General features: G+C 40.4%; 10 protein-coding genes across 21 annotated transcripts; 4 read left to right on the top strand and 6 right to left on the bottom strand.

Moving 5' to 3' along the window:
* Positions 1–43,579: 43,579 nt before the first annotated feature.
* On the bottom strand, positions 43,580–66,918 carry SLC25A24 (solute carrier family 25 member 24). The gene is made up of 10 exons (XM_036388144.2): positions 66,636–66,918; positions 55,321–55,447; positions 54,772–54,859; positions 54,220–54,331; positions 51,503–51,661; positions 51,014–51,166; positions 49,808–49,915; positions 47,986–48,153; positions 46,774–46,924; positions 43,580–46,117 (listed from the first exon to the last, which is right to left on the bottom strand). The coding sequence occupies exons 1-10, from the start codon at positions 66,819–66,821 to the stop codon at positions 45,939–45,941; spliced, it is 1,431 nt and encodes a 476-aa protein (XP_036244037.1). The 5' UTR covers positions 66,822–66,918; the 3' UTR covers positions 43,580–45,938.
* A 7,306-nt stretch (positions 66,919–74,224) lies between these two features.
* EEIG2 (EEIG family member 2) lies at positions 74,225–98,844 on the top strand. Its single transcript, XM_036388127.2, has 11 exons — positions 74,225–74,550; positions 86,568–86,688; positions 87,302–87,331; positions 87,813–87,929; positions 89,080–89,126; positions 92,682–92,788; positions 93,320–93,415; positions 93,957–94,158; positions 94,240–94,367; positions 94,748–94,817; positions 96,357–98,844. The coding sequence occupies exons 1-11, from the start codon at positions 74,402–74,404 to the stop codon at positions 96,397–96,399; spliced, it is 1,110 nt and encodes a 369-aa protein (XP_036244020.1). The 5' UTR covers positions 74,225–74,401; the 3' UTR covers positions 96,400–98,844.
* Positions 98,845–99,416: 572 nt separating this feature from the next.
* On the bottom strand, positions 99,417–106,767 carry HENMT1 (HEN methyltransferase 1). Its single transcript, XM_036388128.1, has 6 exons — positions 106,654–106,767; positions 105,059–105,171; positions 103,970–104,104; positions 103,381–103,563; positions 101,636–101,813; positions 99,417–100,309 (listed from the first exon to the last, which is right to left on the bottom strand). The coding sequence occupies exons 1-6, from the start codon at positions 106,765–106,767 to the stop codon at positions 99,914–99,916; spliced, it is 1,119 nt and encodes a 372-aa protein (XP_036244021.1). The 3' UTR covers positions 99,417–99,913.
* Positions 106,768–109,267: 2,500 nt separating this feature from the next.
* PRPF38B (pre-mRNA processing factor 38B) lies at positions 109,268–118,642 on the top strand. Its single transcript, XM_036387568.2, has 6 exons — positions 109,268–109,600; positions 112,889–112,957; positions 113,252–113,403; positions 113,486–113,546; positions 116,102–116,325; positions 116,578–118,642. Exons 1-6 carry the CDS (start codon positions 109,322–109,324, stop codon positions 117,431–117,433), a joined length of 1,641 nt encoding a protein of 546 aa, XP_036243461.1. The 5' UTR covers positions 109,268–109,321; the 3' UTR covers positions 117,434–118,642.
* Positions 118,643–122,536: 3,894 nt separating this feature from the next.
* Positions 122,537–133,137, bottom strand: FNDC7 (fibronectin type III domain containing 7). The gene is made up of 12 exons (XM_054515721.1): positions 132,982–133,137; positions 132,525–132,543; positions 130,565–130,819; positions 129,649–129,909; positions 128,890–129,147; positions 127,373–127,627; positions 126,430–126,687; positions 125,728–125,982; positions 124,585–124,839; positions 124,123–124,383; positions 123,513–123,542; positions 122,537–122,997 (listed from the first exon to the last, which is right to left on the bottom strand). The coding sequence occupies exons 1-12, from the start codon at positions 133,042–133,044 to the stop codon at positions 122,960–122,962; spliced, it is 2,208 nt and encodes a 735-aa protein (XP_054371696.1). The 5' UTR covers positions 133,045–133,137; the 3' UTR covers positions 122,537–122,959.
* Positions 133,138–134,070: 933 nt separating this feature from the next.
* STXBP3 (syntaxin binding protein 3) lies at positions 134,071–156,295 on the top strand. 2 transcript variants are annotated; one of them, XM_036387747.1, is made up of 19 exons: positions 134,071–134,141; positions 136,931–136,980; positions 137,705–137,786; positions 139,214–139,290; positions 139,927–140,005; positions 141,387–141,487; positions 143,322–143,476; positions 144,337–144,427; positions 145,362–145,486; positions 146,922–147,026; positions 147,526–147,583; positions 147,797–147,862; positions 148,284–148,364; positions 148,997–149,135; positions 149,710–149,816; positions 150,254–150,352; positions 151,183–151,268; positions 152,865–153,013; positions 155,016–156,295. In XM_036387747.1, exons 1-19 carry the CDS (start codon positions 134,099–134,101, stop codon positions 155,105–155,107), a joined length of 1,785 nt encoding a protein of 594 aa, XP_036243640.1. In that variant the 5' UTR covers positions 134,071–134,098; the 3' UTR covers positions 155,108–156,295. The 2 variants fall into 2 exon arrangements, with proteins under 2 accessions (XP_036243640.1, XP_054371749.1); XM_054515774.1 differs by lacking the exon at positions 155,016–156,295 and adding an exon at positions 152,339–152,450 and having other exon boundaries at positions 152,865–152,934.
* An 801-nt stretch (positions 156,296–157,096) lies between these two features.
* On the bottom strand, positions 157,097–168,469 carry AKNAD1 (AKNA domain containing 1). Its single transcript, XM_036387736.1, has 14 exons — positions 168,405–168,469; positions 166,774–167,939; positions 165,607–165,736; positions 165,353–165,504; positions 165,187–165,246; positions 164,584–164,717; positions 164,120–164,246; positions 163,275–163,438; positions 161,897–161,982; positions 160,525–160,647; positions 160,327–160,437; positions 159,421–159,502; positions 158,468–158,615; positions 157,097–157,848 (listed from the first exon to the last, which is right to left on the bottom strand). The coding sequence occupies exons 2-14, from the start codon at positions 167,860–167,862 to the stop codon at positions 157,729–157,731; spliced, it is 2,526 nt and encodes an 841-aa protein (XP_036243629.1). The 5' UTR covers positions 167,863–167,939; positions 168,405–168,469; the 3' UTR covers positions 157,097–157,728.
* A 231-nt stretch (positions 168,470–168,700) lies between these two features.
* On the top strand, positions 168,701–195,441 carry GPSM2 (G protein signaling modulator 2). Of its 4 annotated transcripts, none has more exons than XM_054515772.1 (15): positions 168,701–168,783; positions 178,650–178,712; positions 184,830–185,051; positions 186,081–186,216; positions 186,681–186,823; positions 187,323–187,446; positions 187,710–187,825; positions 188,775–188,930; positions 189,722–189,830; positions 190,227–190,356; positions 190,672–190,739; positions 191,679–191,855; positions 192,621–192,783; positions 192,924–193,345; positions 194,758–195,441. In XM_054515772.1, exons 3-15 carry the CDS (start codon positions 184,831–184,833, stop codon positions 194,920–194,922), a joined length of 2,130 nt encoding a protein of 709 aa, XP_054371747.1. In that variant the 5' UTR covers positions 168,701–168,783; positions 178,650–178,712; position 184,830; the 3' UTR covers positions 194,923–195,441. The 4 variants fall into 4 exon arrangements, with proteins under 4 accessions (XP_054371747.1, XP_054371745.1, XP_054371748.1 ...); XM_054515770.1 differs by having other exon boundaries at positions 178,650–178,965; XM_054515771.1 differs by lacking the exon at positions 168,701–168,783 and adding an exon at positions 171,248–171,415 and having other exon boundaries at positions 178,650–178,965.
* On the bottom strand, positions 189,529–208,963 carry CLCC1 (chloride channel CLIC like 1). Of its 8 annotated transcripts, none has more exons than XM_036387738.2 (12): positions 208,858–208,962; positions 207,042–207,182; positions 205,268–205,360; positions 204,357–204,464; positions 201,815–202,036; positions 200,548–200,688; positions 199,330–199,423; positions 198,161–198,258; positions 197,934–198,080; positions 197,063–197,347; positions 196,239–196,484; positions 189,529–192,765 (listed from the first exon to the last, which is right to left on the bottom strand). In XM_036387738.2, the coding sequence occupies exons 2-12, from the start codon at positions 207,171–207,173 to the stop codon at positions 192,757–192,759; spliced, it is 1,575 nt and encodes a 524-aa protein (XP_036243631.1). In that variant the 5' UTR covers positions 207,174–207,182; positions 208,858–208,962; the 3' UTR covers positions 189,529–192,756. The 8 variants fall into 8 exon arrangements, with proteins under 8 accessions (XP_036243631.1, XP_036243632.1, XP_036243634.1 ...); XM_036387739.2 differs by having other exon boundaries at positions 208,888–208,962; XM_036387741.2 differs by having other exon boundaries at positions 207,042–207,145; positions 208,858–208,951.
* Positions 208,964–209,589: 626 nt separating this feature from the next.
* On the bottom strand, positions 209,590–235,887 carry WDR47 (WD repeat domain 47). The gene is made up of 15 exons (XM_036387729.2): positions 235,686–235,887; positions 229,662–229,828; positions 228,013–228,096; positions 227,384–227,468; positions 224,955–225,757; positions 222,544–222,667; positions 220,079–220,257; positions 219,734–219,991; positions 218,973–219,048; positions 217,576–217,733; positions 214,834–215,003; positions 213,790–213,960; positions 213,382–213,513; positions 211,643–211,861; positions 209,590–210,985 (listed from the first exon to the last, which is right to left on the bottom strand). Exons 2-15 carry the CDS (start codon positions 229,817–229,819, stop codon positions 210,843–210,845), a joined length of 2,760 nt encoding a protein of 919 aa, XP_036243622.1. The 5' UTR covers positions 229,820–229,828; positions 235,686–235,887; the 3' UTR covers positions 209,590–210,842.
* Between the last annotated feature and the right edge of the window lie 5,320 nt (positions 235,888–241,207).

Raw genomic sequence — 241,207 nt, 5'->3', positions numbered from 1 at the left:
CATGTTCTGTCTTATTGTCAGTCCTTTGTCCTTTCACTCAGCAAACAGCAGAGCGCTCAAAGAGGTTCAAGCAGAATGCTCTCAGCGACTTCTAGAAACGATAGAGAACACATCATGGCATAATATTGTTTTCCCATCTGTTCTCCCCTAAAGTACTTTGCAATGACTTCAATTTTATTAGCACTTTAAATAATGTTTACAAATATGTAATAACTTCCAACAAGCATTCAGACAAAATTTAAGAAAATACAAGTGATTTTAAGTTACCAAGTGTTACAAACTCCATAACCAGACAACACAAACACCAGAGTTCACAATATCCTCTAAAACTCAAAAGCTGTTATTTCTTTTTGGATTTTTGAAGCAGTGCTGGAAACTTAATTTCTCAAAAAAAAATCACTTAAAAGGATACAAAAACTGGGGGGTTTTCTCTATTCAAACATGTTGGGGATTTTTACATGTTGGGGATTTTTTTGTTTGGGTTTTTTTTTTTAACCAGAGAACTCTAAAAGTACTATTAACATTTATGTGAGGGGCAAAAAAAAACCCACAACACATAGTCCAGGGTGAGAAAGCCTTCCAAGAGCAAAACACTAACATGGTTATTCAAGATAGTCCACAACTATTGCTGGTTACCACACCTCAGTTAAAACCTTGACATTTATTGCTGTCTGAGCTCAGAATAATCCCACAAATCTTTTTAATAATTTCTGAAAGAATTAATACACACGTTATGGGAATTCATTTCAGAAATTGAGTCCCAGCAAGTGATTTGCATGTTTCAGTAAGAAAAAAGTGAATTAGCATATTGACCTTTCTTGAAGCAGGCAGTATGTCTGCCATTCCAGGCATTTTCCTGAGCAGCCACTGGCTGCAGAACATGCCACAGGACAGCTCACCATTTTGCATTGCATGCACTGAAAAAGACAAAGAGAATCATGGCCCAAAATGTAGACTCCAGCTCCATAATCTGTAACACCTGTGCCACTGCCCAGCAGGGATGGGATAAGACAGGTGTGACTTGTTACCTCGTTAGAAGGGACAAGTGCTGCTCAAGGTCATCTGGAACCGCGTTTGTTTCCACTCTTAAAGCAGCACAAAGTTGCAAACACCTGGCTGAGTTTTCAGCCCTCTGCATGCGTTATCTGGGCTGGAAAACCAAAGAGGCTCCCAGGTCTGATCGGTGCTGAGGGAGCTGACAAAGCCTCCCTGACATGTCAAAGACATTTTAACAGAATGCAAACTCCAGTTAGCAGCAAGCAGTTCTGCATGACTCAAAAGAGATCCTCATTCCAAAGGACTGGTGACAGTGCAGCTGAGCACTGAGCACTTTTTCTCTTTAAAATAAAGATTTAAAGCTCAGCTGCACTGTCACCAGTCCTTTGGAATGAGGATCTCTCTTTTGAGTCATGCAGAACTGCTTGCTGCTAACTCTTACATGGGAGAGTGTGGCATTAGGTTGAGTTGCCTCAGTAGTGCCTCCTTCCCAGCAGGCCCCTCCTGCTCCATGGCCACCTGGGCAGTCACAGCCACACAGCTCCCATTTCTCAGGAAATGTGAATTTGCTGTTTAACAACCTCAGCCCAAACACTGGACCACCAGTAACAGGTATGTCTGCCTCTTCAGACCAACATTTGGTTGTTTTGTGCCCAAACAGCTGGAGGAGAGGGCAGGTTGCAACACAAACATTCTATCCAAGTATCAGACTGCTTGCAACCAGGCAGAATTAGAGAGAATTTCATTCCTAATTTAAATCAAAAGGGAGTGAAACTAACAGTTTGCACTGTGATCATTTGGATATCAACATCCATCAAAATGAACATAGAGCAGTTTGATCACGACTACAATAAACACTTTCTCCTAGAAATATATTTTTATCCGTGACTGATCTCAGATAAATGAGTAGAATTGTGTGCCCACAAGCTATCCACGCTCAGGGTGACAACAACCATAACACTGAAGCAAATGCAGAAATCAGAAAAGCAAAATAGATAGAAGAAACAGAAAACCATCTTCACTACATTATCCATATTCCCACTTCAGCTGCCTCCAGCCAGGATTGGTGGTACAGCACCCTGAAAGGAACACAAACAGTTGGGATGCCTTTGCAGAGATACAGAAAAACAAGCACTCTTCTGATTCATAAAATGCAAGAACCACTTCAGGCTGGTTGCTCAAATTGATCTAATCTTTTTACATGGGTAATAGGAGCAATCCAACACTCTTTAATCCAAAATTTACATCCAAACAAATATGCTTTAAAGGTGATGATTGAAGTTCTAAATATCTGAAAAACATACACTGTAGTTTTAAATTGTTCCTAAGTCATAGGATGCTATAGCAGACTATTAGAACCAAATTTAGAAAAAAATTAGGAAAAAAAGGGAAAAAATCTATACCTCAAATATGAAGTACTTGAAATGAACCATTTGCTGAAGATACACTGGAAGTTTGTCCTCTTTCCAGCCTGTTCTTCTCCCCATACTGCACAGATGTATGAAAGAGGATGGATCCACAGATGGATTGAAAGAGGTGCTGATTGACAGCCACCTCAGTCCCTCTTCTGCACTTTCACTAGGATTGATCTGGCAGACATCTCAGCTCAGGTTTTCACAATTTTCGATGTAAATCACATACTTTTTTTTTAACACATCAATGAGCCATTTGCTGATGCAGTTTTTTTCTCTGGGTTTTCTATAAAGAAAACCTTTCAGACATACATTCCCCTTTCAAAATACTGTAAAGTAGTGACATAAAAACAAAAAAAATCTTAACAGCAAGTCTGGAGGAGAATTGTTCCCCAAAAGGGACACAAACCAAGGTTTTGCCTGTTTTTTTTTCTTTTTTCAGGAGACAACTGTCTCCTTACTGGGGACATAATAATAATTTTTTTCTTTCCTTGTATCCTGTACTGCATCCTATGAAGGTGGCACTTTTCCAATTCTTTTCTTGTTGTTTTACTTAAAGCAAACAAAACCAACCTACCTCAATTTGTTTAATAAGGGCACTTTTGCAAGCTTCCTGAAATAATTACTTCCTGGTGTCACCACAGTTGCTGCATTTAAACTACTTGTGTTTCCCAGCTTGGGGAAAATTAATAAATTAAATACAACAAATAAGAAAACATGTACACACATTCCCTCTCCTTCAGTTACTCTTGCAGATAAAATAGTGGCCATGAGCTCTAGGCACAAACCCAGTTTGTGCAAGGTACCAAACAAGGATAACAAAATGGTAGATCTCTTCCCAAAGAGAAGCTCCTCAGTTCCTTTTCCTTCCTCCTCCCTTTACCAATGAATTCATCACTTCGGATGCTTAAAGTTTTCTTGCCTTGTGATGGTTGCTCTTGAGTGCATTTTTAAATGCTACAGAAAGAGGTGCAAGCACAAGCAGAGAACTGCCCTCACTTGTGGGTCCCACAAGCCCACTAAAGTCTTGGCTGAGCCAGCCATGCTCAGGACTCAAGTCCCAGTCAATTACATCAGAAAAAGATCTGAGTTTAACCTCATTGCAAATGAAAACCTGTATTCTTGTGTCTTGGCCATCTGTATCTTTCTCCCATTTGGATACACATTGAACCACCACTGCTCCTGGCCAGAAGCCTCCCTTGAGCCTCTTTCCTTTTGCCTGGATGGCAATAGCAGGCAGATGGCCATAGTCCAGGATTTCATAAGGAGCCTGCTTATCTTGCAGTGCAAGTAAATAAGGATAAGAGAGCTGACCAGAATTCTTCAGTAATTTCTGGCTGCTGCTGCTGCACTTGAGTATCAGCATGGATCAAGATCTCCCAGGTGCATCTGGCTGCATCCTATAGCTACAGGCTCCAGTTTCAGAACTACTTTGGGAACTTGGCTGCACAAAGTGAAAAAGCAGCACTACTTGATTCTTATTACTAATTTGTTTGTGTTATTGTCTTATACTGCAATACCACCTGAATTTCAGCAAAGCATTATGTTTTACTTGAAATAAGTGTTTCAAGTTAGCATGGAAGAAGTAATAAACAACTGCCCTGAAATCTAAATGAAGCATTGAAAACAAAAGAAAAATTATAAAAAGGAAATAATCAAGGAGGATGCGTGCAGCTTAGTACTGAATTTAGTTTTCATAAAAACCTGGAAGATGCAGAGATATTACTTGATATATCAATGTGTAGGTAGTTATAAACTGAAAGGAATTCTAAATGCTAACACATCAAACAAACACTAAAATACTGTTCTCAGTAAAAAATCACCTGAATACATAAAGTGCATCTGAGCACTTGAGGAATCAGTGAGGCTGCAAGAGAAGATCCACCCAGACCAGTCAATGTGAAAATAAGACATTAAAGCAGTTAAAGAGCCTGCCTATCTCTAGCAACTACCTACCAAATAATCATGCTAAGAGTTGAAGGCATTGGCTCACCTCTCCTGACAGAAATCTCCTTTTTATTTGAAGTTAACAGAAATTTGTCCCATTTTACTGTGCAGAATCCTGTGTTGAATTCCTGAAATAGGATATTTGACTTCCAGAAGGCCAAGTTTCAGCTTTGTAAAAATCTTTCACATAAAAGGAGAAAGCTGTTGATGTGCCACCTGTTTGTGCTGAAAAACAGGGAAGCCAGACTCAGGCAGCCACTCACCTCCTGCCAGAGGGAAGCCAGAGCATTTATGGTAAGGAAAACATTTATGGGCAGGCAAAAGAAAGGAAATTGTCCTGTACCACTTTATGTATTTTAATCAAAATACCAAAAAGACTTCCTAAGAATCCAAGCAACTTGATAGAGTAAATAAAATAGTAGCCTTCCTCCTGTTTTTTACCGCTTTCCCCCACAGGTTGTTTTCAACAGTCAGATGAAGATTTCAAGGCAAACCCAAATCAGATTACAAGATAGGAAAAAACTCCCTTCTTTTCTCAAGACAGAAGGAAAATAGATGCTGACAAAAATAATTTTGTGGTCTCAGGTGACAAGAAAGTGGTGTTTTTATCAGAAGTCAAGGTGTTCAAGTGCACATAACCAAGATATGAAAAGCCAGAAACTGGTACAAGTAAATCCTAAAGCAAGGAAAAGATGGGGGGGGTTGTGCTTTTTCACAGTCTATTCAGTACCCAAAAACAAGAATCCTGAAAGGTTTTCTCCCATGAAAAAAGAGATCAATTGCTGAAAGTGTGACACTTTCAGGAAACACTGTGCACTGGATGAGGTCTGACTGTATAGAAAACCAAGAAAAAACTTCACATGAAAATAAAAATTCTCTAGTTACCTAAAGTTTGGAAAAACAGGAAAGTCTCATTCACTAAATAACTTACTCAAACTGTGAAAGAATATCTGGAGTCATGTTTCAACTCTATTAATATTAGAATATTTATTTTTAAATTACTGCTATTAGGCAATTGAATTTTTCGTATCCTGAAGGCACAATTTACTAGCAGCCTCTAGTCTCATGCTGTGTTAACTGCTAGAATAAATAGGGCAGTCACACAGAACCTCTGAGACACTGTTCCAGTTTTCAATTTACAACGTTAAATGTGTATTTACATAATAATCTAAGTTCAGTAAATAAAAGTTTCCTTTTATGCTTAGAGTCAAATATATTAATAATTTTTAACAACAGAACAGTCAAACTTATTTTTAGAGAAGTCAGCAGGCAAAATATTTCTAAACACTCAGTAGGCAGTGAAGCTTCATCTCTAAAGTTGTCTCAACTCAAGAATAAAGAACATAAATATTTCAGAACATTCTGCTACCTACTTTTTTTTTTCACCTTTTTGAAGTGAGTGTACCTGGTAATTGTTAGTTTAATGAGGCTGGGCCAACACTAGACTGCAAGTCAGCAGAGAATTAAGAGATAAGGGGCTCTTGGTTCAGGACATTGGGATTGAATTTGCAGCAACATGGACAGCCATGCTAAACGAAAGTGTTATGGACCACAGAACCTTCACTTTCAGAAAAATAAATTACCACAAGCTCAGGACAGGATTCTTCAGATGCCCTCTGAATGTTGTATACCTCCATTTCTGCAGGCTCAGTTTCAGACACTGTGTGAAACCCCACTCCCCCAGGTGCCAAGAACACCTATTCCAGAAAAAACCAAACACAACTCATCGTCTTGAATTTTAGTGTCTAGAATCCCCACCTCAGTTGAAGTCAGTGGTATCTATAGCTGCCAGTAACGTGGGTTATAAAGCTGTGTACCCAAATTACAGAATATGCTAATATGGCCAGTAGGGTCCTAAATCAATCACAGACAAAAATTATTCTCTACCATAAGACATCATCTCCCATCAGAATTTCCCCAGTCCTGGTTGAGAAATATTGCTCTTGAGATGAAACTATCAGAGTGAAATTATTATTTAGAAATAAAAAGATTGAAATTCAGATCTACTATACATACACAGCTTGCCTTAAAGAGCTTGTGAAGTTAATATAGACTCCAGTTCAGTAACACAAAGATCTAACCACCCCCAGGTATAGCAGAGGTCTCTGCTAAAAGACTGATCAGATAGGCAAAACTGAGAGACAATTCAGTGTTCAAACATCACTTAACCTGTCTCTCATTTTTATTCTTCCATGTTTCCTGCAGTCAAACCTTCTTAAACCACTGCAACTTGCATACAGGGTTCAACCAAAGGAAACAAAGCTAAAATTAAACCACCTGTGTACCACACTGCAGCACTTCCCCCACCCCGTGTAAAAGGCCACTTATTAAAACACCCTGAAAATGTTGATACCCCAGGCACAATTTTAATGGTAATAAATGCTTACATGACATCAAAAGGCTTCAGATCCAAATTAGAGAAACTGATGCAAAGTATGTTTTTTTAGAGGAATAAAAACATGCCAGCAGCAGAAAGACACAACTATGACCAGCACAAATTGAACCCCAGCAAATCCTCTCAGCATGAACTGGAGCACAATCTGATGCTGCAATCACAAAAAAGATACTTTCCCTCGCTTCAAGGGAGAGGTGTTCCTACCAATTCAGTTCGCAAATTGCTGCGTTATACCACCTCCCTCACTGGGTTTACAAATACAACGTACAAACGCATGCAGGCGGAATTACAGAATTTGATTTGTTAGCTCTTACTTTTCTTGTTCCCAGGAGGTACCAAAGGGCAGATGAAGCGTGGGCAAGGACCAGGCAAAGGTCTAGCAGCAGAGAAGCTATCCTGGCACGCAGTCTCCAGAGCAGGAACAACGCTGAGCGGGTAGGAGGCCTGAGCCCCGGGCTGGCCATTAAGAAGCCCCGGAGGTATGCAGAACACCTGAGGAAGTGATGCAAGGCAAATCATCAGCCATTCCCAAAAGCCAGTCTTTAGTCTCCGGGGAAACTAATGGCTCCCAGGTGCCTCAGCCAGAGTTAACTGCTCTGGCACCCAGTTATGCTAAACCAAACCTCCTCGAACAGAATTCATGTGGGCTTACCGAAGTTCCCGTTGGGTGTCTAAGTGGATACAAGATAGGTTAAACTTGTCTGAAAGCTGCTCTTGAAGTGTTTTGTCATTGGCAGGTTTTCTACAAATTTATCTGCCCTGATAGTTTGTCAACATCATCCTCATATGGAAATAAAGGGGTTTGGTTTTTTCCCTCAAACACTTTATGTATTATAAATGCAAAAATCCAAGGATTTGTAGTGATCCAGAACGATGGAGAATGATAGGTACTACAGTGATAATCGATGCCTTTAATTCCACCAGCTGTGACATTCATTCCCTGCCGCTGGAGACAGCAGGACTATGGACAGCAGTCACTCGGGAGCTCTCGTTTGCAGGTGGTGCATATGCAAAGAGTCTGCCATGAATCTGAAAAGGCATCTGAAAAGAAGCACGTTTCAGCCCCCCGGCTGGTGAAATGCGCTGTGTTTGAGCACAGCTGATAAGGTGCAATTCAGCTGCTGTTTGGCTGGCTAAGTAAGCACTGCCTTGCATGGCAATGTCTGATTATGAGGTCCCAACCCGTAGCTCAAAATTCCAGCCCAGTCTGCAATGACGAGAGAGAACTTCCAAATCCACTACCTTAACAGGGAAGAATGCAAAATGAATTTTTAAAGGATACAAAAGTATATGCACAATTATATGCTTACAGGGTCCTTTTGCTCTACAATTAAAAATTAAATTAATATTTCCAATAGTATGACCCATCTACCACCATTTTCTCCAAAACGACAGTGTGGCAAACATTTGAGTTGTATAGACCTTAGCAAGTTCCCCTTCTAGATAAGAACAACACTGGAAATGTTTGGCATGGCCCTTCACCCCTTCTTAGGGAGGTGTCCTGTGGCACTCTCGGGTGGGAGCTGCAGCACTGCCCGCAGCCACCTGTGCCCTGCAGGGCCCCCAGCCAGCCAGCACAGCTCCCAGGGACAGTGCAGCAGGAGCCAGCCTCCACTTGTGCGGGATTATATTCTGAAGACAGCCTCGGCATTGTCTTGGCTTCCCACTGTGGGATGGCATTAGGAGTGACAAAGGATTAGCCACCTACAGAGCCATAGTGGCCCTCTGGATGTCACATTTCTCAACAGCATGCTAAAATGCAGGACTGAAGAAGATTACAGTCCTCTGCAGCAACACTCACCACACAAGAACCACAAATTTCTGTTCAATTTACCTTTAACTACTTTTTAAATATTTCTTGGCATATAAGAGGTGTTTGTTTATATTTGTTTTGGAATTCAGGTATTCCTGAAAGCAAACATCTGAATTTCCTTTCCATTTTCAGGATGCTTTGCTCATGGAATTCAGCATAAATCTCAGTTTCCCTTCAAAGACTCCAGACAGCATATGTAGGTTTTTGGAGGGGTTTGGTTTGTGTTTTTTTTCCTAGGAATGAAGGTGGGACACCTGGGGAGAAAATACAGAAAATCTTATCTAAGTGACACCTTCAAAGCCAGCAGTTAGGGTCTGGATGCTCATTTCATGTTCAGGGCCCACTCTGTATGTGTCCATGGCACTTGTAGATACTGAGAGAAATTTATCCCTGATGAAAAATGCTAACTTCAGTAGTTATACTAGGCATGATTTTGAGTCACTGTGTCCTTTCAAAATGAGCCTGTTGGGATTATAGGACTGCAGTTAAACTCAGATAATAACAGTTAGCAAGATCAAGGCCACTGCTGGATCACAATTACAACTGAGAAAAACAAATGTACTAATGAGCTGCCAGCCAAACCATATGAAAAAGAAGAGCAATTTTAAGTATCAGCTATTTGTAACAGCATGCTCATACTTGGACCTCAGATACCTTAAACAATCTGGAAGTTCAGCATAATGATTGCTCTAAAGAGGAGAAAAAGCCCATGTGGATAATAGTTGTTAGGAGACAGTTATGCTTGAAGCAGATGGTAAAAAGTGTCAGTTTGAGGCAAAATATAGATTTCCCTTCTGTTGAATAATTAAAAACTCCTTCCCCACTACAGCCATTGTAACTGTGGGACTGAATGGCCTCCATTTAATAAGGCCTTGTACATGAGCTCAAGTCACCTCTTACAATCAGATTTTTTTCCAGGGCTGATATCCATTGTGCCCTCTCCCTCTCCTGAACCTCTTCCACAGGATAAATTCTGTTGTGTCTAATCAAGCAGAGCTTGCAGTGACAGCAATCAAGACAGTTTGATTTAGCAGTACAGCCTCCTTTTATCAGAGAAATCCTGACTCCACTGAAGGCAGCTGAAGCCTTGACATTGGCTTGAGCCAAGCAGACATGCCATGTACTGATTCCCTCCTCTTCAATGAATTGTATCCTTCTGCTGGTTTACACCAGGACAAATGGAAAAAACCCTATTTTCAAGTATTTGAATACATTCACTAGAAAAGTTCAAATACACCTGAGCTAAAAAAAATTGATAATGCAAGCAGCTCTAATTTCAGGGATAGTTCCTAATATTTAGAGCTTCTTACAATATCAACTGCCATGAACTATTGCCATTATGTTCTTGCATGTGTTCCATAATAGAAGGAGCATCTGAGAGCCTAGGAAGACAGGAGGAAAAAAGTAAAGGAGAAAGTGAGATAAAAAGGGATAAAAATGAGGAGAAAAGGAAGTGGTCAGAGAAAGGCCCTAGAGAGATTATGCCCTAACTTACCACAAGATGAAATCTGAGGGCATCTGATGTGGACAAAGTGGTGGGGCACATCATGAAAGGACCTTGGAAGCCAGCAGGTTAATGCCTGACTGTAGTGCCAGCCCAAGCAGAGCATGAGCAGAGGAGAAAGCAGCCACTTCACCCTTTCTCTTAATTAATGCATTTAGCTGCAGTACTTGTCACAAAGTACTGGGTGTGTGCAAACCCAGAGCTAGTAGGAACTCAAAGCAGTTGTCAAATTCTGTGTGTATTTGGAGATTTAAGACCCAAAAATTACCTCTGTCTCCACAGGCAGGGAAGGCAAATCCTTAGAACCACATGATGCAGACAGCAGGGAGCTGCCAGCTCAGCAGAGCCTCTGTAATACTTTGAATCTTGACCTCTGGCTCTCCCCCAGTGCCAGGGCTTGCATCCCTGTCAGCTACAGTCCCCAGGATCTCAGGGAATCTAGCTGTTTTCTGGGAAAGGATGAAATTGCTGATGGGTGAGGATGGAGTGGTGTGGACTGTTTGTATTTCCTTACCATGCTGAGATCACAGCTAAGGGGTGTTTCAGTGCAAAGTTATAATTTTTTAAAAACAAGGCATTACTGCTTTTCCTCACCAGTAAGGGATGGCTGTGGTAGCTGGAGGGAAGGCACCATTTACAGTGCAAAAACAGAAAAGAAGGCAAGAGCCACAATTGTTCACTTCTGGCTGGACTGCCTGAACTCGGTGGTGTAGCCCAGGATACTGCACTGAACTCAGGCTCTTGCTACATTAAAGGTTTATAACTAGGGAAAGAGGAGTTCATTCATTCATGTTCACACAGGGAGGGCAGATGGAAACCAGACCTTTGCTCCTCTCTCTGCTGCCTCTCAGCTCTGGGGCAAGACTCCAGAGTCCTGAGGCATTGCTGCCACAGGAGAACAGCCAGCTCACCAGAGCCCACGAGCAGAACACCCAGCACAGGTTTATGGCAATAAACACTGGTGGGTGAGATGAAGCTTCCATGTTCCCTCTTACATTCACCTTGGCTTCTCCAGTTAATGACAAAACATGATTTCACATCAGAGGGCATTTCGTTCATTCAGTCCATGCATGCAAATACCCTTCACCACAGCAGAAATGGAGTACGGAAATACAAGCATTAAACACACTAAATTTTTAGTATGGCTGTCAGAGTAGTGTAAACAGCTCTTCCTATTAGCTCCTGTGATCCAGATCCTTCCTAATATTAAATCTTAAATCTCCTCTTGGAGATTGCATGCTAGCAGATTTCTTTGTATAATACTCACAGCTTGCCTTCAAACGTGTGCTGCATAAATAGCTCAGGGAAAGGAAACAAACTCTAAGTCACACTTGTAAATTATTTGATCATGCTATTCAGTTATTTGCCAAATCCCCTCATCTTTCTACAGAAAAGGAGAGGTTTCCTGATGCCCTACGATCACAGCAAATCCTTTCAAGAGCAATCCTATAGCTGACAATCTGCAGCCCCTTGTATGACACAGGCAGGCAAACAAAAGACATCTGATACAGATGACTCTGAAGAATGCTGTTGTAAAACAGCTGTATCAGTCTTGCAGAAACCCTGAGCTATTTCTTATAGGCAGTTTGCCTTCCACTTTCCAACAAGGATTAGCAGTTAATGTAATGCTGCTGCAGCTTTACAGAAGAGTTTCTTTTTAAAGACAATGTTTCTAAGCATCCGGTTTTCCTAGGCAGGTTGTCTGCTGCACTTTGCCTGAAGGCTCTTGCACCATTCCTGGGATGGGCTTGGCCAGCCAGGTCCTACGTCCCAGGAATAAACAAACTTGCTGGATACAAGATCAAGCCAAGTTTTGCTCCAGACCAAGCTGAAGAGGCTGGAATTACACTGAGAGCTGACCTGGTCCCTCAGCACTGCACTTTGTGTATGATTCTGCAATGATCCTGGCTTTTATCATACGAGCTCACAGAAAGGCTTCTTTGGCTTTACGGGACTGTCGCAGCTTTGCTTATGAAACAAAATCCATGTTGAAAATAACGAGTATTTGAATCTTTGCAGTGACCACAGCTCATGTCTAGGAAAACTATCAGGATGAAATCCTTGGAAACGTGAGCACTGTCTTGAAGGCAATCACTGATCAGTGATCTTGCTCTAGCAGTATTGACCTTGAGTTCTAAACACAATGGATGATAACAACCGGGTACTTATTTAAAAATGAAAGAGCAAGGATCAGTCCAGGGCTTCTCAAAAATCAAAAGGCACAGGAACCAATGAAAATGGCAATGGAGAAAGAAGTCTTTGAAGTGCCACACAAGCATATGCCATTCAAGTAAAATGCCATTCTGACAGTCAAAAACTAAAACGATTATTCTAACAAAAAGGAAATAAATGAAAATTGAAAATATTTAAATGCAAGGCCAGGCAATGGGCTCAGAGACAAGGATTTGTCCATCATCTGTTGGGGCACAGACAGCTTTAACTGGTGTGTTACAGCACCTTTCCTCAGCTGAATTTGCAGGGGACCCAGGGTTGCTTTTGTCCTTTTGCAGTCCACCCAGCTGCATCTTTGACATATGAAGAGTGAGACCTAATTCCAACCTTTGCTTATCGTTTGCATTTGGTACGTTTCTGGCATTTTTTGCCCCTGCCAAGTATAATGCTAGGTGAGAAATGGGGATCACTTCCCCTTTTCTTGGTGCTGAATCCAGCTCTAAAGGCACATTGATTCAATGTAGGAACAACAATGTAGTAGGAACAACAATAACAAACCCAAGTAATAACTTCCAAGCAAATGTTGCAAACAACAACAAGCTTCACATGAAGTTTTCAGTTAAAGTGCTAGGGATTGCTGAATGAGACTATAGCTAAAAGCTGTTCTTTCTCCATGTTGAACATGTAGTTTTAAAGAACTCTTTGAAAAGACAAGTGGCATCTTTTTGTCCACTCTAACTTGCCAAAGTTAGTTAATGTTTCAAAGCAAGAGTTACAAATCTTCAGGTTATTTGATTCCTACCCTTTCTGAACCTTAAAAGCAGATCCCTCTGGTACTGCTGGACTGCTGCAGCAGCACAGGTGTATGCAGCCTCCACAGAAGCAGAGACAGCCACCCAACATGCACATCAGCAGAGAATCAGCTGCTTTGATAAAGGAGTGCTTCTAACACCAGGAACTTAGGGAGACAATTACTTCTTCTGTCATTGCAAGAATTTCTGGATACCTGATGAAGTTAAAGGAAGAGCTTCTTGGAAGATACCAGCTCTTACTTTATGTTAGTTACCATCAGAAACTAATGAGTAGTTACACAACACTACCTGCCTGTGGTCTGGCTGTACTCTTTAGAAAACAAACTGAGAAGCCCCCACAAACCCCTCACATTTTTTGTTACACTAAGTCTTACAAACAGAAATCTAGGGTTAATGAGTCTTTTGAATTTGAGAGCAGGCAAACAAAAGCAACCAAGCAAGAAGTAGGATGGTAGAGCTAATAAAAAAGACAAGCTAAAAGCACATACACTAATGATTTCTGACAGTAAAGAAACCCTTTCTTTTAATTCATGAAATAACATGAATTTAAACTATTTAGGGGAGTGACCATCTTCTAACAGACAGATTGCATATTTAGGACTTAAAACAGATTGAAAGTGAAAATTTTGCAAAATCATTGGGGAATTTAAATCCTTGTTTAATTGGCGCTGCATAGGCTGCCAGGAATAATTAATAAGGCTAAATTTAACTGCTCTGGCAGTGTTTTCCTTTCAGACATAAATCGTTTTGGCCAAAGCCCAGGAGATCTAAACAGGTCCATCTTTCCAGTGGTGCCAGGGAAGACTAGAGCTGGAGGACATGCGATTCTGAAGCTGGAGTAGATGTGATTCTGAAGACCTGCAACCATTTTGTGTTAAGTGGCACTGAAAAGCAACTCCTCTGCCATAAGGTGCTGTTTGAGGCTGAAAACTCTTTTCAGTGTGGCTGCAAACCGGTGAAACCAGCTGCAACTGAACAGGCAGGTTTCCCGTTCTCTCCTGCGCTTTGGTGTGGGAGCTCTCGCTGAACTCACATGTTCAGCCCAGGAAGGAAAGCAAACCCAGACACCACACAAGCGAGCAATGGAGGGTAAGTGCTGCTTGGGCTGTGGGGAACTTGGTTTTGTGAGATGTAAAGTGGTGAGTGACCTTTGCAGCCCAGACTGAAGGTTGGTCTTCCTCGATTTCCTGTCTCTTACAGCCGTGCAGGGGAAAGAGCAGAAGAAACAAGAATAAACTTGTTATCCTCCTAATTTAATTTTAGCATCCTCCTCCCACTGTTTTTCCTGTGAGAAGTTCAGGCATCTGGAATAATACTGTTGCATTAAGAAATGAGAAACAAATTGCTGAAGGGCACTGGGATTCAGGCAGTCTAACTCAGTGCCTTCTGCTGGCAAAAACAACTGCCCCTAAGAAAATCCACCCAAGATGCTGCCTTCAATTCTCGAGGTGCAAGGCCTAAATTTGAAGGCAAATCAGGCTCCCAGCAGAACATGATCATGGCAATCCAAATGACTCAGTAGCAGCTTCAGCACAGCAGCAGCTCAGACAAAACTCAGCTCCAGCAGCAACGGCAGCAACATGGAGGTGAAAACCAAGCTGCCAGTCACAGCAGCAGGAACTAACCTGCTCACTGTGTGAGCTCACTGACTCCTTTTGTGTTCTACAGCAGGAAACCATGAGTCCAAAGCTCATCCCTGTTAGATGGCAACCAGCCCTGTCCCATGCCCAGCCTCAGCTTCTTCTTTCTCTACCATGTAATTAAAGAGAAATAAAAGAATGACCCATAAAAGCCAATTGAGTGGCAGTTTACGAATAACTGTGTTCTCATTAATTACCACATTGTTTAGCTGAGGGAAAGAGCACCAGAAGGTTCTATTGTTGTTGTTTTAACACCAGAAATACTGCAAAGCTCATATTGGATGATACATGCAACTGTTCTTCAAGGTACAGTGAAGAAAAGAGGTACTCATAGCACAAAGTAAGAAAATTTGTATTTTGATCCACAGTGGGAGAAGAAAATGCTGCAGACATAAAAGCAGCTGTCCAAGCATCAAGGGAGCATAGCAAGAACTTTAAATATTTTACCACTCCATATAAGAAATGTTTTAAATTCCAGAACATACTATCCCTACTCAAAGACAAAATTTGTTTTTGTGGTCAAGATGAAACTGGAAATTCAAAACACATGTTAATTCCTAGTCTGCATGACATGGGAGTAATTTGATTCTCTGTGTCCCAGTTCCTCACCTATAGCTAAAAATATTATCTTTTCTTTTTAAAGGCCCTGCCTTTTAGATTATCAGCTCACAGAGCAGGTATTACATCTTATTTTGTATTGGGTACAGCATTAAGAATAAAGCTGGTATAATCTCAGAAGGGCAAGCCTATACTAAAAACTTAAATTTATATGGTAAGGTTTTAATGTTAACCTAATTCCATGTCTTGTCATGTCTTACTTGGGATGAAATTAAAGGAAAGACAATAATAGCATCACACCTATGTTTCATGCACTATAATAACCCTTGGAAGAAAAACATACCACAAAAAGTGAAAAAGAGATGAAATATGACTGTAAACCTTGCACTAACACAGCAATGCCTTCAGCTCACCTGTATACACCGTAAAGGTGGAGCTGAGCTTTTTTCTTTCAGTTGCTCCATCAGTGGCTGCCACTGCCATTGTGTCCTCTCACCCAGCACCTGCTGCCACCTTCCTCGCCTGCTTCTCACCCCTCACGTCTGCATCACCACTGGAACCCAACCTGAGGGAGCTGGAGGGTGGTGTGGGGGCATGCAGCAGGGGCTGTGCAGGGCAGGGAAGGAAAGCAGCCCTGCACAGCCCCAGCAGAAGCATTGCTTCCTGCCTGCCTCCCCTCAGGAACATGAGGGTTACTCTGTTCCACTCCTTGCATCCTTCCAGTGCAGACAGACCTGAGTTTGAGCTGCTGCTCTAAACCCTGTAGCCTACATACCCACTGTCCTCCTCCATGCCTGGGAATCAGCACTCAGCCTGTAAACCTGGGGATTCTACATGTTGCACATTACTTTGCAGGCTTCCAGCCAAGATCCTGCCAAACCATGTCTCCAAGCACTACTGCCTGGCCTGAAGCAGCTGCTCTCAGCTCCATGGGCAGCTCCCTGCACTTCCCCGAGTCCCAAGTGTCCCCTTGCCCCACAGAGCACCCATCCCTCACCACCTGAGCCAGCACCACTGCCTACAGACTGCTCCTGCCATGCACAAACCAGCTGGCTCAGCTGCCTCTGGATGCAGTTCCCTCCCAGTCCATTTCCCTTCATCCATGCTCAACCACACCCCATGCCCTTGTCAGACACGCTTTTATTCTTCAGGCAAATGTAGGCAAAACATCTGCCTGCCACAGCCTCTTCCCATCTCTCCATGCAGTTCTTGGTTGGTCTCTCTAGAGGAACACCTGGCTCCACTCCAGTGGGTGTTGCTGGCTAAGCTTGGTTTTACTGGCAACCTAAGCCATGCCATTTACCAGAGTCTTTGCTTCCCTACAAAGCAGTCAGTACTCATGGGCTGAGCCTGAGCAGGCTGCTTGGAGCACATGTGATGGCTCTCATTGCCACACAGGTTAATAGAAAGACTGCTGGTGTTTCAGCATCATTTGCAATAGCTGAGTCCCAAACTAGCCCGGCATCTTGAGCTGTTAAATTCCCCATCAGTGACTTCCAGGGACAGTCCTCCAAATGATTTGTCTGTTCAGAGCCCCAGGCTGGATCTCAAACCCATATTTCATATTCAAAATAGGCTAATCAGTGAATTTACAAAAAGAACTGTGGTGGCCTGGATGGCTGGCAGTACACACCGAATAATAATTTGAACAAACACTGCCTGCCTGTGATGATAAAGGACAATTGCACAGCAAACACATCCCAAATAGACTGCAGTGCAATCTGTCTCCATATAGCCCCATGAGTCATGCTGGGTTGGAAAATACTTTATAAATGCTAGTACTGGCAGGCAATAATTTTAATTAGATACGGCCTAATTAAAAAAGAATAGAGGCTTTTATAGTTCATGCTTCCCCAGTGTGTACTAGGGATCCCCACTGGTTGGCAAACAGGAAAAATGGTTGTATTATTTAATAAGCACAATGTTATCAGCAGAGTTTTAATGCAGGATTTAATGCATTTGCACTGGCTCACCACAGTGAATGCTGACTGGCCAGGGTACAGCCTGGATGGAGGAACATCACAGGCATTTCACATCTCCAAATGAGATCTCAAAATGTGTCAAAACAATGAAGTACACACAAGGAACTGGCTCAACCTCCTGGGTGTTTATTAAGCTGTATGTGAGTGTTAGGCAGATTCACTGAGAATAAAAATTTGCCTAAAGCTGCAAAGAAGTGCCTCAGGCTGATCAGCTTCTCTGCAAGCATAGAGTACTGAGGAGAGAGAAGTGATCCCAGCGCCCTCACAGCAGCTCTGTGCCTGCCCACAGCCCACCCTTCCAAAAGAGGACCATGCACTCCTGGGTGCTCAGAGCTGGTGAACACTGCCACACCAGCCCTGGGGCCTCAGCCCTCCAGTGCAGAGATGGGAACAGCCACAGAAAGCAGAAATCCAGAGCTCCCATGACCCGACCCACCGGCACCATGGAGTCCTCTCTCATTTTCACATGTTGTTGTGTAATGCTTCCACTCTTCTGGGAGAGGAAGCAAAAATACCACAAGAAAAAGCACTTCCTGCAGTATTTCTGAGCTAGTCAAATCCAGGAAACAGTGGAAACTACAGTGATGCACAGGCTATTTGGGTTTCTTGTGTTCTTTTGCATTTCTGTTATTTCCTGTGTTTTTCACAGGAATATCTGAAGCCATGAGGAAGATAAGCTTGCATATATGTACGTGATAGCATTAGAGTAGTAACTTCTCCCTGCACTTCTTTAAAATAATAGAAACCTTTAGTGAAGGAGGACTGTGCATCATGGTCACTCCACTGCCACATCCAGACTGCTCAGTCTGCAGTACCTTGGATCCCAGGGATGCTCCAGACTAATTGAAGAACATTATTCCTGCTCAGAGGATCCCAGTGAGCCCATCTCACAGACCAGCACAACAAGCAGAAGATCCACAGTATCTCCCTGAGAGCCTGCTGCTTTGCTACAATACAAGGGCCTCCAGAAGTTCATGCCACCCTCAACATTACCTTCTCCTGCATGTGGGGGTGCTGGGGGCTCCCCAGGGCCAGGACAAGAGGCCAGGGTCAGGTGTGGGAGGGCTGCCATGGGGCAGGGGTTGCCTGGGGCTGCCCGACTCTGGCGTCGGTAGTTCTGCTGAGAGCAAGTGCTGCCCAGCATCCTGTATTGATTTGCCTCACCCAAGGTCACCTTAGAAGATGATTTATATTAAGAAAATCAATTTTTCAAAAAGTCATTGCTGAAAGGAATGCTTGATTTCTAAATTCAGAGCACAGCTGGGCATATGTCTGGATTACCCAATTCTTATTAAAGGCAGAAGGAAATCTGCCCACACCATAGTTTTGTACTGGAAACACATACAATGAAATTTCTATTACTCACTATTGTAACTCAAAAAGACTTACAAGCATAAGCACTGCTTCCTTAATTTTCTATATAATTCCTATAATTCTGGCTTTTCCCAACCCCACCTAAAGTTGCAAGCAGCATCTGCTTTGTCCTGGGAAGGAAAAAGGGGTTTTGAAATGCAGTCCTTTCCAAGTATTTTGCTCCAGTTTCATCATTTCCTTCCTCAGTGAAACATGCATATTCACCTCTTTTTTATTAACAGACAATCAGATGATACTTAGTCATGCATTATTCAAGGCTCTGCACAGATGTCATGCAATGTGCACAGAACTCAGTAGTGTAATGTCAGGAATATCTCCCTGCTTCCAAGTTCATTCAAGCTTTTCTCTATGGATAGCTAGATGCTGTACACACATAAATGTTCTGCATCACTACCCACGGAGGTCTCAAAAACCTTTGGGCAAGTTCTCTTCAGCTCTGAGGGTTGCTCTTCGCAATCTCTGAGAGGACTCCCTTGAGTGCCAGTCCCCAAGGTGAATCCTCACACCATCCAGGGCAGTGAACTGGCTGCTACCCTGCAGGTACCCAAGCAGTGAACTGCTTGCTACCCTACCAAACCCAAACACAAATGTCACAGGAAGAGGTAAAGCTGGAAGAGAGCGTAGTGGGGCAGAGGCCCTGGCTTGCTGTGGCCTGCCTGCATCTGCATTAGACAATCAGTGCAAGTTTCCAAGGAGGGTGTGGGATGATGGTTAAGGCATCTTGACATGACATTTTCTTCTACTCATACCGTTAACCAGTGGCTGAAGGATCTGGGTAGAAGAGTGATAGTTAGGCTATGAGCAGAAGAGCAGAGGCAGGAGCTGATGTCCCTGTAAGCCCCATGTTCAGCATTCTCCTAAAGCTCCTGAAGGAACTGATTTGTACACAGAGATTTTTCTTAAACTCTGTTTTGGAAATCTGTCCTCTCATCCAGAGCCTGCCAGCCAGAGCTGTAGCTATACCAGCTTGCTGCATGCTCACCTTCCTTCAGACTGAGACCGGGGCGTTGCCAGCACAGGGGTCACCAGCTGGTCAGGCTGCTCTGCCTCACGGGTGGCTGCAGGACACTGTGCTTGGGATTTACACTCTCTGCCTGTATTTTCACTACAGGAGAAGCTGAGCAGCATATTTGTGCAAATGCAGACTGGTTCTGACCACCGAGGGTCTGTGCAGCCTGGCTGTGCATCCACACTTGAGCTGGATAATGCTAAGCTCACACTGTTAGGTGACTATTCCAAGCATTTCCCCCCAAGACTAGGTCTGCCATCAGTATGTCTCCTTAGAGGGCTGTGAATCACCAGCCTCTTCCCTACTTTACTCTCTCGCCTCACTCCACCTCTTCAGGCAATCACATAACTCCTCACTCTTGCTGCTCCAGGTTGCCAAACTGCCCCTCTGTTTGTAGGCAGGAGACAGCATGGTCATCTCCTGTTACAAAGGGAATTGCAGTTGCAAGAATAACTTGCCAGTCAATCTGCACAGCTCCTCTAACCCACCACAGGTACCTTCAAAGTCTGAACTATCATCCTAAAAAAATACTGTATTCTTAAAATAGTTTAAAATATATTTACACCTCAAAAAGTCTCTTAAATAATACATTAGTCTGTGATAGCTGCTAATTTTTTGAAGTCTTCACTAATGTACATATTTATGCACATAAAAATGTAATTATATGCTTTATATAGTCGTTTATCCTCTTTTCAGTCCAGCATGATGAGCTGCCAGGGTGCTGTCAGCACCGCGAAGCGCTGACGGCACGCGATGCCTGCTAGCTGCATCCAAGCACTTACAGAATGCACGTGTCAAGTGCTGCACATTTCCTGGTGTCAGCACCATTTGCTCAACACATGACAAACAAAAGGATGGGCTTAGGCTTTCCTGCTGATCTTTTTTTTCCAGAGAATGGAGGTGTCTGTTCCTGAATCTATTAAGTGAAATTCAGGTGAGGTGTTAAGATTACCGATATAAACCAAAGTTGTTACTGCAAACCTACAACACAAAACATTCATAATTACATAAGTATAATAAATGGTTCTCTGAGTCATCTGTAATTGGGAAGCATCACTGAAATGCTTCTACCAACACAGCTGGGCCTGGAGCAAGCATTTATTAAAGCTCCTTAATCTGGGCTACTTAGCCATCCTTACTGAGGCTGGGTGTTCCTGCACTTTGTGCTAAAGCCAGCAAGATGAGCTATATACATACACCAGCTGAAGGAGAGAGGGAAGATTGTGAATCCCCACCCTTGCAAGAATAATTAGACAAACATATCCCCACTCTCATTTGGTGTCATAGTAAGTTTGGCAACTATTTGCCAAGGTTATTCAGTGTATTAGGAGCTTCCTCATCACAAAAGCCTCCTTTGGCCTTCAGCTTTTGTATTGAATTTTGTATTAACCAGTCCTGACTGGTTCAAGATGTGTTACAGGAGTTTTCTGGAGCCATTAGCATCTAAGTATTTTCACAATATGTTTTCAGCCATCTGTGAGCAGACTAATACAGCAGTACCAACAGGTTCTTCTGTCTCCATGACTGGATTACATAAATTCAATTATATGGTCCAGACAATTTTTTTTGAAGCATTTGCTTTACATCCCCATTCTGTGCATTTTATGTCCTTATCTGTAGGGCAATGGTCTGTACTAACTTTGTGGTTTGCTTTTCCCTTCACACATTTAAATAATTAATTTTTTAAATCTATGCAGGCATCAGGACCAATCTGCCTCTAACTGAAAATGAGAATGTTGAAGCTCACAAATTATGCAATTTTGAAATTATGCAATTACGTGATGGGTGGTGGGGAGAAATAAGATACATCACTGTATTAAAATAAAAATGCAGGGTAGCATGTCCTATCCTCTTTTACATTTGATGAAGTTAACCCTTTTTTTTTTGTCCTATATCAACATTCTACCTAAGTCTACTGTATTTTATGTCTGACTGGATGTTTTTATTCACCCTGCTGTTAAGAGAAGTGGATCCTGATACCAAATTTGAAATTGAATTTATGAGTGCTGCCACTCAAAAGCAAGGACCAAGCAGGGGTGGGGGATATAAGGCTATGGAAACATCAAAACAACTCAGATAAAACTGTGTGCAACTGTAGGAAAGCAAAACCGCGGCTTTATACAAATACTGAAAAATGTGAAGATGTGGCCCAATAACCCAGCAGGTACAGCTATGTCAAAATTATCATAATTCTACTAAACATTAGGGAGAAAAAGAAAGCAATAATGTTAATAAATATTTAAGGTCCTCAGAAGACACACTGCTGAAACAGGTCCATGGCTTTCACAGCAGGGCCTGAGAACACCCCAAGAAGGAAATCAGTCAGTTCCTCCAATCTGCTTGCCTGAAGCACATGGACAAGGAAAGATACTGATATAGAGGAAAAATAGGTCAGTTTTATCTCAGGCATTTTATGCAGCCTACTTTCTATGATAAATAATGATTTCTAGTGAGGCAATCTCAATTTCTGTATGGTATATTATATATTCCACTCGTTCATCTACTTTCTAAGATGAAAGACCTGAGTGACTGCACTGGGTTTGATAGAATATTAATTAATGCATAACACTCCAGTGTATAATTTAGCAATGGTCTAATCACATGATAGTCATAAATGGTAAATGATTATTCCTAAGCATACATGCTCTTCCTAGAGAAGCCCAAGAAGCATGGCATCAAAAATTTAAATGTATGAACCCACAGAACAAATTAAGAGAGAAAAAAATTCAAAATACGTTCTTTTTAGTGGAGAAACATCAGAATTGTACTGGTGTCTACCATTTAGTCCATAAAGCTGGGAGAGCTGTGGACAGCAAATGCTTTATCCACAGCAAACACAGTTTCCCTTCCTTCTTAGCAGCTGGCTGAGAGGAACTAAACTTAGCAGGCCTGAGGTGTAGGAAACCAGATAGCACAGTGTATGGCTGGATAGGAAATACAGGGCTCAATGTGTTTGAGGTTAAGATTAAGCCCTGACTTCCTCTGGGTCTATTTTAAACGGTGGCAAATGATGGCATGCTCTCTTACAATAAAATGACAGATGATCAAAGGTCGAAAATGATCTGTATGTCAAGCATTTGTAGAAAGACCTTTCTTTGGGAGACTGTGCAGGAAGCATTTTAACATGGTGTCTCATACTTCCCCTCATCTGTGTTTGTTAAAAACATACCAGAAACTGGGGAAAGCTGGATGAATGGCTGCAGAGAACTGGCCAAGTAGCATGTGCCTGCACAAGGAAAACAGTTGGGTTTGGACAGAGGAAAGGAAAGCCCACCATGGTCCCAGCCATTGCTCGTGTGATGAAAACACTAAGACAGCATTAGCTGTACTCACACTTTCAGTGCGACACCTGGGAAGCAAAGACACAACATGTTGGGGCCATCCTCCCAGCCCCCATTCTGGAGGTAGCCAGAGATCAAAGCAGAAAAAGTGTAAAAAACAATTTGGAAACCCCACTTTTTCCAGCTGACATTTAAAATACAGTTTTGCAATGCCTATAGCAAACAGGATGCACGACTCAGTGTGTCATGCTGAACACAAATGGCACCCTTGCTAAATTTGCTAGCATCATATATAACCCATGAATGGTGCTGAGGCAGCCAAAGGAGGCTGTGAAATTATGTGAAATTGAAAAACAAGAATGAAATTGAAAAACAAGAACACACAAGTCTTCATCCAAGAAAGTGAGGGGTACCTGAACACCACAGCCATCCTGTCACAAGGCTCACTTCCTTCCCACCCTCTTTCTCATACCTAGAAATCTGCAGAACAAAAGCCTGTATTTGAAAATTCCTTTTAATCCAATTTTTCAACTTGCCTCAGGCAGTGTTGCAACAGTGTCCACAGCTCCAACTCTGACCTGGAGCCTGTTGGCAGCTCTGTAGCTGCCCCTGCCAAATACTTGTCCTACTTCACTAAGGCAAAGGAAGATGTTGTGGCTTATTTTTTGCGAAGAAAGACAACTGGGATCACTTTGCTTGTCTGAAAATCCACAAGACCCAATTTATTCTATACAGCAAGAGTTGAAAATTAAACTGTTCAGCCCACACTTTCTGAGGATCCTGCTGGCAGCACCTACCCGCATGAAAAATTGGTCATTCTTAAGTGCAGCTGTGTGGACTCTTAAAAAGCAACACAAAGCTGCTTCCATTGAGATTTGACACTGGCTTAACAGAGCAGGGAGAATTTTTAAGTATAGAATATTAAATATGTATTTGAATCAGAAAAGCCTTCCCTGATGTTAAGTGGGTAGGAAATCAGGAGAACATTTTATAAAAAGCCATTGTGTTTTCTCTACACCCTGTCCCTCTGCTCTGGCAGCACAGCCCATTGAACTGGCTAACAGGATGCCAGCAGGAGTCCTGGGAACTGAAGGGCAGTTTTAGAATGCACACTATGGTCCAAACAGTGAGAGGTGAATATCCTCTGAAATGGCTCTGTGCTGTACAGAGGAACACAGGCACCATTTCCCCTGACCTCTGTAGGATTTGTCAGCTCCCCAAGTGGTTCTGTGAGCAATATTGGACTGTATCCAGCTCTGAGTGTGAGTGAAACCCCAGAGAGAAGTCAGGGGTGCACCCTGCTCCAGGCATGCTGTATATCCCACTCCAGCAGCAGGGGGCCACACACTTCTCCTGCAGAGGCTGCTCTTGGTGGGTATCTCCAAGCTCCTACAAACAAGCAGGGCAAGGAGATGCCAGCCACCATATAGAAGCAAACTGGCACAGGCAAGAGGTATTTTACTGCTCTGAATAAAAGAAATCCATCAGCAACACAACCATTAGGAAGAAAAAAATAGGAATAATCCCACCTAGATGCACATGATAATAAACCTAGCATCTGACAAACCATAGGTTTTGGATTAGTGACTGACCTACCAAAAAAACTTTGCATCAAAAAAAGATCCAAAACATTTTCATTCAATGTGAAGTATTCTTACCATCAGAACAACAGGAAAAAATAGCCAAGTTGCCATTTTGTATTTAAGCAACTATGCTGTTCAATAAGTTTTAGGTTTGGGTTTTCATAAAACCAGCTTTTCTGTTGCTTTTTTATAATAAAATAGTGAGGGCCCAGAACTGGACACAGGATTCAAGGTGCAACCTCACCAGTGCCAACAACAAGGGGAAAGTGTTTAGAAAACACTAAACCATTTTCCAAGTATCCTAATTGCACCTTTTGTCTCTGTCTGAAAGTTCAAGTTACTTAGGCTTTCAGTTTCTGTAACCTATTCTCTGGCAGATCACCCAGCTCTAATGGACAATTAACAAACATGAAACAGGGATAACTCAGCAACTACTCCCCCAAAAGAGGGGATAGCTCAACAAAATATTGAGCTCAGTTCTGGCCCATTTTGACAGACATCAAATGACAAGCACGAGCAATTTGGATTAAGGCAGGCTGTGGTGATCAGGAGAAGCTGACCCAGGAGGACACAAGAATCTGCTCCCTGGCACATCCCTGTCCCACAGCTTGCTGTCTTCCTACATCATGGCAACTGTTAACACTTCAGCATGCACACTAGAGACCAGCAGGAACAGTGAGGCTGTAGGGAAGAGAGGCCACAAATATCTCAGCCATCAGGTTTAGAAGATCAGCAGCATTAAGGCATTAATTCCCTCAGCTGTGGAAGATATGTTTAAGAGTAGACAGAAAAGCTCAAATGCTGTCACAGTGAAAGGTGGGGATGTTGGCAGGGCCACTTTTCCTCACTGGGTGTAGCCATGTTAGCTACTGCCAGCAAAGGGCATCCAGCCCCAGCTCTACCCCAGCAGGGTCCCTGGGGCTGACAGCACTGAGCTTTCCCCACCTCCAAGCTGTAGTGTCGGGAATGCAGAGTAGGATCCTCAGGGTAGGAAGGACCAGACTGAGCCATGTGAGGTCACTGCAGCGGCTGGAGTGGATCCCAGGGCACAAACTCATGCTCCACCGTTGGTGCCAAAGCTATTGCCAAGGCATTTCCCCTTACTGTGACCCCCTTCTGGTAGAAGAATGGAAATGATTTTTCCTGCAGGGGAGGCTGACAAGGTGGAAGCTGAGCTTTGACCCACATATCTATTAAAAATTACATCCTCTACGTTGACTTATATAAACATTTTTCTAGTATTTAGACCACATTTTTGTTTGAAGGCCTTGTCAATGCAAAAACATACTTGGAGCCTTCTGGAGTCACTTAGGATATGATCTCCTCACAGAACTCAGAAGGTTTGAGGAAAGCAGGGGGCCTTGGTTAAAAATAATTTATGCTGTTTAAAATAATTTACATAAATTTAAAATAGTGCCTATATTTATGCATATCAGACAGAATTCCCATAGTTTCACAAATGCTTCCTGAAGACTGTGATTGACAACATGGTCTCCACAGACCATTTTCAGGTGCTCCAGCTTTGATTCAGCACTGAGTGAAACAGCAATATAATTAATTAATATTGTTCTGTAAAAGCAACGGCCAGATATTACATATGAGAAGGCTCATATTTTTCTTCTGAACATTCTAAATACAGGCCTGGCATGGATTTTCTGGGGGAAGCACAAGGGAGTTGTAGCCTCCTTTCTAATATTGCCCACACTTTGTGCAATGGGACATGGGATGATCTGCACCCCAGGGCAGCAGCCATCGTCAGTATGACAGGCTATGACCAGAGACATAAACTTTAGATCTGAAAAAGCACTGAAGTATTCGGGAAGGCTACACAGGATAATGGTGAAGGGTTTAATTCACACTGAGCCAGTATGGCTGGAAGGATAAGCACAAGCATTAAAGCACAGGAGTTCTCTTGCCAGCTCTGCCACTAAGTCCATGCAAATCACTTAATCTTCCTATTTGGTTACCCCTTTGCTAAAAGGGGAATGTTAATATTTATTTACCTTCCAACTCACAGGCATGTTGTGAGGATTAATTAGTTAATAACTGTTAAGTGCTTTGAAGATACAAGTGACTCTGCAAAATACTAAGTATTATTAACTAACATTAAGCTAATGATGCAGAGAGGAGTGGCAATTTTTTCATTAGCTGTATCAAAGCAGAGCCCAGGATCCAGCACTGAGATGCATGCTAGCTAGTGAAAAATTAACAAGGTTATGAGAAAGATTAAAAAATAGTGAATTTATTTCCACTGGAACATAAAAAAACCCCAAAAAAAAACCAATACAAAACCAAAGAAAAACCCCAACCAAACAGCTGTGCAATTCCTGACCTAGCAAAGCCCTGCCTCTATTAGTAACTCAAGACCACATTCTGAAAGCTGTTGCTTTGCACCTTGATTAGTCATTTCCAATATGCAAAGTATTATGGTTTTGAGATGGTGGCAATTTCCACTCCTATATCTTGCTCTGCACCTGTGAAAATAGTGGCACACAGCTTAAGGCAGGCAAGAATCAAGTGCAACATGCAGGCCTTATATACAAAAATTTCACCACAAATTTTCTTGGCATTAATTGCTATGAAACTTCTGTGAGAAATCTGGACAGTTCTGGTACAGCTGAGGTTTTGCATTCAGACAGATCTGACCTGAAGGAAGGGACAACCTGAGGTTTGTGAGGGCTGGCTGCTCTGGAGCAGTGTGGCACCTCTGCCTTATGCTACTGCTATAACTCAAGCAAAGAAAGATGGTAAAGACACAGCCTGGAAAGTTGAGACAGCAACTAAAATAACTTCGGAAGATGCTTCCTCAGAGCAGCTGTCCACATAGCTCCACTGAGGAAGCCAGGTGCAGCTCCTAAGAGCCATCAGTAGCTTCCACTTGTGGACCTAAATCACTTGCTGCTTATACAGAAAGACCAGGAATTCCTCAATTTCAATTACAATCAAGCATTTGGTTGATATTTGCAAAAAATTTACAATTCAAGTATATAACAGTATTTATTTCTATCTTATTATCTTGTATGATTCTCTCAATACTGTACTTCCACGTGCACAAGGCAGCATTTTCTCACTTTTTTTCCACTTCTCTGCCTAAGCTAGCAATCTTAGTTTTGGTTCTTTTTTTTTTTTAATTACTTAAGTGGTAGCAGAGGTGGGTAAACACACAATGATTTTAGGAGGGAAAAAAGATAACACTCCATTGACCGTTTTTTAGTAAATCTTCATACAACAGTTCTCATCCTGGAAAAATTTTTAACTTCTATTATCGCACAACATGATTGTACAAAAGAAAGATTTCATAATCTTTCAGACAGAACAACACAGAAGTTAAAAAAGCTGAGAAGAGAGAAGGATTCCATTCATCTCCAAAAATCTGCAAAACTTTTTTTGAGTGTTACAGAAACACCTTAAGCCCTGGTGCTGGGAATGTCTGTTGGCAGACACAAGATTCATTGTGAGGCAAAGATGACCTAAGATACCCACAGACTCCTTTAGGCTGAAGACAGCAGCTCCTAGGCAGATGGATGATTAAGGAAGCAACACAGCCAGGCTCTGCTGCACTTGTTTGACCCAGTTGAGAGGAAAGAGGCAATTCCTCTACTCTCACTTCCAAATTACAAACCTCAGAGGCACAATGTAATTCTCAGAGGTACAGGTTTCACACCAGCTTGAGAAGTCTCATTTCTTTCTGCATTACAATGTGCTAAATCCTTTGAGGATCCCTAGCTTGGCTCAGTTTCCCAGGTACTCTCCTCCTGGGGAGGGTGAGAGAAATGCCTTTATAAAGCCATCCCCTCAACAACACTTTTGTCTGAAGACAAGCAGCTGCTGCAACTAAAACAGGCTGGGAGAAGAGTTTTGGATGAGCCAAGTGAAAGCTGCTGAAGCCTGACATTCAGTTACAAGGCCTTGTACAGCGGGGTGACAAAATGTAATTAACCATTAGGTACATGAAGTTATTGTAAAACAGCAAATATCTTCAAGAACTGCATCTCAACACAGGAAACAGAGAGGTTGAATTTCACATCTCAGCATAAGGTTCAAAGTAGTGGTGACTGCCAAGGATGCTTGGCATGTTAGTCGTCTTCTGATGATCAAGTTCTGTTTTCAGGTATTTACAACATAACTAAAGATTATTGAAGTTAAGTTTTATGTAACTCAACCCCGAATTTGATCTATTTATCTTTGCAATATGTGGAGATTTTTTCCTTCTAAAATACAGTAAACAAAGACTATTTTGCATGTTAAAAATATATCCATTGTGACATACCTGTTCCTGCATCTTATTTACTAAGCTCTAACATTAGCTCAAGATTTCTGCTTGACTGCAAACACTAATGCCTATTATGAATATACCTACAATCCACTTATAATACTGGAAAGGTTAAAAACATTTAAGCATGAACAAAGGCCAAATATCCACTCTAAATATCTTGCCCTCTGGGCATATTGTTGCTTAATCAATTTTCACATGGGTTTTGCTATTGCTGCTGAAATTGCTGGCTATTGTTTGACTCATAGTGTTGGACTCAAAATACTATAGATCTGAAATGCTAATGTGTTTTCCACTGTGTGTGATTCCTACCAATCAAATACATTATCCACAGTTACTTTTATCTCAAGCCAAGTCTAGCAAGGGCAAAACAGAGTCTTTTATTGGTTTTAGAGCTTCTTCTGTCAAATTCCCTGCTTTTTCAACCTCCAAAGCAATCACAGGCTGACAGCACCATCCTGGGTTTTATTTTGCAGCATTATGAGCCCCTCTTCCTTATACACATGGAGAATCAGAGGGGCTGGGATCCTTCTTGAGGCAAGGAGGCACATTACTCACAGGCTGTCTGACAACAGGGGAAATTGCCTTTTCTTTTTGAACCACACAGTGAAGGGGCAGGCTCAGCCAGTGCAGAAGCTTCTGCAGAGCCTCCGGGAAGAAGGAGGAAAACACTTCATGCTCCTTGCCAAGACATTTTAGATGCTAAGTGGAGCAGCAGCAAACCTGAACCCAGTGACTAAAGTCCTCACAAGCCAGCCATGCAAACAAAGAAAACAACACTTCAGGAACAGATTTTTTCAAACAACCCATAGCAAAACAAGCAAATGCACATTGCTACAAAGAGCATCGCCTCTTATCATATGTGAACCAGAGATGCTGCTGTTTAAAGGATGAAAAAATTGGCTCTCATGAGCACAACATCCAGTGCTTCAAAACCTGCTAAATTACCAACACATCTACATTTTGCAACAAAGGCATGCACTCAGCTTCATCACACACAGCTCAAGCGAGCAGATCCAGCAGGCTTTAAATTATTTTGAGCAGATCTGGCACAACTCTTTTGCAGTTCAAAAGAAGCTGCCACAGCATCCATAGAAGATCTGCAGTCGCTCACTCCAGTGTCCTGGGCATGGAGATGCTGTGAGCACAGTACAAAGTCAGCGCAAGCATCTCATAACTCTCACTGACATTGTGACAGCTCCAAAGGCCAAGAGCCAAACACTGTAATTCTTACTTGTGTTGCTCATAGGCTAAAGAAACACAGTGTCACTCTGAGGGCAAAGGCATTTTTCCATTTTCTTGCATAGCTGATTTTACATATAAAAGTTAACATTAAACATCTGACTAAAACTGGCCAGAGAACATTATGTTTTCTCTGGAGAAAAAGAGTTGTAGCATCTACCATGGCTAAAATCCAAAGTAACATCAAAGAACTCTTGTATCCAGGGCACTGGAAAAAGATCCATCAGCATTCAAGACACTAGACTGCCAAAGCTCCTGCCCACCAATTCCCATACAGAAATTTTGTTGCAAGACCCACACAAGTGCTCATCTCTAACTCTGAAGAATTAAGAGGGCAGCAAGGAATGAGAGTGCTGCTATACCTCTAAATGCTAATAATTTTAATGCTGTTTTGTTGTTTCATCACATAGCAGCTATGCACTTTGGAAAATGAGATATGTGGATATGTAACACTACCGTGATAGCTGCTTACAGCAGGATCATGAGATAAATACAAACACTGTTATAACAGATGTATCAATTTTGTCTGTACAGAAGTCATTAATAAGTAAGATTCAACAATGATAATGAACCTTGAAAACAAATTAACTGGTTGATTTTCTTCCTACTGAGTCCACATACTTCTCATTTGTTCTGGCTGGCAGCATAGCAATCTGTTGCTTAAGAGTGGGCTGTTTGCTTTGTCAGAGCTGTTGTCCAGATGTCTAAATAGATGTATCATTACATAACTTACAAGTTTAAAATCAAAGTGTTTGTTAACATCAGAGTGTAAATTCATAGAATATGGGTGGAGGGGTGGTGGTGTTTTTTGGGTAGTTTTGTTTGGCAGGGTTTTTTTGAGATTTTGGGGGTTTTTGCTGACTTGAAATGAAATGTTACATAAAGGAGACAGACATTCAAACATTGAAAATCCACATCAACATGCTGAGTTTATTACAGAACAGCTCGCTGGAAATTATTGGGTACTAATCTTTTAATACTGCAGCTGATCCTTGGTCAACCTGTTACAAGAGCAAATTGCCATTCCCAGCTGTGCTATGCTATAAGAGGATAAACATCAGAGTGGCCCTTAGGAACAACCTATTTCAAGAATATCTCCTCAGTCTTTTACAGCTAATCAGAGCAACATTAACAGAAGGAAAGCTGCCAGAAGGGAGCATATGTAAATATCAATCCAACTGGGTGCAGTAAAGCACTGGCTATTTTTTTTTTCTTCAAATGTTGTAAGATATTGAAAATTCACTATTAAAAGACTGCAGAATTAAGATTCATGAATCTAACACACAAAAAATCTGGGCCTGAGTACTTAGGAGAGTCTCTTCTCTCTCATTGCAATAAAGCCACAGTGGAGCTCAGGGGGGAGTTATGTACCTTAGTGCTCAGCCTATGTCAAGGAGAATGTGGTGGACTCCCACATCTGAAGCTGCAGTGCCAACCAGAGCATGACATACATTTGGGAATCCAAATGTCTCTGGATCTTACCAGCTGCTACATAAGATAAATTTCCACTGAAACAAGTTGTGATCAATACTTTTCTTCCAATTCTCTTTCAGTTTCTACAACTTTCATTTGTACTTTTTCTACCTTATGCTTCCTTCACAATTTCAAGATGACTGCTCTAGTCATGACTGAACAAGAATCCCCTCTGCACCCACAGCAACTCTTGTCTAAAAAAAGGCTGTCAGCATTTGTAAGCTTTTTAAGGCAGAAATATTTACTTACTGTTTCCACGACCCCTAAAGGTATGGGACTGCCAATCTAACTAAGGTCTTTGGCCACTACTGCAACAGCAACATTACATAACTACTTTACACTTATAATCCTTTTGCTTTCTGTAGCCTATGGAAAAGTGTATTCATATTAATTGCCAGATGTCAGATGACTAAGCACTACTTATTTTTATATCCCCAACCCATTGCAAGATGACAGTATAAAGTAACTGCAGAATCACACTGTTTATATCGTGTACTACAAGAAATAACCTCCTTCATTTCCCAAAACATTTATGAGGATAAACAAAGGTTTCTGAAGAAAACTATTTTACTATTGTCTTTCCAGTAAGTACAGAAATATGGACTAGACAATTTTCAATACTGATAAAACCTAGCACATGGGCAGGGGCAAGCTCTGTGAAAGCCATCCTGATGCTTCTGCCCTACTAACCCACTCTTCTGGGTCAAAATATCAAAGGAAGGAAAAGATATTTCTCCATAAATAACCACCCCTCAAGGCAGCACCCATCCCATGGTGTGGGCAGGAAGGGCTGGGCTCCCTGCCTGCTCCCTGCCCATCACAAACAGCTCAGCTGCATCCACAGACTGTGACCAGGCCAGCGAGCAGCTGACTGTCTGACTACACTCTTGAGTGTTGCTACCTCTCTGGTCTTGCTTTACACAGTGTTAGTACTCACACTGTCAGTTCCTGCTGGAATTACAGCCTGCAAAGAGAGTGGAGGGACACAAAATGTCTTGACATTTGACTACTGAAAACTGGAGAGTGGTGGTAATCATTGAAAATATGAGAGTGTATGAGAACTGCTAATAAAATAGGCAGCTGAATATAATTTATACATATTTTCCATTACTTATGCCAGAGCTAGATCTAAAAGCTGGCACTAAAGAACAATTCTACCAGTTTTACAAGCTTCTTCCTTGGCACATGGGCCTGCTGCAGCACAGACCAAAGGGCTTTACAAGCATTATATGGCTTTTTTTATGGCTCACTAACAACTTCAACAAAAATGGTAGATTCATCTTTGGTCTTCTACCTGCATGGGGAATATTTGGCCAACCCTCATAAAATGAGACAAGTATGAAAGCAGCCAACATTACAGAACACTTTGAGCCATGCAGACAGTCCTTCCCACCCAAACCGTGTGTCCTTCTGCTGATGCTGCCAGAATCGCCGGAAAGGCCTCTCCAAACCCACAGAAATCACTTCCCTTTCATGCCAGTGCTTCTCTGTGTGCAGGAGGAAGGACAGTCTTGTGGCTCACAGAGACTGGGCTGTCAGCATGTGTGCCTTCTATTCCTGGTGGTCACCAACTTCTCTTGTGACTTTGGAACAGTTAACAAACTTCTCCACGCACCAAAATGTCTGTCTGTTATACAACATAACATATTTCCTTTTAATGGAAATACCTTTGGAAAAATTTATAGCTTGGCACAGATGGGAAGCAGTGTAAGAGTTAAAAATATTGTTATTTCATGGTGCCATTATTTAGTAGCATTTCAGCTCTCACTGATTAAAATTTTCATCAGATACATAGTGTCTTTATCTCTGAATATTATCTACAGTGTCAAGGCACAGAGAGGTAACTATTTAAATATACCTACCTTTCTGCACCTGAGGGAGGAATGTGGCAAGATAAACCAAAGCAAGCACATCTTGAACTCACTCCACCTTCATAGTTACGGTAACTTTCAAGAAGAAAGACAGCAATACTGTTTATATGTATTTCTTGTAAATCCCTCCCCAGGCAACTGCTATCAGATCAATATTCCACATCAAAAAATTACTGAAAGTTTTCAATGTCTGCCTCATTTAATTGTAATTAGATGTATTTCATCATTTTGATTTTCACCATGCTGCTGTCCAGCAGCACAGTGCAGTGTAACAAGTGTCCACCTGAGTGACACAACTCACGTGGCTCAAAGGAAGGAGCAGCTACATTTGTACACATCCTTTTACTCCTAATTCCCAGTGCTAACACGGATTTGGACATGAAACCAAACAATGTGCAAGACCTTTGTGACGCTGCTCTCCTGCAAAGCTGGCTGGAAAAATGACACACAAGGAGGGAGCACACTGGCCACATTCTAAAATATTTTCTGCAGGTTAGAAACAATTGCTTTCAAAAAAGTTTGAACTCCACAAATAGACAGAGGCATCAGGGAGGCTTCCACTGACAGACTTCAAACATTATATATTTGATTTAAGCTGAAGGCAGCTGTTTTGTGAACACAGAGTAAATAAATTTCTTCAAGCTTGACATTAAAGAAAAAATGTTACCTTATGTAAATAATTAGACAACCTTGAACTGGAACTTGCAATTAATTTCAGAGCCCATTTTCTCAGCCTACTTCAACAAAACAAATTTCAGGTGGATCATCTGAACACAGAGACTGAAATAAACTCAGTCTGAAACACAGGTAAAAAAAAATTGGAGAGATAATTTCTTTTCTTTACATTTTTCTCTTCAGCTCTGGGCTAGCTTAAGGGCTGCTATAATAATGCAAGAAGTGATGTCATCCCAGGGAATTTTTTTCATCAAAAGCACTGTATCGATCACCATTATCTATGACTTGCCATTCAGTTTCAAAAATAGTTCATATTAAATTAAGCTACTGAGCCTGGATTACAGGTGTCTTTTCATGTGTTAATTTCTCAGATAGAAGCAAAGTGAAATTGTCAACTAATACATTCTGCTGCCTTGTATTATTCACAACTTTCTACTGAAATGATACCAGATCTATTGCAGAAATACTAATTCTAGTTTAGTTCATGGAGCTCCTGTGCAGAAGTTTTGGTCCTGCAAGGCCACAGTGCACAGAATTATCTGGAAATGCCACGTGCACTGTGAGTATGCTGGGTGGGCAGGAGGAGGCCAATAGGTTTTGTGCTCCACATTACCATCACTAAATATTGATGCAATGAGGGTACATCCCCAAGTATGAATAAGATACTCAGATCTGCTTTTCTGCAATTGTAACACAGTTACAACATTATTGAGCTGGTTGGAATTTCCTAAGCAAGAGTCAAGGGTGCACACAGTTTTGTGTTCTCCTTTCATACTCTTGATAGGAACTGCAAGTCAAACTGTCCTGTTGTCTGATTGAAAATATGGATTATGTAAAAATGAAGTTCTTTCTCACCCAAACTGGTACTAACAGCTATGCTTTCAAGCTAGACACCCCCTCCAGTGAAAACTGGTGTGTTCAGAACCCATTTGATACTTCTCCTGTAGCATCTATGTCTAAAGGGACAGCTCTGTGCAGAAAAAAAAAACTTATGGACACTGTTAATGGGATCAAGCTGTTAATTTTCATTGTCTTTGTCATTTTTCCTTGTCATTGTCATTGGAGCTCCCAGAAGCTCCAAAAGCCAACATGGAGACTACAAGAGAAACTTAGCTTTCAGAGCTGATTTCAATGCAGCACTATGAGCTACCACCAGTAATGAAGGAGCAGAGTTGTTTTCATGACACAGTTTGAGATGTTACAGGGACCTTCCTTTTGTGGAGGTCACCTTGAAAATCAGAACCAGAGCAATTAATCTTTTTCCTCTACATGCACAAAATTCCTTGTCAATGACAAGGAATCCTCATTCCAAAGGCTCACATATACTACACAGAGCATGAACATAGAAAGCTGCTGCATGTGTCTTTACCCCACCCAAACTGTGGGCTCATTAACACTGTCCTGAGGGAAGCAATTCTATTTTTATCATTTTTCCAGCTATTTTTATAATTTGAAAAACTTCCCAGGAAATGTAAAAATCTCCTGCTGTTTACTGATTAAATTAACTATTAAATATCTGATCAAAGGAGGCTGTTCAAGATCCTTCTCTTTACCTCCCCACTACAGCTAATAAAACCCAACAAATTAAAACCCACAAACTCAATAATTGTGAACAGAAATGGACAATAAATTCTTCTACTTTACAACCAGCTAAGGAAAACTGAAAAAAACCCCAACATTCTCCCTCTTACAAAGATAGAGTGTAGTCACAGGAATATAGAAGGAAGGAAAAGTTTGTCTGCCAGACATTCCTAAGGAGTGTGTCCAAATAATTAGATGTAGGGAGCACATTTGAATACAGTCTGAGAACACTGATTTTTTTGCTTGAAGTTCTCAATATCTAAAAATTGCATTAATTAACACCTGAGGGAATATTCATGCATTTTTCATACATGAAAACAATCTGCATGCAAATGCCATCCAGACTCTCCCCAAGTGACTCACTCTGACCAGAGCCAGTCAGTAAAGAAAGGACATTTCAGCCCTTGGACTGACCCCCAGAGAGAGCACACTGCAGGCACGAGGGAAAAGAGCTTTTACTTGGTTTAGGTTACATTGATTCATGAGGCCAGCGCCTACTGAGGGACAAACCAGCTGCTGAACACATTCTGCTTTAGTGTAACATCTTTCCCCAAGGTCCCTAGTAAGATTTTAAACAAAAGGTGAATAAAAATTGCCTGTTTCACTAGAAAGGGAAAACATCTGACATGTTCTTAGGAAATGAGCTGTGAGAAATCATCAGGAGATAAGCTGTTTAAATAAAGACATTGAAAAGTCTCTCTGTACACAGATACAAGAGAAAGGCTGCTTTATCCTCTCAGTTTTGAAATCTGTTGGCAGATGTTAGTTTTCTGTCTCTTAAAATGAGCACTTCTGAAAGGAGATTGCCTATAGAACCAAATAGAAATTAAGCATAAGATGCTAGTCAAAATGCCCCAAATTTTTACATCTCTTCTTAATCTCATGCTTCTAGTTTTTCTAATAGGACTTTAAGACCTTATACTTTATATTTAGCTACTGATACACAACTGTAAACTGAGGTTCAATAACACAATCCATAATTTTAATCACAAACACTGTATATTTCCTCATCCTGACAGTTTAAGACAACTTAATGAAACATTTATTACTGATTTCAACCCTTAAAGGTGAACAACATTTGTGTCTTAATTCTATAATCATCTAGTGACGCATCAAAAGATGCAATCCCTAAAAATGGAAAAAAACCTCCAAAATGCTCTCTGGCAGATCAATAGCTTTAAAGGTGTAACTGACAAAAGCAAAATCCCCTTACAAACTGTTTTTGTTATTCTGTACTGAACCGATCACTGTCTATGTACATTAAGCACTGATCCCTTCTGATAAGATCCCAAATACACACAGACCACTTTAATCCCATATATGCCACTTCACAAATGCCTCAAAAAATGGGAGAATGGGCAGCCTGCAATGGGGGACAAAGTGCTTCAAGAATACAAGTTAATGACCTTTATTCCCACGCTGGCTACTGAAGCCTAAGAAGGTTGAACCTCAAGCTGTGGTAAACAATGTCAGCTGTGAGGAAGCAGCTCATGCTCCAGACCTGTTCCAACCCTGATGCCCTGCTGAGGCTCTGGACAGCGCTCCTGTGCAGAGTCCGGTGCATGCAGGAATGCTCTTTCCATGACATCCTCTCCCTACGGAGACACTTGAATGATTTTCATTTAGTCACTAAGAATTTCAAAATTGAAGCTTACTTAGGGAGGTCATGAGAGGTAGCTTCCCCTTCTAGAAATCACCTTATAGAGAGAACCACAGAAAGGCTTTTGTTGAATCTGGGTCATTTTTAAAGTAAGGCCCATTCTCAACACATGCGTTCCTGTGTTTATACTTCAACTATGAATAAGGTATACTTGGAAGTTAAACAAAGAGCCTGTAATTACAAGTTTCAAGTAGTTCCACTAAATAACAACTTCTGGGGACAGAGACAGATGCTTTGAGTATTGGCTATGTACCAAACAGCTGTTAGGGTGAACTCCAGCCCTTGTACCTCTACATGGAGTAAAACACCTAAAAGTCAACTTCTGGCACCTGGGAAACTTTCAGAACGTTGGGGATCTTAGATGTTGACTTGTTTCTTATAGCTCAATGGGAAATTAAAGGAGATTAACATAAAGAATGACTCAAGAGGATTAATGCAACTAGCAAGAATAAAATATCCAATTATTTGTTCAAAGTTTCTCATGAGAAATTAGTGTGGTCAGACAGAGCATCAGATTTCATCCAAGAATGCTTATTTAAGCCTTTGCATTTGCCCACATACTTCATTTAGGCTCAAGACTCTTTAGCTGAGGCATCCCAGGTTCTCAAAACTCCAGCAGCAAATGTTAATGGAATCGAGATTCTAGGGATGAAACAGGCTGTCCTGCTGACTGCTAAAAGGGGATCAAAAACCTTTGTCTTTGTGAGGAAGTGACCTACAGCAGCAAAGGGCTGTCTGTGATACATGTCCCCATAGATTTGAACTATCCCATTTTTAATTAGTGTCTCAAGCAATAGGAATCCCTTGGGGAGATTTCTGCCCTGTCAGGAAAAAAATTGTTGACCTTCAGCCTCGGGTTTCATTGCTCACTTCGATCCCACCTCGGCGGTGGGAGGCTCTCCGCACGCCCAGAGCCAGCGGACAAGCAGGCAGCTCGGACATGTGGCAGCTCCATTTCTCCCAGGAGGGTCGGGCATGTGGCGGCTCCATCTCTCCCAGCAGGGTCGGGCATGTGGCGGCTCCATCTCTCCCAGCAGGGTCGGACATGTGGCGGCTCCATCTCTCCCAGCAGGGTCGGACATGTGGCGACTCCATTTCTTCCTGCGGATCGCTCCCGAGCCGCCATCGTCCGCCTCCCGCCCGGCCCCTGCCGTGAGGGCCCCGGGCCGGGCGGCGCCGGCGGCTGCGCCCCCTGGCGGCCCGCACGGGCCCTCCAGCCGCGCCGGGCGGGGCAAAAGCCGAGCGAAATACAAGGGAAAAACCGAGGGAAAAACAAGGGAAAAACCGAGGGAAATATAAGGGAAAACCAAGGGGAAAACAAGGGAAAACCGAGCGAAATACAAGGGAAAAACCGAGGGAAAAACAAGGGAAAAACCGAGGGAAATATAAGGGAAAACCAAGGGGAAAACAAGGGAATACCGAGCGAAATACAAGGGAAAAATCGAGGGAAATATAAGGGAAAACCAAGCGAAATACAAGGGAAAAACCCAGGGAAAGGAGCCGAGAAGCAGCTGCTGCCGGCACTGCCCTCCCCGCCCCAGCACTGACTGGCTCCTGCATAGAAAGACCTGCGCAAAACCCTTACACTTTATTGTTGTTGCTATTATTATTATTATTATTATTATTATTATTATTATTATTATTATTATTATTATTATTGTTATTGTTATTGTTATTGTTATTGTTATTGTTATTATTAATTCAGAGAGCACAAGACCTCCTCCATCCACGTGTATTCTCCAAGGGCCGAGGGCACTTCCAGCGAGAGAAGGCAGTTAAAACACTGGGCCCTGGAGTTTGGCACTTTTCTTCTTTAAAAACAGATTTTATCACTGCAGCTCAGTGGCTTGTCAGTGTTCTCTGAGAGATACGCTCCTTACTTGGCAGTGTTAGAGATTGCTGTATTAGAGTGCAAGACACTACTGTCAATTAAAAATAAACTAGGAGAAAAGGCTAAAAACAATAATCAAGAAGGAAGCCAAATTTCTTTTTAGAGATGAAAGACTATCTGTAAGATTAATATTAATTTATCCCAGCAGGCAGCTTTGGCAATCAACTTTTTTTAGAATATGATTGATTTCCTGCTTCCATTAGGTTTCTTCTCACACAAGGGTATTATCTTCATCATCAAACCAAGAGAAAAATCTCTGTCAATAAAGTGCATGATACTTTAACAAGCACTGCTGTAGGCCAAGGGCTTAATTTTTAATTAGAATATTATATGTATCATAGTATAACCTGAGGCTACACACTGAACCATCACAGTATGATGGCAATCTCAGGGAGCTTAACACCTACAAGACAAGAAAATACGGAGACCAGAGATGCTGGGGAAAGATGTATATAAGATCAGTAGCAGAACTGAGATAAAAATCTCCATCTGCAAGACACTCTTATCTACAGGATCACACTGTTTCCCATCAAAATGCCATACTGTGGAAATGAGTGCCATTAGGTAACAGCCCAGCAAATGCCTCACAGCAAGGTAGGGACATTGAGTATGAGTCTGCAGGAACAAGTGAGAATACTGAATAAAATTCTTCCTTTATCCATTTTTTCTCTAGGATAGAGAAAGCAACTGCAGAAGCAAACTGAAATCAGATACTCCTTAAGGGACCAGTGAGTAATATTTTACGTCTAAGCCAAATTAACTTCAAGAGGATGGCACTGTCGAGACTGATTCAGAAATGCTCCTACCCCAGCAGCAATTCCCTGTGGAGAAATGCAACACCACACTTGCAGCTTTTTTTCTGCTGTGCAGCATCTGCCAAACTCTGGCTGATTGGCAAAAGAAAAATTAAACATTTATGTGGCAGATGGATCAGATGTGTGCACTGTCGCTCATTCATTAGTACAGACACTTAATGAGGATAGGTTACATATTGCTGCCACCCCAGAGGCAGAAGGCTTTGTATGAGCAAGTCATGGAGTTTTGTGGTGTCCAGGAGTTTTCCACGCACACAGCACAACCTTTTCCTAAGCCAGAGAGAGTAATTTCAAAACTTCTGTTATGAACAAGATCACTGTGGTGATGCATGAGACAGAATTTTATATCCTTCCTCATCACCACCAAAATTTGGTATTACATCTCAATCCTTACCTACCGAAACCTTTGCAAAATGTGTCCAGCTAGTGAGAAAAAAGAAGAAACAGTCTTGGGAAAAAAAAACTCTAAAAGCTCTTTCCTGTATACTGCAAGCAATCTTTGAGCTGACAGTAAAAACCTTCACATTTGAGATAGGTACAGAATGTGAATTGCTAGCTTTAGAATTTATTGTGCAAAGGTGACATTTTTTATATGCATCTATTTTCAGAAGGATGGCTTCAGAGCTACTGCCAGGATTGAGACAGTAATCTGTACTGCCAAGATTACCCAGAAATCCTATTTGTAAACCAAGTCCTATTAAAACACCCCAGCCTCTGAAGTTCTCCTTTAGACAGTTATTGCCCAGCCCCAACTGTTTGAAAGGTTGTTTACACTGGAAGGAATGACTGTGACAGATACAGACACACACTGAAGCAATTCAATGAAGCTAATTGGCCTGCAGTTATCAGAGAAGGCCGTAAAAGGAGCTAAGAGTGTGGGCTTCAAAATCCATGGAGCTGTTTTATGGTAACCTAGTAGGGTTAGATGGAGGAAACATACACAAATCACCCGTAAAAGTGGTACCAATGCAATGCTGGAAGAGGTAGAGGCTGCTGCGTCTACACAGCAAGCCAGATAAAGTTAAGGAATTTGTTTAATTAGGGAAAGCAAAATGGCCCATTACCAAACTGCAACTCAGGTGGTACGGAGGCATGGGGAGGGCTGCAGGGACATGCCATCACAGAGACCCACGCTGGGGCCAGCAGCAAATCAAGAGTTCCTTTCCAAGCTACAGATTCCATGGTTATGTGATAAAAACATGGCATAGCTGGGCTTATCCTGCACTGCTGTAAAAGTGCTTTTCCTCTGCTGTGAGGATAACTGCAGGGAATGAACTCCAGCGTTGAGCCTGACAGCCATGCCCTCAGAAAAGGGTGTTCCAACAGGACAGTAGATGGCACTGCTGGAATGCAGTCCGAGCTGCATTCCAGGATTCCTGCAAACAGCCCGGAGAGGGGCTCGTGAGGCTGGAGGAGGAGGGAGCCGTTCATACACAAGTCTGTTACACTTTAAACCCCAAGGCATTTGCTTTAGGGAAAGCACAAGTCCTTCTGTATCAGAGCCTCAGCAAGAGCTAAACTGCAGAGCCAGTATGCTAACAAAAGGCTTAGTTTCAAGTGGCAGGAGAACCCATCCAAAAGGTCATCTACTGTACTCCCACCTTGCAAGCCAAGGCTTTTACCCCCACCTACTTCTAGGGGATGAGCACTAGATACTCCAGTTCACATGAGCCATGGGGCAACAAACCATTCTGGGTTTTGGCATGAGTACCACTGACACATTATTTAGGAGACTTCTCAATCTCCTACTTTGAGCTTGCAGGGAAAAGCTCTGCAGTGACAGCAGTTTCAGGGCTCCAAGAATGTTCAAGTAAAAGGCCATTCTGGAAGCTGTTCCAGCTGCTGCACAAAGGAGATGCATAAACTTGGTGCAAAGAAGATAAGGTTTTATACATGTATGTACATAAATAGATGTAAATGCATATGTGTATACACACTATAGGTGTTTTCTAAAACTTATATAGTACATAACAGAATTCTTTGTTAGCCCTTTAGCAAAGCAGATGCAATGTGTAAGAGCTGAGGTGCACAGTACTCAAGCATTTATTTAGTTGCCAAAACACAGACAATTTTTACCCTGGACAAATATTGACAAAAAAGGCAATACTTCATCACATTTTCAGATACCAAGAGGGTTTAGAAGCTAGTCCTAAGTTACACACCAAGACTGTCAATATTCCCAAATCACTCTGTGTTAAATATCCAGTTCTTATCAATTATGTTCTCCACAAGGTACAGTTTAGGATCAGTATCTTGTTTTGAGTCCTAAAAGCCGTTCCCATAACAACTCTGACATCAGAAGGGGAAGCATTTAAAAACCACACTTCCTTGCACAGCAAATAGCCTGCAGGTTGAGACATTCTTGATATTTTAGTAATTTATACACAGCAGTACCACTTACTGCAACACACATCTTGCTGTACACCTTATCCAACTGCTTTAAAATCAGAAAGTCACAAAGAGAAAGCTGCCAATACATCCTGCCTGTACTAGCAAGTGCAGCCAGCTCAGAACTGAGAAGCAAGGCAGGAAAGGACAGAAGCCACCTCAGCCTGGGCCTATGAAGTCCAATTTGGGCACCAGGCAGGCTCACACCAGTCTCACCTGGGAGTGCTGGGCACCAGGCCCTCTTCAGCAGGAGGGAAATAAAGGTGCCAAGGAGCTTTCAGCACACAGAGTTCACCCTTCCACGAGCAGGTGTGCCAGGAGGCTTGGGACACTGTAAGGAATGCCCCTGCTGCAGCAGGCATACCCTGCCAGGAAGCCCACCACAATCAAAAGGGAAAGACACACACTGGCAGTGCTATTTTAGATTTCATGCCATTTCTGCAGTGTTTTCTAGTGTTAATGATACTGGATAGCTGTCACACTCCACATACATCTTGAAGGGAATTCCCTTTCCCTTCTGGGCTCTTCTTGCTGAGCACTTGCAATAAAAAGCATTCTTGCCTCAAGTCAAATTGAAGATCAAATTATTCACTTAGTCAGGAATCACAGACTGTGCATCCACCTCTTCCGTTACTTAAAAGAAAACTTCTAAATTTTATGTTACAAGAACTGTATTTGCAGCAGAGACAAGAAAAGGTTCCCCTAATTTGTTTACAATTATCTTTAACATTTGAAGGATTGGTGTGAAAACCTCAAAAGGAGTTGTCAAAGCTGGCAACTAACAAGCGTTTAGCAGCATAGCCATACTACACATGCAGAGTAAATTAAGTCAATTACCTTGAAAAGATTTTATATTGATCCTTTGACTAACAAGTAAGATTAACAACAAAGCAAGATCAGCAGTAATACAAGCAAGTTTGTCCCTGATTATAAAGAGTTCTGTCACTCAAGGTACACAGAAGCAAATTATTGGTTAATACTGTTCAATGAACAGCAAAAATATTCAACATGTGGTCTTCCATTAAGCAATGAGACAGTGGTAAACTGGATGGAAATTGACTTATCTCTAACTGTTTTCAAGGATCAATGTAATAGCAAAGCATAGTCTAGTCTGAAATCTACTTTTAGATCAATTGCCTCCATTTTTTACATTGAGTATTATGCATGTAATGCAATAAAGAAGTGTCATCTATCAGACCTTGAAAAAAACACATCAGCACACTCCAGCCAGATAAGGAAACAAAGATTTATTAGAAACTGGTAGTTTTATGGAGCTAGAAAGGTAAACATACATTTAAGAGACAAAGAATACACAATTGACCACACAATTGAGTCATCATCAAGGCACGTAATGAAAAATCAAATCTGAAACAGCTCATATTTTCAACATTTGAAAAGGTCACCATGATTTTAATACTCATAATGGCACTTGCATACTATAAACAAAATGGAACAAGTCTGGAAGATAGAAATGCTAAAGTCATCTTTACATCACACACACAATACATTTGCTCATTGGTCACAGTCAGACAAAATTACCAGCAACTGATCTCACAAATCCCACAAAGGTACAAAGATATTGGCAAAACCAAGGAAAACTCTGATCAGAAAGGCATTATACATATAAATGACTTGGATAGAATTACTTTTTTTTTTCTAAAGTGCAAAGTCCAACATTTCCCTAAAGGGAAGGCCAAAATACAGCTAGAGCTGCCATTTTCTGAAATGTGATAAAAAATTCTATAATACAGATTTTTTATTGAATTGCTATGCATCAGTTTATGGAGAATAAACACCAGCCATGGAAGCACTGAACACAAATTTACATGTGATTGCTGTTTGAAAAATATGGCCCAAAGCATATGTAGACAAGGGAGATTCAGGCAGTTATTTTTGCTTGCTTATTTTTCTGCTTAAAAAAAACAACAAAACAAACAAAAAAAACCATGCACCCCTCATGCCCACCCAAAAAAAGAAAGAATTAAAAAGACCTTTAATGACCTTAACAGAATAAAGTTCTTCCTTCAGTAATCCAATTTCAGAAAGTGGTCTAAGAGCAGTTGCTTTTAGAAGGTCAAGGTAGGTATAATCTCGAATTTACTAAGATTAAGACACTACACATTACAGAAAGCAGAAAAAGCCTAACAAAAGAGTCTGGTAATAATTGTTAATCTATTTCAGTGCTCAGTCCTGAAGGCAACTGTGTGCCCCTCCACACACACCAAAAAAAAAAAAAAAAAAATAAAGGAAGTCACTTTGGAAGGACTTGTGTACATGGAAATGCCTAAAGTCCTGCATTGAGGAAGGGCTGCTTTGTTTTTTGAGGAGGAGCTGTTTCTCAAGCACTAGCAGGTCTGTATGCATGCTTTGCTTTGCATGCTACATTAATACATTAACACCAATCTGATGGGCACCTGAGGTCAGCACTGCCACTTGGTCACCTGGACAAAACACTTCAGTATTTTATTACCCCAATTTCACACCCACAGCCAACATGCACAGAAGACTGATCTCGCATGACAAAACTGTAAAAATCCTTTATGTAGTAATGCTAAAAGTACAGAGTGGATGTAGTACACTCTGGCTAAAAGTACAGAGTGGATGTAGCCCTCTGAACAAGGGAAAGAATGGAGAGTCCAAAATGACAAGCATTCCTGTTCCCCGAGCTATGAACAGCTCTGCCATTGGCTGTACTAGAATTACAACCAGCTTCATACTGGATCCTCCATCCTGTTTTTAAATAGCAACTTGCACTTGTATGGAATGGATCTAACATCCAAGCTTTTTCTGTTCCTTTATATTAAGATCCTATAAACATGCAGCTGTAACCCAAATTATGCCATAGTTAATGGTGCTGAGGTTTACAAGTGCCATGAAAAGCAGGTCCAGTGAAGCAAGTTATCAAAATTGCTGATTGTATTACAAAATTACCGTGTAAATCCATTTGAGGTATTCCAATACTGCAGAACAGCAGTTTCTCAAGCTCTTTAAATGATGAAAAATAAAAAAGGTTCGCCTGAAGACAAAGGTGATGGGCTACATTTTAATGTGTTATTCCATCATTGTGTGTATCCAAGATGCTATTTCTTATGAACTTAACATTCAGTCTTCAAAAATAACAAAAGTGCTCACTTCTAGCCATGCAAAATGTCGCCTGTGAATTGCTTGAGTGTAGGCAGCATGACAAAACACAAAGTCACTTTCATGTATTCAGTATCAAGGCAGTATAAACTTCTCCTACCTTTGGTTTCATCCAAGACAAATACACGTTTAGAAAGGACAAATTTAGAAAACCCCAAAGAGTAAAATATGCATGATTTCCTAAATATAAGAACATACTGCTGATTTAAAGACAGTTTCTTGATTGTTTTTTTTTCAACTCAGTGACATTTTAAAGTGCAATATATGTATCTGTTTAAAAATGGTGAACTACAATTTAAGAACATTTCTTCCCACTTGAGGACAAATGTGGAAGTCGCAGCATCTCTCTATAAAGATCTGTCTCTAATTGTGAGAGCAGATTACTTGAGAAAACATTATTGTTTTGGTGTTTCCAACAGCATTAGAAGCATCTCACCTTTTTCCTTCATTTCATGCTATTCCCAAATTCTGTTTCATTTTTTCATATACAACATAGCTGATGCTGACAGCTGGAAGCACTTTCATAAAATTAGGGGCTATGCCCCTATAAAGTCCTCGGAGTCCCTCTGTAGCAACAATTCTTTGAAAGAGACCAACCATGCTTAGCTGTGGAGCTCCTTCCACTGAGGCTAGAACAAAAAGATAATGTGTTATAAAACAGTTCCAGTAATATTAAAAATCTTGAGCAAGTCTCAAACACCTGGATCATGAGCCCACTATCTCAGGTCCACTTGAAAAGAGATATTTTAATCCCAGACATTTGGGAGATATCCATGTGTCTAAATTCCAGTGGAAAGCATTATCCACCTATCTTCTTTTGGAAATCTAGGCGGCCATCCTTAAGTCTGCAGAAACCTACCAAACAAAAATCTCAACTATGAAACTATCCTAATGGAATTCCCTACAGAGCAAACATTGCTGTCTACCCTCTCAGGACAATTCAAGCCCTATCATTTAATCTCTAAAATTTAGAAAACATCATGAAGTTTAGAAGAGTCTTCCAGACTATAACAGGGGCTGTGTCTGCTAGTCTTGTATGGAATGTGGCTCTCAGAATATACAAAGCACCAGGGCTTGAAATGTTACTTTTTAAATTGAGTATAAAGGACAACAGTGTTGGGGGTAAGACGCAGAAGGGACCAACATTAAGAAGAATTTTCCAGATACATCCTTAGTTTTTCCATGTTGTTTTTTTTTTTTATTCCTATGTCTGTGCTAGAGCTATCCCACATGATACAAATTTTCATGTGACCCCACAGAAGCATTTTCAGGAAGGAGAACTGACCTTGAGCCTGCATGCGTGTTCTGATGAGAGCCAGAGGGTAACTGGCCAACTGCCCACACGTGCTGGACACGGTGCCACAGCCCAGCAGCACAAACACACCTGGGTTTGCAGAGCTTGATGCATAGTGCTCTAGCCATGTACTCTTCAAGAGCTGCCAAGGTAGAACATTAAACAGTAAGACAAGAGATGTGCATTCAAAAATGTAAACAAATGCTTCTTTATTCATAACAAATCCTAAGGGCTCAATCCTGAAAAGCACCAAATTCACGGGATCAATTTCACTACATGCTTGAAGTGCACACCTTAGCACACAGGGAAGGACTCAACCAGACTACAACAGTTCGTACCTAGAAGAGAAATCCTTAAAAGATCCAGCAGCAGGAAGGGGCCCATGCACCTGTAATACTTTGGGGAGAGGAGGTGGGAAACAACCCAGCACCCCACAGAGTGCAACAAAAGCTCACACATCTGTGCACATCACCCCATTCAGAAACAAGGATGGAAACTGTAGAAAAGGAATTCCATACAGTTTTGAAAATGTTTGTTCAAACACTTCTGATGATGACTAATGCAGTGTCAAAAAAAGATTTGTCTAGACTAGAAAAAAAATTAGTCTGTATGTCTGAGTTATTTAAGACACTTTGAAGCAACACATATTATCTAAGGTAGAAAAAAGACTTTCAGCATTGCTGGTGGGTGAAATAGGTGCCAGTTCCTCTGGAACTAGAAGGACAGCACTGTTTCAAGCTCCTCAGAAAAGCTGTGTCAGCCAGAAAGAATTCTGGTAACATGCAGAGATACAGAAGGAATTCAGGTTAATATAATCCACTCATAAACCTAACAACTGGCAAAAAAATCTGTAAACTATCATAATATGAATATCCTTTTAAAGGCATGTATTTCCCATAAAATGAGTATGTTCCAGTCTAACAAGGTTAAGTATGAAAGCTTGTGGTACTGCCAAGGTCTTATAATTCTCTCATAGCACATTTCCTGCTTGGTACTCTTGCATGGAAGGGCCCATCTGCCCAGGCACTCCTCAAGAGGAGCAAACAGAAACATTGAGGTCTAGTAACATCAGTGGAAAGTCTCATTTATCTTTTTAAAATTGAACCAGCTGTAATTGTACAATAATGCACACATTCTAAATATATTTAGGCTTTTTGTAAATTAATTAATGACAGCTACATGCATTCAGTGATCTAAACTCACCTCATAAACAGCAAGGTCAATGCCAGCATAAGGAATTATACCCAGAATATTAGGAATATAGCCTTTGTAGAAGGCCTTTGGACCTTCTCTTTTTAAAATCTTCTTAGCACAGTCAAACATCCCAGAATATTGCCCTGTTTTACCCACAGCCAATCTGGTCTTTAAAACCTAAAAGGAAAAAAATAGCAGTCTTAATTACATACCTATTAATTAATCTGTTTTAGATACACAGTATATCTCTGCTTATTGAATTCTCTAGAACTCCTCTGCACTTTGATGCTGCAAATCCCTTTTGATTACTGGTAAAGCATTGTTAGCAGCAGGCTTCTTCAAGTTCTGTCCTCAGTGCAGAGCACCATACATTAATATACACTAGCTTACAAATTCTTAGCCTTTTAAAATTGCATTTTAGCTTTATTTTCTTGATTAAAACAGGCAGTTATTTGATCAGCTTGAAGGCAACAGTGTAGGCAATATTCAATAGAAGTATTAGCTAAGGCTCAAGTGAGAGTACTAACATACTAGCAGATGATACTTCTGATCTGGGAACACTAAAGCCTATTAAGAAAATAATATTTCAAAAAGTATGGCACTTAGAGAGGTAGTTGAGGAATACAAGGAATAATTGTGTCTCACCACTGAAACCCAGCACCTGATTAATAATGCAAGCAGCAAGTCTGTACTGCATCTTAGGACAAAGAAATTAGTAACAGCATCCAGAAGAAACCACAGAGGAAGTTTCCTGATCAACAATTTGGTCTACTTTAAAGCCTCATAAGATTGTATCTCCCTCAGGAATTTCCCGGCACTTGGCTTTTCCCTCTTATTTAGAAACATCCTAAAAACACTTCTAGGACAGTACCATATCTTTGTGAGGAAGACCAGAAGATATTGTAGAACAGTCCCCTTGTCTCCCCTGATCAGTGTAATCCAGACAATCTACATCATGTTTCAGTTCTTCCCTAACTTAACCCATCTCTGTACTCAGCTCAGCTGGAATTTGCCCTCTGGAACAGCAAGGATGCTCTTTAAAGAGATCATTATTACTTCAGCAATGACAACAGTTCCATTCCTACTGAAATCCCCACCCCTGAAAAGGCTATTTAGGTTACATTTGCCATTTCTACCGAACTTGATGTTGGTATTGGTTTAGTCCCAGCCCCAACATCTATTCCAACAAGGATCTGCACAAGTGATAAACCTTGTGGAGAACCAGCAGTAAAGAAAATACATGCTGTTTCTGTGAAATGGTGTGTTACAGTTACACTGGAGCAGTTAATATCTTTACACTAGTTAAATTGCAGTGTGCAGTACCACCTACAGGTATGTCCTACAGGGGAAAGAGGAGCCAATCCACCCAGCCTGAGCTGTAGCTGTTACATCCTTCTCCCACACTGTTCTCCTTATCAGACACAGCTTCCCATCATAACACAACAGAACTTCAGATCTCTCCAGACAGCACTACTCCTTGCTTACATATAGCTGGAAAAGGATTTATGCCAAATTTACAAAATGCTTGAATACATACTGAATTTTAAATGCTCTTGGATGATCTTTTTTCCTTCACTAGGTTTTATTTAAATATTGTTTAAAAAAATACTATACAGCAAAATATTACAAGAATCAGTTAGAACTTAGTATAATCTAAAATGCCTAGCACTGAAAGTCTGAAAGGAAGTCCAAAGTAAAAAATTAGGGTACCAGTCTAGAGTGGAATTTTTACAATATTTCCAAGAGCAAAATGGGGTTTACTTAGGAAACAAACCAAACATTTTGCAGGCTCCAATGGAAGCAGATTCTCGTACCTCCATGGGACACTTACCTCCATGGGATAAATAGAAGTTTGTGCTGTTGCTCCAGCTAAAGAACCAGATACAAATCTTTCAACAGTGCCTAACTTGCCATCATCCCTCGTGAGTATCTTCTTATACTGCATAGTTGAAACACAAATACACATGTTTTTTTAGGAGTGGTAAGAGTTATTATAAAAGGCAAGAATATAGTACAAAATGTCTTTTCAAGCTGTTCTTAGTTTTTCATGCATTTACAGTCGTATTTGCTAACCCAAAAAGATTCTCCAGAGCACAATAAAAAACATTCAAGCCTGCAAGAATTCTTAGATTAAATACCTCAGTCACCCACAGTACCATCAGGTATTCTGCAAACAGCCAAATCAAGGGTACCTACACTAAGAACTCCAGAAAACAGAGAGGAACCAAATTCCCTAGCAGATCTAGATCCTACCAATCAAAGAATGAAAGATTTCACAGAAGTACATATTCAATTTCACAGAAGCACTTTGAGCACTGTACATACTGTGTCATTCCATGAGTAAAGAATAATGTGCCCAAACTTACTATGTGGCACCAAATCTGCTGTTCAGTCTTGCAACATCCCCAGATTTATTAGATATTTTGTTGTTTTTATCTCCTCTTTGTACAGAGATGTGCAGTGTGCCCATTTCATCTTACTTGAGGCACCAGCATGCCTCACAGAGCAAAAATAAATCTCATTTAAATATACCAGAATGGGAGTTCATTTTCCAAAGGAGGATTAGGCCTTAACATGATGCTTAAAGCTGATTCAGAGGTAAATATAACTCTGAAATCCAGGATGAGGACATCATACATAGCACTGTGATATTTGACTTTAAATGAACCCCCTGAAAGTTCAGCTAGCATAATGTGCCAAGTTTTTGCCTGCTGTCACTTTGCAGTAATAATCAAGATATTAATGCAGTACTCCACACAAGGCCATGCAGAATCAGGGACAGTTTAAAACATGTAACAGCTCTAATTCATTCGCACTGCTTATAATACAACAGTAAAATCTGCCTAACAGTAAGTATTCTATAGACTATTTTAAATCTGAAAGTCACTTAAATTTCTATGACAAAATCCCTAACAAGGGGACAAGTTGGGGACAAGATGACAACAGTCCTATATAATACAACAGTGCCAATAATGAACAGTGAGAGTGATTTAGGACTTTATTTGGCATTATTTGCATTACTGATTAATCATCCTACCTGTTCATAAGCCCAGAACTTAATAGCAGTTTCAGGAGCTATTTTCACAACATTTACACCATTTCCCCTCCAAAGGGATCGGACACCACCTTCTTTCAACATTTGCTTAAAACCGCTGGCTATATTCATTTTGTTTGACTTTGAACCATGAACCTAAAAAAAAACAAAAGCAAAGTCACAGTACAGAACATGGCTCTGATTAGATTATAAAACTCATATTAAATTGATTAAATATATCAACTAACAAAACCATATGCACTATTGAAAAAATCTAATTTTAGTAGCACAAGTACTGTAACATTGTGCTTACATTTTCCCCACATCTATAAAATACCATTTTTATGAACACAAAAAAAAGGAAATTGTCAAAACACAGCCAGACCTCTGCAATTTAAACACTGACCTTGGCTCCCCCATTTTTTGCCAACAGATCTCTAGAAACTGAAGTGACACACTGGACACCAAGAAATTGTTGAACATTGCACCTACCTGCATCATGACTTTGAGGCGATCTAAGGGTGCTGTGCCTGTTCGAGAGACAGCACCAGCCACTCCTCCTGCCAACAGCTGCTTCCACCACTGCCCACTCTTCTTCTCTTCCTCTGTGAACTCATCTGGAACAGTCAAACTATCTCCTATATCCAATACCTTTATGAATCCAAAGTAAAGATGTGCAAATAACTATCTCGTTCCATCACTTCAGTTTTATCCACAGTTCTAACTCCAAATGAATATACTACCTAAGAATGTGCAAATAAAGGGCTAGTTACAAATAAATATCTCTAATTTACATTCTATAATTAACTTGCTATGCATTGCTATTTGATGAAAAGCAACTTTAAGTGACTTCTACATAGATATTGAGCAATAACACAACAGACCCACCATTTCAAAGACTGCACCATCATCATTAAAAATTACCACAAATTTCCTCCTTGAGTATGGCCCAAGCAAAGACATTCTGTCATGATCAGCAGTCCTTTAAAGTCAGCACTAAAGCTCAAATGCTTATATGTTGCAGCTAACCTTTCACCAGACAGTCTTGTGGGATTACTTTGGTAATCTCTTAAGGTTGCTAACAGGAGATTTCTCTCACGGTCATTTATTCACACATGTGGGATGTCTCCTTCTCCCAGACTCCCCAGCATTTTAAAGTTGGGTTTTAACAGCTGATATATCAGAATATTCTATTTCCAGTGACTGCTGTGTATTATCCTACCAAATGAATAGTTTGACAGATGCCTTACAGATTCTCTTATCATCAGTTATACTCAAAGACACATTTAATTACTTTTTTAGTTGTAAGAGTTTGACATTTCACTAAGGGGGGCACATTTTATTGCCATTGGATTTGATCAAAGAACAACATTAATACAGGTTTTAATGATAAAAAAACTAAGACATAACACTGTGAAATCTCACATGTCACTTTTGCTCCTAAGTGTAACCTATAATCATTATACATGAGAAAAAGTACACTGTAGATAATGCAAATCTGCTATGAATTTATAAAAATAACAAAATTGTATTAACAACTGATAAGTACTGACCAGAAAGTGTGTTAACTGATAAGCCTGTGAACTACCATTGATTTTAACTGTAGACATTATATCCCTAATTTATGCTGCATTCTCTCTCTGTCAGTAGATAGAATACTGTCCTGGTCATTTGGGACAAAAACTGCAGAATGCAGAGTGTAAATATAGCCACTGAACAAAAAGGATAAGCACCACCTATTCTGGATATTGAACACAGAAGAGATTAATTGGAAAATCCTTTCATCTTCCTTGCATTTGAGGTTTCAAAGTTAGTCATCAGCTGCTCAACTACGGAAACGTCAAAAGATCAATCAAAACTCTCAAAACATAAATTCAGTGTCCTAAGATATATTATGCATATCTACCAGGGTTTAAACCTTGTGTGTACTGAGACCTAAACACAACTAAGGGAAAAAAAAAGATAAATTTGAGGGTGTTTATAAGGAAAGGCCACAGCTACCATTATAATTCTATGCCGATGCAGCTATATCTGCTTGGAAGGGTCTGACAGCAATTATAGAATAAAAACAGAATTGTAAGAGCTGTCTGTAAATGCCAGCCAGGCTGGGAGGTTTCACATCTGCTCTTATCTCAAAGACCAGCTGTGTTGCTGGATTTTGCCTGCTGTGATAACTGGGTCATCAGCTGACTGCGACACCAGGATCACAGGAGACTCCCTCAGTTGTTTCTTGGGGGCAACTAGTGACATCCCATAATAAAAACCAAAAATACAGATCTTATGTGTAATAATAGTAAGGAGCATTCTATGAAAGCAGAGGTTTTTTCCACTAAGCAAGCTGGGGCCAGGACTATTTGATGTCATGGCAGTGCTTCAAGTGCTCTCTTCAGCAAACAGGGAGCTAACTGCCTTTTGGCAAGCATTCCTCAGCTGAGGTTGTACTGTGTCAAACACTCAAAGCTCTCAGATCTCATAAAATGTTTTTTATTATGGAAATGCTGACTAACCCCTGGAGATATAAATGGTCTCACTATATTCAAAGGCATCCAACCTTGCTTTATTTCCTCCAATAATCTACAGGAAGGATATTTCGCAAACAGGATTACTGTTGGTTTACTTACTTTATTATTGTTCTTAAAAATCAGTCACTGAGGTGTTAACAGCTCCATGCAGTAAAAACTTAAATTTCTCTGCACAGTGGATAACCTATTGCTGCATATTCTGTATGCTTAAATTAAATTCTTTGGCACAAAAGAGCACAATGTGCACAGAAAATCACCAGTCAAGACACCACTGATTTTATGATAATGATACTATATAATGCAAATACTAATTTCAACATAAGAAACAGTTAAAATGTCTATGTAAGTGGTTTCAACAAATCAAATTGTATTGTAATGTGTAAAGAATAATATTTAATATTGTGGTTATTATTTGTCTGTGAAATATCGCCAAAAGAGGAAAATTATTCTGTCCTAAGAATTACTGACAATTATTTGCAAAGTTGATATGATGATGTTCTTTCAGAAGGAATTTATCTGACACAATCCTGCTTGTGAATGGGAGAGCACGAAGTGAAAAGGAAAACCAAACAATACAGATATGCTTGAAACATAACAAGTGTGAAGCTGTTATACTCAATATCACAAATTAACACATCAGAGATGAACTTAAGAGCTGCACTAGGTTAAAAGGGAAGTTGAACTTACAGTGGAATGTTTCCAATATCGAATTATTTCTTCAATGTCTGTAGCTGGATTAAACATAAAATGATCTCGCCACTCATTCCAGTCTACTGTCATTGTCCCATCAGCATCAATACTGAAAAGAAATTGAACAAAACTATATAAGGAAATAGTAATGGTGGGGTTTTGTTCTGGTTTTTTTGCTCTTTCTTCCCCCTCCACCCCCTTTTTTAACTTGGGCTATCACATCAATAACAACTGTAAATTCCAAACTGACTGTAAATTCCATATAGTGACTTCAAGGCTGAATCTGCCGTGGCCTTTCAAAACTATGCTTCTCTTATCCAAGTGCATCGGTCCCATTCCATTTAAAAACATAATACAGTGCTTCTTTCTATCAACAACCTTTCCAGAGAAATAAATTAACATTCTCCTCCCAGAACCAGATGCTCCAATAGTAACTAGCAACACCTTTCAAAGTCATAATCCCATTTATCCCCCTCTCTGAAATAGAAAAATATAGAAATTAACAATACAAGGAAGATTAGGCTGCCTCAAAAAATAATAATTCCTGACCTTTGCAGGATCTTCTCTGCCTGTTTTTCTGAAATGTTTATACCCAATATCTTGAGGGACTGGACAACTTCTGAGGCTTCAATTTTTCCTTGAAACATTAAAATAAAGATGATACATATTTAAAATGTGGATCTTAGCACCTTGGAGCCCATTGCAACAGCTAAGTAATTGCAAAGATGATGTAAAAATCAGCTTAGCACAGATGATGTGCTTTGACTGTCTACTACAAGGACGAAACAAATAGGATGCAAATATACAGTTAGGTAAAAACTGGTTTATCTTTAATAGCTAGAAATAGTCAGAAATTTCCTCACAGTTTCTCCATCTGGGGAATAAGGAGCCCCAGTTCAGTGTACTTGGAGAAAATAGAAAGAATAAAGATTAATTTTTTTTTTCTTTAATCTATAGCAAACTTTAATTATGATCACGTTAAGGAAAAGAAGGATTCATATTCACAACTTTTTTCCAGTCAGACAAATATAAGTTACACTACTTTTAATGCAGTTTCTTCAGACAATGTTTGAACAAATAAAATAAATCAAGGTATACCATCATTGTTTTTGTCCAGGCTCTTGAATGCCAGTTTCATCTTTTTCTCATGTTCTTTAAGGTACTGCATAAATTCTTCAAAATCCAGCTGTCCATCCTGGTTAGTATCCCCAGCTTTAAAAATTTTCTGTTGAGAGAAAAATTAATATTTTATTTGTCCAAATTACAGCAGGTCACAAAGCATCATTTCATTTTCAGAATTTAACACAGTCAATATTTGCATAGGGAGAGAAAACACTTGGCAGCAAATATAAATTTAAGGAAGCATTACTTATTATTTTACATAACTTTTCTGTGCAGAAATTTTAAGGTTTCTTACAAGCACTGGCAAGTTATACCCACAGGTATCAAATAATTTGTGGAGGAAGAGGTGGGAGGCATGAGAAAAACCTGAGAGAGAACAAGTTTAAGCCTGTGAGTTTCCTGTACATGAAATCTGTCAGTAAAATAAGTAGAAGATTGACTATCATCTTAATAAAGTGGTCTATTAATTATGAATTATAAAGATAAAAAATACAAACAGTAATTAACCCTTTAAATGCTGACCAAAAACGTACAACGATCTTGCCCCACTGGCACGTGCAGCCCTCAGCGTTTGAGAGAACACGGCTTTCTGCTTCCAACTGAAGCCCTGACTACAATTTTAAACAAACACAAACACACTTATCTTCCTTTCTTGCATGTGCTTCCTAGGAACTGTCCTGCAGATAGAAACACTTCATGTTAAATTAACTATGCATTGAATGCGTGGTATGCAATTGCCAGGACTGCAGGAAACAAGTCTCAAACACAGCCCTGGCAGACACTTCCCCACCAACAAAGGGCCAGGAAACTTCACCATCTCCATGTTTGAAAACTTACTTGTTAGAGAAGGGCAATTATAGCAGCCCTGCAAGCAGCAGCCTGTGATTGCTGAGGCTTGTGCTCATGGCAAACCCAGGGAAGCTCTGCAGGGTTTAGGAGTTGGGCTTTACTCCCCAGCAAGGGCAGCTCTGGGCATGGAGAGCCAAGGCCACCGCAGGGCCATGGCCGCTGCCATCACTCCTCATGCTGCCACAGCACTGCTCTCTCCTCAGGCAGGATGTGCAGGGAAACCAGCCCAGAGCCCTGCTCCAGAACACAAGAGTTAAGGGAAAATTATGTCTTATGTCTTATCCCCTCCTTTGGACACTGGTCCCTGTGGGTTCCCTCAACGTGCAAAATCCTAGGGGGAGCACTCAGTAGCAGACAGGAGACCAAGGTGACAGCGCCATCTCCTCACTAACTGCAGCTTCACTGCGCTGCAGCTTACGTGCAGCACAGACGTAAAAGCAGCAAAACTGAACAGCCTTGCTCAGCTTCAGTCCTGTGCACATCACAGAAGGCCAAGAATGGAGCAGCAGAGCACTGGGCTTTTATGCACAGTGAAGGGAATTCCAAAAATCCAGCACAGTCAGCTGCGTGTGCTCCTGCTTCTTGAAAAACTCACCAGTGCCCTTCTTTTCTGCAGCTGAAATTCTTCCAGGTTTCAAGCACCAAAAATTCCTCCTCTTATCTTCTATTCAACAGACTGCCTTGTGCAACTGTAGTTTCTGAATAAAGTAACCCTCCACAAGATTTGAATAGCTGTTCTAATCTGCAAAATCTGGTTCTAATTCTGTTTATTCCTCTTTAATTAGTAGAGGTACTCAAAAGACCAAAGTCCAACAAGTTCTAGGCTACAGAAACTAAGCACTAAGGAAGCAGAAAACTGGTGTATTTGTTGCAGGAGTCTGAAAAAGACTGAAAGCATCTATAAACATTTATGTTGCCTCCTTCATCTTCCCTATCATTCCACAAAAAGTAATGTACTTCAAAGTTTCATCTCAAAAAATCAAGAATTATAAAATGATCAAGGATTTCTCAACAAAATGGAGCAAACTGATGTGGTATGCCAGTGAAATGAGCAACTTATTTACCTTCCATAATACAGCAAGTTGTGCACAATAAAAATCAAGTCAAGATACCACGTATTCAGATAACTGTGATTTGGTATCACCTTTGAAAAACAGTGTTCTTATTACAGTCATATGTCCAGCTTGATTGTAATTTCTATTAATAACCTGTCAACACAGATAGACATAGTCATCAATTCAGTTCCATGCCTCTGTCAATAGGGTTAGAACTGTTCAGAATTTCCCATCACAAAAAAAAGTTAGTTTACATTTACAGATATTTATGGATACAGTCCTGACCACAACCTTCTAACAAGAAATTAAGAAAGGCTAGTAGATTAATCATTCAAAAAAAAAAAAAAATCCAAACAAAAAACCAACCAAACCCCACCATTAAAAATTACTCTAGTCTGAAGAGTCCCTTCTCAAAGACACTCAGTCTCAAGGAATCTTTTACTCCACTCATGGCACCTGCAGGCTCCAAGTGTCCTGCTGGGTTCCCACACCTTCCTGAGAAGAGGTGACTTATGTGACACGTGTAATCACTTTGTGAGAGTTCTACTCCACACCAACTGTTCCTGTTCCCTGCTGCTTCCTGAACTACACAAACCAAAATGCAGAACAAGGAAAGTGGTTTTCGGTCTCACATATCTGTGAGGATAAAACTTGAACTAAATTATAATTATAATAAAACCTCCACTGCTGAGGATAATGTGAGCTAAAGAAAACAGGAACTCCTATTAGTTTAGAGAGCTGGTATTTTCTGTATATGAAGGGGGACACCTTTCAGTTCATCTGTCAAAGAAGTGGATTCCATATTGCAAACAATGACAAAATAGTAAGCACAAACATACTCTCCATTTCCTACTTTTGTTTTGACAGTTATTTTCCAGACTTCAAGTCAGTCTCAGCCACTCTCAGTGAAGCAGAACAGAAATGACAGGGAACAAAAACATATGGCACATGTGTTTTTCTCTCAGTACAAATCTAAAAGCTCATGCAAACAAAAGCCTCTTGCTGTCTGTAAGGTGAACTAATTATGTGGGTGTTAAAGTTTCAGATTAAAATCAGTAATTTGCAAGTTTGTGGAACTAACAGGAACACCGAAAGAAGCTCGCCTTCTACTTGGCAGGCAGAAACTTCCTCCTGGGGATTCCATGCTCCACTGGCATAGCCAGCAGGAAGACACCTCTGGATTCTGTGGGGAGCCTGGCACACTAAGACCTTGGTACAAACTGCCCCTTCACAGCATCAAATAGTAATTCAAGTTGGAAGAAACCTCTGGAGTCCATTGAACTCAACCCCAGCTGAAAGCATGTCTAATTAGATCTAATTAGATCAGGTTGTGTGGGACCACAGCCAGCTGAGTCTTGGACATCTTCAAGGAAGGAGATTCCACAGCCTCCACAAGCAAACTACTGCATCAGTCAATCACTCCCCACTTCAGTCCAACACTGATTCCAACTCTGCTCTTCTGCATTTAATATACCACCAGATTTTGTATCATTATAGCCACTCGTCACTCTCCCAGTGCCTGGGTCACCAGCTTCTCAGATGGAGGAGAACTAGATGCATTTTAAAATAGGCATGCTTACAATAGAGCAGGAACCAAGGTGCCAACACTCACCTCCAAGTCCTGGGAAACAATGTTTGGCATGCCTCCTACATAAAACCTGCCATTTCTTGTTACTGCCTTACTGTGGGATCACCTCACCTTTACAAAGGCTCAGATCCAAATGTTTATTTTTAAAGGTACACCATTTTTTTTCTCATTGTCTAGAAACTATAATCCCAAGCAGTAAGGATAATTCACTGGGTAAAATGATATGGTAACCACATAAAGAATTGTTAATTACTGACAGATATAGGAAGACAGTTTAGATGATGACATGAACTATAGCAATGTATACTTGCAGCCCAGAAAGACATCCTGGGCTGCAGAAAAAGAAGCATGACCAGCAGGTCAAGGGAACTTCCATCCCTCTACTCTGCCCTCATGAGACCCCACCTGGAGTACTGTATCCAACTCAGGGGTCCTCAGCACACAAAAGACACAGACCTGGTGCAGCAGGGCCTGAGGAGGCCCCATAGATGATCAGAGAGCAGGAGCACCTCTCCTGTGAGATGCCTATGAGGAAAGGCTGGAGTTTTTCAGACTGAGGATGAGAAGGCTCCAGGGAGACCTTACTGCAGCCTGTTGGTACTTGAAGGGGCTTATAAAAGACACAAACATTTTAGCAGGGCCTGTAGCAATAGGACAGGGAGTAATGGGTTTAAATGCAATGAGTGTTGATTTAGATTACATATAAGGAAGAAGTTTTTTATTATGAGGGTGGTAAAAAACTGGCACAGGCTGCCCAGAGCCTGGCAGATGCTCCACCCCTGGGAACATTTGAGGCGAGGCTGGGTGGGGTTCTGAGCAACCTGATACAGCAACCTTGCTATATTGCAGGGGAATTGGGCTACAACACGTTTAAAAGTCACAACCAATCCGAACCATGCTGTGATTCTGTGAGCTTTCTTTTTAATGCTACAGGCCTTCACAAAAACGGACAAAAGTGCTCCTGTGCTGACCTATTTGGTCATGACACTGTCACCTTTGTCATTCCTCCTTTTTTCTTTTCTTCATAATTCTACTATTTTTGTTCTTTTTCTGTTGCATATTTTGTTAGTACAGCTACTTTCCAAGTCCTGCACAACAAGGCCACGCCAACACAAGAGGCCACAAGCAGACTGAAACACTGAAGGTATTTTTTTTAAAATTCTCCATTATATAAATCATGTTGCAGTGTTGAATTCCTACTCCATCAGAAGACCTCTGTATTTGGTGTGGAAATGTAAGTCAGTCAGCAGGTCTGTTGAAAAAAAAAGAATTACAGACAGGCTTTATATACACATCAAAAACTCCCTACCTTTCTCTGTAAGTGTCCTGATGAATTATTAGATTGCTCTATGCCAAAGTTTTGAACTTTAACACATTCATGGTTACAAAGTAAAGACAATTAATGCAATACACTAATAATCTAGATGTTTTTATGTAGACTTCTCTTTTAAATTCACAGTCTGATTTTTACATTTTTTAGTATTTGTGTATTGTGCATGAGCCTTCACATTCTGTTTACAAAACTGAACTGTGCATAGAAGGTGGGGCTGCTGAGTACAAAGGATTACCAATCTATTCATTAGCTTGTTATTTCAGCTAATTAATATAATGTAAAGAATATTTAATAGGAAGTGATTCATCAGGAAGTTACTTGCTTCCTATCATGCTATCTACAAGACACAAGCATAAAACAGCACTTCAAGATACATTACTGGTGCAAGTAGCAATTATGTGTTCTGCAATCAGAAGCAGAGTTCCAAAGGACACAGATACAAATGCTGCATACAAAGAACTCCAGCACCACAGTAAGAACATCCTCATGTCTTTAGACATTCACACTTCATTTCACATTTGCTTTTAAAGCAAATTTCACTTATGCTTTTAAAATCAGAGTTACTATATATAAAACCATTCATGATACTGTTTTTTCCCCTTCTTCAATTCTTTTCCTCTTAAGTATTTTTTTTAGCCATTCACATAGTTCTGCAGTCTACAGTTTTAAGTTATTTATCTGTAATATTATTGGATGCCAAATTCAGTCCCAGCTGAAATATACACAGCACTTCTCTCTTTACTGGACACATAGGGACAACAGTCTTTTTCCTATTTATATCTGCTAAGAGTACACAAATTTATGCAGACTATGATAACCCAAAATCCCTAGCAAAGATTATTAAAGTCAGCCTTGTCAAACCACATCAGCTGGGAGATAAATCCAGCATAAAGGGACAGGGCCTGAGGATGTGTTCACACAACATTACAGCCCAGTGAGCCCCATAACACACAAACTAGACTGACACTTCATCTCCAGAAAACCAGCACAACACTGGGTAAAACTGGAATTTGCACTGCCTCTAAAGGCTCCCAATTTGTCCAAATTCAGCATTCATTTTTACTCTCTTGCCTCCCAAAGGATACTACCAACATATAAACAGTATCCAAGCTGCTACAGACAAACATTAGGAGCCCCCCACTCCAGCAAGCAGACTTGCATCCTTGACAGCAGCAGATGTTGCTATCAGCTGCAGAGCTTCCCCTTCCTGTTCCCTGTCCTAAGCACTGCTCTTCCCTGCAGCAGGACAGCACTGGCAGACATCTTCTCCCTGGTCCATTTCAGCTAACAGAATCTCTAGAAAACGAGACAAAAAAGGACAAGATGCAAGTGTGAGTACACGCTCCCAAAATGCCTCACAGAGGCTGCTCTTCAGGACCTGGATAAACTCTCTCAACTCATAGCTATGAATTAAATTTCAAGAATCTGAAACAGCATACATGGAAGATGCAAACTATTCCTCGAACTTTCTTTCAGCATTCTTTGCAAGTTACACTAGTATTTTTGACTTTGAGCATACTTGGTAGACTAAGTCTTCCCATTAAATAGGACAACTCTGCTACTGAGGCATCCCAGGCATAGTAATTTCAAAAGATTTAACAGTTTCTCTTGTTTGTTCACCTGGGACACACTGCTGTCTCAAGACAGGGATTTAGCAAAGCATTTCAACACAGTGGTTAAGAGAGGGCTCAGAGGTGAGGCTTCCCATATTTGGGAATTCTTGGCATTCTTGCACTTCGCAGCAACAGGAGGAAGAATTAATCATTCACTGTACCCTGTCGCTGTTGAAGAAAAAACCTATCAAGTTAGTATTAAAAAATAATTCATTTTATCTCCTTGGATGTCTAAAGTGTTATGAAAACAAATTTAAGATTCATCTTGCTCTTTCATATGGAGATTTGGAGACTACAGCAAGTATCAGTTAAAAGCTTCTGAAGCTGTATACATGGAAATGAAATAATGATTGACATGTTTGTTTACAATGGAAGCAAAGTAAATTGAATACATTCAATTTCCAATTTACTAACTGAACACATTACTGAAGATATTTGTGGTATTTCACAATTAAGTCCCCATAACCATCATAATCATCACATCTATTATGACCAGAAAAGGGAAGTTTAAAGGAACTAAATGGTTCCAGTTTTCAACAATCACATGACATGACATCTGTTTTGATAAAAAGTTGAAGATGCCAGACTACTCTAAATCTATAATACCAGGTTTTGGGCAAACTCTTAAGGTGAGAGAGAGCTTCAATTCATATAAAGAATGACACAGAGACAGGGAGGCACCGAAGCTTTTAGGACTGTGGGTCAGCATATCAGGTATGAAAAATTCTAAGCGTAGATACAGTGTGATACAAAATACCCATGTATCTTCCTTCAAGCTAGCAAAAGTAATCATTGTTTCCTCTGCTTCTAGCCAAGCAACAACATGTTTAAGGAGGCTTCAGTTACTTTGGTCTCCTACCCCTCTAATTTTACCACATAGGGGTAGTTACCAATATTAAAGTAAGTGCAAAAATCTTCATAAAGCAGTGGAGAAATATTTAAGGACACATTTAGCTCAGTCACTAAACAGGTGTGTGCTTTCTGGACTAAGAACTGCTAGGGAAAGCTCAGGCTCTGAAGGACTATCTAGGTGCAGGTTTTAGAGGCCAGAGAAAAGCGCAGAAGGAAACAATACACACCTGGGCCATTCTCAGCCATCCCCATGCTGAGACACAGCAGTGGAACATGGCACAGGGGCCTGCCTCACCTGGCAGAATGCTGACTTTCCTGTGGTTTAAATACAGAAACATACTTCAAGTGTTCTGAGTATTTTTAGACGTGATTGGACTCAAATTTTCAGAACCAGTCAATGACTCTAAATTGACCATTTAGATGGCCCCTGTTACAGGTGTGCATTACAACAGTCTGATTGTTGTGAATTTAGTCTCATTAGGCCCTCTCTCCACCACACAGGAGTCCCTTCACGCCGTTTCTCTATCCAAAAAAGCTTTAATGTGGCCAAAGGCTTATGTTCAAAATGTTGAGAGTTAGTCCAAATAAGATCATTAGGCTGGTTCCAGAATGTAGTTATTCATTTCAGTAACATCTTCCTACTCCTAGTCCAGAACTCAGTGTATAAATAGCACCTGAATTTCAATACATGGCTGTTCCTATCCCAAACTGAAGCTTGAAATATGGGGTTCACCTCCTACGGATTTACTGTAAGGACTGATTGCAGCAGAAGGAAAGGATGAACAAAAATAGTACTTCATCCAACCACTCACACCATTTATGGTGCTCCCGCCTACAAGACTCATGGCATTCTGAAGACACAGCATGAGATCATTTGTGATCTGATCCCAGCATCTACTTTGTGTCCCTGCTTATCAAAGTCACTGTACAGTAGCTGTGCATATTGCTTGTAGAGCAACATTTGATAGTTACCACCCTGAATTCCTCCTTCATAGACAATGACACATTATGTCAGGAATCTTTTGCAAAGTAACCCATTCCTGGCAGGTGATATCCTACAATATAAAACAGGAGTCACCCTGGCAGCCTCCAAGCAGCATACATTGCAGATTTCCCAGTCATTTACTTTTGTCTTTCAGATACTGCCAGAAGGCAGGTCAAGTAGAACAGTCAGGACATTCTGTCAGGTTGAGCTATGGGGGAAAAATGATTCTTCCTTAGAGGGAAGCAAGCCACCTCCAAAGCTCACCACACAGGTTCACAGCTGATGGAAGGTGCATACCTGCAGTCTATTACTCACATGGATAGTAGCTTTGTCACTTTTAAAAACATGCATATTCCTTCTAGAGAGGAACTGCACTTAAAGGAGCAAAACAGTACTAGTAGCACAAACACTATACTGTGAAGGTGGTACAACTTTGGATCAAACAACTGACTTTGCAGTGAAATACAGTCTCTTTTCCACAGGTTAGCCAGAAAGCAGCTGTGCAGCTCAGAAGGACAATGGTCAACACTCCCAAGTATATGGATTTCATCCTAAGTGTTGGAAGCCAGCCTTGCAAGAGATTTTTGAAAACCTAACATAGACCAGCATCAATATAATGAGGCTTGAGTCTCTGATGCACCCATGAGGCATCAAAACTAACTCTGCTCTAGGATATCCCAAGCTCTGTCCATGCCATGGTGCCACTATGCTGGCAGGGCTGAGCAGTTCATTAGAAAACACTTTGCCCATCATATAATATTTTTATGTCTCAATTCCTTACTCATTAGTTATTAGTAATTATAAGGCTACTTCTGCCTCTCCAAATGTGATAATTCAACATCTCACTTCATTAATAAAATACCCTTTTTACCAAGCAGTAAGAAAAATGAATTGAACATCACTTTAGAGCTTGAAGTGGGAGAAGGCAGCATTGAGCTGCAAGAAAGTAGAGGAAGCAGATTAGCCACAAAAAGGCAGGAAAGACGCAGAAGACAAGACTTACTGAGGCTCTCATATTACAAGAAGTCCAGTTATTAACAGGTACACAGCACTACTCTAGTGTCTGGTTCCAACTGTGCCCACCTTGGTTTAAAACACTGAGCACACAGAAGTTTCCCTGCACTCCAACAATTCTTCCACCCCTCCCAAATGAGAGGATGACTCATGGCTTATATTGTTTACTCGGTGTGTCTTTAGCAACTAAGGCAGCAGTTCCTGCTCTCTGTTACATCCAGGTATGTCTAGATTATGCCTATCTGTTTCATGGGTATCCCTTTCAGTTTATCCTGAAGCAACTGAGAATAATCTGACACCTACTCAGATGTGCACTATAAATGAAGATCACTGATTTTGAGAAAGAACTTGGAACTTCAATTCTAATTGCTCAAATATTCAGCAGCACACCAAGGCTTTCAGCGAATTATGTGGGAAGATCACCTTTGTTAAACACCAGAAAATTAGCTGGCCACCTGTTTCCCTGTTGTTCAATATAAGTAAAACCCCCAAATTGTTACAGTCAAACTGGTACAACAGGTTTACAACAATGTGTGTATAAATGTGTGACTGGAATTCACAGCTAGCATGCTCTGAACACTGACAACTCTCATGGATAACCAAAAAGGCCAACCTGTCCCTCCTTTAATGACAAAAACCTAAGAACACAAAAGGTGCCTATTGTAAAGATGATTCTGACCAGCAGGAACACTGAAGTGAAAGTGTGCTTTCATTTATACTCTTGAATAAACACCATTCAACTCAAGAGGCCTGTTGGATACGTTTCTCTTAAGTACAGGAGACAGAGAATTAAATAGAAGGAGGCAAAACAGAAACGAAATAACCAGACCACAGGGGAAACTGTCACACAATCAGCATAAGGTCACTGAATTATTGACCCAATACACCTTTTAACAATGGAGTTGAAATTTAAGTTCCTTTTCCTCCACCTCCTTCACAAAGTATGCAACAGTACAGGCACAGCAGTGGAATGCCATGGAATCATTCTTTAAACTGAAACAAGCAGAATTGTTACTATAGTAGCTTCCCCCACAGTTCTCACAGGTACCTGCTCAGCCTAAATAAACCTATGTATGTCTTGTCAGCACAGACTTGCCATACCACACAAACATTTGCACCCACGGAATTGTGTATTAAATGATTTTATATGCTGATCCCTGGGGATTCCTGAAAATAATTAGGAAAGAGAAGTTTCCATTCCAGGTAACAGGTCAAGCCTGCTATTGTAAGTCAGCATCACAATGGAATGCTTGATGATTTAAGTTTTACTGACTTCTGAGGTCACAACATTGATACAAGGGCCAAGGAATGTAATAGTCCAACCAATCACTGCAGGAGCCACACCACGAACTCTTCCACACTGTCGGTTTCATGGTTTGATGGCCACTGTTACAAGTGTGCATTTTCCAATAAAGGGCCTCGATATCTGACAACAGTCCATGTCAAGAAGAATAACTTCCATGTCTACGTGTTTAGCTTAAATAACTAGTTCTGAAATTGCAACCTACGGATATGCAGGTTTCCACTACCTGCTGCCCAAAGCAAACCCTAATTTACTCCGATCTAGGTTATGCATGGGTGGAGTAGCGGACAAAAGCTGTAAATTACCATCCTTTATCGTGCCGGAAGAGGAATGTGCTACCGAATATCACTGAACAAGAAGTCAAAGGATGTCAAAAGTCCACACATGATGAGTAAACCCACTTGGCAGAGGAACGGCCGACAGCTGTACGCGCTCGGGACCCTTCGCCTACAGCCCGGGGCGTGCCTGTACAACACGGCCCCTGGCGCTGGAACTGCGGCCCGGGGAAGGAAAACGCCAGGCCCGAGGCCGCTTCCATCAAGGAGCGGCCCCGGCCGCCGGACGCGGCTCCCGGGCGCGCTGCAGCCCCGGCCGGGCCGCGCCCCGTCCCCCGGGCAGAGCCAGAGCTGAGGGCGCGGCGGCCGGGCCCGCCTCGCCTCCCTTCCCAGGGCTCGGCAGCGGCTGCGGGCCCGCGCTTACCTCCTCCGCCTCCTTCCCCAGAGGGATGCCCATGGCCCGGAGGCCCGTCTGGAGCTCGGCAATGTCCACCCTCCCGTCTTCGTTGAGGTCCAGCTTTCGGAAGAGGTTGGCGTAGCGGGATTCGCCATCCCTGTTCCCGTCGCAGGCGGCCGCTGGCAGAAGGAAGCCTCGCAGGAGCTGGAACATGTCGGGGCCGTGCAGCGCGTACAGACGGACAGCGTCCCTCGACTCCCGCCGGCTGGGCGCGAACGAGACACCGCCCGCGATGCTGCCAGCGCTCGCAGCTGCCAGGGGAGGGGAGAGCAGGGAAGGGCCGGGCCCAAGCCCGCCCGGCGGCGAGGGGCGGAGAGAGGGCGGGAGCGGCGGGACTCGCTCCGCCCGTGCCGCCCGCCCTCCCTTAGCCCCGCCGCTGGGCGGGAAATGTGCGCTGAGGGAACGGGGGCGGCCCGCAGCCCCTCGGGCTCCTCACAGCGCTCCCGCCTGCGCTTACGCGCTTGTAGCAGCTCAACCAGAAAAATCCCACAAACGCCGCAAAACACCTAGTTTAGATACTTAGGCTCATTTTAGTCCCTTTGTAGTCTAGCGGTGGAGAGCTCAGTTGAAGGTGTATGAAGAACATCCCAGCCTAAGTGCAGTCTGAAAGAGCTTGGCTACTTGGCCTAACAGAATAAACACTAGAAGAGGAAACGTCTGGGGTTTTTTTTCTTCATAATGGCTTCATAAATAAATTAGTGGAGTTAATGGAAAAGTGCGCAGGTGGTCTAAGAGTAAGTGGATAGAAAATGTCACCAACAGTCTCTCTTTCCACAAGAGAGTTGCAGTGAAAAGGAATTTCAGCTGCCACTGAATTGAGCCTTGCTTTCCTGGTGCAGCCAACACACAGCCATTGAAAATGCATTTCAGCATTACAGCAGAAACTCTGTAACCTTGCTCACAGAGTAATTAATAAAGCTAATGTGCTACAGTGTCTGACCATGAACTAGTGTTTGAAAAAGGGCTACTGCTACTAGGACTTGCATACATAAAGACTTCTGGATTGTGTTATAGGTTCACTGTGTCGCAGAGTAAGTGGTGTGGGAAGGGACCTCCTGCTCAAAGTGGGCTCATCCATGAACTCCAACCAGGTTACTCAGGTCTGTATTTCAGCCTTAAAGACCTCCAACGATGGAAACTGGACAATCTCTCCAGGCAGCCTGGCCTAGAGCCTAACTGTCCTCACAGGGAGGAAGATCTTCCCTTCTAAACACTGAGCTGTTCTCATTTCCCTTTCTGTCTGCTGTCTTTTATCATCCCACCATACCCCACTACAAGAAGCTTGATCCTACTTCCTTTGTAGACTCTGTAAGTACCAGCAAGGTAGAGGCCTCCTTTTAAGTTGCCTCAAAGCCTTATTTTCTCCTGTTAATACAGCCCAGGATGCTGCTGGCCCATGCTCAGATTGCTCTCTGCCAAGACCCCCATGTCCTCTCAGTACAGCTGCTCCCTGGGGTTGCAAGTGACCATTCCTTTCTATACGCAATACTTCATGTTTCTCCTCATTATATTTCATAAAGTCCCTGTCACCCCATTCCTCCAGCTTCTCTGCATGGCAAGCACACCAGAGGGTTCTCCACAGTTTGTGGGAAATACTGGAAAACACTGAAACAGGCAGAGCCTGAACATACTTCACCCCTATCTGGAATAAGGAAAGTGAATACTGCTGAAGGTCACTGCATCCCAGCAATGTAATACTGCTAAGTAGTACAGCCTGTGATTCCATTTTTCTCCTTATACCATCATTCTTACATCTGCATCTAATGAAGTAACGTATGCAAGTAGTATCTGATCTCATTACTGAATACAATACCTAGATAGATTACATACATGGGAATGAAAAACAGTGCTACCCTAAGCTCTCACTGCCTATCAGTAGGTTCCTAATAATATCCAGCATTGTCACTGTCTGAGGCCTAAATGTTCCACCTAGTTTCTTATGTATCATACTAAGTGCTGTATGTGCAATGTTAATACCGTACATGATTTAGAACCACTCAAAAAGCAACATCAATGCTCTGTCATTAAAACAGGTGAAAAGTTAGTGCCAATAGTCCAAAATCCAAGGTAATTGAGGAAGAGATGCTGTTAACGCCTTATTGCAAAACTTCCATACCTGCTCAGTGATTTCTCATGGGCATCTCCTCGCAGCACTGACTCCTTCTTCACAGCATGACCAACAAACTCCAACTCTCTTCACAGCACAACCACCTAAGCCACTCTTTTGTAGCACTCGCCTTCTTATTGAACATAGCTGTGGCCTATTAAGGGCAGGCCTGCTCCTAATCTTTGGTGATTAGTACAGCTGCAACTCCTCAGGTATGAGACTACCTTCTGCATTATCTTTATTTTCTTACGTTCTATCTCTCCACAAGATGCATTTGTTCTTTCTGAATGAGAAAAAAATGCTACTCATGGCAGACTTGGCTTTCATAAATGCATCCTGCATAGGTATAATTTATATGGTGTGCCACACTGTTCAGAGTTGTGTAGGAAGAAAGAGGAGGCCACAGAGAAAAAGATAATAGCTTGCTGATTTGATGATGAACATGTGCAAATAGACCCTGCTTTGACTTTATGCTGAGCAGAAGCTGGAAGTACCAGCTGTGTATCATTGATCCAACAGTTTATCCACGATGAGACACAGCAGTGAAATTCATTCTTCAGATTTGCACTGGTCTCCCTGAAACAGGAGTAAGTAGCACAGAGCTGTGCAGAAGGCATAAATGCTTTGCCTTCAGTAAGACTGGCTGACAATAGTGGGGAGGTGAGAGCCTCAGGTATTGCACACATGTTGACAGGTAAACCATTAGGCACACTCCTGAGAAAGCCATTGCTCTTTGGAAGATACAGACACTCCTTAGGTGTAGTCAACTTCCTACAGGGACACCTGAGACAGTGACCACAAACACAAATGCAGAGATCTGCCTCATTTATACCAACAGGAAAATGAGTCTTCCCTAGTATTTGGAAACTAGCTCTACCACAACTATAATTTCTTCTACAAATGACCTTGTTTGGCATGTTTTGGAGCTGTTTCATTTACAAAGTCCCTGTTTGTTAAAAATGAGTCTTGAATAGTCCATGACTTTGCACACTGATTTTTTCCTTGCTTGAAGGAACTGCAAAGGACAAGATTTGAGTCAAGACATACTTTTGTCCAAGACATCTTATTTTAAATGTTAGAGTGGGGGGCTTCTGGTTTTGTTGGCTTGTTTTTGGTTTTGGTTTTTTTTTTTTTAATTCTATTACATTTATATTTATTTTGGTATTATAAGGCTTTTTGATATCAAAACTGATTAGTATCAGAAGAGCAAAAACATAGCCAAAAAAAGCATTTAACTTACCAGAAAAAACTTTTAATTACTGTTATATCAATACATATGCAATAAATATTTAAATGACATCAATACAATCCATTTAGATGAAGTGCTATAAATATCACAAAACCTCAGAGACTGGAAGCAGACTTGATATATATTATTAATATACTAAAAGATTACTCAGCTTAATTGCATTATTAGGTGTCTACTTTAGATACTGTAGCTCTTTGTCCATGAGGAAGGAAGCTCTTCATAATAATCCTAAGATTTTGAAAATCATCTACTGCATGAGCCAGAAATCATTTCTGGCGTAACTCCAAGGACTGCAGGGAAGTTGAGTAATATTTAAATTATGAGATCAAATCCAGTTCTGCTACACATTTAAAATGGTCTGTTAAATACATCTCAAAGTTTTATATCACCTGATGGGGAGCAGTCTTCACACACAGGAGGATATAATTAAAAAACATAAATACAATAAATAGTTAAGAGGCAACAAAGTTCAGTGGTTTTATTTAAGGTAAAATAAATACTTGCTTCATTATATAGATGCAATTAGCTCAGTTTTAAACTAACATTATAAAATAATTTTTAAAAAATATGGAAACTTATTATCATATAATAAACTATAGCAAATTTAGAATTTTTTCACATATTTTTCTTTACCACTTCTTGTCTAGAACACACCATTGGACTGGTTTAGCATGAAAAAGGTACTATGTCTTAATTCAGACAGACTGGTGCTGGAATTCAGGTAAATATCATTTACAAGCAAGAAATCATGATTTAAAATTATCAGTGGAGGTTCAGCTGGGTTCTTACTTCTCCTATGACACATTCCCATTTTGGAGGGCACTGAACAACCCAGGCCAGGGGCTGTTCCCTGAGCTTTGTTTACAGCACAGCTTTAAACAGCCAAGCCACAGAAGGCAGGGATCCCCCAGAGGATAACCCAAGGGACAGCCCTGTGGGTCTGTGCTAGACAGTGCAAGCACATCTGGGGAACTGAGACTTCAGCAGCATGAGAAATGGCATTATTGCAGAGTTCACCTACACACATTGCATTGAGCTCCCACCAACCTCACTTTTTAGTTTAATTTCACTTCAGGCATCCAAACGAGTCTCTCCATGACCAAGACAAAGTGCTGCTGCTGGAAGCACCAATCTGGGTACAGGTTGGAGCCCAGAGCTTACATCAGATCCATCTAAAGCCAAACCTAGAAGCATTTCAAAGTTCTTCTGATGCCACTATTCTCAGGAAAAAGAGCAACAGGAGAGAAATCAAATGCCCAGCAGGAAACCAGTGTCACAGAAAACATACAGGCTAAGTGGATGAATACAGATCACATTAGCACAACCTCTAACAATGATGATGCTCTGCAGGATTTAAACCTCCCAGAGACCTGTGCTTCAGCTGTCCACTGAATCACCTGTCCATAAAGAACATTGCCTATTAACGCCTACAATTTTATAACTGAAGTTTTACATTCTTCAGGAGAGCAAACAGCTCCTGAATTATTTGTTTTATTCTACTGTAACTAGAGCATTTTGTAAAACATACTTTTCTTGAATACTTGAGGTTTTGTACCTGTAACATCCAACTTCTTTAAAGATTTAGGAATTTCTCCTAAAAACCTCCAATGCTTTAATCTTACATAAGTTTTTATCAATGACAACACAGGATTGTTATATTACCTACAGTGTTCATCTGTTTTTAAAAACTCTTCTGCTATTCTGAGAATCTTTTGATTAAAGACTCTAAAAATATTTAAAAATCTATACTTCTGACACTTTTGACTTTGACTCTTTTGGTCAAGAAGGTTATACTGAATATAGAGAGTCTTTTCTAGTCACCTGTTCGGAACATAAATATAGCCCTAGAATAGATTGGGCTTTTTCAGATAAGGGCTGCCTTTGACTCAAACCTCCCAAAATCATCTGGCATCCCCTCTTGTATTTTTTTCAGCAGTCAGCCCTGTATTTTTTTCAGGCAGGGCACAGCAAGGGCCAGCTCTCTCCCCAGGAGCAGCAGGATGAGTACAAGAGCCCAGGGAGCAGAGCAGGGCCCCCCGGCAGAGCCCACCTGGCTGGATCTGAGCAGGGAGAGGAGGCAGCACCACACAGGGGCAGCCCCAAACACCTCAGGCTCCAGCAGCAGCAACCACAGCCAGGCACACCTACAACAAAAAGAAAGCTCTGAAATCAAGCTAAGAAATCAGCCAGGGAGTCAGAGCCTTTAGCAAGGCATGGGCAACACAACAAAGATCTAGCAGACAAAGAAAGGTAAACCAAGGTTCAAACAAGGACTGCTGGCTCATGGCTGAGCTTAAATGGGTTCCTGAGCAGGGGGAGGGTGAGGGCCCAGGTGAGGCTGGTCAGGGCTGCTGTTGGGTAAATTTACACCTGCCTAAGGAGCTTGGTTATATAGGGAAGCTGATTGTATGGGGTAATGCTCTAAGTACATATAGGCTCTTATAAGGGTTACTACTCTACTTCTATAATTGAGTAAAGTAATCTAGTTTTTCCTGAAAATATTGATTAACAATTGGATCAATTGTATTTATTGAACTTTAGCAGACAAGTTATCTGGGGTGTAACCCTATTTTTTTTTCAACATCTTAATGCAATGGACCTTTTAGCTAAATAGGGTAATGTCTTTTATCAACCATTTTTAGAAAAAACTTTAGAGCTGGGTCTTTTCCTGAAAAGAAAGGAGGCTTTCAATATAACTTGATACCAACTAAGTACTAATTTAGTCTCTTTAGGTACTGAAAGCTTTTCACCTTCTATTTTTTTGAACAGAGAGCTGATGCATACAGTACGCAGAGAATTGCTTTGTATGATATATTGTAGGCACTTGTGGTCTGTTAAACAGCAAAGACTTTGAGGATTACTTTAGGGTATACCAAAGAAATGTTCTCAAAAGGGAAGCTATAGGTCAAGGCCAAATGCCTAGATCTCCTCTCTAAGATATCTCTTTATTAATCTTACTCCACTAAAAAGACTTTTTTCAGAGACAGTTATTTCTTGATATTTAGGAGTTTTGTAGGGAATTCTTTGTTAGGAATGCAAAACTGACAATGGTGTCAGAACTACCCTTGTAGTTTATTTTTTACTAGAAAACTGTATATAAATTCATTTTCTGTACGTTTTAGGACAGGGGAAAAAAAGGAGCATTTATTTACCAGACACTCCATTTTTTATATTTGTTTGTGTTTTTTGTTTTTACTCACTACTACTATTTTTCCCCTCCCCCTAGGATTATGCTACAGGACAGCTGGGGACATTCTGACATACTTAGCTGCATGTTATTTGTGCTACCTGGATTCATCAGGTATGTATTCTATGAAAAATATATTTCTATGAATTTATACTGAATGAGGGGCAGCACTACTTCCACGAGCTGTAAGACGGTTATGGGGTAGATCACACTGCATACGTAGTCCTACAAGTTCTTTTTCTTACCATGTGATTAAGTGCTTGGCTGTGTGAAGACATGCTGTGTGTTCCTTACGCAACGCTGTAAAGAGGAAACTGATCTGCTGATGGAGACTGCTGGGAGCTTGCTTTATGCTCAGATCTCCTGGAATGGTTTTATAAGACAAAGCTGTTCTCTAGAGAGCATATGCTGGTGTTGAACTATACACTAAACAAGAGAGTCGCGTGTGTGTTGCCGTAATCATCTACGCCAAGGACTGTTCTTAAATGTAAACACAGATGTGTACACTCTCCCTACAAGACCGTGAGCATCTGTTGCTTGTAGCAGAAGCGGAGCTGGCTGTAAATTACAGGTTGAACCGCTGTACGCGACCCCTACAGGGTTTAAATTATAGCAGAAGGAAACTCAATTCAGAGTTGAAATGTCGACGCGTGAACGATGCTTGGTTACGTTACCACTGTGTAAATGACGAGCGGTGAGCAGCACAGGAGGTTTCCGCTCCTGGGACGCGGGGGTCCCCGGGAGGCGGGGGAGCTGCCGGGCCGGCCTGCACAAGCCCCGCTCGGCCGGGCCGCGGCCACGTCACTGCTCCGGGCACCGTGCGGGCCGTGGGGAGCGGCACGCCGAGCTCCCGCTATTGAACCGCCTTGCTCAATCACCTCCCGGCCCGGGCCAACTTCCTCGGGGAACCGCACGCCGACGTTCGAGCCCCTGGCGGCAGCGTTCGCCAATGGCTCCGGCGGCCGCTGGCGGCAGCGGGCGGAGCGCGGGCGGGCGGGTTTGAAAGGGAGGCGCCGGCTGCCATGTAAGCGCTGGCCGGGAGCGCCGCGGCCGGCAGGGGCTGAGCTGGCAGCGGCCGCCGCTCCGGCCCGTCCCGCCGTGCCGCCCTCGCCCCGGGCATGGGAGCGGAGCGGAGCAGGGTGGTCGGAGCGGAGCTGCCGTGGGGGCAGCCCCCGGGAAGCCCCTAGCCCATGGCCTTCATCATGATGAAGAAGAAGAAGTTCAAGTTTCGCGTGGAGCTGGAACTGGACGAGCTTTCCTCCGTGCCGTTCGTCAACGGCATCCTGTTCTGCAAGGTGCGGCTGCTGGACGGGGGCAGCTTCAGCGGGGAGTCCTCCCGGTAGGTGTCTCCGGGACTCGCCAGCCGGGGCTGCCGGGCTGCTCGCCCCACGCCGGCAGCGCCGGGCGGGCCGCGGCCGCCCCCGTCCGACGGGCTACGTTCGAGTCCGCATCCCCCCGAGAGCAGGGGAAGCACGGCCGCCTCCTTGGCTCCCACGGCGAGCCGGGGCTCGGCCGGTTCGCACCGGCGGGCGGGGGCCCGGGGAAAGGAGGGGCGGCTGCCCTGGGGCTCCTGGCGGCTGCGGCCGTGCTGCCCGCCGCTCCCCTCGCCGAAGGGGAAGCTGCTGTGGCACCGGGCAGCCTGGCCGTCTTCTCGTCCCGCCTGCTTTGCCAGCATCAACGGCGGGAGAACACATGCGGTAGCAGGAACTCCTCGTCTGCGTGGCTGCTCGCTGTCTGGAGTCGTAACGCTGTAAAATAAACATTGAGGCTCCTAAACACGGAGTAACAGAGGAGAGGAATCACTGAGTGATGAGGGTTGTCTCTTGTGCCATAACGCTGGAGCTGCTGAGCGGATGGGTAACAGGAGGGGAGAAATTCTTGTCCCCAAGCCTGTAGTCTGAGCTGTCCCCTGTGGGTTGTGCGACCTTATTGTTTAATTACTGAGCACTGGCTTGCTGTGTTTTGTTCTGTGGGTATTTACATGGAGATCCAAGTTCCATGGAAAAGTCCTCAGTTTTTCCTGTAAGTGCTCAGATCATGTATACTGACTGTTTATGCTCATTTCTACAGTGCAAGTGCAAGGCAGACGTCCTTTTTTCCTCTTTATTTTCCTTCAATTGTGCCTCAGCAATGGAGCAGTCATGGGTTGTGACAGTGGCTCCCTGATCCACAGGTAGCAATGGGTAAATAGAGGGCCAGTATATTATTTTTTTCCAAGTACCTGGCAGAGGCAGAACCTTGTCAATAGGAAGGGTGTGTGCTGTGGCTTCAGGTCTGTGGAGGAGGAGATTGCCCTCCCATTACACTTGTTCTTGTTGTATCAGTTATTATTTTATTTTAATATTATTACAGAAAGGATTTACTGGAAAATGTATCATAGAATTATGGGAGAAAACAGCAACAAATCCATGAATATTCAGTTATTGTCTTATTAAAATACTGTTGTTACAGAGCTTTCTAAATTATCTGCTTTTGATTCTATAAATTAAATTAATAAGGGAGAAGGAATAGAAATGGAACTTTGGCCTACAAACTCGTTATTTAACCATTCCATTATACTAGCATGTATAATTGAAGACAAATTTTTCTTCTGTATGGTTGGAAGTTTTTCAACTCATCAGTGCTCTGATCTCATTTCGTGTCTTTCTTCAACATTTTTCTTGTGAGCGACTTCATAAGTAATAGATGATGATGATAACAATCCTGATTCAGGCACTAATGTGCCATTACTGCCCTACTCCAGCCCTTATTGCCTTGAAGTCATTTCCACAGGCTGACATACATCTTCTGGACAGGATGTCTATTTCCAACGACTTGTTTTTAGCTGAGCAGATGGTTTTGACACGTTGTGGTGATCTTAGTCTTTTTTGCCTTGCCTATTTATGATGCTAAAATTAAATGCTTGAAAGCCTCCATTCATATCTTTCTGAATGGCTCATTAGAGTAAAATGTGTGTGGTAGGATGCAGTGTGTGAAGAGAAACTGATGTAAAAAATGGTGTTGAAGCTGAAGCTTAGAAATTCTTCCATTTTCTTTTTCTGGGGCTTTTAAGCTTTTTTAAGCTATGGCTTAAAAACTAACAGAAATGGGCATGTCAAGGTCCCTGTGAGTGTAACTCATTCCTGCTGGACTAAGAAGTGTTTGAGTGTGCTGATAGAGAGGTAAAGAATTCTTCTGCAATGATCCTTCAGTGCCAGTTTAGGGAGTGCCTTTGCTCTTGGCTTAAGAATTAACAGATGAATTTTCAGAGTGGTGATTCAGCAAAGGGCTGAATAAATAAGGAGGAAATTAGGTTTACACCAGAGCGGTAGTATTTCAAAACTTATCAGTTGCAAACTTTCTCATGGCCATAATCTTCCAGTTGCATGCATTTGTTAGTTTCACTGTGAGCTGACAGTTATATCCCTAGAGTTGTGATCTTTTTAGCTTTATAAAAGATACTCAAAGAATTCTGTTGTTTCAGAAAGTTATAGACAAACTCATTCAAAAAATTTTATAATACAGGGGAAACTGACTGTTTTCTTAATAGCTTTATTTTTGTTACTCACTGAGGTCTAGTAAACTATAATTATTTAGGGAGAAGTTATGAAGTTCTCAAGTTGGGGCCCATACAGACCAATACCCTGTTGCCTCTTACCTTAGAAAGTAAAAAGAAGTCCAACCAATAGTCTATAAACCACCCTAACATTATTAGCATTTTATTTCCAAAGCCTGCTCACAGAGAAGAATGTCATAAAAACCCAGGGCAGCAGTTGCCTTGGAATAGGGGCCCATGTGTATGCAGCAAGCTGTCATACAAACAGTTTCAAGTGATTGTCTTGTCAGCCCTCTATGGATCATGCTGTATGAATGATTAAAGTCCTGATCCTGCAAGCAATGATGAAGTGGTACCTTCATCATCCCTCTGATCACTGAAGTGAGATGGAAAGAAGACTGATAAAAGTTCAAGCTACTGAAAAATAGGGTTTTTTCACTTCTCAGATCTTTGCTGAGAAAGAGCTACCTAAGAAATACATTATGAGACATGGGCCATGCTACTGAAGACTTGTCACAGTCCAGTTACTTTTCTGGCTCCCACAGATGTGTGCCTGAAGTGTACAGAAATTCTGTGACCAGGTGAAACCAGCATACATAGTACAGTACACAGTGATCTGGCTAGTGTGTAAATAGAAACCACATCACTTTGCAATTTTGTTTGCATATACTTTTTTAGAACTCCAATTACAGAACTTATGTTTGAAACATCCCTATGCACATCTGTGAATTCTTACTGTGGGAAAAGAAAATTCTGGGTTATAACACTAAATGTTTAATTACTGGATAAGAATATCGACTTTTAAAGTAATCTGGTAGTGCCAAATAAAATTTTTATCCAAGGACATTGACCAGCCAAGTGGCAGCGATGTTTAAACTGGTAAAAATGTTTGAGAGTTACTGCAAGAGCAGGACCTTGGAATTCTGGCAAGAATGAATGTGTTATAAGTTTTGACTCTAAACCAGGGAAAACCTTGAAGGCTATTGTGGAAAGGGAGAGGCTCAGTTTGGCTGTTTCAGCAAACTCACAATCAGCCATACAGTGTAATTCCTGCTCTCTGCTTTTTGAAATTGTTCTCTAGCATGATTTCTGGATCTTTACCACTGTGTTTTAGAATAAAGGATTTTCAGCCAGTGGGCTGTGGATGTATGCTAAGTAATGCTAACAAACCTCAATTTCATTTAGGAAACTTTCCTAGCTTAGGCCTGGTTTCCTGTGTGGCAAGGCATCTTTCTACCTTTCCCGGGGCCAATGACATTAGATCTCTCTTTGAAATTGGATACATTAATAGAGTACACATGTGCAGATTCCAGGATACTGTGTATCTATATACTGCCATCTAGTATCTATATACTACTGGTCATAAAAGTGTGCACATAATGGCCAATGCACCATGAAAGGACACAAGATTATTTCAGGGCAGAAATTGCACCTATTAATATTTTGAACAGAAAAAAATATTATTTTAAGGTACAGACTTGACTAAATTCTAAGCATATTTATTTGTGGCCATTCTAAAGTAGATATAAATATAGAGCAAGTATAGGCTTTCTGCAATTGCACTCATTTTAAAAGGCTGAATCAAAAATTAATAAGTCCCTTGAGCAGATAACTGAGGCTCATAGGCTGAGCTGTTGCTCAATCAGCAGTAAATGAACAGATGGAATATGAGGAAATCCAAGAAATTCTGGGAATCAGGATCTGATTTCTTGAGGGTGTACTTTCAGTGCTCTACTCTTATCAGCTGAGGCTACAGGAGCTGTATGCCTGCTAGTTCCATTTTTAGCTTGGTTTCTAGCTGCACCCCACTCAAGAAAAGGACCTGGTTGGTGTGTTCTTCTGACTGGAGCCTTCAGCTTGCCATATTCCCCTTCCTTTCAGATCTGATTTCTGACAATTTAGACTGCTGATGTTTCTATCTTCTTTCTTTTACACAACAACATTCTAAAATAAGAAGCTGATTATGATTGCTATATGTGACAGACAGAGATTCAAGGTGGCCAAGAGCTATAAGCTTTTCATCAAATAATTTTATTTTCCAATGGATTTCAGAAATGTGGTGGTTTTTTATGTACTCTCTTGAGTCCTGAGGAGAAGTCTTGGGAGATCATGCATGAATATATTCCTATTCCTAACAGGTACAGGCTAGAGCCTGTAATTGTTTGCTGTAGAAATTGACTTTTTATCTGCCAGATAAGTACTTCTTACTTCTACTGATGCATGGCCACTTCCTTCTCAACTGTCTAAAACCACATCTGGTGTTTTTGTGACATCAGCAAGTAGGTTTTCTGCCTCACTGGATTCTTCAAGTTGTCTTTTTACCATTCTTTTCCTGATTGCTGCTATTGCATTTGAAAGAGAGAAGCCCTCCTGATAGTAACACAGCTTAACTAACTCTGTTTTTAAATTACAGTACTTGTTAGAAAAACATACCTGTCACATGGAATCAGTGTCCCTATCACTCTAATCTTCCTGCATGATGTATGAATCCTGCTGACAGTCTTCAGAATTGGATAATGCTACTTCTCATAGCTTTTTCAGCTGTAACTGGATTTGCAGCTGGAGAAATTGAAACAAAGTAAGTTTTCAGGTACTGTGAGGAATATTGGCAGTGGGATAAAAGTCCTACCTTGCAGTTTTGTAGTTGCTTTTTTCAGATTCTCAAATGTCCACCTAATGTTTCCTCAGCTGTGAAGAGATAGTTAGTAAAGCAGCTTTCAGACACTGTCCTCTGTAGGGAGGAAAAGGTGAGATGGAGAACTTCTCTACACAAAGTACAACTTTTCAACATGTAGTTTCTTTGTACTTCTCTTTCATTAATAGTTACAGTAAAATGTGTTTAGTGAACTGATTTAAAAAAAATATTGAAAAAAACCAAAGAATCAGAGGAGTAAAGAAGATAATATTAGTTTTGAAGGGGTTTATCTTTGGGATAGAGGAAAATAAAATATTTGTACAGTCTGGTCTTTGCATGGGGTGTAACTGGTTATTGTGGATATAAAAAGGGCTCAGTCCTGGGAGACTTCCCTAACTGTAAGAACTGATAAGAGATGTATCTACAGCTAACTTGTTACAGAATATGTTTGAGAAGAGATATATGATAGACATCTGTTGAAGAGGGAGAGACAGTGGGAAAAGCTTTCATGCTTAAGGTGCCTGCCTTACACAGAACTGGCACTTGGATTTAAGAGAGCTGGTGTTGCTTTGTTGGCTTTTTTCCCCTGACAGCAGCACAGTACATGAAGTACAGTATTTTTCTGCCACAAATTTGCCATTTGCAAGTACCATAGCACCTGATTGCCTTCATATTTTAAGGACTATTTCTGTTCACAGAATAATTTAGGGTGAAGGATAATACCAGAGATCACACAGTCCAGCTGCCTGCTGAAAGCAAGACTAATTTCAGTTGGATCAGGAAGCTCAGAGCTTTGTCCTGTCAGCTCTAGAAAATCTGCAATAATGGAGATGCCAGTCCTTGCAGACAACCTGCCCTGCTGTTCACTTGTACTGTGAACATTTTCCCCTTTTTTTACCGGAACTTACCTTGGTTTTGCCTCTTTTCCTTTCTCTGTTCCTCACTAAGTAATGTCTGGCTCCACCTTCTAACTTAGTAGAGATGGCTGTAGATGGCAATTAGATCTTCCTTCACCTCATCATCAGATTGTAAAAATCCCATGTTTCCAAATTCTCCTGCATCAGAGAAGAATTCATCCCTGACTCCAGACCCTCATCTCACACCCTTGGACTTGCTTCAGTTCATCAGCCTTCTGCGAAGAAGGCCCTAAAACCAAGCACACTGCTGCAGATACAGTGTCAAATGTTCAATTTCCTCTGACTTGCTGACTACAGTCTTCTAATGCAGTTTACCCTTCACAGTGCTAATTCCCCTCTAGGTCTCTGCATTTGCCTGTAACCAGCAGTTTTTCATCCACAATCAATTTATACATATTTTATAAGAAGTTGTTGACATGAAATGCTGCTAGTTAAAAATGTAACCTGTTTTATTATGACTAAAAACATGTGGAATAGAAAATGATTACTCTGTTCAAATTTTGCACGTACTAAGAGCAAATTAACTGGGGAGCTGTGCACTGTAAACAAGTGGAGCTCTTCCTGCAGAGCCAGCTGTTTGCTTAGTCCTGAAATTTGTGAACCATTGAAGCTCTGTGTGTAAATGACTTGTTTTGTTCAGTTTTGTAGCAATGCTGAGGAAAAAATGATTTTGTTGGAGAAAATGCATCATCTTATATGCCTCAGGCATGGGGGAAACAGAATATTAAAGGAAAAGTAAAGTAAATTTGTTCCTGAATGGAGATATATATTTAAGCTTTGCATAAGCTTATTGCTACAGCATATATTTCTTCAAGTGATGCTCTTCAAGTGATGTACTTTTCTATATGAAGCCTAAATTTAGCATTTTGGTTATTGGATAACAATTTAAAATGTAGCTTAGTACTGCTCCAGGACCCTGTTGCAGGGGTACCTGTATATTTCCCTCAACTATGACACTGCATAAATTTTACATAAAAGTAGATTTTGGGTAGGAGGAGTGCAAGAAGTTATTCAACTCTTGCCAAAGCCCTCTGTGTTTAATGTATAGTATAAATGAGAACTCTATATCCAACAATACCTTCCTAATACTAAAGATAGCCTAGGAAAGGTTGAATCTTCCAGTACCTGAAGCCACTGATGGTGTGGCTACACTGTTAGATTGTAGGTTAATGCCTTAATTCCTGTCTGCAAGGTGACACTGGCCTTTGTTAGGTGTTCCAGCTTTCTGCAGAAGATGTTAGATATATTAAAAAGTTTATATATAAAATATCTATATGAATGGGTATTGCTCCCATTTTAGAAGACTATTTTCTACACTAAAAGTAACTCCAGGTTATTAAATACTGTATTTTTATCAGAAGGACAGAGCTACCTGTATTAACTTGATTCAGAGGGGGATCGATCAAAGGAAGCTTTAGGTGACAGAAGTCCATTTGCACACCCACAAATGAGTGCAGTCAGCAAAGGCAGGGGAGAGTGGAGAGCCTAAAATAATACTGAGCTCCAGCTATTCCCAGTCCTGTCACAGGAACCATCAGCCCATCAAAGCCCATCCACACAGGCAGGTGAGGAACTGAAATTATCGGCTTGGACAAGGAGACACCCTCTCTGGGCCCCTCCCAGGGCTGTCCCAGGAGACCCTTAGCCCCATTGTCCAGGCAGGAAACCCATCATGTTGAAAAAACTAAAGCATGTTGTGGGCTGAGGGGGTTGCTGCCTATGAGACACATCATGGGATACAAGGGAAGAGGCTTATCATGGGACAATTTAGGGAGGAACTAAAGGTGGAGGAAGGGATGAGTTTGAGGAGGAACAAGTGTGGGGAGAAACAGGGAGTTAAGGGGATAAAGGGCCAGTTGGATGTAAATAGTTTGCTGGTTGGTACGTTTGTCTAATCTGTTTCTAATTAGTAATGTCTGCTGTATCTTCCTCTTGAAGAACATTGTGACCCTTTCCTGGGGAAGGGCTCTCTGTTCAGTGTGCATTGTGAGGCAGGGAATGTCTGAGTGCCAGCAACTGGAGTCAAGAGTGTCACAGGGCTGCCAGCAGCAGGAGAGGCCAGAGTGAGCACGCTCATGCCATGGCAGTGGGACTGTGGCCCTGTGTGCCCGTTGTGCCAGCAGCTGCCCAGGGAGTGTGGCCAGAGCACTTGGGTGCCAGCAGCTGGAGAGCCCAGATGGGTCACAGCAACCACTGGGGTGGGACAGCAATCAAAGATCCCTGTGCCTGCGGTGCCTGCACCTGGAGCAGAGGCACTGGGGGCTGGAGCTGGGCTGTGAGCAGGTGGGATAGCCTGGAGCCATGCACAGGTCTCTGTCTATGGATGTGTCCAGCAGAGCTCTGGAGCAGGCTGGCTGTGAGTGCCCCGGGCCGGTTGTGAGTGCTGGGAGTGGGAGCGGCGCTCCCCGGGAACACCTCCTCAGCCTCGCTGCTGCTCGCCTCTGGCCAGTGCAGCTGCAGCAGCCTCACTTCCCTCAGGCCATCTTATCAACATGAGAGATCTTCTTCTAAAATTAACAAACAAAACTTAGGTGACTCTCTCATCAAATTACAGGCATTAAAAGATAATATTATTGTCATTTACCTCATGTAGTGAAAAGCTGGTTTTTCACAGTATTTACAGCAAGAAGATAACTCATGTTCTGTTCACATGCTGTAAGATGCATTAGCAAACACCACTTTCTTTGACATAAAGAAGTGTACTGACCCAGCTGAATCCAAAAGTAGTTCTGGAAGTATTTTCATGTGAACATAGACTGAATGGCATCTTAAAACAATGATCCCAATTTATTGTTTCTGTGGTGACCAATAAATCTAAAATAATTGCACTACAAACACACGCAGTTTAACATAATCATCCCCACATGGTTAAAGATCCTAATAGGCTGTTAAATAAATCAAATTTTCTGATTAATTAAAACACAGTCCTTTGGTAAATGTCCACAAGGAGTTTTGGCTTCTTTATTTCAGAGCCTCTCATGCTAAAGCTTTTCCATTTAGCAAGAAGGGATTTTCCCCAGGACACTGAAGGTCCCTAAAAGTGACTTACTTTTGCCTGTGACATTTTTGTAGCTATTTGCTGGAACTAGCCATTATTCATAGTTTTTATCCATGTGGAAATGAACAATCTGATGAACATAAACGCCTTAAAAAATAGTCCATCACTTGTAACGCTTTGGGATGAGCAGGTGACTGGAGTAGGATTTGTTGTCTATTATTTGAGTTTTATACTTTTCTTCTCTGTTATGTATCAGAAAAAAATCCAATACTTTTATTCAATATTTTAAGAGGCAATATTGTTCAGTATACAAAACATCTACAAATAAGGACCTGACTACAGCTTAAATCTTGCATTTGAAATTGAGTCAATGTGAAATTGTTCCTCTAAAGAAAAAACAGTGATGGTAACACACTATAGTTTGGAGTCGTTTTATCCTACAGTATCTGTTGATTGAATTTATTCTTGGTTACGTATTACTGACAGCATTTATTCAATTACACCAAAGCACTACAGCCTACTATGTATTCCAGTGCATCTTGGTAGCTAAGATACATTTTGATTAAGAAAACAACTGGTTTTGCTTTGCATGTGGTGAAGTGACGAGGAGGTTTGTAGGAAACTGACTCAGAACGGAAAGCTCTCCCCAGCGTGCTGCAGCACAGCAATAGCTGCCAGAAGTTATCTGGGTTCATTTCCATAGCAGCCAATCAATACAGCTGTTTATTTTCTAAAGGCCTGGCACTTAACTAAGACTCTTATAAACTTAGATGTTACTGTTGAAGTTAAATGTTCTGATTATTAGACCTTTTTTCAGCACAATGGGAATAGCTAGATGGTACTCCTCTTTACAAAAAAAAATTCCTGAATTAAAATACATCAATTTTTTCTTTTATATAGTGGAATTAGAGAACTGTTTAGTGGGAATAGGGGCAGTAGGTTGGGTTTTGGTGGGGGTTTCTTTGTTTAGTTTTTTGTTTAGTCTGGTTTTTTTAAATTGTGTACAAATTTTTCAAATATCTTTTGATTTATATGCCAGTGAAAGAATCTAATGATACTTTTTTTCTGACATCCTTATGAGAAGGAAACAGGATTCCTCGTTTTGATTTTTTAGAAAAATTAGACCATCAGTATCCATAACTGAATCCTTTTTACTGCCACTTCTGCTTCTTGTTTGCAAATCCTGACCTGTGATACGAATGGACTGAGTCTAATAAAAGCAGAGTGGTTTTGTGCTATCTTCCTTACTTGAACCATTATACCCATATAGTAGTATTGGCATATTGAAATAAATTCAAAATCCTTAAAGGTTTTAAGGACACTTACATTTCTCAAGAAGATGTTACTTACATTTCTCTTGCATTTACAAGCAAAAATGTGTTTAATGTTCACTGCTTTATCTTTTGCTACAATGTGATTGATGTCCAGAACCCCATAAATGTGGAATGTGCAGCTGCTTTGACTTTGCTGTAGAGACAGAAGGCTGTTCTGAGAAGCAGAAACAACTTGAACCATTATACTGAGTAGTACAAAGATTTTGGCACATCACTTTGACTTCATGAGTTTACAAAAACACTTTTTCAGTGGAAAAAAGTATCACTACTAATTGGAAATGTTACAGAAGCAAAAACACTCCAAGAACTTAGTGAAATGATGAGTAGCAGCAAAAGTGATGCTATTATTGGTAGAGCCAGTGGTGTCCTGGGTGACAATGAAAGGGTGGGAAGGATGATGGTGATGACTGCTGTCCTACTTCTGCAACAAACAGATGTAATGAGAAAGGATTTTCTGACCTTTATGGATGACAAGTGAACTCTTTCAATTTAGTGGCAGTGTTTCATATGTGTCACAAATGGTAGCAGTTGTTATCCCTTTTAAGGGTGAATTTTACATAATGTCTTCTTGTCTGAGCCTGTTTCAATAGAGATGTGACTATTTGTAATTTGCCTTTTTTGAATTCTGGTTCTTATGTATATTTAAATAACTCACATGACAGCAGGATGGGATTCATTTTTTCCCACAATACAGGAAAGTTTGCAATGTAAAACATCCCAGATAAAGAGTAGATCATAGTGTTTACAGAGCATGTTCCTTCCAGGTCACATGTTTGAATGTGACTCAGTGTTGTATCATCAGAATCTGTTAGTCTGTTGTGGTCATTCCACTGACTCATTTTAGGCTGGCTGATTTATTCCCAGCTTAGGAAGTCACAGTGCCTGTGAGCCCTGGAGCTGGCAGTCTCACCAGCACAGCAAAGAGAGCTTTTGTGAGCACCCTGCAATTCTTCATTTTTCTATACACATGATGAACTCTGGCTCCAGCTTCTGCAGAACCATGGGATTCTATCTGCTAAAGACATCAAACTGCTTCTTCAATAATAACCTGCTGTCAGAAGTTAGTATAAAACATAGGAATTTATGTATTAGGAAAATGGAAGAGGAAAAAGGAGACATATGTTTATATGTGAAGACCGTAGTTCAGTGGTTAGACTGACAGAAGAAATTATCAGGGATTTTTTTAAGATACAGGGGTTTTCTAGTTGTCCTCCCTGTACCTTTTCATTTTGGAGTCTGTTCTTGGTCAGAATTACCCAAACAGAATGTGTTCTGTCTGAGCCTTATAAAATTACATTCCTAAATGAAAGCATCCTTCATCCTGCCTTTTTCTCACTGCATCACACTGTCAGATTGTTATCCTCCTGTGAGAAACAGATCCCTTCAGATGTGTCAGCTTATTTTGCTCTCAAATGGCAAGCTCACAGTATGTAGCTGCAATTCTCATTTGCCCCAAGTGCATTACTTTGTCTCTGGTTATTGCACATCATCTCCTTTCTACTCTTCAGGCCTCAAATTCATGTAGTTTTGCTTGTATGACACTCCTTTTCTCTGAACTGAAAAACTACTTATCAAAGATGCTGTCTTCAGCACAATGCAAAGCTCAGCAGCTTGGGACACTGCCTACGAGCTGATGTTCAGGAAGACTTCATTCTCCTGAGGCAAACTGCAGAAATTACACTCTCATTCATTTGAAAAAACACATGGCTGTTGAACTCTTCTGGAGGTCTAATACTGAGTTCAAGGTTTGAAGCAGTTATTAGTCATGCTACACTGTTAAGTGCAGAATGGGGGATTACTGTTATTATTCACACCAGAATTTGCATGAAGTGGCCACTCTACAAGGAGTGGAACCAGTGTTTGTTCTTGAGCTGATTGCAGTGTGTGGTTCTGAGTGTATGTGCAACTAACAGTGAGCATCTGCTCTCTGCTTGCAGGGAGGTAGTACAGGCAAACTGTGTCCGCTGGAAGAAAAAGTTCTTCTTTATGTGTAAGATCAGTGCCAGTGCCACCACAGGGATTCTGGATACCTGCACTTGCAGGGTGTCTGTACGGAAGGTAAGCAGCTCTCTTCCCCCCGCTCTCCTCTTTCCTTGCTCATTCTTCCTTGGTTTTGTTTTCATTTTTGAATGTCTGATAAACTTCATAAAGCAAATTTTAGCTGCAATCACAGCAGGTATTCCTTTAGTCAAAATTTTGTAGTAATCTTATTACTTCCTTTACTTTGACTAACTTATGGGGGTTTTATGTTTTTATTGAAGAAAACCCTTTTTCCAGCAGGGCAGCAAAGGAATTTCCCTTCAGTGTTTATAAAGTTAACTCTTGATAGATATTTCCAGCTAGCAGCAGTAAGCTTAGAAGCCTTGAACTGTGCTAAGTACCAGAATTTTGCATGCAGTATGTCCTATCTTTGGGGCCAGACCTTGTAAGAGCCCAGTGCCAGCTGGCATTGGGCATTGCTCCTCTCTCCAAGACAACAGTGTCTTGCTGGCCTGCTCCAAAGGCATTATGAATATTAAGGTCTAAATGACAACAGCATAGTCTAGCAAATGTGTGGGGAGATATTTCAAAATTAATACCTGCATTTCTAAAAAAAAAAACAAAGAAAAATCCTGAGTCAGTATATTTAATGGCTTAATGGTATGTCTTTTTTCCTTTTTTTTTCTTCTAGGAATTAAAAGGAGGAAAGGCATATGCAAAGGTAAATTGAGATGTAGCTAATTTTGCCTACAGATAAGCTTTTCTTTCTTGCCATTTTATGCCCTTTTACAGTAATTCCAGAATAGGACTTAATACCCATGACTTCATAATGTACATTATAGTGACACAGTGCTGTTGAAACTTCCAATCAGTGTGTTTAATAAGTCTGTAACAATGTTATACCATCAAAACTTTTTTTCTTTCAGGTTGGTATGCGGAAAGGGTTAGTAAAAGTAAACATTTACATTAAATGATAAAGAAAACTCTCCTTTTTCTCTCTTGGCACTTTAAATTTTTAACTGAAAATATAACTATGCTGAATTTTTTCTGGGTTTGTTTTCTGCTTTTTGCCTCAGTCCATTTCCTTAAACGGGCATTCTAATATTTGAATGAAACTGCTATTGAGTGGTACTTAATGTGTAATTAGCAAGTACCTTCATTTAGCCAAATGCTTACTACTAATTGTTGTTTTCTCTTAACAGCTGGGATTTGCAGATCTAAATCTAGCAGAATTTGCTGGATCGGGAAATACCACTCGTCGCTGTTTACTGGAAGGTTATGATACCAAAAATACAAGACAAGACAACTCCATTCTCAAAGTAATTTCTTTCCTTTATCATACTTAAAGTAACAAAGTGCAGAGAACAAGTGCTATTATTAAGCACTTAATGAAATTTAAAACTTATTTGCTGAACCTCCTTCTGGAAGGAAAGCTATTTGAAGTAAAACCAAAAGTGCTGTTTAGAGACAATCATTAAAATCCATGCAGTCAAAAATACAATTTGCCCTATCTTGAAATAGAGCTGGATAGCTGTAAAAGAAAAGCTTTTAAAAGGTGTTCCTAGTCCAAGGGGAGCTGAAAAATGAACAAGTTAATGTATGGTATCTTCAAGATTGGGCAACCTTCTGTGCATCTTTCTGAGGTTGAATCTATTAATTGGCTTATATATGTACAAACCACCTTCAATACCTGGGATGACTCCTGGGATTTTCCTGTTTTCTATTTGACAGTAATCACTCTAACAGTTGGGGAGAATTCTTGCAAGACACCCACTCTGATATCCTCTTCCTTTAGTCCAGGGAGTTAAAAAAACTGAGTAAGCTCCATAAACCTAAAAATAATTACATTGAGATTGTTTCAAGTAATTTTAATTTTTTTTTCCTACTGGGACACCGGGATAAATTTTCCACATAATTCAGTATATGGTCTGTGCATGGACTTTCTGATCTGACAGTCCCAGACTGTCCAGAACACTTGTAATGGATGGCTTTGGCCTGCCTAGCAAGCCTTCAATGCACTGTGTCTATGGCTTATTTACCCTGTGTGCTTTTGCTGTCTCTGATGTTAGCACAAGCCGTTCTGAGAGCCAGCAGTTTGCTGAACACCCTCAGCAAAGAACACACTTCAGCACCCACTGCTCTAAATAATGCTCTGTTTGATCATTCAGGTTTTAGCTTTCTTGGCTCTGTTTTTCCCTTGAAGCCATCTTAATCATTAATAATTCTGAGATTCTCCTTGATATATGTTTCTTTTTCAGAATCTTGTATGTGTAACTATGTTACTTTAAGTGGTATTTTGTGTTGTTTGTATGCCTAAGAAAAATTATGTTGTTTTATGCACGTGTGATTATGGCATTTTATTTTCATTAAATATAACATTTGTGGCAAATATAACTCATTTACATGACCACATATGTATCACAAACAATTTTTTTTTCTTATGATGGATTTTGTTTCCTTAATGTGTAGGTTTTGATCAATATGCAGCTGATGTCTGGAGACCCATGCTTTAAAACGTAAGTTTGTAAAAAAATCTCTGTTGGATGTTTTGATCATGCATTCCATGTTGAGAATTACACTTCTAATTTGTGTTTTTACATCTCTCCAATCTGGCAACAGTATTTAAAAAATTGAATGGTAGCTGAATAATGACTAACATGGTAAAATTGCTAGTAGAAGTGTCATAGTTCCTGCTGTTAGGTACTTAGTATCAAGTACAGGATACTCACCGGTACATCTGTAATGTTATAAAAAAAAACACTTCAGGGAAACTGTTCCTGCAGCAATGTTATAGAAATAAATATACTTGGTACAGGGTGATCTGACTAATACTTGTGTCTGGAAAATGTGCTGCTATACCTTTTATTCACAAGTCTCAGATGACTTTGAAATATTCATTTGCAGAAAAACCCCCAACAAACTGAAGTGTGATGTGACTTAGTACAAGAGAAAGCACTTACAGATATTTATTTAGCAGAGACATTCTGCAGCTTGGTAAAAGATGCAATAGGTAACATCTGAGGGGCAGGTAGCTAGGAAAATTCACTGCTATACATTGAGGATCTTTTGGCCTCATTGTCCTTACTCTGTAGTTAAGAAGTATAATATTTGTGCTGTGATTTTGTACCAGTCTGGCTTAGGTGATTTTCCACTGCACTCTTCAATGTCCCCTTACAACACTATATGTCCTTTTTCTTCTCTTCTCTTCTACTAACCTTTAATGAGAAGAATAGAACACTGAACAACTGCAGAATCTCATCTTGTGCTTACTGAATAAATAGCAAGAGGGTATTATCTGAATTTGTCTGATTGGCAAAACTTTTCTGTATCCCGAGTTACTAAGCACCCCTTTACTTCAGAACAACTTTAGTAGATTTACTTTAGAGTCACCCCTACTAACAAATACATCACTGGAACTGATAAACAATTCCTCAAAAGCAACTAATCATTAGTCTTGGATACTAACAAAGCAGTGTATTTGGTTTTTACTGCCTAGTACTGAAGGAGTTGAAATTAATACCTAAACAGCTTTCTGAGTTCCTGGGAAAAAAATCTCTTACTGAAATTATTCAAACTTGGCATTTTCTTCCAAACTGGTGATATAACCATTTCCTGGAACATAAACTTTCAACACAAACAGAACAAACAACTTATCTAATCCAGATGTCCTTTGTAGAAGGAAAAATAAACCTTAAAACAGTTTCATAATCTGGCATCAAACTACATATTTTATGAAGAAGCCTAGAAAGCTTGGTGTTTGATCTGGGATGACATCCCTGAAACCATTCAGTTCTTGCTTTCAAAAGTATGTTATTGTGGTGGTGACAGGAAATATGTTTTCTGGGATGCTGTGGTTAGGCCAATGGATGCTCAGATTTTAATATTGGCACCTAATGTGGCCATTGGGACATTGGATCTGTTTCTGAGCACACAGGGTTAAAGCAGGGCTCTCCCCTGGGCGGCTCTCTTGGGTTCCGGTCAGTGAAAGGTTCAGAGCTGCCCTGCCCGGCTGCGGGCTGGGGGGGCAGGGGCAGCCATGGGGCCGGGTGAGGTAGGCCGGGCCCTGGCCAGAAGGGAGGGGAAGGCCCCTGCAGGATGGAAGGCTGGAGGAGCACTGAGAGGCATTGGGCAGCCACCCCCCAGGAGAGACAGAGAGAGAGCCTGTGCCTGGGATTGTGCCACCTTGAAATTTAATAGTGGCTGGCCGAGAAGGAGAAGGGGGGATGCGAGAAGGTGCCCGGCTGGGCAGCCATGGGAGTTCTGGACAAACAGAGCCTCAGATTTTTAACCTTTTTCTTGGATGATGGAAACCTTACAAATGCTAATCCTCCTGGAGCTGAATGAGAAGAGAGATAGAGATAAGAGGAAATGGGCCACAAGAGAAATAGAGAGGAACTCAGGTGGAAGAGATAATGGAGTAGCTTATGCTGGACTCTTTTTGTGTAGCCATGGACAGAGCCATGTTTCCTTGGGATACAGAGACTGCATTCTAGGGGGAGGCAATGCCTCAGGACCAAGAGGGTTTGGTGTGGGTACCCCTCGGCCCCAGGGGGTGAAAAATATGGGGGGACAGATGTCCCAAAGTTGAGACTGTGCCTTTTTGGGGTGGGACGAAGCATCCTTAAAAGTCGACCCTAGAAGCAGCTCTGGTCCGTGTTCAGCTGGTGAGAGCACTGGACATGAAAGGAAGAGGTCACCATTGGCACAAGAAGGACTCCTTGTCCTCTTGATGAACTGAGAATTGAGTATTCTGAAGGGTGGTGCTGGCCCGAGAGTCGATGATTTGGGGGATGTATTGTATTGCGAATTTGGTGGGGAGGAGGAGGAGATGTATTTGTGAAGTTTTCATTTTCCTTGTGTGTTTCTTTTTTTTTCTCTTTCCCTTGCAGTTTAGTTAAAATTTTTTTTTTCCCTAAGTGGGAGCCATCTTTGCTTATTCCTGGTCACACCTCACAGCAGAAACCAGGGAGAGAGTATTCTCATGGAAGCACTGGCATCGTGCCAGTGTCTAACCATGACAGTTATTCAGTTAAGTCACACAGGCACTGTATTTCTAGAAGTGCTTTTCTCTTTCTCTCTTTACTTTCAAACATAACCTTACTCTACATGAACACAGTGACTAATTTATTGACTATATCAAATCTAAAAATGTCAACAAGTACCCATTTATATGCAGACCAGCAGTCTGTTCCCAACGCAGAAAATAACAAAGCATTAAAAAATCCTGTTGGTAATATCTTGAAATGTATTTTGGTTGTATTTCCTTGCAAGAGATTCCTTGTACTTTGTCATTTTCTAATTAGTTTCTTCTGCACTAGCAAAACACAAATGAAGAGGTTTATTATTTTAAATAAGATCTCTCCTTGGGTCTTGGTATTAACTCAAACAAGCACTTGAGCTTTATTATGAGCTTTTAATATTGAAGTATAATTTAAACTATGTCATATATGATGCTTTTTTATTTTGTAGAAGGTAAAATTTAGAGTGCAATACATGGAGATAGTGCGATAGGCCCTTTTATTAGGATTGGTAGGGTTATCAGCCCAGAATAATTTCCTGCTCTATGACAGCAATGAGACAAAGCCAGAATTGTGTCACAGCACAGAAGCCACCTTGGCCAACTGTTGTGCACATTGAGGTTTGTTTTTTTTTTTAAACTTAACACCTTCTCATGTATTCCTTCAAGTACTGAATTACATATATTCTTAGTGTGTAAACTGTCCTGTGATTCATACACTTAAAAAAATAAGAAACAACTCCAAATTAAAGACAAATCACTCCACCAATCATCAGAAAAGGAAAAGCCTTTCCCAGGATCCCTAGAAGCCTGAGGGCTGAGCAGATTGATTCTATAAAATGTCCTTAAGCTCAATAGCAAAAACTTCCTTTTTTTTTTTTCGTTTTCCGTAATGGATGACTAGGCAGCACGTTTCCAGAAAAGAACTCTAGGTCTGTTAACTTGATGCACAGTATGAATGATGCCAACATATTTCAAAGGAAAACTATGTGCTGATCATTTTGGAGGGATTACAGCAGAAGTACAGCAAATCTTAACCACCTTTTTCTTCCAGACCTCCTTCTACAGCAACATCTATAGCGATTGCTGGAGAATCAGAGTCTTTGCATGAAGACAGGAAGGGTGGAGAAAACTTAAAAGTAGCACATCTGGGTATAGCAGGTACACAATAATGCTCTTAATTTTTCAATGCTTTTATAACTGGTCTCATAGTTTCAAGATGCTCAAAATACTTCAAATCTGAAAAGGATGCTGACAGTTGGCCTGCAAAGGAACCTTCTTACATGGTTTGTGAGTTTCTGCTTCAAACACAGCTGAAGTTTTTAAGCAGGTTAGCTTTTCAGACAGAAAACATCTGGCCCAATGTTCTGTATTATACTGGAGAAAGAATGATCATCTCTTTAATATTGACACCAGACAAGTCTGCAACTACATTTCATACAAATCTATCTACCCCACTGGTACTCTCTGTTTTGCTCAGATACATATTATGATCTTTGTTTTTTAAATAATGTATATTCATTAACATCCATGGTATTTTTGCAGCACTTGAATGTCCAAAGGGTTTGTAGAAAATCAGTGTCAAATCTCTAATCCCTCTGGGAAATGTGACTTTTGAATCTAATCAAGATTACTGTCAAAGTAGCAATAAAGTTGGCTCTAGGAACACTGTGTGACTTGCCCATGTTGCAGATGTCTCATCAAAGAGTGCCTCAGTCCCAGATGAACTTGGTGCATGTGGACATTCCAGAACATCAAGCTATGCAAGTCAGCAATCAAAACTGTCAGGTAGCTGTTCACAATTTTGTTATGAGTTGTTGGGGATTATTTTTCTTTCACAGGCTTAGACAGTGGAAAATAAGTTTATGTTTTAAAACGGGTTTGCATTGAAAGCTTTTTCCTAGAAGTTTCAGGTGTGGCAATGGTAACATGCTTTCCCTCTTAAAATGTACTGGATTCACTAGATTATCTCTTCAGATGCAAGACAGCTTTTTGCCTTTGTTCCCTCCAATTATAACATATCTGAATGAGATTTTTAACTCTTCCATGAGTAAAAAAATGGAGACTTAGCTCTAAAAGCTGAAGGAGATGATATTTGTCATTCTAATTGTTCTGATATAAACAGGAATTACTTAGAACAAAAAGAAAATGGCAGGTGCTAGAATACAAAATCTGAAATCAGTTTCTAGTTGATGTATGCACATACATTCATAGGGCTTTTGAAAGTCCCATTATATGAAGACAAAACAAAAAATCTGCTTTCAGGATGGACCTGGCGTGTCAAAAACATACCTTAGATCTACCCATCTCTCCTGCATTTTCCCAACAGGATACAGCACATGTCACTCTAGATCATCCAGTCTGTCTGAACTCTGCCACAGGAGAAACACCTCAGTGGGGAGTACCTCAGTGGGAAGTACCTCAACAGGAACTGGAAGTATTCTAGAGCCATGTGAAGAGACTGAGCCAAAAGTAGCTGAAGCTGATACTGATACATCTACTGAAGATGCACCACCAGAAAAACAATGCAGGTACACTTAATCTGAAAGCCTCATCTAGCACAAGTAATTACTTTATCACGTCTAAGAGCCTAAATGTATTTATTTTTGCAGACATCCTGTAAAGCAAGACTCTGTGGAGTCACAGCTGAAGAGGGTTGATGCTACCAGAGTTGATGCTGATGATATAGTTGAAAAAATACTCCAGAGTCAAGACTTCAGTTTAGACTCAAGTGCAGAAGGTATGGAGATAAATAAGGAGCTTACAGAAAATTTATGTACATTACAGGCCTTAGGAAAACTCACTCTCTTCACAGTCCCTGTTGTTTGTATTCATAAGGACTGTGCTACATTTTCTACTCTATCTTACCTACCAAAAATTGAAAACACTCTTATGTGACTCAGGGAGCTTTCCCAGATGATTACTTTAAGCCTAAAAGAGCAGGTGCAAATCTATGACAAAGGTACTTCCCCCAACCTACACCATAAAGTTGGTTCTTCATTACCTAAAGTATTTGCATCTGCTAAGTGTCAGCTGCAAAACAGGTAGATTTAAAATTACTTGGATTTAGCTAGGACAGCATTAAAGAAAGCTAACATATTTTAATCGTTTGCCTTTTAGAAGAAGGTTTAAGATTATTTGTGGGCCCTGGTGGAAGCACTTCTTTTGGAAGCCACCATCTACCTAACAGGTATGTAGCCTGAACAACTAATCCATAGGCAATACTAAATAAAAATGCATCTTATACAGCAATTACTCTGTATCTACATTCTTGACCTTTGTATCTTTCTATTCTGTAGCATTTAAAAGCACCAAAAGTGCCGGATTGTCAGTTTTTAAATAGGACACACAGATTAGTTCCAAAACAGAACTGATGTGTTAGCCATAAGAATTGTAACTTTCAGTTTCTGAAGAGTCTCAGTTCCAAGGTTTTCAGATACAAGCAACATTTCAGTATGGACACAGGAAACAGACACCAGTTTCAAGTGGGAGCTCTACAGCCTTATTATGTTACTCTGGAATGGGAAGAAAGTTTTAAGTGTTTTACACATCTGCCTTTACAGTATCAAACTGTTTCATCTTCCTGATAACAAGCCTCATTTTCTTCAGTTCAATTATTCCCACAAATCCTGTTTCCTGTTACATTACTTGTTTCAATGGCTTGTTCATCATTCAAGTATTTGCAGCCCTAAACTCTTTTGATAATCTGTTTCAGGTTATCTTATCCTTTAGAACCAGAGAACTTTTTTTCTTCTCTAAACCTTTTTTCAATCCTGATATATGACTTGACCTGAATGTGTTAATCTTCAGATGAGAAACCATGAAAACCAGGCAAGAATATGTTCTAATACTGTGTTTCTGCAGACCAATATAACTCAACATCTATAACTGAAGAAATCAGAATAGCCTCAGTATTTCAGCAATTACTTTGGACTTAGATATAAAGGCAGTTGATAATATCTTCGAAGTCATGAAATAAGTGCATTTTATATGTGCATGTAATACTAATGGTTAAATTAATTGGCTCATCTGCAAACTGGGCACACCAATACCTGCCTAGGACCACATGAAAGGGTACAGAAAACACTCCTGTAGCACACAGAGATCTGTCCTAATGCAGCTGCCAGAACAGTCCAGGCACAATACTCTACCAAGGCAGAGCTTGCCCTATGAATTTTTTACATAGTACTGCAATTTGCTGTGGAAAACCACCCACTATGGGCTGTCATGTGGGAGGTGAGAGAGTTTTGTTTACAATTCAGAGGGAACAAAAGACTGAAGATGTTTTTCTTGTATCTTAATGTAAGATGACAATCACTTCTGAGTTTTTTAGACACACTGACTTGTTTATACATAAAATGTATATAAAGACTATTAGCTGCATATGATACAGCTGTGAGGATGGGTACCCTAAACGTGATGTTTAAGAAATTCTAGTGAAGTTCAACAGTAACTTCTTGTTCAGTAACATTAATCTTTGCTCATTTTGACTGTAGTACAACAAAATCTCTGTAGTGTATTAAAGAGTAGGTGACTCTATGGCATGGTAATAATGACAAATGTTTTCTACCCTTCACATTTGGCTGATTTGGTATTTGCTGTTTGTTTGGTTTTGTTGGGTTTTTTTGGGAGGAATGAGTTGTTTAATCAATACACTTGCTGATATGTGATATTTGCTATTTAGCTTCCATTTAAATTAACACTGAACTAACTTTTTTCAAACTTTCAGAGTAGGATCTGGAGCATACGAGCAGGTGGTGATAAAACGCTAAACTGGAATGTCAAATGTGGAAAACTTGGAGCTCTGGTTTTGATACTCCTGGTACTGTTTGCTCTGCTGCAAGAGCTGAGAAAGACAAAATGAACTCAAGGTGATCTTTTTCTGAAAAGCAGTGGAATGCCTCTTGCTCATAGAGCATCATCTTCTGTGGTATGAAGGCAATGTTTAGCTATGTGTACCTTGTGAGAGCACCTGGACTGTTTCTGTAAGCTCTGTCTGATGTTGGTGGAATTATTTAATTTCTGTGAAACATCTGTGGAAGCATGTCCCATTTCTATTTAAGAGATCACTTGCAGTGATGGACTTTGTTTGTAACACTGTTTTTAAAGAAACTTAGAAAGCTGGTCTTAAAAGAAGCTGAAAAAAGTAATTTACTGAATTTGATCCTACATGCCATTTTAGTTTTACAGAAGCTAATTACTCCTATCAAGTCAGTTTTTATCAGGTCAAAGTTATGGCCTACAAAAAACAGGCCAGCCATGTTTTAACATAACCAAAACCTTCTCTTAAGACAACTGAGCACAATTTCATTGTAAGGTTCAACAGAAGAGGTGAACGTCACATACATTTAGAACAAACCCCCAAAAGCAAATAGATCTAAACCAGTCACTAATCAGTCGTGTTTACTGTAAATTAAGAAGGCAACAGGTTTAAATGCATCAAATGTGACTTTTTTTTTTGTTCAAGTGATGAAAAAGGTGGGATTCCACACCAAAACACTAAGGCACAATAGCATTTTATTAAGAAAGCTGCTGTGATTGTTAAATCTGGAGTTCAGCAGCTGCTCCCACAGAAACTCACTTTGATAATGCATGAACATTGAGATCCAATGGGATGGTACTGTTTACAAACCTAGTCAGTAGTTTACTACCACTTAATGTTTTTAATAGCAGTTTAATCCTTCACAGTCAGTGCTTTGCTTGTGTTTTGAATGTGCCTTGCGGGATTGGGGTGTACAGGGAGGCTAAAGCATTTACTAAGGAATTTAAGCTTTAAAACTAGGTAAACATCTATATCTACTATTATTGATATAACTTGTTACGAGAAGCACTTTATTGTAGACATACTCTGCACACTGAAAAAGTCTTAGTGTGCAACAGCTTTGTTGAACACTTCTTTTGCTATCTGTCCACTGTTACATTAGGTCAATGTACTGTATTTAAATTTGCACAAGTAGTGATTTGCCTGATAGGCAAGAAAGAGCTCTTGAAATTTTCATTTGGAATATGAAAGAATCCATTTTGAAAGGGATGTGTTGGGTAACAAATAGGTGTAATTAATTGTAAACTGCAAATGACTTTTTTTTTTTAATTTAGTGGTACTGTTTATCAGTTAAGGCCTGGAATAAGTAAAAATAGTGTTGTCACTTTTGAAAGCTCAGAATGCTTCAGGTTTTACTCAGAGTGATGTTTGACACCTTTTTGTTGATGTAAAAGTAGTCCATATTTAAAAGGTTAAATTAGCAAAAGCAGACTTTGTTTTCCAGAAATCCATAGTAGAATTATTGAATTTTTATTTCTGTTTTTAATGAAATTTCAGCTTTCAAAGCCAGAATGCTGTTATTGAATATGATGAATATGAGCTATTTCTCAGTTTTGGTACTTCCATACTTTTATTTCTACTGTTAATTATAATATCTTTAGAGTGTCTAATTAGAAAAAATAATTAATACAAAAATTCTATTTCAGCTGCTCTTAATAGAAGTGTGGTATTATCAGCTTCTGTTCTACACAGGAATTTTAAACAGAAGCTACTCAACTGCTGGTATAGAACTCTCAGAACATTATAGTCTCCTTTCCTGTTATATAACTAATTCATACCAAAAAACCCCATTGCAAGCAAAAGATGGCAGAAATTTGAATACATTCTTTGTTTTCAGTACTCTTTGACACTGCTATACTTCTTGACAAATCCATTAAAACTAGTAGTAGTTAAATGGTAGTTTACTTACATTTACTAGGAAAATTACATGTACTTTGAGGAAAACAGACTTTTAAAAAACACTGTACAGCTGCTTATGTAATTCTCAAGGGAATTTCCATAGCATTTTATGTTAAACAACACAGCTGATGGTCATGGATAAGATAATTTGTTTACTAGAAACAGTATTTTCTTGCCTGAGCAGATCTTTTAAGTAATAAGGAAATTGACATAGAAATTCAGCTTTTCATAAAACTGTATCTCAGTAATTTATTCTTCAGACTTGACTTACAACTCTTCATGAAGTGATAATCTAATTATGCATCATGTAAGTGGAACATAACCTTCACATTTAGGTGCTGTATTTTCTTTTTTGTAAACTATGTTATATGAATACTGGAGATTTCCATGTTGTAAACTGTTTGGGATGTACTGGTGGATTATATGTTTTTTTAACTGTATTTGAATACAAATCTCTCAGACATTCAATAAACTCATGTCTTCAGCTTGCAATCTATTCCTAACGAATTGTCTCTTTAATGCAAAAAACTACAAACTTAACTGGAAGTTTGAGTCTATTTCAGTTTTTCTTCCAGTTAAGGATTTCTTTTTTAAATGTTTTGCTTTTTTGTGTTTCTGTGTTATCACAAAGTGACATCTATATATATATATATAGATGTCACTTTGTTATCACAAAGTGACATCTATATATTATCAGGAAAATGTGTCATTTAGATCCCATTCTTTTTCTAATCTAGAAGTAAAAATTTTAAATTCAGAACACTGTTCTGTTCAACTATTCTGACCATAACCAAACAATAGATACCCACATGATTTCCCTTATATTCAGGATACTGCACTCTTTTCTTGATGTTGGTGTTGGAGGGGTTTTTTTGGTTGTGTTGTGGGGTTTTGTTTTTGTTAAATTTTTCCCATCTACTCTACTTGGATTTTACATGTTTGAACAAAAGCTGCACATGAAAACACAGAAAATTTTTCAACTACACCAGAGATAGGTTAACATTCACAATGACTGCAGTTCTTTAATTTTTTTAATATTTTATGAAAAACAGAACAAATATGCCAGTTTCATATTTCAATTCAGCAGGAGCAACATTTGGTTTTCATCAAGGCTCAGCATGTACTCATCTTGAAAAAGGCATCTATAAATTTTAAAGAAATTAAGAAAAAACTTGCCCTAAACTTATGTCTGACTCACATTATTCAGCTCAAGACAGTAGATGGTAAAACAAACTATCCTTGAAGCTAACAAGAGACTACCAGAAATAATCTAGTAATGATAGCTACAAGAAAGCAATAGAAAGCAAACAGCAATGCTTCATTTTCTTCTTGGGAACGAATTCTTTCCTTTTAGCCCCTGATACTCACTTGAAAGCCCTATGAGTTACTGTTACCTTTGTCAGAAGCACTCCCCTTCACTCAGTGAGAGGTGCTGACATATTAATACCACTGATGGAAGGTTAGAAAAGCTTTTGTGGTCCAGTTAGCATACAGAACATACCATTTGACAGCTTCTACACAACCACTTTCATTACTTCAACTGAACTTTGTTTGAGAAATCTGATCTAATTATCTTCATTTTCATGTTCAATATTGAACATCACAGCAGAACCATCACTGCTCAGTGTGACCTTGCCTGCAATAAGCTTGCATAACTTCTCAAAGGTACCACAAAGTCGATTCACTTTGGGAAAAGAAAAGATTGTTGTGAGAGGTATGTAAACCTCATTGCCACTGACAAATGGTTCCATGTTTTTTTCAACAACCAGTTTTCCAAGATAGTCAGAAAAACAGTCCATTGAAAGTTGGAATTTGGATTTTCTCTCAGGATCATCACTGTACTCCTCACGTTTTGACATTAAACGGTGCTTAATGATTTGGGCTGTGAAAATAACTTCACTGATCACTGCATTCTGCAAGTACTTCTCATCTTTAAGACTTGGGTACACTGCTTTGAAGACCTTTACAATATACAAGAATACATAAAATGTTTATCATTATCACAAGCTCTGATTTTAACATCTGCTGTCCAAAAAAGCTTCTAAAATGTGGATATAATTTTTATTCAATCCTGTTTTGCTTATCAAACAGTTTCAGGTAACAAAAACTAGGCAATGTGAGCTGGTTTTCTTTATTACATCTACACTAGCAGTTAATTGAACTTAAACAACACCCCAAAACCCAACAGGCAATACCTGCAAGCTACACTTATAGATCAGGCAAGGTAAAGCCCTGCAATTCTTCACCTCTTTTTAATAACTCTCTTACTTCTCACATTATGGAGTTCTGGGGACATTCTATAGTGATGGAGATTCTAAACTACTTCTGAATTGTCATCTGGAAACCAGGACTATAGCATGTCATTTATTGTTTTCAGAGTCAAACATTAAATATGCTCTCACAGCTGTAAGGAATGCTAAAAATAAATTGTGACATCAAAATCTGGGAAACTGTAGTGTGTTACTGAGCTATACTCCAAGGCAATTAAGGAAACTAGACAGGCAATCTCATTCCCACCAGGTTATAGGAAGTGTTTTATACCAGTCAAGTTCCACTGTCTATAATTATTTCTTACTTTCCAATTACACCTTGAAATGTTGAATTATTCCTATAAACTAGTTACCTTATAAAAATTAATTTGATAAGAAACACACAAAATTAACACTCTTGTTTAATCTCAAAGGATACCCATGTCAAAACTCTGCAAAATGACCCTGTACCAGGAGCTAATGAAAGCAATTTCTAGTACATGTCCATCACCTAGATGTGTTTCCAAGTCTGGTGAGCATTAAAGACCATTTAATTAATCTATTAAGGGCAATAGATGACAGGTGACATTTCACATGCACAGAAATTTCCAATACAGGAATTACAAATGTTTTTTATAGCTTGGAAACCATAAAAGATAAAGCCATAACACAACTTTACGTTTCAGTTCAGGTCACAATTAGCAAGAAATGGGTTTTTTTAAATTTTTTATGTATCTGAAAAATGTGTGTCATTGCCGACAGCCACATAATAAAGAAATTTAATGACTAGAGGAAAAATAGCTGGCAGAAAGGAAAAATTTCATTGCAAGGATAGGAGTATCTTAAGATAAGAATGATTATCCATATTGTTATTTAGCAAATACCCTAAAAGTTTAAGGCCTTTGCACAACTGGAAACACAAAAACTGAGACTGTCTTGCTGTGATTGTCAGCAGTATTTCCTGGTAATGACCTCACAGGCAGTCATAGACAACTTTACTCTTTATTCACACCTCTGAAGGAAGAAAATAATACTTACTGTTTTGTAAACTGCTTCCATGGGTTTCTCAGACTGAACAGATTCAGCAGTTTGAGGATATTTTCTAAAAAACACACCTATTTGGGTACAAAACCCAACCTTCTCCATTCCTGTTGGTGGGTGCCCAACACCAGTAAATTCCACTGAGTAATCATAGCATCTAGCAGTCTCTAGAGCCCTAAGAAAGACCAATTATTCCAATTATATGAAATATTCATCTTTCCATGTGATAAAGATCCATTCTTTAGGAGAATCAAGACTCTAAGGCTGCAAAGGCTTGAACATAATTTCTCTAACAAAACTCCCATGCCTGAAGATAAGCACTGTCACATCTTGTTGTACCAGAGCTGTAAGATGCCTACCATAATCTGAATCATTTAGTATCACTAATTTAGCCATTCAAACATTACTGTTTCTTCTACAATATGTGCATGAATGTTAATGCTCACAGCTGCTTACTCACCAATCTGGAAGTCAGCTAAAATCTGATTTTCAAGACCAAGATTATTTGAGAAGAACCCATGAAAAACATACACACCTATAAACCACAAGAGACCAGTTAATAGAGAAAGTGTGGTTTGCTGTAAATATAGAAAGACTAAAATCTACCTAATCCAGGTTACAATAGTGTATATAACACCTAAATGAAAAGTATCTTGTATCATCAGCCAGTGTGAACAAATGGGGCAGGGAACCAAAACTGTGCTACCTACCTGCATCATTCTCCATGGAAAAGAAGAAAACTAAATTAATATCTCATGTATTTTAGACAATAATGTAATACTTCTATTTCACAACACAAAGGCTTTCTCATGTTTACAGCTCAAAAAACCCCTACATTTCTTCAGTGATATCAATATTTTAAATTCATATCTATCTAAAAGCAAAATCTAAATATACTTGAAGTCATAGAAATTTTCTCTAAGGTAGCTAATTATAGGCAGGTTTTAGTATTGTTATGTAGGGAAAAATACATGCTTCCAGCTTTGGAAAAACATTTACTCAAAAATCACTGGATACTTTAAAGTGTATGGCAGAAACAAGGGGCAAAATTTCCAGGATAGATACACCAAGACTTGGCTACTGAGGTATGGCATTCTTTACTGTACCATGTATTTTCTTCCACAACTGCTTGACAGCTGAATGTTATCAGAGCATCCCATTGTCTCTTTGTTTTATTTTTATTACATTCCTGATATTAAGGGTAAGATAGATCTCATATAACCCTCTGTCCTGTGCATATGATTTGCATTAAATCCTTTATTGTGCCACGATCCATTAAACTATACTGTGTTCAACATGCCCCACTGCTGTGGCTATCTGATAAATCTGCTTGCATACTCTTACTGAGTGCTTTGATTACACACCATATAAAGCAAGCACATTTCTTGGATTTTATGAAGAATTTCTATAGCAGGGTATTATGCAAAAATATTAATTGATACTTTATCTTTCAACTGTGTTAATTGTGATAAAGATATATATATAAAGAGTAAGTAAAAGTTTTAAATCTTTTTTTGTACAGCAGTTAAAGTAAAAGCCAATTTAACCACCATCATAAAATACAAAATCCACAGAATATGCTTAACTGCTCTCAACAGCAGGCAAACCACCAAATCAGGAGGTGACACTTCACTGACAGTAAACCACATAAGTGAACTATTCTGAAAATGCACAGCCATTCACACTGCTGGGCACTCAGAGCTGCATCATGTGCACCCAGCATATGATGTTCAGTACCTTACCAGCTTTGAAACTCTGCTTGGCTCCACTCGAATTTGTGGTCTGGATGCCTGTATAACATCACTCCTGGAAGCAAACAGTTGAATTCAGAATTTGGAGTGCTGATCACAACTATGCTTGGAGCCATGAAACCAAACACCACTTCAGGAAACTTCTTCAGCTCTGATTCTTCCAGATGTTCTATTCTGAAAAGAATAAGTTGATGTCTGTGTTTAAAAACACACTATTATAACCTTATCAACCAGTCAAAAGAACCCCAAACCCCTATCTGTAACTTGTAATTTTACACCTATCTCTGCAATATGAGCACTGGCACTGTAGCCAAGTGGCAGCACAGGGGATTTTGTCTGAGCAAATCTCCTCTTGCACTTTGTACGTTTTCATCAGTATCCTCTTCCGGCCATAAGCACTACCTGAATTAATTAGTATGTTAATTTAAACACAAGTTAGGAGCCACTCTTCTACTTTCTACTTTTCTAATTCTACTCTTCTGCTTGAAAGGTTTGATCAAGCCTGTTTGGAGCATGGACAAAATTCCAAACTGAACTCTAATGGACTTAAAAAAGCATTTTGTATTGTCCTAATACTCACAGTTCAATACACGTCACCAAGTCAAAACCAAGCATGCAAGGATCCTTATGGGCAACTGAACCATGATGCAAGGTAACAGTTAGGGATCTTTCAGATGGTTGCAAATAATCAACAGGAAGAGGAGACAGTGTATGCCTACAAAAGTATTAAAAATATGATGTTACAGGAAGCACCTTAAAACGAGATAAATAGTGCATGAAAATGAACTAGCTAACACCCTGCAGAGATACCGCATGAATTTCAAAAAGGTTAACTACTTGACATGGATATAAAAAAGAATATGCAATACAAACACTTCTAACTACCTATCATAGGACAGAAAGGGCAGAAGTTAATCCAGAAACTGTCCTTCGTGTTCACAAAAATTTCCATTATACTCTCAAGTCACCTGGAAAGCTACTTGTAAATTCTGATAATAGTTCAACTCCAGATACACAGTAAGTCTGGTTTAGACAAGCTTTGCAGGGCTTTGGGGGGAGTTTTGGGCAAGCATATTCCCTATTTTTTCCAAGTAAAATACACTGAGAAACCAAGTACATGTGCAAATTTCATTCTGAAGTACAGCATTAGACAAAACACAGAATAAATATTACATATAAAAGGTTACTTCTCCTCATCCTTGAGAAAGAGCAAGAGATAACATGCAGATCCTACAGACTCATTGAAATTGTGTTAATCTGCTTTCAGTAAATCTACATTCATCCATTGGACCAACCCTTCAAAGATCACATCAACCTCTCATTTTAGAGAGGTTCTAAACCAGACACCACACACTGAGCTAACCTTCCTAGTTCAAAATGATAAACAAGTCCCCACCTTGGTGACTAAAGTTCCATGTACATCTCAAAAAGATCAAAACTGATCTTTCTGAAGACAATAATGTCACATATAAGCATACATAGATATTCCTAACACCATGCATTAGTGCCTTTACAAACAGTGTATTTCTCAGATGTGCACACCCTGAGGCCTCTGCAAGCAGGGGGAATGACAGAGCAGCTTTTGGTGAGCTCCTGGCTCCAGCCAGGGTGAACCCACCACACCACTAGGTAAAGACAAACACAAACTCAAAGCAATCAAAGAGCTTACATTTTCTCTTTCATTACATTTGCACAGATATCTAGCCCAGCTAACACTTCAATGCAACTGCAAAATTTCAGCATCCAGAGAAGGCTGCAATCAGCACATCCTAAATCTGCCACCTGTAAATTAGATATTAAAAAATGTATAAAGGTTATATAGTATTAAGTAATTTCAGAGACTTGCATAAAATTAAAATTCCATACTTATCAAAATAACTTTTTAATATAAAGCATTTCAGAATCGTAATTAAAATTTACAGCTGTAAGCAAGTAGGATAGATGCAGATTTGAAAATTCTCTTTAAAAAATGTATATGAAGATCCTGCAAGATTTTTAAAAAGAATTAACCTTTTGTTACTACAGCTATAAACAAGTACATGTAGACATCCCACTGACTCTGGAAAATGTCTTCCACATGAGTAACAGTAAAGTATGATTTTAAGTACAAAAGCTGCAGCAATTTTCACATTCACCACTGCTTTTCACTGGGCTGTTCTCCTTCCAAAACACTGAGAACAGGCTCACCAGCAGCCAAGTTAGCAGCAAAGAATCTGCATAAAACAAGTTTACAAGCTCAGTCTAATGTTTAAGTGGGGAACTTTGGGGATATTCAGACCATGAAGTCAAATAACAAGGTATTCTTTCCTGTAAGCTAAAGAGATAGTTGAGTATGTAAAGCAACTCCCACTGTTCTTTCTCAGGCTCAGTCAAGGTTGAAGCACAATGCTGCTCCCCATGTGAAAATCCTGAGTTGTTTCTACCCAGTTTATCTACTGTCTGTGTAAACTGAAAGTTCACCCTCCCACCCCTTCCACATCCTAAATCAGAAAATTCAAACCTTTAAAGACAGATGCAACACTGGTGAATGCATTCTATTTTAAAGCATATTACAGTGCCATGGCATCTGGATTGGATTTTTATTAGCTAGTAGAAGTATGATTACATAAGTAATGCAGGTGCATCAGTTTCTTGCATGCCCTATTAACATCACTTTAAGAGTTAAACACTGCAGACTTGAGAAGATTTTTTTGGGAAGGAAGTGAGGATGACACAGAATATTACTTAAACAATTTAGCTTTTCACAGTGAGTAGTAAAACAAAACTTCTGGTACACTGGGGGGACACAGGTGACAAGACACGTAGAGGGGTCACAAGATCTTAAGAAAGTGGAGATGAGTTAGCCTCACATAATCCCAGATTCTCAATGTCACTTCTCATCTGAGACTATCCATGCAAATGATGAAATAAACCTGACACACTACATGGAACTAACAGCTCTGGAAAGCAAAACCCGACTATGAGGAAAGCAACTTGAACCAAATTCCGCAGCATTATATTAAAAACAGAACACCCGCTACATTCAAAAACAATCTAAGGCATTTCTCTTGTTTAAATATTCTCTTCTTCCCATTAGTAACATTAATTTTATGCACCCCTGCAAAACAACATATCACAAGATATCTGCTAAGGACATTCAATTTTAACACTCCTTCACTCTATTGTTTGGTAATTAGGTCAACAGGTTATTTATGCATTTTGTGTCCCTGAGATGCCAAGTGTCAATTTACTTCCAAGTTTATAACCTAAAGAGACAAAACATACCTTCTTAGGTTTGTACTTCTCCACTAAATCTTTAACAAACTGGTGGCGTTGTTTGTACAAAGGAGGTTCAAACTTAATAATTTGCCGAAACTCTTCTTTGAAGTTCTTATCCATAGTATTCTGGGAATCCTAAAATAAAAAGTTAACTCTTATTTTCTGAAGCACTTCACAACTATCCAATTACAAAGTTTGCTGTTTTCAGTGGTATTTGAGTCCCAATTAAGCAGGGGCAGACCTGATCTGAGTTCTATTCAAAGAATGACAAAAACACTTGGATTAGCACGATTAGGCTGTTCTCTCCACACGTAATTATGAAAATAACCTTAAGCAAACGACTATAAATCATATACAAATCCAAAAAAGCAAATTTCATAATCTGTCACTCTCCATCCGGCACACCTAGACAGAGACCATAACCAAACACTACAACCAAATGCATCTGGGCCAAGCCTACACACACCTTGATTGCTCTACGAGGTCTTTTACAAACAAATAAAAATATGATTTTATGTATATATACGCACAAAAGCCGGCTCGGTGTTCAGGCCAGTTCCCCGCCGCCTCAGGAGCTAAGCGGGCCTGCTGGGCTCCCCTCAGCAGTGCCCGCCTAAGGGCCACCCGCGGCACCCCCGCCTGACCCCGCTTGCTCCTTAGGCCCGCCGGCTCCCGACCCCGATATCCACTGCCTCCCGACCCCCGACAGCCACTGCCCCCCGGCCCAGCCACCCCTGCCCTTGCCGGGGCTCCCCCGTGCTTCCCGTCCACCTTCTCTCCCACGGCGAGCTCCCGCCTAGCCCAAGCGGCCGCCCCTACGGGGGTGCGGCACCTCCGGGCAGCGCCGGGAGCTGCGATGGGCAGCCCCCAGTGCGGGGGACGTTCTCTAAGGCGCTTCTGTGAGAGACGATAATGGGCTCCAACGAGCGTCCCCGGGCCCACCTGTTCTACTGACCCGTGCCAGCCTCCCTCAGTGTCATTAAAAGGTGATTGGCGGCGGCGAGCGGTGTCCCTACTTTTTTACACCAAACCCCAAAAATCTCGCCACTCCTCATGCCAGTCCCTTGCGGTGCTGCTGTGTCTAAAGCCGCGTGTGCTCCGCCTCAGAGGGAAAGCGCGCTAGGGACCTGCTTGTCATACACAGTGAACTAGCCCTGTCTGGGTGAGTGCGGCAGAGGGCACAAACATCCAAAATCGATGTCTTCTGCAGCGTTTCATTAAGTATTTTCCACGCTAGGGCAAATTTGTCTCTCAGTGAGCAGGCAGCTGCGTAGCTGCACGGTGAAAGTAGAAAGGAAAGCGTGGCTCTTAAATGCCCCATTTCTTCTGTTAACAGCATGCAAAGCGTTTGCTAATCACAGGGCAGGGCTGTTAATAAAGATAGTGTCGGCCTGGGATCTCGAAGGAGGCAGGACACTGGCGCCAATGAAGATAAAGTTAGATAATTCTTTAAGATTTCAGAATATTCTAGAAATGTATATGCCAACTTTTGGCTAACATTTTAAGTTTCATGGCCTAGACAAAGCACACAGTTACTCTTTCTGGTTGCTGAGTAATTCTTTAACCCTGAACTATCACATAGTACTTACATCTCAACTAGATAAATCTGTAAATTTTGCCCAGTGTTTTTTTGGTTTTTTTTTTTTTTACCTCAGAGAAAGGTTTATTAATAGAAGTTTTTTACATACCAGCTTCCAATTCTATGGATTCTGTGGTATCCTGAGAAATTCTAATTATAAGTCAGTATAATGGATTCTTTAGAACAAAGTACAGAGAAGAGAGTAGTAAACTTAACAACAAAACTCAACTAATAGCACATTGTAAATTCACACAATGTTCTAATAGTTCGTAAGACTTCACCCCAAGATTGTCACTGTAAGTAAAACTTTCGGAATTATCACCTGTTATAATTCTCCACTATGAACAACATAATCACAGAAATATCCTTTCTGATTGCTCTAATAATGACATTGGATAGGAGATCCAATCTTTGGAAGACTGGCAACATGAAAAAGATGGTGTAGCCCCCTCCGGGGCTACAGCACACCGAACACTTCTGGATGTATAGTGTGGATTGGGCTTGAGGCAGCCTGGTCTAATGGAAGGTGTCCCTGCCCATGGCAGGGGTTGGAATCAGACAGACGGTCTTCAAGGTCCCCTTCCAACCCAAGTCATTCTGTGACTTCTTTGCTTCTCCACTGCTGCGGAGGCAGAAGCGGCCAGCGCCAGCTGTGCTGTGGCCTCATTACCATCGACAAGGGACCGAGGGGACCACTTTTCAACTTTGTAAAATCCGGGGCTTAATTCACAGAATTCCATGTGACCGTGCCAGCAGCTGCCCCCCTTCGGATCACAGAGTCTGCCCGCGCTCCCGGGCGGCGATGTCCCGCCCGCTGGGCTCCTGCGCTGCCACCAGGCGAGGCCAGGCCAGGCCAGGCGAGGGCGGACAGAGCCGCGGCAAACGGCCGAGCTGTGGGCGGGAGGGGCCGCGGGAAGGGCCGCGCGAAAGCTCCGCGGCTCCCCCGCCCTTTCCCCGCCGCGCCCCGCGGGTTGGTGACGCGGCCCCGGAAGGCGCCGCCGTCACTTCCCCGGCCGCCATCTTGTCGGGGCTGAGGCAGCGCCCGCCGGCCCCGCTCCGTGTGCGCGGCCCGCCTGCCCCGAGCGCCGACCCGCCATGGCCAACAACAGCCCCGCGGTGGCGAACTGCCAGGGGCAGCAGGTGGCCCAGCACCCGCCCGGCGCCGTCCCGCCCGTGCAGCAGCCGCTGCAGAGCGGGGGCCCCAAGCCGGCGGCCTCGGGCAAGCAGGGCAACGTGCTGCCGCTGTGGGGCAACGAAAAGACCATGAATCTGAACCCTATGATCCTCACCAACATCCTCTCGTCGCCCTACTTCAAGGTGCAGCTCTACGAGCTCAAGACCTACCACGAAGTGGTGGACGAGATCTATTTCAAGGTGAGCCCGCGGGCCGCGCTGGCGCCGGGCCCGGTTTGGCTGCGGCCCGCGCCTTTTCGCCCCTTATCTTGCGGTGAGGGATGGGAGTAAGTATCGGTTCTGTTGCTGAGCTGGGGGAATCCAAGGCTCTGCCTTCTCTGCCTCACCAAAGAGGCGTGTTCCGCGTCGGATTTGGAATTGCCGAGCTGTAAATGGGTTTCGCAAAGGGCAGCGTGAGCGGGGCGGTGGGGGCGAAATGGCCGTCTGAGGGCTGCGCCTTCAGCCGGAGCGAGCGGGAGGGCGCGGATCTCTGCCGCCGCCGGAGCCCGGCCCTCCCGCAGCGCGGAGCCGCCTGCGCGCCCCGGAACCACCCAGCAGCGATGGTGCTGACCCTGGCTGTCTGCGTGTGGCTTTCATCCTCAGCTCCCAGTTAGGATTCCCTCCTCTGGAACTCAGCTTACAACTTAACGAGTTCCTTTTAGTGCTTCTCTTGGCGTTAGGTAAGATGTGCTGGGGAGATGAATGGTCTGTATCAGGGCACCCATGTCTCGGTTCTTGTTTTGTTAGCAGGATTGAATCAGTTTTGCACCGAGGCTTCCATCAAGCCACTCTCCCAGGTAGAGGTATGCATAATTAATGCTAATCAACGCAGCCACTTTCTTTGTTCTGATAACGAGACCAAAATTTAGATAATTCAAAGGTTAGGTAATTCATTTAGTCACCTGTGTTTTGGTCGTTATTGGCGTATTTTTTCAGGTGAATTCATTTTGCTTGATAATGTCACTGTGTCAGCTGGTGGGTTTCAGTATATTTGAAATAAATAAAATAAAAAGCAAAGGTAGCCTTTTTGTTTCATTTATCCAAGCCAAATCAAGTTACTTAAGGTACTATAATTGTGAAAAATAATTCCACCACAGGTTTTTGAGATTTTTTTGGCAGTTTGTGCTTACATATGCTACTGTTTTTTCATGTAAAGATAGCTTTTCTCTGCCTGTGCTCTGTCTTTGGAGCTGATTATTTATTTTTCCAAATACTTAGTGTAAGTAATACTATTGTCAGCAGCATCTCTCCAGTTAATTTACTACGTTTCATGTGTGAGAGACTCATGACTATCTGAATGAAATGTAATGTTATGAAATGAAATGTTTACTTACACAATTGATTTTTAGAGCTGAAAAAGTTATGAAAGAAACATATTTTCAGAAAAAAAAAATTGAGAGCTTACTCTATTTTTAAAATTAACCCCTTCAGATGCACTAAAAAGTATTTGGTGCAAATTGTCATCTTTGACTAGAGCTCAGCAGCAGTAGATCAAATAGTTCATTTGCTTGACCTTCTGTTTCATTTTCATCTTAAATTCGGGAAGAATTTTGACAAGCCATTAAAAACCTGCATATTGATCTGATTTATTTACTGAACTTGACAGTTGGTGACACAAAACTGCATGCTAAATAAAGAGAAAACTCAGCCCCTTACTCACTCATGAGTAATGGCTGTGAGGGAGAAGATAACCTGATGGTTCAGCTGCTTCATTGATATTAATAAGATCTGAATTCTCTTCATGTTTTAAGATTCCTGAATAATTGCTGTGGGGGTTTTTTTTTGTTAGTTGTTTTTTTGTTTTGGTTTGGTTTTTTTTAATGAGTTGTTGGGTGGTTTTTTTTAATGACCTGTCATAGCAGCTGTATCTTCAAGTGTATTTGTCTGTCTGAGAAACCAGTGGCTCTTCTAGAAAATATTAGAATGCTGGGTGCTGGATTATGAGGAAAGGTGATAGTAAGTCAAACAGGCAGCTAGTGATAAGGACTAGGATCTTTGGAGATATGGATTGTGTCCAGATACTTGAATGAATTCATTTGTAATTCTGGGCTGCTGTTTCAGTTCTGTATCTACGAAGTGCAGGACTTCCTCTTTCTTTATCCCTGACCTTAACACTATGTGCATGTCCTCAGTTTCATTTCATCTGTGTATTTCCAACAAGTCAAGCATGCAAAGCAGTCTTTGTGGGATCAAAACTGTAATTACTCCTTTTTGAAATGAATATTGTTTTCAGGGTTTTGTTGTTTGTTTTAATTGATACCTGTCAAAGCCAGCATGTTTACATTGAGTGTAATTAAAGTTGAAGACTAGCATTTGTGATAATGTTGTACTCAATCCTTTGACTAAAAAATGCTTTTCATTTCTTGTGAGAGGCAATAGTATATAACCAGAGGGATATGCAGGATTATTTGTGTAGTATTTATGAACTTCTCATGCTAACAGTACAGGAAGTCATAGTGGATTTTGAATTCTACAGTATTGGCATCTCTCATATTTCCTGTTTGGCAAAGACAGCAACTATAAAAACCCAAACACACAGCTCAGCAACATCTTCTGTTAGTGTGTCTCTGATGTCACATGATTGTGTTCATAATTGGTTTTATTTCGTGTATTGTTAAAGAATCTTAATTTGTGAAGTACCATACAGCATGAACTCTTATTCCCAACCCACTGTAGCACCATTGTACCCTTTTTTGTCTTTTACATATGTTTTAAGTTGGTGTGTTTAGGAAATATACTTGTTTATTGAGCCAGATATTGCTTCTCTGAATTTCAGAATTTCAAATGTAGCATAGGCAATTATGTGGTTCTGAGCTTGTTTATGACTCTTATTGTCAAGTTTTATGAATGCTGTTGATTAACTTTCTTTGTGCACTCATCCCTAAATATATCTCAAAAGATATGTCTTGGGCAAATTTTACATCCCTGCAGTCTAAGAGAAAAAACATTGACTTTATGTTAAAATACTACCCTTAATAAACATATTTCTTTTGTCCTAGTAGTAAGAGATAAAGAAAAGAAATCTCTAGTTAAGTTTACTTCAAAAATGAGACTTAGGAATATGAGACTATGTTTTGACTTTTGTAGCTGTCATCAGCAGTTATCACTAAACTTGTAAGGAGATGGTTTAAATAAAGGCAGTTGTTCAGTCACCCAAGGAAATAGTAGCGATGGGGCTTAGTCATAAAGTATTTGAAAGTACGTGGAGTATAGAATAAGCATGGATGTTTCCTTTGGGGTTATGGGATTTGTTTGTTTTAGATTTCATTCAAGATTTTGGCTGTAATTTCTTCAAGTGGTAATTAAAACAGCCAAGTGCTTTGCTTTAATAACAAAGCAGACTTGAACTTGAAATTGCTAGAAGACAGTTTTTTAAGATTGGTTTAGGATATCCATTGTTAAATCAGGCTTGTGTGGTCACCTAAACATTATGAAGGTTGTAATTGTAATTTTCTTTATTTTCTCCTGTCCCTCACCTCACCCTTTCAGGTAACACATGTTGAACCATGGGAAAAGGGCAGCAGAAAAACAGCAGGCCAGACAGGGATGTGTGGAGGGGTAAGTAGAAGTACGTGCCTTCTTAAATTTTTCTGTCTGGTAAATAACTTTTCAAAGCATAGATAAAATATGCTTGTATGTTGGCTCAATCTCTAGATATAAAATATTTATTACAAAGAGTAGATACATTCTTCTCACTTCCAAAGCTGCGGATGTCAGTAGTGTTACTTTTTCCACATAGCTTTGTTTGTAGATTTAGACTTTATGCTGTGTTAGTTCTCATATTCTTTTGTAGGTTTGGTATAATGTCTTTGTGACTTTCTGCATCCTCACCTAACTTCTTGCTTTTGAAAGGTGCGTGGTGTTGGAACTGGAGGAATTGTGTCTACTGCTTTTTGTCTGCTCTACAAATTATTTACACTGAAGCTCACTCGTAAACAAGTGATGGGCCTTATCACTCATACAGACTCCCCATATATTAGGGCTCTTGGATTTATGTATATTAGGTAAGTATCAATATCATCAACTAATGACTGATCTAATATGCAGAAAGCTGTATTAAATTTTATATTGTTTTTGTGCTTAAAGGTACACACAGCCACCTACAGATCTATGGGACTGGTTTGAATCCTTTCTTGATGATGAAGAGGTATGTCGGCGAGGGTAATAATTTATTTTCTTTTGTTTCTTTTCATGTTACTACTTTAGGCTTAAACATTTCTTGAGAGGGTTTTCTGTAGTTTGAATGTTAGAGTGTTATGTTCTTGTTTACATTATGTATGTTAATTAGTGCAGGACACAGGTTTGAGCTGGGACCTGGGTAATTTCTCTTAGATTTTGAAGATCTAACAGATTTTTTCATTGGTTAAGATGCTACTGTGTCAGATTTGCAAAACCATGTGAAACAGGTGTACTGAATCAGAATGCAGACAGGAGGCTGTGTGAATGTGTCTTCTGTGTGTTTTTTAAAATCATAGTTACTTTTAGGTAAGGTGTAGTAAGTCATGCAAGTGCTAAATTTGTATTATCTCTTTATTACTGGAATAGGGGAGTTGATGCTTACATAAAAGAGTGGGAACTATATGGTAGAAACCAACATTGACCTTGGAAAATTCTGCCAGAAATCTCTGTGGTTATTATTCATGTCCTGGAACAACTAAACCCAGGATTTCTTCAGAGGAGAAGCAAAAAGCCTGATTACTGCATAAGGTGGCTTTATTTCTGGAATCTTAATGCATTTGTTAATGGGGCAGATGAAGAGATGAATTGCTAACTGAAGAAATTCAGTAAAGAGGTTGCATTATTATTCAGTCAGATAGGAGAATACTTTTGGTATCCTAGTCCTGATTTACTGTTTGGAGAAACAGTAGGGAGCTGGTGGGTGAGGTTTCTTGGGCTATAAAGTTGAGTACACAGTCTGCTACATACTGCAGCAATTAAGATTTATTGAGCAGGTTTGAAATTACATTCTAAATTTAAGACTAGAACAGGAAGGATCACTTGCCATCTTCAGTGTGACAAGTAGGCATTTACTTGAAGAAATTTCAAATGTTGTAGTTGCAAATTATGTCCAAATCCTGGTATTAAAACCAGTGTTAATTACACCTGTGTCTAACTGCAATGCAGTGTATTTATTCTAAACGGCTTCTTTCATGCTAAGTATCAAAATCACTGAGCAAAGGAAACAACTGGTGATTTTAGGTAAACCTGTGCTATAGTAGATTTTTAACAAAAATAAAACCAAATTGGACTTGAATCATGTAATGTCATTCTCCCCCAGCTGGGGCTAGCTAATATGAATTCTTCTCCACAAGGTTGGACTGTAATTTATGAGAAGCGTTGGGGTGGCTTCATTCTCAGGGTCCCACAGAGTCAATTTCAAGGACAGTAAAGCTGTCACAAGTACAATGCATTGTGCAGGTCTTAACTGGTTCATTATTCAAAGCATATTTTTTAGTTTATACATTTCAGTTCTTGCTGATACTGGGTGTCAAGATGTGTTTATTTCTTGTTGCTTAAAATCTCCTACTGTACTTTCAGAATTAGTGTTTCTTTCTCTGCTGCTATCAGTAGCTTTCTGTTATGTAGAAAACCTACTTGGGGCTGCTTAAGTTTCTTACCAGTCCTGGTCAAACTCAGTAGGATGAAGCAAATTTTTATATATGGAATTATTTAAACCTACAGGATTTTTTTTCCCTCCAGTTCTTAAAATCTGGAAGCAGTTCATCTTTTGTCATGCTGCTGTGAAAACCTTCCCAGGACACAGTTACTTTTCAGAATGCTTCTTATGTTTATTTTGTTTAACTGTACGTACTCTCCAGGTGCTACGTTTAACTCCTCTTTTTCTTCTTTAGATCTCTGCAGCGATTATATTTGGAAAAACTGTATATCTGAACACTTAAATGTGTGTGAGTGCAAGCAGTTTTACGTTCAGATTTTCTCTTCCTGTTTAGATAACAAATCTCACTTTCCTTGTGTGCTTGCACTATAGGTTTGGGACTGACAATAGCTGACTAACATGTCCTGAGCTGTGAGAGGGCATAGCAAGAAGGCCTTCATGCGGTAATGACCCTTTTCAGAGACAATGGTCATCATGGATTATGCGTTTCCAATTATTTGTTCATTTATTTATTTTTTTACATATTTCTAAATTAGAAACCTCACTGCTTCATGGCAGTTGGTTTGCTATTGCTTCCAATTCTGTTAGGATGCCATTTTGTACTAGAGGTCTTTCTATGATCATTTTTAGATAGGCAATGATGTAGTTCATAAATGATTTAGGCCACAGGGTTGGGTATGATGGTACACAGTTGTATATCCACAAAATGGAGTATTAAATGTAGTTTCAGAGGACTTCTCAAGTTTGTGGCATTAAAATACAATGCAAGATCATACCATATAACCAGACTGTGTAAGGGGATTTTGTGTTAATCTCTTCATCGACAGTCCCTTACCATCCAGATGGCTGCAGGATTACTATGTGCCTGCATGCATATATATTAAGTCCCATTCCCTGTCTGTAACATTCTGCCAAATCCAAAGGGTGCAGAGTTTGAATTTCTCTAAGGAAATGTATTAGAATATGAAACAAGTAAACTTTCATAATCATGAGACTTCAATAGGACAGTAATGTAGCAGCATTTTTTTTTTAATCACTAAAGAATATTTTTGACCATCAGGATATTTTTTGCTTGTATTTTGCAGGACCTGGATGTGAAGGCAGGTGGGGGTTGCGTTATGACCATAGGGGAGATGCTTCGTTCCTTCCTCACTAAGCTTGAATGGTTTTCCACATTGTTTCCAAGAATTCCTGTGCCAGTCCAGAAAGCCATTGACCAGCAAATTAAAAGCAGACCTAGAAAAATCAAGAAAGATGGCAAGGAGGGGATGGAAGAAATAGACCGGCATGCAGAACGTAGACGTTCAAGGTCACATAAGCATTATTTTAAAAATTAGTGTTAAAAGTTCAATATTGAGCTACTTATTACCAGCAACATGATGTCTTTTCACTAAAATAGGTTTTAAGGCAACAGTTTATGGATGATGGTGGATTAAAATAATCAGATGGTGTTTTGTATTTAAGATTAAGTACAAGCTCTGTCTGTAAAGTATAAATTGGAAAGATGATTTCTTAACTATTGAAGGAGGTGTTTCATATATAATGTCTTCTATTTTAAAAGGTCTCCAAGACCAAGATCCATCAGTCCCAGGAGGTCTCCCAGAAGATCCAGAAGCAGAAGTCACCATCGGGAAGGCCATGGATCATCTAGTTTTGATAGAGAACTAGAAAGAGAACGAGAACGGCAGAGATTAGAACGTGAAGCAAAGGAGAGAGAAAAAGAAAGGCGGAGATCCCGAAGTACCGATCGCTCACTAGAACGGAGGCGAAGCAGAAGCAGGGACAGATACAGAAGCCGGAGTCGAAGTCGTGACAGGAAAGGAGATAGAAGAGACAGGGACAGGGAGCGAGAGAAAGAAAATGAGCGGAGTCGGAAAAAAGAGAGAGATTATGATAAAGAAAGAGGTAGTGAGAGGGAAAAAGATCGATCTAGAGAAAGGTCAAAAGAAAGGAAAAGTAAGGGTGACACAGAGGAGAGGAGACACAAGGATGACAAAGATGAGAAGAAACACCGCGACGACAAGAGGGATTCCAAAAAAGAGAGAAAGCATAGTAGAAGTCGAAGCCGGGAAAGAAAGCATAGGAGTAGGAGCCGAAGCAGGAACACAGGTAAGCGCAGCAGAAGCAGGAGCAAAGAAAAATCAAGTAAACATAAAAATGAAAATAAGGAGAAGTCAAATAAAAGAAGCAGAAGCAGAAGCAGAGGAAGAACAGATAGTGTTGAGAAGTCCAGAAAACGAGATCAGAGTCCCAGCAAAGAAAAATCTAGGAAGCGTAGCAGAAGCAAAGAACGATCCCACAAACATGATCACAGTGATAGCAAGGACCATTCTGACAAACATGATCGTCGAAGGAGCCAAAGTACAGAACGAGAGAGCCAAGAAAAGCAACAGAAAAACAAAGATGAGACTGTGTGAATTCTTTCAAAAGTGGATCACATTGAATCCTATAAATGTTTGATTAAATCCTGCTTATTTTTTCTTAAAGTTGAGATTGTGCAGTAGTTGATGAGCACTCTTCTCCAACCTCCCTCTAGGCTGCAGATTGTCATTTCCTATTTTCGGTAGGGAAGTGCCTTTGTAAACCCATTCAATGCATTGACGGTTTCAAACCATTTGTTTAGTTTAATTTGTAATGCCGAGATTGTTCTTGCATTTTTATTGTTCAGATGTTTCTGAAATGTACAGTCTGTACATATGTCCTGAAAATGTTTTAATTCCTTTGGCATGGTTGCCATGTTGGTTAAATTTGTATGAGGCAATAAACTGCCACTAATTATACTTTCCTTTTGTAGACGTGGAATTATGGTTTGTATCCTGAAGTTAGCATGGCTGTGCTTTCCATAATGGTATGGCTTTTAGGGATGGATCTGGAATGTGTATTATAGCTGAGATATTTATGTGCGTACAATGTACATTGAGGGCTGCAGATTTAGAACTAACATTTATGCCCACTGTATCTGCTGTTTTGTCCAAAGCTTTTAAAATGTATTATGTTGATCACCAGTGGTGTTAAATTGAGTGGACTTTCAGAGATAGTGGTTTTGATGCAAGGATTTAGATTATGTTGGGGCTTGTTTAGTTCTGTAGAAAGGCTACCTCAAGCGGACACTGTAAAGGTTGACGGATGAGTACCGTAGCCATCTATGCATTTTATTTGTTTGAAGAAAATCCATGTAAGCTTCCTTTTTTTAAAAAAAACACAGTTTATCCATTTGTGGTCCTTTAATGTTTTTAAGCAGCTGCACTCTGTCATTTATGATAATCCTGGGCTAATAAAGGCATTTAAGATGGCAAGAGGGAGGTAGGAAGAAGAAAAATATCACAAAGGATTTCAGTTTCAAGCTTCCAAAGCATTTTATAAGTGTAAACATTTAAAATGAGAATTAACTGATAGTGTCCTTTTTTAATTCATATTTTCTACAAATAGTAAAGATCACAGTTTGTGCTGAACATTTCATCTGGCAGATTTTTTTTTTTAACAGGTTGTTAGACGGAAAAACCAAAATGCATTATAGAAAAAGATCATATCATTAAAGTCCAAGTCTATTTCATAGATTATTCTGATGACTTGTATACTCAGTGAGGAGAACCACCTGGAATAAACTCTCGATTAATTCCTTTGTATTGAGTGTCAGCTTTTCCCTGCACGTTCATGGCCAGTTAAAGGGTGCTTCAGTTCCTCCACGTTTTATTTTCAGATCAAGTGATACTTTGTATGAATAAGGGATTTTATGTAATAAGTGACTTACAACAAACATGTAGCAGACAAAAGAAATGCTGCAGCCCCAAGAGAGGAAGAATATGAAGTGGGAATCAATCATGAAGTAACCTGAGGGTAGAAATACAATATTTGTGCCTTTTTTGCTTCTGTGTGATGCAGGTCATCTAGGCATATTTAGTTTTAAACATCCAGGGAAAACAGAGTTTTGACTTCCAACAGTATACTTCATTCCATAGTATTCCAAGAAGCAAACTTTTTTTCTTCCTCCCTTCTCTTCCTGTTTTCTGAACTGTAATGGTCTTTATCACCATGATCCTTAGTAATCAACATTTTTCAGTACTGACGTTAGGGTTGTCTGCTTATATTTGTGTTGCCTGATTTTAAGTCTGAACTTGAAACAAAAACTTAAGCTTCAACAGATTCATTCCCTTGCAGTGTAAAACTAAAATACTGAGCTTTCATTTAAGATTGGAGAAGAAAAAAATACCCTGTCTAGTAGATAACTAGAACTGTCTCTGCAGTCTGCCAAGGGATTGCATGGATTCTGTCCAGTGAGGGCAACTTTAATTTATCTTGTTTGTGTCTAGAGGGCTTCTTTTGGCCTTGTTTTTAACCTTCAATTTCTGAAACAAATGTGTTCTTGGCCAGAGAGGCTGCAGAACCAGTGTTTTGTCAGGGAAAATAGATTACTGATTTCCAGTTGTTCCTTCAGGGCTCTTCCTATTCTGAGACTGTTGGGCAGTACAGTGAAAGAATGGCTTATTTGCAGGAAAAAATGCAGGTATTTGAGAGACAATCTTTGACCTGAACGTGGACAAGTACTGTCTCACTACAACAAAGATGGTGAATATTTTGCTACAGCTTGTGCAAAGACTGGCTCATCCCAGTATCTCTTTACAAGTGCAGTAATTTCAGGACTGTGCTTTTATTTTCCTGTTTTATAAGTAGTCCTTTTTGACCTCTGAATTCAGTACGATCGATTGAGTTAGCAGTGTAATGGACAGTGCAATATTCCCTGGCAACCACAACCTGTGACAATTCCTTGAATCAAGACACCTGTCTAAAGTTATCCTTAGGATTTACTGTCATACAGCTCTTCAGTTTGTATCCAGGGTCTCTTAATTCCTTTTTGTCTTTCTGATGCCCTTTTATTATTTCATGTGCCCTTCCTTAAAAAGCAGAAGGAACTGCAGGGCTGTGAAAGCAGTGCTGATGAGCAGGGGTGAGCTAGTGAAGGCGCCAGTGCTGCCCACTCTGTGCAGTTGTTGCAGTGCAGTACAGGTGCACTGGACATTCATCTCAGGGGCATTAGAAGAAAATTTCTGCCAATTTTAGCTGGAGGAGCTGTGGTTGCAGAGCTGTTGTCTCTCAGTCTGTGCACTCACTCTTCAGTTCTCAGGGTGAATGACCATGACCGAAGCACTATGAACCCCAAGTTTCCATAGTATGCCATGTGTCCATAATAGCCTAGGATAGTTATCCTTGTGATAAGCCTCATCTTGCTTGGAAATTTCCTGTGGCTCCAATGCTAAGTACTGGAATATAATATTAGTAGCCTCATACAGCATACAAGTTCCCCTCTTTAGGGGAACCTGAAGGAATTTGATGAATTCTGCTGGCTTTAGATGTTTGAACCCTTTGCCCCGTTGTGCAGCGCATGTAGCTTTAAGTGTGGATGACCACCAGCTATTAAGCAGGGTAAAACAGCATTTAAGTGCCACTTTTGATGTTTTGCAATGAGGTTTTCATTGTATCTCTTTTACTCTTCACCAGCAGTAGTTAGATGTGGTAGATCACTAAATCTCAGTAAATTTGGGTCGAGTCTGAAATCAGCTGAAGGGTAGATTTTTTGCAAGTTCTTTCAGTGGATTGAAATCTGAGTTTGGAGCTATTATTCTGTGTCAGATGAAATTTAAAACAGTGTGTATTTTATATATACAAATTTTTTGGCGAGTGTTCATATTTGTGTAATTCCAACTAAATACATCTTTACTATTATGCATTGAATTTAAATTTTTTATTAAGTAAGCATTAATGAAGTAATCTTCTATGAAATAACCGAGGTGGTTTTAATCACCTAATTTGTTAGTGCACATGATTTCACAGATACTGCTCTGAAAGCATTTTAGCATATCCATATGCTGCCTACCTCCAAGCCTTCAACAGGAATTTTCTTGTTCTCTAGTCTTCTTTGAAGAAACAGTGGGGTTGGGTTGTTTGGGGTTTTTTGGTAGGATTGTTGTTGTTTGTTCAGTTGAGAATTTTATTGCTTGGGTATTTTTTTTTTTGCTTCATGAAGTCCAGAGCTTCATGTGAGTAAATAGTACAGAAACAGCATCTACAAAAATGTGAGATGTAATTGTCCTTTCTTGTGATCTGAAGCCAGCATGACCCATAAAAGTGTGTTTACCTCAATCTGGAGAGAACATGTAACCAATCCTGACCAAATTTTTTAATCAGCTCAGTGAACTCCAGTGCTGTTTCACCTATCAGCAGTGTTTATTAGACAATTGTTACTAGACAATGTCAAATGCCTGAATAACAACACCTTGAGGTTACACACTGCCGTAGTAGGAGGTGTGTAGGTGGCTCAGTTTCATTGTGTTGCTTTTCCTCCCTGTTTTGCTAATTGTATACATCTTCTACACTTTTTTAGAGCTGAATCAGTTTGGTTTTTTTTGAAATCATGACTCCTCTTTAGCTTTTTGGGGTTTTTTTTCCCAACAGACATAAAAATAATACATTCTGATACAATTACACTTCAGTGACAAAAGAGAGGAGCAGATGAAGATAGTACTACAACTTTACTGCTAAAGTACTGCTACAACAATTGTTGTTTGTAGTGTGTAATTGAGGTGTTAATTAATTCTCAGGGAAAATTAAGAAAACATACACCAACAGTTTAGAATGGCTTTAAGTACATTAGAGTTAGTTTTAGAGCATGGAATTATCAGAATTGCTCAGGTGAAAAGAAGTAGCTCAGGGCTTGAATTTGGTTCCATAAGAAACCAATTGCTTTAGATCTCTAAAAACCCAGTTAAACACTTGACACTGTGGTGACAGTGTTTGGCAATGATGTCTGCAAAGAAGAAATACTGACATAGAACCCTCAAGAAAGAAGGCTGTTTAATTTTTTTTATTAAGTGAGAAATAAAACCAACTTTCTATTAACTAATGCAGAGCAGTTTTAAATAATGTTTCCTAAAGAAAGACTTGTTTGATCGTGACTAAATGTTTTAAGAAGCAGCATACAATTCTTGGGCCATCTAAAAGCAACTTACTGAAGCTGAGATTCCCTTGAGATTTTGCACAAGTGATCAGAACCATTGGCTGAGGTGGTACTTAAGATGTGTTCCCTGAAGAAAGAAAATTTCCAGAATGGATAGTGTCTGTTTCTATATGCTGAAAATAGTGCTAGAAAGCCTGTTGTCTTTGGATACCTTTGTACACATGAGATTCCAAAGACTCTGTTAAATACAGACACGTGTGTGTAGAACCATTGACTTTAAACTTTGCTTTCAAAGTCGACTGAAAAAGTGACCACTGTGGAGTATGAGAGATGGTCCTGCCTGGATTAGGTCTCAGCTATGGCTGGGTGTTCAGCTTTCCTGCTCCCAATCCTCAGGCAGCTGTGAATGTTGCACTTAAGCACAGATGTGTCTTTCCAGCTTCAGGGGAAAAGAGACTGAAAATAACATTTAGGGAGAATGGTGCTATGAACAATCTTAACATCCACCTTCCCCTAAGGTTGATCTCCTTTTTGCTGCTGTTCACCTACAGGATAGCAGTAGGTGAACAGCAGCAAAAAGGAGATCAACCTTAGGGGAAAAATAAACAGCAATTTCTTGTCATTCCTCTGAGACAGGAGCAGAAAGTAGTCCAGAACACCAGGAGAAAGTAAATGAGTGCTGAAGAATATCTGTTTGGATTTAAGGGCTTTTCTGGGGAATTACAGCATAGTGAAGTGAAGGCTTAATGAAGTGAAAGAAGGTTGTTAAAAATGGAGGAGAGGACAAATCAGTAGTGTTAGTAGAAATAAATGACAAGAGATTTCAGGGGTAAATGTGATGGATTTTAACAAACCACTTGTGATATACAGGACTGGTGAAGCATTTCCCTCCAATCCCAAAGGTTTAATCAGCAGGAAAAGTTGGATTCATACATTCTAATATGAATTGTGATTCTTATAACTTACCTCCTTTTCTGAACCAGAATTTCATCTAGATGTGTTTTGCATTGCTCTTTCCTCTATAAATAACTATAAAAGAATTTGGAAATTAAGACAATTCCAGTTATGGAAAAGCAACTGTCTTGAGAAATTTTTATTTCAGTGGCTGCTTTTGAAGTTGTTTCTAGCAGTTTACATAGGCAAATAAAATATCCTGCTGAAACCCAGAAGAAATAAGGTAGAATAGATTGAGGTAAGCCACACTATTTTTTTTACCTTTTTGAAAATAGAAAGCAGAAGTGCCACCTAGTTTCATTTGTAATGGGATGTGGGAAGGCTACAAAAGATAATCCTGCCTTTTATTGTGTGCTATCAAATTAGTAGTAAGTGTTGTGACCTTGCATGATAGTATGCAGGCCACAATATAGGTAAGGTTTTGTTTGTTTTTCTTCAAATTATACATTATAAAATGGGATGGAATAAACCTGTATAACACTACCAGAAGCCTTGACCATCAAGTCTATGGGTTATATACATCTTATATGAAGATGATGCAAAAATATTCTATGAACTTTATGAATTTTTAACGAATGTACTGCTCTTACCCATTCCAACAGAGCTTCCAGAACAGGTGACTGAAATGACATGAAACAGTAGTACAAGTATTAGATGTCAGGTTGTAAGCTGCAAAATTTTATTAGTCTACAGTATGTAGTCTATCTATACTGCTATGCAACCCCATCAGATAGCAGTAGTTTTATAATGGATTAAATCCATGCCTTGGGCAAGGCAAAATAATTTCTTCCCTTTTAAAAATGTGTTACTTTAAAAAATGTGATTAGGAGGGATTCATTGCAGTTATTGATTTGTTTCTTTATTTAAAAAATACATAAAACAAAATGCTCATTTATTTGCTTCTGTATTCTAACCATTCCTAACTTCCCAACTGAACATTAAGTTTTCTGTATTCACCAGGATATGGGTGATCCAGTTAGGAGGTACCTGTGCAGATAAGTGTGCCCAGAGCCAAAATGCTGCTGTGAAATTCCCGTCACAGATACTGCAAGACTGCACTCATAAAGTTTACTCTGCAGTCAACACTAGAGCAGAAAAGGTTTATTCCATGCCACCTTTACCTGCATAACTTTGGATTACATTGTGGCCATCTAGCATTAAAAAAAATAAATTAAAAAATCAAAGAAATTTAAATTCTACCTGAATATATTTTCTTAGGACAGAATGTGAGCCTTGGCCTTTTGTTGGTCACTGGTGCCACCAGCACAGTGTAGACATCCCCACAGGGTATCTTGGTGATATCACAGTGACTGAGACCCAAGCTGGGGGTACAGCTGAAGTTGCCCTTTGAGCCACGTAAATCAGCATTGTAGTTTATTGTTTCATCAGAAGCTCGCCAGAACACCCTGATGCCATTGTTGCTGAGTCTATAAAGCTTCACCCCAGAAGGGCAGCAAGCACCTAAGAAAGTAAAAAACATTAATGAGCAAATTTTGTGAACTCACAATGTATTATAAATTTCTAGACTGCCGTTTAAACCAGATTACTATGATTATCAGCATTTCAAAGAGAAAATTATTATTTCACAAAGCCAAAATAATTCTTGAACTGAACTAGGAGAGAAAAGTTTTATTTAGAGTTGTTTTATGGAGCTTTACATACTGGAAGAATATCCCTGATAGGTGCAGCTGGATGTCAAACCCGTCTCACTGATGGCTCTCAGGGACACTGTGTAGTTGGTGCCACATGTGATACATCCCAGGAGACAGTAGGTCTGAAGTGTGTGACACTTTGCCTGTCCTTTTGGAGACTCTAGTGTTGTTACATATGTCTGTGCACCCCTCCCAACAGACCAGCTGATGTTGGTTACTGACTGTGTCACTTGAGTTAGTACCAGGTCGTTAGGGCAACAAGGAGCTGAAAGAGAACAAAAGAGAGAAGTTAATTCTGTTTTGTACCTGGAAAATGGAAGGTGTTTGGAGGGTTGCATGTAGAATAGTACATGATCAAGATTAAAGGAATGAAGAAGTGCATATTTTTCGGGCATGCTGAAAAATAGTTGACTCTGCTGGCAAGACTAATAAGCAGAATGTTAATGTAAGATCAATTTGTCTCTAACTATGGGTTAGAACCCTGGAATTATTATAAAATTATTGTTCACCAAGATTCTAAAAATTACTAAGATTTTTCATCAGAATATCAGAGTACATCTGTAGTTTAATTAAGCAGGGTCTGTCTCTACCCCTCAAGTCATATATCTCAGTCCAGCTCTGTCTGTGTCTCTGCTTAAAGTCTCTTCCTCTACAATGTAAAATGACTGCAGCCAAACTGCATGTTAAAAATAGATCCTGGTGTATATTAATCTCTGCCTGGAGAGGTGGTAGAGGACAAAACCTGTTAACAAATTAATAGCAGGAATAGTGGCTAGGATGTTCTTTAATCTGTTCTTTACAACTGCTTATTTGTTGACATGGACATTACCTCATTGCCTCTCCTGGTAGTACTAAATATCAAAATGCTGACAAGGAAGTTATGCATTGCATTAGTGGCTTATGTTATTACATTTTAGTTAGCTGTGCCAGAAGATAATTGGTAGCACTAAGGCCTCTCAGTCTGAGGCAACTGCCAAATGACCCTTCCTTGTTACACACAAAGACACAGACAGGTTTACAAAAAGGACATCCAGCAATACATAGTACAATGTGTGCATATATTGTAAATAAAAAATAGCCAAAACCATAGAGTCAAGGAACTATTTTAATATTATGCTGCTAAGTATGTTGAACTATATACAATTCCCCATACCTGTCTCTAAAGGGATACTGTAGCTTGGTAAGCTCTGTCCTGCTGGTGATCTTGCTATAGCACTTACAGAGAAAGCAGATCCACAGGGAAGATCCATTAGGGTACAGGAATTCCTGGTGCTTGTGCAATGCCAAAGTCCCGCCTCTCCTCTGGCAGTGACAACGTACATAGCTTCTTCATTGTTAGGTTGCCACTGCACACTGATTACAGATACACCCTCCTTTGAGATATTTTTAATTTCAGGACTGCAGGGAGCTGAAATATTTCACATTAATAGTATTTAAACAGATTATTTATGCATACTATATAAGTTACACTATATAAGTGAAAATTAAATTCCAGTTAGAACTGACAAATTACTTCAGGAAAGCATATGATCTTTATATGCTTTACTCCTGGTGAGAATTTAGAAATTTTGACAGAACAGACAATGTAAGTATTTTGTGTATAAATTGTAATTCTGATCTTCAAAATACTGGAGCTATCAGAAGCTTTCAATACAAATTCCCCTTCTTATAGTGTATTCTTAAGGACTTTCAGTTTTGGAGTAGCTGTTTTTTTGGGTTTTTAAAATATTTTTATCAGTGAACTTAGTAAAACAGTTCAACAGCAACTTAGCTGTCCAGTAACGTTTTTAATGCACGAATCACTGTGCTGTATAATGATGATTTCTTCAGCCAAAGCAGAATGAGCGATCAGTACCTGTTGCCACGTAGTGAGGCGCACACGAGGCGCTGCTGCCGCGGGCCTCGCTGAAGGCGTACACGGTGATGTTGTAGGGGGTGCTGCACTGCAGAGCCGACAGGCTGCAGGCCGCGGCCGTGTCCCTGCAGAGCACCACGCCGCTGCCGCCAGCCGCCCGGGTCTCGTACAGGTCCGCGCCTCGCACGGGAGCCCAGGTGACCCGCACCGTGTCGCTTGACACGAACACGGCCCTGAAGTCACTTGGGCAGCAAGGAGCTGCGTACAAAAAGGCAGACAGGGAAACCCGAACGGGAGTGGAAAACTGGTGCAAATAAAAAAAAAACTTTGTTTCATTTATCTGTGTGCTTCATGTCTTTTCCAAGGTTGACCAGTACTGTGCAAACAGTCTAATGAATCCCAGGTTTACTCAAATTAATTGAGTACCACTCCTTCCAAATCAATAGAGGACATCCTAGTGTTTAGGTCAGACACAGGAATTATGCATATCCTTGGTTTAAAATTTTAAAGGTCTAGAGATTAAATAACAATGTTCTTTTCAACATTGAACTTACTATTTTTTTCATTTTCCAAGTATGAAAACTCCCTATGAGGAAGACTTTGGTACACTCTTCCTGAGGTAAAACCAAAAAAAACCTCAAAACCCAGACAGGACTAGAGTTCAAATGTTATGCCAGGTCTGTGTGTTATTCATATGTCCTTGCCTGATGATTGTGAATTGTTAAACCATTTTCAAGTTTGTATGCATGTTGTAGCACTTGACTATGCAAGTTAATTGCAATGTGAACTTTCTTTTTCTCTGCCAACCTTTGTGTGTTATGCTCAAAACCTGAATAAAAATAGAAGTTCAAGTCATTATCTTCCCATGAAAATGTCCAAACAGCTCAACCATAAATACAGTTAAAGGATCCAAATGAATTTCCAGGAATACATGGCTGCTTACCAGTAGTGTAATTGAGTACATCACCTAAAGGGCTCTGTCCTGCCTTGTTATATGCAAAGACACTGATGAAATAAGTGAAACCACAGTCCGACTGGAAATGGCATTGAGTATGTGATGTGTTGCAGTGCACTTCCAAGCCATCATCACTCTTCACAAAAACCACGTAATAATGACCCAAACTGACGCTAGACCATGATACCAGCAAGTGACCAGGTTCGTCCTCCTCAATTGATATGTTTACTGGTGCACAAGGAACTGAAAAAAACATTCAAAAAAATAAAAAATTCTCAATACCATTCTTTTTTTCTTTCTTGAAGTTATACTCTTGGGGAATAAAGGAAAATCAGAGATATATTGAATTATATAGAACATAGAATTACTCTACTCATCTTGAACGGTTGCTCTGTCTTGATCAAGAAAGCAGCAACTTAGCTGCCTTTACAGAGGTTGGTGCCTATATTTAAATGACAAGAGGGTATGATTTTTACAGAACAAAATAGATGCTACGTCATGTTTTACAGAGACATCTGATTAAGGAGCCCTCTGAACAAAAAGTGATACCAGGCAATAAGTCAAAAGGAAATGGCACAGTGTGTGCTCACAAATAGTAGGTTTGGATGATAACTGGAATACTAGCATGAAGAGCAGTTGGCATCCAAAAGCCTCTATGTGTGAAAACCATTTTTATTTTTTTTATAAAATTTACTGGCTGTGGCTGAGTAGAACTGTCCTTTGCTTAGGTTTCCTTTCTGTTGGCATTCCAAAATGCCACATTAAACTGCAAACTCCATGGCTTTTGTTTAAATAACATTTACTTTCTTTCTAGTTCAGTGCAGCTTGCTGCTCTTAGAATGAATATATGTGATCTAGCTGAAGCAGTGTTGGCTGAGATTACAGCCCACAGCTTAATAGCTGTCTCTGGCATAAGGCTCTCTCATCCTGTTAGATGCACCACAGAGTTGCTCACATGATTGATCTCCTATCAAAAGTCAAAGTGAGGCAGGTTACATCAAATAACTAAATACATAAAGTTGTGTATTTCAAGTAGCATATAAGAGAAAGAAATTGTTTAGATTTTGATTACATGGGCAGTTCATCTAACAGGTCAGGAAACAACAATCTCTGACACGGCAGAGGTGCTGTAGCTGAACTGAGCAAGCTATTGTCCTGAATATGGTTGATGGTTTCTTAATTTGGTCTAGTGGTGTTACTTTGGCTAAATGTGCTTTTATTGACCCCTTTCTAACTAACAACTTGACGTGGCTCAGAACAGTTCTATGCTCAATGCCATTCCCTCACAAATTTCTTCCACGACTGCAAGTTTTTGTCACAGAAACATGAAAAATGCTTAGGCTCTTACCTCTGCAATAGAAAAGTATATGAAATAATTCATGAACAAGGGTTAAAAGCAGAACTATTTGAGAATCACCTGTGAATTGCAATGGACTCATTTACATTTGAAATTAAAGAAGTAGATGTTAAAATGCCATAGCTACATAAGAATCAGTGATACATACTTGTTTTTAAGCTTACTGCATCAGTAGGTTCACTGGATCCAGCATCATTGTGTGCTGTGACAGACACATCATACTCAGAGCTGCACTGGAGGGATGGCACCATGCAGGAGGCAGAAGATGTGTTACACCTCAGTTTCAGGAGTCCACTGGAGACTGTGACACTGTAAGTTAGAGCTCCTTCTGTTGGCATCCAGGAGACAACAGCTCTTGAGGCACCACTATTGAAAGCTACTTTAACATCCACTGGTGCATTAGGACCTATGGTATATCAATTTGGAACTCATAAATATAACTTAGATTATAGCCTACAGACATGATCTCTTTCACAACTTGCAAACTAAATGCATTTTTTTTGAGTGCAAACCTTACCCACATTTATGTTAAAATTATATTTTTAAAAAGAAGTAGTTCTAGTTGACCATAGCTGAAACTCCCTGCTTATTTGAGTATTTGCTTCTCTCAATAAGAAAAATCCTCAAAATCAGTCTGAGCTTGTGTAACCCTTATCCAGGCCTGTCCTAAGTACAAACTTTAGTGACACTAATTGCTATCTTTGCCTCAGTAATGTTCACTAAACATAGCCATGTCATCTGAGCTTTCATAAATTTTGACACGAGGCAAAAATATGATCTGAAAATCTACTCAATGTATCTTTGAAAAACATAATACAATCACAAATACACATAAATATTTTCTGGTATATTGTTGCTGTGTTGTTCTTAGAATGCTGACTTGGTTTCAGAAAAGAAAATTTCTTACTTGTTCTTTGGTTATATGTGAAATCATCTCCAGGCACTCCATTGGCATTCCAGGCATAAGCCTTGACAGTATACAGAGTTCCTGGATCTAGATTTGTAAATATCAAGGAGGTATTGGTGGTGTTCTGCTTCAGCACTCTGCCCAAACCATCTGATCTCATGAGTGACACAGAGAACCCAGCTGCCATATGCACAGCTTTCCAGCTCACTGCAATGGAGTCACAGCTCGGAGAACGAACAGACAGAATCGGAGCAGCCAGGACTGTTGAGAAAAAACAAAATTATGCCTTTGCTTTTTCAATAGGACAGCTTGAAAAGGCCAAATTTGACATGAATACACAGAAAGAACAATCACTAACCCTGAGAGACAAATTCAGTGACAACAAAACCAGAAAAAAGAAATTATGCAAGATCGACAGAACAAATTTGGAAAGTGATTTGGTGCATCAATTATTGTATTGCCCATTTTGTGAAATGAACAAAAGTTGTACAATGAACAAAAGCTGTACACAATGTGAGAAGGGCTGCATGTGTTGAAGAATGAAAATCACCAAGAAGATACTGCATTTCCTGTCCTCTAAGTTTTACATTGTCTTCCTATCTTATACTTTTGGTTGTTTCTTCATTTCTTCAAGTTATGCCTTTTGTTAAAGTAAAATACATATATTCATACAAATTCTAATGAAACTCCCAGCTGAACTTTTGACTTATTGTACCATCATAAAGTAAACCATTAATTCAGACTTTTGTCCTGGTCATTAAGTCAGATGGCTGAATTCTAGTCTTCAAAAACTGAAAGAAGAATGTGATCAGTACAATTTTAAAAAAAGATTATAATAATTCAGGACTGGTACATGCATGAATGCTTTATGTTATAATAACATTACAGAATTTGACATAAGATTTTGAAAGCCCACCTGTTTTTACTTTTCTGAAAGGTGAAGGCTGGCTTTTTCCTCCTGAACTGATAGATCTGACAGTGATTCGGTACAAGGTGGCAGGCTTCAGTCCCGTCACTGTGCCTGGAGAATTTTTCACTATAGTTTCAACAAAGGAATCTCCATCTTGTGCAGTCAGCATGTAATTAGTAGCCCCAGGTACTGCTCTCCATTCCACTGTGATACTGTTGCTAAGTTTTGAATAAGCTTGGTCAATAACAGGTATATCTGGAGCTAAAATGGAGGTAATGAGAGACGTACTGAAGTGGGAAAACACAGTCCGGTGGAACATTTCACAAAGACAAAATGTAGGACAAATAGTCCACACTTTCTATGAATTATTAAAATTTAAGTTAAATGGACTTTCAGTGAACATTAACAAAATACAGAGCCTTGTGATATTCTAGACCAAATTTCATCTTTCCATAAAAATACTCTACTACTCTGAAATCACTACTGTAAGAGCATTATTTAACCTAGGTTTCACTGAGAGGTTCTCCTTCAGAGCAAATTAACTATATTACTAATTAAAGTGATATACAAAGCAATACATACAAAGAAGAAATATATGTTTATACAAAGCAGTCTGAAATAGGACACTGAAGCATAGGCAATTCTATATTAAAGCAACATACAACAATCTAGTCTGGAAGGCACCACAGGAACTCACCTAACCTCCTGCTTAGAGCAGATATTCAATATTGGGTATTCAATAACATGACCAATCAAATATTGTAACAATGCTTTGGTGTTATGCTCTACCATTCAAAAAGAGCTCTTTTGTACTGCAGACACAAAACTAAGTAAACCAGTGTATTTCTTAACCACGAGTAATTTATGTTCAGAAATCAGGATTTTCACACTAAAGTCAGCATTTATAAGCAATTGCATGTGTTGCAAGGCTACAAAACACTCACTAGAAGAGAAAAAAGATAAAATGAAGGTATATCCCGCATAAAACGAAGAAAAGGAATGTAGAGGTATTTGGGATGAAGTTGGTACCTTCGTTCATAGCAAAGCAGCTCATGGGGGATTTGGGACACCTGAGCAAGTATTATACACAGCTGCTCAGCTAAGTGCTAACATCTGTAACATCTACATGCTTTTATTTATATATATATATATTCTATACTGGACTGTTAGCAAGACTTAGACCTGGGTGAGGACTTCCTCCACAGAAATTTTTATGAATTGTTACAAAAGACAATATTATAGAACAAACTAAGAAAAAAAAATTACAGTGCAGTATTTTGCTCCAGAATTGTGAAAGACCCATCTGCAAATGTTCCATAGGCATGGTCAGACAGAATATCTGGGACCATTTCTACAAATGGGGCAAAAGAGGGTGTCTGACTGTAACTGATAAGAATGTGCTTGGGACTAAGAGCAGATGTTAATTGTTAGTTGAGTAGCTGTGCATTAAATTCCAAAACCTTGGAAATATTTGTCCATAGGAGATTGTGCTTCTTCTGGTGTGGTTTTGATTTTGGTATTTTGTTTGGTTGGTTGTTTTTTTTGAGGGAGTGTGATAGAGTCTTCTTTTCATGTTTCTTTTGGGTTTTTTTGTTTTTTTAATTATCAAAATATACAACAATTGGTTGTAAATATGGGACAGTGTGAATTCCATTTGTACCACAGCTATATAATGAAGAGCAGAATTTGTTCATCTGAGTGTTCTCCCTGGTTCACACTAGTATCAAGGTACAAGTCTGAATATTTGCATGAGTGTCCAACAGAATTGTGACTCTTAAAAATGAGATTTAAAATTTATAAAGACATCAATGTAATTTTTTAAGCCTGAATCAAACATGAAAACGTTTTTTGTTTGCAAAGCTTCTAGAACTTACAGAATATTTTATTAAAAAGCACAAGTGGGTTTTCTCTTCAGACCCGTTCAAAAATAGGCAGGAAAAACCAAAAAACCATTTTGAGTATTTACCTGTGTTTGCTGAAAATATCTGAAAAGGAAGATATAACAAAATTAGAAATACAGTGTGACATATTTTATTTTTAAAATTAAAAATCTAAGAATGTTAGTAACAACAACCTAAAATATTATGTTTATTAACACATTTTACTTATGTAAATATTATGTATTTGCTCAGATTCTTTAAGCATGGAAAGAGTACACAACCAATGAGATTTGGTACAGGTATGCAGATTGTACTGCTTCTGCATTTCCCCCTCTGAACCTGGCTATTAATCCTGTTTGCAGTTGTTGACACACTTTGAAAGTATTTTTCAGTCATATGTAAACAGTGCAACACTGTGATAGTATCGGAATACCAATGTGGAAGCGGATGTCTGATAGTGCTCCACCCTAACTTTAAGTTTACTTTTCCGAAGAATTCAGTATCATCGCTAAAACAGCTTTACAGCGAGTAAGTCGCACTCACCATTTCTAGGCAGCCGAGAAGCACTCCAGCAAACGCTAATGATTTACTTTTCGCACCACACATCTTGGCAGAACTTGGTTCCAGCTTCACACGGGGCGAAAGGCGGCCGATGCCAGCGCCGTTCCCCAGCGGTGCTGTCACTGCAGGCTGGCACCCCCCGGGACAGAGGAGGTCGCGCTGGGCTGGCCGCTCCTCCCTGCGGGATCACCGCTGGACAGCGGCCACCAAACTCAGTGACACCACCGAACCCGGTGACACGGGGCCACCACAGCATCGGCTTGTGGCCGCATGGCTGGTGGGGGTCTCTTCCCTCCTGTTATAGGGTGCAGATTCTGTATGGTTTATACAAGACTCACAAAATAATTAAGCTCAATGACATTTGGTCTTCAGCTCATTGTCTATTGCATTTTTTGCCCACTCACAAGGATCTTATTTTCCAGCGGGAATGATGCCCTCATCGTACTCCCATTTGAGTGGCACACCGCCATACAGACTGGGAACTAACTATTCTTCCTCATACCTGGCGCTGTGGAAAGAGAAATTTTCCTCGCATTCCTTCGTATTTGTGGTAGATGCTGGTTTCCCCTTGAGAACACAATTTTATGTCTTCAAACTATAACTTCTGACAGACGATTATAGGTGTCAACAGCCGCTATCGTTCTATGACCCGACAGTGTTTTCCTTGGTGGTTTACACGCATGTCAGCGGGAACCTGGGGGCCGTTTTCGTGAGGGAGCCCCGGTCTTCCCCCGAGAGGACCTGGGAGCAAGGCAGGTTTCGGGAGCCCCCTCGAAAGGTGGTCTCCAGCTCCCCTCTGCTCCCCGCACCTCGCCAGGGCCGCCTCAGTCGGGAGCGCCTCCCGCCGTCCCGGGCTCACCTGAGCAGGAAGCTCCTTCCTCAGGGGACGAGCCCTCGCCACCGGGCACTTCCCCAGTGGGAATTTCGGACCCCATGGGGGCCGAGGAAGAGAGCCCGGCTCCCGGTGGGCTGGTCCGGCCTCTTGAGGGGCTGCCCCCGGCCGGCCGGAGCCGCCCCGCCCGGGATCGGGCTGCGCCCTCCGCCACCGCCCTTGAAGAGGGAGGGGAAGGCAGCGCTGCCAGGCGGGGCTGGCAGCAAGATGGCGCCGGCGGTGCGGGGGCTGAAGAGCTTCGTGTGGCAGAGTGAGTGGCTGAGGGGCTCTTTCCCCGCTCCCACGGCCAGAGCGCCCTGGGGCCGTTCTGTGGGCGCGGGCCGGCCGGGAGCTTCCGCCGCTGAGGCGCTGGCTCCGCGTAGCTCCGTGGGGTCGGGGGTGCCCGTCGAGGTGAGGTCCGGGGCCGCTCCCGACGCGGCCGGAGCCGCGCTGCTGTCGGAGCTGAGGCGGCCGAGCGGGGCTGGGGTCAGGGCTGGGATCAGGCCCGGGCCCGGGCGCTCTGTGGGCAGCCGGTGTCCGGCGGGGGCTGCGGGTGGCGGCTGCTGCCGGCTGTTCCAGGGGTGGCTCGGCGCGCTGGTGGGAGGTGGCTGCCCCGGCTTGCGGCGGTGCCGCGGGTGTCCGCAGTGACAGCGCTGCAAAGAGACGCTTGTGCCTTTTCCGAGATAAGGGTGAGCTCTGTAAGCTACAGCCCGCCTGACGGGCTCTTAAAGAACCTAAAACTAAGTCAGCTCTTCAAGCATTTCTCTATTACCTCCGAACTGCTACATTTGGAGAGTGCTCCGGCCCCAGAAGGGGCTCTGCTCTCTCTCTCTCTCTTTGTGTTTGGCTTCACAGTTTTTGGTAGAAAAAGTCGAAGGTGTTCCCAGGTAGGCTTACAAGTGAACTGCAGATTTTTATCTCCGTGTTTTGGAGCAGGTTCTGCTGGTGTTTGTTACAGAAGTTGTAACTGCTCCTTTCCTTGCCGGAGTAGAAAGGCTGGTAGCATTTCAGGTAGTGTGAGACCTTTGGGGAAAAGGCATAGGCAGCCACCTCATCCCGAGCTTAATTGTACTGAGGTTGTGACTCCATGAGCTGCTCAGCCAGCCCGGCGACTGTCGCTGAAATGGGAAGGTCCTGCTGCCGTCTTGTTTTCGTTTTTCTCCTCTGCTTCCACCTGAAGGCTGTTCGTTTGTCACTAGAAGTGAAAAGCAGACTGTCCCTTTGGAGTTCAGTCCTAATTGCTGGCACCTGTACCCTGCTCGATACCTTTGTTTAAACCTTAAACCTTAGAAATCCCCACTTTTGCTGCTTTGCTTATCCTGCTGTCTTGCTCTTTGTGCCGGTGACTGTAATGCCAGTGTTTTGTCCTGAGATGTTTTATAGAAGACTTGGACCTTAAAAGGGAGTAATTTGATCAAAGCATAAGTGTGTCGTTAAGGGCCATAAAGACGTTTGAAAATTGTGTTGCCAGTGTGAGGAACAAAGATTAGAGTGACAGTGAAGCAGTGCGAATAATAAAACATTTCTATTACAAGCTTAGTTAAGAGGAACTTCTGAAATGAATGCTTTGTTAGTCATCTAGTTTCTCTTGTCCTTCCAAGACTACAACAACAATGAAAATTGATGAACTAAGTTTTAGACATTGTCTGGCACTTTTTAAATGGGTAATTGAAGGCCATAAACTGCTGCTTCCTAATGTTTCAGCAAAACACGAGGGGGTTTTACTAAGGCTGATTTGTGTGAAAATAGTGATGCTGATGCTTTATGTAGCAGTTTGTATCCATGTGTATCTTGTTCCTGCTCTGTAAATAGGCACAGAAGTTATACCTGTGGTGTGTGGGGTTGAAGCAGAAGTGTGTGGAAAAGTTAATTCACACAAGTTTGTCCTCAGTTAAGCTCACAGTTGTGAGGACAGAGAGAGCTACCTGTACTTAGGAGACAGTAGTTCCCATGGATAAAATCAGGAAATATAGAGAGCTGCTGTATATAGTCAATCTCTAAATTAAGTCCTTTCCACAAGAAATTCTGTCTTTTCATTTTTTTTCTCAACTTTAAATTGTTTTGTAGACTTGCATAAGGAGTTCTAGCCTAGCCATAGATAGCTATAATAATTTTTGTAAATGATTCAGCATTTTAGCAATTCTGTTTTTTGTAGCACTTGCTTAACAGTCCTTTCTTCAGGAAGTGTGTTATAAACGGGTCATTAATTTTGCCAAGGTGTGGTTTGCTTCTTTTTTTTTTCCACACTGGAATTTGGCAGCCTGCTGTTCTGTCAGTGCTGTGTATAGTTCTTTCCTAGATTGTGAAGTAAGGGTAGAAGAAAAAAAGCTTTTGTAAACTAATTAAATGTATTCAGAGAAGACAAAATCTGAAAAGGTAGTTAGGGTGTATGGTTGGTATAAAATCTGTGAGAAGAAAATGAAAGCCTGGACAAAAATGGAGCACTAACCTGGCTTTGTTTTTTGTGTGTCCAGAATGCTTGCAGGAGAAAAATGATTTTGAGAGCCTGTAAACCAATGTAGGTCAATTATTTGGGTGAAGCAGCTGCAGGTTGAGGGCAAAATCAATAACAGCTGGAATAGTGCAGGGGCACTTTAATATTATTATGGGAGAAAACTGACTTCTATTTTTTTATAGCAGAAATGAGGTTCAAGACAACTGAATTATCCATTTGTATGTTCTGGTGTCTTTTATAGGCAAATATTATAGAAAAAACATAATATTTGAGATTTTGGACAAGGTTGTTGGGCACTTAGTCTTTAGCATTACATAGAATTTCTTTTAATAAACTAACTGGCAAGAGTGTTGTCAGAAAATATGAACGTTAATAAAATTTTCATGTGGTTAAAAATTTGTTATTCCTCCTGTGTACAGTCCTAGACACAGGCAGGGATAGTTTGTGGTGAAGAATTGTGCAAGTATTTATCAGTATGGGGTTTGGTTTTTGTTTTCATTTTTCTTTTTAGGGCTCTGAATACATGAGTCTAAGTAGGTGAGTTATTTTTTTCTTTCTTAGTAACAATTGGATTCCTCTAACTGGTTAACTGTTTCTTCTTACAGAGCTGAAATCAGCAGTATTTGATGACTTTACCAAAGAGGAAGAATGGAAGGTACAATTTTGTTAAAATTTTCATAAGAATTCTGTCATCACTCGAACAAGAAATCTGTATCACTGAATAGAGAATAAATACATAAAATTAATGTCTGGCATTTTCACTCAAGATTGGTTTCTGTCCAAGTAATAGACTTTTGGGAACTCAGATCTCTGTATAATGCATATTGAAAAATCTAGAGGCTATTACAGGAAGAAAAAATGGCTAGTAGTCTCTTTTTTTAATTAGATGTGAAGAAAAATTAGAAACTGTTTGTGTTTATCTTCGTTTCCCTTTTGAAATTTATTAATTTCAAAAATTACACTGTACTGCAGTACATGTGAAGCAGGATTCAGCAGTATGATACCTGTAGAGCTGCTTAAGCTATAAAACAGTTTTAAAATAAATACAGGTATATTTGAGCAGGCCATGGGGTAAATTAGCAGGAATTCAAAAAACCTGTGTCCAAGTGAAACTTTCCGAGTACTTTCTAGTATGAGTGGGGGGAACAAAGCTCATATTTAAGATTGAGCTTGTCTTTGGAAATCCTGTCCATTAGGAGCTGTCTCCTGCAATTAATTTCCCCTTGCAACGTTAGTGTATGCAGGTAATGAAAAAATAGAGTGATAAAATAGTTTTAGCTTCAAACTTTTATGGCAAGTTGTCGAGGAAATGACATGGGTTTAATATAGCTGATTAATGTATCTACGTACTTGTGTGTGTTTTTTTAAAATATGTTTAGGTAATGCTCTTAGATGATTACACTACTAAATTACTGTCACAGTGCTGCAAAATGAGTGATCTACTGGCAGAGGGTGTCACAGGTAAGCATAATTCTTATTAATTCACCAATGGCAGTATCCTGGTAAGAAAAAGGGAAAGACTGAAATTGATGAAATTGATAGTACCCTTGGAAGAAATGGTCTTTATTTGGTTGATGAAGACAAGTAGTTATGGGATATTAAAATAGTAAACTTTTAGGCTTCTACAATAATTAGTCAATTGTGTTTTGTTTTTTGGTTTTTTTAAAAGGAAAACACCAAATGTTTCTCTGCCTGAAAGCTCAGATCCTCCTTTAATTTTTTTCCCCTAAAGATTGCTCTAAGGGTTTGTGGGTTTTTTTGGTTTTTTTTGTTTGTTTGTTTTTTGGGGGTTTTTGGTGTTTTTTGTACTTTTACTTTTTTTTGTTGTTGTTGTTTGGTTGTTGTGGTGGTTTTTGGTTTGGGATTTTTGGTGGGTTTTTTTGTGAGGTAGGAATGGGTGTTTGTTTGCTGGTGCCTGTTTTTGAAATTGAAATAAATTCCCAAGGTGTAAATGAACTACTTTTAATTAGCTTTAGGTGTAGATTTTCAGAAATGCTTGTGTAAGAAGGCATTGTTTAGACCTGGTTATTTATTCCACAATACTATTCTTATTCCAGTTATTCAGCATAATGTGATTATTCTGAAAATATAACAGTAGGGCTGTATCAATTTTGCTTTTTGGTGTGTGTTTTAACTCATAAGTGCTACTTATCCTTTGCGAGAAACTTTTGGTGAACATGTATCCTTTTCATCAAGAAGAAACCTTTTCTTTTTAGTGAGCACACTGCTGAAAGGAACCTGTCTTTCCACATCCAGATGTCTGACATTACTTATCTTCCTTGTTCCTCCCCCACAAAATTTCTGAGCTACAAGAATATCTCTGCATTCTCAAGCTAGTGTATTGTAAAACTATACAGTAATGACTTTATTAAACAGAGAAAAACAAGAGATGAGTGAAGCTGATTTGCTGAAGAATGTCTTAATTTGTGGCTGCAATTATGTTGAAACAGAGTAATTGCTCAGGACACAGGCAAACAAAGGACAGAAGAGGCTGTAGTCCAAAATGATGCCCTGCATAGTTTCTCTGTCCCTCTCCTTCACTGTGCTGGAAAAAGAACTCTCTTGCCAGGAGAGGGGTAAGAGAGCCTGGAGTATGTTTGCGTTGCCATTCTGTTGTGGAAGAGTAGAATACCTGGGAAGGATTTAGTCCTACAACTTTAGTTGTCACTAGACTGAGAGTTGAGAAAGCCTTGTGGTAGCCTTCTGTATATAAGATAACCAAGAAATCAAGACTCTTGGCAGAAGGTACCTCCTTACCTCTAATATTGTGGACAACTTGATTGCAGTTAATACAGAGTTGATAAAAATGAAGTAAAATATGTGCAGTGTTTTCCTTAAAGATGCATAATGTTCCTAATTATAAACATGTAATATTTCTTACTTTATAGTGGTGGAGAATGTATATAAAACCCGTGAGCCTGTCCCACACATGAAAGCAATATATTTAATAACTCCCACCAAAAAGGTTAGTATTTTAAAGTGTTGCAAGATCTTTCAGACTGAAAAAAAACCCTTATTTTAAAATAAATGTTATTTACTGTGTACAGCTATGCAGTACTTTACCTTTGCATTTTCTGTGATACTCCTCTGTGTGATGCCTAATTTCCCAAGATGAAAAGACAAAGTAGTGCCACCATGGAATATGTATATCTTGTGGTCAATGTAGGCACTGGATCATTGCTTAGCAATTGTAACCTCACTGAAAGACATGTTGTATCATATCGTGATACAATACATTGAAAAATGGAATTCAAAGTAATGTCTCTAATAAGAGATTACTGTTACTTCCTAAAAATTCTTGAGACAATAAATCTCAGCACTGTTACAGCTGGAAAATGATGCAAATACTGTGATGTGTGTGCTTCCTGAAAGGAGCTTGGTGCATGACTGATCACCTGTAATTGCTTGTTATTCTTCATCTGGAATTAAAAATCTTAAACGTCGGTGTTTTCTTATATGTTGAAATGCAGTATTCCTAAGTAGGATGTGGTGATAGAGCAGGAGGAGAGGAGGGAGAAGCTTTGTCTGGTATGTGTAGAAAGGCAAAACACTGGCATGATGTTTTTTGTTTTTATTTCCTTGTTTTTCTTGCCCCCCTAAGTCTGTAGATGGACTGATTGATGACTTCATCAATAAATCATCCAGCAGATACAAAGCAGCATACGTGTATTTCACTGACTGTAAGTAAGCTCTGGGGTTGTAGTTTGGTAACTTTATATGGGTAAATAAGTAAGCTACTCACTTCTCTTGTCTGTAGCTGAGTAAATGAAAAATTTGGACCCTGTTTCTTGCTAGAAGGTTTGAGACTCAAGTCATTAAGCATATATCTGGGTTGCCAGGCTGTGATCATCATGCTGTGTGGCAATAGTAATTTCTTTCACAATTACCAAACAGTCTTGATTGTTCTCCACCTCTGCTTTTAATTTAGGTAATGTAGTTTTATTTTTAAGTATTTCAGTCTTCTCCTGTGTTGGAGTATGGAGGAAGACAATTCAAGTCAAACTATGTATCTCTACATAAACAAAACAGTACCAAAAACATAACTACATGAGAACTTTGTGCAAGAGCTGTGTCAGTAATTGGTTGCTTCAGGTAGTTCCTTCAGAGCTGTGAGCCAGCTTTTCCCCTTCCCTGAAAGAAGGGGCCTACTTATCCCTTGCATGCATGACATTAATTGTGCAGCAGAGACAATCACTGGGAGCAGGATTCATGTGGTTGCACATGGCCCTGCAGTCAGTCAGCGTGACTAAAATGGCTCTAAAGAGGGGAAAACAAAAAACCCAAATGTGCTGCTGAAGGCAGAGACTGAGGCGTGCCTCTTTGTGGACTGTGTAACTGCTACTGGATGTTCTCAAAGCAGTATTAAATTACTATCCAAATTCTTGGTTTCTTGTTTAATTTCATGCTGAAGCAGCAGTTACTGTTCTGGAAAAGTACTGCTGTCTTGCTGTATGCTCCTTGGTTGCAAGTGGGCAAGCTTTCAGTTTGAATACTTGCCAAAGCTTTTCCTGTTGAGAGAAATAGCTCCTGAGTTAGAGAAATAACTCTGTCACCTCCAAGTTTGTGTAGTATTCATGTCATCTATGCATTCCTAAAATTCAGTTTCTAGACTGGGATCCAATGTAGCCTGGAAGTGAGGTGGAACACATTGGAGATCTAATCAAATTCCATATCTGTGTTTTGCTCTCAGATATGTACACATGATTCTTTTTGTAGCTTGGGAAATGTTTTTTTCTCTGCTACATGACAAGAAATAGCAGAACCCTTTACTTTGATAAAATCAACATCCTAGCAGACTGCTAATGAGTGTTCAACAATGTTTTGCTTGCAAAAAGCCAGTATAAATTGAGCAGTGGTGCTTCTCAAAAAAGATTTCATGAACAAAATATTGAATATATTTTGTTATTTCACTTTAGGAAGAGTAGGCATTTTTTTTTGTATTTTATGGTTAATTGTGTCTTAATATGGAATTGTCTGCTCTGAATACTGTATGTTTATAAGTGAGCTGACAGCTGGAATAGTACAAATTATTTCTACTTAGAGTCTCTTCTTTTCTCCTAGTTTGTCCTGACAGCCTCTTCAATAAAATTAAGGCTTCATGTGCAAAATCAATAAAAAAATGCAAGGAGATCAACATTTCATTCTTCCCTTATGAATCTCAGGTAAGTTTAATTCTTAACCTTAACAGTAGTCTGGAGGATTATTCTCAAGTGCTTCTGACCTCTAGAAAACAATGAAATAGAGTGTAGCTTTTGATTGACAAACTCTGTGAGATATTTCCATTTGGGCACATTTCCAGTGCTTGCTTATGCTTTTCAGATGAAAACAAATGCTCTTGTACTCAAAGTTTTACTCTTTGCACTTGACCTCTTTGCAAGAGTTGGTGTCAGTTGCAATGGGGAGGTTAAAGAAGGAATCTGTTCCCTAAGAGCAAGCAAGTATTCTGGCTGGCCTTTGGTAAGAGTTTGTTACTGCTGATACTGAGGTTTTACTTTGATAGGTTGAGTAGGTTGGTGCATAGGGGTAAAGTAGAATTTGGTGAAAGTCAGGAAAGGAGAACAAATGGACTAAGAGAACTGAAGGGGAGTGGAACAAAAACTACTACCACTTGACAGTCTTTTCAGTGAGAGGAGAGTATGGAAATTCTGTATTCTCAATTCAAGATCCATACTACCTGGGGAAACCAATGGGTGTTTTCCATGTGCAGCCACACAGTGTGTGTTGTGTTGACAAGTCATTTGTTGCTCATGCCCTTCATCAGACACAGAGGGCACACTGATGCTCACTAAGACAGTGAAGCCTCCAAGCTCTGCCCAGTTCTGGGAGCTGGAGAAGTAACCAGAACTAACCACAAATGTTTCCTGTGTCAAATGTTATCAACCTATCAAGGGGACAGCTCTTATGTGTACCAAGTGGCAGGTGAACATAGGAGGGATTGCTGCTAGCCCTGTCTCACTGTGGCGCAGTTTCCCGGTTTGAAGACACATTCCTTTTTATTTATAGAGGGTTCTTTATTATTTTGGTTGAGAATCCATCAGGGGATAATGAGCATGGTGACCTGTTTGTTTGCTTTCCAGTGAGGTTGATGTTTACAAGTTTTCAAGCTGGTTTTGGGAGCCCTGCCAAAGCTGCTTTTCTGTATCAAATAAAGCCTATGAAAATGTTGTGGTCCTGGTTCACTGGAGGACTCGCCATGAAAGCAGAAATCAAGACTACTTTTCTGTAGTTGAAAGTAAGCAGCACTAAGGCTGGGCAGCGCTCTTCTTGTTTTTACTGGAGTTTTGTACTGTCAGTATCTGGAGTTGTGAGAACCTTTTCAGTCCTTAGCAGAGGAACAATGTGAACTGGTCTGCCTGCTTCCTGGGATGCTAGAGGTAAATAATCAGGCTGAGCTCTGGGCAAAGTCCAGGTGATTACCTATTTGAGTGAAGCAAACACCTTTATCTAGATGGCTCTGTAGTTACAGAGTCCATCTGAAGCTAGAGGAAATCCATTTACTGACAATGGGATTGTACCCATGTTTGCATTCTATTTACAAATCTATTGAAAAAGCCTTTCATCTCCGTAGTACTAAGCTACTTTAATCAAGATTTAATGCATTTAAAGAATTTCAGCTATTCAAGGTAAATTCTTCATATTAAAAGCAGGTACAATATGTAAATTTTTATTTTAAACCAATTTAACCTTCTGATATTGCATTGTATGGCTCTGTACAAGGCACTGACAGGTGTTTAGTTCCTTCCTTCCATCTGTTCTTCCTTCCATAATTTGAAAAGTAGAGTAATTTACACAGTAGAGTAATAGGGAAAAAGTCTGAGAACAAGAAGATGAGCTCAGCAGGGATAGAGGAATGAAGTGTGGGTTTGTTTGGGTTTTTTTCTTAAGTGTCCTATGTATGACTTGTTCTTGCAATTTTAAATCGTTAGCAAACTTTTTACCAGGTGTTTTGTCAATCTGCAAGTTAGGCTCTTTTTTTCTTGCTTGTGCTTTACGTAGGTATTTACTCTCAACATCCCAGATGCCTTCTACCGCTGCTACAGTCCCACTCTGGAAAAGACAAAGGATAAAGATGCTGTACTGCAAGTCATGGCTGAACAAATTGTTACCCTGTGTGCCACACTAGATGAGAATCCAGGAGTGCGATATAAAAGGTGGGACAAAATTAGTGTTTTATAGTAATTGCTCTCACTTCTAGGGCCTAGCACATTATTTGGTCATAGCTCAAGGCTGCAGCATAGTTTTTTTGGTTTTTTTTTCCCCTTGTGGTTGTGGATTAATTGTTTTTAATCCACAAGTCTGAAATACGGAATGGTAGGAATTTGTGAAGTGTAGGTAGGGCAGTGTTTTTCTGTGTACATGCATGTCTTGTTCTGAATGGTTTGTTTCATGTCTGGTCAGTGGGGTGACACTGATAGGCTGCATTCTTTTATGCCATAATCCTGTAACAGAACTGCTGCTGTTCAGCCATTTGCAGCTCTGCTTGGCACCAAGGAATTCAGAAATTGCTGTGGCACATGGGATCGGGATTTCTTGTAGTAGAGATATTGAGAAGAATGCCTCTTTTCAACTTTGAAAGGGATTTACTATCTTTGAAGTCAAAGTAGGCTTCTGAAATTGTATTCAAGGACTGCATTCTGTGGTGTAATGTGAAGTGGTGTCTTATTCTCTGCAAAGGTTACAAACAGTTGCTTGACTGTTTTTTTTTTTTTCCCTGTTCTTTCTCTTTTTTCTTTCTTGTTTCCCACCTCTGAGTGAAACTTTAGGTGCTGGGCCATGTTCCAGCTAATGCCAGTCTTTTGGCTGAAGCTGTTTCTGCTGTGTAAAATACCTGAAGCATTCAAAGAGTGAAATCATAATGTAAAAGTGAAAACATATTGGAAATACTTAAAATTGAGTATGGAAACTCATGAAAGCAGAGCATCAATCTAGGGAGCTTTCTGTTTTAAAGGTAACATTTTAGTGTTCTGATGAAGAAATGTTACTTATTTTTGCATGCTTCCTTTTTTCCCAGTGGACCATCTGATAGAGCCAGCAAACTTGCACAGCTTGTTGAAAAAAGTCTTGAAAACTACTACAAAACAGATGAGAGAAGCCAAATAAAGGTAGAAGATGAACTAAAATGTTTATTTTCTTAAACTTTTTTTGTATGTCTGGGGAAAAAAATCTTTGAAATATTCTTCAACAGTTAAGTTCTACAAATATAGATATTATTTAATAATAAAGGCAACTAGTTGCCATTTATTTGTTTTTGTGTATGAAAGCCATGTAGAGGTAATACTGTTGGACTAAAGCTGTATTTGTGTGATCAAAGTGATTTTATTTGAAAAATTAGCCCTGTGATAATGTAGAGGGATGCTACAAACCTGAAGACCAGTGGATAAATGTTTTAATGTCACCTTCCATAAGGCCATGGAAGGTATAGAAGGGGTTTACTCCAGAATTGAAATGTTTCCCCTGAAGGGACTTACTGTCTACAAAGATACAGCTGTTCACATAAATCATGGTTTTGATTTGTCACTACAAATCAGGCCTGATTAGGGCAACTGCTTAAACACAAAACCATGGGGTAAACCATTCTGATTTTGACTTTGCACTTTGCTACAGAAATACATGTTCCTGCTGCTACTGCCACTTCACTGAATCCCAAAATGAAACTTTCAGTTGAATGTTTGGAGGTCTTTTCCTGTATTGCAGCACTATCTGATCTGCAATACAAACAATGAAGTTATCTATTATATCTCTGGGCAGCATTTTTGGGGTTTTGTTTGTTTTTCTTTTACCTTTTTTTGTTCACTAGACTAATAAAATTCATATTTGAGTGTATTGCAGTGGGCTAAGAGCATTGCCTTAAACTTAGTATTTAAAACCATTGTATATAATTCAAATGTTCAGACAAACACTTGGACCCTAATTCAGTGCTTTTCAGTTATTTTTTCTAAAAATACCTGTAGTGCTGTGACTTAATGCAAATAGATTTAACATGCATTAACTTTCTCCTGTATGTCTTAACTTTGTGTTTGTTTGATGGCTTTCTAGGCTAAAACCCACTCCCAACTAATAATAATTGATCGTGGTTTTGACCCAGTATCAACTGTACTCCATGAGCTCACCTTCCAGGCAATGGCATATGATCTGCTACCCATTGAAAATGATACTTACAAGCAAGTACTTAAAAAAAAAAACCCTCAAATAGTTTATTCTTCATTATAAAATCCCTGAAATTGTTCAGCTCAATTGCACCATGGCAATATTAGCTGCTTATATTGCATAATGGTTGCTTCACTTATTGTTAGTCTTCCCTCTTGTATTTGTAACTTCATCATTTTCTGAACTTCCTCCCTTAGTTGATATTAGGTAGGATCTAATTGGCATTTTTGTTAAGTTTTGAGTCCACCAAATTGCATTTTTTAAGAACTAAGAACCTTGTATTACTCTTGAAGTAAACCTTGGAAGTGCACATTGAGATTCTCTAGATTTTCTTTCATATTCTCAATTTTTTGGCATAACAAAACAAGCAATACCACTAACTGAATACTGAGAAAAAGCTAGGTTATTTCTCAGGTATGCTCACTTCTATAGCTCTAATAATTTAATTTGTGTAGTTGTTAAAATTTGCATGTTTTATTGTAAATACACATTTAAATCTGTCATATTCAGTTTATAAGCACTGTTTGGAGTGGTGTAATGTTAATTTGCATAAGTTATGTGCTTTGCTGTCTGATTGTTCTGACAGCAATGGTTTTGGTAGGACTTTGCTTTCTGATGACCCACTTAAGCAAAAGAGACCTGATGGGCTCATTGTTTAGCCAAGCAAAGAGGAATGTGTATCTTCAGTCAGAAGCACTGAGTGAAGATTTTATTAGCAAGTGTAGACTGTGAGTCTGAAAGTGAGTCTGGGTTAGATTGCTGGGTATGAAAATGTAGCAGAATGTTTTCTAGGTAGTCAGGATCTGACTTTGGTCATTAATCTTGTAATTTTTTTTCATTCTTTTGCATTCTGGCAATCTGCACTGTGTGAGTTTTTGTAAATGTGAAAATATTATGTGGCATGATTGTGGTCTTGTTTTAGATTTATTGCTGTTTATAGTCATGTAATAGCTGCTCTGGTATGCTGTGCAACAGTTGCTTTTATATGTGAAGTAGTTTGTCCTGCTTAGCATTTTGTTGGTGAATGTAACTTCAATTTCCCTTAGTTATAAAGTCTTATAGTACAGAAAGAAAGTTGCACTTGGCAATTGCAGTGTGTATTACTTTGTGCTGTTTGCATTTGAAATCAAAACTGAAGAGAAATTGAGGTGCATGTAAATGTGTGTTTAAAACTCTAGTCACTGTTGGTTTAAAAAGAATGTCCAGAAGTTCTTGCCCCAAAGAATCTTTCTAAAATTCATCTGATGCATCTATGTTAAAATATATAATCTGTAAAATCCTGTAAATTACATTTTCTCAGGCACTGGCTTGGCTTACAAATTAAAACCTTTGTCAATTACTGCTGTTACCATTTATGTTGATTAAACTGTTACAAATAATCCTGTAATAAGTGGTGAGAATTGGCGGAAACCCAAACCCCAAATAATTGTCTGAATTTTCTCTTGGAAGATACAAAACAGAAGGCTCTGGTGGGAAGGAAAAGGAGGCAATTTTGGAGGAAGATGATGACCTGTGGGTGAAGATGCGGCACAAGCACATTGCAGATGTGATAGAGTATGTGCATAAATAGCAAAGCCAGCTCTTGGTTTCTGTGACAGAGAGGGTGTTAGAGCTGTTCAGTGGGAATACAGGCAGTAATGAACATGGTTTACAGATTGGATTCACTTAAGTAATCAATGCCAGGAAGAAATTGTGCTTTAAAAATACAGTGTTGTACCCAGGTATACAGTTATACTAATGCTACTTGCAGTTCTTGAGGTAAATGGAAATCATGTAATTTCCTGGCAAGTATTTTCAAATATTTTAAATCTGAAGGCATTATTTTACATGTAGTGCTACCAAGCTGCTGCATCAAATGATATTATGAGGATATTGCAAATAGAATGTTTAATATTTCCTTTGTAAAAAATCACTCTTTTCTCTGAAGATAGACCTGTATTTCAGGCTTTTACTTTGATTCAGAAATTCTTGTTGCACGGTTCTTTTAAGATTTTAAGAAAAAATTTCAGCACTCATGTGCTGTTGCCTTTCATTATTTTCCTCTTTTCTTCAGGGAGATACCAAAACTTTTGAAAGATGCTTCATCAAAAACAAAAGCAGCAGATGGAAAAGTAAGTTGTTTAAGTTGAGATATTGTTTTGCCTGGTAATTTAGTTATTTTCAACTGATCAGATCCATGTAACTGATGGATCTACTAGAGAAATTAAGATTTTTCTCAACTGGAATTTTCAGGGGTTGTGGGAGAAGCAAGCTGCAACAGGAAGGTAAATAAGCATGTCATTTACTGGGGGAACAGATTTTCAACTTGGGTCATTTCTTTCCAGTTATCCATATCTGCTCTGTCCCAGTTAATGAAGAAGATGCCACTCTATCGTAAAGAGATTAGCAAGGTAAGGGGTCTTTTGTAATCACAACTTCACAGTAAATAATTCTGTGCACTTGACTTTGTTTTGTTGAAATGTAATCTGTCATTTTCCTGTAGTGTGCTATATAACTGTTCTCCAAATTAATGTTTTCACCTACTGTAAAATTTAGCAAAGAAAACTTGTTTCCACGACTTTTGTTTTACCATGTAAAAGAATGCAATAATTTGTGTGCCTTGAGGATTGAAGATATCATAACGGTTTAGTGTTTTACAAAGTTTTATGGGGGTCAGACTCTAAATGAAGGGAAAACCACAGAAAATGTGTGATGGTACTGAAGGATTGACTCTTGTAACCAGTAAAAATGATGGATATGCTAGGAAAAAATTCAAGCTATGACAGCTTGTGATTTTATTTTCTATTTTTTTTTGTTCTTTCTGTCTTATAGCAAGTTGTTCATCTTAGCATAGCAGAGGATTGCATGAGCAAGTTCAAATCTAACATAGAAAGGCTCTGTAAAACTGAACAGGTATGTTTGAAAAAGCCACAAACCAAAGAGCAACTTTGCAAGTATTGCAAGCACCGCTTATTTTGTTTGCAGGAATAGAAGCTTGTTTTCACTGACTAAACTACAATGTCTCTTGCCTTTATTTTGTGATCAGTTTTTGAGATGGTAGTATTAAAACTAAGTGTAATATACAAGGCTCTTAATCTCCCAATAAGGAGGTGTTCCTAAGAGTTTTGGAGGGTTTTTTGGTCTTGAAGTCTGGCTAATTTGTATAAGGATCACCTTTGTTTTCGAGGCTCAAAATTCCTATGAGATGGCTTTAATATGTTGTGCAGAGGGAAGCCCTTTTTACATGTCTGGGAAAAGCATCTTTTTAGGGTGATGCGTTACATCGTGACTATAATTTACATTTTTAAGAATTCTAGATATCATAGTTAGAAATGTTTAAGAGTGTTATGTGGTGTTATTATAATGCTGTAACTATTGAAATAACTGTCAGACTTGTCATACTGAGTTTAAATTGATGCAGCTTGATTGTTTCCTGAAACCTGTGGTTTCATAAAAATGCCTTTCAAAACACACAGAACAACATTGATTTAAATTATTTCAATGATTTTAACCATGGTGTCTGTTTTTATTTTTTATTAATTTAGGACTTGGCTCTTGGAACTGATGCAGAAGGTGAAAAAGTAAAAGACTCTATGAGGGTCCTACTTCCAGTTCTGCTCAACAAAAGTCATGACAGCTATGACAAAATCAGAGCTATTCTCCTGTATATCTTTAGCACAAATGGTATGAAAGTTGCCCCATTTTTTTCCTCAGTGCTATGAGGAAGTTTGAACTCAAGTTTTAGGATAATACAGTGGTTTTAGTTAACCTAAGTCTCTGCATTGGAGTTGGTAGCTGGATTTGAAAGAAATCCTATCCATCCTCTGTATTTTCTCTCAGATTAGTAGCAAAGATACTACTGGCAAGGAGATAAGAGATGTAATTCAAGGGTAGATTCATACAGTGTTTTAATATCATTCTTATGCTTGCATGTCTGCAATAGTTTGTTCTCTTATTTTTATGTGGTAGTGAAGCTGTCAAAGGGGGAGTTCCATATCTGTGGCAACCTGAAAATTAAGTCAGTGGGGAAAAATTTGTTGTAGAGAAGGAGCAAATTGGCAGAATGTTGGTCTGAGGAATCTGTAACAGTACTGAGTTTAGGTCTCAAGAATGGACCATTAAACAAAGTTTTATCTGAAATATAGTATTATGTAAAACTTAGACTGGTCACACAGAACAAACAAAAAAGTTCTGCCTGTGAGACAAAACTGGTCTTACAGTCACTTGGTAATTGTTGTCTCTTTTCCATATATTGAAGGAACTACCCAGGAGAACTTGGACAAGCTGATCCAGAATGTACACATAGAAAGTGATAGTGATATGATAAGAAATTGGAAATACCTTGATGTTCCTGTTATCTCTTCAGTAAGAATGTATTTATTTATTTTGTGATTTCTTATTAGAAAAGACCTACAGCGCTTTCAGCAACTCTTAGCAATATTATCCAGGTCTGGGTTTGGAAGCAGATAATTGCTAGAAATTCTTTTTTAAGTGGTAAATCCTTTGAAAATTATTCATTTTAGTTGTTTAAAGAAAGATACCCATAATGTTCCCTCTGCAATTATCAGGTGGTGGCTTCAGCTAGTTGATTTTGGAAACTCCCAACTTACTCAGTTCCTTCTCTCTGAAGTTAGTATTTCTAATGTATCCTGAATTCTAGAAGTATTAATTATTGTTCTTTATAATTTTTATAATTTCTTTAAAATCTCATACTTATCCCTCCTCTTTCTGCTGCTGACTGCTAATTAGTTTCAAAAATCCAACCAGTAAATAATGCAACCATATTTTGAAAATCTTTTCAGTTTGTTGCTCAGCAGCATAAATACGTAAGAAGGGACCGTTCTAAAGAAGAAACTTTTCAGCTTTCTAGGTGGACTCCTGTTATCAAAGATGTTATGGAGGTAAATTTCACCAACTAATTAATTCATGGGTGCAGTGCAGAAATTTACTCAAGCCGTTGTATCATATCTTTTGAATTCAGCAGTGTTTTGAGTTAATTTTGTTAAATACATCTGGTGGGCAAAGTGATCACTTCTAGTCTGTCTGTAATATAGAACATTAGACTGCTGTTAGTAATACTCCTTATTGGAAGTCATTTTCAAGGTGAAGCAAATGAAAGTGAAAGCAAGAAGTCTTTTAGAACAGCTTGTCCTGGGATTGGCAGTGTTTGGTATAATTTAGAGATCTGTATCTTCTTGGTTTTGACTCCAATGGGTCTTTAAACTGCAATTCCAATCTAAACTGTAGTGTGGTAGAGCCTGGAAGCTGTTACTTGCTGGAAGTGTAATTTCATTGTTCTTAAACCTCTTCCTAAGCATCAGTCAGTGACTGATGTCACACAGGAAACCAGAGTGTTAGTCTGACCCAGTGCTGTCATTCATAAATTCTTGATGGCTTTCTTGTGTTCATATAAAAATTAAGTACATTAAGGTTTTTACAGATGAAAAGCTGCTAGTGAAATCTGAACAGTTAAATCAGTATATGTTTATAAAAAAAGCATGTATACTCACAATTCCTTGTCATACACAAAACACTTTTAATATATTTTAGCATTATGTGGTCTAGCATTTTGTTACATAGGAGCATTATTCATGAGACGCTACTTGCAATTATTTGTTGGGCTGCACGTGTTGGCATGAAATGCCAGTTAGATATCCTTTCTGAAAGCTGAAACTTGGTGGAGTTAATGTCTGAATGCCTGTTTCAAGTGTGTCTTTATTTTGCACTTCAGGATGCTATAGAAAACAAATTAGATTCAAAAGACTGGCCTTATTGTTCCCGCTGTCCTCCCACCTGGAATGGTTCAGGAGCAGTAAGGTAAATGGTTTCATTTCCTGAAACACACTTGACCCAGATGTCAATATTTGTGTCATTTACTTTCTAAAGCCTTACTGAAGTGTGCTTACTGAACAGTGGAATAACACATGTAAGGTAATGTTCATGTGCCAACCTATATTTTTATTTAATCTAAAACATACTCAACTTGGTTGTTATTTTAATAATTCTTAGTAATGTATAGCTTTTTTTATTTGTAGTATCTTCCTTTTGCTTCAAGGTTAGAAATACCATTTCATATTCCCAGAATGAGAAGTTTAAACCATTGAGTGTGAAGTAGTTTCAGGAATAAATGTTCAGTACTGTGACTTAGGTAAAAAGAATGTTTTACTTCTGCTATGTTAGTGGTGGTGACATTATTTGGGTTAATTACCTCAGGAAATTAATTAAATCTTCTATAGGCTCTCTCATTAGGAAATATGGGCCTGTTAGGTATTTGACCCCTGTTGCCAGGGAGTGGTTTAGGCAAGTCCAGGACAGTTGGAGATCTTGAAATTAATTCTTTGCTAATGAATGTGAAATGAGTACTTGCATATTTAATGATTATCACTGAGAGGTGATTTTTAGAATTTCTTGGGTTTTTTTAGCTCACCTGTACTGTTCCTTCTTTCTCTTTTTAATTCACCTAGCTCTTGAACCTTGTGACCAATACATGCCAATTTGAGAGCTTTATCACTTTTTATAGTGTTATTTAAAAGGGGAGACAAATGAATCAAGACTCCCAAGAGTGTTTCTATCACAGGAATGCTAACTATGAGTGTTCCTCTCTCAGGAATGTTCACTGCACTAATAGGATGCTGGAATTCAGGGAGGGAAACATTAAATATATCCTAAATGTGAAAGACACACTTGAATTGGAATCGGTACCCTTCTAAATAAAAAAAACCCTGAAAAGTAGAGATACACAGCCTTAGAAAATAGGTTTTTTACATCCACTTCTAATTAAACTATTTGTGGTGTATCCTTCTATTCCTGGATATGCACTCTAGGATGATCAGTGCCAGGGATCAGAGCAAGTCCCTGCACACTGGAACTTGATCTCTGTTTTACAGGCTGGTGAGATGTGGGAATCTTGAAGGCACTCTAGCAGGGAAAACAGGACTGCAGATGACTTAACCTGTGTATTAGAGTCTAAGCACTTCAGGCTGCTTTTGTTTTTCCTAGGTATCTGAATCTGATTTGATAACAGACAAATGTTTCCTTTAGAGATTCTGTTCATGTTCAGAGATAGGAAAACCCAAGACTCCAGCTTTTTCAAATGAACCTCTCATGAAAAATGCCACTGGAATTGGGAGCATGCAGTTAAGCTGCTTGGCAGGAGTCCTTGGCATGTTAGCTGTGTGTGCAACAATGTTTTTGTTTTGTATTTATTTTCCCCCAGTGATACCTAAACAGTAGGAATAATGTGATAATTTACAAAATTTAATAAAAACAAGTTATCAATTTATCTAAATACTTTTGCTGAAATTATAATCAAGCCCTGAACTGCATGACAGGAATTGCTTGTTGACTGTGTAATTTTAACCAAAAATTCATCAGGCAAGCTGTGTAAGTGTAATGTCATGCACTCCTTTGCAGCGCACGCCAGAAGCCCAGAGCGAGTCAGAGGGAGGAGCGCAGGAGCAGTGCCAGGCTGATCGTGTTTGTCATTGGCGGTGTCACCTACTCGGAGACGCGCTGCGCCTACCAGGTGTCCGAGGCCTACAAGTCCTGTGAGGTTGTTATTGGTAAGCTTGCCATGGGAAAGGGTGGGGTGTGTGCTGTACTCCGTGTGGTTCTGGAAAATGTAAGAATCGTTTTGCTTAGATCCCCTCTCTTGGTGCACCACACTAATACTACAGCCAGTGTATTTCTCAAAAGTATGCGCTTAAAAGGATCTTTGCAGGGTATCTCAAGTGATTGATGTTTGGAGGGATTTTTTTGCCACAGGACATTAAGGACAAAACAGTTATGCCCTACAGAAGAGTTATGTCAGAGACATGTCAGTGTATAGCCTACAGGATTTCATGAGACCTCTATTTTGCATTGCAGTTTCCTCACAAACTTTTGCATCTGCCTGTGCTTTACTTTCAGTGGCACTTGCTACTCTAATTGCTTTTGGAAGTAGGGAAGCTGACAGACTAGTGCAAAATTGCTCACTTTGGAAGGAACATAAGTATTAAAAAACCCCAACAATCGTAATCAACATTCCACCTAAAAACTAAACAAATAAACCCCAAACCCCTTTTTCAGTGTAGTTCAGTTGACTTTGCAACATTTTCTAGTTTCTTTTGTAGCTACTTGGAAGCTTTGCATAAACCACACAGTGATTAACCGCTTGGGTCCTGAAAACTCCCCTGCTTAAGATTTGGCAATTGGCAGCTGGCATAGTAATCTCTCAGCACTTTGGAGGTATTAAGTGCTTGTTCCATCAGCTGCTGTGCTTCAAATGAATTTTAAATAGCATTACAGGAAATAATTAGGTGCTAAAACTTGTACATATATATAATATATAGGAACAGAGCTCCTAGATACAGAATCTTACCACAGACCTGTGTCCATCTGCAGGGCTGGCTGATGGCTGGGTGCAGGGTCATCTAAAGCATTCGAAATTACTTGAGAGGTCTACATCTGGCATTTAAATTTAGTCTTGAGATTCCAATTGAATTTGTTTACCATCTACCATGATTTTAAATAAATACTCTTCCCTAAGACAATGCCAACCTTGATTCTGAAATCTAGAGTCTGTTACCTCAAAATATTCAGGGCTATTGTATGTGTGTTTGTGTGGTTGGTTTTGTTTTAGTTTTTTTTTAATTTGCTGGTTTCCCTGGTGGTGGTTGAGGTAGGTTTAGTGCTGGTTCTAGTTCTAAGTAGTAATGGAAAGACCAGGACAACAGGAATGTAGTTTAACCAGATTATTTCTTCATCTGAAACTTGTTTACAATACCATGTTTAGAGTAGGTGACTCTTTACTGGGGTATCTGGCACTCACCACAGCACCATCTTCCCTTTTGTTTAGAGTTTATTCTTGTGGTTTTGTTTGTAATCCTTATTTCTGAGGGAAGGTGATAGTTGCCAAATTTCCATATGGATTACTGAAAAATTAACATTTGTCTGTGTTCCTGATTCAGAACTCCAGGAATATTAGCCCATTCAGAGTGACACTACTTGCCTTCAGAACTGCAGGGTGACTCTTCGTGCCACAAGTTATAATCACTCTCTGAGAATGAGAGGAAGTTGTGCATTGAAGAATAATAAGGATTTTCTTTGCTGCTCAACACTTGAATTTTGTTTTTCCAAGGAAATGTTAGTTAGTAAAAGCCAATTTTCTCCAGCTGGTATTTCTGTGGAACACTACTGTTTGTGGTAATCTTGAATCCAGATACTTTACTGATTCTAGGGTAAAGCCTCTCATTAACTCACCCTTTCACAGAAAGGCAGGTTTCTTGCAGGCTGGGACAAGTGCCCAGGTTCAGTCCTGTCTTTCAAACAGGGCAGAGCAGGACCTGAAACTTGTGTTCAAAGTATGAGTCCTGATCTGGATGTCTGAGTGTGGGAAGAGGGACATTGCCCACCTAATGGTGACACTTACAAGATGGTGCTTTACATGAAAACACTTGGAAATGTTGCACTTGTCAGTTTTCCAGGTGCAGTAAAAAACACTGGCATGTAACTGGTGGTTTAAAGAGGGAATGTCTGAAAGTCAGAATTTGACTGATACAGTTCATACTTATGTTCTTTTGTCAGGTTCTACTCATATTTTGACACCTAGAAAACTACTCGAGGAAGTGAAGAGCCTTAGCAAACCCAAGGATATGGTCTGCATTAAGGATGAATAGATATGGTGGTGTTTGTGATGCATAAAAACCACAAACAGTATGTACATATTCTAATGGAACTGACTTTTCCAAATACTGCACTTCAATACATATTTCCTAATGGAGGTCATGCTATAATTTAAATTTGCTGCTTTTGGGGGAATAGAAGGCAGAGAGATGAAAAGATAAACACGTGTGTTTCTTAGGGTCTGTTTAGTATTACACTGCAAGTACTTTTTCACAAGGGCATGTTTGTTCCTAACTAATTATGCTAAAAAGTATTGTAATTATATATAAACTGGAATTGTCTTTGAGAACTGTGAAAACTTTCTATAATGGCATTTATTTCTAAAGATGACTGAATTAAAAAGGGCCTAGGCTCTTGGGTAGGGACTTCAAGAGAAAACTGGTAAATATGGGTTTATGGTAAAAATGTTTAATAAAAGTTCAGTGTCATAAAGTGTGATGTTTTCTGTAAAAATAACTTGCTGAAAATTCTTTAAATATGTATAATTGTGAAAAATCTAAAGGCTTTTTAGATGGTGCTGGGTAAGGTAGATTGTTAATCACAGAATTATTGAGCAGTTCAAATCACAGTAAACAACTTTGGAGAAATGCTGTCAACTGTGCACTGAAGTACACTTTATATTTAAGTATATACAGAAATTATTACTGAAGCTTTTTAAAAATTTAGTTTCTTAGCAAGTTCCTTATGATTGTCTACATAGTCTGTCTGTTTCAGAAGTTGAATTGCCTGTGATACAGAAATTCCAAGATGAAGCATGTCTCTGAGGAAGTGGAGGCATGGGGAAAGGACAGGACAAAAAGGGAAGCAGCTCAGTCTTTCAAAGGGTTTGGTAACTTGAAAAAGAAAAGCACAAAGCACACAAAATGACAAAACCTGATGCACTCAAAAGAATTGACTTTTTAAAAATGGTGTTACATATTAAGAAAGAAATACTTAAATTTGCATTGAAGAGAATAAAAAATCAAATTGTATGAATTCTGTAATACTGGTAATGTTTAGATTTATCTTAAAAATTACTTAATTAAAATTACTGAACTTTTAACGGGATGTTGTATTTATGTGCCTTGAAATGTTAGTTTGTATGCAGAATCCAAGAGAAATGTTATAATGAAAAATAATAGATTGCTTGTGTCCTTATGTTTACCTTTTCCCAATAATGACTATTTATTCTTTTTTTGTGATTTTTGGTTTTTTTTCCCTTTATTTTTGCTCTCAGGGTAACCAATACTTTAAGAGAACATATTTGTTAATGAGTTCATTCAGAGTTAATTAAAAGGTGGAAAAAGGTCAAGTTCTCAGAGAGGAATGAAAGGGGAGGACATGACATAATGATTCTAAAATGTTGCAGGACATGGGATGTGATGAGAATAAGTGGCTGCAGCTTTCAAATTTGGAATTGAATCTACACTGAATTTCTTTTCAATAGGACTACAGAAGCAACACTTTTAAATCAACTGGTTCATCAATTGGAATGGGGACATTCCAAACACTAAACTAAATAAAGCAAAACCAGGGATAATAAGGAGAGGCAAATGAAGTTCTAAGGATGTACAGTAAGGCTAAGGAGGAAAAGAGTTGAATGGTATTGGGTGGAAGAAGCCCTGAAAAAAGCCAGTGACTCAGGCTAGTGAGCAAGTGGCACATGGCAGTGAGTTTAGCAACCACTGCTTGTATGAACAGTCTGGATTATTTCTGTGTCCTCCACTGATGAAATTGTTCAGGTTTGCCTGAAAATGGCTGTCCTTTTTAAGGAATGTACTGGTATTTCTGATTTGGTTTTCATCAGTCCTTATGTCCTTTGGTTTCAGTGAGTAGCATCCCTGATAAAACAAGGCTGTTAACTGCAGTTAAATGGATGTTAGAAGGAAAATAATAGATGACTTTTCTTGGCTCACTGAACTTCTACAGTATTTTAAAATTTTCCAACCTACTTAACATCAGCTAAAATGTCAAAGCCAGATATAGCTGACAAATTAAGGACATCAAATTGAAGGAACCAATTTAATTGTTACTAAATACATAAACAACAAATAGTGTAATTCAATCATTGCAACATCCAAGGATGTTTCTTAAAAACAATCAACTCTCAATATAGGGCACTCTAAAACTAAAGTAATTGGAAATGTTGACTGTGACTTGGTATGTTAACATGACGTTTGCTCCTAGATGTCTCAGGTACAGAGGCTGTTTTCTCTAGGTGTGATTAAGCAGCTGCTGTTGAAGTGTGAGAAGCAATGATATGTAGTAATGACTGAGATTTATTCTCACACTTGGGACTGGGGAAAATCCAAGTCAGTTAATTTTGCTCGTTTAAGCAAATTTTTATGAAGCTGTCTTAAGTGAGTACTTACAGAAGGTATCTGTACACAGTAATGGATTAGCCAGCCTAACAAAGACTGTCAGTAGAATTAATAATTTGTTTTACAGTTGTAAGACTGAGTGCAAACGTGGAATATCTTTGTGCTCTGGTTTGGTTTAGTACCAATAGGTAGTGAACAACTGACAAAGTTAGCTAGCTGACTTTTTCATGTTTGTGTTCATCATTTGATTTTTGCAGAGATACTAACACTTCCAGTATGAACCAGCAGAACAATATAGCATTTGAACTAGATAATTAAAACTGTTTTCTTTTAACTTTAGCTAGATCTTCTGAAACTGCTTGTACCATTCGCTCTGTAGCTTCCTTCAAACTGTTTGCTGTCTCTATGGCATGATCCAGAGTAGAACTTAAAACCTGTTGGAAATAATAAAATGTAGCCTTGTTAATAGTGAAGGCAAATGTATACCAGGGTACTGGAAAAAGATGATGTTTAGGTTTTGTCCATGATTTTCATTCTGAATACATGTTGAGAAGTAAAAATTGTCACATGATAGACTGCTCTAGGATTCAAGTTGGAAGAATCTGTTAATCATTTCTCTCTTTGTGTATTCATTTGAACTGAGGGATATTTACACCTTTCTAATGTATCAGCTCCAGTGTGCTGAATGTTTTTGGTACTGAGAAGGTTTTCTTGAGGTTTTGATAGTGGTTTGTCTAGCTAGGCTTTGTTTCAGTACATGAAACACAATTCTAGAGATAAGATCCAGTGGTATTTTTTTGTCTATTTCACTTTTTATACAGAGACTGAGTTGCACAACAAGCCTGTATGTATCTATATAAAGAAATACAGTAATGTATAAGCCAAAATGCTTGGGGTTTGAACTCCCGCTTGTCTTACCCTCAAATGCACTACATGTGCTTAGATTGTAGGAATCAGCTTGCTAAGAATGGGATGTTCTACAGTGCCATGAGGTATGGAGGTAGTCCTTTCAAGAAAGATGTATGGCTTTTAATTTTCACTCAAAAGTCTTACATTTGCATAGGAATCACTGGCATTTCTGTCTCTGATGTTGATTGCAGATTTTCTTTGGGCAGATTTTTTACTCGGTGTGTATTGCTGTGAAAGGATAATTTTATCATATGTGCTTGGGCAGCAGGTTTTGGCAGCCACAAAGGATTTCCTAAAGATAAGATATGTAAATAAAATACCATTTAAGTAAGAAAAAGAATGTCTAAACTATGAATCACATACATACACCTTGATAGCACTTGGTTGCAAGTTAATTTTACGGTAAGTAGAATTTTCTATGGAATTGTAAAGCACAGTCCATCATTATTTGTATTCTATCTGCATTGCAATAAAACAAAAAATGTTCTAGGATGCAGAGTAAGAAACTTTCTGCTGCTGCTGCTGCTGTAACTTTCTCTCACAGTGTTCTATGCCACTGTGCAGCTCTCAGTTGCAGTTGCTGAACTTCCAGGCAATTCCTGCTATTGAGTAAAGCTGTCAAAATACTGTGACAAAACCTGTTTGCATTTCAGTCTAGTCTGTGCTACTGTTAGGAATCCAGTTTGTTTGTCTCATGGTGTAATTTAATATTAAGAACAATTAAAAGTAGGATTATTACTTATAGAGCAATAGTTGGTAGCAACCAGAGCTGCATTCTAATAATACAGGCCTGCTTTTGAATCTTTGAATGGGAACATCCTCTTAAAGTGAATGCTTTTTTATTATTAAATGTGTCAGCTAAAGAAGGTACATTTTTACTCTTCATTACATTAGGAGTGAAGAACTAATCTAAGAATTGTTTACACATGTTCTTCAAGCAAATATTTTAATTTCATGAAAGAGTGAAATTCTAATATACAACATGTACTGCAAAAGATAAAATATTATTCCTGCTTATGATACCTGGTGTTTTTTCCATGCTGAATCTTCAACAATGGGGTTTTCTATTGTACTACATAGTTATTACTACAGCTTACCTTTCATGAAGTCTGGTTACAACTTCATCTGGCTGACTGGGTTTTTGAGCCTTTTGGGTGGAGACTCTCTTCTGTGAATAAGCTGGAGTTGTTGAGGCCATGTATAAAACAAACAAAAAAAAGGTAATTTTCTGTGCATTTAAATTTTTTTTCCTCTTTAGCATAAATTAAAGACCAAGTAACTATCACTGCTGAATAAAACTTGAATATGTTTAAAGTTTTTTGTAAATGAGGATAGATTAACCTTTTTGTGTTTGCTCTTGAGTTTAGTTGGCAAATGGAATGCAGATTTATATTCAGTTTTATGCAGTGGGGAAGTGTAGAATAATCAGTGTCATAATCCTAATAATGAATACTACTTTGATTTGTAGTTTCACAGGCTTGCTAGAGACAAATAGTTAATTTATGCTTTCTTCTTTATGAAATTTTATATTTTTCTTTAAGCAATTTTTTCTTATGCTAGAGAGAATCTAAGTGACTTGAAAAGGTTCATGTTCAGATGATTTATTTTTTTTAAATTAGGCAGGCTCCCCTTGACTTTGCTGCATGTCATACAATATGAGGATAGAGCTGGAATTTTCTTTAGTACTTGTTTATACTACATTAGGTTAATGGCTGGCACTATAAAAGTTGGCACAGTAATGGCTAATTTTCATATCCTTTTATGTGGCTCTGCAAAATGAGATATTCCTGCCATAAATGAAAGATGAAAGGGATTCCACTCATAAAGAACCAGGGAAAGTTAAATCTGTTGTGCACGGAGATTAAACTTGACTAGGTGTGTAAAAGTTGGATTTACAGTGCTAATGAGTGCTTATCCTAAATTAAACGTGGCCTGGGGTGTGCAGTGTGCCTTTCTGCCCCTGAAAAGCTAGCCTGTGTTTGTTAATTACCCATCACACTTACAGGATGAACCAGAGCTTCTTTTTCTACATAGGGTACAAGACTGAACAGACTCTTTGTAATTCCTGAGTTTTACTTGATCTCTGCTTCCCCTGGGGCATCTGCATCTAAGTCCTGGAAACCAAGAGATGTGTGCTTTAGAAAAATAAAACTACAAGCAGTGTTTCCTTGTAGATGTTCATATTTTTGCAATCACTGTACCTTGTTTCTCTCCACATAATCTCATATTTAATGATTTGTAACTTAGAGTGCCACAGCTGACAAGGTCCTTGCTTTGTGAATCATTGTAAGAATCACAGGCTGAGAAGTCTTCTGAATCACTGCCTAAAATTCAAAAAATAAGTTAAAAGGGTCTGAAATATGGGAAGCTTTGGCTAATGTACTCAGGTAATTATTTGGCTTTCAGCACTGTAATTTCAGAGCTTTTTGCTGCCATTAATACTACTGCAATTTGAGGAAGTACTTTTCACCCCCAGGAGAGTGAGGATTGAGTTAAAGATTAGGTTTCAGCCCTGTCTGCAAGCTTTGAATGTAATTTTCTGGTGGTGCTTATTTTCAGACCAAGAATTGTTGGCTTTTTTTTCTTTAATGATGTTCTCCATGTCCTTGTCCACAGTGTTATGGGAACAGTGCAGCATAATAGGAATGGGATGAGAATTTGAGCAGCTCTAGTACGGCACTGCTTTAACTATTGCACCAACCAGTACAAACAATAATCCCAGGATGTTATGTTAAATTAAGAGGATATCACAAAAAAGTCAAGGAGAACTGATAGACAAAAGGTAAGAAAACCTGGATATTTAGACTTAAAACTGAATGTAAGACAGCTCATGCTGTTCTCCTTTAGTTGCAAATTTCTAAAAGCTTCAGAATATTCTGCAGTGGAAAGGTAAAATTGTTTTTAAGCAGAAAAATGAAGTTGACTCCAAAAACTGGAAGTGGAAGTACTGGTATGAAGTGTCTCAGTTGTCAAGCTTGGAATCATCTTCTAGAACATTAAATAAATGCAGATCAGAAAAAAAAGCAAAATCAAAGCATTGAGTGCACATCACTGTCATGCTCTTGAAAGTATTAGCAGTGGCAATATTTGGAAACTTATCTAGGAAGCTGAATTAGATTTATAGAGTAATTCAGGTTGGAAAGGACTTCTGGAGGTCATCTGATTCTCTCCCCTCTCAAAGCAGGCCCAACTTAAAGGAAGTTGCTTAGAACCCTGTCCAGCTGAGTTCTGAATATCTCTGAGAGTGGATATGCCAGAGCCTCCCTAGAGCAAACTGTTTCAATGCTTGAGCAAGTTCAAAATCTTTCATTCATATCTAACTGAAAATTGCACTGCAATGGGTCTGTTGCCTCTTGGTCTGTCACTGAGAATTCCACAGTGAATTTGACCTGGTTTTTTAGTTCTGACCTGTTCTTTTTAGTTTCCTTTTTATTCTTGGTGTTTTGTGCTCTGCTAAGCAGTAACATCTGTTAAAACTACAATGTTCATGTTGAGACATAAAAGGAATGTATTCCCAGGATTCTCTATCAGGTTTAAGCATGGTTCTGACCTTTATATGCCCTCATGACTTACTCAGGTTGGTATCTGATAAATCAGTTGGTTTTCTCTGCATGAAGAGTGGAGATGTTCCAGTTTTTCCTTCCTGGATATTTGTATTTCTTTGAGCATGAAAACAGAATATTTTTATTGTAAATTAATATTTCTATGATGAGACTTACAAACATCTCTAATCCATCATACTAATGATTAATTACTTAACTAAGAATAAATCATATTTATTTACAGAAAGACCTTTACTTGTATCAGTTATCTGAAAAGGTGGTAAGCAGAAGTTTTAATGAGTTGAAAAATAATTAACCCTTCAGTTAAAGGACACATTCTGACAAAAGCACCCTGACTTCTCACAAGTGTTAAAAATGCTTAAAAGTAGAGATCTTGATAATCCTGCATTGGAATAATAAAGTAGTATGAAATCTTAGCTACATCCATCTGTTACCACTAATAGTGTTTTGATACAACATACATTAAATATGATTTAGTATCTTAGTAACTTTGAACTGTAATTAAGGCTTTAATTTAATGCCTTTAGATAATTACAGGAATATTTGAGATGCACCTTCTGAAAGAAAAAGAACACAGTTCCTTGTTTGAGTTACCTGATGTGTACTTTTAACTTAGGGTGTACGGGATCACCAAGTTTATTTGGAATATTTTCTGCCTGTTCATGAACATAATGATCAGAAGATTGAACTAATAGTCTTTCAATAACAGAGAAAAAAGTGGAAGCTAGGTGAGTTTTACTAGAGAACTATTAACACCTACCCTACAAAGTAATCTGACAGAATTAGGTTAATATGACTGTGCTCTATGCTGCATTCTTTTCCCAGAAGCTCTGCTTCTCTGCTGGAACTTCAGTTGTCTCTTTTTAACCTTAGATTGGTTAAGGGGCGACCACTTATTTTATTTTTCTAATCTCATTGAGATGTTTAACACATATCAAATGCTTCCCAGGAGGGTGGAGATGGTATTTAGAGTTTTCAGAAAGTTTTGATTGTTAATTATGTAAGGATCTGCATCCCTCCCTTTTCTTGTTTAATTAAGAATACCACACAAATATTGGCAAATTATCTTTTACTGGCACTGTACTCTGACTAGTTATTCACATCCTGAATTTGTGTGGCTGTCATGAATTTTATACAGATGATTTAACTCCTAGGTGCAAATGATGGTGGTGTTTTGGCTTCAGGAAATACTTTCAGACTGAGAAAGGTAGGAAGACCAGGCTAGGAGGAATTCTTGGATATGCAGTTATAGAATTCTGTAGAATTTTTATTCTGGAAATATTCATGTTGCTTTTCAGATTTCAGTCATCCTAATTTTCTTATTCGGCAATTAATTTTATGTATATTTTTAATAAAATTTCAACAGCTGTTTCCAAGTTTTCACTTACATGTGCAGACAAAGATTGCACTTTTTGCCTTCTAAAGAAAGTTGATTTGCTGGTGGGATTACATCAGTTGTCTGACTTCTTTCTCCCTCATACTTCTTGTGAAAAGATGGAGTTTCAGTACCTCTTGTTTGTGGAAGTTCAGCAGTGCTTGAAACTGTGAGGCTCTGTACAAAGTAACAAAGCATAGACACAGGATTATGTGGGCCTTGCATTGCAAGGAATGACTCCTACCAAACAGCATCTCCTCAGGCCCTCTTAGCAATTTTCTCTGAAGCTCAAGTTACCCAAAACATTGGTTATAGAAGCATTTGTTGAGACTTACCTGTAGATTTGTAGAAGACAGTAAGATTATTTTTTGGGGGAGGGAAGTGTGTATGTGTATTTATGATCTGGGAGAAAATATTACCACTCTTAGGAGTAAACTCAATTTTCTGTAGTACAGTACTGTTTGGTCTTCTAGCAATTCTGCAGCTTAAGATCGTGGACAAAGTAATCTTGGACAAAGTAATTTTTTCTCCCACAAAATGATAGTGATTAATTCCCCAAAACAGCTTTGCAGAAGTTAAATTAGCTACTCATAATTTCTTACTATGAAATAAATGCTTTTGAAACTGGAACTAAGGACATTCAGTATAGTTTTGTTTTTATATATAGGTTTCTGTTACAGTTAATTACATATTATGAAGTTAGTATTTAATTAAAAATATTTTCTTTTGAAGTAATGTGCTATCTAAAAGCATCATGCCCTTACTAGAGGAGAACATACAATCACACAACGGCACTTAGGTTCTCAAGACTTGCATCAATAAAACAGAATCATTGTAGTGTTTAATAAAATCAGTTACCTCACAGAAAGACTGGGCAGATTCAAAGGAAGTCAGTAATGATGACAGGCTGCCTTTGTTGCCTTCCATTTGTTCTTGAATGTCTTCAAGCAGCATGCCAAGTCTGAATATTCCTCCTTCCACCCTTCTAAATCCAATCACAACTCACAGTTACTTAAAACTCTCTAAAGTGATCTTTTATTTCTTACCATGATAACTATAGTGGACATCACAGTACATTTCCCATAAAATAAAAAAAATAATGTATGGAGTTGTCAGAGTACCTTTTAAGTATTTGAATTAATTAGATATCCAATTACAAGTAGGACATATAAAGCCCAAGGTGAATTTTGGCCAAATAACTTACAGCTTACCACATTAAGGTAACATTTTCACTTCAGGAAAACTAATGGATAAATGAAGCAAAATCTGTAAGACAGTCAAAGAAAATAGACTGATGTACTACTTAGCACTTCTCTTCTAACCTCTCAGGATCAAACTCTCCAAGGTTGATAGGCTTGTCCTTGTAGTTCTGCAGGTGTAAGTTGTGGTGCTCTTCTCTAGCTTTTAAATAATTTCTTTCCAAGGCATCAAGGTATCTTTTCAGTTGATTTAATGCCTTCATCAATAAGAAATATTTCAATACAAAATGTCATGATAACTTAGCATAAGTAGCTGTCACTATGTCTTGCTATGTAAGCCAGATGTTATTTGCAGTGCTGTTGGTAAAAATTTTGGTAGTTCTCTGAATTGAAACAGGACTGCATATTTTATATTCACCTAATACTCTGTGCTGCTCTATTATGTCCAAGTAAAATAATAAAAATCATTTCTGAACTGATGCCCTACATGGCAAAATTCCTAACTTATATGGCATCTTTAGGCCTTTTATTAATAGTTTTAAGTCAGAATCCTTAAAAGATTTAAGAATTTGTCCACGTACTGAACACCTTCATTTTTGCTTCCTAATCTCCTACCTTCAGTCTGAATTGAGAAGAGTAAATATCCATTTCAGGTAAACATCAAGAATAAGTCTACAGCCATTTCAAGTGTATTTCAGATAGCTCAAAATACATAAATTAATTTACCAGATATTTGTCTTGTAAAAAGAGTGTTTCCTGGATCATATGTTTAGAGAAGTCTTCCACCTTCAAGACAAAATATTAGACTTAATTATTATGTTTAAACCAATTTGCCGAGAGAGTATGGAATTTGAGCATCAGTGCAAAGTGGATATTGAAAGAGAGCTCTTACTTTCTTAGTCAGTTGCTCTGTCTGATCCTTAAGTATTTGAGACATCTTTTCTCCTAGTGTTAGTTCTGGCAGTGAATCAGAAGGATTTAGACATTGTGCTTTTACTTTCCCAGCTGCTGGTAGTGCTGATGCTGCTGTTCCAGGCTGCAGTCCTATGGAATACAAGGGAAGATTGGTCAATTGCAATTTTGGCCCAAAAATGTAATCAAATTACATTAAATAGTCATTTGCATAGCTACTGTAATTTTATTTACTTGCTTTAAGCAAACCATGTGTAGGTTGTACAGGGACAGGAGCACGTAATGTGATGACATCAGGTGGTGTCCCAGTGTGTCCTGAGGAAATGGCAATGTTGGCATTTGCAAAGTCTGACTGAGGAAGTATCTGTTAAAATGAGAACCTTCATTATAGATACAATGTATAGAACACTTATGGAGCTGGACAAAAAACTTTAACTCAAAATACAAAATATTAATGAAATATATATTATATTATTATATATATTTTCTGAGTTGACAGATGTGTAAAGTGTCTCATTGTATATACTTAAAATACTCCTGTGTTGTGAAAATATAGAGGATTTGTATAAATGGGAAATACAATATGAAGGTGGTGAAATAGTTTTAGGGGGATAGACATAGTGCTAGAGGTGAAGAAGAATAACTTAAAAAAAAAAGTATTTTGAGAGATTTACCTTAGGATTTAATCTCAGATGGTCAGTATGATTCTGGATGTCAGCATGCTGTGTCAGCATCTCATTTGCAGCCAGGAGATAATAGGGAAAACTATTAAAACTTGTTGTATCTCAAGCAATTTACTAAGATGTAAATCTAGGAACAGAATTAAGGACCTGTAAAGCTCAGTGAGTGAGCTCCATGTCAGGGCATGAAATTGAGCAGCAGTTACCTAATTACCAACAAGCTTTAAAATAAACTCACAACAGTAAGAGAAATACTGTCGAAAAAATCCTTTATCAATAGATACCAGTCTCAGTAGCTGAAGTGTGTTAGATGTGAAAAAAGGCAAAGATGTCTTAACGTGGGTACAGTAAAAAATAAAATGTTGTTTTTAAAAATGTATTTGAAGTATTTTTGTGACTTTAAATATTTAAATATAACACTAGAAATAACACTTTATAGTGGATTTCCTAATGATTTGATAGGATGCTTTATCATCCCAAACAATGCTCCAGTGTTAAATACTGGTGTATTAAATAATACTAAGCCTTTAAATAATGGTAATGACAGTTCTGTATAAAGTCAGTCCCACAGAACTTTATTTGTGAAAGGAGTTTTTGAGTCAGATATGTACTCACTGATACCTATAGAGCTAGTCATGTTAGATTTTATGGGATAAGAATATCTTCTTACAATAAACCACTCTTACCCAGTATGGAGAATTTCTTCAAGCATCCTAATTACCTGTAGCTGTCGCAGCAGTTCTGAAATACTCCTTTCTTCTTGATTCTCTACTTCAGCAGAATTGAAGTAATTCTTATTTTCCAAAATGTTGTTCATAGATACTGATTTACTTTGCAAAATAGGAAAGGGTTTTTCTCTTGCAGTTGAAGGAACTGAGGTAATATTGTCAGGTTTTTTTGGTACTTGAACTTCTGAAGCAACTTCAGAGAAGTCAGGAAGGCAACAGGGAGCTTGCCCTTGGCCATATTTGAGCTCACAAGGTAAAACTGTTCTCTTAAACAGGGCTCTCTCATCTTTCATGTTTTGAAAGGTGTGTGTTTGTCCAGCCTCATTAATCACTTGTGAAAAGTCTTGCTTGCACCAACATTGACCAGAAGAAAAAATAGGTTTCTTTGAAACAGATCTATTTCCATTTAATGAGTTTCCATTTTTGTCATGAGCCTGTACTTCTTTGTGCTTTTCTAAGGGATACTCCTCGGAGCTCGCTGCCCATTGTTCATACACTAAAGAGCCTTTGCTGTGTTCTGAAGGCTCAGGTTTGCTCCCGGTGTCATCGATACTTTCAGTAAAGGACACCTCTGGTATTGTCTCACATTCAATTAAGGGGCATGTGCTTAGTAATTCTCCCCTAGAAAAATGACGCAGGAGGACCGTGGACATCCTGGAGGTAGTTCCATGTTCTTTGCTGTCTGCTTTACTGGGGCTACCAACAGGTAATTCCTGCTGAAAGGAAGCTTCGCTTCCAGGCATTTCAATTGGAGCTGCAGTTGTTCCTCTGGTGCCTCTGTGATGACTGGAGAATTCTTCAGGCTGTAGAGGAGTTTCATAATTGGCTGCTGCTTTTATGTTTTTGTTATCTTCAGAACAGGCTACGTTTAAAATAGCAGAAATATCTTTTGTACAACTACAGGCATTCAAATTCTCTGAGTTATTGTTGTATTTACAGCCTATTCCTACATCTCCATCATAAGCTAAGTAATCTTCTTCCTCTTCAGTTGCATCTGTGCTACAGCCTAATGCATCTGCAAATGAATTATTCATTTGGGCTTTCATCCAGTCTGGCACTTTGCACTTTTTTGTAGTCTCCATATCCAGTTTATGTAGAATATCAATGCCATTGCTTTGCTGGTTGTGGACAGAGCTTTTATTATTGCATGGATCGAAATCTGAAATGTATGATTAATAGTTATTTTATACTCAAATACACATGACAATAATACCTAGTTATCTATATAATTAATATTTCATTATCACCCTACTGTAGCTTTTTTAGAACAATCGTACTGCTATGAATGCTTCCCTATTTGCGCTAGTGGAAGTCTGCTGGAGGAAATAAGACACAAATGACAAAAGCATCGGGAACAGCAGCTGCTGCCAGTGTAGCAATCCCGCTGTAGTCGTGAAGACAAAAAAACTTGGTAACAGAGCCACGAGTGGTGCTAGAGTTCAATCTCAGGCTGAAAAAACCTAACCAAATCCCCCAACCCCTTTCCCTTGTCACTCTAAAGCGTTGCTTTAGCTTATGCTCTGGGAAAAAAGTTGTGATCTTTCTCTAATTTACTTTTCGTCCCCGTGTATCAAATACAATGCAATTTACTAGCAGCTCAGCATCATAAACTGCATTGTTTCACCTTGTCTGCAGTCGCTCGAGGCGGCAGAGGCGAGCTTGCAGCCTGTCTTTCCTGTGGGCACCGGCGCTGCCGTTCCCGGCCGGGGGCACAGCGTGACCGCGCCGCGGGGCCGCCGCCGAACGCTCCGCCCGCCCCGGCCCGGTGCGCGCCGCCCTCCCATTGGTCCGTGCGGATGATGCGGCCGCGCCGGCCGTTGGCGGCCGCGCCCCTGGGGCCGGGCGCGCGCGGCGGCGATTGGCGGGTTCGAGGAGCGGCTGCGCGTGGGCGGGCGGGGCTCGCCGCCCCTCACGGCCCCGCTCGGCTCCGCCAGCCCGGCTCGCACAGCGCCGGCCCCTGGAGCCCAGCTGGCCTCTCGCAGCCCCGCTGGCCCGGCACGCAGGTGAGCGGTGCGGCGGGGAGCGCCGGGTGGCAGAACGGGGGCTCCGGAGGCGGGCCCGGCAGTGCCGCGGCCCCGAGCGGGGCGGTGTGTCGGCGAATGGAGCGGCGGTGCGGCCCTGGGCGAGCCCGGTGCCGTGTGCCGGCGGCCGCCGAGCGCCCGTGGCCAACAAAGGCAGGAGGTGCCGGTGCCCGGCGCGGGTGGGTTGTGTGCCGCGATCGCCCCGGAGGCTCTGAAGGGAGCCGGTACCAGCAGGGCTGTGCATCGGCCGCCTTTGGGCACTTGTGTTGTGCTAACGAGATGGATAAATAAAATGAAAGCATAAGGGCAGGAGCGAAACAGGCTGGTGGGAGAACCGGAACCAAAGAATCTGCGAGCATAACGTGAGGAGTAAGGGACACAGGGAGCAAACTCTAAACTCGTGTTCGAGAGTTTGAGTCAGGCGTTGTGTTGTGGCATATCTAAACTCGGATCATACCAGACCTGTATACACTGCAGGTTTTGCTAATGTAGTTCCCGCCCTTCTATTGCTTTTTCACTTTTTCAGTGGAGGAGCATAGTAAATCAGAAACTGCTCTCTATCCCTTTATTGACCTGATTGCCAAGACACAAATTTTACCCCACCCTGAAGCTGTGGCCTTTCTTCTGCTTTAGAAGTTTTTTCAGCCGAATGTTGTTCCTGTTAGATTCTTGCCAGTGACTGCAGGGCTCGTGTATCCTGGGTTGCTATGGAGAGCTGTGCAACCATCTCAGAATTTGGAAGAACGTGCTGAGTCTTGCATCTCAAAAAGATCAGTTAAGAGGTTCTAGTCCCTGCTTAAATTTTGTCTGGAAACTTTATGCCTCTTTTTAAAGTGATAATTCGATTAGACCTGAAAATGCTGGCAAAAAGACCTCCTTGTAATACAGTCCTTCTAAATTAATTGCTTATATATATTTATAGTATGTTAAAACTAATTTGTAGGCCTGTCCAAGCGTTCCTTCTTACTAGTTTAATTAATGGTTAGCAAGTCTTCTGGACTGTGCATCCCTCTTCAGTAGGAAGGACTTTGTACTTCCAATTACTTCCTTATAAAGCTGGGACAAAACTTACCTGAAATCTAAACCAGCTTCACTGGACTAGAAGAAACCTGTGTGTGTTATCAGTTGCTTTATTTAGTATGCTGTTGTTTAAATGCTCTTGTAACTCTTTCAAGCATCTTAAAACTGCTTAGGATTGTACATTGCTGCTACTCTTGCTGCAGAATTAGTTCACAAAGTGATGGTTTGAAGGTCAGACTAAGTTTTGAAAAGCTTTTTTCTAAAAAGGAATGCTCTTTGTCCATAGTTTTAACTACTGAACGTAAGGGTATTTTTTTTTTGCGTTTATAATTTTTTAGTTTCTCCTCATCTACCACTTTTTAAGTTTTAATGGGCAATATATTTCTACTTTTTGTCCTTTGTAGCCCTTGTGTGGTCAGTTTGACTTTCCACAACTTAGTCCTGCCCAGATCTGTAACTATAGTCCTGCTTTCAGTAGCTCTTAAGGTTAACGTCTTAATGAACTTGGTTTTGTTTGAGGAGTGAGTGATTATCTTACGACTTTCTGAGGGATCAACCTGTTATTGTTATCACTGCTCCTGCAAATAAAAGCTGAGTCAGATACCAGGTACCAGAAAAAACCTTAAACTTTTCTTTAGCCATTTAGTAGCAAGCCAGTTATACAAGTGATAATATCCAAAAAGGAAAAGAAGGTATTATTTTGTGGAAGACCACAATATTAGGAATGCAAAATACAGGAAAAGCAGAAGTAGAAGGACTAGCAAGAGGTGGTTGAAACACATACAGTGTTGAGCAGATGATTAATGTCAAGTTGCCTCTTGGGACTCAAATTTGGCAGTGTTTGAGGAATATGTTACTTGTTCATATAATAAAACTTATTTCTGTTATAGGAGGAAAGCTTTCATTCAGCTGGGTTGCAGGGAATATAAACCACATGTGATTTATAAAGAAGGCTCTCTAAATCTATTATTTCTTCTTTATTTCTGTTTGCTATATTATTTTTCCTCCCACTGCCATGTTAGTATACTCTTAGGAGTTTTGTTCCTTGCCTGCAGCACTTTGAAGCCTGGACCTTATCTAGCTGGTTTGTTAGAGAGCAGGATGTGCTACTGTGACCAATTCTGTCAGTGTAATAATAATGCCTGTACAGAGTGGATAAACTGGCAGTGGGGGCAAAGTGGGCTGCAGTCCAGTAGTCATCACACTGATGGAGGAAACTGCATTGAGGAGATTCTGAATAGATTTGCAGCTGCATCCCAAGTGTTGGAATGAATATACACAGCCATTTACAACTTGGCACCTCAAGAAATACTGTTTTCCTTAATCTCCTTAGGTGATGTGCTATAAATGCACTGTACCTGTCTGTAAGAAGCAACCAGTGTGAAAAAGTCTTCTCAGTGTTGTGAGTGCTGATCCTGCACCTGAGCTTTTGCAGGTTGTAGCTGTAGGCTCATTAGGGAGGATGTTAATGGCTGCTGCTGGCACCTGGGAGCTGAGGGGCACAGGTGATCACCAAGCAGTGCCATTGACCTGCCATGGATCATTGCAGTTGTGTAACAGAGCTTCTACGAGAGCTGCGTCTGCTCCCTGCAAGGTAAAGCCCTGCTGGAGTGGTGAGGATTGGTTATGCTGAAAGTCTGCTTTGGCTCTGAATGAGCACCACAGTGCCAGCTAGGAATTTGGAAACAGCAGCTATATTGCTTCACTGAAATTGCTACTGTGTCTTACTGCCAGTGATTCTAAGGATTATTATTTTTTTTTAAATTTAATTTATAGAATCATAAGGTATCTCTTCTATTTCTTTGTAAGATGCTTGTACAGTGTTTGTCTTCTTTCTTTTACATACCAGTATCTCTTTTTAAGAGATTTCATAGACTAAGAAGGAGCCAAGCTAGGTGGAACATTTTATTGGAGAGATTTGTGATCAACTTGCTCTGTCAGCTCAGTGCAAATAGCCAGCTTTTTGTGCTGAACCCTTCCTATGTGGGGCTCTTTCATGCTGGATAACATGCTCCAGTTCCCAAACTGAGTGTCTGGTTGCCTGGGAGAGGCCTTGTATATGTTCATTTGCATGATGAGATTGTCCCAAAGGAGCAGGCTTCAAATTTACCTTCAGAACTTGGTAACAAAACTGATTTATTGGGCATGATTTCAACTTCCACTGTGAATAAGGATTGCATACTGCTGTGTTGTGAACTCTTATTGCAGTCTGTTGTGGCATTTGTGCACTTAAAGTGCTTGAATGCAAATCTCATCCCCAGTTGAGGGAGATGTTGGAAAGAGGGCAGTGCAGTGTTTGTTTTCAGTCTGTGAATGACAATTTGTAAATAAACTTGGATCTGGTTGTAATAAAAAATAAGAAAAGAAAAAAGGATAAGGAATCCTAATACCTTGATGTATCAAATATCAAATATGAAAAATTCTGACCTGTTTTGACTATGATCTTATTCGGTACCGTTCTTGTATCTGAAATCTTAATCTTGCTGCATGTAGAATTAGTTTTCAGTTGCCTGATTAGTTTTATGATGGGTATATTAGTTATATTTTGCTGGCACTTCATGTTCTCCTTTCTTATGGTAGTGTGGGATTCCCCTGATTCAGGACTTCAATAGATGGCTTACATTAACTATCTGCAGGAGTGTCTGTATAATGAAATACTGGTGGTCACTTGTGTTAACTGCACTGGGTTCTTTAACCTGCACACTGGACAGTAATGATGTACATTCGGTAGCGAGCTGTTTGCCAGGTAAATACTGGTTCTCTTAGAAACAGGAATAAGCAGGATATAGAGTTTGAAAGGCTTGGCATGTTGCAGACCTTTAGCATTACTTAAAGCCCCAAACACTCCATTCAGCCAGGTACTCGACAAGCAGAGGAAAAATCCTCCTCCTGATCTACAGGATAGGTGGAAAGTACCTACAGGAAGTGCCAGGGGCAGGTGGAAATGCTCCTGCATTGAAGGCTCCTGTTTGCCTTTAGCAGAGCTGTGTGAGCCAGGGATCCTACAGCTGTGCCAAGAGGAGTTAACCTGTGAAATGAAGGAGATGAACCTTCTCTTACCTGTGTTTAGAACCTACCATAAGCAGGGTCTGCTGGGTTTAAGCCACCAGTGAAATAAAGAAAACCCCAAACAAAAACTGGTACAAACAGAGTGATAAATTAAATATCTCTATTGTTGCCATGTCTGTCATAATGCAGGGCCACATTAGCAATTAGGTAATGGATGCTGGACTCTCTGGAGATGTGTTCCCTCTAGTTTCAAATCCATGATTTCATTTCCAGCTGTGGATGTGTTGAGATCCTCACTTCATTTGAGCAAAATTTATCTCAGAAATTCTTGATGCCTGTCATTGCTGTGGGGGGTTTGTTTGTCTTTTTAAAATTAATTTTAAATATGGAGATGAGTGTCTCATAGCTATGATAGTTTTAAAGGTTTTTTAAAAAATACAAATAGAGCTAGTGTATTTATATCCTGTAAAGTAGTTTTGGGGATTTCTGCAATATTTTCCTTACCTTGTTTAGTACAGTTATTCATATTTTCAATAAAACGGTTTTTTGTACCTACTTGGGACTCTTTGGGACTGTTCTGGGGGATCCTTGTTCTCCTTTGTCACTAGGGGGTTTCTCTTCCTGTAGTCATAATTATGACTAAATTAGAGTAAATTGATGAGTAAATTAAAATAATTGGACAGAAACCCTTTTCTTGATTTGGATTTATGTACAGTGCTAGAAAGAAAATAGAGAAAGGAGTGAAGAAAAGAATCAGATTGCTCAGGAGTTTGTGCCAGACAATTATAGTATTTGTGTAACTACTCATTTAGCAATTCTTTTCATTTTTTGAGGAGAGTTGCCATGAGTATCTGAACTTCTATTATTGGTATTTTTCTGGTCTTTTATAACCTCTTGTGCTTCTGCTGACCATCTGGAAAGACTGCTGGTTACTGAAGTCATTGAGTGTTGGGCATTAAGTGGCTAAAAAGGGAGATGGAATAATTTCAGAGATAATGGAGTCAAGTTTCCCTCCCTCACTCTAGTAATTCTTTTCTTTTGATTCACAAAAGGTAGTTAGCTGTGCACCTGTCAGTTCTGGTTACAAAATGCCTGTCTGGCCTTAAGCTCTCAGTTACAATTTGGTGATTCTCTTTCTAGCAAGGAAATGATGGTTTCCTTTATAAAAGATAGCTCTGTGCACCTCATTTGGGCAAAGGAGAGGAGCCCTCATATTCCATTTTCTATTGGAAGAAGTGAAATTCCAGGCTTGTGGAGCAGTGAGTTGATAGGGTTACAAATCATCATCACCTCTGGGCCAAAGCCAGTGCAATACCCAGCCCTCACAGCCATTTCAGGGCTGTCTGCAATATTCAGCAATGTGTCTAACATGGTGTGGGCCCATATTTATAAGTCAGCATGGTAAATATAGGTGGGGTGGAGGAGGAAGCATCTGAACCAAGAACGTGAGATAGTGGTTTGATTTGTTTGCAGCTTGACTGATGAGCTGGATGGTATAGGGTGTTTAGGTGGGGCCTTTGCCGTGCTCTGTAGTGACACAGACTCTGCAGCATGAGCTCTGTCACTCACACCTGGGAGCTCAGGAGCTGTTTATGAACTTCAGCTTTCCTCTTGTGTCCATGAATGTGTGATGTGAGCTGCAAAGTGGCTTGCATGCTGCTAAGCCAGTCCTATGAGAGAATCCCTGTGGTTTATTCTGAGGTTTTCTGCTCAACAGACAAATCCATCAGGAGACAAAGGCAGTATTTCAGAGCAGGCACTGTTCCACATCATCATGGTCCTGAATAAAACCTCAAATTCACCTCATCAGTGAAGGTGGTTTCTGTCTGCACTCAGCTAATCAGCTCTTGAACAGCTGTCAGAAGTGGTGCAGAGAGGAGTTTAAAATTAAGCTGCCAAGAATAACCACAGTGGTCTTAGTACAGTTGTGTCTTGTATTTGCAGGATCCATTCTCATGACTAGTCACTTGTACTGTGCTCAAGGTTTGGGAAAATTAGCTGTTTCCCAGCATGGCACACATTTACTTAGAGACTCATTCACAGGGGAATATATATTACTGCAGAAATGCTAATGATGATGCTGTTTAACTATGTTAATAGTAAATACAATATTACACTTGATGGGAAATTTTAAGGCTTTTTGGTGGCTTATTTTAGGCTTATCCATTAATCAGGTAAATTTTTAAAATATCCTTGAACAGCACTGAAGACTAAAATAGAGAATGCTTTACTTCTGAGTGTTCCTTGTGCTATTTGTATTTATATGCTCTTTTATATTTTGAAGGTCTGAAGCTGATCTCTGTATTTCAGTAATTGGACTGTTGGTATATTTTTATTGTTGGTTCTTCATTCACAGGGTATGCACAGCTCTGTTTTGTTTTTAGATGATCCAGTTCAAGCTTCTCTTCTTTTTTTCTTTTTATTTTTCTCCTACCCATTCTGTAGCATCTTTCTGAAAGGAAATTCAAACTCAATTCACCATTGGGAAATTTGTCTTAATCTTGAAACAAGCATTCTCTGTCACTAGTTTTTCTCAGGAAATGCAGTTAGTGCAGTAGATCTGCCTTTATCTCTACTTTCCTGTATTAGCTTTTGAATCTCTCTGTCGGTGATGACTTCACTTGGCAGATGCTCCTTTCCCACAGATTTGTGAGGAATAGCAGATGGGGAGAGAAGGCATCCCTTGATCACCTCCTTTAGGGAAAGGCAGAAGGAAGGGAGCTGTTTGATATTCCAGCAGCCCCCCAGGGACTGCTCTGTCAGCTGCCCAGCCCTGTGACTGCATCAGCAAACAAATCAAACTTTGGATCATCTGACAAGCTCCAAAAAAGAAGGTGTGGGTTGAGGAAAGGAGCAAATGAAGCTGCTTAAAATGTACCATTTTGAGGTGATGAAGGAGAATAAAACCATCTTCTCCAACTGTATTGTGATCATTAGTTCTGTGTACTGCAAATAAATCACAGCACTGGCTTTCTGTTGCTTGCTGATGCATTATCACCTGTGCAAAAATATGGTTTTCTGTCAAAATGAAACAAAAACATCTATTGTAGACATTCAGTGTAGCTAAGAATTGCAAACTGATTAAACTCATTGTCTACCATTGAGATACAATTTATAGTATGTAATCAAATCATTGCTGAAGTGGAAAATGCCTTAAAAGGTGAAACACCTGGCTGGAAGGTGTGCTAGCTAAAACTACTAGCTTGCATACAGGCTTTGGAGAAAGAAATAGCAACTTCTGTTTTATCACTGTCAGGAACTTGAAACTTACTGATAAGAATTAAAAATAGGGGGGCCTTGGTTTCTTCTGTAATTTTTTTAAGAGAGAGTGAGCCTTATTCCAGTGTTAGCATTTGTATCACTGATTCAGTGCAGGGATGTTAATGGAAGGTTGAGATGTACTTTCATCATGCAAACCCTATCTATATTCATATAGCTTCTATATAAATCTGTGATTTAACAGGAAAAAAATGAAAAGTGACTTTCTGCATGCAATAAGCACATTTTTTTAGACAGAGCATTGAATTGAGGCAAATTAGCCTTTCCTGATGGTTTAATTGAATATCCTTTAGCTGTTTTTAGCCAGGGTGAGTAATTATGGCTCACCATTTTCTTCTAATAAAGAATTGATACAGTGCATGTTTTGTCTGTTGTAGGATATGGGGGGCTGGTACATTTGATTGCCAAACCTCTGCCTTGCTTCATTTGATTTGGGGTGCTGAGGCTGATGTTTGTTTCTGTTTTGGTATCAAAAAACTGTGTAATCAGTCCCACCAGAGTAATTTCCCTCTTCTGGAGGAGACCCAGCCTTTTTTCTCTGTGGGCTTTTTGCTGCTACTTCAAAATAACAGAAACCCTTAGGACTTCCTGTATTAAGTAAATTGTGCATTTAAAGGTTGTGTGTACAGCTTCAAGTGTTTGCCTTCCATCTCCTGCCTTTTGCATTCCCCACTCTAATTAATGTGATTTAGGTTTGGTTACTGATTACAGGCTGGCATGGCTGAAGGCGTAATTGACATCCTAATGACTTACAGGTGAAGAAGCCAGGTATGGAGAGCAGGCCCAGTAATTTGGGTTGGATCTGTGATGATGATGTGTTGGCCAATGTGGGTGTGTCTGTATCACCCTCCCAAGACCAGGAATGTGCTGTATGGCCATTAAGGAGGGAAATAAACAGGAGTAGTGGTTCCAGCTCTTGGTGGCATCAGTCAGATGATGAGGACAGATGTGTAGCTCAAATACAGTGAAGCTATAAACACCTGATGTAAAATGTACCGCTAAAAATATTTAAACAAACACAGATGTTCTGATGTATTTTTAAGTATAACTGGTTCTTTAAATTAAAGTTGACTTTTTATTTTTAAAAAAGCTTTTTAAATTATTCAGTTAATTACCATTACAGTGAAAATACACAAAAAAATTACTACGGTCATCATCTCATGATCTGTGTGTACCAGAGTACACACTTTTACTTTGTGGTGCGTTCCTCTGTGGAAGGGAACTTCCAAACCCCTTGGATTTGCTGAGCAGCAGGGGGGCTGCTATAACCTGGGTGGCTTAGGGCCATCTGCCTGTATGAGTTACCTGAGCTGAGGCTGGACAGACTTCTGCAGAGTGAACACCTGGAACACAGCCTGCCCAGTGTGTGGGCTGCAGTGCTATTGTAACCTCTGGGTGTCACGCTTCATAATTGCAAAAATACACCCACACCCTCTTGTTGATGCCAAATCATTCCAGTGATGAGCATGGAAGGGCAAAATACTTGTTTAATTGGAAGAATGTGGGTAGTCTGAGGGCTGCTATCAAGGTAGAGGAGGATGGGAAGCATGAATCTTCACAGCTGGGACTTGATGAAGCCAATGAGAGGAAAAGGTATGGGCTATATTGACAATTAAATATACAGATTTGCATATTCTTCTGATGACAGCTTTGAGTCTGAGCTCTGTTCCTGTCTTTTTGACACCTCTGCAGTCTCTTGATGAAATATGCATTTGTGAATTACACAACTCTATGTTTACTTGCAAAGGAAGGTAATATTAGTACTGAGGCGTAAATATGTCACCGTCTCTACTAAAAATATGTTTAAAAGTGGGTAAACTTTTGATTACAGGGTTTCTTTTCTGTTAATTTTTCCCAGCCAGCCCAAACATGTCCAATATTTATATGCTGGCTTCTGCAATCTCTTTGAAGCAGAGTTTGGAGCTCACATTGCAGTGCTGCAGAATTTTTGAATAGGAAACCAGTGTGAACATCACTTGCCCTCCAAACTCCCATACTCCCCCCTTTTCTTTTGGGACCAGAGGGAAGAAAAGTAAATATAGAGGTTAAACCTTTGCTGGCTGCTGTGCTTACAGTATTGCAGGTGGGACAATCTGCAGAGTGGATGATCTGCAGATGGGATTGTGCCCACCAGTTCTGACTGCTGTGGGCCTTCAGCTGATGGTTGGTCAGGTTTTTGGGGGCAGTGTTTACATGTAAAGCACTTTGTGATCTGTTCTATATTATGCCTTTCATTCTGTACTTTTCATCCTTTAAGGTTTTTGCCTGGAACTTCATGAGGCCAGAAAATCCTAAGAAGGGTAAATTCTTCAAAGTGTCCAAGAGAAGAGAGAGTGTTGGTTTTTGTTAAACCTCTTTGGCTTTCTCACTTGCCTGCAGGAATTGCCATGTCTGTGTAGAAGGCTTTGGCTCTGCCTTTAAGTTCTTGAATGATGTTTCCTGCTTCGTAGGAGCAGTGTTATGCTTTTACATCAGCTGTAAATGCTGATGAGTTATTAACCATGAGACTTCAAGCCAAGCATCTTGTGTTCCCTTTGCAGAACCGTGGCTGAATGGAGCTTAAAGGGCCACAGATGAAAGAAAGAACATGAACATTTCTGAAGGTGTGAGATGTGGCTGGCAGTGACCTCCTTACCTCAGTAATAAAGAAGAGTTTTTCTGCAGTAGCTTAGGATATCTTTACTCCAGCTTCTTAATATACTAACTGGAATGGTGCTCTGACAACAATTCCCCATAATAAAGCACTTACCCTACTACAGAACAGTATTTCTTTCTCTGCTGGTAATGTAACTCAATGGCGGAAAAGGATGTTTTGATAAGCATGCCTGAAGATCGCTCCTTTCACGTGCGATACAGGTAAGACTGGTAATTTTGCTGTAAATTAATAAGTGCCGTTAATAATAGAAAGCTAAACAAGTTGTAACAAATAGCTTGATATCTCTGCTAGTAGTGTTACTGAAATTTAAAATTAAACCCATTTTTTTCTTGATTTTTTCAACAATGAAAATTCACTTCTGCTATGTAGCAGATTAGTATGAATAAATTATTGTATAGTACTGGAACTTGCATGGTAACAGAACAGTACATTATTGCATGTATTTCTTTGTACTTGGGGTAGAATGATATGAAGTGTGGTGCCTGTAGGGTAATAGCTGCTCCCTCTTTTAGCTTTTAGGCTGCCTGTGGAAATTGCTGACTTTTGTCTGCTAAAGTTCTCTGTACTTGGCCCATTATTCTGGTGAAGGAGGAGGTGTTTTCCTTGCTTAAAATTGAGGTTTGGTTGATAGATGGAAACTGCCTTGGTGCCTTGCACTCAGAAGTACTGTTCTTGCAAGTGAAGAGGATATGGGATTTCCCTTCTTTTCTAATTTTTCTTCTGAATCCCCTTTACAGACCTGGGACAACGTGTTAGCATTTCAGACTCGCTCTAATGGAGCTGAACTACAGGAGCATTGTGTAGTGCATGGTGTTTGGAAGGGTGAATCTTGCGGTTCATTCAGTAGGAAGGGACGCTGGAAGACTGAAATGATTGTTTAAAAAGAAATAAAAAATGTGGTTCTTGTGTGCTCCCCCCACCCCTACCCTGATCATCCTTTCTTTGGAGGCCTTTTCCTCACTAGCTAACAGCAATAAGGCTGTTAACCTGTATTTGTAAGACAGCACATGCTATGGCATAAAATTAATCCTTTCAACATTCTGACAATGTTAGATGGCTGTTGGAGTGGTCTTCTCTTCCATTTCATAGAAAGGAAGTCCTTAATTTCATTTCATACAAGTCCAGTGTCCTGGGTGGTAGTGCAGCCAGCTGGAGAAGCTCTCTCATGGTCAGTAAGGAGAAAAATTAGCAAATAAGCTGTAATTTACTGTTTTCTCTCTTTATTTGGCTAAAATCTCTATCCTGTGGCTTTGACCCTCAGTGTGTAAGCATGATAACTCTGTGCTGAGTGTTTCCTGAAGGGACCCCTGCCCAGCATTCCTCTACCACATTTCCCCACGCTGGTGCTGGTGCTCTTGGTCCTCCCCAGACAATTGCAGAATATCCTTGCTCACTCTTTAATAAAAGCAGGAGCTGTTCAGGGTGCTGTTATAGAAATAAATGGATGAAAAATAGGTCAGGGCCAATTCACTGGTATAAACTGACAAGATAAAAAAACTTCAAAAAATTTGGCAAGCACAGTCAGGGCACAATGTCTTACTGCTTTATGCTGTATTTCAGTACAGGTTTGAATGAGACCAATTAAAAATATCAACAATAACAATATTCATGACCCTCTTAAACTTTTCTGCAAGAACTATAATCTGATTCACTTTTAAAAAACACGATGGCAAATACTTTTAATTTAAAAACATATTAAACTTTCCTAAGACTTTGAGAAATTAAGAATTAATTCAGTATATTGACCTGGAACTTTATGATGATATTGATAGCTGTAATTTGGAAATATTTTATTTTGTTGGAGTTTAAAATTTAGTGCAGGAAATAAAAGGTCATAAATTACTGGGGAGGGAGTTACCAGTTTTTAAAAAAAATTACTTGCAGGTATTATCCCAGGTTTGTTTGGCTGTGACTGCTCTTTCCTTCCTTTTGGCATTCCATTAGAACTGATTTTAAAGAAGTTGGAGCCCACTCCTAAGGAAAGGCTTTACTGTGGGTCTGTTTCTGACTGTGCAAGTGTTTCTTTCTCCCCACAGTAGTTCATCAGTATCACTTTTGCAGTTATAAAGGTGCTTATGCTGACAGAAGGAGGGTTCTTCTTGTTTCTTTTTAGTGACTGAAAATAAAATGCTAATGTTACTTGATTTGTATGAATAAATGGGTGAATATTTGTAGAACTTGTTTCTTTTGGCCTGCTAAATTCATGCACCAAAACCTTGTAAGTGCTTTTATCTTGACTGGAGCAAAAGAAGACAGAATTCAGGGTGTGGTTTCTTTGTGTGTGAGCTGTTTGTTTCTAAGTTTGAAGAAGCAGTGCTGCAGTGGGGCTGTTCTGGAGCTGTTTGCAGTGGTGGCTGTCGAGGCTTCTGCTCATGGGGGGAAGCCCAGAGTAAGGGCAGTGGTCAGGAATGGTGTGTCAGCTTTATTACAGTGTGCTTTATTACAGTCAGCTTCATTACAGGATGCTGTGGCACAGTGGTGCTGCATCCAAACTAAAGACATGGCATGGGGATGTTTTGTCTCTAGGTGTGTTATTTGTACCAACATGTTTCATGGCAAAGTGATGACAGCTGTGTTCCCCCTCAAAAGCAAAAAGCCCTCTTAGTGGGAATTGAACTGAATAAAACTAAATTGTGCTTAAAGATTGTAGTAATCAGGGAGTGTTACTACCTTCTTCCACTGACTTAATTCTTACCACTTTTCTTGTTCTTATTGTGAGATGAGAACAACTGAAGGGAGGGGGACAAAAACAAGGAGGCAATATGCTTAGGATTTATATTCATAGAAATAATAAAGGTTTAAAATAGAACATGAAAAAGGTCAGAGAAGAAGGAGGCGGGGGTGGGAAGAAGAAAAATAAAAATACTGGGGAGCCAGGCAGGAGGAAAAGCTTTGAGGGCCAGATAAGGATGAGGTAGTTTTACAAATAAGAAATTATTCAGGAGATGCCAGGCAGCTATAGACAGCACAGCAAAATGGAGCCCTGTGTGAGCATTTTCAAGTAATATCTGAGAGAACCCTGTCGTGTTCAGCAGGAACAGAATTGCCTTAGGAGTGCACAGATGAATGGGGCTTGTTCTCTTCTCCTCTCTGCAGATTCAATGTATCTCTTGTTTGGCCACTGGGTGTTGAGTAAATAATTCCATTCAGCCCAGGAAACAGAGAAAGTAATGTCATATTCTCCTTATAACTATTTAATGACTTCCTAAAACATTGATAACCTGGCCCTGTCTAGTCTGCCAAAGTGCTGTTTAACCATTAGCAGTGACAGGTGGAGAACACCTACGTAAATCCTAAAGAAACCCACCAAACCAAAAAAAAAGTGTTAATTTGCATAAGAGTCCTTTAAGTAGCAGAGGGGAGAAAAAAACAAATACAAACCAAAACCAAACCTCTTTTGAATCCAGTTTTGGTACTCAATGGAAAAGCCTCAGAAACTTTTAAAATAACTGAGCGATTTCATAGCTCTTATATAACCTGAATAAAATATTGAGTGCAGGCAACTGTGGAAATAAATATTTAATTGTCTCTGTTCTATTTCTGTATAGCTTATTTAGATTTTGAAATGGTAGGTCAGAAGGAATGGATCCAGATGGAATTAAAGTTTTAATTTGCTGTACAGATTCTAGCAACTTGTTAACACAGCCTCTCAAGAGTTGTGTAATTTTTGCATTCTTTTTTTACTCAAGCAATTATTAATTCTCATTTTCATTTACTTCCTGTAATTCTGGTTGAATTTAAACACTGTAGTAACAGCTGATTTTCATCAGTCTAAGTAATTTACTTCTTAGTTGTGTTCTGTATGAAAGATCCCACATCTCTCATTTTTATAAGTTACACTAAATCTAGGGTTGTAAAGTAAAATGATTGTATTTCAAATTCCCTGATGAAATGGTAATGCTGTGTTGGCATTTGGCATTTTTAGGTGTAGTGTGAAATCAGATGAATGCAGTCTCTCAAGGGGGGCTACCATACTGCAGCACTCTCTGATACTGCCCTTGAAGATTTTTACCTGCTTTTTCTTCACTGATTATGTGGCCGATGTCTCACAGTAATTTTTTTTTTAATAGAATAAATTCACTTACAGAAGCAGAGTCCAGTGTAGCAATTTCATTGTTATGTCACACACACATTTTGCTGGAAGGTCTGCTCTTTTTGGCCATTCAAGCAAAAATCCAGAGTGTGGCTGTGTAATGGTCCCAGTCTGCACTGAGAAGCACCACATTTTCCAGCTGTCAGTCTAATTGGACATGTCAGTTAACATGAGGTGCCCGGAGAGAACCTCTTTGGATAGGATTAAGATTACCCAATGAAGTGTTTTAAGTCTTAAACCTTCAGTTGCTGATGGTGTCATCATTTCTGCCTTGTACTTAATTGTACTTAATCATTTCTGCCTTCTTCTGTCTTACATTCCACACATGCACAATGTCATGAGAGCCAGGTGGTGTGTTGTAGCTAACAGGAATGCTCTAACTTCTCTAAGGAGTTTGCAAACCTAAAAATCCTGCATGTGTTATGGATATCCAGCCTGGAAAGTTTGGCTTGGCAAGAGCTTCATGCTGGAGTTATCTTTTGCTGTCAGCATCTTTAGCTACTACCAAACAGAGAGTGCTTTTTGTTGCAAAAGGTAACCATGTCGGTCATCTCGCTGTGCTTAAGTTGTGGCACCTCCAAGACCAGCAGGTATGGTAGTTCTTTGTGTTTTGTATTGTGCTTGTGATCCCAACTCTTCTCTCTTTTGGAAGTCATTAGATTTTTCAAAAATATTTCCTTCCTGTTCAGATTTGAGTCAAAGTTTGTATAATCAATTTTTTTTTCTAGTTTAAGAAAATAAAGAAATGTATTGTAGGTATGTTAAAAACTTCATCACTATGTCATGTCAAAACAGGTTTCGTCTGGTGTTTCCACTAAAATAACTTCTGCAAAAGCCAGCATTTGATTGTCCACTCTTTGGCAACATTAGCATGTACTTTTTCAACTATTACAGAATGTCTCTTACTGGGTTTTCATTTTGAAAAAAATCTTAAAAAAATAAAATGCTGACATTTTTGCAAGCTTTTTAAAATGCATGGATCCTGGAAAAGCTGGAGAACCATACTGCTTCAAGACTGGGACCTGGAGCTGTTGTCTTTCTCATCTTCCTCTCCCCTGCCTCCCTTGCATCTCAGAACCAGAACGTAGGAAACGTTTGGATAAAATTGTTAACACTTACTGAAACGTTATGTTTTGTACTCCTGAGCTCACTGGGGCAAAGAGGCACGTGAATGCCACTGTAGTTTTCTATCAGTGTCTTTGTTCATGTTCAAAATGTATTATTCTGCAAATTCATTAATGATTCTGCTTTTGTACCTGTATAATTGCACAATTACTTGTTCATAAAATTAAAAACTATTCCAGTGGGTTCTGGAATAATGGTGTATCAGTGAAGTAACTTGAATTGACATACATTTTGTCATTAATTGAATCTAGATATTTTTTCTTACACTGAGAATTTCCACAGCAGTGCTAGTATAAGAAATTAAGTGCCAAGGAGTATCGGATTACAGAGGAAACAACTTGCAGAAAATTAGTCAGTCTTTGATACACAGCACAGAATATTCTAATTTGATTTTTTTCCTGTGAATCATTTTGCAGGTTACTGTGGCATCACCCTAAAAATCTTAAGTGCTTCCATTTGTCAGAATCAGTATTTGTCAGTAATAGCTTGATTTCTAGGTAACTTTTCTGAAATTATCTAGATGGTGAAAACTGTTTTTGAACCCTTTGAGTGCTGCCTATGGACAAGAGTAAGTTTGGTTTCCTCTCTGAGACTGAAAAAATAAGAAATTGTAGCTGTTTGTTCAAATGTTATTTTGCTTTGAAATTACCTTTGAAATTGTAGTTTCCATTTCAGCCTTGGTTTCTGTAGTACTCTAAAGCAAAGCTCATTGGTTGTGGTGTGCTGCTGATTCCCTCTCCTAAACAAACAGAGGCCATCTGATAAAAGAATGCCGTGTCCAGAGCTCAGGTGCTGCACAGAGGGTGCCTTTAGGAGTGACTGTTGGCCTGTTTTGTCCCTGTGCAGGATGGAGGCTTCCTGCCTGGAGCTGGCTCTGGAGGGCGAGCGCCTGTGCAAGGCAGGAGATTGCCGGGCTGGGGTGTCTTTCTTTGAAGCTGCTGTGCAGGTTGGAACTGAAGATTTACGAACCCTGAGTGCTATTTACAGCCAGCTGGGCAATGCCTATTTCTACCTGCAGGAATATGCAAAGGCCTTGGAATATCATCACCACGATTTAACTCTTGCAAGGTAACTGTTCTCCATGCCGTCTCATTCTGGGAGACACGAGCAGCTGCCTGCTCACTGTCCTGCCAAACCCTGCATTATACTGGCTAATGAGTGAACGTGGTGTGGCACAGGGCTGGGGGCCTGGCAGGTCACTTGGGTGCCCTCTAACCTGGCAGCTAATACTTGGTCTAGCACCATAATCCTGGAAGTGACTGAGGCCTCACCAGGTTTCTGGATAATTAAATGGCTGCTTTAAACCCGCCCTTTCTTTACCCTTTCATGTTTCTAAAACTCAGTGTTTCTAGTACTCTGTATTGTTGAGCTGCTCTCTTGTTTACTAGACAGAACTCCCTAATGTTTATCTGTGAAATCTAAAACTCTATCCCTTTCATATGCTATTTATGTATCTGACTTTTACTGATTTGTATAGATCCAATAAAAGGCACAGGCATATAATGTACTTAATGTCAATTTGGCATAAATCTATTCTTCCCCCTGCCTTACCCTGCTCCTGTGCTGTGATCTTGGGGCATTTGTTTTGTTGTGTTGTTGCCCAGGTATGACAGTCTGAGTGGTTCAGTGGCAGTCTCTTGCCTTAGTCTCATTTAAAATGTAGAAATGAAGTAGTGCCTCGAGCTACAGAGGAGACTGTAAGTCTTAAACCTTACAGTTAAGTGTCTTGTTAAGTTAAAGGAGATTTTTACTTAAAATAAGATGGTCAAGTAAAACACAAATGCAGTTAAACCTCTCTTTTTAATGCTGGGACTGTCTTTCTAAATCATCTTTAAGAATTTTCTCTCTATTTTCTTCTTAAAAGATGTGAATTTAAAAGATAAATGTTAAGCAGATGATCAATACCAGCAGCTGGCCAAACAGCAGTGTCTGTAACCACAGACTGAACAATGTTTGAGTGCATTTCAGATATAAAATGAATTGAACACATTTACATTTACATACTTGTGGTCACTTTCATAAATTCATGTAATTCTCTACCAAACATCGGTTTAAATGATCCACTGTTTTCTGGGTACTTAATTGCTGCTATTTTAGGACAATTGGAGATCAACTGGGAGAAGCTAAAGCCAGTGGGAACCTGGGCAACACCTTAAAGGTACTTGGGAATTTTGAAGAAGCTATTGTTTGCTGTCAGAGACATCTGGATATTTCCAGAGAACTTAATGATAAGGTAAGAATTGTGCAGGAATTTGGATGTAAAGTGCTAACACACATTCCCCTGAACCCTGTGGTACTGGTAAGGAATGTGCACTTTTCAGAGGGAAATAGTGAATATTCAATTATTTCTTCTAGGCAGTACAAATCTATTAGTTGGAATGCAGTTGTTTGTACCTGGAAGACTATAGGTCCAGGTTAAATATTACCCTGTTTTGTGGTGGTTTTGTTTGTTTTAAATTTAAGTTTTAATGGTAATTGACCTCTAGAATGTATCTTGTTCTTCAAAAAGAAGTAGCATGCAAAACAATTGGATTGAGGGCTATGACTGGGTAGGTGATAATATATTCAGAATGGGCAGAGTGGATATTGACAGGTAGTTAAGGAACTTTCTTCCCATTTGTGGATTGTACAAATAGTTGTTGTGACAGAAAACTTTGAAGCATGAAATTTTAATGCCTTCTTTTACTTCTGGTTCAGGTTGGAGAAGCAAGAGCACTGTATAATCTGGGAAATGTATATCACTCCAAAGGGAAAAATGTAGCTAATGCTGGAACCCATGATCCAGGGGAACTTCCAGATGATGTTAAAAATGCTTTACAGAAAGCTGCAAAGTATTATGAGTAAGTAGGAGCTTTAAGTGTTGGGGGCTGGGAGGATGTGATCGTGTAGTTCATTAGAATGTGGGAGATCTGCAGTGCCATGAGCTGAACTATGGAAGGCTTCTCTGCAGAACTGAGGTACCTGTCAGTTTGGTCTTTTCAACAAGACAGTGCCCTGGTTCTTACCCTGGCCTCACTTGTACTGTACCTGACAACCCTTAGTTAGAAACAGCAAAGCTCTTCAAACCAGGCTGAGACAACAGGACCTTGTCACACCTGTGTGTGTAACTAGAGGGGAGCACACTGGCTTGAGTTAGAATGCAGTGGAGTTTGGTAGCTCACAGAAAGTATTTTTTACTCAGATTCATGGTTATTTAAAGGCCATTAAAATAGGCCAAAGTAGAATATCTCTGCCTTTTCCTTTATATAAGAAATTAAAATTAGTATTTAAATGACTGTGAGAAAAAACCCAAACCTTTTAAAAGTCACTATTCTCATTCTCACTCTCCCCCTAAAACAGGGAAAACCTGTCAATAGTAAAAGAGCTGGGTGACAGAGCAGCACAAGGACGTGCCTTTGGAAATCTGGGAAACACACACTATCTTCTGGGCAACTTCAGGAGTGCAGTTTTAGCCCATGAACAGGTACAACAATGTGGTAGTAATGAATTCTGTGCTAGCAGAATATCACATTGCTCCTGATCTTTAGTACATGTGTTGTGTGTTGGATCTTGTTGCAAGCTTTTTAATGCAGGTTTTAAATCTTAATGGCACAAACTTCAAGTTTGGCTGTTCTTATCAAGCATTGTTGACTTAAAGAATGCATTTTTTTCTTGCATTTCTGCATGCAAATGTATGTAACAAAGTATAAAGGGGAGTAACTAATGCAGTCATTTCACATTTTTAAGCGTCTCCTCATTGCAAAAGAATTTGGTGATAGATCAGCAGAAAGAAGAGCATACAGCAACCTTGGAAATGCCTACATATTCCTGGGGGAATTTGAAACTGCTGCTGAGTACTACAGGTGAGTGACTGCTGATAAACACAATTTATATCTCTTGTACAGTTTACTTCTGTTGTGCCTGGTACTGTAGCTCACTGTGGAACAGCCATTGCTTCAACATATACTTTAGAAAAATTTCCATTTGTTTAGCAAAGAAATTTTTCCTTTGTTGTTTAATTGTCATGGTTCTCTAAAGTGAGGGGCAGCATTAATGCTTTTTATTTTTTTAACTCTTTTGCTACTTTTAATAGTTACTTTGCAGTGCTGTACACAGACATCTTTCACTGCTAGGCATTTATTCCCATTATTCTAGAAGCAGGCATTACTGTCTCACTCTTAGTGACTTCTGGAATGATGTGAGTAGCTTTCCTACCCTGAGATGGGTGGCTGCCTCAGGTGTGTTCACCAGCTGAGAGAGCTAGTGCACAGCAACATCAATTTACATCTTTAGTCTGTATTTTCAAGCCAGACTTGTCTTGATCTCTGCACCACTGAGCAGTTGCTGCTGTACCTGGGAAAGTAAAAGCTTGGCAAAGATACAGTATAGGTGCTATTAGGGATTTCAGAGCACAGCAGCTCTTAGGAAGAAAAGTCTCAGTACTGAGCAGATCCCTCTGAGCTTGGTGAGTATAGGCCTGTCCTGCCCATGCTGATGGGAAAGTAGGTATTGTAACACTGCTATTGAACAGTGCAACCTGTCAGGGAAACTCCTACAAATTATTAATGAAGCAGTAAATTAAAAGATGCTTAAATTAAAAGACTTAAAATACATGCTCTCTAATGAAGTAGGTTGCAGCGGAGGAAGACTTTACAAGTGTGAGATTGTAAGGGTTTACAAGATAGTAATTTATGAGCCGATAATTTGCTAGCCTGCTGCCCCAGTTTGTTGAAGTTGTGTAACAGATTTTCAGCTGTGCACGTGCACTTCTGAAAGCTTTTCCTTGTGGTGGTTTCTGACCCTCTCCTGCAGGAGGACACTGCAGCTGGCTCGGCAGCTGAAGGACAGAGCTGTGGAAGCACAGGCCTGCTACAGCCTGGGGAACACCTACACTCTGCTCCAGGACTATGAGAGAGCCATTGACTATCATCTCAAACACCTTGTGATTGCTCAGGAGCTACATGACAAGTAAGCCCTAAGAGATTGTTTCATGTATGTGTGACACTCAGAGCAAATCCTGTTACCTTCAACTCCACTGGCATTGTTCCCCATGTGACAGCAATTCATGTGAATTCCCCCAATGCTGGGCTTTGGTTTTCATATGGAAAATGAAAATTACTCATAATGGTATTGCAGCTAATGAGTCTGATATGAAAGACAAATTGATGAATGACTCTTTCTACATCATCTGCTGTCAGCAAGTCTGTGTAAATTAAGGAAAAGCAGATCTTTCTTTCATGAGTTCATTATAATAATTCATCCTACTTTCATAAGAATCTGCGTTCTACTTGTCCACAAGTTAATAATACAGGAAGGGATGGGGGAAGGAGAATAAGACTGCAGCAAGTCATGTTTATATTACAGTGCTGATTTCTGAGGCCTTTTTTATAGTGTCGGCTGCAACCATAATTTTTTGCAACATTTAAATGTACCTGTTCTTAAGTCAATAAGAATACAGAGGACTAATGTGTCATGCAAACTGAGGAGAAGCCAAGTAGGTTATACAATGTCCCATGCTTACAAAACTAATTTGTTTGCTGTGAGCTTAAAAATTAAAAAAAAAAAATTAAATTTGTTCATATTTATTTATAACCAGATCACACTCCTTAAATACAATATTTAATATGTTGGTGGTGGCATGGTCTCTGATGATTGCCTCCATTTATTTAGCCCAGCAAATTACTTTGGCAGTACTGTGAAAACCTGACCTCTGGTGTTCAGCAGGTAGAGGTGTAATTGCAAATGTGTGTTGTTTTCAGAATTGGGGAAGGAAGAGCATGCTGGAGTTTAGGGAATGCTTATACTGCTCTGGGAAATCATGACCAAGCCATCCATTTCGCAGAAAGGCACCTGGAGATTTCAAGAGAGGTATGATTTTCATACTCCCACTGTGCTGGCTGTTGGTTTTTGCTCTCACTCACAGAGGTTTTATGGAGGTGTGTTTGTGCATCTGATTTTGAGCATTTTCAATCATTCTAGAGACAGCTGATTCCAGGTTATTTCAGCCAGTCAGCTCTTTAGTCCTAGTGTCAGCACTCACAAAGGCGTCATGGACTCCCAAGTTAGTGGCCAAGCAGAAATTATTTTAGGCTTTTTTATGTTACCTGCTAGTTGTTACTTCTTTAAAAAGATGTTCTCAGTCTTCAAACGGGAAAACCTTTTGAGCCTTTTTCTCTCTGAAGTCATGGGACAAAGGATTGCTTTACAGTTACACACATGAGTATTTGTTAAGGTAATACAACTGCTTATTTTATTTTCTTGAAGGTAGGAGACAGAAGTGGAGAACTCACTGCCAGACTTAATCTCTCAGATCTTCAAATGGTTCTTGGATTAAGCTACAGCACAAACAACTCCATGATGGCAGAAAGCCACGCAGTGGAAAACAGTTTGAATGGTATGTGCCTCTTTCTGAAGTAGTTTCCCAACAGAGAACTTAAAAAAGAATCTCATTAGAGTTCTTTACTGAGTTGGGGTTAAGTATGGAAGTTTGCTTGGTTTTCTCCCCAGCAACTAAAAAAGGTTCTTGGGGTACTGGATCCCTTCAGCACCTCCTTTTCTGGAGGATTTATATTGTGAATCACAGGGTACTGCTTAGTTTCTTTGTGTGTTCTAATTGTGTCTGTGTCTTGGACCTTAGATGAGTACAGCCACAGCTTGTCAAGTGACACCATAAATTTTAATAATAAAAAGATGAATTTGTCTCTTGAAGGTGGCAGACCAAGAGGACGCCGTTACAGTATGGAGAACATGGAACTTATGAAATTAACACCAGAAAAGGTTGGCACTTTGCTTCTTTCTGTTCTGCTGCTGATACTGCAGTGAAACATTCTGAGGGTGTGCTGATGTGCCATTTGCCTCCCTTTTTAATTGAGTTGATTACAGGAGCTCCATAACACCAGGTCTAACAATACTAACAAAGAGTACTTCTGTCATGTAGGTAACAGCACGTGACAGGTGATGGCTGTAGTGGCTTGTGGGAAGCCTGCTTTATTCCCTGCATGAGTGAGAAAGAATGGGGTTCTGTAATGAGCATCAAAGGATTTTCATCTCTTTATAGAGATGGGTTGAGGTTGCAGCATGAAAGTAATTCAGAATTAAATTCCTGAGCTTTAGCTTAGCTCTTCTGAACACTTTTTCTTTGGTTACAGTCATTTTATAGGGACTTAAAATACATGCTCCATTTTTCACTTTGAGATTTCAACCAACTTGCAAACCATCAGAAGCTTCAACCTCCATCTTGAGTAAGGATGCTATTTCAGAAATGTTACAGCTGAGTCACAGGCAAAACAACTTCTCCCCCTCCAGGCTCAGAAATCTTTTGGCAATGGGAGCTCCCGATTAAAATCCTTGTATCAGCCTATGAGAGATTTCTTTTACATTCTGCCTTTCAGTACTGGGCTGGCAGTTCTGCATAAATGATTCCAGTGGCAGACTGAAATTGCTATTTTTCCCTCCACACTGGGATATCTAATTGCAGTCTCTTCAGGTGAGGCAAAGCCTGTTATATTAATCAATAAAATCTCAAAGCATGTGTAGTCAGTACAGCTGAAGTCAGCACTGGCACTCAAGAGCCTCTTTGGGTACATCCTTGTGGCTGCAAGAACAAAACAGTGTAAAGCTGCCTCATTTTGGGGAGGAAAAGCAGCAGCAAGTAAGAGGTAACAGTACTGGTAAGTAAAATCAGAAGGCTTAATTTCCTGACTCTTGTTTTCTTAGGTTCCAAACTGGAACAGTGAGATTCTTGTTAAACAGAAACCACTGGTTGCCAAAACTTCAGCAAAACTTCATTTTGTAAATCGACTAAAAGGCAAAAAGTACAAAAACGGCACCACCTCCAAAGTTTTGCAGGATGCCAGTAATTCCATTGATCATCGACTTCCAAACTCTCAGAGGGTAGGTGTGGTGAGCCCATGGCCTTTACTCATCTTTGTTTGATCAGAATTGTGGAAAACACCTTCCTCCAGCTGTCCTGTTCCGTTTAACTTGATTTAAACACTGTGGCTCTAAACTGATGCAGAATCTGTCATTCTACAGCTCTCTCCGGGTGGTGCCAGCTTTAAGAGTTTCCTACTACTGCAACATTTTACTTGTGGTGGTTTTTTTGAAGTTAGAAATGAAATTTATTTGCAAGCTGAGGTCTAAGTCTCTTCTAGACCCTACTTCTCCAAACTTAGCAAAATCTATTGTCCTGATTCAGGCAGTGGGAGATATTTCAGACATACTTTTTAGGTTATTACAGTCTTGAGAGAAGGCTGTTCAAAATAAAAGAACTGAGGCATTTGGTCATAGACCTGAGGAGACAATGGCAACTGTTCATTGCTGCTCTTGTTTCTTTTTCTTCTCATGGGCATTTGGGGTTTTGTTGGATTAATGGCTGAGGAGGAATAACTCCCATTTTACCATGATCAGAGCACAGTTTCTTTCCATTTCAGAGAATGAGACATTTCTAATATGTTTCACTCTCCAAAATGCTACCCTAGCATTAGCATCTCCTCCTTGGATAGATCTCTGGCTATAGAAATGGTTGACTAAAAAAAAATTTATTTAATAAATTTCAGATATGTAAATATCAACCATATCACTGGACTGAAATTCTGGTGCAGTTGTCCCAGCTGTAGGCACTCTAAGGTCAAATACCCCAAATTTTCTCCTTTTCAGAAAAGCAGCCGTGAGACGATGGCAGATGAAGGGTTCTTTGATCTGCTGAGTCGGTTCCAGAGTAACAGGATGGATGATCAGAGGTGCTGCTTCCAGGAGAAGAACAGACTCCCAGCTCCTTCAGTGGCAACATCCTCTACTCCACCTAAAACGATGATAAAATGTAATTTTTTAAAAGCAAAATCCGTATTTGACTCGAGTTTTATATAAATACTGTTTTCAAAATGTACTTGCAGACAAGACTCAGTACAGCATTGGATTTACTCCTAGGCTAACTCTAATTACTCTGTGTGTCCCGGGCAGCCTTTTCCACGTCGGCGGTGTCCCCGCACACGGACGAGTTCCTGGAGCTGCTGGTGAGCTCGCAGAGCCGGCGCCTGGACGAGCAGCGCGCCAGCCTGAGCCAGCTGCCCGGCCTGAGGCAGAGCCAGAGCCAGAGCCAGAGCCAGCTGCCCGGCCTGAGGCAGAGCCAGAGCCAGAGCCAGAGCCAGCTGCCCGGCCTGAGGCAGAGCCAGAGCCAGAGCCAGAGCCAGCTGCCCGGCCTGAGGCAGAGCCAGAGCCAGAGCCAGAGCCAGCTGCCCGGCCTGAGGCAGAGCCAGAGCCAGAGCCAGCTGCCCGGCCTGAGGCAGAGCCAGCGCCACAGCCGCGCCCTGCTGAGTCAGCTCGGGGCCAGCACCAACGGCGACCTGGATGATGACTTCTTCGACATATTGATCAAATGCCAGGTAAGGGCTTAACCTCCTCAGCTTCTGCTCTGGGGACTGCATGTGGGCCTCCTCTACTGCGTTCTGTAGGGAAGCCACTGTGTTTTAAGATACGTATTGAGCTGACAGATAACGAGGAACATAAGAGAACAGAAGATGAGGGTTGGGGTTTTTTTAATTATCCAGTGTCTAGTAAGTATAATTTTGGTATTTATACCACAGTAACTATTAAAAGTAAGAAACACTTAAAAAGAAAAACAAGTGAGGCTATTGCAAGGAGTATGTAAAATGGTCTTAAGTGTTTAGACCTGGCTTGCTAAGGAGGGCACCTGAGATACACCAGAAAGAATTCAGTATCCAGGTTTTGGTGGTAAGAGTGGTCATCATTTCCGTGAGATTAAGTTTAAATGATATAGTAATATACAAGTGAGGTGACTGATTTTCAATTAGAGCATGTGCATATACCAATTAGACCAAAAAGAATTAAAAAGACTTGCTGGTTTGTCTGATTGGTTGACAAGCAGCCAAAAATACAAAATTCAGACGCTGAGTTCTCCAAAGGCCAGTAAGTATGGCAGCCTGGCTGAGAAAGCAGCACCTGGAATTGAGTCTACATGACAGTGCTCATCAGCCTGCTGACATAACCATGTTCTGTTACAGAAGCTTGTCTGTTTCCTTCTGTGAGTCAAGCAAAGAATCTGGAAATACTTTCTTTTAGGACTGGGAAAATATTTCATTTACTCTGATCAGTATGGACTGCTTTAAACGAGCACAGAAGGGCTGCTGCCTTTGAGCCTTTTTGTCTGAAGGGTGCCTGTCCCAGGTCCAGCCACCACTGAAAGCTGTGCTTTTCCTCCTGAGCCCACACTGCCCTCCAGCAGCCCGCCTGTTCCTGTGGGAACACCACTCCCCAGCCTGGGAGCAGAGCCCAGCCCAGCAGCGCTTGCCACCTGCTCTGGAAGCTTGGCACTAAACTGTACCCAGCTGCACAGAGTGGAGCCAAGGGGCCTTCAAGCAGTGCCCTCTCAAATCTCACAGCACTGCAGCCATTTTTTAGTCCCTGTGTAAGGAAAGGAAGACAACCATACTTCCTGGTGTATGAGACCAGAAACACCCTGTACCAATGCTAAAAAATCTCCTTCTGAACTAGGGACAGTTAGATCTCATTTTGCAGTATGTCAAAGAACTGAACTGGGGGTGGGTGTCACTTTCAGACACATGCGACAAGTGGGTCAGAGGACCCATTTTAGTTACACTTGGACTCAATAATTTCATTTAGCAAGTTTAACTTGAAACAAAACTTGTAAATTAAATCTCTCTACTAGCTTTAAATCTGCCAGCAAAAGGTTTTAGTAGTTCTTTCACTTAATTTTGTTAACTTACTCCATATCTTCCTGTAAATATGCAGCTTGTCTTGCTTGGTCTGTCTGTAGGGCTCCAGACTGGATGATCAGAGATGTGCTCCTCCAGGAGCTGCCAAAGGCCCCACTGTACCAGATGAGGATTTTTTCAGCCTGATTTTGCGCTCACAAGCCAAGAGAATGGATGAGCAGAGAGTCCACCTACCCTCAGCTGTAAAGGGACCCAATTCCAGCTGAAGACCCCAGCAGTATGTACAGCAGCATCCTAGGGATCATTCTGGTTTGCTGGAAAAGCACACTTGCCTTTTTTAAGATGACTACAGGCAGTAGCTCTGTCTCCTTTCTCCTGATGTTTCACAGAAATAGCAGCAGCATCACACTGGTGAGCAGTAATTACAAGAGCAGTGTCTGAGGTACTGGTACTGTGTCCCCCCTCTTAGTTGCCTCTGGTCTATCAAAATGATTACGACTTTTTTTTCTCTGTCAGTTCCCTCATTGCTCATTAGTGGATTCTACCACTGTCTCAATCTAATGAAAGACTTAAATTTTTATGTTCTTTTTAAAGAAAATTTGATTTTTTCCCCTGATTTGTACTTCCTGAAAAAAGTTCTGTTTTCTTTTATACTTTTTTAAAAAAATAATTTTAAAAAAAGAGAAGAAATTGCTTTAGTATTTAGTCTCTTTGCAGAAACAATTTCTATAAAAAATTAAACTGTAGTTTTAATTCTGTTTAATAAAAAATAGTTTTTTCAAGCATTATGTTTTTTTGGTAATATTTAGCTAACTGTTTCCCACATTAATTCAGAACAGTTCTGCAATCAGCAGAAGTTTTCAAGAAGTGCTTATTTCAAGAAACAGCTGCTCCTGCTGCTCTACAGCTTGTGTGATACGTGCCCATGCACCAGGAATCACAGGTGGTGAGCACTGGGCACCAACTGCCATGGGCCTGGGGCAGTGCCTGCAGCACCCCCATCTCCAGTGCCACCCACAGAAATGCACGGGTGCTCCTTCCTGTACCTGACCTCAGCTGCTCTCTGACTCTGGCCAAGGACGAGCTGGGCTGGGGGAGTTCTGGGGAACAACCACTGGACAACATCCCCAGGGCAGCTCCTGTTCCTGGCCCTGTTCAGCTCTGAGCTGCCTAAAAACCACCTGCTACAACATCAGGTGCTCACTCTCTGCAGATCATTACACCAGGAGCAAATCCATCAGCTGCCCTAAAACTGAGCTGACAAGAAGCAAACTGATTTTAAAGAACATAAACCCAAAGACAGACCTGAGACATCTGAGCTGGGAATTAGCATTAAGGCAATTACTCAAAACTTATTACACAAACCTGATTTCCAACAAGCAGCAACACTCCAGAAGCCTGGGTTTTTCTGGCCACTTGAAGGTGTATCACCTTAACACCTTTATTTCAGACTCCAGAGAGTACCCTCTCCCAGATTCTACATTCCCACCCAACAGGTTACTGATGTTCTTGTCTCTTCTACACTTGAGAATGAGAGCAGAATTATCAAGTACATGACAAGTAAAGATTAGACAAAACTTACAGCAGAGTCTGGGTCTTCCTTAGTCTCTTTCCTGGAGTCATGTAAAACGCTCTCTTTCTTCTCTTCACACGGTTCTGTGGCAGAACTTTTCTGTTCTAGGTTTTTATTGGGGTCACAGTTTTCTCTAGTCTCTCCCTCTACTTTGCTTGTCTCCTGTTTTTGCTGCTCAAGTGCAGCTTCTGCAGTAACGTTTTCAGCTTGGAGAGTTTCAAGTCTATGAACATCAGATTCAGTGTACAACCTGTTCTGCAAAAAAGTCAATAATAACCTATTAATTAAGCAATCAAAAGTGACAGCATCTATTGTTTCAGGTGCATCCCAGCTCAAGGGGTAGGGCTCACCCGAAATATGACTGGTATTTTTTTTCCCTCGGGAAACAGAACATGTAAATAAGCCCAATATCGAGTATAAATCTGGTTTGAATTTTCTGTAGTTTACAGGGAAATCAGCACTGCTTTTTTTCCTCCACATTTCTTCTGTGGGTTATCATGATTGCCCAGGCTCACACACATACTGATCTCTCAAAACTGAAGCTGTCTTTACCATAAGGAGTTTTAATTCAGTAGTTTCTTGCCACAGTTAGCCACTGCAAGATATTTTTCCAGAAGAAACATATCCAAGACACCTTTATCAAACTGTTCCATAGGGGCACGTGTAGTTCCTTAGCTCCTCTCTCCCCCAGATCTGGGTTTAAGCGTGTTGTTTAAATGTGTCCTAGCAGTGGCTAAACTGCAATCTGCTGAGCTTAATGCCAGCTCCCAGAGCACCAGGAGACACATCAGGCTGTGCTCTGTGGCACTCTGGTCCCTGTGGGACTCTGGTACCTGCTGTGCATCCAGCTGGTCGCTGTTGCGTGCCGTGTCCGGGCTCCTGCTGCCATTGCCCGCTCTCAGCCTGGGCAGGGGCCTGGTGGCAGCGTCCCCTCTGTCCTGGTGGCCTCTGTGCACATATGGCTGCTGCTGCACGTAGAACTCGTCTGCTGTCCTCCCATCGTACTGCCCAAAGGCTATGGGCTCCTGCCCACCAGCAGGCAGAGGAAGACTTTTCTTCTGAGAAGACCTTAAGTATCTTAATGCAGACACTGATGATCCTGCACCATAGCAAAAAGTCTGCGGGAGAGGAAAAAACCAAAACTGAGCAAAACACCAAATATCTGCAGCCTATGGTTTTCACACAGATTTCTTGTCATATATCTGAAAGACCCTTAAGGAAAAAGTCAGGTGAAGGGAATGGCTCAAGCTTTCTGCAGTCTGACCATACTGCAGGAACTGCCTGCTGGATGCAGTTCATTGTTAGTGCTACATGAATGATTAAGGCTCTAACTCAATGCCTTCGTGTTAATGCCAGCCACACACATCATAATGTAATGACTCAAAGAAGAAATGGGAACTAAGGTGCAATAAACTGTCACAGAGCCTAAGATCTGAAGCAGTTTAATGCTACTATATCCCACCTGGGGGAGTGGGAGAGGAATACAGTTTGAACGCAAAACTCGGCTCTTTTAATTCCTAGACCAACTGTAGTATGAAGCCTTTGTCAAGAAAAAATTCCCTTGCAGAAGTCACTTCTTTGTGCTAAGAAATCTGTTCAGTTTACAAATGAGAAATAATATAATAGATAATACTTTAATAGAAACACATTTAATATTTAAAAAATAAAGCTGAGCTTCTAAATGTAAGATGAATGTATACAAACCAGGACACCCAGAGCCATGGTAATGAGCACTGGAACCTGCAGAATTAATGGTATCTCCTTCATAAGTGCCTTGATGAATTCACCAATACCTTGTCCTATGTCCTTCAAAGGCTCAGTTACAAAGTTGGTGAAAGTTACTGCCAAGGCCTAGAAAATAAACAGAAAACCAGTGTTGTCACACAAACACCAACCTAGGCCTTGGCAGTCCCTTCAGGCTTGGCACATACCTTTGATGGTGGAACCATATAAACAGGATTTACAAGCAGAATTTCATAATACTTCTTACAGGGATCATCCTGAAACGTCCATGTGCTTCTAAGCCATTCTGAAATCAAAGCAGACACATATTATTACTACTTCTTAAAAAGATACTTTCTGACACAGCAGCAATACAGAAAGCAGCATTTCAGTTACAGATGGAAGAGAACTCTTCTAGATGCAGTTCAAAACAGATTTATTTTTACACATCTGAGACTGGCTTGGAAGTATAGTTTATCCAGTCAAGGGGATGCAGGAAGAGGAGGGAAGGCTGGAAAGAAAGAGAAGAACCTGAAATTTTCCCATGTATAATCAAGAAAGCTCTTTAGGTGAGATCAGGTCCCAGAAGCCTCAGAGAAAAAAGTCTCATCTGTGGAAACTATGAACTTGCCACTGTGTTCACAGCTACTGACACAGCATCATTCTGTGTTATTGCTCATCTGCCAGTCTGCAGGGAGATTGAAATTGTCTCCTTTGCTTGCTGGATTCAAGGGTCTGTTTTAGTTATAAGCAGGAAGTCTTACTTCTTAAGGGAACCTTTACATTATAAACAAGTGATTCATAACATCAGTGATTCTGTAGCTCGGTTTTACTGCAGTCAGAACATAAATCATTGACATGTAATCAAAAACAACAGAGTCAAGAAATTACACAGGGAAGACCATAACAAGCACTTTAAGAGCTGCCACCCTTCATCTACCTGCTATGGCACTGGACAGAAATAACAGCCAATAAAAAAAATCAGCTTTCTCTGTAAAATAGTAACACCTGAATAAATACAGATCCAATTCCTGAAATCAATTGTACTCACAGGTGTAATACATGAAAAAAAATCCTTGCCCTGAACTCTGCCTGCCTGTCTTTAGTAAATGGCACTGAATGGTACTGGGGAAACAGGTAAGTTACAAGAAAAAGAAGTAACACCATGACATACCCCAAGTACAGTGCTGTGATCAGCTCTCCTCCCAAGGCCTAGAAAACAAAGTCTTAGGGGATGGCAAAAGGGTAAAACCATGGAATAATGTATCGAGGAGAATTCCCTGTACTACCCATGAAGAAATCCGAGTATCCTGGGATACTATGGATTGATATTTTGTGATCTTAACTACTACTGCAAAGTAGCAAGACAAGAGCTTACCCATGAGACTTCCATACCACTCCAGCTTCTCAGCACAGACCTTGTCAAACTGCCCCATCTTGGCCATCTCTGCCTGGTGCTGAGCGAAGGCCAGCTGCAGGGAAACACACACTGAGTGCTGCAGCCAGGAGTGCTGCTCCTCAGCCAGCCCTGCTGGCTCTCTGCAGCCTGGGCATAGTTCCCCACATAAATGGGAATTTCCCCATTGTCCCCTTGTAATGACAATTCCCCATGTAATACGTATTTAGAAAAGTTTACTACCTAAACAATTTAATGGAGTTAAATTCTAAGAACTTCCTAGGAATGGACAAAACCCCTGAGATAATGGCTACCTCCAAGTTATTCTCCAAATGAATCTGAATTGTCAAAGGATCAGACTCCAATGTTGAAAGATACAAGTTCAAGGCAAAAGTAAATTTATGACATCTTTTCTTAAAATCTTTCTGGAATAGAGACACAGCTGTCATGCACTTACTAGCTAAAACATCCTCTTTTTTTTTTTTTTTTCAAATAATTCCCATAAATACCTGTATTTATTATAGTTTTGCCTTACTGATTGCAATTGATAATCCAAACAGAAAAAATCAGTCAAATCATCTGTTGCAAAACACATTCTTCACTGCCTCAACCCAAGCCATCTGCATGGCATTCCAAGCCCATGCCAGAGCCATGCCACTCTCCAGCACTCTGCTGTCCCTGGGTCTGACACACTGCAGTTCAATCCTGATTGACAAGATGTGAGGGCAGATTTTGTGGCTGGGCTTTGATCTGGTATCCTAAATTCCTCCTCCATAAAACTCATCTGATTGTACCATCAGCCACTTAATCACCATTAATGAGGCATTTATCTGGTCTATCACGTGAAACACAGTTTCTACCAGGGAATCTTAAGAAAAAAAAATCTGAATATATTTCTGTATACCTTTTCTACCAAGCTGCTTTAGTCAGAGGTTACATCTGCCTTGCCCATGTAGTGAAATCAGAGTTCTAGTGCCCTCTGAATTTTCTGCACCTCCACAGCAGAATACAGTTGTCAGGGTTTCTTTCGTTCTTTACACCTAACACCCCTATCAACATGCAAGAGAAAATGTCTATCCCTTTTTTATTTTGCAGTTAATGAAGAGCTGTATGTAAACCAACCAAAGGAACTAAACAACCTTAACTCCCTCATAGCTGTACAGTTCTAAGCCAACAAGCCATTAAGATTACAGAACTTACCGTGTACAAGTAAAACCAATTCCATACAAAACTGACGAGAAAAGTCAGAAATAAAACATATTTGAGCTGAACAAAGCGGGAAACGTAGGTCCTCAGTTCTGTAGCCATCACAATCACAATGCACACTGCGCACAAGAGGAGCTGAAAAAGAGGAAAACATTATGACCCATATTTGGACCTCTCACAAGCTCACTGACAGTACACATGAAGAAACTCCCAACTTTTGCTTTTACTAATGTCATTTACACAGAATAGCTGAGAAGTCCTTCCTTGCTTCCACAGCCCATCTGAGCAGCACAAGGCAGAACAGATTTGTGCACTACTAATATTCATCCCTGTCACAGCCTGACATTGCAGCTGCTCATTTGTTTCTTGTGATATTTAGTTGTTTCTTCCTGAGAATGTTTGTTACATTAGCAACCACACTTCTAAATGATCAAATTGGTGTCAGCCAGTGCTTGAGCAGTTTGTGCCTGCTCTGAAACACAGAAAAACTGCTGCCAACTCCTGCACAGAGAGACAAAGTTTGGGTACCAGCAGCAAGACTTCAAAGAAGGACTCCACAGTGTCTTTCCACCCAAGGACCCCTCTCAGAGGTTACTGACAGCCTGCTTTTGTCATCTGGCTTCCAGGGACCCCTCAAATCTAGACAGACTACTTGCAAGATTACGTCAGCACAAAACATTGGCATATTCTGAATTGTAAAGATTTGTTCAGAAAACTTCATCTTTATTAGAGATCCTCAGCTTAGCACTTTATAATTCCCATAGTCATGCTCTCCTCTCCAACCCTATAGAATTTTTTTCCACAAAATTTGCAAAAGCCTCTGACCTATAGGAGGTCAGAGGTTTAAATATATACTTGTCTCAGTATCTATTCCAACTCTTGGAGAAGCCAACAGCTTCAACAACTACACGAACAAGAGACAAACATGGAAGATCTATAATGCATGAGGTGTCAGTTCTAGTGGTAAGAAAGGGCAACGAGTCTGGTAGCACAGATATAAAAGACAAGAAAAAAAAGCATACCGAAAAAAAAGCCTCAAACCAAAGCTACAACAGACAACAGATGACCACAGGAATAAAAAACTTGAATTCCTTCTTAAAGCAAATACACCCTTCAGCAACCACAAAGAAAAAGAGTCACTAGAAGTATGATGGAAGGAATTGCTTTATCTGTGGAGTTAAGATGGTAATATTAACTGACTAGCACAGAGAAACTGAAGAAAACAGCAATTAAAAGCAATAATCAACCTTTATTCTCTTACCCAAAACAAATGATACAGATCAATTCCAAAGGTGTCTTCAAATCTCCACCGCCAAGCTTCATCATCATGGTGCTTAAAATTGACCAGAATATCACTGAGTGCCTCATCCAGGGCTCCTGGCTGCCAGGCTTCCTCACTGACAAACCTGAGGATCTCCAAATACGTCTGTCTGCTAAGAATGATCTCAGCGTCGTAATGGACATGGCCCACATCTTCCCCAGGCTGCATTCAGAGCAAAGCAAAACGAGGGTTAAAAGCTGCTTCTTTGGAAATAGAAATGCATCCATAGGCCAAAATTCATCATATTCATTCTGTATCAGCACCCCTCTGAAGCAGGCTGCAGGATGAAAACATGGCACAGGAGGCACACTATGATTCTATAACATTTTGTTCATCTAAACTACACAAAACACAATTCAACTGGTTTGTAATCTTTCAATTCTACAGGAAAAAAAACCCTGAAAGAATAAAGTAAACTATCTCGCTTGTTATTAAGATTTCAGGACCAGGGCTCATTAACAAGTAATAATTACATATACACTATGTGTGTGCCTCAGTCAAAGCTGGATAATACAGATACTAAAATAAGTTTTACATTGCTTAATGTAATGTTCCTTATTTAAAAGTAATTTTGCTTATTACTAAAGATCAATTCTTCTACTTCTGAATAAACAAAATCTCCAAAGACAATATAATAAAGTGCCCAGCCAACAACTAAAGCACCATGCAGCCACTCCCTCCAATGTCCTTCCTGGTGGGGAGGAGAATAAGCAGAAAGGTAAACCTCATGAGCTGAGACAAGAACAGCAAACAAAGTAAAATGTGATGGCAATAATACTACTAGTCATGAAAAGAGAGAAAGAAGGAAATAACCCCCAGAAGAACAAGTGCTGCACAGTGCAATTGCTCCCTCCAGCAGCTCAGCCCCTCCCAGGCAGCTCCCCCAGCCCATGCTGGGCACAGCAGCCATGGTTTGCAGTGTCCCTGGGGCCAGCTCAGCTCAGCTGTCCTGGCCACGCTCCCTCCCAGCTCCTCCTGCACCTCCTGGCTGGCACGGGGCACAGAGGAGTCCTTGACTTAGAGAGAGCACAGTGAGCAACCACTGAAACACCAGAGTGTTATCAACAGTGCACTCACTCTGAATCCAAAACACAGCCCAGCTACCAGCAAGAACATTCACTCTATTCCAGCTGAAATCACTGCATAAAGAAAGTAATAAGGTGATTCTTATATGGAAACTCTAATAAACTGCTATTCCTTGATGGTTAGAATCACAGAATGGTTTGGATTGGAAGGGACCTTAAAGATAATCTGGTTCCAACCCTCATGGTCAGGGACACCTCCCACTAGACCACATTGCTGAAAGCCCCATCCAGCCTGGCCTTGAATGCTTCCAGGGATGGGGCATCCACAACTTCTCTGGACAACTTCTTCCAGTGCCTCACAACCATCAGAGCAAAGAATTTCTTCCCAGTATCTAATCTAAACCTCCTCTCTTTCAGTTCAAAACCATTCCCCCTTGTCCAAGCATTGCACACCCCTGTAAAAGGTCAGTCTTATAGGCCCCCCTTTAGGTACTCAAAGGGTCTCTAATGCCTCTCCAGAGCCTTCTCTTCCCCAGGCTGAACAGCCTTAGCTCTCTCAGACTGTAGGAGAGATGCTCCAGCCCTCAGATCATCCTCGTGTTCTCTCTGGACTTGCTTCAACAGGTCCATGTTCTTCTCTACCCTGGGACCCCAGAGCTGGACACAGCACTGCAGGCTGGGTCTCACCAGAGCAGAGGGGCAGAGTCCCCTCCCTGCACTGCTTTGGCTGCAGCCCAGGGTGCAGTTGGCTCTCTGGGCTGAAGGCTCACATCATCAGCTTCTCCAGCACTCCCAAGTCTTTCTCCTGAGGGACAGTCCCAGGCCTTTCTCCACCCAAGCCTATTCTTCTTCCTGGCATTGCCCCATCACATGTACAGGACCTTGCACTTGGTCCCACTGAACTTCATGAGTTTTGCATGGACCCAGCTCTCAAGCCTGTCAGGGTCCTCCTGGACAGCCCCCCTTCCTTAGGGGTTTTATTCTGTCTGGGTTTTAGCTTCGTTAACCTGATGCCTGCCCCTGCTTGGACAATCTCTCTGTACTCCTCCCATGTTACCTGTCCTCACTTCCACCCTCTGCAGGTTAACATGGTAGACCTACAATTCAGGCCTTGTAAGTCTACAACAAACAACTCAAATCTGGCTCCTTCAAGTTTCCAACCATTAATGTGACCAGAACAAGGTGTTCCTATAGCTGCATTCCAGCAACAGATGCTAAGATACACTGAATTCACAAACCCTTCCTTTGGATGCTTTACAGATCAAACAACAACTGTGTCTCCTCAGCAGTACAGGATGCACACACTTCTGTCATCTTTTCTTTTGCCATCCAGTTCCCTTCATTGCATTTAAAGTACACCAGTGTAATTACTCAATGCTTGGTAACTGTGAAAACTCCATAAAGCAGTAATATGAATTCATTTTAATTATTTTTTTAATGACTGTTCAAATACTTACAAGGCCAAGTTTTCCAGCTTCATTTAAAATCTTATTCAAGAATCGCTTAAAAATATAAAAGCTCCGGCTCTCCTGTGATTTGGCATTCCTCTTTTCACACTCTGCAATCTGCAATTGTGCAAAAGACACTTTTATTCACTTTGCTCAAACCAGCTTCTTCATAGGAGAGAAAAAATCCCAAATATACCAACACATTTAACTCAGGATTAACAGGGGCACATTTCCTTAGTTTAGCAATGATTCCCTGGTTAGTCTGCCAGATAAAAAGCATTTGCAGTTACTGAACATAATACTTTCCATGGAACTGGCCAGTACTGGAGATACCACATCTGCTAGTAATATTCAAATCCTGACTTCAGTAAGGCTAGAAACAAATGTAAACGTCTGGATCTCCTTACATTTTAAGTTTGCATCAGGAAAAAAAAAGGAAACTGCCAAAAAATCGAAGTAACTAAAACAACACGAAAATGACACATATATCCCATTGGGGATCCAAATGGCTGAGGGCAGGAAGGGCCCCAGTAGCCACACAAGCATCACCTGAGAGCTGCAGCTCTGCACATGGCCCTGGTCTCTGTGCCCACAACCCATGCCTTACAATCTAACAGGACTGACAGCTTGAGAACAGCATGGGGTAATCAGCACCCCACCTCCAAACTGCTGACACTGGACAGAAGCACCTTGCTCCTATCGATTTCATTGCACTACAAAACATGTCAGGAAACAGACCTTTGTAGGCAGAACAACAACTTGAAATGAATTCAAACCAATTCCAGTCTCTCCTCTGCCTAGAGGTTCCCCTTCCATAAAGAATAAATTATGCCAGCAATGCACCTGTTTGATACTATCCAGAAAAGCATCATCAGAAAGCACAAACTATAAAACACAGGAAAATATTCTGAAGAACAAACCTTGTGTTGCAAGGAATCTACTACCCTGGAACAACGTGAGATTTCAGTACTGACTGTATCCACAGCCTCTTCCTCAGAATCATGATAGTTTGGCTACAATTACAGAAAAAAAACATATGTTTAGAATCCAAGAATTTGACCAACATGCCCTGTTACACTTCTACAGTCACATCACTTTAGAAGGAGCAAAAGAGCTAAAAACTGAGTACAGATCTTTGCTGCTAATACTCTCCCAGTGACACTGCAGTTACCTCTCTGCTGTTATTTTAGGCTCCACATGGACAATTGCTTTATCTAAAAGCAAAAGGTGAGGTCTTGCCTGTCCTCCCCCACTTGCCCTTTCCCCTCCTTCGAGTGCTGCTGACCCACAGAGTGCATCAGATTAGATAATGGCACTGGCTAAAAACTGACTCAGCAGGCAAAGGGGCAGCTTTCAGCCAGGTGAATTCCCAGCCCAGCTGGCCACACCACCAGCCAGACTGCAGGTAAACACAAACCCCATTCTGGGCTGCCTTTATCTACTGCAGAGCACTCTGTGCTCTCTGCTCATTACTCAGACCCAGAGCAGTGCTGCTTCCAGCCACGTGTGCACACTGAGGGAGGCCTCCAAGAGGAAGCAAAGAGCACCTGAATCTGTGAACTCATGCTGAAACAAAGTTTGGTTCTGAGGGCTTGAGCAGCCCACACAGCCTGCCCGCCTAAAAACTCTGCAGAGCAGAAAAGAAATCCTGAGAAGATGAAGTAACACAAAGTAGTAATTTTTTAGTTTAAGATATAGTTCTAGTTTTGTGGGAGACAACAATAAAGCTACTAATTTTTTATATAAAGCTGAAGCAGTTGGGCTCCAAAGCTTGCTGCTGGATCTTAAGGATGTTAATGACTATCAGGTGGACCTGGAGAAGTTGGAGGTTGATGAGGAAAGCTGTGGAGAGCAATAACACACTCTGCATCTTTTAAGCTTCAGAAAATTATGCTCTATAGTGTTTAAACAGTATTACTTAAGACTGCAAACCCAAACTTGAAAGCCGAATAATAGCAAAAATCAAGGGTGCCCTTACACCCACCTCCAGTTTACAGTGCTACGTGTGCACAATTCACAAGATAACCAACCTCATGGTATTTAGGGTCTGCTCTTCATACAAGACAGAGAAAATTCATCTTGTTAGAACTGATTTTTTTCCTAGTTCATCTTCTCTTCAGTGTTAATGATTCATTGAAAGTACAGCACTCAATCCCTAGTCTGACCTTTCTTCTGAAAGCTGAGGCCCAGCATTACAAAACACCATTAAAATTCACAATAGTCCCACACAAGAAATGAGAAACTGGTTCCTGTTGCTGGGAAACTGGTGGATTAAAATAAAATACAATAATTAACTTTAACTCCCCCAACTTTTATCTGTTAGGAACCTGATTTTCAACACTATACTTGAGAAATTAGCAAGAGCTGCTTAACCCAGTACTTCTCAGAGCAGTAACCTGTGGTGCCACAACCTGCATAAATCAAGCACCACCTGTGAAAATACAAAAAGCTTGATATGACTTGATCTGAGTGCAACAGAAGCTCACCAGGGAAAGGTCCTGAGCTAATTACACTATTTTTTCCCTTGTAATTTTAACCATGGACACGAAGACTTTTCTGTGTATGGATTCAGATACAACATAATAAGCCCTTAAAAACACCATACTGCTATCATTATTTACTGTCACAGTTTAAAAGCAATCTTCCAACAGAATTTAGCTTTTTGGGAGAAACACACACCCTTTCTTTCTCTACCTTATAAGGTCTTCTCATTGTTCCTGATGCTGCATCATAATTGAGCATATCCGTGGGGTCAATCCATTCATCTTCTTGAGCTTTACAGCTCCCTATCAGCATCACTGCACACAACACCAAAGGAAACAGCATCCTGTATCACTGAATATAACAACAAATTCAGGTATTTAGGTCAGGGTGTAACATGCTGTATCAAAATTGAAACAATCTTACATGAAAAAACTAAAAAATGGAGCTTTTTAAAAACTCAGTTCTCCACTAAGCAGGTTTAAACTCACTTCCATATTTTTTCCCAAGGAAAATGTTGACAATAATATGCACAATTAAACTGTATTATATGAGTGGATCAATACCCCTGACTTTGTTATCAGCAGGTGTAGCACAGAGTTCAGTATTGCTAAATATTGATAAAACAGTGCAGAACTCCAGCACGCTTCACCACAAGGGCACTGTGTTAACAGTAAAGCAAATTTTACTGTCACATTAATAGGAAGATTTGGCAGAAAAACTGTCCTTGCATTTCAGCCGTTCCTCGGATACCAGAGGGGCTGGGAGTGGCTGTGCTTTGAGGGATGGCCAATTCAGCACTAAAAAGGGAAGCACAGAGCCCTGTTGCACTTCAGCCACAGCACTGTGGCTCCGGTCACATTCAGTACGAACCACCACAATCAGATTCACAAACAGCGTGACAGACACACCGCGAGTCCGGTCATGTCCAACAAACTGGCCTGGCCAGACCACGGCCTGGAAACGCTCAACAACCCTCAGGTGCAAAACACTGTAATCTGCTGAACAACAGAAACGCTGCATAGTCAGTGATAAACACACCGTCTGCAGGAGCACATGAACACAAAAAATATGAGCAATAAACCGACAAAAAATACGTTACAGTGGGAGACGACTAAAAGCATAATTGCAAACAGCGGCTGGCTCTCTGAATCCCCTGAGGGAGCACTCGGTGTCCCAGCCTTACCCTACAGGCATTCCTAAGGGGGAGGAAAGGGGCACAGCCCGCCCACAGACCCAGGATACAAAGGTGGAGTCTCCTCTGACCTCCGTCCCTCTTAACCTATGTTTATATTGGTTTTTTAAGGGAGGGTAAAAGGTAGAGTTTCAGTTGATGACATTTCGTATTTAGGCGCACTTTGAGTGACTTTAAAGCACGTACACGTCTTGCTTCACTGACACACGTTGGAGAGTGGAAAGCGATACGAATTTTCGAGTTAAAGGAGCACGTTTAGGTTTTGGTCACCTTTTGGGTCACTCCTTTGGCTTAGTTTCCCCTTGGCCGCATTGTTTTAAAAAGAGCAAGGCCACACCACCTCCTGCCGTTCCACTATCCTTTGTTTCCTCAGAGAGCGATGCCCCGCGCTCCCTCAGAGATCCTGCTCCTAAGGGCGCAGGCAGCTTGCCCCTGGAGAACCACCGCCAATGCCAACACTCCTCCCTGCTGAACTTTGGTTTCCAGTATTCCTTCACGAAGGGGCCAGCATGCCCGTCAGGCAGAACTCACCTTGGCCCGCCCTGCAGGGACATCTCTGCCCTGCCCAGCGCCGCGGCCTGCTCTCCTCGGTGCGGCTCCGCAGGCCGCGGGCCCCGCTCCGGCCCGGCGCAGGCCGGCACTGCCGCCCGAGAGCTGCGAGAGCCACCAGGACATAGAGAAGCGACTCCGCACGCTTCTCCCCTGCCCTCGCCTCCTCACGTCGCACTCGACACCGAGCTCCGCCGAGAACGCAGCCCACAACCCCTCCCCGCCCCGACACCGCGCAGGCCCGGCCAGCGGCGCCCGCCCCGCCCGCAGCCCCGCTCGCGGTACCTGAGGAGCCGCGGGGCTCCCGGCGCTCACCCGGTGTTTACGCGCTGCGGGGCCGCCCCGCCAGCCGCTCCGCCCGGCGCCTCCGCCGCCCAGCCGGAGGCGGCTCCGCCCAGGAAGCGCCGCGGAGCAGCGGCCGCGGCGGCGCCGCCCGGCCCCGAGGCGCCGTTCGGGCTCGGGCCCCGCCCCGGGGAGCAGCGGCCCCGCCCCGAGCCCCGGCTGCGAACGGGCCCCGCCCCGGGGCAGCAGCGGCGAGCGGGCCCCGGCCGGAGACACGAACCGGCGCTAAATGCAATGCGAGCTCAGGCACAGCAGGCTGGGTGTAAAATGACGGATGTACAACCAGACCCGCGCTGTAGAGACACAACTAGGACTGAAATTAATGTCAGGAAATCACTATTGCTATAGATCTACTAATTGAAATAGATTAACAACTTTAACCACAGAGAAACAACTAGAGAAACGCTATTTCCTCCAATGGGGCTTTGTGTATGCATCATTGTATCATACATACCTGTTGTTGTATATGTATCTAATAAAGAAAAAAATAAACAAGATTTTCAGCTCTACACCACTGTATTATTACTTACTGCGCGGCAAGTTCCAATACTTGGAAGCAGTATCAAAGCTCTTAGGTATTTTATAATTCTGGCATTCTTAAGTCATAGGTCACACTGTTGTATCATAGTTTTGAGGAATTATAAATAAAGAATTAAAAATAACAGATGAAAGGGGTGCAGGTGTTGGAGGTCTTTATTGAGATTATAGCACAGATACACTTCTATAGTTACCTTTCCACTTTTATACGATAGTTAAAAATGCTTGCTACAGTGCACATATAATTTAGTAACCAAGAGAATCCAAAATGTAACTGCAGTTCAAATAAATAAATAACCTAAAGTTTAAGTTTTATATTTCAAAAAGTAAAAGGAACTGTACAATATGAAAATATAACAATACATAAACATTAGAATCTAAAGTTTTGTAGAAATAAAACTGCAATTTCCCATACATAAACAGTGCAAGAAATAAAATTCAGATAAGCTTCTGAACTGGGAATTTAAACCATTCTTAAATTATCATGCAGACATAGCATTTTAAGCCATGCTGGTTTGTATTACAGCATTAATGGTATCCCTTTTACTTCAGAAATTGATAGCCATTAAGCTCACTGTGACAACTTCTGCCAATCCACTCTTTTCTACAGTACATTATACACAGAGGTATTCTGTTGCATTCAAAAAGTAAAATATTACATGTTTCTACTGAAAAAAGTCAATATTTTACTTTTCCCCCTCCAACATGTTAGCTGGTTCAAAATAATGTCATGTAGTAAAAACAGCAACATTTTTCCCAGGTTAGATGAAAAGAAAGAAAAAACCCCACTATATAATGGACCATAATCAAGAAGTGGTGACTACCTAGCCAACCTTTAAAGTTCAGATTTTTTTTTTACTAAAAAATGTTGAAACTATGGAGATGTTATCAAGTTTGAGCTCTTGTTTAAAAGTGATGAATACAATAAACCTGAAAAAACAGTGGAAGTAGTTTTTCTTTTATGCGTGTGTGTAACTAGTTACATACAGACTTGAATTAAGTGTTCCTCAACTTAGGTTTCTATACAAAATTCTCATTGAGGCAAAGAACAAGGAATGCAATTAATACCAAACTGTAAACACATCATTCATGTTACTCTGAGTGCACATCAACAACAGAAGAGTTCTCCTCATAAACTTTGGCAACAAGACTACAATAGGTCACAGCAGCATGAGTTCAACATGGAAGACTGGAAGCACTGCAAAAGAATATACTAAAAACACCAAGACCTCCTAGAAACCAGAAAAATCAGTGACAGGTACCTCTCCTCTTGGTAAGACACTCTCCTGCTCAACTGCTGCTCTCTCAAAGCCTCATTATTATTACTTGTTTGGACAGTTCCATAGTCTCGGTCTCTGTGCTTTAGCTGCATAGTTGCCTTTGTTTGCACTCTAACCATTGTAGGTCCAAAGGGTTACAGTTCTGTCTGCAGAAGATGACAAGAAGGAAAGATCTTGCGTGTGCCACCTGCACTGAATAACTTTGTCCTTGTGCTCCCCTACCACCATCAGAGGAAGCTGCTTCGTCAGGTCCCCTGTGAAGAGGAACAGAAATCATTACTCATGTCATGAATCTGCATCCCAGCCCTCGGGTGAAGGGTCTTTTTTAACCAGTTTGCTTACTTTAAGCTTGCATCTGTATTTCACCTTATGAAGCCCACTTGAGTCCCTTTTCTCTCTCACATACACATCGAGCATAACAAAAGGCCCCAGCGTTTCAATTTTTAGGCATTAATGGACAAAATACAACTTAAAAATGCAGATCTCCACCATTTTTACACAAGGTGATTAAAATTTGTTAGTCCAAGAAAATCAAGTCACTTAGACACACCCAATATCTTTCCTATTCTAAACTTACCCGATAAAAATGAGAATTACTATACTTTTTTAGAGCTTTCTTTAAGGGTCAATTTTATGAATACTGTCTGAAAGCAATGGCCATCTCACCAGGCAAGAGTGTTAATTAGTGGTTTTACTGTAATGAGACCATCACCCCAAACCAAGATTCAGTTCACAGCCACACGACTTAGCAAATTTCCACCAGACACAACCACATACATACACATCCAACCTTTCAAAGCTCTACTATTTTTCCCCCTTTCCAAGTAAAAGCTGATCCTTGAGCCAAGTCCTCAACTCCAGGTGAAAAGCCCCGAAGAGGAAGGCAGCCTGTGACGCTGTGGCTGCGTTACCTTGCAGGTCTGTCACCTTGATCTTCATGTCGTAGGAGCCGGTGAGCAGGTAGTGCGCGCCGGGCGAGAAGCGCACGGAGCGCACGTCGCTGCCGTGCGGGTGGTAGCTCTGCACCATGCGGCCCCCGCGGATGTCGTACAGCATGCAGCTCGAGTCCTCCTGGCCCGTGGCCAGCAGCCTGCCGCTGGGATCCACTGCCACCGAGGCCACAGCACTCCCTGCAGGGCCACAGACACCCCACAGCCCACGGCACAGTTAGCTGCGAACAGCCACCTTTCTTTTTGTTTTTTTTAAACACAAGAACATGCATTGCAAAACAACACCGAAAGCTGGCCTCAAATTTAGGATGTTGGCGGTTGGGTTTCTTTCTTCTTTACTTGGAGAAGTTTTTCCCGTAAGTTGCTAGGAAATTAACTACTGGGTACTTATGGGTACTTAAGAAAAACAAAAGAAGGGGCCAAGGTGGGGAGAGGAGTGTAGCATCTGGCTACTCTTCGTTTTCTCTGGGAGTTTCTCTCGGAAGGGAGGGACACAGCGGGATTTGGGGCAGGTAAAGGATGGGGCTGGCTGCGTTCTCTCTCTGCGTTTCGGAGGACAGTGGGACCTGCGGCCTGGGGAAAGGAATTGGCTGCCACCGCCATAACCCAGCCGGGAGCTGCCTCGCTTCTTTCCAGCATATCCCCCCTGCCCTGCCGGGACGTCCCGCAGTTCCAGCTACTGGAAGCTGCTGCGGAGCTTCTGATACATCTCGTCCGCCACCCTGGGATTTCTGATTTCTGCTGATCCCTGCCGTCCCAGCTCGGTGCTCCTCAGAGCCCTGCTGGAGCAGCGGGATCGGCTGCCCGGGGTTTGTGGAGCGAAGCCTCTCCCCCATCCACCCCCGCCCGTGTGGGCCGAGCCGCCATCACTGCGCGGTGCCCGAGCCCGGCCACAGCGCCCCCTGCAGCCGCGGGGGGTCAGCGCACCTGCCCTGCCCGCCAGGAGCAGCAGCGCCCCTACCGGCGGTGGCCGGAACTGCACCGGCGGGAAAGCGCGGTCAGGGAAGCGTCTCTGGGTCCCTGGCTCTGGTTGCTGTTAACGCCAGAGTTGTTGTTTTTGTTTGCCTTGTTATACATGCTAGTAAAGAACTGTTATTCCTACCCTCGTGTCTTTGCCTGAGAGCCTCTTAATTCCAAAACTGTAATAATTCGGAGGGAGGGAATTTACATTCTCCATTCCAAGGGAAGCTCTTGCCTAGCAGACATCTGTCTTTCAAACCAAGACAGATGAACATAACCAGCTAAAAATAAAAAAGACTTCATGGTTCAGCACTAAAAACCTGAAGCCATAATTCACACTTTAATCATAGCAAAGACAGTATTAAAGCTGCAAGAGAAAGTATCTGTTCCACCACAGGAAAGAAAATTACTCTTATGAAATAATGTGGAATACTGCAAGGAATTCACCCCTGCCCCAAAGCTTCAAGGACTTCAGTGAGGTTGCTGTATTTGAATGCACTTAAAAGTGTCTATTTGAAAGTCATAAGGCAAAAGCACTACCCACCTACTGAAAGGAAATACTACTTTAGGAACAAACAAACAAACCAAACCACAGGTATGGATACCCTCACAGGTTCTTTCTTTAAGCTAAGCTGCCCTTCTGTGCCACAACCTCCCCTTACATTCACTCTATGTGACATGGACATCTTCAAAGGCTATTTTCATGCCATGATGGTTAGAAGAATGATAGCAAGTCTTGCCTGTTCCATGAAATGTTGTTCCCACAACACGAACACAGCTTGGCACTCTCAAATCCCAAAATCTTACAGTCTTGTCTTGGGATCCGGATGCAATCATCCAGCCACTCCATGTATAAAGTGCTAAAATATGTCCTGTGAACAAGAAGACTTCTTAATTTGATTAAGCATCATTAACCCAACCCTGCACTGAAATAATACAGTTGGGATTATTTTTTGCACTCAGAGGCTTAACAATCCCATGGAAAACCTGCATTTTGCATGATCCAGTGTATGGCAATACCCAGCTTTGTGTCTCCTCTGGAAAGAGGTGTGCACTCTATTAGATGAACAGCAAACATATTTAACAACAAACACTTTATTAGAATATAATACAGACTCAAAGTGTGACACAAGCCACACTGTACCTACCAGTGTGACCACTCAGGGCATGCAGGCCTTGTCCACGCTGACAATCTGTTGTGTAAATGTTACAGTCCCCTGCTCCAGCACTTATTAAAATAGCACCACCACTTTCCGGGCCTTCCATAAAAGCAAGGTCTCTGATTGTCCCATCATGCATGCTGAATTCCAAATCTGGTCCTAAAATAAATTGAAAATCAAGGAACAAAGTAAGGCATATGTTGTTTGTTAGTGCTGTGCTCTTTAAAGAAGCTACAGAGATAATAGAACATTTTAGAGTGAACATGCCAGCAAGTGCACACGTGGCTGTGCACTTCAGCACAGAACACACTATTTCAGTTACTACAGTACAAATGACATCTCTAAGAATCTTGGGTTTGAGTGCTGCTGGAGCTTCCTACTTCCTAAAGCTCTGCAAAATGTACACTGACCAACCATCACCACTGCCATCTGCAGGCAAGGTTTCTTACAGAGTATATTTACTTCTTTTTGTAAACTCTGGTGAACTCAAAAGGTTTTGTTTGCCAGGAGGAAAAGATCATTGAGAGCACTGCACTACAAAGGACAAGGTAGACTAAGTTCAAAACAGAAAAGGTAAGAGCCACATTCAACATGTTGATTAGGAGGGGTGGGCATGGCAAGTAGTATTTGCTGGGACAGAAACCTTCTTAAGATGGGTAAGAAGAGAGAACTAGGCAAGAGAAAAGGGAACTAGGAGTGGAAATAAATTCTTAGTGACAACCATGCTCTAGAAGTGGGTATGAACATCTGGTTGTTTTACTGTGGGGAGGAATTTGCCAAGAGATAGAAGAATACCAGAGTCCTACAAAATGAAACCAAAACACAGCCACCCAACCCAAACAAAAGCCCAAAGATAATTTTAAGCCTCTCAGTGGTTCATTGCTGGATAGAGACCATGGTAAAAAGGAAAAGAGACTGAATTAAAATATTGGAATAAAAATAACAACACATCAATGTAAACTGAATGGTTTTTACAAATACCGGGAAAGTAATTGAAAATAAATTCTTTGAACTAAATATACAACACAGTACCTGTTGCATTACAAGTTTCTGCATTAAAAGGCAGCACTTTCACATATTTATCATTAGAACCAGTAGCTAACAGCTGTCCACAGGGACTCCAGGCTACACAGTAGATTGATCCTTTATGATGCTTATTCCTCTTGAAGCGAACTACAGGTTGTTTAGGAGTATTATAAGCACTGGTAAAAGAAAAAAAAAACAAATATCATACTTCTTTTTATTTTTAAGGGAAACAAAGTATTCTAAAATGAAGATACTATTTTTCTGTTATTTTGGGTAACATGAAATTCATGACTACTTGCACTGAAACATATATATGTGATCAAAGACAAAAGGATCTTCTCCTCATTTTCTCAATTTTTCCTCATCTTCCCATTGTATCTGTGACTGAACATGTAAAAAGAACTTACCCAGTCCCTTCATCTGTAAAGGGTTGATACAGATAAACTATAGTAATTACTAGCTATAGGACAACAAAACTCTGGATACCCAGAGTCCAAAACTGGTGTGAGTTTTCTCTACATCCTTCATATGTCAACAACTTAATTCTGTGACCACTTTTGAATATGCACAAGTTCAAATAAGCAACAGTAGGCCAAGCCTGTGCAAGAAAAACAGATTTACCACTCTATGTTCATGCAAAAATCCTGACAGCATCTAAATACAACACAGATTATTATTTGTAAAACCGTATCAGCTTTACACACTGGAATTTAAATTTCCTTGACTGCAATCAATTACCTTCCCACAATGTTCTTTTTCTGCTCTCACAGCAGGAAGAAATCAAGTACTTAGGATAAAGTATTGCAGTATCCATCTCCATATCACTCCAGTAAAATCAACAGGAGAAATTCAACAAATTAAATTGGTATTGAAAAAGTTCATAAGCCTTACTATAAATACTTGAACAGAAGAGGCAGAGAGAAAAGACAGAAGACAATCTCCCAAGTTTTTCAAGAAGCTTGGATGATTAACATCGCTTTAGTAAAGAATACTAAAGTAAACCCACATGGCAGCTAATTTTATTTTGTTGCCAGAGAGGAAATCCATTACAGATTAGCCTAAATCAGGATCATTCAACACACTGCAGAGCTCCCCAAATGGCCTAATGCCTTATCTCACACTCTGAGTTTGGATTCACCACATCTTAAGAGGAGGATCACTGACTCTCTCAGGACATGACATGGGAGCACCTGCCCAGGTCAGAGATCACATGTTGCCAATCCTCTGCATTGTGCAGCACTGTGATTACTTGAGCAGCATTTGCAGAACTGTAACATGTACCTCTCAGCGTTTAACCTTAAAGGTGTGCAAAACTCCCCACACTACTATTAGACCTTTTGAGAACAGAAAAAAAAAACAACCTGTCTTGAATAATTCATCAGTTTGAAGGACAAGTAAAAAAAGTTTAATTGGGCCAACAGAGCTTCAAAGAAGAACTATTCTACACAACCTCTTTGAAAAGCACATAATTTTGAATGCATGTCTAGACTCATGTTGTTACAAGGATTAGAATATCTTTAAGATAATGTAATCTCTCTGCTGACTTGTAAATCCCATGATGAAGTATTTTAGGCAAAGTGTAAGCACAGTTAAAATCAACAGTAAGTGGAAGAATTACAAGTTCAGAATTAAGGAAATCTCAGTATTCCTTTCGTGTCCAGATGCACTGTGTCTCTTGTCACATCAGATTGTGCACTGCAAGTACAAACTAAGGCTGCAGAACTGCTCCAACTTTTCCCAACGAGCAGAATAAGCAGCAGTGCAGGAGCCAACATGTTTTGCACTGCTTACCAGCAAGAGGCTGTTTGGGCTTCAAGCCCAGTAAGCTGCCTTGTATTAGGTAACAGAAATCAATTCCTTTTTTGTTGTGTCAAACACTGCTCATAAATACTATGGAGTTAAACTTCAAAGGCTACCTTACTGATGATATTTGAGGAAAAGAAAAATCAGATTACTTTTTGAACACTTTGGAAGCCTGAACATCAGTCCTAAAGTGGGAAGATATTCCAGATAAAATCACTGTGCACACTCCCCATAAAATTGTGAAGTTTTAGATGCTTCCACTTCTCCCCTCCTCCAAGGAAATAACACAACTGAAGCAGAATTAAGGAGATTGTTATTGATTTGGCAATATTTGTTTTCAGGTATATTTTCCCTGTCCTATTAAAAACAGGTGGAAAGGAAACTAAAAATACAGGTGCACAGTAAACCATAAATGATTCTTTTTCAGTCAAGGAACCAATATACCTATAAAACAATGTTTACAGTAAAAGCAGGCCAATAGGCACGCTCTGACAAGTTTTTTGCTGTGGAAGTCAAGAAGATACAACTTTCTCTACTATTAAGTCTGTCCTCCTGCTAGAAACTGAATCTTGTGGAGCCCAGCTTGTGCTGGCTTGGCAACCGACACATGCTGCTGCCTTCTTCCACTGCTACAGCTGGAATATCAACACCACAGGCCAAGCAGCAAACTCAAAAAAGCTCAGTTGCTGAGACAAAAAAAATCACTTTTATAAGCAAAAGTGTGGTCTTGTGGCAATACATCTTGTAAATAATAGAGAGCAAAGAAGCAGACCACAAATATACAAATACTTAAGCACATTATCTTATTTTTGTTCAGCAGGATTCCAAGGACAGCATTGCTGTAGTTATGACAATAAAATAAAGATATGAAACGTACAGGTATCAGTAGCTCAGGAGAAAAGTGCTATGATAGAGAAAAATAAACAATTATGTCAGCTTTCTTACCTTGGGTCAATTACTTCTGGATAGGCACAAACTCTCAAAGTTTTAGAGTTGGAACCAACAGCATATAAACTCCCACTGGGATGAAAGGCTACAGCTCTGACAGCTTGTGTGTCTTCTAGAGTATTAATGCAAATAAACTGCTTTTTTGATTTGTCATCCTGTGTAGAAGGGTAACAGTACAATTAGGTTCTTCTGTGTAAAACTGGACATTTGAAAGTAGGTGTGACTGCTTTGTGGAATAATGTAAAGCTACTGTAGCCAAGTATTAACAAGTAGCAGCACAGCAGGCTGGATCACTCAAAGCACAGTTTTGTAAGCAATGTCTACTCCAAGTCCAAGAATGCTCTTGAAGCTCTTTTCTTCAACTGACTTTTACAGATAACATTAATTAGTATTTCTCATTTTCCCTCCAGACTTCCAATTGCTTTTGTTCCTCTCAACAGCCCACCTCAGATGGGCAATACTACAGTTTATTTCTGTGTAAACACATTTGGTCTGTGTGAAACTTGCAAGGGGAACAAAGCTGCCTTTTTACTGAAAACAGTCCAAGTCAAACAGTTTCTAAACCAAACATAATATTAAACATAGAATCAGATTTTCACCCTGTACGTAGCACAAAGTTATCATTAAATTATGCTAAGCTTTATTACATCATCCTCTTTGTGACTTCATGACCAACTTTCTAAGATTATGATTTTTATTCATGCAGAAACTTTGGAATGTACTTATTGCAGTTATTTCCCTATTAACTACTCCCCTGGTTTTTCAGACCATACTGACTGCAGTACAACACTCAAAGTTTTAACCAAAACCACAAAACTATGGTTGTAAAAGACATCCCACTGGAGCATCTGCTGTACAAGGAGAAACTGAAAGGGCTGGTACTGTTTGGCCTTGAGATCAGAAGGGCTTTTCAGGGTGTGCATGTGTGCATTTCATCAGTGCATACAAATATGGGACTGGGGGAGTGAAAAAGAGCAGGACTCAGCAGGACTCTTCTCAGTGGTACCCAGTGAAAGGACCAGAGGCAATGAACACCAAATAAAGTACAACAAATTCCACTTCAACTTTTTTGGTGTTTTAAAAACACTGTGAGGATAGTCAGACACAGGATGAGGTAGCCCACAAAGGCTGGAAAACATCCTCCATCCTTGGAGAGACTCAAAACCTAACTGGACCCAGCCCCTAGCATCCTGCTCTATTGACCCTCTTCTGAGAAGTGCATTTGGATTCAGTCTCCAAATGTCCCTTCCAATCTCAATGGTTCTGTGACTGTAGGCACTGCACCAACCAAAATTCATTCTAAATACCTCTCAACAGTAAGAGGATGTCACACTCAGGATTAGGTACTGAATCTTTTGATAACACAAATGGTAAAAGACAACAAGAAAACTCACCTCATCGCCTCGTGTCCTGGATAAATTCCCTGAAGAGTCCTCTGACTGTGGCTGAGTGACAGCATGCTCTGATGCACTGGGATTTGGTGAAGTGTTTAACATCACAAGACAAATCAACAAGAGCAGGGACAAATTTTTTGGTAAGTATTTTTCAGACTAAAGTCACAGTTTCAGTCATTCTCAGAACTGACTAGTTTGTGCAAAGTATTATAGATGTCTGAATCATTACCATTAAACTATTACTTTTACAAGGGACAGCCCTATTTGCAGCAACTCCAAGCATTGAACAAGAGAACTCAAGTTAAAAATGTTGTTTATTCTGCCACATACCTATGTATAGATACAATTTGTACACAGAGGGGGAAGAATTACTATTTCTTTCAGGTCAGCACTACTTTTAGCTAACAAGAAATTCCCATTCTGCCCTGCTGCTCCCTTCATCTAGTTTGTGTTTCATAAAAAAGCTCCCAGAAACTTAGAATAACACAAAATAAACAAGAACTAAACATCTAAGATGGAATAAAAAGTCCAAAATTAACAACAAGCATAAAATGTAAGCCATAAAAAATAACCACTATTCCTGATGAATGCTGTTAAAAAAAAAAAAACCAAAACAACTTTATAATCCCTACTATTTAGAAAACACTGATCATACCCCTATTCAATGACAAATTAATTTGATAGCTAGATAAATACAAACAGCTCTCCCACAGTGCAAGCAGAAGGGTATTTCCAGCCCTGAGTGCTCTCCAGCAGCTCACCTTTGACTGCCCTGTACAGGTGACTCTTCAGGAAAGGGAATCTGGTTAGCTGATGCACACTTGCGAGGAGTGCTGGTATTCAGATTTGGGCTGTCAGCTGTTATCCTCTGGCTACCATCTGAAGGTGCTGATGTGAAGTTACTGGCTGCATTGGTAGATGCAATCCCTTTGCTCCCGTTACATTGCTGGCTGAGTGTTTGTACATCATTTCCAAGACTGTCCATACCCATATTTAATTCTCCTAGTTTCTGGATAGATCTGATAACAAATGACAAGTTAAACCCAAGGTCATTATGAGAATTTACAGAGGGATATGGGTGAGTAGAAGAATGAAACTCCCCCAACCTATTAAGGAACTGTTCAGTAAGGTTCTGTTGCTGGTCAGCTCCATCTTCTTGATGGACTCCTCCCTCTAACAACATCTGCTGGTACAACTGTCTCTGCTGCTCCTTCTGCTCCAAGTGCTGCTGGTACCGCAGTCTCTGCCTGTAGTACTCCTGAAACTGCTCTGTGGAATCACGAAGCTAAAAAGAAATGAGAATCACAGATGGAATTTAAATAGCTAATTGTGGTATTTAACATACATATTTACTTTCTGGTTCAGTATTTCAACACAGGTATCAAAAAGTCAGGAGATTCATCTCTGAGGAGTGATGATTTTATTCTTCCTTAAAATCAGACAGAATTTACATATTAAAAAGAGAAAGCACTTCACTGTTGAAGCAGTCCAGCCTTTATAGCAGTCCTTATAGTTCTGAAGGAAACTGCTCTTTCCTACAACATTTTTAAAGTATTACTTAAGATCAAAACAAAAAAGTGATTGAAAATAAACCCCAGAAAACTATGTAAGTCACACTCTCATTACAAATTTAGTATCTTCTGCCATGTTGACACCTCCCTGCCATCAGTCTGCAGACCCATTTTATCTCTCCCTTCAGCAGTGGTCTATCCAAGTGTTACATTTTACTTTTGAAATTGGTGCCTGTTTTAACTCTAAAATTCTTTACTTTCTGGACCAAGCCAACACTTGAGCTTCCTTCCTCATAGCTTTTTCTCCTTTACAAGCTGTCTTTAGCTTCCCACACTGCCAGCTGCCCAGGACTTGCTGTCTTCTGCATTCCTAAACCTCATTTTTCTTTCACTTTTCTGCTAACAGCTGAGAACAAGATAAAAATGAACAGAAGACCAAAAACACTTTAGTCCAAGGACAGATTATCCACACTGAACTGCCCTACATTTTCTGAAGAAAAAAAGCAAACTGCATATTTACCTAATAGAAAAAAAACCAGAAAAATACTAATAGAAAAAAATAGCAATAGTAAAAAAAACCCCTTGCATGGGTTTTTGTTTATTTTCTGGAGTGACAGCTTTATCATCCATGATTTAAGTTATATAAGGACATCCTCATAACTTTGCATTAGTTCACACAATTCATACACATTCTGTCTTTAAATTCATGAACTCTTCCCCATTCCTTGGGTTATCATCCTAAACAACAAGTATATTCTTGTCTATTCTTCTTTTCATGACTGGTACTTATTTGTTACAATTTTATTCAATCTTTTGATTTTTTGCATTCTGTGTCACTATTTCCCAACTAACATACAAACCTAAAATATATTGCTCAGAAGCTGTATTCTATAAACTCTGGCTTCTAAATCAGCCTCTACAGAAACACATCTAAAACAAAGCTCTGAAAAGAAACTTTAATTTTTTCCTCCTACAGGTATATACATACACCACTATGATGTGGGAAACAAAACAAGATGAAATTGCACCAGGTAATGCATTTATTTCTACTTACGTGTAACAGCCTGGCCAACATCTTCACCACAGCACCTCCTGTCCTCATTCTCTCCTACAAATTCTGCATCTGTTTTACTGTTTTTTCCTCTCCTGAAGCCTGCCCTGTTCTATACCTAGCTAAGCTCTTCCTTCCCTTCCAACATGCACACAAAACAGAGCTGCAGCAGAAGTGACTCAAAGTCCTTGAGGGGAGTGAAGTCTCAAATGTGGAGGACTTTGTTAACCTTACAGACCCCATTGCCTCACTCAAGAATCCAGAGCCTACTAGAACACAGAAAGCTAGGCTGTTTTTCAGTCAAAGCTAGGCTGGTTTTCAGTCTCAATGCTATTTTTCACTACCAAATATAGAGACTGGTATTTAAGTGTGGAAAAAGAACAGAATAGGTAACTGTTTTCATTGTTTCCTTCTGAGGTATTATTTCACTTACCCCATATTGTTGTTAAGGGAAAAAAAAAGGAGAAGAAAAAGATAGTCAAGGCACAGGCCTTCAAAGATGAATTCAAAAAAGGTTATGCTATTGGATTCTGAATAGCAAAGATATATTTATGAGGGAATTGCCCAATTTTAATTTCTCTATGTTCTAGATAACAACCAGTGCAAGATGACCTACAAAACATAGTGTTAACACCAAAAATTACAAGCTGCATGCTGGATTTCTCACTTGAACATGAAGAGGAGGCTTAAGCACTGTTTAACACAATCTAACATTTTTTCCCCCTTCCTTTTAAAGATATACACAACAGTTTAGCTGGACTGCTGATGTGACAAGGCACTCTAATCAGCTGCATTACGAACTCCAATGACAGCAGAACTTTATACAATGGGGGGACAAAAAGTAGGAGTTTCTTTTACAAGATGCAATATGGCATTTTTACTATAGTAAAAACAAGATTCAAAGCAACCCATTGTCATGCATGAAGTTCTCCACACAAAGGCAAATCATTATGAAGTGATCAGAACCCAGCTCAAAGGGCCTCATTATTTTTAAACAAACAAGCACTACCTCATTTTTCTCTTGTTTGGCTGATCCCTGACTCTGTGCTGCATTGAGTGGTTCATTCTCTGGAGCTGAGCTCTGGCACGAGGTCTCACTGCCAATGGGATGCTGGGGCTCCACAGGAGTATCACTTCTCGCAGCAACATGGAAAACAAAACATGCTTAACTGAGAAAAATTAAGAGTAGAAAATCAAGTGGAGAAAGATAGCATTCTAGAGTAAGATCTGGTAACACAGCATGCAAACTACTTAAGTCACATCAAACTGAAGATACTGCTCAGGGAAAAAAATGCCACTTGCAATGTGTTACACTAAAAAAATGAACTTCCTGCCAAACAAAAAGTACAGTCAGTTTCCAAAAACCTTACTACCATAGCATACCCCAGTTTCGTTTTCTCATCCCTACATTTGAATTCTACATAATTTAAATAAACTACTCAAAATCTTCCATTTCAAAGCAATTATATGCACAAAATGTGTCTGATATACTACAAGACTAAACTCATCCCAAAGGTATCAGTTTAATCACCACTACCAATCTAAACTGAATCTAATATCCATGGATGTTTAACATCCATCCACTTGAACATTCCTGAAAGTGCCAGGTAGAAAAACGTTGATATTGCTTTTGCTTTTCTTGTGTTATTAAGTATTTCTGCATGACACTCTTTCCAAAATGGTTTGGCAATCAACCAGTAGATCTGAAGAACACATTAGAAGCCTTAGATGTCCATCTTCAGTTTTGTCAACTTGAAGTCCTTTACTCAGTGACTTGGAGCAAAGGTTTTTTAGAAGCTATTTTAAACTTTTTGGGTACCTCTGTACAATAACAGGAGCAACTCAGCTGACTGAAAGACAACTGCTTAATGAACTCAACTTATAAAAGAAATGCAGTGTTTCTGTCATGTGCCAAGAGGAAGCAAGGGCCAGATTTACAGAAAGCTCAGCTTCCACTCTTGCAAATACTACCATTTAGGCTGGACACTTCACCTGAAGTTGGAGTTTTTGTCTGAAAAATATAATGCCTTCTTGAAAACTAGGGGTCAGATTCTGACCTTCTAATCCTAACTTTCAAGAGATGTATTATTAAGGAAAAAACATATTACAAACTTCACATGAAAAGACCTACCTAAAGAGCTGCAGCAATTAACCATCTTCTTTAGCCTGCACAATGATGTTGCTTGTGCAGAATTAATCCAGTACTCCAACATTGAAAAGGGAATTAAAAACCTCTCAAGAATCAGTTTTAACACTGGACCTTGGTGTACTCACACAAGTGATAAGGTTTGCCATAGATCAGTAATCTTAGAGGGTTCACCATAAACTAGCATCTTCAGGAGATACTTACATTACTGTATTTCCATTATCACTGGTGAATTGTTTGGCAGTGTTTGTTTCCTTTTTACCAAGTTTAATTACAGCTGCTCTTTACCATAACACAACATATGGAATATTGCTCCAAGGCAAAATTAATAGAGACACCAGCTGTGGCCTGGATTGATCACCACAGCCCCAAATGTAATCTGCTGGCTACTGCACCCAAGTGCAGGGCCAGTTACCCATCTGGTCCTCTAAGAGGCCAAAAAAGCTGGCAGCTGCTTTCTAGGGAAGCTTGAGTAAAACCATTAGAAAGGGACAGAACTGCTGATCAAAAGAAAGGCCAGGCAGAAACATGAAGATAAACTCTCAACTGATAAGTACCATTTTTCCCAGTTACCAGGACATTCTCTCAAAAGTCAATTTTAGAAGTCTATATTTCATTAAAGAACTTATTAATAACCAACTATCTCAAAGTTCGATACAAAAAACATAATACAAAAAATATTCAGCTGCCTTACTCATCTTTGGTTTAAAAAACGGGAAGTAAATATTTCAGCTGAGATACTATTGTAACAATTTAAGTGATACAGGAATGCTACAACAATGGCATATTGTAATTCCCACCAACTTCACTGGGATATGGAAATTGCTCAAGTATACTTAAGTAACTAATTTACAGCGTCAGAACCAAAATTATTTATCAAGATTGAGGACAGAATGCAATGGAGAAAGAAGATGGGAGTTAGAGCTATTTCACTGTGTCCATTGACTTATCTGGAATGGAAGAACACAGTAATACTGAACACAAACCCTAGCTAGACCATATTACATACTCAGAGCATATTTGTGCTCTGTGCTAGGAAACTTTAAGAAGGCCCAAATGGGACACATAAGGCTCAAACCCAAATATGAAAATCTATTTAGAACATAAAAGCATAAGGAAGAAAACACCCTCTATACAGAGTTTAATTACAACAGAATTTAAACAACCAAATTATGTTTCAGTGTTACAATTATGTTCAGAGTTACAGTGCAGGTAAGAACACAGAAATAGTGCAACAACAGCTAAGGTGAAAACAGAGCTCTAGGTGCACCTACCGCTCCGGTGATTCTTCAAAAATGCTGTGACATTCAGTATTCTCAAGCATGAGACTCCTGCTGAGATTCTGTACTCCAGGGTAATGGAAGTTAGCGAAGGAGTGCGACATGGGAGACGTTTTGGTCCCGAGGTCTGTGACCCGCTTGTCGTGGTTTGTCAGTCCACACGAGAGCCCATCCAGGGCAGGGTTTAAGGAGCGGGTCATGTAAGCGTCCGCTGACTGAGGCCGGCGCATTGGGGACGATGGGTAAGGAGAAAGTTTGCTGATAAGAGGTGTCAGAAGGTCAGCATAGGCAGCTTTTGTGGGCTTGAGGAGTTTATCAACATGAATATTAAGCATCTTTTGTTCAAAAGCACAAGAAAACACGGTAGCTGGCAGATTCTGCAGCCACGACAATAAGCTGAGGTCCAAGTCATCACAGCCATTACCACACAAGAGATCAATGCCCAGCAATACTTCACTTTCTGTGATTTCTTCTCCTGTAGCTTTACTCTGACAGAATTCCACACAACATTCGTAAAGCAATCCCTTCATCACAAGCTGAAACAAGCGGTTGTTGCTTGCTTTGAAGCCGGCCTCGCTCAGTTTCCTGTCTGCTGGGATGAACTCTGCCACCATGACACAGGCTTCTTCAAAGCAGTGCACCCGAGCCGTGCTGGGATTCCAGTCCTTGAACTCGGCGTGGTTGGTGAGGCGGGGCAGCGTCAGCAGCAGGCACAATTTGCTGTAGTCTTCCTTAGAGGGACAATATTCCTCCAGCGCGTGCAGGCACTGCACGGCCTCTCGCATGGTGAATTCCAGCTAGGGAGAAATAATATCAACACAGCAATCTGCAGCACGTGTGTTTCCACAAGAAAAAAACACTTCAAGAACAGGCAGCAACAGAATTCATCTGCTACCATTCATTTATCGCTATTACTGCTTATATGTTAATTAAAAAAGCATACAGAGTCTGAAATTGCTGATACAAGCGTAGTTACAACAGAGACAAATTCCTAGATGCTTTGACTTCCTAGAATCCCCCATCCAGTCCCATTTTTCACAGATTCATGGAATGTTTTCATGTCACTGCAGATTTGATGGGCTTAAAATTTCAAATCTGTCACTGAGCAGCTCCAATTCTATTGTAGCACAAAAGGTTACTTCCATTCTCAAAGCCAGCTGACTTATTTTCCCCTTTATTTCTATAACCTATGCCAGTAGCTTTTAATAAAAGCCTTGTAGATTGCTCTAGCTTCCAGTGATTAGCAGCTTTTATACTGAGATTTTCTCTTCTTCTATCAAAAATGTTAAAAAAGTTCAAAGAGCTCTCAGAAGATAAGACCTCCAAATGAATAGAGGGCTTTATTACAAAGCCTGTTTATAGCTAAGAGCCAAGAACCATGTTAAATACACAAAATCAGACATTTTTAGTTACACAGATGTAAAATCCAGTAAAAATCCCCACTTACCCATGTTACATAGACACTGCAATACTTTGACCCACACCACACCAACACATTTGGTAACAACAAAATAAGGAAAATTAATCTGATTTTTTCCCCTCTACTGCTATCCCAGTAACAGTACAGAGATTGAGAGATCAAAGGACTATTACTCCTCCCATTTACAACCAGAAAAATAGACTTACTTTTAACTTTCCCTACTCTATCAAGAAAAAACCCTGAAGTACATTGTAAGTGTAATAGGACAGAAAATTAAAATCAATTCAGTCTGGAAAACAAAATCACTTGTCTTAAAATTACTGTCATTCTTCATTTTTAATTTCATAACATTTTTGTCTTAGAAATTTGGTATTACTGTGCTGTCAGCATAAATGAAAAACTGTAACTAATTTCACAATCTGCACACCTTCTTTGCCAGTTTGAGTTAATGTCTCTTTCCATATCAAAAACTTAAGTCCACAACTCCTGCTGTTTGCAATTTAACATAAGGAGTCCTTTGTGAACACATCTGCTCCCTCAAAAAAACAATTCTGACCATTCTCTCCAAAACAAACCAAAATTAAGCATATAATTAATTCAATCTTTAATCTGACTTGAATTACCACAATAAATTGCTGTGATTCTGAGACCTGCTTCAGAATATTTCTGGGGTGAAAAAAAGTATTAAAAAGAAGAAGAGCCTGGTACTTTAGCACAATGGCCTAAAGTAAGTGTGAGGGTCAGGACCACAGACACAGCATATGGTCACTGATCTATCTGCAATATTTCAAGTAACCCTTTTATGTACAACTGTATTTGACATCAGGGAGCCACACTCACATCCAAAGAATACTGATTACTTTATCCAGTGTTTATGAAACCATTTGGTAATAGCTAAAATTTGTGTATTTAATGCTGGGAGCTTCTGCCCTGCCTTTAATCAGACTAATCTCAAGAGATTTTCTGACTACCAAAAAATCCCCAAACCAGAGGCAATTCTTACATGCTGAGGCTCATCTTCTGCTGACATTGCATTGTTCACACATAAGGCTTCCAAGAATTTCTGCTTCATAATAATGTAACGAAACCTGCAGGTGAGAAGAGAAATACTACATACATCTTGCTCCAGAGTAGTTAAACATTATTCTAGAGACAAGCAGGCTATTTTACTTTAAATTTGAGTTAGGCATAGCTATTGTCATGACAAGGAACTCTGATATGAATTTTAAAAAATTGGTAACCACAACATATTTTTTTTTAAAACAGCAATTTTTTTTTCCCGTAAGTGCTTTCAGAAATACTCTATTAGAAATATCAGAAGGCTAATTAGAAAAAAAATCAAGTATAGCAATCATATTATTTCTTGAATAGAAGTATGACAGAGCATCTATTAAAAGGTTGTACAACATGCATTATATTCCTGAAGTGTATGGCACATGACAACTCATTACGGAATGTGTGCATGTATTTTAAGTACAAGTTTAAAAACACAGGCACAGCACACAGGCTAGAAAAAACCAACAAAAACTAAAGTGAAAAACTCATAACCAACATTTTCATAGACAATATTTAGAAATCCATGTGTTTTCCAAAACTCAAAAAAACTGAACTCTGACATACATTCTATTTTACCTTTTCTTGTCGAATTTTTCCATACATTCAAGAGGCTGAATAAACTGAAGAACCTCATCCCATTGGCCATCAAGAATCAATTGCCTAGTAAAAGAAAGGATCATTCCTTGAATGCCACTGACAAGAACATCCCTTTTCTAAGTAAGATGCTCATTTAAATACAAAACAATAATTTAAATACACAACAGGTCATCAATCTGCTTTGAAAAGTCAATGTTTTGCACAGGTACCAAAATAAATTTTTAGTAACACTAACACTAAGACCATAAGCCAAGTCTGTTCTCAATATTTTGAAAAAATAACTGCATATTAAGTACTTTTAAAGGCATGTAAAAAAATGACAAAATGGTCCTGTGTCTCCTGCTTTACCTGTTATTCTTATTTAAGAAAAAACAACAAAAAGCCTTCCTTGAAGAGTTTGAATAAAGGCATCATCTGAATGAATACATATAATTATGGAAAGAGAACTTAGAAATGTTCATTTTAATTGTATAAATACTGCTGGGGCTATCTTATGAAGGGCATGGGAAAACAAAGAGCTCCCATATTAAGCATGTAAAAGGAAGAGCTTGGCAGGAAGGGTGCCAGCACAGGAGCTCCAACTCCAGGATCAGTGGGCTGGACTGCACAGGTAGAGCAGCTCAATTCCTTCATGCCCTCCTATCACACAGAGCTCTCTATTAAAGGCCTAGGCCTACAAGGGAAAGATGAGTTTCTTCAACTAAGCTAACAATGAAACAAAAAAAAAAAAGTTGGATTAATAGGTTGACTCTTTCTGCAATTCTTCTTTCATTTCATTTTAGTCCAATATTTGTAATTTTAATGAAAAGGGAAGACAGGTGAGGTTTGCTCAGTCATAAAATGTAATTTAAATGTTTCAAGATCAGCTGGATAAGTTACTTTCTCATGCTTCAAAATTATTAAGTACCTTTAGCATGAACAGAAAACATCAATGCTGAAAAACTACTGTGGATGTATACTGATTGTTTTTAATAATATTGAGGACAATATCCTCAATGGTAAATTGCACCAACCCTCATGCCTTGATGATTATATATACTCCTTTCATGTTGTTAAATTTAAGATAAATCTAAGTGTTATTTTGAAATCCACATAATATTTTTAGGGAAAAGCTCTAGAAACCACTTATCCTTGATCTTAACACTAAAATACCATAAAAACATGTTAGAAGTCAATAAACCACACTTTCAGGGCCATGTGATGGGTAAGCAGATAATGGCCCATCACAGATGCAAACAGCCCTTGCTTTCCCATCTTATTCATACCTATAATTTTCCCCCAATTTAATCTGCACTGGCACTTGTTAAGGCTCCTTCCCACTTGAATTCATTGATGTGTCAGAAAAATAACAAAGTTAAACTGAACAAGCAAACAAAAAAATCAATGTCAATGCATGCTACTGCTGCCCGGTCAGTGACTGTTGAGTGGCTCACACAAGGATGTCAAGTGACTCCAGAGCTGAACACACTGCAGGGTTGGGCCACAGAACGGGACCATGAAAAAGCAGGATAAGATGAGGGCACAAGCTAAGATCTCTTGTTTAGTGGCACAGGGCTGGTGACTGAATTACAGTCCAATGCCTGGTTTTCATCAATGTGGTATTTAAGCACCAGAAACAGAGGTCCTACCTCAGGAAGAGCATGTCATCTGAAAACAAGCCATTAATGACCCCACTTTCTTTCTCAAGTGCCAGCATGCTGATGTGAAGCTTCCTTGAGTTCAGAAAATCTAATATTAGCTTAATTATTTCAGCTTCTTTAACGTTCACTGTTTCTTCAGCCGTCATGATGGCAGCCTAAAAGAAGAGAAAGAATTTTAGCTGTCATCAATATCTTATTTTCTGCTTGGTTAGCAAATGTTGGCTACCAACAAAAATAAAAACGCAGATTTATAGGACAGAACATAGTGGCATTACAAAAATTAAAGGTTAAGTAATTGATTTTGAGGTTGACTATTAAGCCATAATTAAGATCTACCAATGCACCTGGCAACTTCTCCATTTCTGTCCTATGCATAAATAGGGGCCCAGATAAACAAATCTACCAAGAAATCAATCCTCTAGCAGTGTGAAAATATCGTGCTTACTAAGTCTGCAATATGTAAAATTTTCCTCTCTGAAATGCAAACAGTGAAGTTCAAAGAGCATAAGAGTCACTTGCTATGTCATCATCTAGAGCTCTCACATATGAACTTAAATATTTCTAACACATATAAAAAGCACAGCACACTAAAAATGCCATCTCTCCTTCCCTTAACTTTGAAGTAGCATATGACAGCTAGGCCAGGGGTTTCTATTCTTCCTTCCTAAGGATGACTATTTCTGTCTACTCCCCTCATGAAGGATCTAAAGCTGCCAGCCCAAGGTGGCCTAGGACAGGGCCTGCTGGCTGCCAGACTCTACACACTCCCTTGCCTCCAGCTGTGTGCTCCCGGCCCTTCCTCAGCCCTCCTCACTTCTGCCACTGCAGGAGCTTTTCCACCTGCTCATGGAGCTGGCTCAGGGTTCTAATGAGCTCTCCAGGCAGCGAGAGAAAGTGGGCAGAGGTAGCTGGGGCCAGCAGGCTGCTTGTTTAAAGCCCCCACAGATACAAGGTCCAAGATCCTTTGCAACACAATTCCTCCAAGGATATGAGAACTGCAGCGTGTACTCCTCTTAGGAAACCTAAATTAAATTCTTTTGGCTAAGTCTCGCCTAATTCCACTAAGTATGACAAAATAGAAGCTGTTGAACTTTATTTTTCAAATGGTACAAAGACTTTAGAAGTAACTCCTAAACCAATCTGCTGAGAAAGAACTGGGGATGAAGGGAGAAACCCACTAACACAGCCAATCTGCACATGCCTTGTCAGGAGCCCTAAAAAACCCAAACCAAATCCCCCCCACACCTAGCAGCACTCCTGGAACCACAATACAACTTAACAACAGGAAAATTTCAGTTTAATCCCATGCTACCACTGCAAAAAGGGGCAGTGCCTCTTCTCACCTCTGCACTCACCCAGGCACTCCCAGCCCCCCAGATAGGCAGTGCTGAGCCCAGGGCAGCTCGGGCACTGACTCGGCCCCACGGCACACGGGCACCCACTCGGCCCCACGGGCACTCACTCGGCCCCACGGCACACGGGCACTCACTCGGCCCCACGGGCACCCACTCGGCCCCATGGCACACGGGCACCCACTCGGACCCATGGCACATGGGCACTCACTCGGCCCCACGGGCACTCACTCGGCCCCACGGCACACGGGCACTCACTCGGCCCCACGGGCACACGGGCACTCACTCGGCCCCACGGGCACTCACTCGGCCCCACGGGCACTCACTCGGCCCCACGGGCACTCGTGCTGGCACAAGGAACCAGCACAGCTTTGCTCTCTGGCAGCAGCACAGGCTGCACCTGACTTCAGTGCACTCTCATTATCAGTTTAAGACCAGAGAAGAAGCCAGTGCCAGTGAGGAACCCTCAGCAGGATGCAACAGCCCCAGGAAGGAGAGACACTGGAGCACAGTGAAAATGAATAAAGGTGGGGGGAGATGACCACACAGAGCAAGACAACCACAGCAACAGGCTAGAGTTCCCAGTGTCTCTCCCTTATAATGCAAAAGGAGACATAAGATTTGTTCTTAATTCCCTCATGAAATCATTCACTTATGCAGATCCAGCAACTGAAAGACAGCCAGCTGTGGGCAACCCATCTTCCAAGACAACTTGAAAAATTATGCAGCCTTCATGTATCTCATGCCTGGAAAGCTGATGTTAACAAACTATCTACCTCCTACTAGGGAAATATGCACAGAATCTGACTAAGTCTGAATAAGCCAAATAACACAAACACTCAGAGTATTAACAAGAAATTGGTTATTTACCAGAGAGGAAAGGAAGAGACAATAATTCCATAAAACTCCTCATTGATCAGTGTAAACCAATGCTAGTGAACTTGAAGGGATACAAAACCCTAGGCCTTAATAACATGGTTTATTGCACTACTGTCTAAACTCCCAAATTTTCCATCTTCTTCACAACTGTATGCCAATTTTTTCCACCTAAGTTTTTGCCAGAACATTTGACTAGCAAAGCATTTGATTATAGCAGCACAGTTTATTTTGGAACAACAGAGACCTAGTTGTGCCAGATGAAATGGCCTAACTTCTTAAAATGGCTGGGTCTAATTCTCATTTTAGTCACAGAAGACTCAATCACCACCTATTTTGATGGGTTTCATGAAAGACACACCCAACGACCATAGGCACACTCTCAGCTAGTAAAGGTAAAAGAAAAAAATTTAACTGGCTTGCAGAAAGAAAGATACACACACCCACAAATCAAAATCCAGAACTTGTAGAAAGATGCTTTTTCCTTATGTTTTAGCCCTTTTTAAACTTCCCCTTTTGGCAACTGGATATGGATTTTTGGTCCCAGAGAAAAAAAATTCAACCCTTCCCTTAGACACTGAAGACGGGGAAAAAAATCAATACAGATTTAACCAGCAGTCTAGTATTAACATCTTAATTCACAACCTCATCTAAATCATTTACACTTCTCTTTTATTATGCTTCATGACAATGGTGGTTTTTATATAAACTAATTAACCTTCTAGTAAAAAGACAAATTAAGACTTAGGCAAAGCTAGACTGAGATTCCCCATCAGAAAAAAAAAATCAGACTAAAAATTCCTTTGAAGAAAGGAACATCAAGTCCAGCTTTCTTTTCAACAGGCTTTGCTGGACACAAGTGCAAACAGGAAGCCACCCTACACAGTTTCAAAGGTTGTCTTAATTATTTATATATTATACTGATGACAAAATGAGCATATTATTCAGTACTTGGATTCAGAGTGCATCGGCATTATGTAAAATCCAGCATCTGTGAGTTGTCTTCCATTTTCCATTGTAGGTTTTTTTTAATGAGAGGTTTGTCCTGAACATAAAACCTCTGACAATTGGAACCCTTCACTTACTTCATTTTCATAAATCAGGGTAAAGAATGGTTGCACCCTCCATATTTGATATAGGACTAGTAACAACACTTTTGGGGTACAGTAAAGAAGAGAGTATTACAACATCCAGACTTAGTTTGGATACTGAACTTCTGAAAAAGAGCTGAAGTACGCTGATGAGCTCATCCATTAACAGTATTATGATAATATTCAGTGTGCATTGCCTATCAGTGCAACACAAATAGCTACAAAAGAACAGTAAACCTACTAGAGAAGATTTTCACACTGTTGGTGGTTTTTAGTCTGATGAGCTCAGACTTCTCTTATAAGCATTATGCTGTCAAAATAATAAGCAGCATTTTATCATGAAATTATAAATATACACAGGCTTACACATCACCCTCTATAAAATCTATGAGGTTTTCTGACATTCAGTAGTATGTCAGTATGTGTATAAATAAAAATAATAATAATTAAAAACCAAAGAACAGCAGGGAAACTCAAGATTAGAGCTCAAGCTGCATCTTTGGTCCATCACCCTGTATTGCTTTCTGCCAGCACATATGGCACACAACGTCACAATCTGATCAGCTCAAGCTCTAATACTCAAGAATGATTTAGGCACAGCATTAGCTTGAGGTATAAATGAAAGCAAATGAGAATTAGACCTTAATATTTCAGGTGCCTTGTATTAACCACATTTCTATCCAACCTTTTAATCTTGCCCAGTCTTTTCAGAATGGCACTTCTCCACATCTTCCTTCCTTCTGTCCACTCCCTCTTACCTTCTGCTATTTCTGTACTTATTTTTCTACATCAAGAAAACAAAAAAACTTCTTGCCACAAAACTGACACATCTTTCCCTTTAACTTTAGTGAACAAGATGTTGTTTAAACAAGCTCTTTGGAACATAATACCTAATGCTAAATCTCCCAGCTAGAGGCTTCATCCTTGTTCTGTTCTTGCTCATGTTCTAAGAACATGTCAACAGCAAGAACCCTCTCGTGGTGTTAAAAGCATAAGAAAATAACTCTTAAAACATTAAAAATATTTATAGCCACTTATGCATATAAATGTACTATTTCAGGAAAATGTTTATAAACTAGAAGCATCTAAAGACAGGTAGCTTAAAGAGAGAGATTGTCTAGTGCTTTCTTAGAAGTAGTTTAAAATGCATATGCATTCATATAATAAAAATAAAAAGTAAAGTTTAATATTGAAAAAAAAAAAGTGAAATTCTACAGTTAAGCATTATTCACATGTTATTTATCAACTGAAACAAATCACTTGCCAATAGCATAGAATATATATTTGGAAAACCAGGCAAGGAATATAAAGTCCCTAACTATTCTGAAATACAAGAAAAAATATTATAGTTCAAATATTAAGGGTCATGCTGTGAGAGCAGTGACACATTTAAAGGGACACTCAATGCCAAATTAGGAGCCTTGGTTCACTGACAGCTGCGATGCGGACCCAGCATCCTGGTGAGCTGTCACAGAAAACCTCAGTGTGAACAAGTCATACATATTTTAAAAGCTGGCTATTTTGCATTAAGCTATTTCACCTTTCAAGCCACCCTACAGTCACTTATATTTGACCCTCCTGCCCTCCCAGAGGCCACTCCAGACTTCTGGCTACACAGAGCCCACTTGGGGTCCAGCGAGGCCCTGGTGGCTCCATTTCTGAATGCCCCCAATCATCTTCCAGTTATTCTATATCAGAAGAATCTATTATTAAAAAAAAAAAAAGGACGAAGACTATAGGACTATAGGCCCATTTTTTATCACAACTGATTCCCACAGCAGAACTTGCTGACATCCATTTCACCCTAAATCACACAATTCATTATCTCAAATGAAATGCACTGAGCATACTAAGTAAGGCCCTAATAAAAAACCTTCACTAAACTTTGCCCAGCTTAACTCTGAGACCTTTTTTACTCCAATACACAGCAAATCGGTGTCCTCTCACACACCAGCCTTTCCTGCCTCACGCAGATTTTTCATTGGCTTGCCATCTAGTAATCCATTTTGTTCCCCAGCTTAGATCAGCTGTTGCTCTCGAGCCACCCGGTAATTCCTGTCTCACCACGCTTGGGAGGTGACCGCAGAGCCCTCAGCATTCACCAGCCCCTGTTACAGCACGCACACGCCTTGCCCAGCGCATTCCGCACCACGAATGACAAAAAGGTGACATTAAATTATGCAATGCTTCACATCACAGGGAAAATATAAGGCAGAAAAATAAGAAACGCCAAACAACTTCCAAAGACTATATATTAACGCCTTTTGACAGTAAAACCCCGCGTTGTTCCAACATTTTCTCCCCCTCCACGCGCGAATCCATAGGAAAGCCGGCTCCGCCGGGTTCACAGCAGCCGCCCCGGTCAACTGCGCCGCGCCGAGCCCGCAGCAGCATTTCGGGAGCGTGAGCTCAGCACCAGCGGCGGGCAGGGCCGCACGGCCCCGGCGCAGGTCCCGCGGGGCACACAGCGCTGCCCCGGCCCGCACCGCGCCCGGGCTGCCCCGGCCGGGCCACAACAAAGGGGCGGCGGCGCTCGGGCGTCGCCGGCAGCCAGGGCGATGCGCCCGCCGCGGGGGAGACACGGACGGGCCCCGGGCCCGGCAAAGACGCCGGGCAGCGCCCACCTGACGCCGCAGAGGCCGCGGTCCCCGCCCGCAAACCCGCCGGCCCCCGCCCTCCGTCCTGGCGCTCACCTGCGGGGCCCCGCGGCCCGTGCGCGCCGGTACCGGCGGGGCGGGAGAGGAAGATGGCGACGGGCCCGGCCCAGTACCGCACTCTGTCTGGTGCCGCTGGTCGCTCCGCTTGCCTCCCACCCGCACCGCTGCCCGCCCGGAGGCGCCCCGGGGCCCTCCCGGCGCCGCTGCTGAAGTGGAAAGCGAAAGGGGCGGGTCGGAGCCGCCCCGCCGCGGGGGCGGGAGGCAGGGAGGGACAGATGGCGGCGGCGGGCGCGCTGGGCGGGGCCGCTTTGTTCGCGGCGGGGTGAATCCGCCCGCCCGGCGGGCAGGGCCGCGCCCCGCGCTGAGGGAACGGGGGGCGGGAGCCGGGCGGGGCCGCAGCTGCAGCCCGGCAAGGGCGGAATCCCCCGCGCCACCTGCAGCCCGACCGCCCCGCGGTGCTCCTGCCGATAGGAGCGCCAGCCCTGGTTCCTAATGTCAGTGTGCAGGAGGCATTTGGGACTGTCAAGGCAGCTCGAGTTGGAAGTGGTGGCACGTTGGGTCTGGGACACATCCTGCGCCGTGCGGAATTTCAGCAGGCGGCCGCCCACTCAGAGCCACAGGCCCCTGAACACAAAACCCGACCCTTTTCCCTGTGAAACAAAACTCACCAGCCCAGGACCCTGATGTTATTTTGCAGGAGGCGCTATCGCTCAAAGTGGGCCAGGCCGTGTTCCCAGGGCTTTCCGAGCCCTCACCTGCTCTCCGACATTCCTGAGGCACCCAGAGCTCACAGCACACGGGCAGGGCAGGAGCGGTACTGCCCGTCCGTCACCGGGTTTCTGCTCTTGCGGTGTGGGCTTAAAGCCTGTTAGCAGCACCCATAAGTACTGCGTGAGGTGCTGCAGCGTTTCAGGTCAGCCAGGGATCGTTTTAGTGTGCTTATGCTGTCATCTGCTTCTCGAGGTGTTGAGCAAAGCACGCATTCTCTACAGAAATCTTATGTATATCTGTAGGATACCTATGTTTTATGAAGACGTATTCATGTATAATTTGACTTTACAATTGACTTACATTTTTGTAATCGTCAAAAAATTATGGCACCTCGGAGCTATTACGGTGACTTGCTCTGTGTTTATATGTAGTGGTGAGTTGTTAAAATGCAAGTACAGCACTTGGACAGAGTGCTTGTGAATACACTGCAGTGCACTGGCAGGCCCTGTCAAAATGGAGATGTGGCAATTTTCTGACAATCTGATGCGTGGTTTTTGAATTTATTGGCTTTTTTTAAAATTAGGCATGCGTACCATGCATCAGAGACCCATGGAAGGTTGTCGGGGATTTGTTGACTGAAGCTGGACAGGATTCTCTGTCACATTCACAAAATATCAGTGAGGTCAAGTCTACGTACTAGCTGTTTTGCTGAGGATCTGCTGAAGGGCAGAGGGGAACTGTGTTATTTTTTGTCTCTTCTGTCTGAAGAGGAATCCAAACAAATGCCCCAAAGGCTGTCCAGAGTGTGGAGTGTGCCTGGTTGCACAGCAGTGACTCTGCCAGGCATGTTCAGACTGTTCCACACGTGCATGTGGAACTTGATGGTTCCTTTTGTTCAAGTCCCAGCTTCACTTCCCAGGAATATAGATTTGCTGGTAAAGCATTGAATACTTCTATTTACCTCCAAACTATTTATTGCTTAGTTGCCTTTGGAGGTGCTGCTTAAGAGAAAATTCTAATAATTATAGAAATGAAACTGTTTTCCATTACATATGATACAGTAGAGATGATAAACTAGGAGGAGTGTGTAATAACAAGATGACTAATTGTCTAAACTAAGAGGTATGTAGAACTTTACTAAGCACAGATACAAAAAGTCCATTTAAAACTTTGTTTAACCTACAAAATTCTAGGTAAACACACATAGGCTTTTAAATTTAATCTTGATTTTAGAGTGGTTTTACAGTAGTTTACTAATCTTTTGTGAAGTTGCTTTGTTTTCAGTGAAGGTCCTGAGATAAATCTGTGAGACTATCTCTGGACGGCTAGAAAGATAAAGCTTCTTTCCACTTATGGACCTGAAAGGAAAATTATGAATTTTAAATTACTCTGTTTCCTGCTCAGAATATTAGATCTTTCACAGATAAGCAGCAAATTCCTATACTCTGGAAAGAGATTTCAAGAACTATCAGGAAGAAATATGGAAGAATAGGTAGCAGTAGTTGGTGGCCCTGCTTTGGGGGGCAATCATACTATTATTAAGTTTTGGTGAAGATACATATACTAGCATTCTATGGGAAGAGAGCTGATGGAAGGTCTTATTCTCTTGTTCGCAAATCTTTATTTAAGCATAGAAACGTGTTTGGGATGGTCTCAGCTTGCTTTGAACTCCCTACTCATTACTGCAAAGAAGGTAACTCCCACGAACAGCAAAGCTTTTGGGTGTGGGTGTTAGAGAGCTTGAAAATCAGGATTAGTGGAGGAGGAGATCTGCATTGCCTAGTGACAAAACAGGGCGCTGCAGTCTGTGCTTGGAGCACTTCAGGAAAGAAAACAGTAATTGTGTGACTGCTCTACAAATGTTGCAGGTGAGAAATGAGAGGCTGGAGAGCAGCACTGTGGAAAGAGCCCTGGGGGTCCTGGTCAGTGGCAAGTTGGACACGAGCCAGGAGTGCCCTGGCAGCCAGGAGGGACAGCCCTGTCCTGGGGGCACCAGGGACAGCACAGGCAGCCGGGCAAGGGAGGGGTTGTCCTGCTCTGCTCTGGGCTGGGACAGCCTCACCTCGAGTGCTGGGGGCAGCTCTGGGTGCCACAGCGTGGAACAGACCTTGAGCCATCAGACAGCGCCCAAAGGAGGCCCCGAGGATGGTGAAGGGCCCTGAGGGGAAGCCATGAGGCCTGGCTGAGGGCACTTGGGCTGTTCAGCCTGGAGGAGAGAAGGCTGAGGGGAGACCTCACTGCAGTTACAGCTTCCCAGTCAGGGAACAGCAGCGACAGGCACTGACATCTTCTCTGGGGTGGCAGTGGCAGGACCCGAGGGAATGGCCTGAATTTGCATCAGGGGAGGTTTAGGTTATGTATCAGGAAAAGGTTTTTAACCCAGAGGGTGGCTGGGCACTGAACAGGCTGCCCAGGGCAGTGCTCACAGCAGCAGCCTGACAGAGCTCAGCAAGTGTTTGGACAATGCCCTCAGGCACAGCGTGTGATTCCTCGGGGACAGACCTGTGCAGGATGCAGACAAGTGATCCTTGTGAGTCCCCTCCAATTCAGCTGATTCTGTGTGTTGGCCCTAAAAATGGGCCAATCTCGATTTTCTGTACTTGTAACAGAGCCATTCAACTCCTTACATTTTATATTTACATGTTCTTGTAAAAACTTAAAAAAAATTCTGTTCAAAACTCTATTCTGAAACAGTTTTTACTCATTTCAAGAAAGGAATTCCACAACTTTGAGGTGACAATTCAGCAGAATTCTTGCATAATCTATAGAATTCTTTATGTCAGCACCATAGCTCCAGTTTCAGGTGGCTTAAACAAGAAAAATACTGAGCCAAAGTATAATCTGGCTTCAAGTAATTTAAATAATTGCAGGCTTGTGGGGCCTTGCCAGGTCTTGTACTGCAGACATGTAGATCAGTGATGATGAAGAAATAATAAGACAGAGCTGCTGTGATGGAAAGCTCTATATTAGCTTTTAGTCTTTCTGCAAAGCTCCATTAACTGTGACATAAAAGTACGTACAGATATTACTTAGTACGTCCCCATGAAGTCTACATACCATGATCTGCAAACTTAAACACGTGTGAAAAAAATCTTTTAGTATCTTGCTTAGACAAATTTGTCAATGGATATTGAAATCTTTATTTACCCCTAAGCATTTTACACGTCAAGTTGTTTGTAATGTTGAATAGGAGTCTGAAGAAAGTTTAAAGTAACTTTTTTTCAGTGAATGCTTACCTTATTTGTGCTGTTTTCTGCTCTTTCTTGAATCCTGATGATTAATATCTCTTCTGATCAGTAGCAGTTCTGTCTAGCAACCATCAGTGTTATCCTTGAATTCAGAAATTTGATTAAAGGACTCCCTCTCCCAAAGACTTTGTACTGAAATGTGCATGTTGTAGATTATTTCCTTGCCTCTTACAGCAGTGGTTTCGAGTGTAAGAGCTGCTTTTCTTTCTTGGTAGAAGGAAATAAGCTGGAGTAACTTCCCTACCTTGTTTGACTCATTGCTGTAGTTGTCTAAATAAAAGATGTATTCTTTATTCTGTATGTAAGCAAGTAAGTCTGAAGGTAAATGTGCATTTGTACGTACACATATACAAACACACATCAAATATATTTTTCCCTAAATGGAACAGATTGCTTTTAAAAATAAATTTCTCATAAATGTACAAAGATATACATGTTAAATATATATTTTTCCCCTGCCATTTACACCTGGAATAAGAGAGTTTATAGGAGACTTTTTCCTTTTGTTGTTTTTCATTTATTTAACCAGAAAATGTAAAAGCAGCTGTAAAGGGCTGTGACTGTCAAGATAAATCTTTATAGCCACAATTCTTCAAGCTGCTTATTCAGCTCATTAAATTAGTAGCAAGGCAGCAAAGAAATGCTCATTTGCTATTTGAAGAGATCTAAATATTTAAAGTTTAGCCCTGTGTCTTTTTTAATAAATTGTTGGAAAAAAAGACACCTGACATCGCTCTGATCAGTACAGCTGGATTTGAGAAACAAAGCTATTTTTCGCATCATATTTGTATGGCAATCGATCCAAAATCATCTGTTCAAGCATAACTCTCTACACTGGATCCCACAGCAGCACAAATTTTGAATCAGAAATTCTGTACAAATTGAGGCACATAGCACAGTCATATTATGTCAAATTAACCAGGGCATGAGCTGAAGTTTCTCAGGGATGGTGTTATTTGCCAAAAGATAGAAAAAAACCAAAGTCTGTTCTAAAGCAGATCTGTACAAAGGCTGTTTTTAGATAAAAATTTTGAGCTGGGCTCACCACTGAAAAAACAGCTTTACTGGGTGCAACTGTGTGTTTGTGTTGCAATATAATTCCTTGCTTGTGTCAGCCTTGTTGTGATGCTGTACAGGGAACTGACTGAGCTGCCTGAAAAAGAACCAGTTCTCAGGGGGAGGAGGGAAAGCTACTAATTTTCTTCCACAGTAGCTTTCAATTCAGCATCAAAAGCACTACTGTCAGATTGTTGGTATTCTTGAAGTTGCCCTTCAAACAGCTCTGCAATTCTGAGATTCTTTATCTGTGTAAGTTAGCCCAGCAGCTCAGCATGCCTGTTGACAGTGCAGGGATGTCATGGCCACTTTCAGCAAGTCCTTGCTCTTAGTCTGCAACCCAACAGAAGAACACAAAGCTCCAAACAAGGCATGATTTGGACTAGAAAAATTACTAGTTTACAAATCTGGAAAAGGCCCCTCATTTTTTGGGTAGTGTTCTGTTCAAGATAGCCTCACTAGCAAGTACAAACGGTTTCACTAGAAGTCACACATGTGCTTTATACAGCACCTTGACAAAGGTAAGACTTCACCTTGACAACC

Source organism: Molothrus ater, chromosome 9 (assembly GCF_012460135.2).
Source record: "Molothrus ater isolate BHLD 08-10-18 breed brown headed cowbird chromosome 9, BPBGC_Mater_1.1, whole genome shotgun sequence".
Lineage (NCBI taxonomy): Eukaryota > Metazoa > Chordata > Aves > Passeriformes > Icteridae > Molothrus > Molothrus ater.
This window is presented reverse-complemented; position numbering and strand designations above follow the sequence as displayed.

Bases quoted from the DNA above. Each gene is read 5' to 3' on its own strand.
- SLC25A24 (XM_036388144.2), bottom strand. From the start codon at position 66,821: ATGTTCCAGCTCCTGCGAGGCTTCCTTCTGCCAGCGGCCGCCTGCGAC. The intron at 55,448-66,635 runs GTAAGCGCGGGC...TTCTCTCAACAG, and splicing joins TGGGGAAGGAGGCGGAGGAG to AAAATTTTTAAAGCTGGGGA. The intron at 49,916-51,013 runs GTAGGATGATTA...TCAACTATGCAG, and splicing joins AGTTCTGGGCTTATGAACAG to TATAAGAAGATACTCACGAG.
- EEIG2 (XM_036388127.2), top strand. From the start codon at position 74,402: ATGGCCTTCATCATGATGAAGAAGAAGAAGTTCAAGTTTCGCGTGGAG. The intron at 86,689-87,301 runs GTAAGCAGCTCT...TTTTTCTTCTAG, and splicing joins GCAGGGTGTCTGTACGGAAG to GAATTAAAAGGAGGAAAGGC. The intron at 92,789-93,319 runs GTACACAATAAT...CCCATGTTGCAG, and splicing joins AGCACATCTGGGTATAGCAG to ATGTCTCATCAAAGAGTGCC.
- HENMT1 (XM_036388128.1), bottom strand. From the start codon at position 106,767: ATGGATAAGAACTTCAAAGAAGAGTTTCGGCAAATTATTAAGTTTGAA. The intron at 104,105-105,058 runs GTAAGCTCTTTG...ATACTTTTGTAG, and splicing joins AATGTAATGAAAGAGAAAAT to GCATACACTGTCTCCTCTTC. The intron at 103,564-103,969 runs GTGAGTATTAGG...TATTCTTTTCAG, and splicing joins TTGGTGACGTGTATTGAACT to AATAGAACATCTGGAAGAAT.
- PRPF38B (XM_036387568.2), top strand. From the start codon at position 109,322: ATGGCCAACAACAGCCCCGCGGTGGCGAACTGCCAGGGGCAGCAGGTG. The intron at 109,601-112,888 runs GTGAGCCCGCGG...TCACCCTTTCAG, and splicing joins TGGACGAGATCTATTTCAAG to GTAACACATGTTGAACCATG. The intron at 116,326-116,577 runs GTCACATAAGCA...CTATTTTAAAAG, and splicing joins GCAGAACGTAGACGTTCAAG to GTCTCCAAGACCAAGATCCA.
- FNDC7 (XM_054515721.1), bottom strand. From the start codon at position 133,044: ATGTGTGGTGCGAAAAGTAAATCATTAGCGTTTGCTGGAGTGCTTCTC. The intron at 126,688-127,372 runs GTAAGCAGCCAT...TTTTGTACGCAG, and splicing joins TGTACTCAATTACACTACTG to CTCCTTGCTGCCCAAGTGAC. The intron at 124,384-124,584 runs GTATGTAAAGCT...TTACTTTCTTAG, and splicing joins CTATCAGGGATATTCTTCCA to GTGCTTGCTGCCCTTCTGGG.
- STXBP3 (XM_036387747.1), top strand. From the start codon at position 134,099: ATGGCGCCGGCGGTGCGGGGGCTGAAGAGCTTCGTGTGGCAGA. The intron at 134,142-136,930 runs GTGAGTGGCTGA...TTCTTCTTACAG, and splicing joins GAAGAGCTTCGTGTGGCAGA to AGCTGAAATCAGCAGTATTT. The intron at 136,981-137,704 runs GTACAATTTTGT...AAATATGTTTAG, and splicing joins CCAAAGAGGAAGAATGGAAG to GTAATGCTCTTAGATGATTA.
- AKNAD1 (XM_036387736.1), bottom strand. From the start codon at position 167,862: ATGGAGACTACAAAAAAGTGCAAAGTGCCAGACTGGATGAAAGCCCAA. The intron at 165,247-165,352 runs GTAAGAGCTCTC...TTTGTCTTGAAG, and splicing joins CAGAGCAACTGACTAAGAAA to GTGGAAGACTTCTCTAAACA. The intron at 159,503-160,326 runs GTAAGTGTGATG...CAACAACTCCAG, and splicing joins AAGAAGCTCTGGTTCATCCT to CTTATTCACAGAAGAGAGTC.
- GPSM2 (XM_054515770.1), top strand. From the start codon at position 178,904: ATGGCGGAAAAGGATGTTTTGATAAGCATGCCTGAAGATCGCTCCTTT. The intron at 186,824-187,322 runs GTAAGTAGGAGC...CCCCTAAAACAG, and splicing joins AAAGCTGCAAAGTATTATGA to GGAAAACCTGTCAATAGTAA. The intron at 187,447-187,709 runs GTACAACAATGT...CACATTTTTAAG, and splicing joins CAGTTTTAGCCCATGAACAG to CGTCTCCTCATTGCAAAAGA.
- CLCC1 (XM_036387738.2), bottom strand. From the start codon at position 207,173: ATGCTGTTTCCTTTGGTGTTGTGTGCAGTGATGCTGATAGGGAGCTGT. The intron at 205,361-207,041 runs GTAGAGAAAGAA...CTGTAATTGTAG, and splicing joins CAATGAGAAGACCTTATAAG to CCAAACTATCATGATTCTGA. The intron at 200,689-201,814 runs GTAAGAGAATAA...CCTCTTTTTCAG, and splicing joins ATCTGTATCATTTGTTTTGG to CTCCTCTTGTGCGCAGTGTG.
- WDR47 (XM_036387729.2), bottom strand. From the start codon at position 229,819: ATGACGGCTGAAGAAACAGTGAACGTTAAAGAAGCTGAAATAATTAAG. The intron at 225,758-227,383 runs GTAAGAATTGCC...ATTTCTCCCTAG, and splicing joins CAGAAGATGAGCCTCAGCAT to CTGGAATTCACCATGCGAGA. The intron at 213,514-213,789 runs GTAGGTACAGTG...TCTTGTTCACAG, and splicing joins TGCCCTGAGTGGTCACACTG to GACATATTTTAGCACTTTAT.